General features: G+C 43.2%; 1 protein-coding gene across 1 annotated transcript; it reads left to right on the plus strand.

The window, feature by feature from the left end:
• Nucleotides 1-313: 313 nt before the first annotated feature.
• Nucleotides 314-137,050, plus strand: LOC117531770 (collagen alpha-1(XII) chain-like). Its single transcript, XM_034194907.1, is given in 67 exon segments — nucleotides 314-436; nucleotides 2,598-2,709; nucleotides 12,840-12,956; nucleotides 13,066-13,209; nucleotides 25,069-25,122; nucleotides 29,199-29,462; nucleotides 29,694-29,858; nucleotides 30,067-30,240; nucleotides 31,169-31,459; nucleotides 31,560-32,162; nucleotides 34,423-34,701; nucleotides 34,784-35,059; nucleotides 35,596-35,868; nucleotides 49,160-49,429; nucleotides 51,942-52,208; nucleotides 53,611-53,803; nucleotides 53,917-54,041; nucleotides 56,695-56,844; nucleotides 56,940-57,059; nucleotides 58,120-58,284; nucleotides 58,390-58,536; nucleotides 60,385-60,521; nucleotides 63,790-63,919; nucleotides 64,712-64,857; nucleotides 65,279-65,408; nucleotides 66,277-66,341; nucleotides 66,343-66,417; nucleotides 67,414-67,543; nucleotides 67,627-67,728; nucleotides 67,731-67,762; nucleotides 69,063-69,195; nucleotides 71,189-71,328; nucleotides 73,114-73,243; nucleotides 74,110-74,249; nucleotides 74,381-74,510; nucleotides 79,264-79,406; nucleotides 82,114-82,243; nucleotides 82,531-82,673; nucleotides 83,221-83,350; nucleotides 83,911-84,030; nucleotides 84,789-84,935; nucleotides 85,605-85,721; nucleotides 86,226-86,378; nucleotides 90,349-90,423; nucleotides 90,511-90,650; nucleotides 90,738-90,861; nucleotides 92,923-93,066; nucleotides 93,272-93,436; nucleotides 93,567-93,605; nucleotides 105,231-105,369; nucleotides 107,004-107,146; nucleotides 107,533-107,642; nucleotides 118,988-119,146; nucleotides 119,402-119,479; nucleotides 122,137-122,223; nucleotides 123,881-123,934; nucleotides 124,293-124,388; nucleotides 126,744-126,797; nucleotides 128,484-128,537; nucleotides 128,803-128,856; nucleotides 129,355-129,426; nucleotides 130,568-130,603; nucleotides 130,685-130,751; nucleotides 130,839-131,021; nucleotides 131,486-131,563; nucleotides 133,735-133,905; nucleotides 136,221-137,050. Coding segments are annotated over 66 exon segments (9,330 nt in total). The 5' UTR covers nucleotides 314-436; nucleotides 2,598-2,633; the 3' UTR covers nucleotides 136,373-137,050.
• The last annotated feature ends 151,308 nt before the right edge of the window (nucleotides 137,051-288,358 follow it).

A 288,358-nucleotide genomic window follows, 5' to 3' on the forward strand; every position in this document is an offset into this window, starting at 1 on the left:
TGTTTTAGTGGTTGAGGTCAAAGAGTTGATTTTATTTTAAATGTTCTCTTGCAGACACGCAGAAAGTGGAAAAGACCTTCAAAGGTGTGATTTTAAGATTTTAAGAGCATTTGAATTGAGTCAGTAGTAATTATTGTGCTGCCTGTTGTTCCCTGCAGAGTGTCCTGGAAAATCACGACCAAGTCCAAACCAAAGGAATGCAGGAAAAATGCACTTTTCCAAACTGTGCATCCGTCACAGCGGGGGTGGGGGGTGAGGATGGTAAACTGAGACCTGGGAACTCCCCCCCCCCCATTAAGTATCCGATGGTGAAAAGATTCTTCCCACTTGGAAAGAGGCTTTTCCTCGTCGGACTTGTGGTGGCGGAGCTTCCAGAGGAGTCAATCTGAGCAGGAGGAACAGCTGCTCCTTCAGTCATCATCAGGGCGCCGAGAAGGTGAGACCAGTCCACTTTACTCATTAAAAAAAAAAAATCACACTATTGTGGACTTTAATTTCATAATATGATTTGCTTTATATTATTTTTTTTTAAAGTTAACTGTAAAAAGTTGAATTATCACCTTTTATAGATTAATTAAATAATTCAGTGTGAGCAGCAAATAGAAGCCCAGCTGCTTCTGAATCGACATTAAATTCAGCCACATTATTAAAAAATGTTTTTCTTGTGTGAAATTTAAGCGCAGTCACGTTTTAAAAATTAAGTGTAGATTTTGTTTTTCTCTCTTGTATTATTATTTTTTAACGAACCACTTTTTGCCTGAAGGGCCAAAAAAAAAAAAAAAAAAAAAAATCGCACCTGTGAGTGCAGTTTAGTGTTTGTGCAGCAGGCGGCGCACGGCTCACAGTAAATGCTATAAAAACTGGTTTCAGTGAAAACCGGATTTTAAAAATACATCGACGAAATAAAACCTCTAATATTTCGAAATAATTTCAGTTCAGAATGTTCTGCAGTTTGAATTATTTGATTAAATCTTTATACACTGTAAAATAAAATTGTAACAATTCAAGAAAAACTTGACTCATGTTTGATTTAAAACAACAAAAATCCTTTTTTAGCATGAAATGTAAGCAAGTAAGACCCTTTGGCTGCTCCTTTGTTAATCATCACAGCAGATCTGAGGCGGATCTGCGTGTTAAATTGGCACAAGTTTTACGCTGGATGCCCTTCCTGACACAACCACATTACACAGAGAAACTTTTCAGCATGAAATGATTGTGTCATATTAATAACAAACGATTTATCCTTAATTTTTTTTCAAGTTACGGAAAGTTGAGATAGCTCACGCCAACAAGCCATTTTTAAATATCAGGTTGATTTCCCAGCATGCACTGGGAGTCGAAAGTTTGTTTCACGAACCGCATGCAGATGTTCCAGCATTTTGGACTGCATTCTTAAAGTCTTAAGAGTTGTGGGATTTTAAGTCCCGTTTTCAGGCAGCCACATCACGTAAGGGTTTAATTTGAATTTTAAATTTAAATTCTCTTGATTGAAAGAAAATTCCCAGTTATTCTGAAAAATTCCAAATGGAGTTTTTCCATCTTCTCAGCTCTGAGGATCTGTCAGCTTATTTTTTATTTGTCATAAGCTGGTTTTTATGCTTCTGGATATGAACAATAACAATCCAACATTAAAATGTTTTAAATTAGTTTTAAGCTAAATTTGAATTCTTTACAACTCTTTTTGTGAATTGTTTTGTAATTTCTGTCAGGAGCATGACCCAAGCAGAGGGTCGCCCCTTTGAGTCTGGTCTGCTTGAGGTTTCTTCCTCAGAGGGAATTTTTTTTTCTCCCACTGTCACCTGTGTTCTTGCTTTGGGGGTTAAGGTTAGACCTTACTTATGTGAAGCGCCTTGAGGGAACTTCGTTGTGATTTGGCGCTATATAAATTAAAATAAATTGAAATTGGAAAAAAGTATTGTTTTGATTGTTAAACAGTTGGTAAACTTGTTTAAACCATATTTATTAACCTGGTTAGAGTTCAGGTGTTTAATCATGTGTTTAAATTTATTCTTGTGTATTTTGTAGTTAAAACATTTCACTTAGTTCAAACCATAAAATGAATTCATTGGTGAACAACAAACAATTTTTTTTTTTAATTCGCTAATCTTTCAGTTAGTTTTGTAACTAGTTTGTTATTATAGTCATTTATTTAACAAAGTGTCACAAAATAGTAAAAAAAAGTGTTATTTTAACTCATAACCTCAGGAGACAGTCCGAAAACAAATCTAGTGTTTGTTGTTAACAACCGATCAAAACCGATTTCTGAAATTTGGAATTTTAATGAGTGTGATTTAAAAGTAACTTACAAAGTTATATTTAAACCGGGGGACTGATTTTTAGGGGGACTGTTCGGTCTGCGACACCAGTGCTGTGCTTCACTGCTGTCCAAATACTTTTGCACTAAGCTGTTTGGGAATTCATCTTTGAATCTTTTTTCTAAGATCTTCTGTGTCACTCGTCCAGTTGATTCAGGCCTATTTTTCAATCTTGATAAAAAATTTTCCACATCTGAATAAAATCTCTGACTCGAGGCTCCACAGACTTGTTCTCAAACTTCCGTCTTTTTGTGTGTGTGTTGTGTGTGCGTGTGTGTCCAGACTGATTGATGACCTGTTGACCTCTGCGGGTCAAACATGAAGCTGGGGCTGTCTGTGGCCGCCGCCGCCGCCGCCTTCCTGGCGGTGCTGCTTTCCTCCGTAGATGCTCAAGGTAAAGGAAACCACCCGGACTCACTCACCATCACTCCTTCTCTTTCTTCCTCTCTGCTCTTTCCTCCGTCAGCTGTCATCTTACTCTTTCACTTCTTAATAGAATTCTATGGAAACACTGTAAAAATCTTATATTGTTAAAATAAATAAAGTCATGTTTATTTTCTTGTGTATTTTACTTTGTGACTTTTGCATGAATGTTGATGATGATGAATCATGATGATTTTATCCGCTGTTTGCTGCACAGTGGGTTTTTGTTTTCAGACCTCATTGAATTCTAATCCAGATCCCATTCGTTGGTTTAAACCAAAACACTTTAATTCAGGTTTTGCAAATATAACAAAGTGCACTAAGGTTGAAGTAATTTCTGATCACTTTCATTAAATGCTTTTAAAAACTAAGAGGCGTCATGTCACAGGTCAAAGGTTACATGGTAAGGTTAGACCTTACTTGTGTGAAGCACAACTTTGTTGTGATTTGGAGCTATATAAATGAAAATAAATTGAAAATTAAAAATTTGAAATTAAAAGCTTCCATTAAATTCTTTTAACAGGCCTGTTTATGTTTTAGTTTTATAGCAAGTCCATAAAACAGAGCTGGCAAGAAATTCTAGATGGCATATTTCCGGGTTTATTGTTTCTTTGGGGTCACAGCAGTCTGTTTATTTGGCACAAGATTTACACCAGATGTCTTTTTTGACACTGGGCGGGTTTCCATTATCCTGCAAGTTGCATAACTTGAAGTAACGAATTGAAAATGTGTTTAATGGAAACACGTGTATTTCAAAAAAAAAAAAAAAAAGAAAGAAAAATAAGTCCATTGCTACAAAAAAGTTTTTACACTCACAAGAGGTGTTTTGTTTTAGGCAATTTGAAAAACCTTTTTTCAAAAAACTGCAATGGAAACTATTTTTCCATGATGACAGGTCACATGACGTACAGGAAGTAACACATGGCGTTCTACAGAACATGACGAGTTTGTTAAATATTATAAGAAATGAGGTTATGGATTAAAAAACAACAATAAAATGCCAATATTTAGCTGGATTTATTGATATGTCGCCTTGCTAGCATGATGTGAGATTGTGAGACGATGTGACACAACAGTGTCATCCAATCTTATTATTTATCAACATTCTGCAAATATCATGAAACTTTTACACAAATCTGTAATGGAACTCCAGCTACGGCTGTACCAGGAGAACAGGGTACAGGTGGCATCGAACCAGGGACCTTCCTGTTGGGGGTGATGCATGCTAACCTCTGCGCCGTTGGCAGAGGTTAGCATGCAGTAAATAGTGTCAAAAACAATGGGTGGCATCATGTTTTCTTACATGTTACCAATATTTTTTTTTTTATAAATTTTGCTCGGCTAAATTGTCAACTGTTCCAAAAAGACACAAGTGAGACGACAGTCAGCGACCGAGCTTAATGACTAGCATAGCTTAGTTCATACATACCTTGGCAAAGCGCTAGTTTGATTAGTTAGCATTTAGCTGGTCTGCGTGCGTAATGGTGTGCCAGCAAAGAATTGATTGTTTTTGTGCCGATTAGCTAATCGATTATTTGAGTCATCCTGTTGTTTAAGTGTCAATTAGAAGAAGAAGCTTCACTTTCAGAGTTTGAGATGATTGATACATGAAGCTAATTTCCCTTGAAACGTCTCTGGTTTTCAGTCTTAAATGAGATTTTTATTGTTGATCTCTGCCAGCGTCGCTGTAATTAAAAGAGTTTTGCTTTAATGCCTTCGGGGTCTCAGATAAAACATTGTTTTATTAATATGTCATTTGTCTTCAGAGAATATAACTCAGAAAGACATTTTAGACACATTCGTTCAAGTCAAATGACAGAAATATTTAATGGACAGCTTGTGATTTTATTTTATTTATTTTTTTGAAAGTGCGCTGGCAGCTCGAGACGAGTCTTGTTTCAAGTCTCGCGTATCTCCACGAACGGAATGGAAAGAAGAAATATGAGAATCACAAATTAATCCTGAGACAGCACAAAGACAAAGAGCCTTTTTCTTCAGGCCTCTTTGTGGGCTTTTGCAAAAGCGCTGAGTTGCAGGACATATGGAAAGTTAATATGCAGTAATGTTTAATGTCAGCACATGTTGTGGAATTACTTTGGCATCCGTCCCGCCTCTTTGGGAGCGTCGGCGTTCTTTCCTCCTTTTGGTCTCTCCTCCTGGCAGGAGCACAAGCCAAGAAAGCTGGCTGGAGAATGAGGTTCCTAACAGAACAGTAGCCAGGCCCGGGGCCCCCGGGAGCCACGGAGGTGTCTTTTATTAGGAAGTGATGGAAAACACATCCTGACGCTCCAGATGACACACCACACATCGCTGCTGTGGAAAATCTGCAGTATATTTCACAAACAGTCAGTTAAATAAGGTTTTTCACACCTGCAGCCCAGAACTAAGTGAGAACTACATGACCTGTGGCTCACCTACAAGAGGAACTGTGTGGCTCCTTCAGCCGGTTCGGGGTAACATTTGCACCATCTGTATAACTTCGTGTCCTGCTGTATGAAGGTGGACGTGCAGGCGGCGTTCGAGTGTGCAGCACGTTTTTCATTTAGACTGTGAAACCCAAAGTCGAAGTTTTTAATTTCAAACATTTGTGGTTATATTCTACTATCGTCCACTGTGACCCTGAACTGGAGTAAGCAGGTGTAGAAATGGACAGATTCTAAGATCATAAGCAAAGAGGAATTGCCTTTTCTGATGGAGTTGATGAGTCTCTTAGCCACGTCCAAGTCCATATTTCTCCAGGATTGACCTTGAGAAGGTTATCCATGCCCTCGTCACAAGTAGACTGGATTATTGTAGCTCTCTGTACTGTTGGCTTGGATCAGTTCTCTCTAAACCGCCTCCAGCTTATTCACAACGCTGCTGCTCGTCTTCTTTCGGGACAGAAAAAGTCAGACCACATTACGCCGGTCTTGGCTTCTCTTCACTGGCTTCTGGTCCTTTACCAAGTTGATTTTAAACTTCTTTTAATTGTCTTTAAAACCCTCCATGGCCTGGTCCCTTCTTCCTTACACACCAACCAGAGCCTTAAGGTCTTCTGACCAACTGGTACTGGAGGTGCCTAAAACCAGATTAAAGGGAAGAGGTGACAGAGCCTTTGCAGTGGCTGCCCCCAGGCTCTGGAGTAGTCTCCCCTTCAATAATAGATCATCCCTGTCCATAGAGACTTTTAAAGCCTCCTTAAAAACCTATTTCTTTTCTCTGGTGTTTCCTAAATGAGCGATTACAACCCCTGGCAAAAATTATGGAATCACCGGCCTCAGAGGATGTTCATTCAGTTGTTTAATTTTGTAGAAAAAAAGCAGATCACAGACATGACACAAAACTAAAGTCATTTCAAATGGCAACTTTCTGGCTTTAAGAAACACTATAAGAAATCAAGAAAAAAAGATTGTGGCAGTCAGCAACAGTTACTTTTTTAGACCAAGCAGAGGAAAAAAATATGGAATCACTCAATTCTGAGGAAAAAATTATGGAATCACCCTGTAAATTTTCATCCCCCAAATTAACACCTGCATCAAATCAGATCTGCTCATTGACATTGACCCTATGCCATGACATTGACCCTATGTGTCTTTTTGCAAGGAATGTTTTTGCAGTTTTTGCTCTATGGCAAGATGCATTATCATCTTGAAAAATGATTTCATCATCCCCAAACATCCTTTCAATTGTCCAAAATATCAACATAAACTTGTGCATTTATTGATGATGTAATGACAGCCATCTCCCCAGTGCCTTTACCTGACATGCAGCCCCATATCATCAATGACTGTGGAAATTTACATGTTCTCTTCAGGCAGTCATCTTTATAAATCTCATTGGAAAGGCACCAAACAAAAGTTCCAGCATCATCACCTTGCCCAATGCAGATTCGAGATTCATCACTGAATATGACTTTCATCCAGTCATCCACAGTCCACAATTGCTTTTCCTTAGCCCATTGTAACCTTGTTTTTTTCTGTTTAGGTGTTAATGATGCCTTTCGTTTAGCTTTTCTGTATGTAAATCCCATTTCCTTTAGGCGGTTTCTTACAGTTCGGTCACAGACGTTAACTCCAGCTTCCTCCCATTCCTTCCTCATTTGTTTTGTTGTACATTTTTCGATTTTTGAGACATATTGCTTTAAGTTTTCTGTCTTGACGCTTTGATGTCTTCCTTGGTCTACCAGTATGTTTGCCTTTAACAACCTTCACATGTTGTTTGTATTTGGTCCAGAGTTTAGACACAGCTGACTGTGAACAACCAACATCTTTTGCAACATTGCATGATGATTTACTCTCTTTTAAGAGTTTGATAATCCTCTCCTTTGTTTCAATTGACATCTCTCGTGTTGGAGCCATGATTCATGTCAGTCCACTTGGTGCAACAGCTCTCCAAGGTGTGTTCACTCCTTTTTAGATGCAGACTAACGAGCAGATCTGATATGATGCAGGTGTTAGTTTTGGGGATGAAAATTTACAGGGTGATTCCATAATTTTTTCCTCAGAATTGAGTGATTCCATATTTTTTTCCTCTGCTTGGTCTAAAAAAGTAACCATTACTGACTGCCACAATCTTTTTTTCTTGATTTCTTATAGTGTTTCTTAAAGCCAGAAAGTTGCCATTTGAAATGACTTTAGTTTTGTGTCATGTCTGTGATCTGCTTTTTTTCTACAAAATTAAACAACTGAATGAACATCCTCTGAGGCCGGTGATTCCACAATTTTTGCCAGGGGTTGTATGTCTCTGTTTCACTTTAGGATTTGTTCTGTTTTTCCTGTTGCTTAATGCTGACAAATTTTACCTTATTTGTAATCTTTCAGTATCATGGCCCAAGCAGAGGGTCACCCCTCTGAGTCTGGTCTGCTTGAGGTTTCTTCCTCAAATCCTCAGAGGGAGTTATTTTTTCTTACCACTGTCACCTGTGTTCTTGCTCTGGGGGTTGGTAAGGTTAGACCTTACTTATGCATTGCACTTTAAGCAGCTTTGTTGTGATTTGGCGCTATATAAATGAAATAAAATTATTTCCTGCGACTTTTTACTCTTTATTTTTCCTCGTCTTTTATTTGTTTTATTGCCTGTTGTAATTTTATTGTTATTCTTAATTCATTTACCTAGGACTGGGGGTAACTTGGTGGCCGTTTTTTAATTATGTACATCACTTTGGTCGACTGCTGTCTTTGTAAACATGCTTTAGAAATAGTGGTTGAGTTGTCCACAGAAGGCTGTCCATCCTACATGGGGGACGTCCACCTGTCCTGGTTGAATCTTGAAGCTGACCAATGAACATGGTTCTTCAGTTGAACAACTAAAAAAGTCACTTGGATGAGTTGCGAAACATCTTGAAGATGAAACAAGACATCCAGCTGGTGTTGTGCAAACTTGTAGATCTCTGTTCTGTAGTTAGATGGAGATCTAGATGGTGCAGGAACTCTAATGTTTAACAACTAAAATGCTATGAAAAGTTCCAGAAAACAATCATTTGACTGAAATAAATCTGTAGTGACGTATGACCAATCGAATTTGAACACTGACGTGACATTCTTAACCCACGGATGGAGAAGAATTGTTGCTCATGAAAGCAAAGTCCTGCTAAACCTTCTGCTGATGTTTCCGTTCCGCTGAGGGCACTGCGTCACGCGGCGTCACTTTTACTACTGACATACCTGCTTGTCGACAAACGCAGCCACATTTTTAGAACCATTGAAGTTTGATGTTGGAGATGAATTCTCGTGGAGAAATGAAGGGGAACACGGTCCATCGGTGCTCCTTGAGTTGATACGCCAGGTTGGTGATCCTGCACTGCCCATTTGTTATTTCGTCCCAGTATTTAGTGGACTCATGTTTGTCATCTGCCTGTGCATTCAGTGTGTCCCAAGCTATGGCTTCCTCACCCAAGTGTATTTTAGAATGATATTCTTGGCTTCCATGGCAGCATGGCATCTTTCTCCTAATTACCAGCAAGCATGCTAACAGCAACTTTTCTGAAAACTGGAAGTTTCTGTCTACTGCATACGAGTACATGCTTTACAACCCCATTAAAAAAGTTAAATCATATATACTGTTTAAAATGTAAACAAAGACAACATGATGATTTTTCAATTATTTAAACCCTGTATTTAACTGAAAATTGTACAAAGACAAAATATCAAATGTTAAATCTGAGAATTAAAAAAAAAGTGATTATTTTGAATTTGATGTTAGCAGCACATTTTACAAAAGTTGGCACAGTCATGTTTCCCCACAGATTTGCACGTTACATCCAGAAAGTATTCACAGCACTTCACTTTTTTCACGTTTTGTTTTGTTTCAGTCTTATTCCAAAAAAATGAAATTCATTTTTCCCTCAAAATTCTATACACAATATCCCATAATGACTATGTAAAACGTTATTTTCTTTTAAGATTTTTGCAAATTTATAAAAAATAAAAAAAAAATCTAAGCACTCACATGTACATAAGTATTCACAGTTTTTGCCATGAAGCTTAAAATTGAGCTCAGGTGCCTCCTGTTTCCAGTGATTGTCCTTGAGATGTTTCTACAGCTTAATTGGAGTCCACCTGGGGTAAATTCACTTGACTGGACATGATTTGGAAAGACACACACCTGTCTACATATAAGGTCCCACAATTGACAGTCAGAGCACAAACACAAAGTATGAAGTCAAAGGAATTGTCTGTTGACCTCCGAGACAGGATCCACCAACACTCTTCCTAGAGCTGGCCACCGTCTAAAACTCAGCGATCAGGCAGAAGGACCTTAGTCAGGGAGGTCACCAAGAACCCGATGGTCACTCTGTCAGAGCTCCAGCATTCCTCTGTGGAGAGAGGAGAACCTTCCAGAAGGACAACCATCTCTGCAGCAATCCACCAATTAGGCCTGTATGGTAGAGTGGCCAGACGGAAGCCAGTTCTTAGTAAAAGACACATGACAGCCCACCTGGAGTTTGACAAAAAGCACCTGAAGGACTCTCAGACCAGGAGAAACAAAATTCTCTGGTCTGATGAGACAAAAATTGAACTCTTTGGCATCATGTTTGGAGGAAACCAGGCACATCCTACAGTGAAGCATGGTGGTGGCAGCATCATGCTGTGGGGATGTTTTTCAGCAGCAGGAACTGGGAGACTAGTCAGGATTGAGGGAAAGATGAATGCAGCAATGTACAGAGACATCCTGCATGAAAACCTGCTCCAGACCGCTCTTGACCTCAGACTGGGGACTGATGCTCCCCATCCAACCTGATGGAGCTTGAGAGGTGCTACAAAGAGGAATGGACCAAACTGCCCAAAGATAGGTGCACCAAGCTTGTGGCATCATATTCAAGGAGACTTGAGGCTGTAACTGCTGCCAAAGGTGCATCAACAAAGTATTGAGGAAAAGGCTGTGAATACTTATGGATATGAGTGTTCTCTTTTCATGTTGTCATTATGGGGTGTTGTGAGTAGAATTTTGAGGGAAAAATTTATTTGATCTATTTTGGAATAAGACTGCAACATAACAAAATGTGGAAAAAGTGAGGCGCTGTAAATACTTTCTGGCTCTACTGTATCATCTTTTGTTTCAAAAATGCTTTTGATTTGCATTTTACACAGTTCCATTTTTTTTTTTTTTGTAATGGGGTTGTACATTATGTCTACATCATTACAGTCTGGTACCTCTAAAGATAATTACAGCCTGACGTAATGCTGCAAGTCAGTAAGACAAACATACAAACAAAAAACATGTAACTGGAGTTGATAGTCTCAGTACTTATCTTTCTCCTGACATGGTGCTATTCATAACTGATAAAGTTTTCAGCCTTACAATTGTCTTTTCTTCTTGAGGTTAGCGGCACATTCAATTTCGGCCCACGTTTCCTCCCTACTATGTGAACCGGTCTTTTAAACTAAAGTCAAAGAAATGTCTCATTGCTAGTTAAAGGCAACCAGCACAATTTAGCTACTACTTGTTTTATTTCTTCTTTGCTAACTAAAGTTGACCGTAGCAATATCTTACTAATTACAATGGTAATAACCAAAATAACAGTGAAATGTGTCATTAAATTAAATACAGCAGTCCAGGAGCTAGCTAAGAAATATTCAAAGAAATATTATCACTAACTGCATTAGAAAGTATGCAACACTGTTGCTGCTAATTAACATTTAAGTGTCTAATGCTAACTAAACATAAGCATAAGAGTATCTCATTGGATAATTAGGAATAAAAAGAACTTGTTTCATTAGTAAAATTAAGCACTAACCCAGTGGCTAGCTAAATTAAAAGAAAAATCATTACTACCTACATAAGAGCTACGTAAGTGTTGTTACTAAATAAAGTAAAAGATAAATGTCAAATAGCTAACACCTTCTAACGTAGTAACCAAAATAAAGGCTAATTGTCTCATTACTAAAATTAAACAGCAGCCTAGTAGTTAGCTAAATTCAAAGAAATATCATTGAAAAACTAAATTTGAGGGTAAGTACCAGTGTTATCAATAAAATAACAAAATAAATGCCTAGTTGCTAACTAAAGTTAAAGCTAACAGTACAGTAGCTCACTAAAGACAATGCTAGCGGTGTTGTTGCTAACTAAGGTAAATAAATGTGTACTGTTTCAGTAATGTGGAAGCTAACAGTGTAATGGTCAACTGAAACCAAAGATTGATGAGTCATGGCTAAATAAAGGTTAAACCAGTGGTCGTATAATTAGCTAAAATGAAACAAAACGTCATAATATACATATGTGAAGACACAGCATCCAATAGGTAACAAAAGCTGAATGTGAGAAGAACTTTGGACACCTGCTGCTTTTCAGTGGGTCAACAACAAAGTCCACTGCACAGTTATTTGGACGTTCCTTCACCGTCTCCCTCAGCGAGCTGTAATTTTATCACAATATCTCCTTCAGTTAAGATGACGTCAATAAGTGCTTCTTGTTGTTTGAAGTATTGGCTGTTTAATAGATTTTTAGGCACTTTTTAAAAGTGATGATGAACTGCACAAAAGTGAAGTTTTGAACAAAATCAAATGGACTGACTTTACCAGCACTTTAAAAATAAGCAATGTTTTGACAACATAACAGAATTGGTTGCCATTTTGAACACGCTGGTGCAGTTTTGCATGTACTAAATGTTGGCGCGTCTTCTCTATTTGAACCAAATTCTTTTTTCTCAGCTGGTAACCTACCAGGACTGCATGCCACCATCCAGTAAGACAGAATATCATTATAAAATATGTTTGTCGTCTGTGTGTGTGTGTGTGTGTGTGTGTGTGTGTGGTCCCAACTGTACATGGAAACGATCGCCAGCCACTCAAAGTTGTTGAGCCAAACAACTTTTTCATGTACATGATGCATGGCGCCGTCACCGCAGTCGGCTCGATGTACAGACTTCATGTCAGACTGCACATGTTTTCTTGTGTTTATTTGAATGTACTCCTACACATTCATTTTCTATCACGGTATCTCTTTGTTGTGAGTATTTTGACCAATGAAAAAGTACACAAGAGTCTTTGGTGACTAATTGTGTATTCTTTTTGAGAGGTTTGCAATGGATGTGTGCCAATCACGGATGTAAAGAATCTCAACTAATCAACAACAAACCACTTTTCCTTTTTGATATATGTTTATATACAATGTGTATATAACATATGGATTTCAATTCTGTTGAGAGCTAATGGCATCTTTGAGTCCATTGTATAATCAGTAAGCTGAGAGTGAAGCCGTGCTGAGATCAAATGAAGGTACGGGCATGCGTTGTAATGATTGCACACGGCATGCGTTGGATGGATCACTCATCAGTGTTTGCACCGTGTTTTCGGCGTTGTGCACATGTTGTGTATGCCAGTGCTTGAGTTGCTGGCCAACTCAAACAAATGCCATTTTGCTTAAAAAAATGGCTTCTCACACTCAGTGTTGTCACGTGTTCTTCATCCGTCACCGTCACACATTGACGTCAGAGCTGTTTGTCTGTCCCCAACAACGAACGAGTCCACTTCAGCCCTGAAGTGTTTGTCGTTGGGTTTTTAATGAGAATGCTTGATTTTATTTAATTTTTTGTAAGATTTCATTTTTTTTGTCAAGATATTCATAATCATACACACCTTTTCGCCTGCTGTGTTTTAACGGTGTGTTTCTTCTTATTTGCAGTTGAACCACCTGCAGACTTGAAATTTAAAATTATAAATGAGAACACAGTTGAAATGTCGTGGACGCCACCATTGACAAGAATACAGGGCTACAGAGTACAAGTCTCATCATTCACAGGTTCGAATTAAAATTCACTGTTTTCATTACATTCTATCCATGAAATTATTTCATCACTATTTCTGCTGATTAACTGTTTGTTTCTGCAAACTGTTGAATTTGTTTCCAGATGAACCAACACGAGAGTTTAGCTTTGACCCCTACACCACTACGACTTTAATCACTGATCTCACTCAAGACGTTGACTATTCAGTGTCCATAAACTCCTTCTATGGCTCAGAGGAGAGCATCCCCATAACTGGACAGCTGACACGTGAGTACAGGCTCCTTCTTTACATCATCTGGGAAGGTTATTCAAAATGACCACTAAGGAAATAGACATGCATACCATTATGTTGTAGCTTCTCTATTTGATTTTTCATGATCACCTTGACTAAGTTGTCCATTTATCATCATGATTACACAAAAGGGCAATACAGGGCCTTTGAAGTAATGTTGCCTGGCATACAGATGCTAGAAATATACTGTGGTACATTGCAAAGAACTCACACACTCACTCATCTTCAACCGCTTAGTCCAAGTAAGGGTCGCGGGGGGCTGGAGCCTATCCCAGCTGTCATAGAGCGCGAGGCGGGGCACACCCAGGACAGGACGCCAGTCTGTCACAGGGCCACAAACAGACACACACACACACACACACACACACACACACACACACACACACACACACACACACACACACACACACACACACACACACACACACACACACACACACACACACACAGACAATTTAAAGATTCCAATCCATCTAATCCACATGTCTTTGTACGTGGGAGGAAACTGGAGCACCTGGAGGAAACCCACGCAAACACGGGGAGAACATGCAAACTCCACACAGAAAGGCAACAAGCGGGAATTGAACCCATGAAAATTCAGTAAGGTACATCTTATATATTATATTCCAATTCTAAGGTGGAACTATGCCAGTATACAAAGGTATATCTAAATATCTAAAACGGAAGAGTAAAATAGGAGAGTAGAAAAGAGTAGAGTAGAGCCACTTAGGTGCCTGGTCTTGAGAACCAGGGATGGTAGGCTAAAAAGCTTTTTTATCCCATGGGAACTCTCCCTACCCACCCAAGCAGCTCAAGAAAAAGGTATATATAATATAATAAATAATAAGACATAAGAAGGATAAGACATCACAGGAGAAGATTATCAAACACAAAGAAACCAGCTATTTTGTAAGCTACGATGAACGTTGCTAAGGCTGGCTAGATAAGCTAACGTTAGCTGTTAGGTATAACTAATTGTACCCCACTCCTCCAATATATTTACTTAAATATAATAATATTAAAAGGGGGGAACAAGAAAAAGTGTGTAGAAATGTATATGGAGACATAAGTACATATATTTGCAGAAAAGAGAAAAACGGCGGGCGTTTTGATCACCAAACCTGCAGCTGCCAGCGTTACACATCTTGTTGTTTCTTCTTCTTCTGCTATATTTTTAACACAGTATTCAGTAGCTTCGCCCTCATGTGGGAACACATGTATTTACGAGGTCTATTAGAAAAGTATCCGACCTTATTATTTTTTTCAAAAACCATATGGATTTGAATCACGTGTGATTGCGTCAGACAAGCTTGAACCCTCGTGCGCATGCGTGAGTTTTTCCACGCCTGTCGGTTGCGTCATTCGCCTGTGAGCAGGCTTTGAGTGAGGAGTGGTCCAGCCCCTCGGCGGATTTTCATTGTCCGGAAATGGCGGAATGATTTGGGCTTTTTTTCCATCAGAATTTTTTCAGAAACTGTTAGAGACTGGCACCTGGAAACCATTCGAAAAATTTATCTGGCTTTCGGTGAAAATTTTACAGGCTTCACAGAGAATAAGGACTGTTACTACAGCTTTAAGGACGGCTTTAAGGACGCTCGGTGCGCCGCGCTCCGTGCTGCCATCGAGAGCCACAAACCACCGGATCATTTCTAAACGGATGGCTCTGTGGAGCCGGACCGTCGTGTGCACTTTCTCTGGTGATCACAAGAGCTGGACATCAACCATTTTCCGGCAGATTTCACTTTTAACAAGAGATTTTGTCATGGAAAGCCGAGCGGAGGCTTCGCGCATCACGACCAATTTGCTGATGGAGAGAGACAAAGGAACACCTCCGTTTTGGTCTCACAGGACGGCTTTGAGATGGTGTTCAGACAGCTGTCAGTGGTTTTTCCATCGAGTGATTATCCGAGAAATTGTGGATGTGCCTGGACATGCCAGAACATGTCCCGTGTGGCTTCATCACGGCGTTGCTTTGCGCCATGCGGCACCACCGCGACACGCGGAATTCCTCCGCACGTCTGTCTCAATGTGCCAAAAAAGTGCTGATGTCCACGTCTTTTCACAATTCCTGTGCTAGTCAGACGACGTCCCGGATAAAACACAGCGTCCAATTTGGAAATGAATGGCACATTCCACTGTTACAGGAGTTTTTGTCATGGAAAGAGGAGCGGAGGCTTCGCGCGGCGCGGCGGTGCCGCATCGCACACAGCAACGCCGTGATGAAGCCTCATGGGACATGTTCTGGCATGTCCAGGCACATCCACAACTTCTCGGATAATCACTCGATGGAAAAACCACCGACAGCTGTCTGAACGCCATCTCAAAGCCGTCCTGTGAGACCAAAATGGAGGTGGTTTTGTCTCGCTCCAGTAGCGAATCCATCGTGATGCGCGAAGCCTCCGCTCGGCTTTCCATGACAAAATCTCTTGTTAAAAGTGAAATCTGCCAGAAAATGGTTGATGTCCAGCTCTTGTGATAACCAGAGAAAGTGCACACGATGGTCCCGGCTCCACAGAGCCATCCGTTTAGAAATAATCCGGTGGTTTGTGGCTCTCGATGGCGGCACGGAGTGCGGTGCACCGAGCGTCCTTAAAGCCGTCCTTAAAGCTGTAGTAACAGTCCTTATTCTCTGTGAAGCCTGTAAAATTTTCACCGAAAGCCAGATAAATTTTTCGAATGGTTTCCAGCTGCCTGTCTCTAACAGTTTCTGAAAAAATTCTGATGGGAAAAAAAGCCCAAATCATTCCGCCATTTCCTGACAATGAAAATCCGCCGAGGGGGTGGACCACTCCTCACTCAAAGCCTGCTCACAGGCAAATGACGCAACCAACAGGCGTGGAAAAACTCACGCATGCGCACGAGGGTTCAAGCTTGTCTGACGCAATCACACGTGATTCAAATCCATATGGTTTTTGAAAAAAATAATAAGGTCGGATACTTTTCTAATAGACCTCGTATTCATGGATGCTCCTCATCTCATCCTGGATTGTGGCTCTGACACTCACTAATCTCGCCCTCCCTCCTTCCGTTGCTCATAGAGCCTCAGGGTGCTGGACTTTGGGTGGAAACCTTCATGCATTGTGAGGAGTTTTCATGTCTTGACATCAGTGGCATCTATCTCCTCCTGTGGCCAACTTATGAGCCCAGCTGGGTATCTGATGACTGATAGGGCGTATGTATTGATGGCTCGGATCTTATTCCTACCTGTGAGCTAGTTTCTCAGCACCTGTCTTACCTTCTGGAGGTATTTTGTTGTGACTGACCTTCTCACACCTTCATCATTGTTCCCATTGGCTTGTGGGATTCCCAGGTACTTGTAGCTGTCCTGTGTGTCCTCTATCCTGCCTTCTGGCAACTCCACCCCCTCAGTCCGGATCACCTTCCCTCTCTTTGACACCATTTGGTCACACTTATCCAATCTGGCGGACATCCCGATATCCTCACTGTAGATCCAGTGAGGTGGATCAGTGAGTCAGTGTCTCGGTCACTCTTGGCACACAGCTTGATGTCATCCATGTACAGGAGGTGGCTGATGGTTACTCCACTCCTGAATTGATATCTGTAGCTGCTCTTTGTGATGAGTTGGCTGAGGGGGTTGAGGCCTGTGCAGAACAGCAGTGGGCACAGTGCATCACTTTGGTATATTCCACACTTGATGATGACTTGTGAGATTACCTTGGAGTTGGCCTCCAGTGACGTCTTCCATAGTCCCATTGAGTTCCTGATGAAGGTTATCAGTGCACTGTTCACCTTGTATTGTGCCAAGCACTTGATTATCCATGTGTGAGGCATTGAGTCACAGGTCTTCCTGCCGTCAATCCAGGCTGTGCTCAAGCTGCCTGGTCTTTGAGTCCTGGTGTACCTCTCAGTCAACCAGTAGTTGGTGCTTCAACCCTCTGGTATGGTTTTCATTGCCCTTCTAAGCTGTGCTCATGTGTTGACTCATGTACCTAATCAACTTGTGGTTGGCTCTCACTGCGGTATTGTATCACTTCCTGTTCCGGAGCACAGCGGTGTTTTGCTGTATCTGTTAGCTGTTTAATCTGCGCAGTTAGATTGAGCTAGTTACCTAGATAACGATTTGCTTCACAGTGTAATCTTCACGTGCCTTAACTAAAGCACTCCCTCTGCTGAATCACCTCTAAATTATTTACACATTATTCACTTTGTGTGTTTTTTAGGACTCCGCTAGCTTAGCACAGCTACTAGCTCTTAGCCGGTTTAGCATGGCAGCTTCTCCTGTCTCTCCCGCACTTTTCTGCTCTGGGTGTGAAATGTTTAGTTATTCCTCGGCCTCCTTTAGCAGTAATGGTACTTGTAATAAGTGTAGCTTATTCGTAGCTTTGGAGGCCAGGCTGGGCGAATTGGAGACTCGGCTCCGCACCGTGGAAAATTCTACAGCTAGCCAGGCCCCTGTAGTCGTTGCCAAGGTAGCTTAGCCGCCATTAGTTTCCCTCTGGCAGATCCCGAGCAGCCGGGAAAGCAGGCCGACTGGGTGACTGTGAGGAGGAAGTGTAGCCCTAAACAGAAGCCCCGTGTACACCGCCAACCCGTTCACATTTCTAACCGTTTTTCCCCACTCGGCGGCAACACCCGCCGAGGATCAAACTCTGGTTATTGGCGACTCTGTTTTGAGAAATGTGAAGTTAGCGACACCAGCAACCATAGTCAATTGTCTTCCGGGGGCCAGAGCAGGCGACATTGAAGGAAATTTGAAACTGCTGGCTAAGGCTAAGCGTAAATTTGGTAAGATTGTAATTCACGTCGGCAGTAATGACACCCGGTTACGCCAATCGGAGGTCACTAAAATTAACATTGAATCGGTGTGTAACTATCCAAAAACAATGTCGGACTCTGTAGTTTTCTCTGGGCCCCTCCCCAATCGGACCGGGAGTGACATGTTTAGCTGCATGTTCTCCTTGAATTGCTGGCTGTCTGAGTGGTGTCCAAAAAATGAGGTGGGCTTCATAGATAATTGGCAAAGCTTCTGGGGGAAAACCTGGTCTTGTTAGGAGAGACGGCATCCATCCCACTTGGATGGAGCAGCTCTCATTTCTAGAAATCTGGCCAATTTTCTTAAATCCTCCAAACCGTGACTATCCAGGGTTGGGACCAGGAAGCAGAGTTGTAGTCTTACACACCTCTCTGCAGCTTCTCTCCCCTGCCATCCCCTCATTACCCCATCCCCGTCGAGACGGTGCCTGCTCCCAGACCACCAATAACCAGCAAAAATCTATTTAAGCATAAAAACTCAAAAAGAAAAAATAATATAGCACCTTCAACTGCACCACAGACTAAAACAGTTAAATGTGGTCTATTAAACATTAGGTCTCTCTCTTCTAAGTCCCTGTTAGTAAATGATATAATATTGATCAACATATTGATTTATTCTGCCTTACAGAAACCTGGTTACAGCAGGATGAATATGTTAGTTTAAATGAGTCAACACCCCTGAGTCACACTAACTGCCAGAATGCTCGTAGCACGGGCCGAGGCGGAGGGTTAGCAGCAATCTTCCATTCCAGCTTATTAATTAATCAAAAACCCAGACAGAGCTTTAATTCATTTGAAAGCTTGACTCTTAGTCTTGTCCATCCAAATTGGAAGTCCCAAAAACCAGTTTTATTTGTTGTTATCTATCGTCCTCCTGGTCGTTACTGTGAGTTTCTCTGTGAATTTTCAGACCTTTTGTCTGACTTAGTGCTTAGCTCAGATAAGATAATTATAGTGGGCGATTTTAACATCCACACAGATGCTGAGAATGACAGCCTCAACACTGCATTTAATCTATTATTAGACTCAATTGGCTTTGCTCAAAATGTAAATGAGTCCCACCCACCACTTTAATCATATCTTAGATCTTGTTCTGACTTATGGGTATGGAAATTGAAGACTTAACAGTATTCCCTGAAAACTCCCTTCTGTCTGATCATTTCTTAATAACATTTACATTTACTCTGATGGACTACCCAGCAGTGGGGAATAAGTTTCATTACACTAGAAGTCTTTCAGAAAGCGCTGTAACTAGGTTTAAGGATATGATTCCTTCTTTATGTTCTCTAATGCCATATACCAACACAGTGCAGAGTAGCTATCTAAACTCTGTAAGTGAGATAGAGTATCTCGTCAACAGTTTTATATCCTCATTGAAGACAACTTTGGATGCTGTAGCTCCTCTGAAAAAGAGAGCTTTAAATCAGAAGTGCCTGACTCCATGGTATAACTCACAAACTCGCAGCTTAAAGCAGATAACCCGTAAGTTGGATAGGAAATGGCATCTCACTAATTTAGAAGATCTTCACTTAGCCTGGAAAAAGAGTCTGTTGCTCTATAAAAAAGCCCTCCGTAAAGCTAGGACATCTTACTACTCATCACTAATTGAAGAAAATAAGAACAACCCCAGGTTTCTTTTCAGCACTGTAGCCAGGCTGACAAAGAGTCAGAGCTCTATTGAGCCGAGTATTCCTTTAAGTTTAACTAGTAATGACTTCATGACTTTCTCTGCTAACAAAATTTTAACTATTAGAGAAAAAATTACTCATAACCATCCCAAAGACGTATCGTTATCTTTGGCTGCTTTCAGTGATGCCGGTATTTGGTTAGACTCTTTCTCTCTGATTGTTCTGTCTGAGTTATTTTCATTAGTTACTTCATCCAAACCATCAACATGTCTATTAGACCCCATTCCTACCAGGCTGCTCAAGGAAGCCCTACCATTATTTATTGCTTTGATCTTAAATATGATCAATCTATCTTTGTTAGTTGGCTATGTACCACAGGCTTTTAAGGTGGCAGTAATTAAACCATTACTTAAAAAGCCATCACTTGACCCAGCTATCTTAGCTAATTATAGGCCAATCTCCAACCTTCCTTTTCTCTCAAAAATTCTTGAAAGGGTAGTTGTAAAACAGCTAACTGATCATCTGCAGAGGAATGGTCTATTTGAAGAGTTTGTCAGGTTTTAGAATTCATCATAGTACAGAAACAGCATTAGTGAAGGTTACAAATGATCTTCTTATGGCCTCAGACAGTGGACTCATCTCTGTGCTTGTTCTGTTAGACCTCAGTGCTGCTTTTGATACTGTTGACCATGAAATTTTATTACAGAGATTAGAGCATGCCATAGGTATTAAAGGCACTGCACTGCGGTGGTTTGAATCATATTTATCTAATAGATTACAATTTGTTCATGTAAATGGGGAATCTTCTTCACAGACTAAGGTTAATTATGGAGTTCCACAAGGTTCTGTGCTAAGACCAATTTTATTCACTTTATACATGCTTCCCTTAGGCAGTATTATTAGACGGCATTGCTTAAATTTTCATTGTTACGCAGATGATACCCAGATTTATCTATCCATGAAGCCAGAGGACACACACCAATTAGCTAAACTGCAGGATTGTCTTACAGACATAAAGACATGGATGACCTCTAATTTCCTGCTTTTAAACTCAGATAAAACTGAAGTTATTGTACTTGGCCCCACAAATCTTAGAAACATGGTGTCTAACCAGATCCTTACTCTGGATGGCATTACCCTGACCTCTAGTAATACTGTGAGAAATCTTGGAGTCATTTTTGATCAGAATATGTCATTCAAAGCGCATATTAAACAAATATGTAGGACTACTTTTTTGCATTTATGCAATATCTCTAAAATTAGAAAGGTCTTGTCTCAGAGTGATGCTGAAAAACTAATTCATGCATTTATTTCCTCTAGGCTGGACTATTGTAATTCATTATTATCAGGTTGTCCTAAAAGTTCCCTGAAAAGCCTTCAGTTAATTCAAAATGCTGCAGCTAGAGTATTAACGGGGACTAGAAGGAGAGAGCATATCTCACCCATATTGGCCTCTCTTCATTGGCTTCCTGTTAATTCTAGAATAGAATTTAATATTCTTCTTCTTACTTATAAGGTTTTGAATAATCAGGTCCCATCTTATCTTAGGGACCTCATAGTACCATATCACCCCAATAGAGCGCTTCGCTCTCAGACTGCAGGCTTACTTGTAGTTCCTAGGGTTTGTAAGAGTAGAATGGGAGGCAGAGCCTTCAGCTTTCAGGCTCCTCTCCTGTGGAACCAGCTCCCAATTCGGATCAGGGAGACAGACACCCTCTCTACTTTTAAGATTAGGCTTAAAAACTTTCCTTTTTGCGAAAGCTTATAGTTAGGGCTGGATCAGGTGACCCTGAACCATCCCTTAGTTATGCTGCTATAGACTTAGACTGCTGGGGGGTTCCCATGATGCACTGAGTGTTTCTTTCTCTTTTTGCTCTGTATGCACCACTCTGCATTTAATCATTAGTGATTGATCTCTGCTCCCCTCCACAGCATGTCTTTTTCTTGGTTCTCTCCCTCAGCCCCAACCAGTCCCAGCAGAAGACTGCCCCTCCCTGAGCCTGGTTCTGCTGGAGGTTTCTTCCTGTTAAAAGGGAGTTTTTTCCTTCCCACTGTTGCCAAGTGCTTGCTCACAGGGGGTCGTTTTGACCGTTGGGGTTTTTACGTAATTATTGTATGGCCTTGCCTTACAATATAAAGCGCCTTGGGGCAACTGTTTGTTGTGATTTGGCGCTATATAAATAAAATTGATGATGATGATGAACTTGGTTGCTATGATGCCTAATAGGAGCTTCCATGTTGTGGAGAGGCAGGTAATTGGCTGGTAGTTCAAACCCTTGAAACTTCAACAGTTTCGAACATGTGGAAGATTTGTCTTTCTGTGAACAGATTAAACTCGTGGTTATTGTTACTCTTTCACCGTTGGCCATAGTTAGTCCAAAGGTAAAGGTGAGATTTAGTGATGTTCAAGAAAAGATTTTTAAGTTGTGTCCATGTGGAAAGCCGTTTCCTGACCCACACAGCACTGCATGTCTTTGGTACTGTGTCTCTGGGGTACTGCTGGATTGACTTTGTTTTAAACAAACAGTTATTTGGGGAGATTAAGATGAGGTGTAGTACTTGTTTTTGTGGGAACATCAGTTGTGGTTTTTTTGGCCTTTTGGCACATTTCTGTGTGCATGATCCAGTGTGCAGTTGCCTTGGTGCTGAAGACCCCAGCAAATGGAAAAGGCCAAGGGGACGGTCATGTTTCACTGGCTGGACCTGTGGGAGGGGACGGTCTGGTTGTCTACTAGGGTGGTTGATATCCTGGACCCAATGTGGGCGATGCAACGACGTGCTGCACCAGAGCTTGTTTCCAAACTTGACAGAGCACCTTCCACGTGCGCATGCTGTTATTACACTGAGCGTTCGAACAAAGCAGTAACTATTTGACATCTTGGCAGAGAAACGGAGCCCTTTGTCCACGGGTTAAGACTTTACCGGTCATGCACACCAGCGGTCAGGGGCGTAGGTTTGCATATGGACCATAGGGACAAGTCACAACCAATATTTTGGGATGGCAAAATAGTCCCTACCAATATTTAGAATTTTTTTTATATAACAAAATCATTCACTATTTTTTTGCGAACTCGATACTATAATTTTAGTCGTCACGTTTTGTGTTTTCGATGTGCCAGAGTGACAGGGTTACCCATGTTGCAATTTCATTAGCTCACGTTCTTCTCACATGGACGTAAACAAAGCGCATCTCGTGGCAGGCAGTGCTTCATTTGTAAAGTGGGAGGTCCCGGAGCGCAGAGGATGGGTGGCTCCGGTGCAGTGTTGCCAGATGTACGATAATTATCGTATTTGTACGATAGTTTTACCCTCTGTACGATCAATAATGGGAAAAAATCCAATATGTATGATAATTTCAATTGGTTGCCCAAACACGCATCTCTCTCTGACACCCAAGAATCATTTTGCAGGTGTTGCACTCAGGCGGCATCAAATGCTGGCTTTGGGTGACCGGGACAGTCATTTGAAAGCCCGCCCCCTCTCCATACAAAGTAATGAGTTCCCATCCAATCTCTGCAGGACAGGAAGATTCCCCAACCAACATCTTTTTTTTTTTTTTGAAACTTTATTTCAACAAATGCAATAACAAACGAACAAAACACAAGAGCAAAGAGATATACAAGAAGAATAAAAAAAAGTTAAAGTTCCTTATGGAGGTGTCAACATTTTTTTCTGTGTTCAACAAAATCTGCACGTGTCCATGGCATCGGATGACGACAGCGACCTCGAGGTTGAATTCGACTCTTTCTAGTCTGGTAATTAACACGTTTGTGTCCCTTCACAGAAAAAAAAAAATCTTTCTAGTCTGGTAGTGCATTTGCTTGTGCATTTGCGTTCTTTTTGTGCCATAGTTTCCCCATTACTATAATTACTGTTTAAAAATGTGACATAAAATTCTTTGTAAATTAAAAAAAAAACAAACGCTAAAATAGCTACGTTGTATGCGTTTTGTTTGTGTACGATAATTTCTCCCAAAATACGATAATTTTGAGGTTTTGGTACGATAGTTTCATATTTCATATCTGGCAACACTGCTCCGGTGCAGAAAAACAAGAAGGGCGGGGCTTGCGAATAATGCTGTGCGCCACACTTAAAATAAACTGCACACCCACACAAGCACATCTTCACAAATGACACTAACATCCTGCCTTTTCCTCAAAAATTACTACATTTATGTTTGCTGTCTGTACTTTTCTGTCACTTTTGCGCTCTTTTTCATACTTTTCCCTCGTTTCAAAAGTCACCGAACGCACTTTACCGTAATATATGCAACATATAGCATACTGTTGGAAAGCACGGGTTCTTGGCTTGCTGTCAGTGTTAAATTTTTCAGCGTGAGGGCTTACATGAGAACTTACGGTAATGAGAATCAGCGGCGCACTAGTGTGAAACTTCCGTGTTTTTCTTCTGCGTTATGACATCACAGGCTTACGTTTACCGTAATACACCCTATATATCATTGTAAAGCCCTTTTTTTTTGTTGGCAAATTAGGTTGCCAGATATCTACAACTGCATTATTGATGAAGAGAATAGATTATACATCTTGGTTGCAAAAACTTTTTTTTTGTTAGCTCCACAAGTATTTTTTTGTTGTCTTGTTCTCTCAGGTGTAGGCCTATAGAATAGATTCGTGATTTTGGGTTTGTTATTTAAGCTATTTCTTTGTCTGCCTACACACTTAATAATGTAAATAAAGTGTTAAATTATTCAGCATTATGTCGTCATATGTTATGTATTATGCTGTACTTGTGCGTCTAATGGTATGAGTGGGTTAGGGGGTGGTGGTGGTGGTGGGCAGGGGGGGTGGTATTGTCCCTACCAAAGCTGAGACCAAACCTACGCCCTTGCCAGCGGTCAAACCTTACGGGTACAGGGCGTAGCTGGTTGTGTTCCGGCACAGTGTAAACAAGCCAGAGCACTTTAGTGCACTTGCCCACCCACTTGCCCTCAGTGGTGTGAACGCTGTTGGACTGGGCATTATGGGCCATTGTGTTAGTGAGACTTGCAGCCAGGAATTTTAGGTTCCATCCCACATCGCTGGCATTAAAGTGGCGTACTTTGGGCAGGCATTGTAAGTTCTCTGTGCCAGTAACCTTAAACACATTAGAGGAAAGAATTTCCAATAATATCACATTCTTTATTGGTTGGTTTGGATTTTTTTTTCTGTCCTCAGTTTCACCTTTTTATGCAGAAATTTACATCTAACCACATCTGAGGGAGGAAAATCAGCCGACATCACGTCTGTTTAATGGCACTCGACTTGCTCACTGTTTATAGTTAATGGACCATAAAGAAACGTGTTTGTGTGCTTTTGATCCTGTCAACCAGCTTTTGTGATGTGTTTGACTTTTTCCCTTTTTTCCACTGTGAAAAGCACAAAGGATACTGGAGACATGTGGCACTAACTCTGAAAAATGTTTCCTCTGTTTCAGTCCAGTCCAGTAACACCACCGAGCGAGTCCAGAGGCCGCAGTCAGACGCAATCAGTGAGTATATTTACCGCAGTGTCAACCAAAATCTGTCCTGAGTCCTGTCCTCCACACAAATTTCCATCTCTCCAGTAGATCCTGGTGTGATTTGTTTCCCTTTAGGACTCTTGTCGTGTTTTTTCGTCCCACGGAATAATTTGGTCAGGCTCAAATTTTACTTTCTGTCAGGTTGTCACTGGGAAGGCAGACAGGATTCTGACGGCAGCTCAGACTTCACACATTGGTTTCTTTAATTGAAACCAGCTTGCATGTCACAAAAAAGAAAAAAAAGGGAAAGGAAGTCTTGAAGCTTGGAGGAAAAGATTCTGTTGAGGCTTCTGGAGAGATGGAACGAGAGTGGCCCTTTTCATGGTCCGATCATCTGGAGCAATGACATCATCGTAGTTTCATCTTGAGTCTTTTCCTATGGTCATAAGCTTTGGGTAATGACTGGACAACCATGATTGTGGATAGAAGTGGTGGAAATGAGGTTCCTCTGTTGGGTATCTGGATTTACACTTAGGAACGGGGTCAGAAGCTCAAACATCCGGGAGGGACTCGGAGTAGAGCTCCTACGTCTTCATATTAAAAGGACACGGCTGACCTGGTTTGGGCATGTGGTGAGGATGCTCAGGATGCTCCCTGGTCGATTCCCTGGGGAGGTCTTCCAGACACTTCCAGCTGGGAGGAGGCCCCAGGGAAGACCCAGGCCATGATGGTGGGATTATATATACCTTCTATTTGACTTGGGAATTCCTTGGGATCCCTCAGGAAGAGTTCAAGGTCTTGGCTGAGGTTAGGGAAGTGTAGGAAGAGTTGCTTGGTCTCCTGCCACCATGACCTGGACCAGGATAAGCACCAGAAAATGAATGAATGAATCCTTAAATGCTGTGGGATCATGGTACCATCACAGACATCCTTTCAGAGCTTTTATGTCTCTGTACGTCTGCCACGTGACTTCAGTCCTCCAACCAGATGACTGAATTAGTTCTGAAATCCAAATTTAACTACAGTAGTGACCAAGCCTTTACTGCAGCTCCTCCTACGCTCTGGACTCTGCTGACCTTAATCACACTTAAATCTTTGCTGATGACTCATTTCTTTTCCTTGGCTTTTAAGTGACCTTATTATCGCTCTGCGATGTTTCAGCTTGTTATTCGGCTTCATCGTGTACGTTACACGAGTGTCAGCCATTGGGATAAAGAACTGGGCTGCCAATTTGTAGGCCTAGGTTTGACTCCAAGTCACATGACCTGTCTGTGTCCTTGGACAAAACACTTCATCTGCATTGTCCCGGTCCACCCAGGGTACTGGCCTTGGCTGGTGAAGTAACCTGTGATGGACTGGTGCCCAGAAGTGGAAAACCCCGACATCACCGAGTCAAAGTCCGACCAAAAGCAGGTGATTAACTCATCTACCTGCCGGATTCTAATTAGAATCAGCTGGTTTAGTGGGTGGATTTAACAAATATGTGGAAGGACTTCTACTCGCTGAAGCCGGGGTTTTCCGCCTCTGCTGGTGTCCTGTCTTGGGGGAGTCGTCGACTCTTGTCTGTTTCATGCTACAGAATCCAGGGAAAAGCACCTGCACCAGTAGACCTCAGAGGACGTGTTTCTGGGCACCATATGGACTTCAGTTCATTTGAGTAGATGATTAAAATCAACTTGCTGATATGTGAAACCTTTTTTGGAGAAATATTCCATCATGATGAACAGTTAGACTTTTTAGAAAATTAAATCTGTGCTGGAAATAAATGTCCAACTTTTTGTCATTGTGATGTTAACGGAGGTGGCGTGAACCTCAACACAGCACACGAACACATGACCCAAAATGACATCACACCACTTTGCTCTTCCCTTTCTGCAATTAAAAAACTAGATGGACATTACAAGATAAAAATGCTCATGTGGTTGGTTGTGTAGATGTGTGTATTCCTAGCTCACTGTACCCAGCAAATGTCGGAAAAAGCATCTACTTAAACATCTCCTTTTTAGTTTTATGGTTTAGAAAATGTAAAATGATCTTTAAATCTGTATCTTTAAATCAGATGAATTAAGAATGTTACTGTTTTAAGATTTAGTTTTGTTTTATCTCTACACTTCTTATTGCTTGTATTCTCTGCATTTCGCTTTTATTTGGTTTTCGATTTTTACACGTCTTCCTGTTTTAAATGTGCTTTTTTTTTAAACAAAGTTGACATAATCCAATGTTGGTTTTCCACAATTCCACCTTCCTGAGGTCTGTGTATGTGTGATGGTTGACTGTCAGATGTGCTGACTTTCCTTCCCCACCTTGTTGACTCTTCATTTAGTCTCCTGGAAACTGCACCCGCACGTCCAGATCCTCCTAAAACCCTCATTTATGTCCAAACACAGACAGGACCAGACTGATTGTGAGAGTAAAGCCTTTGCTTTGATTCGTCATTTTCTACATGAGGTCATATACTCAATAAAAATATAAACGCAACACTTTTGGTTTTGCTCCCATTTTATATGAGATGAACTCAAAGATCTAAAACTTTTTCCACATACACAATATCACCATTTCCCTCAAATATTGTTCACAAACCAGTCTAAATCTGTGATAGTGAGCAGTTCTCCTTTGCTGAGATAATCCATCCCACCTCACAGGTGTGCCATATCAAGATGCTGATTAAACACCATGATTAGTGCACAGGTGTGCCTTAGACTGCCCACAATAAAAGGCCACTCTGAAAGGTGCAGTTTTGTTTTATTGGGGGGGGATACCAGTCAGTATCTGGTGTGACCACCATTTGCCTCATGCAGTGCAACACATCTCCTTCGCATCATCCGTGAAGAGAACACCTCTCCAACGTGCCAAACGCCAGCGAATGTGAGCATTTGCCCACTCAAGTCGGTTACGACGAACAACTGGAGTCAGGTCAAGACCCCGATGAGGACGACGAGCATGCAGATGAGCTTCCCTGAGACGGTTTCTGACAGTTTGTGCAGAAATTCTTTGGTTATGCAAACCGATTGTTTCAGCAGCTGTCCGAGTGGCTGGTCTCAGACGATCTTGGAGGTGAACATGCTGGATGTGGAGGTCCTGGGCTGGTGTGGTTACACGTGGTCTGCGGTTGTGAGGCTGGTTGGATGTACTGCCAAATTCTCTGAAACGCCTTTGGAGACGGCTTATGGTAGAGAAATGAACATTCAATACACGAGCAACAGCTCTGGTTGACATTCCTGCTGTCAGCATGTCAATTGCACACTCCCTCAAATCTTGCGACATCTGTGGCATTGTGCTGTGTGATAAAACTGCACCTTTCAGAGTGTCCTTTTATTGTGGGCAGTCTAAGGCACACCTGTGCACTAATCATGGTGTCTAATCAGCATCTTGGTATGGCACACCTGTGAGGTGGGATCAATTATCTCAGCAAAGAAGTGCTCACTATCACAGATTTAGACTGGTTTGTGAACAATATTTGAGGGAAATGGTGATATTGTGTATGTGGAAAAAGTTTTAGATCTTTGAGTTCATCTCATACAAAATGGGAGCAAAACCAAAAGTGTTGCGTTTATATTTTTGTTGAGTGTAGAAATATGAGGAAACCAGAGTTGTCCTTTAAAGTCGGAGGCTTATGAGATGCGAGGAACCCGTGAGAGCCAGGATTAAAGTCCATCCACATCAGCTCTGCCAATTATTTCAATAGAGTCATCTCAAATGTTCCAGAAAATATTTTCTACAATTTAAAGCCTCGCAGGATTTAAAAATATAAAATGGACCTGTTCTGGTGAATATTTAGTCTGGAGACCCACGTTTTGTTTCCGTCTCCTGGAATGAGTTCTTGTCCACTGTTTGGCACAGCTTCATATTTCCTTTGATGTCAGAATGCACGTCTCCAACACACGTCCAAGTAACTGTCGAGGATTTTATTTTATTTAGGAAGAGAAAAAGAGAAATTGTCAATAAGTTCCAAGTGCGTATCAGTGCCGGAACAGTTCTAGTTTGGGAAGTAATTTAGTTAAGCTTTTTCTGCATCAGTTAAGCGATAAAGTTATTGACAAATCATTGCTTTTGCACATTTCTAAATGTCTGGTTTTTGTTTTTTCTCCCTTAACATTTGTCTCTAGAGTGTTCCGTCAGCGCCATCACGGACTTAGTTTTCCTGGTGGACGGCTCTTGGAGCGTCGGCAGAGAGAATTTTAAGCACATCCGTAGTTTCATTGGTGCCTTGGCCGGGGCCTTTGACATTGGTGAGGACAAAACCCGGGTGGCTGTGGTTCAGTACAGTACAGACACCCGCACCGAGTTCCCGCTGACCCGCTACACCAAGAGAGGCGAGCTGCTCCAAGCCATCAGCTCACTGCCGTACAAGGGAGGAAACACGATGACGGGTAATCAGTCAGTTCTGCCGGTGTTGGCTGGTCCTTTTGCTTGTTCCCACATTTACTCAGAAAGTGGTTAACTTCCCACAAACCTGGTGGAAAAACAGGCTTTGGTCTGGATTGTGGAACCTGTAATTTGGGGAGATTTGTAATATTTTTGGAGTTTATGCACGTAAGCTTGCAAAATGAAAATGCAGCAATGTACATCCTAATGCATATGTTGTATTATTATTATTAAAGGTGAAGCCATAGAGTACCTGGTGCAAAACATCTTTACGGAGGCAGCTGGATCCAGGAAAGCTTTTCCAAAGGTAGCCATGATCATCACTGACGGAAAATCCCAGGACCCAGTGGAGGAGCATGCTAAAAGGCTTCGGAACATTGGAGTGGAAATATTTGTCTTAGGTATGGTTTATTATTCAGTCTTTTGTTTTGAAAGGAATTCTGCAAAGTAAAATCTGTCTGTTCTTGGAAGCCGTTCGATTTTTCCATTGACTCTTCATTGTGAGATCCATATTTGCCTCGGTTAAAGCAAACGTACAGCCCCCCCCCCCCCCCCCCCCAAAAAAAAACATCTGTAATACAGCTGCCGATTTAACATCTTACCCTTCAGGCATCAAAGGAGCAGACGAGGACGAGCTTCGTGAGATGGCGTCCACTCCTCACAGCAAACACGTGTACAATGTACCAAACTTCGACATGATCCAAGAGGTGCAGAAAAAGATCATCACAGAAGTGTGCTCCGGCGTCGATGAGCAGCTCAGCGTTTTGGTCAGCGGAGAAGAACGTGAGTCAAAAGAGCTGTTCTTCAGGGCATTGCCTCATAAAGGTGTCTATGGTGGACCTGTGGGGTCGGAGGACTTGGACTACCAAGATATAGAACCAGAGCTGAATTCCAGGTGTGCATTCCAGGCTACCTATGTTTGTCCCAAGACAAGATATTTCATGTGAGTTGTCCGTGTCCAGCCCACTCTAAATGGGTACCAGCCTTGGCTGGGGAGTAACCTGGAGTAGATGGGTGTGCATCTCCTCCAGGAAGTATTGTAGACACTTGCTGTCTTCACACTACAGTATATAGAGACAGCCACTAGCCCAGTGGCCTTCAGGACATGTGTAGAACTTGATTAGCATATGGCCAGAAATCTTTCCATGACCTCTGACCCGTGTGCACCTGTTAAGTTTGACAAAACTGTGTTCTTAAGATATCTTGCTGAAATGCATACCAACATAGTTACTTCGAGACCAGAGACCAAGGTGCTCACAAGAGCGTATGCCTCTATAGGTGTCGATAAATAAAGTAAAATGTCAATCAAATGTTGGTCTATTGCTCAAATCTCCTTCCAAAACAAACACAAACAAACAAACAAACTCCGGGGAATGTTTGTGGCCAAACACATAGTTTTGGTATAATCAGTCACATTTCTGCTCATTCAGGTGCCCTGAGTGACAGTTAACCTGTGCGCGTGTGTGTGTGCGCATGCGCACATGCTGTAAGAACCCCCCCCCCCCCCCCCCCCCGCCAAGCAAACAAATAAATAAATCTGCAATATCAGCAATATAAAGGTCCATCACATTAATGAAGGTCAGGCTGATTTCTTATTGTTGTTTCATATTTCTAGAGTAATTTTGCTCTAAATTCTTATCCCTGCCATCCTACCAAAGTTTTAATTTGACATGGTCATCTCTTCACTCCCACTCTTTGTCATGTTCTTCAGTGGTGGAGCCGGCCTCAAACCTTCAGGTCACAGAAGTTGCATCTAAATCCATGAAAGTGATGTGGGACGCCTCCCCAGGTGATGTCACGGGCTACAAGCTCACCCTCATCCCCATGTTACCTGGAATGAAACGCCAAGAGCTGTACATTGGATCCACTCAGACATCCATCAATGTCCGGGATCTTTCCCCCGAGACTGAGTACGAGATCGCCCTTTATGCCCTCAAAGGTCTGACTCCCAGCGAACCCATCATGGCCATGGAGAAAACACAACCTGTCAAAGTGTCAACAGGTAAGGTGGTTCTGCAGATCAGCTGATGTCCCAAACACAAAAAACCCACTTACTAACGTGTGTTTATGTTGAGTAACCTCTGGTTCTGTGTACTTCTCAGAGTGCTCTCTGGGAGTGGATGTGCAGGCGGACGTAGTCCTACTGGTTGATGGCTCATACAGTATCGGATTACAAAACTTTGCCAAAGTCCGTGCCTTCTTGGAGGTTCTGGTCAATTCTTTTGACATCGCACCCAACAAAGTCCAAATTAGCTTGGTCCAGTACAGTCGTGATCCACACACTGAGTTTGCTCTCAACACCCACCATGACATCAATGCTGTGGTCAAGGCTGTGCGTACTTTCCCGTACCGTGGAGGTTCCACAAACACCGGCAAGGCCATGAAGTACGTCAAGGACAAGATCTTCATTCCTTCTCGTGGAGCAAGACAAAATGTCCCCCGTGTCATGGTCCTGATCACAGACGGGAAGTCGTCAGACTCCTTCAGGGATGCAGCCACCAACCTGAGGAACATTGATGTGGAGATCTTTGCTGTTGGTGTGAAAGATGCGGTGAGATCAGAGCTGGAGGCCATTGCTAATCCACCAGCGGAAAACCACGTCTTTGAGGTGGAGGACTTTGATGCTTTCCAGAGGATCTCCAAAGAGCTCACTCAGTCCATCTGTCTGAGGATTGAACAGGAGCTGCTCAACATCAAAAAGAGGAGTAAGTAGGAAGACAAAATATCTCTAGACCATCACTTCACTCGGTGTCGTGTTCAACTTGCGTGACTTTTGTAGCTACCGTATCAGCACACTCCTTCCCATTACTATTCTTTTCATCTTTTCCTGTATCTATGTGGGGTTGATGTGTTTCATGAACTTTCTCCATCTAACCTCCTTCTCCTCAGTTGGCCTGTTTTCCTTCAAGTCTTTCTTTTTTATGATTCAACAGTGTAATTTTTTAATTCAACTTATTTGATACAACACCAAGTCAAAGCTTTAGTCCCCTCAGTGCCTTGAGGCTATGACCTCATGAACCAGCACATTGGACACAGTGCTGATGAACAATTCCTTCACTGCTTTTTGACTACAAGAAGAAACTCCAAACATTAATTATAGAAATGTTGCAGCTAAACAACCAAATATGGTCCAGCGTCCACACTGACGGGACAGTTGGTCTCATGACGAGTGTAGTTCAGTGTCCCAGTGAAACAGATGGCATTAGTAAGTCAGTGATCAGTCAGTGAATCAAGAGGTCAACTCACGCAGACCTCCAGCCCCTCATCATGATCTCCATCAGACAACAAGGTCCCAAGCTGGAAAGGTCCAGTGCAGCTTGCACGCACATCGATGGACATGTCCAGCCACTCAGGCACCAACAAGCATGAGTTCATCTCACACCCACCCAGAATGGCCCAAATCCTTCAACACTGACAGTGTAACGAGGGTGCTGGACCCTCCACACGCTCACATCAACAGACTCAGTCCAGCCAAACAGGAGTCCATGTGTCTTTGTGGTCCACAGCCACTTCTAGGCTTCTGGAAAACCTCCTGATGGTGTCCAACATGTCTGACCCAGGACTTATATAGTTTGCAGTTGGCTTTCAGATGAGTGGGTGGTATTTATTCCACTTCTTTTAATCAAGTGTCTGCTGTAGTCACTAGCCAAGAAGAGCCGGTGCCTCCCAACGAGCTCCTCACTGATGAAACCAGAGGAATGAAAAGCCTGAAAAAGTTTGAACTTTCTGGGTAGAGAACTTGGACATTTTGAAAATGTTCTCACACACTGATTAGCAGGTGTGCAATGGTGAGGATGCCAGACACATTTACTTAATCCAGGCCTGTGCTGAGCTCGAAGCAGATGGAAAAATGGGTCACGAATCACGACAAACAAAATGACCAAATGTGTCCAGTTGCTTTACATAAGGCGTGTTTTTAAGGTGTAGCAGCAGTATAACAGTGTCAGGAAAGATGGCAAAATGAATCAACTTAGCTGAGAAAAACTTGCCAATAAATACAGTGGGGGAAATAAGTATTTGATCACCTACCAACCAGCAAGAATTCTGGCAGCCAGGGCAACCAAGGAGTGGCTTTGTAAGAAGCATTTCAAGGTCCTGGAGTGGCCTGGCCAGTCTACAGACCTGAACTCAATAGAGAATCTTTGGAGGGAGCTGAAACTCCAAACCTGAAAGATCTGGAGAAGATCTGTATGGAGGAGTGGACCAAAATCCCTGCTGCAGTGTGTGAAAACTTGGTCAAGAACTACAGGAAACATCTGACCTCTGTAATGGCAGACAAATGTTTCTGTACCAGTTGTTGGGGTCTATTTTTCTATTATATCAAATACTTATTTCATGCAATAAAATACAAATTCATTATTTAAAAATCATACAGTGTGATTTTCTGGATTTTTTATTTATTTTTTAGATTCTGTCTCTCACACTTGAAGTGTACTTACGATAAAAATTACAGACCTCAACATTCTTTATAAGGTGGGAAAACCTGCAAAACTGACAGTGGATCAAAGACTTATTTCCCTGACTGTGCCTGACACAACCACATGTATGTTGGTTCTACAAGAGCTGTTTCACACCATTTCTTATCATTTCCTGTTTAAACACATGGTGGCTGCTGGGTTTCGATCATAATCTTGGCTGTTCTGCCCAGTGGCCAAATGACATCAATCCATAAATGATCCTGATTCAGATACCTGGAATCCCAGCACTCACACATGGAATAAGTGTCAGCCTCTTTGGGAAGAAACCTTAAATTTAGTTTTAACTATGAAGGGCAGAGGAGGCAATGACTTTTATTGTGACTGCAGTTGAAGAAAATGTTCTGAAGGCTTCAGACAGGAAAATGGAATAAAAGAAAATCTTCCTATAAAAATTAGAGATCCGCTTACAAATTTAAAACATGGTTTGATCCTGTGTATGATTGGATTTGACAGTAAACGTTCTTAACAAAAATGCTTTTGTTTTTAGGTTTGCTTCCACCAAGAGATTTGGTGTTCTCTGAGATTACCTCCAGAAGCTTCCGTGCCGCCTGGACAGCAGCTCTGGATAACGTGATGTCTTATCTGGTACGTTTCCGCAAGGCTGAAGACATCACTGGAGACTACATTTCCTTGGCAGTGCCTGGTGACACCACCACAGCAGTTTTACCCCACCTTAGCCCTCTCACCACCTACGAGGTCAACGTCTTTGCTCAGTACGACAAAGGAGACAGTTTCCCTTTGACTGGTGAAGAAACCACTCTTGAAGGTAAAAGGGGTTCTTGAGGATTTGACTTATTTCTCTGGTAGAACCCAGGATGATGTTCTCAATAATAATTTCTCTTTTTCAGAGCAAGGTACGGTACGAGATCTACGGGTAACGGAGGAAACGACAAACAGTTTCAGAGTGTCCTGGCAAGCAGCTCCGGGTGCTGTTGTCAGGTATCACCTGTCCTACGTCCCGCTGAGTGGAGTTGGAGAAACACTACAGGCTCAGACCAATGGACCACAAACCACCATCATTCTCCATGAACTTTTTCCTATTACCACCTACCGCGTGTCGGTATCTCCTGAGTATGCCACAGGCATGGGGGACGAGATGCAGGTTGACGGGACCACCAAAGAAGGTGAGTCAGGAAAACTGTCCAAAAGAAGATGTGGAAAAAAACAAAGTGAAAGTGCCAATAAAGTTGGCGTATACCCAACATGACTAATGGCATTAGTGCACCTCAAAAAATAAAAGACATAAAGATGAAAGAAGAAGGTTCCCCGTTCTGTTCCAACCTGGAGTTAATCCGCCAGGTGCTTTCCAGGATCAGGATTGGACGCTCACGACATACACTGATGTCCAAATATGTCAGCTCCCCGATCTGTTGTATATTGATGACATTCTGATGTACATTAGAATCATTTTAAAACATTTGTCTGCTCCAAACATACAGACTAACTACTGTGACTTAGTCATTTATTTCTACTGTTATATTTGGTGTTGGTGATGCTGGAATACCTGGAAGCTTTTTTTTTTTTCAATCTTGTAAACTCTGACGTTTTGTATCAGAAGGCACCAATGAGCTTGTTCACCAGGACCTGAAGGATTAATGACTGCTGTGTACTTACAGTTGAGTATTAATTCGTGGCTGATGCAGTTTTCGTCTCCTTACAGTCCGCGGCTCTCCTCGTGACCTTCGTGTCTTTGATGAAACCGTATCAACAATGAAGTTGTCCTGGCAGGCAGCACCAGGAAATGTCATTCAGTACCATATTGCCTATAAACCTGCCGAGGGCGGAGACAGGCACGAGATATCCGTCAGGGGAGATACTACCGAGGCTGTGCTGAAGAACCTCCAACCAGACACCGAGTACGAGCTGTTTGTTAGCGCTCGCTACTCCTCTGGTTTGGGTGATCCTCTTCTGGGCACTGGAACCACCTTAGAAGGTAAGGGGTGTGGCTAATATCTACTTTGAAACATTTTACTATGGATAAAACCACTTCCTGTTTTCTAACACGTGGACGATACTTACATCTGTCATTCTTTGAACTCCTAAATTCCAAATCTTATTCATAAAATGTTGTTTTAAAGACTCACTAACTTGTCTGTCACAAAGTCTACATGAGTACATTGGTACTTATTTTGACACTGACGGTAAAGTTTACGTAAGACGTGGACGGGCAAAATATGTTGGAATTTATTCTGCCGACATGCCTCGTCAGTGTATCATTGGAGTCTGGGGCGGTACCTTTGGATTAGTTCCCATCTTTAAAAACAGGTACTGAAATGTGTGTTCCAATAATAGACTAATCTCACTGTGGTACCAGTGTGTCTGGTTCCAGTGTGTCTGCGGTACCAGGTCTCTTCATAGGAACCTTGGATGTAGCTGGAATGACTTTGTGTCAAATGGCTGGTTACTTTGGGACACTTGGATGAGCCGTGTTACTTGGGTTTTGAGGGAACATCAGGTGTGATATTTTGTACGTGTGCTGAGCTTCTATGGGTACGATCCAGCATGCAGGTTGGAGGACTCCAGCAACTGCAAAGTACCAAGGGGATGCCCACATTTCGCCTGTCTTCAGCAGACAGACAGCTACTTGTGAGAGGTGGGGATGATCTGGGTGACTGCCTGCGTGGTTGCCATCCAGGACTCGAGCGTGGTTCTGTCGTGTGGTGGGTACCAGTACATGCTCCTGACCTGCCCTCCTGCAGAGGAGCCAATTTCATGGTAGGATGAAGACGTTGTCTCGCCTTGTTCCCGACATAAACGGGTTGGACAGACACGTCCCTGCTTGTTTCTTTTTCTGCAGAATTTCCCACAAACCAGTTGGTATGACAGCAGGGGGCAGGAAGATAAACACTTGTTGAGATGAGTTTTTCTGAGTTGGGAGGAATTCAGCACCAGTCAAAGTACAGAAGAATGTCTGGAGATCAGGATGGAGACATCCTGAGGTCAGACATCCGGAGACTTCAGTAGTAATAGGAAGGAAAACGATTTGCGTTGGAATTCTGATCATTTGATTGGTTTGTTTGAGGTCACAAAAGGTGGACTGGCTTCTTGAGAGTTGCCAGATTCTGAAAGAGACACATTGATTTTCACATGCATCATTGTTGAAATGTTGGGAAAATGCATTTTTCTTCATCTGCTCTTTCCCACGTTGTCCAAAGGGCTTGTTTTTCATGTCCGAGGTAGTTTCCACAGGTCAAATCCGTGCTGTCATCGGCTCTACGCCCCCACAGGAAAAAGCTCAATGACAAAGCGCTTGTTTAGGCGTAAATGATTGTGCATCATGACGTCAGCCTCTTTCAACACTGATCTCATTGTGTGTAGCTTTTATGAGGTACGCACTCTGTGAAGCGGCTCACGTAGGCGAAAAACTGCAGTCATATGTCTGACGCTAGAGTGCCCCTTGTGGCTGACGATGGAATAACTTGCACACAGACTGAAGATAAGAGAAATGCACTGATATAGTTTTAAAGAAAAAAGTCACATCTGGCTACTTAAAATAAAGCAATAAAATAATCCATGATCCACATGCATATTTGGATCAACACCCAACTTTAATGGCTTCTTTTTAATATGTTATTCCACCAGGCTACAGCACGTAGATGTGGTTACTTTCTGGAGGATGATGTGGTGGAAGCGGCAACGAGTGTCATCAGAGAATGTTTCTAGACTTGACTTAACTGTAGACTGTATATATGCTGGACAAATCCCCAGTGACATCATCCATAAAGAGTTTTTGGAGCTCAAAGGGGTGGGTCCCAATGTTGCCATCTTAGCAAAGCCTGACTCCGCCTAACTTCTGGTCAACCCATAAATGGATAAAGAGGTGGAGCTCCTGCAAGATAGATGTGACCTGGGTGAGACAAAACACCCCTCCCAACTTGCTAACAGGCTAACCATGGTTTGGTTAATGTAGATTTTTGTGGATTGGTTGGTAGTTTGGCTGTCGGTATTAAAAATTGATGCCTAATATGTGACCTTAGAAAGCATCACACCATCCAGTGAGCTAATTATGCTGCACAGATGGTGCTAATTAATGCTAACAGTGCTAATATACAAATAAAATAATATACCAAAATTTTACTTAATGGAAATACTGATGCACAGACTTCTTAGATGGTCCATTAGTACAGAGAACCACACAGTGAGAAACATTATCTCATATATTTTGATTAAAATACTCAGAAATGACCAACACGGTCGGGTCCACAGTAGCTAGCATCCTCTGCTAGCATGACACCACTAGCTGTCACTCAAAGTCATCACACCCAAAGTTTTAATAATTTTATGACTTGAAATAGCTTCAACTTATGAGTTATAAAAAATCACCCCTCTCTCCATACAGTTGTCATGAATGGGGAAGCTACCCTTGGAAGCCAAGACTTTTTGTTGTTGTTATTGAAAAGGCTGTAAGTATGTTACAAAATTGGAGATTTTAACATGGGTTTCTGTGAAGATGGACTTGCTTTTGGAGCCAACCTCAAGTGGCCAATCAAGATTTGGCTCTTCTGGGTTGTCTTGATTTTTCAGTACCAGAGGTGTTGAGCGCCACTTGGACGTGACTGGCAGAACAACAGGTGGACTAACCCTGTTTAGTTGGAACCTCTAAAGGTGTTGTTGGAGTCAGTATTTATTTAAGCGGCTGTCAGCTGTCCTGTCTGGACTCAGGAGTGTCTGCTCACCTTCCTCTGCGTGGAAACCAAAGACAGGCTGAGACAGGCTTAGGATGACGAGCGGAAAAAAGGTGTAGTCACCAAATATCCACCACAAAGCTTCAGGGTGGCCTCGAGCTGAAAGCGCCACATCAGGAACTCTGAGGTCAAAAATATTTGTCAGCACAGGAGTCCTATAAAACTGATAAAGGACAAAGAACCTCCAACCGAGTTTGATGTTTGTGTTCTGACGTTTGAACAAAAATCATTAAAAGGATGATCTGGATTCAAAACATTTTGGGATGAATCCAGAAAGAGAGCTTTTTTTTTTTTTTTTTTTAAGACAGTTTGTGGTATTTTGGGCTCTAAGATGCACATTTGACTTTCAGTTTAGTCTTTCAGAAAACGTGCAGAAATGACATTGTTTTTGGCCGTAAATACTCAAACAAAACTCACACCAGTTTCCAGAGTATTAGCTGCACCTATTTTAAAATGCCTCTTGAAGAGGAAAAGCCCATATATCAGTTGAGGAGGGTACAAGTTGCACCTTTGTTCTGTCGTCTGAGGGCTTTAATTTGGGATTTTCATGCATTGTTGTCATGTACTTTTTTTATTATTGGCATCTAGTCTTTTGTTTTTCAGGGTTATTTTGTTTAGTACTTTGATTCCTGTGAAACTCCTGTATAGTCATTATAATTAATATTATGAATACTAAATGTGTGATTTTTCATATATAAATTGCAGGAGCTCCCAAACTTCCACAAACATCCTGAGACATATATTCTGGAAAACACGATAACGAGATTCTTTCTCTGAGGTTAATTTAAAAAACCCAAACAAACAAACTGAAGAATTCATAATGGTTTTTTATTTCAGTAGTATCCATTTTGGCTCAGCAGACTTTGCTTTTTATATATATATATATATATATATATATATATATATATACATATATACACACACACACACACATACAAATTTGGTATCTACACCAGTGAGTGTTGTCCTCGTTAGATTTTAGTTCTTCAGTGTAGCACCAGGTGATGACAGGAAAGCAGACATGGGGTCAAATACTTTGCATTGTATTTAAATACAAATACTTTAGATTTTTGAATTCCAAATACAAATACTTTGTAAGTAAGTCCCTTCGGCTGCTCCCTTATTTGTACTTGGGGTCGCCACAGCAAATCCGAGGTGGATCTGCATGTTGAATTGGCAAAGGTTTTACGCCGGATGCCCTTCCTGATGCAACTCCACATTACATGGAGAAATGTGGCAGGGGTGGGATTTGAACCCGGAACCTTCTGCACTGAAACCAAGCGCATTAACCACTTGGCCACCACCCCTGCACAAATACAAATACTTTGTACTTTTTCAAATACAAATACTTTATATTTTGAGTATTTCAAATACAAATACTTTATATGAACTATAAACAACAAATCAACACAAAAACTGATAAACCAGTGACAATTTATTGTGAAAATAGCATGACCAAATACTATTGATAAGTAAAGGATTGAATGTTTTATCACAAATTCACTATTATAATATCACAGACAATAATCAGACTATCACAATCTATATTCAACACGGTGTCACAGAGATTCCCAAGTTTGAAAAGTATTTGAAAAAATATTTGTAAAAAATATTTGGAAATACTTGGGATCGGCGATGTATTTGAAATACACATACTCCGAAAATGTATTTAAGTATTTTCAAATACAAATACTATTGTCTTTGGCCCCATGTCTGCAGGAAAGTATCAGGATTCTTGTTTTTGGGACGGGACTCTTTTAGGCTGTGCCAAGCTGTCAGCAGTGCAGCCAAACGGTTTTTCTCCATCAATCTGAAGACCCTTTGAGGTAAAAGGTCATCCAGAGACATTCAACTTTGGCACCAACACAGTGAACTTTTCATCCTTGAGGCTCAGACGTTTGATTCACTGAAGCAAAAGCAATAAAGTGAAAGAAGCTTGACGAGGGCTGCCAGTGCTGAAATAAACCACGTTTCCTGAAGTGATTTTGGAGACAGAATGTCATCCTGGTCAAATTTAAAATGCAGATTTTAAACACAGGTCCTTGTGAATAGAAAGTATTGGAAACTTGGGAAGTGAGTCATTTGTTGGTCTTATAGCTTTGTGGGTAAAGTGCAGGTTTCAGGCTCCTTAAGTGTTAGCTGGATGCTACGTAGCTTGTTAAACGGCGGTAGCTGATTAGCCAAACCTGGATGATGCATTCACAGTTGTGTTAAAGGGAATGTGTAGCGTTTTTGTGATATCCCGTTCCATTTTACAAACGGACCTCATGCTGCTCCATCTGTTGTTTTTTGGAAAAGATTTTATCAGAGTAGCTCAATTTTGCATTGTGTCACAGCTTGCTAACGTGAAGGTTTGTAGGTTTTTCCAAATCCACTCAATGTCGTCAATTAAGTTTGTATAAATCCCCCCCCGCCACCTCCAACTAAAATACCAAATTGCTGTTTATTCCCAGAGCTAGCAGAACGTAAGACACAGTGTAGTTGGCTCCTTGATATCAATAATGTTTGCTCAGTGTTGTCAGGTCTGGTGGTGCTGGTGCCACATGTCACGGTGACCACAACACCATGGTACCACCTTGAGTGCTGGATGGCAGTCACCCAGGTAGACAACCGGTCCATCCCCACAACTCCAAAATAACCATCTATCTGCAACAGCCAGGTGAACTGTGGCCGGCAACATGGCCTTCTTCAGCCACTGGGCTCTTCAGCACTTAGGCACTTATGAATCTTGTGTAGAGAAAAGCACCACCTGGCCAAAGTCCTGAAGCTGACACTCCCTCAGAATTTAAGTAATAATCCTCATCTGAGTTTCTCTAAGTAACCCCTTGTTTGTCACAAAGTCATTCCAGCATTACCCAAGAACCCTCTGAGGAGACCTCAAACCAAAGACATCACATGCTTGCCTTTGGTCAGTGGTTTGTGTCCAAGCCTCGCAACCATAGTGTAAGAAGGCAGCACAAAGACCCTAAAGACTTGGACCTTCGTTCTCCTGCAGAGATGTCGCATCGCCAAGCACCTCTGTCCAGTGACCTCATGACTTCATAATCTTTTCCCAGGCGAGTCTTAATGTCAAAGGCCAGGGGTCCAGAGATGTGAACATCACTGCCAGTCCATCAGTAACTTCTAAAAAGTGACCACGTGCCTGTCACAGCGTCATGAAACCTGGGTGTCGGTTGGACGCTTTCCAGCCGTTGGGGCACTCAACACCGAGACACCTGTGTGCTGTATCAAGTCTACAGAACCACATAGTACACAAGCACCACTTGTAGAACAGGTAGCTCAGTGGACCTGGCCTGCCAATATGTAGACCTGGGTTTGATTCCCACTCACTTTACGTGTAAGTGTCCTTGGACAAAGCACTTCATCTGCATTGTCTAAGTCCACCCAGCTGTAAAAAAGGGTACCGGCCTTGGCTTGGGAAGTAAATATGACGCATTGTTGAAAAGTGTGTTGAGCATCTGCTCGATGGAAAAGAGTTCTGGAAATGCAGTCCTTCAGATGGCCAAAATGTCAGAATACAAGTGAGACTCCTCATCTGATTCACCATTAAAAAATTATTCTAACCAAATCTGAGGATCATCTGAAGACACGTAGTACCAAAGACACAGGAACGTTGTTCGTCTGTGTTTTTTCTCTCTCCTGGTACTAAGTACCAGCCAACACCAAATACAGATTCAATACCTGCACATTTCTTTGATTCTAAATCAGTTTTAAATTTATGTAATTTAATATTCTTCTCTGTGTCAGGTGACACGTAATTACTACATCATATCTTTAAATCTACATGTTAACACTAATCAGCCACGTAAAGTATGAACTTTATGACTACAGTGAATAAGAAACAGTATTTTATGTGAGTCTATCATGTCTGTTTGATTCCTGTAAAACTTAATAACTTAAGCATTAATCCCGATACTGATACCGGAGCCAAATACCGAGCTTGTAAAGCTACACGGCAGCCATATATATTGACGATCTGACAGATATATAATCATCTCAAATAAATAATGAGATTATGGCTCTTGTGTTCTTCAGGCACTCCTTCACATTTTGACATTTTGGTGAAAGTGCCTTTAATTATATCTTCAAGCCTGAGACGACTTTGGCTGCTGATGTGAGCGTTGTGTCAGAACATGCCCGCAGGAAATCACACGTATGATCATCAGTTGTGTTGTGTGGTTTCCAGTCAAATGGGCGAGTCCTTAATGTGAATTTATCATGTGGCTCTGCCCAAAGCTCAAATACAAGACGTCCGTCTTTATAATAAGATGTTATTTATTATTTTCCACAGCATTTATGATGACATAAGGATGAATCTCACGCCGGCCTTGTTGAGTAACTCCTGTTTTATGAATTTGTATCTCTTACTTAATGTCTCCTTATTTGTCTGAAAGAAGAAGAAATAAGTCTGATACCATTGGTTTGTTTGTCTGAAAGCACTGATGAAAACTCTGCAGAAGAGGTTTTAATCTCAATGGAATTCTATCTCGTTAAATAGAAGTTATTATTATTATTATTATAGAAGTCATGAGCTTGTGATCTTTCTGTTCAGAAAAAAGTATTCAGCTTCATCTTTGTCCGCTTGCTTGCTGAGGCTGAACCTTTGATGTCCACGTTGCAGCACACGCATAGTCAAGTTGACCCCCAACTTGACCAACTGACTGCTTTTGTGTCTAGTTGGCACAGAGCTCTCCAGAAATAGCGGACGGCTAACGGCAGTGCAGAACAACTGTAAAAGTTTGGTGTGGGAGGAGCTTGAAGAGGCCATGGAGAATGACTTCTGTTCAACTTCAAAGTGGTTCTGGTAAACCATCAGATGACTCAGGAAATGGAGGCAGTTCTTAGACCAAGTTGCTTTCAGAAAAGGTGGAGAGCTGCTTATCTGGACAGGCGACATCTTCAGGTGGTGGAAAGAATGCTTTGAGGATCTCCTCAATGCTAGTGTCATGGCCTCCTTGGTGGAGGCGGATGTCACTGAGGTAGTCAAAAACTCCTCAGTAGTAAGTCTCTGGGAATGGACAAGATTCTTCCTGAGATGCCGAAGTCTCTGGATGTTATTGGACTGTCATGGCTGACATGCCTGTACAATGTTGCATAGAAGTCTGGGACAGTACCTCTGTATGGACAAATAAGGGGATGGAGAGGAAGTACACTTCTCAGCCTCCCTGGGAAAGTCTGGGCCAAGATCCTAGAGAGGGGACTTAGACCGACAGCCAAAGATCAGATTCAAGAGGTTCTGTCCTGGAACAGTGGGCCAGCTCTTTATCCATGCACGTATACTCGAGGGGCGTTGGGAGTATGACCAACCAGTCTACATGTGTTTTGTGGACTTGGAAAAGGCCTATGACTAGGTCTCCCGAGGTGTCCTGTGGGAGGTGCTGTGGGAGTACAGGGTGGCCGGACTGCTGCAACATGCAACTTGGTCTCTATATGAACAAAGACCCGTGTGCACATTCTTGGCATCATATGAGACTTTCTTGTCGATGGGTGTTGGGCTCTGCCAGGGCTGCCCACTGTCACCAGCCCTGTTTGTGATTTCAGAGTCCAGTCAGAGAGTGGGAGAGTGTCTTGTTTGGTGATCTCAGAATTGCATCTCTATGTTTTGTGGATGATGTGGTTTTGTTGGCTTCATTCCACAGTGACCTCGAGTGCACATGGGGCAGGTTTGAAGCTGAGTGTGAAATGACTAGGATGAGGATCAGCACCTCCAAATCTGAGACTATGTTCCTCATGGATTCTCCCCTCTGGGTCAGTGGAGAGTTACTGGCCCAAGTGGAGTAATTGTAGCACCTTGGGGTCTTGTTCACGAGTGGGTTTAAGATGACATGTGACATCAACAGATGGATTTGGGCTGCGTCTGAGGTCCTGTACCAGACAGTCATTTTCATTTTGTTATTGTTCCTACAGAGTATTTCTTCTTCTTCTTTGTAAACCCTTGTTTTACTTATAGTGTTATACTGCCCCTGTCACTGTCACATGTGCTGCAAATTGGCTTGAAAGCTTGAACTGAATGTGTACAATAGCTGCCTGACGTTATGTATGCAGTCATAGTTCAGTTCATTTAAAGCAAGAATGTTTGTGAACTCTGAGAAATGAGATGCTATAATTATTTATCTATTTTTGCCATCCGGTCCCACGTAAAGTGATTTTTAAGTGGGAAACAGAATAAACAATTAATTGTAACAACTTGTTATAATTAGCAAGTTGTTACAATTAATTGTATATTCTGTTTCCCATTTAAACAACAGAGCCATGTAATGACAACTGGCGACTGAGTGGTTCAGCAATATTTAAAATTGCTTCAATCAAACTTTGTCCAAACTAAAAATTTTAAAACGTGCTTCTCCAAAAACAGAACAACAACAAAAAACTAGTGTCTTTCAGTGTCTTCCTGTTTACAGTTGATGCAGGAATATCATGACAAAGATAACAGATCCTACCTTCTCATGGACTAACGGAGGCCTACCTTCTCATGGACTAACGGAGGCCTACCTTCTCATGGACTAACGGAGGCCTACCTTCTCATGGACTAACGGAGTTCTGCCTTCTCATGTACTAACAGATCCTGCCTTCTCATGTACTAACAGATCCTACCTTCTCATGTACTAACAGATCCTACCTTCTCATGTACTAACGGAGTTCTGCCTTCTCATGTACTAACAGATCCTACCGTCTCATGGACTAATGGAGTCCTACCTTCTCATGGACTAACGGAGTCCTACCTTCTCATGTACTAACAGATCCAACTTTCTCATGGACTAACGGAGGCCTGCCTTCTCATATACTAACAGAGTCCTACCTTCTCATGGACTAACGGAGTCCTACCTTCTCATGGACTAACGGAGTCCTACCTTCTCATGGACTAACGGAGTCCTACCTTCTCATGGACTAACGGAGTCCTACCTTCTCATGGACTAACGGAGTCCTACCTTCTCATGGACTAACGGAGTCCTACCTTCTCATGGACTAACGGAGTCCTACCTTCTCATGGACTAACGGAGGCCTGCCTTCTCATGTACTAACGGAGTCCTGCCTTCTCATGGACTAACGGAGTCCTACCTTCTCATGGACTAACGGAGTCCTACCTTCTCATGGACTAACGGAGTTCTGCCCTCTCATGGACTAACACATCCTACCTTCTCATGGACTAACACATCCTACCTTCTCATGGACTAACACATCCTACCTTCTCATGGACTAACGGAGCTCTACCTTCTCATGGAGTAGATCCTGAGTGGTCAGTCCCTGGTGAGGTCTATCACTGCAGTTTCCAAAAAGTACCATCTTTGTCCCTGATACTTCAACTGTCATGTCTTCAGTTTTGCTGGTGGAAACATTTGTTGTTCTTTCAGAAATCTGAAACTAATTCCAAAGTGGCAGCACTGTGCTTCCTGTATAAATCCTCGTTAGTCTTCGTATCTGTGGATTACTGTGTTTGGCAGACGTAGTGACGACTCATTTCTGTTCAGATCACTTTTGCCAGTTCTTTTCTGATGGACCTTTTCTGAAGTTGAGCCTCAGATTTTGAAGCGTCTCATCCTGAAGCACGGGTGGGGGGGGGGGGGGGGGGGTGTTCCATTAGTCCTTCTGATGCTCCTTAATGACTGAGGTCTGAGGGACCACCCAGCTCTGTCGGTCGGTCTTTCTTTATATCTTCCTTAAGTCACGTTGGGATTCTGAGACTTTTGGGGAGGAGTGTGTGTGTGTGAGTGTGAGTGGTGGGGAGGGGGGTGGGGTGGGTGTAGTCTGTCTCTGTTTAAGCCAAATCACAGTGTTGATAGTCCGTGTCAGTATCAGCCCCCTCCAGGACCGAATTCATCAGAAAACACCAGCACTTAAAAAAACGTTCACCTGTCCTCCTGCACTTTTCTCTTTTCTTGAAGTTCTCATGGAAACGTGAGTGAAGGGCGGAAAGAAAGAGTGTAACATCTGCAATAGTAGTGAAGACACTTTGGTGGATCAGGTTTCCGGTGTTCCAATGGAAAATGAACGTGGCACTCAGAGAAATGCGACTTCTGATGAGTTCAGCAGAAATTTTTCCGGCAGCCGGCGATGATGAAGGGAGAAGTGGACTTGTTCAAACCGACCCTGAGGGGTTAAAGCGGAGACAAATGAATGATGGTCGGTGGTTTATCGCTCTGGTTGTTGGTCTCGTCTCGCTTGCTTCCTCAAACCCGCATATATCTGTATTAGAAATTAACGCTTGAACAAAGGAGCCCTCAGCCAACTGTTAAAGAAAAACATGTGAATATGTTGGTTTTAGACTAAAAATCCACTGGAAATGTTCCTGTTGAGACGTGTGTCTTGGCCCTGCGACAGACTGGTGTCCTGTCCGATCCTGTCCGGGGTGAACCCCGCCTCACACCCTATGGCTGCTGGGATAGGCTCCACCCCACCCCCCCTGCCCCCCATGATCCTTAGCTGGATTTAGCAGGTGTAGAAAATGGATGTGTGAAGACGTCTTATATTATTAGAAATGTAAAGTAACGTAGTATGATTGAACGAGCAGCTCCAAGGCTTTTGAAGAGTTCCAGAGTTCTGTGGTCCATGAGTGGTACAACAGTGAAATAAACTGGGCACTGTATGTACCCTGCCTGCCCACACAACACTGCACTATACGAGGTCTATTAGAAAGTATCCAACCTTATTATTTTTTTCAAAAACCATATGGATTTGAATCACGTGTGATTACATCAGACATGCTTGAACCCTCGTGGGCATGCGAGAGTTTTTTCATGCCTGTCGGTTACGTCATTCGCCTGTGGGCAGTCTTTGAGTGAGGAGTCGCCCACCCTCTCATCGATTTTTTTTCATTGTTTAGGAATGGCTCAGAGACTGCTGCTTTGTTTGATCAAAATTTTTTCAAAACTGTAAGGCACAACTGAGTGGACACCATTCGATAAATTCAGCTGGTTTTTGGTAAAAATTTTAACGACTGATGAGAGCTTTTGGTCTGGTAGTGTCGCCGTAAGGACGGCCCATGGTGCCTGACGGCGATCTGCGCTCCGAGGCGGCAGCGTCTCGCCGTTTCAAGTTGAAACTTCCACATATCAGGCTCTGTTGACCCAGGAAGTCGTCAGAGAACAAAGAACTTTCAGAAGAAGTCGGCATGAGGAGTTTATTCGGACATTCCATTGTTAACGGACATTTTGTAATGAAAGAACGTGCGGGCAGAGTCGCATGTCGGGCCAGACCCGACCGCGGGGGGTCGCGACAGGAAAAACACCTCCGTTGGAAACCTTAACGGGCAAGTTGGAACATGCCCAAGCTGTTAAACAATTTCTCAGTTACTCACTTGTTGAAAGCCATCAAAAGCCGCCTGAATTTTACAAATGGTTTTCAACACGGAGGTGTTTTTCCTGTCGCGGCGCACACAGATTCGCCGAGTCGTCACGGAAACGACTCGGCGAATTTGCTCGCACATCTTTCATTAAAAAATGTCCTTAAACAGTAGATTGTCCGCATAAAGTCCTCATGCCGGCCTCTTCTGAATCTTCTGTGTTCTCTCACGACGTCCTGGGTGAATTCAGTCTTAAATTAGGATGTTTTCAGGTCGAAACAGGCTGACGATGGCGCCTGGAAGCGCTGCGCGACGTCCCGCTCCGTGGGAAGTCCTTACACCGACAGAAACACCCCATAATCCCTCATCAGCCGTTAAACTTTTCACTGAAAACCAACTTAATTTCTCGAATAGTGTCCACTCGGATATTCCTCACAGGTCCAGAAAAAATTTTGATAAAGCAACGCGCGCCGTCTCGAGCAGCGTGTGAAACAAAGTTATTCAGCCGAGAGGGCGGGACCACATCTCACTCAAGGCCTGCCCACAGGGAAATGACGTCACCGACACGCGTGAAAAAACTCACGCATGCGCACGAGGGTTCAAGCATGATTGGTGTAATCGCACGTCATTCAAATCCATATAGTTAAAAAAAAATAATAAAAGTGTCGGTTTCTTATCTAATAGACCTCGTATACTGTTTGGGGGCAGTTGTACTTACAGTATGTGGTGATGTTGCCTGGACCACACAATGACCAGTTTGATAAAGGTTTGGATCCCCTCTCTAATGATATTGGTTGTGAAAACATTCTGGAAAATGTGTTTTTGAACTATATTTTTGATGGCTTTGACATCTGCTCCAAAAGTTGATAATCTGGAGTCACTGACCCAAACAATATTTCTACTGAGTTTGGTTAAAATCTGGTAACCTGGTTCCAAGTTATTTTGTAAACAGACAAACACGTGAGCGAATACTGTGGTACCACCAGGAGACTAAGTTCTTTTGACGGCCCCATTTTTTTGCTCGGGGTTCTCCACAGCAGATCTGATATGGAGCTACTCCTTGACTCTTCATAAGTGTCAATATGCTCTTCCAGATGATATATATGAAAGTTGGAGCACCAGGGGCTTTAAACCGGGGACCTTCAGTTTGGGAAACAAACACATTAATCACTTGCATCACATTTAGCTTTACTGAAGACATTTCCATGTCCATTACAAACTCTAATGTCATTTTGTTTCTTCTTCTACCTTGCCTACAGAGCTTGGTTCTCCAAAAGACTTGGTGACCAATGATGTCACAGACACGAGTTTTGCTGTGCACTGGACTGCGGCGCCTGGTAATGTCCGTCAATACCGGGTCAGGTGGAAGTCTCTGTTCAGTGATGAGACTGGAGAAAAGACCGTACCAGGAGACATCACAACCACAGTTCTGGAGAGTCTGACCCCAGAGACCCGGTACCAGGTCTCTGTTTATGCTGGGTACAGCCGTGGAGAAGGAGACCCATTGGTTGGAGAGGAAACAACTGATGGTAAGTTAGTGTAGGTTATTTACGATTCTAGCGGTCAGCTTTTTCTCATCATCAACATCTCACTATACCACAAGACATGGATATTTTTTGCATTTAGTCCATGGACCAAGCAGGTTTTCTGTACCAGTTAAACAACACTTACATTCATTTATTAATGCTATTAGCTCAAACAGTATCACTTTTTACCAAGATGGGGGCACCTTTTGACTCCTGTACAAACTGAAATTGACCTTTGTCACCATTTTTGCTGTTTTTACCCCATAACCCCAAAACATTCAGTCATAGATAGTCCAAACTATACCTTTTTGGAATCCCTATGGTCAGACAAATAATGTGGTATAGTTTTCAATATGATTGGACCATTTTTAAATTTTGGCACCTACAGTAGTAAGAAGTAGTAGAATAATAGTAGTGCTATGTAACTAAAAAGATTAATCCAGATTTTGAGTATATTTGTTATTGTTACATGGGAAACAAGGTACCAGTACCAAGCATTCATGATATGCACACTCTTAAGGCTATGAAATTGGGCTATTATTAAAAAAAAAGTACAAAATTGGGTGTTCACAATAATAGTAGTGTGGCATTCAGTCAGTGAGTTCATCAATTCTGTGGAACAAACGGGTGTGAATCAGGTGTCCCCTATGTAAGGATGAAGCCAGCACCTGTTGAACATGCTTTTCTCTGAAAGACTGAGGAAAATGGGATGTTCAAGACATTGTTCAGAAGAACAGCGTAGTTTGATTAAAAAGTTGATTGGAGAGGGGAAAACTTATACGCAGGTGCAAAAAATTGTAGGCTGTTCATCTACAATGATCTCCAATGCTAAAAAATGGACAAAAAAACCCAGAGACGCATGGAAGAAAATGGAAAACAACCATCAAAATGGATAGAAGAATAACCAGAATGGCAAAGGCTCACCCATTGATCAGCTCCAGGATGATCAAAGACAGTCTGGAGTTACCTGTAAGTGCTGTGACAGTTAGAAGACGCCTGTGTGAAGCTAATTTATTTGCAAGAATCGCTTTCCAAATCATGTCCAATCAACTGAATTTAACCCAGGTGGACTCCAATAAGCCGTAGAAACATCTCAAGGATGATCGGTGGAAACAGGAGGCACCTGAGCTCAATTTAGAGCTTCATGACAAACACTGTGAATACTTATGGACATGTGAGTTTTAGATTTTTTTTTTTATTATTATTATTTTTAATAAATTAGCAAAAATCTAAAAAACAGCAACTTTTTTTACTCTGCCATTATGGGGTAGTGTGTGTAGAATTTTGAGGGGAAAAAAGTGAATTTCATCCAGGCTGTAACATAAAATGTGGAAAATGTGAAGTGCTGTGAATACTTTCTGGATGCACTGTATGACCACCTTACCTTTTGTGTCGGCTATGGTATCCTGAAGCTGGATTCTAAGTGCTGTTCAGTCCTTTTAAGTGGTACCGATTAGGTCAAAACTGGCTTCAGGCTCATGGACTCATTTGCAGTTCTGAGTTTGGCTGCAGCTTGAGCAAATAGTCTATAAAAATATATTTTAATGAAGTTATTTAATAAATTATTCGTTTGAGCTGATAAATGATGTCAGGCCTGTTGTCCCAGATGGTTTTGTCATTACGCGGCATGCGCTGACCACGACACACAAAGACTGCTTTAAAAGGTGTGTAGGGAAAGACGAGGCTCTTTGTGTGCACACCTGTAAAAGAGTGCGCACGGTGATGATGTCATGTTAAACACACACAATTTCACGGGCGATGTAGGATAGATGGAGCCGCTGCTGTGTCCCCTGTTTGACTCAAGGTCAGATGAGAAAAACACGTTGAGAGGAAAATTGCCCCAGTCAGATGGAATTTGTCTCCCAGTTAGTGAAATGGGACGTCCTGCAGGGAAATATGTCCAACATCATTAATGTTTATTGACTCTGGCAAGCAAGGAAGGTGGCACACACAGAGAACACACGTGTCAGGCAAACCTGCTCCTTCACTCACGTCTTTTCTTCTCGTGTTCGACAGAAATCGCAGGTCTTTTCGGGCCTCACGTTGCAGACTTGGATTTGTTGCTTTTTTCCATCAGTAAAAGTCGCCCCTCAGCTTCCCGGCTGTTCACACTTGCTTTTCCTGTTCTGAAAATGAGAGTCCTTGGACACGATGAGGAATATGGTTTTACTCAAATTGAGTAGACTTTTGACACTGAAAACTGGATCCCAAACCAACAAACTAAACACAATCAATCACTTAAAGTTGTGCCTGTTTAATGTATACATCCGAAAATCAGGGATGTTTTGTTGGGTTTGTGTTCACATGCGTGTGGAAAAGTGAGCAGATGAACGTTTCTGGGGTCACGAGTGTGTTTCTGTTTAATGTAGTCGCCAGCAGGGAAACATTACTGCTTATATTTCCAAAAAGTTTATTGGAAACACTGGTAGTTAAGGACACGCACCAAAGTCTGCGTTTTTCCTCAGACTGTCCATCCGCCATCGTTTTAACCCTTTAACACTTTGCTTCTTTGCAGTTTCAGCCGCTGGAAGAGCGATTGTTGTCTCTGAGGAGACGGAGAAAAGCATGAAGGTGTCATGGCAGCCAGCGCCTGGAAACGTGGTCAACTACCGGGTGACGTACAAGCCGCAGTCTGGAGGGCGGCAGTTAGCGGCCAAAGTCCCCGGCGGCAACACATCCACCGTGCTGAAGCGCCTCACTCCCCTCACCACCTACGACATCACTGTGGTGCCAGTCTACCGTGAAGGGGAAGGCAAAGCAAGACAAGGAGAAGGAACAACACGTAAGTGAGCCGCCACCTTTGCACCGTCTAATTCAAGGGATTCCTGAAAAATGACTCGCCACATTTTTACACAGCGAGTGGCGGACCTGTCCAAGATTCACTGTGCTATGGGGTCAGACGTTCCGCACACACAGAGTGCCTGCGATTTGGTTTTAAATGTTTCACTGCTCATCCAGTGGTTGATTCCATCTAAAATAAACTAATTTTCTAACACGAGTTATTGTCATCATGGCGAGGAACATCATCTCTTAGATCGATCTAAAAACACCTGAGTGTGGGTAAGTTGGACGTGGGAACGTCGTTGCACGCTGACAAACACATGGATGTTTGTTGAGGACTTCTTGTTTCACCAGAGCCCCGTGAGCCGTCTCCTGCTCAGGGTTCCTGTTGGGCCTTCATGGCTACCGTAGCAGCCGTGGGGCTTACAAGGTCCCCACCGTATTTCACCCCAACAGACTCTGTTATCCAGGTGTCATGATGCAGACGAGGGGTTGAATTTTGCAATAGGAGCGTCTCCGTGTGATGACGATCACTTTACTTATATATTCTGACATCATAACATCGGATATGTCAAAGTGTAATCGCCTCGTAAGGTCGAGACGTTACCCACTCCACGAGAATGCACGCTAGCAGGAGCTCGTCACGACAAACTCCAGTCCACAGTAAGAAACCTCAAGCAGACCAGGCTCAGTGAGGTGGTCAGACAAATCGGAAGCCACGGCGCAGGAGGAACATGTTGAATCATAACCGCAAACTTGAAGTAAAAGTTATGTCACGATGGCAGGAAAACAAATGGAATATTTTAGACTGAAGAAGTTGCACAAATGTCTTGAAAGCTAAAACAAGAACTTCGTATATGTGACATCTTTATCTGACTGAGAACCTTTGTCAACATAAAACTTATTTAAGTTTTGAATACTTACATCTGGATGAGGCGGAAGGTCAAGCTTCCGTTCATCTTGCTCTTCTTCTCCACAGTAGAAGCCACTTTGCCCTTTGAAACAGAGACTGTATTTTTGCAGGAATTAGCTTTAGTTCTGACTTTCATCAAAATCCAGGCTAAATGTTTTCTTTGAGGCAAAACTCACTGACTCTCAAATAGAAATTTTAGGTTGGATTTTGTACAGATTCAGGCAAAGATGTAAGAAATAGGATATTTTGAATATTTGGGCAATTTTCCTCATAAGCCAATTTTTGTGGAACTTGGGGAAAGACTGCAAGTGAAATGGAAAATATATAATAAAACTGGGTAACTTAGATGTTTTGTTTTTTTTTAACATTCCAAAATGATTTAATGTCTGTTGGCTGAGGTGTGTAGTCATATTTATGCTCCTATTTGTTGAAGACATGATGTAGCCACTCACTGCTGTGAAGACAAACGGTGGATGTTCCTTCTCCTCAGTGTCACCTTACAAAAGCCCGAGAAACCTACAGACCTCAGAACCTACCAAAACCAGTTTCCGTGTGACCTGGGACCATGCTCCTGGTGACGTTAGGGGCTACAAGGTCACGTTCCACCCTGTGGGGGAAGACATCGACCTGGGAGAACTTCAGGTTGGACCCTATGACAACACCATTGTGTTGGAGGAGCTCAGGTATGTCCTCAGGTCAAATGGAGGACAAATCAGTGTCTTCTATTAAGTTATCTTTAAATCTTTGAAGACTGTGAAAAGTCTCTTGTGAAAGTCTCTTTGTTTTTGGCCTACAGAGCTGGTACCAAGTACACAGTGAATGTTTTTGGTATGTTTGATGGAGGAGAGAGCATGCCATTGGCCGGAGAGGAGAAAACTACATTCTCAGATGCACCTGAGCCACCGCCGTACCAAATTCCAGGTAGTCTTTTGTTATGTTCTGCAGTATGTGTGCTGCTGTACATGTGTAGTAAAACAATATAGTAGTAGAAAGTATGATATAAAAGTACTGTGTCATTGGATGGTATTACCAAGTGGATTAGCTGAGTCGACAGTGTGTCAATTATCGTATTACTGCACATTTCATCACTTTTTAGGCGGTGGGTACGGTTCCGTGTTGGAAAATAGTCTCTAAAGTCATGCCTCATAAAAGCTAAAGAGGCTTTTTAGATGCCTTTCCTCAAAGCTAATTTTCTCACAAAATAACAGACGTAATAATTGTTCCATCTGTCTGCCCCTTCTAGCTTTGTTCATTGCGTCTTACTGGGTTTCCACTTTTTATTTCCTGTGCACCATCAGCCAGAGCTGAATTGACCCGTCGGCGTGGAGTCTGTTTGCAATTATCAAATGTTTTACAGCCGCAGGATTCAGAGCGCAGCAGGCAGTAAGTGTGAGAAGAAGATGAAAGTTGTATTTGCTGGAAGGACCTCCAGCTTGACCACTCAGCTGCAGCTTTAGTCCTAATAAGGGAGCAGATCCAGTGACCGTTCTCCTAACAGACGAGGGAATCCCGCTCTCTCCTTTGACATCTGCCTCAGTCAGTTTTGGTGAACCTTTAGAGTTGGTGGGCAGTAAAAACTGTTTGCATGGCAGGACATCTGAGCAACATTCCTCTGATCCAATGGATGGATTGGCTTTCCGAATTTCCAGGTTGTGGTTGCAGTTGCACTCCTTTTTTCACAAGTCAGAATTAGAAGGCACGTTCAGAATGAATAGGTCCACTATGGACCTATTACAGGGGGAGGGTCTGTCAGTCTGTGACATCATAAAGAAGGCTGGATTAAAGTCAGAAGTCATACTAGATCTTCACAAGTCATTTGTCTCCTTGGGTATTCACGCAACCTGATTCAGATGTTATGTTCAAGTATGGGCACATGTCCAGTCTGGTCTGGACAGATCCAATATCTGAATTTAGCTCACAGAAGCTGCACAAAAACCACATTGTAACCATGAAACCAGAGGAAACTCAATAGAGCCTGTGACTGTCAGGTTTCACCAGTGAGACCAAATGTAGGGATGAAGGTAGTGATCTTATTCTGGCTGCAAACTAAACAACAAAATAAAAGAAACGCTGACTGCAGCATTTCACTGTCGGTCCTTGTGGACTTGTACTCCTGTCTACCGTCTACTATATAAAGGAAAATAAATTGAAATTGAATTGAACTGAAATACTGCCCATGAAGCAGCTCACCAGGCCCCTCATGTTCTCCTTGTGGATGGTGAGCTTACATGGAGGTGACACCATGCTGCTCTTTTGGGTTGAGCCTGGCTGTGGTGGTGAGGATGCCCTCCTGGTTCTCTCCCTGGGGAGGGGCTTTCAGGAGGCCCGTGTCACAGTACATGTCACGTTAGAGAAACACTGAACACAGATACACTGGAAATTATTCATTTTATGTACAGAAGTGTCCATCAATCGGTCTTTGTTCACGCAAAATTTTTAATAGTACTTTATCGCTCTTTAAGTCTGGGGCGGGGGCATGTGTGTTGGGGTTCAAGTCGATCAACCACTGAACAATGGTAAAACTTCGCTTCCTCCACATCCATCTACAAGTTTTCTTCTTATCTTGTTAACATAGACCAGGGGTGCCCAAGTTCGGTCCTTGAGATCTACCTTCCTGACACTCTGTGTGTTGTCTCCCTGCTCCAACACATCTGAATCCAATGAAAGGCTCATTAAAAGCCTGCTAACGACTCTTATATTGGATTCAGGTGTGTTGGAGCAGGGAGACAACTAAGAGTGTCAGGAAGGTAGAATCTCGAGAACCGAACTTGGGCACCCCTTAGTAGTTCTCCCTGATCTCTGTCTGGATCGGCGGTGATTCTTCATTACGGTTCTGTCGCACAGATGGCTGTGGAGCAGACAGATGTTGTGTGATATTGACGTTGTGCGTCTCATGCTGGGTGGTTTGGCTTTACTCTGTGGAGAGATTTAATGAAGCAGCTTGTAAATCAAACATCATGTAACCTGTTTTCAGTTGCAGACGGTGGCACTTAGTGCACCACCTGCCTGTCCGCTGTGCACGTCTGCAGCCTTCTTTCAGGTCCTGAGGATCGGACACCTTCCCTGTCATCACACAGGTGTTTGGAAGACAGGATGGGAATATTGCTGTGCTGTGATGGAGGGCACAGTAATCCCTCGGAGGAGCCCTTTGATATCTTATGAGTCGCTAAGTGCGTGTTCTCCTGATGTGCCCGCGGGAGGAACTCCTGAGTGCCCCTAAAAACAACAGCTGGCATTGCCTCAACATGCCACGAGACAAGAAGGCCGTAATTGCAACACCTGGGAACAAAAAAAGAAGTTGTCTCATATAAATGCTCTGAAAAGAAAGAAGAATAAAGACAATGTTTTACTGCTCGACTGTAAATGTTTTTTATGTCCTTTAGCTTTTTAAAAATGATCTAAATATTATTTTTTGGTGGAACTCTTCTCTGGTCTTTTCTTTTACCTTTCACACCTTTTTGATCGCCTCTCACATCTACATAATTTCTTCACACAACAATTATTAATTGAAGCATATTTGAATTAAAAAGTGCAATTTTGTTCAGATTTGACAGTTTGAGGTTTGCCTTCTCAGATGTGATGTGTAGGACTAAGGCTAAGGCTGACATCGTGGTTCTTGTGGATGGATCCTGGAGTATCGGCCGTCTCAACTTCAAGACCATTCGTGCCTTCATCGCCCGTATGGTCGGGGTCTTCGAGATTGGCCCTGATCGCGTCCAAATTGGTGGGTCCAGACTGGATAAAACTCAACATCAAAATACACAACTACAATAAATAAATCAGTAATATGGTCCTAAAAACAGATATCTGTGTCTTCAGGTCTTGCTCAGTACAGTGGAGACCCGAAGACTGAATGGCACCTAAATGCCCACAGCAACCGTGACTCTCTCCTGGATGCTATCGCAGCTATGCCCTACAAAGGTGGAAACACTTTGACCGGTACGTTTACATGTTGGTTATTTCAGTCTGTTATGCCTGTTTGCTGTTGCGTTGTCAGGAACATGACAACCACAGGACTTCCTATTCAATCAAATCTGCCTGGACTCTCTAGCCGACTTTGAAGCAGATGCCAGTGTATTTGATATTTGGACCATGTGGTCTGAAATGTTCTACAATAGTCGAGTGGTGTTCATAGGCATTTGCGTATATCGTTGTGTCACAATCCCAATCCTCAGGGATTCCAAGACTGAAATTTTTCCGTCTCTCCTTGTTCTACCCCATGCCTAATTTGCCAAGTCTAACATTTCCAGCTCTCAATTGGCTGAACACCAAGAGAGCTGGAGAATATGTAGTGATGGGGATCCCTGAGGATCAATGCTGACAAAGACAGGTGTATTGAACAAAAGGCTACTTGTTAAGTGGCCTTTTCTTCCAATATTCTGATTGTTTTCACAGTCAGATTCTGGATGGGACTTTGGCTAGACATCCAGATTATATCATTTTGTGAGAAACCTCAAGTGCCTGAATATATTCAGGAAATAGGAACAGTAGAGGAAATTTATCACGACGTCTTGATTAGTTTGGCATCTTTGCTTTGTACATTTTGCATTTCATGTTGTTTATGTGGTTTCTGTCACAGCTGTTCTTACTGGCTCGTTGAGCACGCATGACTTCTTTTACCCAGTCACGTGTTGTTTCTGGTGGTGGTGAGGAAGCTGGTTGAGGCTGAACAAAGACCACTGTGCTTAGAGATTACATGTTGCATCTCCAAAGTATAATTTGCCTACAATGACTGTTCTTGTAATTTGATTTGTATATGCAGTGCTACTGTCAGTGCAGGGTTGTGACCCCCCACCCACCCCCCGCCCCACCCCATCAAAAAACAAATTACAACAAAAAAATTAAAGTTGTTTTCCGCATTCTAAAACAATCTGCAAAAGCTACAAATTCTGACCCCCTAAAATACACAGATTTTATTTTAAAGACCGGAAAGCAGGTGTGTGGAGGCAGTTTTTGTGAGCACCAGAGCAAAATGATGGTGTCAGTGTCTTCATTGCAGGTCTGGCTTTGAACTACATCCTGCAAAACAATTTCAAAGAGAATGTTGGGATGCGACCAAACGCTCGCAAGATTGGCGTTTTGATCACTGATGGCAAGTCACAGGATGATGTTATTTTCAACTCTCAGAGCCTGCGTGACAGCGGCATTGAACTCTATGCGATCGGTAAGAACAATGGTTCAAACAAACTATTTTTGTGGTGCTTCATTTCCCTTTATGGTCCTGGATTATAATACGGCACTGAACCCTCACTTTGAAAATGCCGTTTAGGTGTGAAGAACGCTGATGAGAGTGAGTTGAGATCCATTGCCTCAGACCCGGATGACATTCACATGTACAACGTGGCCGACTTCTCCTTCTTGTTGGACATTGTGGACAAGGTTACAGACAACCTCTGCAACAGCGTCAAAGGACCAGGTAAATACGAGTACACATTTACCTCAAACTGCACTCTTCAAAGACTGATCAAAGTGAAGAAGTGACAAAAGCTCAAACCTATTTAACACTATACTTGTGATAAATGGACTGCATTTATATAGAGCTTTTCCATCTGCATCAGAAGCTCAAAGCGCTTTACAGTGATGCCTCACATTCACCCGTTCACTCAGAAACACTCACACACCGATATCAGGGTGCTGCCATGTCGGGCGCTCACTACACACCCGGACGGTGTTTAGCTGTTTAGTGATGTTCCAGTCTGGCTGGGTTTTGAACAGAGCATCCTCTGGTCTGAACCCAGTGCTTAACCACTACGAGTCTCGACCATCACCTCTACATATGTAGATTTTAGTGCAACTTGTCTCAAGCAAAGGCTGCAACGTGCATTTTAAGAGCTAATTAATAATGATAACCACGGGTACTTGTGGCTGGCAGTCATTGGTATAAATTCAGTCCAGAGCATCTGTGACACTTGCACGTCTGTCCTACCATAGAAGGCAAAGCCAGAAGCACAGAACCAGCCAACCGCTCGGAAAGAATTTCAGAACTTTTATTTTCTTTTCAGCCTGATACTATTTCTGCTTCCACAGAGGGAGAAACGGTTTGTCCCTTAATCAAATTAAAGAGCTGCTGTCAGATGCGTTGGGGAATTTCATGGAAAGGATGTGACAAAGTGTGAAGAGATTTTATGTTGGGACATGTTAGTACTGAGGCCTGGCTTTATCGCTGTCTACTTTTGATGTCACTTGAGATAAAAACACTCAGTGAGGTGAATCATTTGTGGGAATGCACAGGTGGTGCAGACATTTACTGTTACAGAGAATTAATTAGGAACAACAGTGTTGACTGCATGATGGACAGCCGGGGCTGGGTTGGGTTACGACGGGATGGAGGTCTATGAACACGCCTTTTAAAGTCTTCTGAATAAATAAGAAAAAACCCAACAAATAATATGGAAAGAGGGTTTAAATGACTTTAATTGTCTTTATTTTCTAAAGTGTTTAAATGGAGCTTTGCCAGCTCAGAGACCCTGACTGACTAAGAATGAGACAGTTCATGTTTTGTGTAAGTTGATAGGAGTTCTCTGCGATAGAAAATTCTCTATATGTTGCAAATATTATTAAGATTGGATTAGACATACTCATGTAAACTGCAAAAACAATTCATGTGCATTCTGCAGAGACATAAACACAAATAACATCAATGTAAAGAAATATAAAGGAAAGTTTAAGGTTTTCTTATAAATGTGGACACTGGCAGGATACATGTACAGTTGAGTGTCATCAGCATATAACATTCACAGAGATCATTTTTGCAAAGTTACTTCACTTATTTTTATTTTGCACTCTTCGTTTGTGGCATACTTTTAATTTGACCAATAATATTTTGTATACCTTATGGGGAAAAAGTGGAATTTTTAATACAATAGATCACAATTTTTTTGAGGCATTCTGTAGAAGTTAGATAAAAATGTGGCATTTAATGTTCTAAACATGCGATGTGGTCACGCTTATATTTTTTTTATGTATACATAAATATTATAAATTTAGCAGGTTTTATTGTTTTTCCAAGGCACTGAAACTAAGATGAGATTCATACTATAAGTTTGATGGACACATTTACCTGACAAACATCAGTTGTTTTTCTTACATATAAATCTGCACATCGTGTCTTATTTTGGGGTCTAAATAAATCTCGATAGGCTGAGTGTAGTCAGCTTCCATCTGTGTTCTTCTTCAGTGTTTCCACACAACCACTGCCTCATAATGTTGTCAATAAGACGTGTAATGTTCACAGACAGTAAAGTTCATATTTTCTTTAAAGAAGGCGCACCGGATGCACCCACTAACCTTGTGACATCAGAGGTCACCCATCACTCCTTCCGAGCCTCCTGGACCGCCCCTGATGGCCCTGTGGAGAAGTACCGCATCACGTACATGACTGCGTCAGGATCGCCTGAACAGGTATAAACCTATACCCAGCTGGGCTGTGGGAACATGTCCGTCTGGGTCTTGGTTCCTTTGCATCCTCTCCAGTCCTGTTCATACTCTTATTTGCAGTCTCAGCTTTGACTTGGTGTCTCTCTGTTTTACGATACGATCGAACAGGAGCTAGAGAAACACAAACACACACATCCTCACCAGATTGTGAAACAAATATCACGTGTGGTCACTTGATGTGCCAGAAGGCTTTTGGCTCCACAAAGTGTGGAACAAATTCATTTTTGGTGTCTGACTCTAATTAAGATGAGGCGACATTTGTTTTTGTTCAGCTCCCACATTGTTAGCAGACTTAGCGGGTGAAGTTTAGTTTTTGGCTCTGGGGTTGAGGCACATTCTGGTTTTGGGTTCAGCAGAGACAGTTTTTCTCTGAAGTAAAGTGAAAACCTTTAAGAAAGCATCAAAACAGATTAAATTTTTGAAAGCTGTAAAAGTGATGATCACTCTGCGGTAAAACCATTCTAGTAAACATTTTGTTTGTTTGACTTTAATTCATTGTTCCATCAGCGGTTGTTTAGTTCTTAGCTCAAGAGCTGAAATAGAGTTAGAACTTTATAAAAGTGGCATCAGCTGAAGAGTTGTTGGTTCAATTCCTGAGGACGCTAATCTCCAAATTGCTCCTGGTGTGCTGGTCAGCACCATGCATGGAAGCTGGTAACATCCCGCTTAGTGTCCCGTGTGGGAAGCTGCTACAGAACCACCATCCACTTATTAAGATCGTACTGGACCAAATACAAGGAAATCCACGGAGCAGTTACTGGGATCCAGTTACAGACTGAGGGATGAACGCACACGCAAGCGGTTTTAAAATCCACGAAATGGGCGTTCCACCCGGTGGAGGATTAAGACGTTTTCTGCTTTGCTCTTTAGTTCTGACAATCAAAGCCACATGTATTATCAGTGCCATATATTTGATCAGTTTTCCAGAGCAGGTTGCTCATTAAACCAAAGGGCTGTGGGATTGATCCCTGAGTGTGGTTGAGTGTTGACATGTTCTTAAGCAAAAACTCCAAAAATGCACAACCCCGGGGCACACTGGCCCTAATGGCGCCACACAAATGTAGGTTAAAGATGTAAAGACAACTATAGCAAGCGGGGCCCTTCTTCTCCCAGTTTGGGAACCACTTGGTATCCAGAGATTGTTTCCACATAATAAGCAGCACAGCAGATTTTTGTTTTAATTTCCCTCACAGCTACATCAGCTTTGAGTAATTTCCGGAATTCTTCTCTTCATCCAGATTGAGCCCCAAATATTTCACGGCGTCTATCTGCACGTTGTTTTAAACCTTTCACTGGGTTCCGTAACATTTTTAGTTCGATTCATGTCCATCCTGATGTTCTGTGTTCTCAGTAAAGGATCTAAATGTATTAATTTACAGTAAATGAAGACGGTGTTGGGAATGGCATTGATATTAATGCAACTGGAACGTATTATTCAGCAGTTAATCAAAGTTCTAACCTCTAAATCAAACTTCTCTCCAGCTTTTAACTACACATTTAAAAAAATAATTACTTTTGTCATGAACATGAACAAATCCATCCATCCATTTTCAATACCTGCTTACTCCAATTAAGGGTGGGGGGGGGGTGCTATCCCAGCAATCACAGGGTGTGAGGCGGGTTCACCCTGGACAGGACGTCAGTCTGTTGCACGGTCACATAAAGACAAACACACACTCACGCCTACGGACAATTTAGTGTCCAGTCTATCTAACCTGCGTGTCTTTGGATGTGGGAGGAAGCCGGAGCACCTGGAGGAACCCACACAAACACGGGAGAACACGCAAACTCCACACAGAAAGGATGCAGGTGGGAATCGAACCCATGACCCTCTTGCTGTCAGACAACATGCTAACCACTAATCCACCGTGCTGCCCTACAAAGTATCCATGATGACTCAAACCCGGGATGTGTTATCCATAGTCTTTTGTCTTAACAGTTACTCACTCCAGACTGGCTGAATCACATGTGGACGTTGTCACTTTAGTGACTGAGTGGAGTCGTTTATGACCTCGAGCACATGTCTTTGTGCACCATTTTTCTAATTTAATTGGACAACAGTTTCCAACCATGAATTTCTCAATCTATTTGTCCTGCATTTGTTCATCATATTTTGCAAGGATGGGCCGATCCGTGTGGCGACTATAATCCAAACTTGTGCGGGGTCACTTGTGACCCTCGGGAAGGTCTATGAGATTGACGACATTATAGCTTCAGATGGTTTTGTAATTTGCCAACTCAAATCATTATATTTTACTGTTTTGCAGGGAGGCCAACAGGCCTAGAATAGCAAGAATTGCAGCTGCACAAGCACTGAGACTGATTCTTGATTCCCGGAGTGAGGATGAAAATAGCTCATGATTGTCACAAAGGATGACTGATGGGTTCATTGAGATTTGTGTTAAAGTACTGGCATATTTGCTGGTCACCGGGTCTTCTATATTTGATGCTATAATTATGCTACCATATTAGTCACTAAGATAACTTGGTCGCTTGAGGGTTAAGTAGGTGAAACTGCAAGGTTTCAAAATTTAAGCAGAGGCACGCAACTGTTTCTGGAGGGTTCAGAAACTTAAAGCAGACAGTGAAGACTCAGACAGCATTCATTGAACTCTAAAGGCCAAATTATAACTCTTTTTGTTCCAAGTATTTTTTTTGCACGTCCTCCAAACTGATCCAGATGCATCCAGGCAGTGCAGTACACACACTTCAACCATCGAAGAAGAACAAAGCACAGAGAAGAAACCACGACTTGATGGCCACAACAACAACAACAGCAAAACATTTTGGACATGAATTTCATCATTGTTGATCTAATTTTTCACACTTGATTGATGTCACCACAAGGCTCCACGGTGACAAATGTCCTGGTGGGATGAGTTAGAGCATGAGTGCTAAAACCGCTTTCATGTCTCAGTCTGCTTGGGATGATAGAGGATGGTTACTCTGTCAACCGTTTGGTTCTCTGCCTTTTGTTTTGCCTGGGTGGAATGGTCACAGCAGATGGTCACCACACTGTTTTTCCTCTCCATTGTCACCATTGTGCTTTCTCATGGAGCAGGTAAGGTCAAGACCATAAAGGGTCAAGACAGAGCAGGGTTTTAGAAGTGATTAGATAAGCAGGCTCAGGGATGAGCAGCACCTCATTATTCAGGTCTTACTTCTTTTTCGTACTCTACAATGTCAAATCTGACAGGTTGCTGAAATCTCATAACATTCTTGTCTGTTTTAGGTGTTTGTGGATGGTACAGAGACCACCGTGGTTCTGCAGAACCTCGACCCTCTGACACAGTACTTGGTCAACGTCTACGCCATGCTGGGAGATGATGCGAGCGAACCCATAAAAGGAACTGAGATGACACGTACGTCTTCTTTTTTTGGGTTTCAGCCTCACTTCTGGGCTTGTACCAGATCCTGGTGTGAACATCAATGAGTGATCAAAGAAACAAGTAGGAATGTCAAATCCCTGAGTTAATTACTGGAAAGGTGCAGACCGGCCCGTGATCACCGGTGAGAGACCTAAACATTTTATTTCTTTTGCACTCGTGCTTAAAGAAGTATGTATTCTCCCATTTACATCATTTTCCACTTAAGGCACAAAACTAGTTTCAGCTGATTTGGAAAACTCTTAAACTTCATTTTAGGAGTTGCACTTCCTTTTACTCAGCTTAGTCCCGTAACACATGTAAGTGCTTAAAGCTGCCTGCCAAAATGTGAGAATATGCAGGTTTGGACACTTTAAGTTGTCTTAAAAGATGTCGACTCTTAAACTATTTGACATGTTTTATAAGGCAAATATTAATTATTTTGTGTCCATTTTTCAACAGGTCTGTTGTGTAAAATGGTCCCATGTCATATCTGTCTAAACTGGAGCTGATATAGTTTGAAACAAATTTCCAGCTGTTTATTTTTTACCTGGTCTAATTTAAAATGGTTTTAAATTAAACTGCTTTTAAACTGTTTGAAAGTAGCTTTCAAACAGTTTAAATAAAATATTAACCTACTTTGATGTGGTCATAAAGAGCTCTCACAGCATTTGTAAAATACCATCTTAAATCTCTTCAAACACGAGATAAGATGGTTTTAAACACTTTTAAGGTTGATTGTTGTAAAGTGACGTCTCAGAACAAACGCTGTCTCGATTTAACACTCAGTGCCGCTGAGCGCCGTGAGAAGGATGGACGTCTACGACGAGCAGACCACCACCATGAGGGTGAGATGGGAGGAAGCGGCGGGCGCCACGGGCTACATGCTGCTCTACAGCGCCATCAACGCCACCGAGCCCACCACAGAGCAGGAAGTAAGCAGCAAACACGCTGAGAATGTGCACCAATGAATGGAAGGCACACGGCGAATCAGCTGTGGAGAGGACAGAGCTGGAAAAGCATCAAGACAAACAGACTCGCGTTATGTTCAACACACACACACACACACACACACACCACTTTGAACGGCTTACAGCAGTTCCAGACAAAATGCAGATATCACGCCTTGAGCTAATGCCCCCCCCCCCCCCCCCCCCCCCATGTGGCCATTCAGAGAAAACACAGAGCGTCATTGTTGGTGAGAAAGTGGCGACTCGACCGTCGGCTCAGCATCATCGTTTGTACACGAAGTGTCAAAAGCGGATTCAGCAGAAATGATTCTTCCAGTGTCCTTATCCAAATGTTCCTGTCATATGCTTGACCCCTGACCCCTACATTGCTCTGGTCCCCTTGCAGATGAGGGTGGGAAGTGACACCACGGACATCCAGCTGAAGGGTTTATTCCCTGACACGGCCTACAGCCTTTCTGTCTTCGCTCTGCATGGAGAGTTGGCGAGTGAACCTCTGATGGACCGGGGCGTCACATGTATGTTCGAGATGAATGTTGGTGATATTTGACTGTCATATGTGCACCGTGAGCCGTGTCAGTATGTGACCACACAGAAGGACTGCTTAGGCCACTGGGGTCTCTGTCTCCATTCTAGACCTGTAACTATGGAACACTTTGACGATTATTTGCAAAAAAAAAAAAAGAACTAAACATTTACTCCATGTCAGTGAAGCTCTTGTTGGTCTTTGAGGCACTTTGTTCTGTTGTCCCCAATATTGATACATTTAGTCTTCAGAGGGTTGTTATCTTCCCAGATGGTTGCCATCCAGGACCCAAGGTGGTTCCATAGTGTGGTGGACGCTGTGACATGTGGGACAAGCGCATGTTTCCTGACCTGATAGTCCAAGAGTTTTACCATTAAATAAATTACAATTTTGCACAACAAGTGTGAGAATTCAATGTTAAAATCTGAACACTGTAAGAAATGATGGATTGAATTTTGAAAAAGCCACAAAGGGGATTTTTTTTTTGGTAGCTTTTAGTCATTATGCACATTTTCTGGACCTGTCCTGAAAATGTCTTCTTGTTTTGCAAAATTTCCATTATTTTGCTGTTGTTGAACCAAAGGGGGGGGGGGGGTTGTTCTCTACTGTAAGAAAAAAAAAAAAGCCACTCACTTCAACAACACGTACATACAGTTTATCTTCAGAGTTGTTAAAGTCTACTGGTCTCGAGAGCATCGTGGGATTTGTTCCCCCTGACAGATGTTTGATTTTTCCCTAATCTTCTTGGGGAGGGATGAAACTAGCAGAAAAACAGTGGTTCAGGCCTCACACCAGGTTGAAGGAAAGGTTTTGAAGTATCTGTGCCGTCACTTTAATTATGACTCCTGTGCTTCTTTTAGTGCCGCTGCCACCTGCGGGTGAACTTCGAGTTCGTGACATCACCCACAGCACCATGAGGCTTATCGTGGGATGCTGCTACTGGTCGTGTTCAAAAGTACCTCATCACCTACACGCCCGAGGGTGGAGACACAAAAGAAGGAGTTTGGATCCATGTGTTTCATGTCCAAATCCACAGAATATCCATAAGAGAGATGTCAGAGTTTGGATGTTTTTATGGGTTCAGCCCCATCAGGTCTTTGTCTGTTTGAACCATCAGGATGGATGGTGATGAATTTATTGATGCTTTTGATTGATCGTACTCTGTTTGGGTTCAGACTGCTTAATAGAGATTGCAGGTACTTGGCTGGACATCAGGGAATATTTTGGAGGCCAATGCAGAGATTATGAAACTGCTCAGGATGTGGTTTTTCAGGAACTGGGGGGTTGTTATGCCTTTGTGGACTGGATGCATATTTTGTGCTTGCATGGCTCCATTTGGGAGTTCTTGGGCCACAGCAGCTCTGTGGTCCAGTTGCTTCTTCTTCGGCTGTAATCAGGTGGAGGTAAGCCTCGTGGCTTCTCTTTTGGAGTCACACATGGGAAAGTTACACATGAACAGAGGGTTTGAACATCCAAAATATTGTGCATGGAAAGGAAGAGCTCACTGGCCGGAAAGTAGAACATTATGTCTGACCTTAAGGATATTATGGTGCAACTCAACAAGCGACAACGTGTTTCTCCAAACACTACCGCTGCCCACATTCCTTCCTATGGTCCTAAAAGCAAGTCAGTTCAGATTTATACCTCAAATGAAAATGTAACAGATTGGACAAACACAGAATGGCTGTGTTTTAAATTAGCGGAGATTCCGATTGAGGTCAAATTTATTGAAGTTCAACAATAAAATCAACAGAATAGAGAGCAATAAATCACTTTCAGGAGTTTGGTCAATCTTGTAACTTTTTTGTAGATTATTAAGTGTCTTTTTTCCTTTCTTCTGGATTTCTTTCAGAGTTTTTCAAGACTGGAAAAACTCTGCAGAAAAGAAAGACAGCAGAGTTTTAATATCTCCAAGACTGCTTGATTAGTTTTTATATCTGCATCTTTGATATGATTAACAACCTGTTTTTGATTTAGATTTTTTTTTTCTTCAACAGCTTGAAGTCAGTGGAACATGGACCACCAGACAGCTGGATAATCTCATTTCACAGACTGAGTACAGCCTGGCTGTTACGCCCATCTACGATGAGGGACAGGGTCAGCCAATGCTGGGAGACGCAGTCACTGGTAAGACTGAGATCCAGAAGCAACCGTCGTGACATTTCAGCTGACAGCATCATCTGAACCTTTATTTTCTGGTTGCTCTGTAGATGTGGTTCCTGCTCCAAAGAATTGAGATTCTCAGAAGTTTCCCAGACCGTTCAGAGCCACCTGGGAGCACGGAGCCCCAGACGTGGCTCTGTACCAGCATAGGCTGTCAAGCAGGGCGAAGCCGACTTCAATTACGTAAGACAAAATCTACTCTTGTGTTGTGTTGTGTGTGGTTTTTTAATGAATTGTGCCCGTATATACATTTTTTACAAGCTGCATGTTTCAGGGTTTTGACAGATAACAAAAATAATTTTGAAATGGTGTGTTAAAAAAAGAACGACAGAAAAACAACTCTTTAGACATTACACTTTTGAAAAAGCTCATGAGCCACTCGAATTATCAGATGGAAAAAAAAAAAGATGAAAAAATGCCTCCATTTTGACCTGTTAGGATTGCAAGAATCCACTACATGGACCATTTTGGATGATTTTGGGTCCAAATGTAGGTGTTTGACTACGAAGAATAAGGCCTACACAGGCCCATCTGGCCAGGTGTGATCCTGGTGTATCACTGCATGAAGCAGATGGAGAGTCTATGACTCCCTCATCAGTGAGATGCCCGTCCATACACAGTTACTGCCCCCAGTCATGGCTTGTGCCATTTCCACTTGGTTCTGACATGGTTAAAAATGTATTCAGTTTCAATTTATTTTCATTTATATGGCGCCAAATCACAACAAAGCTGCCTCAAGGCGCTTTCACACAAGTAAGGTCTAACCTTACTAACCCCCAGAGCAAGAACACAGGCGACAGAGGGAAGAAAAACTCCCTCTGATGATTTGAGGAAGAAACCTCAAGTGACCAGACTCTGCCTCTGGTGCCTGTGTTCTTGCTCAGGGGGGTTGGTAAGGTTCGACCTTACCTGTGTGAAGCGCCTTGAGGTGGCGTTGTTGCGATTTGGTGCTGTATAAATGAATTAAACTGAATTGAATACATTTTTACCTTGGTCTACGAACCAACTGAAACATGGTTAACCAGCCCATGATTGGTCAAGTCCTGTGTCACATGTTATCACCAAAAGAAGAATTTATATACCACGTGTGCAGCCATCTTCAGACATCGCTGCCATTTGTCATCCATTGGCCAGCAGGGTGGATTAGCGGTTGCACTGTTGCATCACAGCAAGAAGCATGGGATGATTCCCACCTGTGTCTTTCTGTGGGTACTTCATGTTGATGTGCATTATTACGGGGCCAGGGACAACATTCTGTGAAATCAGTGTGAGCAATATTCCGTTTCACCGCAAAAATAAATAACTGTTCTGATTGCCCTATTTCTGTTTAGTTTATTGGGCCCCTAAACCAAGGAGGACTAACTAAGGAGATATGACCTCCTTGCTGGCAGTAAAAACATGACTGGCAGGGCGCTTTGAATGCTAAAGCTCAGACTTTACTCTGTCATGGCTCGCGGCCCACATTCTGTGTTTCTGTCACTAGGCCATCTTGAACAATGACGAGACCACTCACTTTCTGGAGAACCTGGAACCAGACACATCTTACGATGTGTCCGTGACTGCGATTTACCCGGATGAATCGGAGAGCGAGGATCTGCTCGGCACTGAGAGGACATGTAAGGCAACACGACACACAGTCATCTCCTCACTGCATTTGGATTCTTGACAAAAATTTGCTCTGGGTCACCGCAGTGGATCCAGTGTGGATCAACATCTCGATTTGTTTTATTTTTTATTTATTTATTATTTTTTTAATGTCTGAAGCCCTTTCTGGCTCAACTTCAGATCTAAAAAGTGAAAGAACCTAATGTGCATGGGTTTTGGGTTTTGCAAACTCCACACTGCAAGGAACTGGGCACATATGGGCTTCTTTTAGAACTGCAGAGTCAAACGTCAATCGCTTTAATACTAAAGTGACCAGAAGTACTGAGAAGCTGAAGGTGCTTTTCTGCTGCAGAAACTTGATCCTGCAGACCTGCAGCGGACACGGTGTCCACTGGAAATGTGTCCATGGCTGCACAAAGAATGGTCCTCATTCTCTGCCGTTTCCAGTTTTCATATTTGCTGAATGAAAAAAATTAAAGCAGATGTGAAATGCGTATATTAATTGTAATGAAGTCACAGACTCATGTTTTTATTGTGTTTCCAACAGTATGGGCCAAGAATTCTTGCCCATCTGACAATTTATCTTATCCAAACACTGCCAAATAGCATCTAATATGTTGTCTATTGCCCATTTATTTGCCCATCCTGCTTTTTTTCTTGGAATTTGACAGTCCTTCTGGTACATAGCACAAACTGAGGGCCTCGTGCATAAATCCACTTTTCACTTCTCCATGTTGCTGTTTATTTGTCAATCTTGCTCGTTTTTTAATTAGAAGTCCTTTATTTAAGTAGCAGCACAGGCTGTGATGTGCACACATGCTCCACTGAGTTCCTGTCTGTTGATAAACTCGCCCCCAGGGAAACCCTGTGTTAAAAAGTCAGTTCCACGTACAGAAAAGAGGTGGTATTTTCACTTGTGCAAATTATTTTTCCTCTTCCAGAGGCATTTTTTGACAAATGCAACTTACACTCAAGATAATATGGTACTATTAATATAGCAAGAAGTCATCTGGTCTACATGAAACTATTGGACTAAATGAGCTTGCTGTCCCACATCACATGTTGCTGCTGTAGATCAGACCTTTTGCTTTCTGTGAACGTATGCTGGCTGTAATGTTCAGTGACAGGTTTTCTATTTCTGCCTCTGTAGTGTCCAGACAAACTGGTCCACGTAAGTATATTTGTGCTAAAGAAAGAGGATGATTTTCTTTCAAGCAAAGACAGCATGATTCATTTCATCATTCATCCTTCCATCAACTGGACTACCATCATCAAGCGAGTCGTGTAAACACCTCCGCTGCTCCAGTGGCTGTTTGTGCGTTGTCCAAACCGTTCATCTCCGTGTAGCTTCTGACATCGAGTCAGACACCAATTAAATGTTTGAAGATTAGTATTTCAATTGTGCATGCAACTCGGGTTTGAATCTCTTCATCATTATGTTGTCCCCATCCATTCCTTTCCGTACCATCACATCTCTTCATCAGGAGTCATCGGCGCTGCTCCTGGAGATCACCTGTCCTGCATCTTTTCCAGCTCCACCCATTAAGTCAGGTGGCTCAGCCTATCAGGAGCCCGGAAACACTGACTGGAACCCGTCCAGCTGCGGTTGCAGCAGCGTGGACGTGGAAAACGTGCACAGCAGATGATCTCCAGGAGCGTCAGGGTTGGCGGCTCCGGCTCTGCGTTCATTCTTCATCTCTCCATCCATTAATTATCCTTCCATCGATTCACGGCTGTTTAAGATGATCCATCCCTGCTTCAGAAAAGACAAACTTGTCTTTTCTCCTTTAAAGCTGTGGTCCTTGATCCAGATCAGTGGCAGATCATTGTCAGTGATCCAGAAGCCACGTGTCACATCTGTATCTATTAAGATTTAAAAATGATTTGACAAACTGACATGTCAAGGACTGCATGTCTTTAAACAATACATCAAACTAAACCTGTCAGCCAATAAAGGACAGACATTTGGGTGGCATTGTAACTGTGTGTGTGTGTGTGTTGCAGTACCCAGTGGACCTCCCACCAACCTGGTTGTGTTTAATGAAACCACCACCAGTCTGAATGCCAGGTGGAATCCAGCTCCAGGTCGTGTGCAGAACTATAAGATCACTTACGTCCCGACGTCCGGAGGCAGGACTCACTCCGTAAGAACACATGAGCGCCGTGCACAGCGCTTGTGCACAGAGCGTGCTGCTCACATCACACTGACCTTCACGCAGGTCATCACACAGTTCACCGTGGCTTTGGTTTCCCTCAAAGCTGGAGTGTTTCTAAGTTAAGGACGGAGTTATTTTTAGCTCCCAGCAGAGCTCAGGAAGTGAAATTATTCCATCTGCCCGTGCATGAGAGGACTGACACCAGATTCCATCTTCCACTGATTTTGTGTGTAATTTACAAAGGTGTGCCGACATTGACCGGTTTTTCTGGTCAAATCAGGGAGGATTCAAATGTCAGTGTGTGCCGGAAGGAGCTACTGCTTCTCGTCTTCCTTCAGTATTATGTTTCTCTGTAGCTCATAACAGGAAGAAGTAGCTGCAGACATGCATCACCCTCCCCCAACTGCATTAAGAGTTTTGGAACCTGGTACAAAAAGATCTTTGGATTGCGGTTCATAATTATTGTGGCATGCTGGGGTCAGGAAGCCACAAATGTAGGCAGGAAGAAAATATTAAATGGCCTCGTAGACAAAGATAAGTCAGTCTGTTGACATCTGACGAGCGCCGGAGGAGCTGCCAGCCAACGCATACAGATCACAGCGATGTTAGAAATTTGCTTCCTGTGATAAAACGGGAATGCACTACGATACACGCTGTCCAATCACATCACACCACTGCCCATTACTCACATATACATTATGTTAAGGGGTAAAACAATTGCAGATAGTAACTTTTTCATGGCGTTAAGGGAGAACTTGTACTGCTCTTGTGGGAAAATCCAAGTTTCAGTTGTACCTTTTTTTTTAAACACAGATAGTGAACATGAACTCCAAAGAAAGGCAGTTATCAAATAAAGCTGTGATGTGTCTAAAACAGGAAGCACCTTCAGCTGTTGTGCCAAGTTGAACATTTTCTGGTTATTCTCAATGAGGCTCTTCCTCCCAGAAAATGGTATTACCTTAGTTGTCTCAGCATTCACAGTAAGTTTGCAGAGAGGAGTCAGAAACTCGTGTGGGACCAAGTCACCACAATAAAAATGTTATTTCATATCCCTTCACCAGCATTATCTATATCCACTATGAATGAAAGAGGGCTGAGAATAGAGCCTTGCGGAACGTCACAACTTAAATCTTCAAAACCAGACTGCAAACCTTTCACTTTAACACAGGTGTGACACACAGAAAAGACATAAAATTTGTCTGAATTCAAGGTGCCTTCAAATGATCTGTTTTCAACAAACAAAAGTTCAGAATCCAAAGATGGACAGTCAGTTTGTGGCAAGTTTACACAAAATTACAATTTGCTGAGAACAGTTTCTAAAAAAAAAAAAACAAAACCAAAACAAAAAAAAAAAAGATAATAATAATCTGACTCGGAACCAGCCAGTAACATCCATAAGCTGTGGCCTGGGTTATTAACAATTGCAGATACTCCTGGTGCAAAGTTTGAAAGCTGAATAACCAAACATGACATAACCAAATACGTAGGTGTAGATCGGAGTCCCAGAAAAGCCATGTGTGTTTGCAGGATGTGTAAAAGTATTCCACATTACAGCCTATACAAGGATCTAGAAAACTGCTCGACCGCGGTGATGCACTTCCATATACAGACCTGGAATACGGTGAAAATATCGCAAAATGAGCGTTTACGAGTTCACATTGTGAGTGGACTACATCGCTTCACCTCCAAACAAACAAAAGGCTGATTCAAACCAAATATCTTTTTTTTACTATTTGTAGGCCAAGAACATTAATATTTATTTTTCCTAACTAGACCCAGGTTGGAGGGAAGAAGACGACAGTTCTGCTTCCAAAGCTGACCCCAGACACTGAATACGCCATCAGTGTGGTGGCAGTCTACCCCCGCGGAGTCAGCAGGGAATTGAACGGACTGGGCAAGACCAGTAAGTGCGCGGCTTTTTGGATACTGGTGAATATGAGCTGAATATGTAGTTAAGTCATCATCACACAGGACGACTCAGCATGAAATGAAGCTCATCCAGCAGGACGTCTGGTCGGGATGCGCTGGTAGAGTCCATGTCTTCTCAACCCAGTGTCAGGGTGGTCATGTTCAGTTGTGGAGTTCTGGGAATGTTCAAAACCCCAAAGTCACCATATTGTGTTGGCAAAAATCACCATTTCTGCAAGGAAACAAAAGGCATTCTGTAAAGTTGTTGTTTGCGGTATCCTTTTCTCGCACAGTTATCCATCCTTCATCACGCCTGTAGTCCAGATGTATAGAAATCCATGAGTGAACCAACCTTTCTTATCAAGTTGTAACTGTTTACTCCAATGGTGAATGACAAAAACTATGACGTAAAGTGATCTACAAGGCAAACTGTGTCCACGAGCAGCGTGTACTATGATGACTTGCGGGCAGCGTGTACTACGATGACTCGAGGGCAGCGCGTACTACGATGACTCGCGGGCAGCGTGTGCCGCGATGACCCGCGGGCAGCGTGTGCCGCGATGACTCGAGGGCAGCGTGTGCCGCGATGATTTACATGTTGTTCATGTTTGCCACCCTAAACTGGATCAACAGGTTGTGTGACGTTACACGGTACCATGACCACAGCGCACACACACTGAAAGGACCTGATATGGCCAAACACATCCTGGTCATGACGGGATGTGTTACTTCCTGTTGCGTCATCCCATCTGATCCTGGCTTCATAGGATCCATCCCTGAATAAATGATTATATTTTTAGTGGTGTTCGTGAACTTGTTGCAGTAGTCTACTAACGGCAGTCTACTTTTGTCTTCATCCAGAGCCTTTGGGTGGTGTTAGGAACCTGCGTGTCACTGATCCGACAACCAGCACTCTGAATGTCAACTGGGAGCCCGCTGAGGGAAATGTACGTCAGTACAGGATCTTCTACATCCCAGCAGCTGGAGGAAACGAAGAGATGGTATGTTGAAAATAATGTTTGAAACTGTGACAAGGAAACCTTCACAAATCCAACAAAATAAATGACGTTTTCACCCAGTGCACCTGCACTGGTCACTGCTCAGCCTGACCGCTGCCTGTACGTTGATCCAGGTGCAAGTGTCTGGAAGCACCTACAACACCGTGCTGAAGAACCTGGACTCTGACATGGACTACACCGTGAGCGTGCTTCCAGTCTACTCCATCGGCGAGGGACAGCGAATGTCTGAGAACGGCAAAACCCGTAAGAGCTCGTTCAGAGTCAACGTACAGCTGAATATTCAGTCCAGATAAGAAAAGTCTTATTGGATCTCAGCTGAGCCGTGACGCTGTGTGATCTTGATGTTGTGGAGAGAAAATAGATCATTCACACTGAGAAGAAAACCTCTGAGAATTCTTATTCGTCAGCCAAAAGTCCATTAATGTCAGTCAAAAATGAACTTTCTGGCCTCGGCTGCTGGCCTGTTTTTCTTAACATCAGAAAGTTTTCCGTCATCCAGGTCATATCATGCAAACCCTTCAAAACGCACGCTTTAATTCAAACTGACAAGAAGCATTTGTTTCTCATCATGCACACGCACAGCATATCAGACATCTTTTCCCCTCCAGTCCTCCAGGGAGCAGCAGTGGATTTTCTTACTGAATGTCTTAGTGGGGTTTTACTTCAACATCCTCTCTGGTTTTAGGCTCCATTCACCAGCTTCACTGCTGGACTGAAACTCTTGGATTGAAGTTCTCAGAGCATCATATTTACAGATGTCTGTCAACATTCGTGGTTTCCACTATTCTGTACTTTGGCTTTTGTTCAAACAACATAAAAAACAGCAATTAGATTTATAAAATACTGTCAATATTCAATATGCTGGAATCAAACCACTTCTTGCAACAGACCATCAGGTTTCTTACCGAGACTACAACAATCACAGAAAATTTGTCCCTTTGACTTTGGACATGAAGTGGTCCAACCAATGCAAATGGTACCACATCTGCCACACTGTGGACCCCCTGGGTCCTGGATGGGAATCATCCAGATAGACAACTGGTCCATCCCCAAATCTTGAAAGTAACCATTAAGTTTGACACAGTACACCAGGATGCTGAAGAGGTTGGTTGACTTTCAGCTACTCTCATTTTGAGCAGAGTCTTCACAGCAGATCCAGCACAGATCTGCATTGGCTTTTGACAAAGTTTGGAAAGTTTTACGTTGGCTAACCTTCCTGGTACAACTTCAGTTTTACCTGGAGGAATATACACAGCCCCTGTTTTTCTGAAGAGGTCTCCAGTCCAAGTACTAACCAGGCCCCCCTCTGCTTAGCTTCTGAGATCTGACAGGATCAGGCTGCCACAGAGGTGACTGGCTGCCCAAGGATCCTGTAGAGATCTTACACCCAGTACATCCAGTCATCACAACCACACAACAGGACAGGAAGCACCAAGACCCTAAAGGCTTTGGCCTTCGTTCTCCTGCAGTGGTATGACCATCACCAAATGGACCTCATGTCTCCATAAGCTCCTCCCAGAAAGCTGGAGAAGACCTCACTGATGCCCACATTTCATCTGCTGTGGCAGACAAATGGTTACTTTAGAGAGGTGGGGATGAACTCGCCGTGTGCTGGGATGGTGTAAGGCTCCAGTGCAGGCTCCCAGACCCGACCTGACCTCAGGCTCATCTTCACCTTCACCTGTAACACCCAGTGCACATCCTGTCCCATCCATAAGTGAGTTTAAGGGACAGTTTCAGGAACTTAAAATACAAATATTTGCAGGCAGATTTGCTGGTTTTTCTGTTCATGTCAGCTCAGGTCACGACTGTTTTAAGTCTCTCGTGGTCTTCGTGCACGTCCCACCGCACTGATGTACATAAAACTCTGCACGCTTGTCCGCAACTCTGCTGTTTTCTATGACATCTTTTGAAGCGTGGTGGTTCCTTTGATGGCAGAGTTTTTCCAGTTTCTCACTCATTTTAAAGCCCCCCCCCGTTGGTCATGACTCAGCATTTTGTGGGGTGATTGCGTAGGAAGGAATTCCTCCATGCTGGCAGCGTTATAATGCTGTGTCCTCTGTCTTTACGGTAACACTGCCGGTTTGTAGGTTAGACTGAAGGCTAGCGGTCGGGATAATGGCGCTGCTGGCTAGAAGGGGGAGGGGTTATGTGAGGTAATTGGCAGAGGGGCTGCTGGGATGAATGGCGAGCTTTATACGATTTATGGCTCTTTCTTCCACTTGGCAAAGGTCGAGCTCCGTGGCTGCTGCGGTTAACCCCTTTTTCCCAACTGCTCCAGTGCTCCCTCATGTTCAGTGGCTTTTACACACGTTTGCACTTTGAAATATATTTAAAAATATTTTTATTGTATCACATTCTATATACTATATAAAGAATTCAGGCTTTCCTACATTAAAATGTCTAAAAACGATGCCTCTAAAACTCAGAGTGAAACAAGTCACAACAACATGACATGAATTAAATAAAAATATCAAGATAAATAATGGACTGCATAAGTATGGACATTTTTAATTAAAACACAATTAAATACTCTGTTTTACTGCCGGTTTTCTTTAGACAAGTGGGGATGGATACATGAACATTTAAAAACTGAGAGGGAGGCTCGTGAGGGAAGCCACCAAGACACCCATGGTAATTCTGCTGGTCAGTTGCTTCACTGGTCACAGCTGGGTTGAATCTAGGTTGAAGTCTCCTATGTTCCTTCTGACAAGTTATGGCTGACAGTTCGCATCTTACTTTGAGGAAACCATTCTTTTCTTGACAAACTAAAGGCCCCATATAACTAAAGCATCAGGATATACCACCACAAAGATGGACGTCTGACCCTGTACACTGTACAGGGTTAGTAGAAAAAGTTTTGCCTATTTTTATTGTTTTATGCAAAGTTTCTATCATCATTTTAACTGAAAGTGCAGGAAATCAAAATGAGAAAGTTTTGTGAATAATTGTATTTATTATTTGGGACATTTAGTTGATGTCATGTTTTAAAATTGGTAAGGTTGAGACGTTTCCTTTGTTCAGAGTTTGTCTGGTCACCAGGGACTGATTCATGGTGACATCAACGTCCATTCTTCACTGTTGTTACATAATATCCCTCATTTCTCCAAAAATATTTGTCCTATCAACTTTCGTTTTTTGCAGCGTTCATCATTAACCCAAAATACATAAACATACCAAACGGCAAACGTCAGCTCTCCCCAGTTTCTCCGTGATTGAAGTTACACACACACACACACACACACACAGGTCACTTTGCTAGTACATATATATATATATATATATGTGTGTGTATATATGTATATATATATATATATATATATATATATATATATATATATATACACACACATATATATATATATATATATATATATATATATATATATATATATATAGTGTTTTATATTTTAAATTGAACTTGGATCATGTTGAGATTTATTTTCACTTAGAACTTAAGGTGAATAATTAATTTAATTGTATTTTTTTGCATTTTTATTATATATATATATATATATTTTAATGCTAGAACCTGTTTTATGGATTCATTCACAGCGTACCATTCATTGCTGCTCAGTGCTTTAAAACCTTCAGCAGCTGGTCTCATTCTCTCCGTATTTAAAGTACGGAAGCTCACTCACCATATTTTTCCCCACTGAGATTTTCCCTTCATTTATGAGCTTATAATTGTGAAAACACAAAGACGGCTGACATCTGCTTTGGGTTTTGGGAGCCGAGCGTCACACAGCGCCTCCTGTGTTCCCGCGGCCCCAGGATGCGTCCTGTTGATAACTCTGCTGTTAAATGTGTCTTAAAGTTGTCTCTGCTGGGTTCTGGACAGTATTTTTCTCACTTTATTGAAATGTTCTCATGTATTTCTTTCAGTTTTCAGTGAAACACTTCCTCTGCCAAGTGGCTGGTTTCTGAGCACATCTGTTTGTTGGCTTGTTGGCAGGATTATGTAAATCTGATGAATTAGTGCTCATTAGATGTGTGGAAAACAAATCAGGAATAGCTCCAGTTAAAAGACCAGCCAGGATATTTAAAAAGAATGTTTCTCAGTGTGGCAAGATGCTGAAACAGAGAACATTTTCTTTCTGAAATAAGACAAAGCAAAACTCTGTGATTTACAAAGTGACCCCCTGCTGGGCTGTGCAGGTCCTGCAGGCGGGCCGGGAGAAGTTACTACAAATGCACAAATAAAAATTTCTTTAATTTTCAGTTTTGTACTAAAGTTTAAGTTACACAAGAACGTGTGGTTATTTTTTAAAATATAATCAGAAGTAATAAAACAAAGCTTTGGGATTTAAACTCAAAACTTTATTTCGGTGATGTATATAAATATGGAAATAGTTATTTTAGTCTTATGTGAAACTTAAAATTGTGATGAAAGTTTTTGCTGCAGCTGATTTTCAGATTTAAAGTGGGCTGTGGTGTTCTTTAGTTTGGGAGCGTCTGGGCCCAGGAGGTGTTCCTGTTGAACTGGAATCAGCCATCGTTCCCCTGTTGCATCACTTTAACTGTGGTTGAATTTTAAAGATGCTTAAATTATTATTATTGTTATTGTTTCTGTTGCTAAGTTTGGCAGTGGTGCGTGCCGTGACTCCCCTGGGAGGTTTTCTGGTTGTGCTAAAGTGACACTCTGATTGTTGCTATGGTTATTTTTGCACATAGTATGAGCCCCACGCGTGACATCATTGAACCACGCCCTGGACCGTAATTTGGCATGAAATAAATTTTTCTCTGTAATTGATTTTCCTCGTTGTCGTGGTGGTTGTTTTGTTGTTTGAGTCCAGCTTGCTCTTTCACCCTTCCTGGGCTCCGTTTAGTTCGGTTCATTCTGTTTACTTAATGGTTGCCCCCTGTTCTGGATCCCTGACATACAAAGTCATCTCTCTTTTCCCACCCGTCATCTGTCTCCCTTCATTGGTGACCTTTGACCCCACTCTGTCATCACGTGCTCAAACTCCTTTCCCTCCTTTTTTTTTCTGTCCAGTGCCACGAAGCCCCGTCAGGAACATCCAGGTTTTCAACCCGACCACCAACACTCTGAACGTTCGCTGGGAGCCGGCCACGGGCCCGGTCCAGCAGTACCGTGTGGTCTACGCCCCTCTGACCGGCAGCAGGCCCTCGGAGTCGGTACGTTTTGATGCACAAGATCCCCAACTTATCTAGAACTGATCACATCATTAGGTTTCTAGATGCCACATCTACCACAACATAGAGCTGCCTTGGGTCTTGCATGGCAACCATCCGGACATATCACCGGTCCTCCTGTACCTCTCAAAACTAGCCAGGTAACATGGGGGCGTGTCCCTGGCCTTCTGCAGTACCGAGGTACCTGTTCATTGGATCATGCTCGAGAAAGCACTGCCATGTGGCTGTAGTGTTATAGATGACGTTCGCTCACAGTATGTAAGTCCTGGCCGGTGCTTATCCCTGGAGACCGCAGCATGATGAGGGTGAAAATCTACAACTTCCACTGGATGGGGCACCAGTCCATCACAGGTTACTTCCCCAGCCAAGCTCAGTGCCCATTTACTACAGATTGGTGGACCTGGTACCAAAAAGATCTGGTCACCACCTACAGTCACTCATTAGCATCCAGGTCTCACCACACAGTAAGACTGAGACCATCAGACTGTTGGTGACTGTTGGACCTTCATTCTTCTGCAGAGATACTGGTATCACCAAACACGTCCACAGACACGATGACTCCATACGCTTTTCCAAGATGACTTTTGATCTCAAAAGCTGGCGATCTAGAAACATGTATGTCACTGCTGACAGTGGTAAGTCAACAGTAACGGTCAGATATCGAAAGTATCTTGACACCTGACTGTCTCTCCAACATTACAGTATGATGGACTTCCAAATTCAAACCCAGGGGCCTTAATATCGAGTTGGAACAGTTTAAAACTCTCCAGCTCATGATGAATTCCAAGATGGACGTTTGGGTGGTTCATGATTAAGCTGTTTGTTGCTCATACAGGCTTCAGTTTACTATAGCGCCACCTACTGTTGGCTGAAGCTGATTTTACAGCATCTACTTTGTAAAACAGTAACAGTAATGAGCACAGGTACAAGTAGTACTTTAAAAGTTCCACTTGCCAAGCTGTGCTCGTTGCCAAGAAGCTGTGACTCATATGTCACTCATAAAAAGCAGATCTTGAGTGCGTCGAAGTCGAGCTTTGTGCACATTTTTATTTTTGACCTTTATGTTATGCCACGTGTCTTCAAGAACGAAGCCATCGCTTTCAAACCGCCTGTTCACCAAATGTGTTTCTGTGTGTGTGTGTGCGTGCACAGTTAATGCCAGCTGCAGCATCATCAGCATCATCAGTATCATTATTTTTTGTAGTTCCTAAACTTTTAAAGCAGCACTCTATTCATTGAAGGAGACTTTCTTTAATTGCATCTCCTGTATCTCGACGTGAGGTCTGGCACTGCTGAGCCCAGATCTTCACATGGGAAGGATTCCGGTCGCAGAGAATCCACAAACAGTTTCTGATGTTATCCGACATCCTGCTGTTAGTGTTCTGCAGCAGCTGCCAGAAGCCAGTTTCCTCATCTGGACCATCGTAACAGCGTCTTTAAAACTGAAGAACATCCCAGTTTATTGATGGAATAAGTTTTTTAGTTAGCACATTTATCGTCAGTTTAGACCTTTTCCATGCTGCATCTCAGCTGAAATATGACCTTTTGGCTGCTCGGACCATCACATTCAACACCAGTCTGTGATTGGGAGCACAAACGTTAGTACCTAGACTACCCGGCTGGGTGTTGGGTAGGGTTGTAGAAAGCAGCAGTTTCCTTGGTGAAGGAAGCTTCACTGACCTTGACTTGACGCTGTGATCTTTGCAGAATCAATGGATACTCTGATTGCACCTCTAGAGAAGCTGAGTGAGGAGTTGGAGTGTCTGGGTTTGGGATTGTCCTGGGTCTACACTAAGAGCCAGGATTCAGTGACATCCTGGACTCAGCCATCACAAGTGTTTCTGTAAGAGGTGAAAGTGTGGAACTTACTTATCGGCAATGATGTTCATGTCTCTGGGTTCTTGGCCTTTCAAATCTAGAGACCTCTAAGGAGAGCTTATGGAGTCATGAAGTTGCTGGACAGAGGTGTTTGGCGATACCAATATGTTTGCAGAAGATCGAAAGTCCAAGTCTTTAGGCTCCTGATGTTTCCTATCTGATTGTACCTTTGTGAGATTTGGACACTAAGGAGACAGCTGTGTCAAATTAATGATTTCATAGTACTTGCATTGTGAGGAAACATCAACTGTAACATTTTAACCATGTGGTGAGTTCTCTGGGATCTAGCATGCAGGCGCCTCAGAGTTGAGGCCCCAGGCAAATGTCCAAGTCCAAGAAGACATCCAGCCTGTGATTGAGCATTCAGAAAATTTTGAATGTCAAAATCCCATTGATGCTGAATATGAGGCAAAAATTCACACAGATTGCTCAGTGTGGGATTCCACCTACTTTGGTGAATTTATTGACATTTGAAATTTCACAGTCTAAATATGATACACTAGCCTATGCACTCCTACTCACTGGACTAGTGGAGAATTCCCCTTTGGCTGACCTAGTAGAGCTTTGGTCTTGTGTGCAAGCAATTTGCTGTTCAAACCCCACCATGGCCACAAAGATGTCATTCGGTCTCAGATGTCTTGTTTGTGGAGCTTCTACTACAACTCCTCCAGTGTGCTGATGACTGTCGCACTCTTACGGTGCAGTGTTGTGTGCGCTGCTGGATATGCTTTGCCTGACTACTGGCTTTTGTTTAATGTACTGTGAAGGTTTTGATTCCTGCTGTGCTAAATGTGATGGTGTATCTGTGCAGATTGTGGTACCAGGGACCACCACCACTGCCCTGCTGCAGCAGCTCCTTCCAGACACTCAGTACAATGTTGGTGTGGTTCCCCTGTATGCTGACGGAGAAGGACCCACCATCAGTGATGCTGGCAAAACACGTAAGACCATGACAGTTGTCCAGGCTCATTTCTGTTGCATGCTTTCTGGCTAACTGAAGCCAAAATGTGACGTCTTTACGTACCACATTCAGTCTCTGGAGTCACTGTTGTTGAAGTTGGTAACTCCTTCATGGTTGTCTTGGTGGCTTCCCCAACTAGCCTCCTCTCCCAGTCTAAAACTCCTGTTATAAATTTGGATTTTTTTCTCTGAATGATGGATGTAATTGATCACAACCTGCAACAGGAAATAATCTTTGTCCACCAAACCTTTATATTTCTTTTTTCAGTTCCTCGCAGTGGTCCTAGGAACATGCGTGTGTATGATCCCACCACCGGCACTCTGTCTGTGAGCTGGGAACATGCTGAAGGTCCCGTCATTCAATACCACATCACCTACAGCCAGACCATAGGAGATCCCATCAAGGAATACGTAAGTACATGTGCAGGGATATAAACTGTGTTGGTTGTGGTTACTTGAGTGTTTTTCCTTGGTTACCTGTAAATGGTGCTTGATTGTCTCTGATGAGGTCATGTAATTGCTGATTTTTGTTCATTTCAGTTCAGTTTAATTTCGCCCAAATGTCGCCCAAAGCCACAAAGTGTCTGAGGAGAGTGTACGTTGTCTGTAGTTTAGGTGGTGAAATTCTTTCTTTATTCTTCGTTGTTCACACAGAGCTCAACTATGTGAACGATGCTTTTGTACTTCTGTTTCTAATTTGCGATAACATGCAGTTGCATACTTACGAAATCACTATTGGATCGTGAGCTGATACTGTAGCATCTGTTGGAAGATGGAATATGGCACAACTATTTAATATTGGCAAAGATTATGAAGCCAAGACCACTGAGACGTGATGGTGGAATAAAGCATCACTGAAGCGTTGAACCTTCTCAGCCAATTGCTCCACCAAAAGCTTCATTACTTCATAACCATTACTCTTTTTTGATGCTGCACTAAGATGTCTTTTGTCTTACAGACTACAGTACCTGGGAACAGGAACAATGTGATCCTGCAGAACCTGGATCCAGACACACCTTATAACATCAAAGTGACTGCGATCTACGCCGATGGACCAGGAGGAGAGCTAGACGGAGATGGACGCACAGGTACACAATGTGTTGGTGTTCCACTGTGTGGGCGGAGCTGCTGCAGATGATGCTGATGCACGCTGACATATGTGGATTAAGGATATCGAGCCGAGCTCTCACACAGCGTCAGTCTGAACAGACTGGCTCATTGATTCTGCTCCTGGAGGACTGTAGTAAAAGTTGAATAAGTGGAATTCCTGACTTTTGATAAAGGCCAAACATCACGAGGAGTCTTTGCCAGAGCATTATGACCTGGCTGTGGTCCACTGAGGGAGATCTCATGCTTTCAGAGCTGCCAGTATCTTACCTAATTTTGTCTTCCAAAATAAAGGACACACTATTTAATTCCATAATACCCCTCTGGTCCTCAGGGCATCGTCATTTTACTTCTTCATTTCTGTGCTGTGGTTGTTTTTTTTTTTATTAACCTCATCATCACACACTGAGATCATTACACATAATCCAAAAGCCGTAATGAAGTATAATTGAATAATCACCCTGCTGACAGTTCACTGTACTGGAATTTAAAGAATTAACGTGTCACTGTCGACTGTGCTGTCCTGTCTTGTTTGCTGCAGTCGGCATGCTCGGCCCCAGGAACCTCCGTGTCTCTGATGAGTGGTACACCCGCTTCAGGGTGTCCTGGGACCCCGCCCCCTCCAGGGTTAGTGGGTACAAACTGATCTACCAGCCTGAAGGTACGTACACACGTTACATGACCATCGCATGGTCGACTGCTTGGACTCTTCTGTGTCAGTACAGCGAGCAGAGCAGCAGGTCGCTGCAGATGTTTTGACGCAAACTTGGAGGTCGACCAGAAAGTCAGAATTCTTCAGTGATGATTTCAGAGGCATTTAAAATGTGATTATATTCTTCATCCAATGTAAAGTATTGAACAGCAAAGGAGGTTAACACACACTACATTTAGCAGTGTTAAATTAATACCAGAGTGAATGTGTATGGTTCCATTGAAAATAGTGTTCAAGCAGCTCCATCAGACTGTAAATGTACTCTCTTAGTGTTGGTCAATATTGACTTGACAGGGCTGCTAGAGTTGCATAAATATTATTTTTGACTGGAATCACATTAACTCCCTGCAGTGTTATTTAGGACTACAAAATTAAAATTGTGGAAAGTAATTTTTGTCCTTCTCAAAGAGGTCAGGAGGTATTCTTCAGGTGACGTCACACTGCTACTTGTTAGTGATTTTACAAACTAATTTAACCTTGCAGTTGTGTTGTTAGTTAATTGCGTGTGATTATCATGACACTCCAGTGCAGTTGGAACTATTGGAACTAAATTGAATATAAATTGAAATTGAAAATTGAACTATGCTTCCAAGCTTATGGCCCCGGTTGTGTTGTGTTGTCTTTTTTTTGGACCTTGTATCATGTAATGGTTTTATTCCGTGACTCTTCTGCATCGCTGTGTGCATTAACAGAAAATCTCTTTTCAGGCTCTGATGAGTCTTTTGAGGAGTTTGTTGGCGACGTGACCTCCCACCAACTGCATAACCTGAAACCTGGAACGACCTATGACGTCAAGGTTCTGGCCCAGTACAACAATGGCCTGAGTGCTCCGCTGATTGGACAAGGCACCACACGTGAGCAGACATCAGCGTAGTGTGTCGTGCTTATCTGCACACATCCGATGTTCATAAAGTCAGGATGGCCATGTCAACCAACCAACCAATCCATGCTTAGCTCCTGTTACTATGCAGCACACACGCTGCTGTATTATGAGGTCATGGGTGAGTGAGTGTTGTAGGGCACTGCTGCTAATAACTTCTTGTCTGTTGTTTACCATCTGAGGAAACAAATGGAAAAAGCATCAAAGTTAGTAGCAAACTCCAGGTTAACGTTGGCCACAGTCAGGCAACTTCTCAACACCCAACAGCAACATTCGCTATAAGACCTAAAACACACTGTTTTATTCATTTTAATTTGTTAATGCATTGACCAGCATCTATCTCTGGTGTGTTTTCCATCAGCAGTGATACGCCCCTGTTTTTATTTCTAGCCTTTTCTTACTCCTGGGTTTAATTGGAAACCCTGTTCCTGACTTCTTGATGATATATATTGGGTTGTTAATCCGTTCAGATGAGTTGTAACAGCAAAACCTCCATTATAAAAATGCCAAAGCACTACTTGTAAAGATGAACGGACTATACGGACGGTGGCAAAGTAGGCAGGAATTCACTGACCTGCTGGTACTTTAAGCCATTGTTTTGCAAATGGGTATTCTTGTGACTCAGACCGATGTTTTCCTTCAGTGTACCTGAATGTAACAGACCTGAACACCTACGACGTCGGCCACGACAGGTTCTGCATCCGCTGGGCTCCTCACCGAGCGGCCACCTCCTACAGACTCAGAGTCCATCCTTTTGTCCGTAAGTGCACCAACTCGTCTCCTTATTTAAATATGTTTTTATAACTACACTAAAAACACAATATACAATTAATTGTAACAATTTGTTCTGGGTTGCATTTCCCATTTAAACAATCAGGTTTTGTGGAACCAGTTAACAGAACTAGATGAAGTTAGCATTTCATGTTTTAGATTGTATCAGGTTACGAAGTGTCTGTTTATGAATGGAGTAGATTGTAGATTATAGATCACTTAGTGCAGCAAGAAAGACTCCAGGATTTGGAGGAAATGTTTGTTTGTTTGTTTTGTCATTTGAGAAGAAATGGAGAATTATCTCTTGTGTTCATATCTTGACCATAAAAAGATTACGGTAAAAATAATAGAGATTGAAATTCAAACATTTTTAACGTAGCTACAGCCATGTGTGGTTGTTGCAGTTGGATGGAAATACATACATTCAGTAATTTAATTTACTTCAGAAATTGGCCTGATTTTGTCCCATTTTTGTTCTTTTCTTCTCTTTTAGCCTCGGTCAGAGGAGCTCAAGAGATCACTGTCAGAGGCTCAGAAACTAGTCACTGCTTCGATGGCTTGACCCCGGACAGCCTCTACAACGCCACCGTGTTCACCCAGACCCCCAACTTAGAGGGACCCGGAGTCAGCATCAAGGAGAGGACACGTAAGAAAAGCTGCATTTAACCCCAAGTTAACGAGAAGCTCATGGTAGGGACGTTAGTGTGACCTTTGTCCATCTGTCCAGAGCTATATCTCAGAAACCAGTCAATGGATTTCCTTCATATTTGTAATGATGTTAGTACTAAACCCTGACTAGACAGATGTATCATTAAAGTCAAGGATGAAGGACAGTGCTTGGATAATGTCTGTTTTTTTTATTTAAAAGGGTGAAATCAAATGATAATTCTGGGTTTAATGAGTTGAAATTCTTCTTATCAAAGCTATTAGTCTACTGGAGATATTGTGATGTTCAAGGTTTTGGATTGGATCAGGGTAGAGTCCAGAATAACATCTTGGAAGTTAATTTGACAACCTTATCTTAAGGGCATTTCATGATCTCATCATGAAAAATAGCAGATGAACATGAAATAAAAGATTGGGAATGGGGGGGGGGGGGGTGTTGAATACCCACAATACATGTTTGGGTTATGATTCTGGTGACGGTCATGTAATGGTTATGGTGATGTGGTTGTGGTTATGGTGATTGCTATGGTGATGTGATGGTAATGGTTATGGTGATGTGGTTGTGGTTTTGATAATGGTTATGGTGATGTGATGTTATGGTAATGGTTATGGTGGTGGCTGTGGTTATGGTTATAGTAATAGTTATGGTGATGACTGTGGTTATGGTTATTGTTATGGTAATGGCTGTGGTTATGGTTATGGTGGTTGTTGTTATGGTGATGGTTGTGGTGATTGTTATGGTTGCCATTATGGTGATGACTGTGGTTATGGTGATAGTTATAGTGGTGGTGGTTATGATTGTGGTTATGGTGATAGTTATGATGGTGGTGGTGGTTATGGTTGTGGCTGTCTTATGGTTGTGGTGGTTATGGTCATGGTTGTGGTTAAGGTGATGGTTGTGGTTATAGTCATAGTTATGGTGGTTGTGATGATGATTGTGGTGGTTAAGGTGGTGGTTGTGGTTAAGGTGACGGTTATGGTTGTGGTGATGGTTATGGTTGCCATTATGGTGATGGTTGTGGTTATGGTGATAGATATAGTGCTGGTGGTTGTGGTTATGGTGATAGTTATGGTTGTGGTGATGTTGGTTGTGGTTGTCATTATGGTGATGGTTGCGGTTATGGTGGTTGTGGTCGTCATTATGGTGATGTTGTAGTGGTGGTAATGGTTGTCATTATGGTGATGGTGATAGTTATGGTGGTGGTGGTTATGGTTGTCATTATGGTGATGGTTGTGGTTGCCATTATGGTGATAGTCATGGTGGTTGTGGTTGTCATTGTGGTTGTGGTGGTCATGGTTGTGGTTAAGGTGACGGGTATGGGTGTGGTTATGGTCATAGTTATGGTGGTTGTGGTGATGATTGTGGTGGTTAAGGTGGTAGTTATGGTTGTGGTTAAGGTGACGGTTATGGTTGTGGTTATAGTCATAGTTATGGTGGTTGTGGTGATGATTGTGGTGGTTGTGGTTAAGGTGACGGCTATGGTTGTGGTTATGGTCATAGTTATAGTGGTTGTTGTGGCTAAGGTGGTGGTTATGGTTGTGGTTATGGTGATGGTTGTTGTTAAGGTGATGGTTATGGTGATGGTTATGGTTGCCATTATGGTGATGGTTGTGGTTATGGTGATAGTTATAGTGGTGGTGGTTATGGCTGTGATTATGGTGATAGTTATGGTTGTGGTTTCATTATGGTGATGGTTGTGGTTATGTTGGGTATGGTTGTCATTATGGTGATGGTGATAGTTATGGTGGTGGTTATGGTTGTGGTTATGGTTGTCATTATGGTGATGGTTGTGGTTAAGGTGACAGTTATGGTTGTGGTTATGGTCATAGTTATGGTGGTTAGGGTGATGATTGTGGTGGTTGTGGTGGTTATGGTTGTGGTTAAGGTGACAGCTATGGTTGTGGTTATGACCATAGTTATGGTGGTTGTTGTGGTTAAGGTGGTGGTTGTGGTTAAGGTGACGGTTGTGGTTATGGTCATAGTTGTTGTGGTTAAGGTGGTGCTTATGATTGTAGGTAAGGTGATGGTTGTGGTTATGGTCATAGTTGTTGTGGTTCAGGTGGTGGTTATGGTTGTGGTTAGGGTGACGGTTATGGTTGTGGTGGTTATGTTGTGGTTAAGGTGATGATTATGGTTGTGGTGGTTATGGTTGTGGTTAAGATGACGGTCATGGTTGTGGTGGTTGTGGTGGTTATGGTTGTGGTTAATGTGATGGTTATGGTTGTGGTTAAGGTGGTGGTTATCGTTGTGGTTAAGGTGACATTATGGTTGTGGTGGTTATGGTTGTGGTTAAGATGGTGGTTATGGTTGTGGTTAAGGTGACAGTTATGGTTGTGGTTAATGTGACGGTTGTGGTTAAGGTGACAGTTATGGCTGTGGTGGTTATGGTTGTGGTTAAGTTGACGGTTATGGTTGTGGTGGTTATGGTTGTGGTTAATGTGACGGTTATGGTTGTGGTTAAGGTGACAGTTATGGTGGTTGTGGTGGTTATGGTTGTGGTTAATGTGACGGTTATGGCTGTGGTTAAGGTGACAGTTATGGTTATGGTGGTTGTGGTGGTTATGGTTGTGGTTAATGTGATGGTTATGGCTGTGGTTAAAGTGACAGTTATGGTTATGGTGGTTGTGGTGGTTATGGTTGTGGTTAATGTGACAGTTATTGCTGTGGTTAAGGTGACAGCTATGGTTATGGTGGTTGTGGTGGCTGTGGTTGTGGTTAATGTGATGGTTATGGTTGTGGTTAAGGTGGTGGTTATCGTTGTGGTTAAGGTGACATTATGGTTGTGGTGGTTATGGTTGTGGTTAAGATGGTGGTTATGGTTGTGGTTAAGGTGACAGTTATGGTTGTGGTTAATGTGACGGTTGTGGTTAAGGTGACAGTTATGGCTGTGGTGGTTATGGTTGTGGTTAAGTTGACGGTTATGGTTGTGGTTAATGTAACGGTTATGGCTTTGTTTAAGGTGACAGTTATGGTGGTTGTGGTGGTTATGGTTGTGGTTAATGTGACGGTTATGGCTGTGGTTAAGGTGACAGTTATGGTTATGGTGGTTGTGGTGGTTATGGTTGTGGTTAATGTGATGGTTATGGCTGTGGTTAAAGTGACAGTTATGGTTATGGTGGTTGTGGTGGTTATGGTTGTGGTTAATGTGATGGTTATGGCTGTGGTTAAAGTGACAGTTGTGGTTATGGTGGTTGTGGTGGTTGTGGTTAATGTGATGGTTATGGCTGTGGTTAAAGTGACAGTTATGGTTATGGTGGTTGTGGTGGTTGTGGTTAATGTGATGGTTATGGTTGTGGTTAAGGTGGTGGTTATGGTTGTGGTTAAGGTGACATAATGGTTGTGGTGGTTATGGTTGTGGTTAAGGTGACAGTTATGGTTGTGGTTAATGTGACGGTTGTGGTTAAGGTGACAGTTATGGCTGTGGTGGTTATGGTTGTGGTTAAGGTGACGGTTATGGTTGTGGTGTTATGGTTGTGGTTTATGTGACGGTTATGGCTGTGGTTAAGGTGACAGTTATGGTGGTTGTGGTGGTTATGGTTGTGGTAAATGTGACGGTTATGGCTGTGGTTAAGGTGACAGTTATGGTTATGGTGGTTGTGGTGGTTATGGTTGTGGTTAATGTGACGGTTATGGCTGTGGTTAAGGTGACAGCTATGGTTATGGTGGTTGTGGTGGTTATGGTTGTGGTTAATGTGACGGTTATGGCTGTGGTTAAGGTGACAGTTATGGTTATGGTGGTTGTGGTTAATGTGACGGTTACGGCTGTGGTTAAGGTGACAGCTATGGTTATGGTGGTTGTGGTGGTTATGGTTGTGGTTAATGTGACGGTTATGGCTGTGGTTAAGGTGACAATTGTGGTTATGGTTAGACAGTTATCAGGTATCACAATGTAATGGCGTACGACTGGGCTGTAATTTGAACAGTTTGGTGTTCCTGTGTTTTGTTGCAGTGGTCAAGCCCACCGAGGCGCCAACTGAGCCTCCGACTCCGCCCCCTCCAGCAACAGTCCCTCCAGCTATGGAGGGTGAGGACGACTTTGACATTCCATCAAACAGCACATTTTACAGCGTCACTGACATCTGTAACTGATGGCGTTTTATCCTAACCACAGTGTGTAAAGGTGCTAAGGCGGATCTGGTCTTCCTTATCGATGGTTCCTGGAGTATTGGAGACGAAAGCTTCAACAAGGTCATCCAGTTTGTCATCAGCATGACCGGAGCGTTTGACGTCATCAGCCCAGCAGGCATGCAGGTCAGAATCACGCCTGATGCTTTAATTCACCTTTGAAGAGTTTCTCTGGAGGTTTCTGGTCAAATCGTACGTCTCCTTTGTTCTCAGGTGTCACTGGCGCAGTACAGCGATGACGCCAAGACCGAGTTCAAGCTGAACACCTACCATGACAAGGGCATCGTGTTATCGGCAATACAGTCCGTCCGCTACAGAGGTGGAAACACCAAGACGGGTACGACCCACAAAAACACCCAAAGTCAATGTAAAAAAAAACTCAACAAGCCACATTCAAGTAACGAGGTGATGTTTTAATACAAGATAAAAGTCAGAAATCATTTCATCTAGTGAAGTAACAGGAAATTCACAAAAGGGTCTGCTGTCACTCAAAGTGGCCATACCCCTAAAAAAAAAAAGGTCACCCCGTATAGTCGTCGTAGACATGGAGAGTAGCTGGAGACCAAAACTGGTTCTGATACCAGGATGCAAAAAAAAAAAAAAGAATGTACAGGCTATTTTTCTGCTGTTGGACTTTTTAACACGGGGACTTTAAATCTCCTGGTTAATCTCCTGGTTAATCTCCTGGTTAATCTCCTGGTTAATCTCTATGGAGGTTAACCTGCTTTCTAAATCAACCTCAGGGTGGCCATTTGACTCCTGTGGTTTCTAAACCCCCCCCCCCCCCCCCCCCCGGTTACATTTCTTTCATGTGCCTGCAAACAGGCACATTGGACCAGTTGAAGTCACATTTCGTTTAAATCCTCTCAAATTCTAAAAGTTATTCATGTTACAGGAATAAAACACAGGAAAGCAAAATATTCTGCTTTGAAGAAGTCAAACCATGTTCAAATTTAAAATCTTTACAACAATGAATGAAATAAAATGTAAAAAATAACCTGCCAGTTGTGCAAGTACATTATTTTAATCAGTTACGTGTGTGTGTGTGTGTGTGTGTGTGTGTGTGTGTGTGTGTGTGTGTGTGTGTGTGTGTGTGTGTGTGTGTGTGTGTGTGTGTGTGAAATAACTTGAGAAGAGGTGAGCAGACTTTCACTGAAGTTGGTAGGAATGTTCCTTGAGTGATTGACTGCATTTTCATGAACATAATTATCCGATAACTTGGGGGTGATGGTCTAGTGGTTAAGCGTTGGGTTTGAGACAAGAGGATCCTTGGTTCAAATCCCAGCCTGACTGGAAAATCACTAAGGGCCCTTGAGCAAGGTCCTTAATCCCTGAGTTGCTCCCGGTGTGTAGTGAGCGTTTTGTATGGCAGCACCTTGACATCTGGGTGAATGTGAGGCATTACTGTAAAGCACTTTGCACGTCTGATGCAGATGGAAAAGCGCGATATGAATGCAGTCCATTTACCAATGAACAATAATCAGGTTTTGGTAATAATCTGATTTGATGTGTTTATATTAAACAGATTTATGTGACGTATCAGTTAGTTGGATTTCTGTTCAAGTAAGTGACGCCAAACACTTATTTTCAAAACTTCCAGTCAAGACTAGACTGAATAGTTTGTCAGACGTTTAACACACTGAGTTTTATTGTCATTTTGGACTTTAAAAAAAGGCCATAAGATCTGGAATAAAAATGACAGTTCTAATTGCCTGATTAACTCAGGCAGCGTCTGGGCGTAAGGCCGGGACATGTGGCTTGAGTTATTTGTCTCTTGCTCACGTTCTGAGGTGGGCTTGGGGGGGGGGGGGGGGGCGAGGGTTCTAACCTGAGGACCCTTACTGGCCCAATCTGTTGTTCCAAAGCCAGCAATTCTGCCACGACACAATCCAGCTGCTTGGAACAACTGGAGCAGACATGGAAGGTAACATCCAAAATGGTCCCAGTGGTAACAGGAGGATTAGGAGCTGTAACCCCCAAACTGGAAGATTCCAGGCACAACATCAGAGGTCTCTGTCCAGAAGAGTGCAGTCCGAGGAACAGAGCAGATACTATGCAGAACCCATAAACTCCCAGGGGGTTTGGTAGAGGACCTGAGCTTGAGGAACACCTCGGGTGCTGTTTACATGACCACTTTAATGATCTGCTATCTCCAAAAATCAGATCACTTTATTAGTGTGCACGTAAACATGCTCAGTGTCTATGACTGGGTCATTTTTGGAGCCAACCGGTCAAAGGCTATGTTCAATGTTTCCAGTGATCTAGTCTGAAAGCCACGTTTTTCAGGATAGGAATAGGGCTGGAGAGGTGATGGAAACCTTATAGGACTCTCGAGTTGTCGTCCTGCTTTGTTTTTCTGTCCATTGATGAGTGGAATAATTGTTGTGGCTCTGTCCAGGTGTCGCTCTGAAGCACGTCTACGAGAGAGTCTTCACTTCGGACAGTGGCATGAGGAGGAACGTCCCGAAGGTGCTGGTGGTCGTGACGGATGGGCGCTCTCAGGATGATGTGAAGAAAAGTGCTGAAAAGCTGCAGCACGCCGGTACGTTTGGAATTCCGCGTTAAACGCCCGGAGATCTTTGATGAGGCTGTCTTGAATTTGTTCACAAACTGCGTCATGCTCCATTCGAGCCAGCATTTGTAGCCACTTTAATAAGATGTCATAATAATCTGCATTATGCTGAAATTGTTTGCGGATCTTGGAAGCGGAACAGTGGTCCTTGTTCCATGTGTGCTTTTGCTCACAGGCTACAGTGTGTTTGTGGTCGGTGTGGCTGATGTGGACATGTCAGAGCTGAGGATTATCGGCAGCAAGCCCAGCGAGAGACACGTGTTTGTGGTTGACGACTACGACGCCTTTGCCAAGATCCAAGACAACCTGATCACCTTCATCTGTGAAACCGCCACTTCCAGTAAGAGACAGAGATCAATTTTTAATTAAACCACCGTGACGCTGAACTTCAGCTGATCCTACAGAAGAAAATCACATTCCTCAGACTTTAATGACTTCAGCTGCTTACAAGCTGTTTGTTCTTGTTTCAGCTTGTCCTCTGATCTACATCAGTGGGTTCACCACACCTGGTAAGATACGACCCCAAATAAACATCACACACATTGACACAGTGACAAAACCACACGGACAACAGGGACACATGACGAGTGTAAAACACTTCCTCCATTGATTTTTCGATACAAACAGGAATATTGTCTCCAGATGAGTGGGGGGGGGGGGACCACGAGCCCGTTGCTGAGTCCATGTGCTGGTGGTTCTCTGTCACTGAACAGACAGAAACCTGAACATCAGATGTCCACAGATGACTTGGGGGGCGGGGCCTGCTCTTTGAGACCAATTTGTGTTTTGAGCTCGTAATTTTGGATTGAATTTTAGATCAGGGTTCGAATCCAGGTTTGTTAACTTTAATCTACGTTTGTGTCCTTGGAGAAGACACTTTGTCTGCATCATCCCGGCCCACTCAGCTGCAAATGGGCACCAGCTGTGGCTGAGGAGTGACCTGTGATGGACTGCTGTCCCACGCAGTGGAAGTCACAGACTCTCACCTGCTTCATGCTCCAGTTTCCAGGCATGGCACCAAGAAGTACTGTTTTCTGACTAGAATGACTCCTTTAAGTCTGACTTTGGTGACTTTGGAGTTTTTGTTGTTGTTAACTCGGAGGAAAGTTTGAGGTAGACCCACAACATATGGGGAGGATCATATGGGCTTTCTGGCTTGGTAACACCCTGGGATCCCTGGAGAGCAGCCATAGGATGGAGCTGGTGAGAGTGATAACCTAGGCTGTCTTAGCTGGAGACCTCCACGACCTGATCCTAGATATGTGGTGGAAAATGGATGGATGGAGAACCATTATAAATTAGTGTCAGGAAATGTTAATTTTTTTTCTATTTTGTTTCTGTTAACTAAAATTCGTTCAGTTTATGCTTTATACGAGGGTAGGCTGAAAAGTTCTAAGGCTGACTATGATGCAGTTGTCGAATTGAACAAATTCAGGGTTATTTTTCTACATAGTCTCCCTGTAACTCCACACACTTCTTCCAGCGGTACTTGAGTGCTTCGATTCCCTTGGCATAGAAGCTTTCATCTTGAGAGTCAAAATAGTCCTCAATGGCAGCCATCGCCTCATCATTGCTCCGATAGTGCTTCCCAGGCAAGTTTTTTTTCAGGTTTGGGAACAGATGAAAGTCCGAGGGTGCCAAGTCAGGGGAGTATGGTGGGTGATCTATCAGTTCGAATCCACACTCGTGGATAGTGGCCATGGCCACTGTTGACTTGTGAGCTGGGGCATTGTCTTGATGGAACAGCACCCCTTTCGTCAGCTTTCCTGTTCGCTTCTTTTTGATAGCCTCGCGTAACTGTCTCAGTAGGTTAGAATAGTACTGTCCATTTATGGTTTGTCCGTTTTCAAGATAGTCCATGAACACAATGCCCTTGGCATCCCAGAAAACTGAAACCATGACCTTCCCCGCAGACGAAATGACCTTGGCCTTCTTTGGAGGTGGTGACCTTGGGTGTTTCCATTGCATTGATTGTTTTTTTGTCTCTGGTTCAAAGTGGTGAACCCAACACTCATCCTGGGTAAGAAAACGTTCCATGTAATTGGCTGGATCCTCTTCAAATTGCGCCAAGTTTGCCTTTGACATGACTAGCCTGGTGCGTTTCTGATCAGGCGTCAGAAGACGTGGCACCCACTGAGCTGACACCTTTGACATTCCAAGTTCTTCATGCAGAATGCGTTCAGTTCTCTCATGGGATATTCCCACAGCATCTGCTAGCTGATTAATTGTTGATCGTCTGTCGTCCATCACCATTTCATGAACAAGGTCAATGTTTTTCTGGGTTGTGGCTGTTGCAGGCCACCCAGACCTTGGGTCGTCTTCAAGGCTCTCTCTGCCCCTCTTAAATTCAGCTGCCCACTTCTGCACTGCATTTTTGCTGTTTCCCTCTACCACGAACTTTCAAACTTGGCTATGAACCACAAACTACCTCACAACCTGGAAGAAAATAACACAGTTAGTCATCAGAAGAGTTGAACTTAATGCATGCCAAGGTTTATTGAAATGGCATTTCTCCTTCTTGGTGAGCCTTAGAACTTTTCAGCCTACCCTCGTACATTTGCACTTCTAGTTTATTAGCCTCACCGTGAAGTGGTTAGAAGGTTTTCTAATGGTCATGTTTCTCCATCTGTCTGTCTACTTGTCTGTCCATGGTGAAATCTTCAGAATGCAAACAGCACTTCCAATCAGACTTGGGGATAAACTCAGTGGACCGTCCTCTCACAACACAGGTCATGTCAAGGTCACAGGTCTAAGGTCAAATTCAGAGATCATCTAAAGTACATTGAAAACATTACTGATCATATCTAAGGAACAACATGAGATATTGAAATGTGTTTTTTTTTTGGCATAGACCTAACATCATCTAATGTCAGTGATGACATCAAGCAATGCTGTTGAGACACTGCAGCCATCTGGACGCCTTGTTTAAAGTGCATAGAGGTGAAAAGGTTCCATCCTGTTGCTACTTGATGAAGATGTAGTTCAATGCACAGTTGGCACTTTTCAACTCTTTCCGTTGGTCCTTCATTACCACTTTCTGCTCTCATATCAGTTAAGTTGTTATCTGATTGGATGTTCAATCAAATGTTTTTGCCTTCTTGGAGTCATTGTGCCACAGTGAGGGGTTTAGTCTCCTTTAGATGGAAACATTGTGAATAAGTGGGGAGTGAAACCAGCAAAGGCTCGACGGGGAAGACTGGTCTTTCTGGACATTAAAAAGACATGTTTGTTAAGATTTGGACAGGACGCCTCAAACTCAGTTATTCCTGCAGATGTGCTGCATGTGCAAACCATCCCATTGGAATTGGGCTACTGTCAGATATCAAAGCATGTGAGCAGGAGGAGGGGATGATGGTGAAAATGGAGCATTCTGGGGGTTTTTCCTCCAGTGGCCATGCAGAAATACTTCAGCATACATCACAGATTAAGCCTGTGTCTGCACCAGCTGTTCCAGGCCAGAATTTTGCATATTGCAGGATAATTTCTCCAACTCAGCCACATGGGGTGTGCAGCCAGTACATTCTGAGTGCCGGTCCCAAGCCTGGATAAATGAGGAGGAGGGTTGCGTCAGGAAGGGCATCCGGCGTAAAACAAGCCAACCCAACTATAAGAATCGAATTCCCATACCGGATTGGTCGCGGCCCGGGTTAACAACGTCCGCCACCGGTGCTGTTGCCCAACAGGGTGCTGGTGGAAATTGGGCTACTGCTGGGCGAAGACGACGAAGAAGAGGAGGAAACGTTGCCACAAACAGCCGGAGAAGAAGAAAATTAGAAGGGTGGAAATGAGAGTGGGGACTTTGAATGTTGGTAGTATGACTGGTAAAGGGAGAGAGCTGGCTGATATGATGGAGAGGAGAAAGGTAGACATATTGTGTGTGCAAGAGACCAAGTGGAAGGGAAGTAAGAGCAGGAGCATCGGTGGTGGGTACAAGTTATTGTACCATGGTGAGGACAGGAAGAGAAATGGTGTTGGGGTCATTTTAAAGGAAGAGTATGTTAAAAGTGTGTTGGAGGTTAAGCGTGTGTCTGACAGGGTGATGAGTGTGAAGTTGGAAATTGAAGGGGTGATGATAAATATCAGTGCATATGCCCCACACGTAGGTTGTAAGATGAAGGAGAAAGAAGATTTCTGGAGTGTGTTAGATGAGGTGGTGGAGAGTGTGCCCAAGCATGAAAGAGTGGTGATAGGAGCGGACTTCAATGGGCATGTTGGTGAAGGGAACAGAGGTGATGGGGAAGTAATGGGTAGATATGGTATCAAGGATAGGAATGGGGAAGGACAGATGGTAGTTGATTTTACAAAAAGGATGGAAATGGCTGTGGTAAATACCTACTTTAAGAAAAGGGAGGAGCACAGGGTAACATATAAGAGTGGAGGAAGGTGCACACAGGTGGACTACGTTCTTTATAGGAGATGCAAGCTAAAAGAAATCAGAGACTGTGAGGTGGTGGCAGGAAAGAGTGTCACTAGACAGCATAGGATGGTTGTTTGTAGGATGACTTTAGAGGTAAAGAAGAAGAGAGTGAGAGCTCAACAAAGGATCAGATGGTGGAAGCTGAAGGAGGAAGATTGTTGTGTGGAATTTAGCGAGTAGGTGAGAGAAGCACTGGTTGGAGGGGAAGCAATTTTGGACAACTGGAAAAGTACTGCAGATGTGGTGAGGGAGACAGCTAGGACAGTACCGGGAATGACATCTGGACAGTGGAAGGAAGACAAGGAGACTTGGTGGTGGAATGAAGAGGTCCAGGAAAGCATAAGGAGAAAGAGGTTGGTGAAAAAGTTTTGGGATAGTCAGAGAGATGAAGAAAGTAGACAGGAGTACAAGGAGATGCGGCGTAAGGCGAAAAGAGAAGTAGCAAAAGCAAAGGAAAAGGCATATTGCGAGCTGTACAAGAAGCTGAATAGTAAGGAAGGAGAAAAGGACTTGTACCAATTGGCCAGACAAAGGGACAGAGCTGGAAAGGATGCGCAGCAGGTTAGGGTGGTAAAAGATCAATCAATCAATTTTTTATATAGCGCCAAATCACAACAAACAGTTGCCCCAAGGCGCTTTATATTGTAAGGCAAGGCCATACAATAATTATGTAAAACCCCAGCGGTCAAAACGACCCCCTGTGAGCAAGCATTTGGCTACAGTGGGAAGGAAAAACTCCCTTTTAACAGGAAGAAAACTCCAGCAGAACCAGGCTCAGGGAGGGGCAGTCTTCTGCTAGGACTGGTTGGGGCTGAGGGAGAGAACCAGGAAAAAGACATGCTATGGAGGGGAGCAGAGATCGATCACTAATGATTAAATGCAGAGTGGTGCATACAGAGCAAAAAGAGAAAGAAACAGTGCATCATGGGAACCCCCCAGCAGTCTACGTCTATAGCAGCATAACTAAGGGATGGTTCAGGGTCACCTGATCCAGCCCTAACTATAAGCTTTAGCAAAAAGGAAAGTTTTAAGCCTAATCTTAAAAGTAGAGAGGGTGTCTGTCTCCCTGATCTGAATTGGGAGCTGGTTCCACAGGAGAGGAGCCTGAAAGCTGAAGGCTCTGCCTCCCATTCTACTCTTACAAACCCTAGGAACTACAAGTAAGCCTGCAGTCTGAGAGCGAAGCGCTCTATTGGGGTGATATGGTACTACGAGGTCCCTAAGATAAGATGGGACCTGATTATTCAAAACCTTATAAGTAAGAAGAATAATTTTAAATTCTATTCTAGAATTAACAGGAAGCCAATGACGAGAGGCCAATATGGGTGACATATGCTCTCTCCTTCTAGTCCCCGTTAGTACTCTAGCTGCAGCATTTTGAATTAACTGAAGGCTTTTTAGGGAACTTTTAGGACAACCTGATAATAATGAATTACAATAGTCCAGCCTAGAGGAAATAAATGCATGAATTAGTTTTTCAGCATCACTCTGAGACAAGACCTTTCTGATTTTAGAGATATTGCGTAAATGCAAAAAAGCAGTCCTACATATTTGTTTAATATGCGCTTTGAATGACATATCCTGATCGAAAATGACTCCAAGATTTCTCACAGTATTACTAGAGGTCAGGGTAATGCCATCCAGAGTAAGGATCTGGTTAGACACCATGTTTCTAAGATTTGTGGGGCCAAGTACAATAACTTCAGTTTTATCTGAGTTTAAAAGCAGGAAATTAGAGGTCATCCATGTCTTTATGTCTGTAAGACAATCCTGCAGTTTAGCTAATTGGTGTGTGTCCTCTGGCTTCATGGATAGATAAAGCTGGGTATCATCTGCATAACAATGAAAATTTAAGCAATACCGTCTAATAATACTGCCTAAGGGAAGCATGTATAAAGTGAATAAAATTGGTCCTAGCACAGAACCTTGTGGAACTCCATAATTAACTTTAGTCTGTGAAGAAGATTCCCCATTTACATGAACAAATTGTAATCTATTAGACAAATATGATTCAAACCACCGCAGCGCAGTGCCTTTAATACCTATGGCATGCTCTAATCTCTGTAATAAAATTTTATGGTCAACAGTATCAAAAGCAGCACTGAGGTCTAACAGAACAAGCACAGAGATGAGTCCACTGTCCGAGGCCATAAGAAGATCATTTGTAACCTTCACTAATGCTGTTTCTGTACTATGATGAATTCTAAAACCTGAGTGGAACTCTTCAAATAGACCATTCCTCTGCAAATGATCAGTTAGCTGTTTTACAACTACCCTTTCAAGAATTTTTGAGAGAAAAGGAAGGTTGGAGATTGGCCTATAATTAGCTAAGATAGCTGGGTCAAGTGATGGCTTTTTAAGTAATGGTTTAATTACTGCCACCTTAAAAGCCTGTGGTACATAGCCAACTAACAAAGATAGATTGATCATATTTAAGATCGAAGCATTAAATAATGGTAGGGCTTCCTTGAGCAGCCTGGTAGGAATGGGGTCTAATAAACATGTTGATGGTTTGGATGAAGTAACTAATGAAAACAACTCAGACAGAACAATCGGAGAGAAAGAGTCCAACCAAACACCGGCATCACTGAAAGCAGCCAAAGACAACGATACATCTTTGGGATGGTTATGAGTAATTTTTTCTCTAATAGTTAAAATTTTGTTAGCAAAGAAAGTCATGAAGTCATTACTAGTTAAAGTTAATGGAATACTCAGCTCAATAGAGCTCTGACTCTTTGTCAGCCTGGCTACAGTGCTGAAAAGAAACCTGGGGTTGTTCTTATTTTCTTCAATTAGTGATGAGTAGAAAGATGTCCTAGCTTTACGGAGGGCTTTTTTTATAGAGCAACAGACTCTTTTTCCAGGCTAAGTGAAGATCTTCTAAATTAGTGAGATGCCATTTCCTCTCCAACTTACGGGTTATCTGCTTTAAGCTACGAGTTTGTGAGTTATACCACGGAGTCAGGCACTTCTGATTTAAAGCTCTCTTTTTCAGAGGAGCTACAGCATCCAAAGTTGTCTTCAATGAGGATGTAAAACTATTGACGAGATACTCTATCTCACTTACAGAGTTTAGGTAGCTACTCTGCACTGTGTTGGTATATGGCATTAGAGAACATAAAGAAGGAATCATATCCTTAAACCTAGTTACAGCGCTTTCTGAAAGACTTCTAGTGTAATGAAACATATTCCCCACTGCTGGGTAGTCCATCAGAGTAAATGTAAATGTTATTAAGAAATGATCAGACAGAAGGGAGTTTTCAGGGAATACTGTTAAGTCTTCTATTTCCATACCATAAGTCAGAACAAGATCTAAGATATGATTAAAGTGGTGGGTGGACTCATTTACTTTTTGAGCAAAGCCAATAGAGTCTAATAATAGATTAAATGCAGTGTTGAGGCTGTCATTCTCAGCATCTGTGTGGATGTTAAAATCGCCCACTATAATTATCTTATCTGAGCTAAGCACTAAGTCAGACAAAAGGTCTGAAAATTCACAGAGAAACTCACAGTAACGACCAGGTGGACGATAGATAATAACAAATAAAACTGGTTTTTGGGACTTCCAATTTGGATGGACAAGACTAAGAGTCAAGCTTTCAAATGAATTAAAGCTCTGTCTGGGTTTTTGATTAATTAATAAGCTGGAATGGAAGATTGCTGCTAATCCTCCGCCCCAGCCCGTGCTACGAGCATTCTGACAGTTAGTGTGACTCGGGGGTGTTGACTCATTTAAACTAACATATTCATCCTGCTGAAACCAGGTTTCTGTAAGGCAGAATAAATCAATATGTTGATCAATTATTATATCATTTACCAACAGGGACTTAGAAGAGAGAGACCTAATGTTTAATAGACCACATTTAACTGTTTTAGTCTGTGGTGCAGTTGAAGGTGCTATATTATTTTTTCTTTTTGAATTTTTATGTTTAAATAGATTTTTGCTGGTTATTGGTGGTCTGGGAGCAGACACCGTCTCTATGGGGATGGGGTAATGAGGGGATGACAGGGGGAGAGAAGCTGCAGAGAGGTGTGTAAGACTACAACTCTGCTTCCTGGTCCCAACCCTGGATAGTCACAGCTTGGAGGATTTAAGAAAATTGGCCAGATTTCTAGAAATGAGAGCTGCTCCATCCAAAGTGGGATGGATGCCGTCTCTCCTAACAAGACCAGGTTTTCCCCAGAAGCTTTGCCAATTATCTATGAAGCCCACCTCATTTTTTGGACACCACTCAGACAGCCAGCAATTCAAGGAGAATATGCGGCTAAACATGTCACTCCCGGTCCGATTGGGGAGGGGCCCAGAGAAAACTACAGAGTCCGACATTGTTTTTGCAAAGTTACACACCGATTTAATGTTAATTTTAGTGACCTCTGATTGGCGTAACCGGGTGTCATTACTGCCGACGTGAATTACAATCTTACCAAATTTACGCTTATCCTTAGCCAGCAGTTTCAAATTTCCTTCAATGTCGCCTGCTCTGGCCCCCAGATGACAACTGACTATGGTTGCTGGTGTCGCTAACTTCACATTTCTCAAAACAGAGTCGCCAATAACCAGAGTTTGATCCTCGGCGGGTGTGTCGCTGAGTGGAGAAAAACGGTTAGAAATGTGAATGGGTTGGCGGTGTACACGGGGCTTCTGTTTAGAACTACGCTTCCTCCTCACAGTCACCCAGTCGGCCTGCTTTCCCGGCTGCTCGGGATCTGCCAGGGGGTAACTAACGGCGGCTAAGCTACCTTGGGCCGCACCGACTACAGGGGCCTGGCTAGCTGTAGAATTTTCCACGGTGCGAAGCCATGCTAAACCGGCTAAGAGCTAGTAGCTACGCTAAGCTAGCGGATTCCTAAAAACACGCAAAGTGAATAATGTGTAAATAATTTAGAGGTGATTCAGCAGAAGGAGTGCTTTAGTTAAGGCACGTAAAGATTACACTGGGAAACAAATCGTAATCTAGATAACTAGATCAATCTAACTGCGCAGATTAAACAGCTAACAGATACAGAAAAACACCGCTGTGCTCCGGAACAGGAAGTGATACAATACCGCAGTGAGAGCCAACCACCAGCACATGGTAATGTGCTGACAAGTGAGGAGTGTGTGCTGAGAAGGTGGAGGGAATATTTTGAAGAGCTGATGAATAAAGAAAATGAGTGAGAGAAAAGGCTGGATGATGTGGTGAGAGTAAATCAGGAAGTACAAGAGATTAGCAAGGAAGAAGTGAGGGCTGCTATGAAGAGGATGAAGAGTGGAAAGGTAGTTGGTCCAGATGACATTCCAGTGGAGGCATGGAAATGTCTAGGAGAGATGGCAGTAGAGTTTCTAACCAGATTGTTTAAGAAAATCTTGGAAAGTGAGAGGATGCCTGAGGAGTTGAGACGAAGTGTGCTGGTTCCTATTTACAAGAACAAGGGTGATGTGCAGAGCTGCAGTAACTACAGAGGCATAAAGCAGATCAGCCACAGCATGAAGTTATGGGAAAGAGTAGTAGAAGCTAGGCTTAGAAAACAGGTGAAGATCTGTGAGCAGCAATATGGTTTCATGCCGAGAAAGAGCAAAAAAGAGCAAGAGAAAATGCAATGTTTGCTCTGAGAATACTGTTGGAAAAGTACAGAGAAGGACAGAAAGAGTTACATTGTGTGTTTGTGGACTTAGAAAAAGCTTATGATAGGGTGCCAAGAGAAGAGTTGTGGCATTGTATGAGGAAATCTGGAGTGGCAGAGAAGTATGTTAGGGTAGTGCAGGACATGTACAAGAATAGTGTGACAGTGGTGAGATGCGCAGTCGGAATGACAGACTCATTCAAGGTGGAGGTGGGATTACACCAAGGATCAGCTCTGAGTCCTTTCTTCTTTGCAGTGGTGATGGACAGGTTGACGAATGAGATCAGACAGGAGTCCCCATGGACTATGATGTTTGCAGATGACGTGATTTGTAGTGAGAGTAGAGAGCAAGTTGAGTCTAGTCTGGAGAAGTGGAGATATGCTTTGCAGAGAAGGGGAATGAAAGTCAGTAGAAGCAAGACTGAGTACATGTGTGTGAATGGGAGGGAGCCCAGTGGAATAGTGCAGTTACAAGGAGTAGAAGTGGTGAAAGTAGATGAGTTTAAATATTTGGGGTCAACTGTTCAAAGTAAGGGAGAGTGTAGTAAAGAGGTGAAGAAGAGAGTGCAGGCAGGGTGGAGTGGGTGGAGAAAGGTGGCAGGAGTGATTTGTGACCAAAGAATATCAGCAAGAGTGAAAGTTTACAAAACAGTAGTGAGACCAGCTATGTTGTATGGTTTAGAGACGGTGGCACTAACAAAAAGGCAGGAGGCAGAGCTGGAGGTGGCAGAGCTGAAGATGTTGTGATTCTCTTTGGGAGTGACTAGAATGGACAAGATTAGGAATGAACATATCAGAGGGACAGCTCAGCTGGGACGGTTTGGAGACAAAGTCAGAGAGGCGAGATTGAGATGGTTTGGACATGTGCAGAGGAGGGACCCAGGGTATATAGGGAGAAAGATGCTGAGGATGGAGCCATCAGGCAGGAGGAGAAGAGGGAGGCCAAAGAGGATGTTCATGGATGTGCTGAGAGGACATGCAGGTGGTTGGTGTGACAGAGGAAGATACAGAGGACAGTGGCGACCCCTAACGGGAACAGCCGAAAGACAAAGAAGAAGAAGCAGGATAATTTCTCCACGCAGTCATCGACTTGTTGGAATTTGGGTATGTTTAATATAAACCCCCTAACATAGTGTGAAACTTTAAAATGTTTTCATACAACTTGCACAAATAATGAGTAAAGTTGCAGGTATGCAGTCATTATCAGGGTGATTTGTCCAACTTGCCACATGGGCAAAGTCTTCATCAACACGGGCAAAGTCTTCATCAGCACGTAATCCAGCAGCCTCACAGCGTGCTGCAAGAGATGGAACGCAAACTGTTGAGGAACTTTCTTCTACTGGGTTATGGTGACTCCAGCAGTTAAACATACTGAGCTAATAGTTCAGCGCAGTCTCATTTGAGCGCAGGCGCTAAAGGGGTAAAATATGACGCATATGATGTAATTTTTCTACTTCCAGGAGACATACCACAGCATTTTCAATGGGTTTTTGGGCAAATTACATGCAAATGAAATGAAAATGTGTTGCGGTTTGTTTATGATCTGGAGCTCAAATGTGTCGAGGCAGTTTTGCAGGCGAGAGAACGGAGTTACTCTGGTTAGCTGTGTACGCTAACGCTTACTGTCACGATGTCTCCCACTCGCTTAGTCTTTTCTTCTCCACTGGGAACTGAAAAACCCCCACAAACTTTTCACGATTGTTTTGGTGATTGCAGCTGAAAACAAAATCGTCCACCGTTTTGCCGTGTGAAGTTGTGCTGTGTATATATTAAATGGAGGTCCCCGTAAGTGGTCACATCCCACAATATCACAGAGGGTTCAAATGAGACGAAGAAGTTGAAGCAGCTACATTTAAAAGTTTTGGTGTTACAAGGTAGCCAAATTATTTAATTTAAGTTACTCTAATTTATTTATTTTACCACCATTGTACTTAGAAATTCATTTTGTGAAGGCTTTTTTAAACTCGTTTGACTTAAGCCAGAATTGATTTTCAAACTGCTGTCAACCTGCGTCCGACTGTTCCTTTAAACTGTGAACAGTTTTGTACCAACATCTTGTAAGTTATCAACTTATTAAAATGTGAACATGTAAAAACTGTGTTTGTGTTTTCAGGTTTCAGGATGCTGGAGGCTTTCAACATTACAGACCGGACGTTTGCTGCTATGAACGGCGTGTCCATGGAGCCGGGATCCTTCAACAGCTACATCGCCTACAGGCTGCACAAGGACTCCTTCCTCACGCAGCCCACCAAGTAAGACGTGTGGACATGTGTGCATGTCAAACACACAGAGGGACTCTCATTTCCTGCATATTACTGACCTCCCAACGTTAGTTCTGTCCAGCAAACAGTCCTTATTCATTATGGTCCTTTGGCACCAAGCCACACGTCAGCCCCTGATAGAATGGTTCTGATTTAAAAAAACAACAACAAAAAATAAATCTATTATATGAATTAAGATTGTGGCCTCCCCTTACCATAAAAGGATACTTAAATTAATTTTATTAATTCAAGTAAATCTCAAGTTTACTTACTAAGTATACTGGAAAGTATACTTAGTAAATGTACTATTTCAATACTTCTTGGGACTAAATTCCCACACTTTTTACTTTATAAGCGTGCACCTGTAAGTAGACTTTAAGTGTAGGTGTTGTGAAGTTTGAGTACAGCACTTTTATTTTCCAGTTGTAGCCCAGTTTTTACAACCCCAATTCCAATGAAGTTGGAACGTTGTGTAAAATGTAAATAAAAACAGAATACAATGATTTGTAAATCCTCTTCAACCTATATTCAGTTGAATACACCACAAAGACAAGATATTTAATGTTCAAACTGATAAGTGTCCTCAGTTCCCAAACGCTTATTGAGTGTTGTTAGAAGGAAAGGTGCTGTAACACAGTGGTAAACATACCACTGTCTCAGCTTTTTTGAAATGTTTTGCAGGTATCCATTTCAAAATGAGCAAATATTTGCACAAAAACAATAAAGTTTATCAGTTTGAACATTAAATATCTTGTCTTTGTGGTGGATTCAGTTGAATATAGGTTGAAGAGGATTTGAAAATCATTGTATTCTGTTTTTATTTATATTTCACACAAAGTTCCAACTTCATTGGAATTTGGGTTGTAGTTCATGAAAGTACACTTAGCCAGGACACTTTAGTGATTTAAACCAAGGATCCTCTGGTAACAAGCTCATGTCCCGAACCCCTTGACCACCATGTCCGCTTTAGCAGTCAGTGATTATTTATGTGTTACCTGAAGACACTTGTTTCTCATAGCTACAAGTATACTTGTCAGTATACACCAATTATACAGATATAGATTTTTTTGGTGTACCTGTCAGTATAAAGAAAGTTTACTTTAAGTATAACCTGTTAAGTATGTAAGTACATAACAAGTACCCTGAAGTATACCTGCGTGTTTTTAGTTTTTAAAAGGGTACACTACTAATAAACTTGGGTAAATGTCTGTTTCATGATGGTTGTGCCGTATTGACCGCGGGTCAGGAGTACTAGCTCTTTATTTCGCCTCATTGGAACGCTGTTAAGCGACTGCAGAACAGTTGGACTCCCCAAACCTCTTCGGTATACTTTGTGAATGTGTTTCTAATAATACTTAGTTTTGTGTGTGGTTGTGCACAAATGGAAACACTTGAAATTGCAGCAGAAACAAGGGGACATAAAATACTTTGAATGTGTGGACACTTTTTTCAAGGCCAGAAGGAAAAACTGGGTTATGCAGTGGAGTGTGTGACCGGATGGATGCATCCATTTAATGGCCTTGGTGTTGTGTCGATGTCATTCTTGAAGCTCTGGCTGCCAGGAAAATGTCAGGGTGGAGGGAGGTTCTTTTCACTTGCGTTGTGTTTTGTTTCCACACGAACAGGGAGATCCATCCAGAGGGTCTTCCCCCATCCTACACCATCATCCTGCTCTTCCGCCTCCTTCCCGACACAACGACTGAAGCCTTTGACATCTGGCAGATAGCAGACGGGAGCAACAACCCCGAGGTCGGGGTCACCCTCAATCGTAAGTCTCCCATCATACTTTGGCCCACATTGGGAAGCTGTTACAGCTCAGTGCTTATTAAAGTTTTGAGTCTGCATGTTACAGGGAATGCAAGACGTCACCTCGTGTCAGACTCATGGGAAACGAAAGTCAACCATTCCAACACAAGGTGTTTGGATTTGGCTTAACTTTTACATTCCAAGATACAAAAAGACTTCACTTTCAACCCAGTGTCTTTGACAGACGCTCTCACGAGCAGTCGGTAGTTGCTTGTTAGTCATTCCGGGGTTGGACGTGGTCCGAGCTCGTCCTGTCTCCGTCCCGCTGCAGCCATATGGTCTCCATCGTCTTTGCGTGCCATCACATTGTAACTGCCAGGGATTCAACACAGACTCTCCTCTTTCCAGCTTCCAGCAAAACAATCACTTTCTACAACAAGGACACACGGGGAGAGATCCAGAGAGCCATCTTTAATGAAGCACAAGTCAAGTCGCTTTTCTACGGCAGCTTCCACAAGGTAACGGCAAAAGACAAACTCTTAAAGAGATGAGCAGCACATTTAGATCTTATTAAAGTCTGGCTTCAAACTGAAGGGCTTTTGGGCTGTTGTTTGTATATGCTCACATCCTTTATCTTGTTTTATTGCTCTTAAGTCCTTTCATATGTTTGTGTAAATCACCTGCCACCTACAATTTGACTGAATAACCGCTAAATGCAAGTGTTTCATGTTAACAGTCAGAAAGGCGCCTTCCTGTGAGTCCGCTCGGAGTCAGACGTCTAACATTAAGATAACACTTTATGGGTTTTGGGATTCAGGTGTTAAAGCAGCATATGCATAGAATGGGGGCAGTAGCTTCTTAAAGTAGATTAAAAAAATAGCTTCCCCCCCTCCCCACACACACACACTTGTAATTCTAAAAGATATGCAAGGAATGAACATTTGCTCCAGAATATACAAGGCATCAGAAAATAAACAGGAAATACTCAACTCCCATATCTACAAATACCAAAGTGGTGCTGGTCACCATGTCACGTGGTTGGTTGTGTCATCATTTAAGAATCGGCTTGTAGGGATCAAGGTTGTTTTTAAATTTATTCATTACCTCAGCGTCTCCAGAACCAGTTTTTTTGCACACCCATTATACACAAGATGGAACCATATGGTGTCAGTTCCACCACCACCCCATGGCCTGGTTCCAGGAGGAGGTACTGGTTTCCTTATTCTGGCTAACTGAAAAACATTGTCTCAATCTATTTGAGTCACACTTATTCTGCTCCCTGTCCTGTGGCCCAGTTGGCCCCGTCAGGGTTTGGATGGCCTACCGGGATCACAGGTCCATGCAAATCCATCAGCCATTCTAAGGTGGTGATTCTAGGACACCACGTCGTGAAGTATGGTAAAGCGTGAGATCAGCACGTGTGCTCCCACACTTAACTTGGCCTGACTTGATTCTTCAAAGGAGAAGGAATTCTGACATTTGGATGGAACTCAAACTGCAACTGATTCTCTTTTGAGTCGACAGGAGCCTGTTGAAGTGCTGGAGTTTGTGATTTGATTGCCTCCTGGACACCTTTCTTTGGAAATTTTCCTAGCATGCTGAACTGGGAGGAGATGATTGGAAATGTTGCAGGTGACTACGTATATCTCATCGGGCCCAACACCTTGGGCTCTCCCAGGAACAGATGAAGGATGTGGCTCATATGGACTACCTTTCTTAACCTTGTGCGACTGTGATTGAGATCTGGATAACTAGTAGAAGATAGATGATGGATTATTCATTAATTTTGTGCTACAGCAGCAACAGCTTGCTAACAATCCAAGACTACAGAAAACCACGAGTGTGATAGCGGAAAATAGTAGGCAAACTTGCTTGCAGGTTTTAAAAGATTTAAAGTAACGCAGTATTTCTTTGAAGATGCCTTTTAAGCTCCATCCTCAACGGCTGTAGTAAGGACACTAAATACCAAAACTGTGTTGAGGCTTTCTTCATGCCATCATCTGTCTCGACTTTGATGCAGAAATCCAGAATGAACTCCCAGAGGGAACCACTTATTAAAAGATTTACTAAAATAAGTCATCAAACAGCCTCTCTGCCAAAATTGAACCTGAGAAAAGCATCATTAGTGGTCCGGTTGTATTGTTGTACCTTTTCTGGTTCTCTAACTGTTCCAGTGCTCGATATGGTAAACAGGACGCAGCAGGAGGTTCAGGAGGAAAATACCAGAGACATCAAATGCCTCCGCAAAGAACTCAAAGCACCAGCAAATATAAAACATCCTCTGTTCTGTTCCATCGCAGTACGGCAAGATCAAAAGAACAATGAAGGAAAAGTATGTGTTCATACCAACCTGAACGGCTTAAGATCTGAGTTTCATCTCAGCGGAAAAATAACTGTTTCTAATTGTATTTATATTTATTTTCAGTGGCAAAGTTGCAGCGTAGGTGATTCTGCAGGATACAAGTTGGACTGACAACAATACATAGATCTGGGTTCAGTTCCAGGTGCCTGCTTCAGGGTACCTGTCTGTCTTCTTGGACAAGAGACTTTATTGTCTTGGTCCGAGAAAGCTGTGAATGGGTCCCAGCCTTGCCTGAGAAATACTGTAATGTGCGATGGGCTGGTTTCCTGTCCAGGGGAAGTTGTCAACCCCCTTCATGCTACAGTATCATTAAGCACGGTTCTGATGGGAGTCAAGTCTGTTTAGTTGAGTTATATTCTGAACACAAGTCTTGTGTGACCTTTATATCCAGACCAGAGTAACATGAATTTTCCCGGATGTTGGTTGCAAACCCCCCCCAACAAAAGAAAACCAGGACTAGGTTTAATGCTGCATTCAAGGAAAAAAAAACCTAAACATTTACAACCCCAATTCCAATGAAGTTGGGACGTTGTGTAAAATGTAAATAAAAACAGAATACAATGATTTTCAAATCCTCTTCAACCTATATTCAATTGAATCCACCACAAAGACAAGATATTTAATGTTCAAACTGATAAACTTTGTTTTTGTGCAAATATTTGCTGATTTTGAAATGGATGCCTGCAACACATTTCAATAAAGCTGGGACAGTGGTATGTTTACCACTGTGTTACATCACCTTTCCATCTAACAACACTCAATAAGTGTTTGGGAACTGAGGACACTAATTGTTGAAACTTTGTAGGTGGAATTCTTTCCCATTCTTGCTTGATGTACGACTTCAGTTGTTCAACAGTCCGTGATCAATTTCAAATGAGCTCAGGCCCAGAGAAGGCGGCGGTGTTTCTGGATGTTGTTGATGTTTGGCTTTCGCTTTGCATGGTAGAGTTTTAACTTGCACTTGTAGATGTAGCGACGAACTGTATTAACTGACAATGGTTTTCTGAAGTGTTCCTGAGCCCACGCGGTACGATCCTTTACACAATGATGTCGGTATTTAATGCAGTGCCACCTGAGGGATCAAAGGTCACGGGCATTCAATGTTGGTTTTCGGCCTTGCCGCTTACGTGTAGAAAGTTCTCCAGATTCTCTGAATCTTCTGATTATATTATGGACTGTAGTTGATGGAATCCCTAAATTCCTTGCAATTGAACGTTGAGAAACATTGTTCTTAAACTGTTGGACTATTTTTTTCCCACAGTTGTTCACAAAGTGATCCTCACCCCATCTTTGCTTGTGAATGCTGAGCCTTTTCGGGATGCTCCTTTTATACTCAGTCATGTCACTCACCTGTTTCCAATTAGGTGTACTTTGAGCACTCATCAACTTTTCCAGTCTTTTGTTCCCCTGTCCCAGCTTTTTTGAAATGTGTTGCAGGCATCCATTTCAAAATCAGCAAATATGTGCACAAAAACAATAAGGTTTATCAGTTTGAACATTAAATATCTTTTCTTTGTGGTGGATTCAATTGAATATAGGTTGAAGAGGATTTGAAAATCATTGTATTCTGTTTTTATTTACATTTTACACAACATCCCAACTTCATTGGAATTGGGTTTGTAGAACACTTTGTGCAGATATGTAAAATGTTTGAGATTGACATACACACTTTAAATTCAAGGTCAAAGTCCTATTTGCTTTTCTTACCTTAATTAAATTTACAGATATTTACTGGTGTTTAATTCCAGTTTATCAGCACTTAACATAAGCCTGGGTCCCACCGAATAATGAAGGATGAAGAAGGAGCCACGCATGGGTGTGGAATGATTATTCAAATAATGACCCACATTTTCATCTAACACGTATCCACTACGTGCCTCTCTGTACCCTGCACGTGCCACGTAGAAGCCACGACCGACAGGTCATTAGAGCCTCGATTGGCTCGCATCAGCTGCACTAAGCCACGCATGAGCCATGTATGAGCCACGCAGTGCTGTGTAGCGTGATGTTATTAACCTATAAAAACATTAAAAATAGTTGCCTTAAGCTGTTCAAAATATATTCCACATGGAGCAGGAAAGAGAGGAAAAAAAGCGTCCAGATGACACAGTCCTCTGTGATTCTAGAAATGATTAGAGGTGTTTTCAGCATCCATGGTTTGGCAGAAAATGATTAGATTATTTATATAGAGTTCTTTTGCACAGAGCAGGTGGAATTGTGTGCACAAGAGGAGAGCCGCTCCAAAAACAGCCTCTCAGGTCCTGCATAACTGCCAGGCACACGTATAATGGGCTTTTAGCAGACTCGTAAGCACCATGCAAATGCCTCTAAGCCGTCGCAGTAAGTCGTACACAAACTACGCAACGCTGTTGTTGCTAAATTTTGAACTTCTTGAAATTAGCGCCACGCTCAGAGAGGAGCCTCGTTAACTGAAGATAATGCCTCTAAGAGCTACTCAGAGCCATGAAACTGCCACAGTAGTTGAAGAAACCCTCTGGTAGCAAAGAAAATATGCTGCGTGCCTCCTCCTTCATCCTTCATTATTCAGTGAGACCCAGGCTTTACTCTAGAACTTTCTTCTTCTTCTCCCTCTGCTTCTTCAATGATGATGTTGGCATTATTTAGTGCAGGGAATTGTGGGTTGTCTTGGCCCATAACGACACATCACACATACCACAATGTGTTGGTTGAGATTAGTGAGAGGTGTAAACAGAACTGAGCCTGTCTTACATTTCATTGTGCACAAACATTATGAAGGTGACAACCCTCTGAACATGAACCCTTTTCTGCCTGTGGTTGATAATTATCAGTGGTATGAAATGTCCTCTTGATTCTGTTGTGTATTGACCAATTTCAGTAATTACGTAAATTTGTACCATGACTTGTTCTGTTTACTCGGTGATCTAGATAAAGACTAGCAGGGTAGTTGGTCAGTAAATAAAAGAATAAATGAGTGACATCACTCTTGTTCCATTTGGGATCTTGCCTGGACTCTGTGTGTTCTTTCAGCATGTGGCCGTGGTGGAGGCTGTAGTCTGAGTTTACACTGTGTGGCTACTCTGTGGTTGCTCTTCAATGAGCTGCCCAACGTGCAGCGGTCTCTCTAGGTGCTTATTTCTCGGTCTGCTTGGTACGGACGAGTGCTGGCTGCTGCAGTGGTGTGAGTTTACATGTTGTCAGTGGTTTTCCAACACTGTTTGTCGGTGACCTCAGTGTGTGTGCGCCAAAACCAGAGTGACCGATGATTAGGTTTGTTGAAAAGTGACCGTGGGGATTATTGTCGGAGAAACACTTGACAGTCAGCGACACATTGAGGCACAGCCTCGTCTTCTCCGGCCTCATGGAACCAACTCACTGCTGTTAATGATTTCAAACAGTTCAACTAGTATATCTCTCTCCATAGATATGTTATGTGTCGACGCGAGTTGAGGAGCGGACCTGCGTCAGACAGAACCCAGCGCTAAAAATAACCAGAAAGCGGTTCGAACAACAGAAACAATTTATTTTTCACCTGTGCATAATAATGTGTACAAAACTGAAACAACGTCCTTCTGGTGGAGTGACTGTTGGCACGCTCTTAAGCGCCCAAAAGGATAGAAGCCCGGCGTTCCTGGACCCACTACCACCAGACAAACACCCCCCAGGTAGACACGACAAACTGACTCTCTGTGAAGCAAAGAAGAGGTGAGGTAAGTCAGCAGTTACAACAATATCTTTCAAAAGACACACGCTATCAGCAACACATTCAGGTCTGTATTTTTTAACTTTATGCAAATGAGCAGCTTCTCACAACAAGTGGAGGATCACTTATCCTGCACGCCACAGCAGTGAGAAGCAAACTGCACAATTCTCATCACAATTCCAGTATACTGCGTAACAAAACACCACGTTACTATCAACAATTAGTCAAACACTTAATCACCTTTAATGTGTGCTGACAGCAAGTGTCCTCACCCTTCCTTGCTTCACGGGCTCGATGTGTCAAACCCAGGCGCGGTCCTCAGCGTCTCACAAATGGACATCACAAGGTCGAGTTCCCGGCAGTTCTGCTTGAATCACACATGACTTAAATGCAGAACGCCATCCAATTATCTGCTTCAGCTGAAAGTCTTTAAGGTTGCATGTGAGCACCAGTCACAGGTGCTACACATGATGTTGATGAGGGTGAGGACTCTTCAGCCAGCACCTTCTCCACAGACAAATCAGTTTCCATGCCACCTGAAGAGCAAAGAAAAGAAAAGAACACCAAAACATCCAGCCACACCCCCCAACACACAACAAGATATATGGTACAGAGACAGTTTGCATCTATCTCTCTGTACGTATATTGGCTGAGCCCCCCCCCCTGCTCCATTAAATTAATTGCTGAAATTCTGGCATTCCAATTTGATGCATGTTCTGATGAACTTTAGACTTTGAACATATCATAAAGAAATCTACCAGGATGATTAATTACAAAACACCAGCAAAGGCACATCATCGTATGGATCCATGTACTTGTTTCAAATACGGTTAGATGTAAAGACCTGGATAATACACCACAGTGGGCAGGGTCTGGAGCTTCTGAATACTCCTCTTTGAACTGCGTGCTGCGTCTGATGAGTATTAAATGTGTATGTTGCACTTTTGTGTGCAGGATCGGAAAGTGTCTTTCCACCTTGGTCTAGTTAATGAAGGGTAATCCAGGCTGGAGAGAGGTCATGGTCTACCGCTAGCTGAGCATGCAGTAGCGCACGCAAAGATCATTTCAGCAGATGTTCACCATATGTGATGCCACGATGGTTTCCTCTTGTAGACTTCTCGAGTTGGGCGTATGTTGAGGCAACATTCGTGCTCACTGAGCTGAACACTTTTTTTTTTCCCTAGTGGCTACGTTTGTTGACCTTTTTAGGGACACATTGGTGAAGGATTTGACCTCTGAACTTTCACATGCTGATGAACAAACGTCAGTTTTTATTAACAAATCTTCCTCTTCACCTCCAAATAAGTTTGGAAGATTGTGAAATTATTATCAGCTTTATGTCAGCTTTTCTTACCAAAGTGCACATAAAACACCAGGTCTGGAAAACTGCAATTCCTGCTCATGCGTGCCAGATCGGTCACAGGGAGGTTAACCTTAGGAATGATGAAATGAAAAGGAAGAACTTGAGCATTTGGTGTTGAGTTAAAACATGTACTGTGTACTAACACAGTATTTTCTTTACGGTTCTGGGGACTATGAATCTTCATTTTCTTTTAGTACTCACACCAAGAATTTATATTTTTGCCTGTCTGAAATTTTAGAGGAGGGGAAAAATCATAAAAATGAAAATGTTGGTTCTGGCCAGAAAAAGAAGAATAGAAACCCTGTGATTTAGGGGTTAACCCTTCTGTGGCTCAGTCTGAAGGCTCACTGGTGTCACGAAATGTATGTGGAACTATGACGACAAGAGCAGTGAAACAAAAGCAGTTCAACTTTCCACAAGAACACAATTCCACCCCCCCCACACACACACACAAAACTCTCCATGTGCTGAGCTACAGCTCACCAATCTTAATGGATTTATTTCATGTTTGGTGTGATATTAGAGGCTGTCCCTTGTCTGTTTCATGTTTTATTATAATAATTTTTATGGTGGTCACTCTGGCAGCTTATGTCCATGAAATGAACAAATTTTCCTCTTTTCAATGTCAGTGTAGCTATTTACTGCCCCCTAAAGGTTGCACAAAGATGACATTTATCAGACCTTACTGGTTACTTGAGGGGCTCACTGGTGGATGTAAATAATATCTCATTTGACTGTTTGAATAACTTATTTGAAATTACAAACTAGGTCAACTTAATTACAGCAATGTTCATGAAATCTGATGAAGACATTTGGTCTGTGCAGAATTAGAAGAAGTAGAAGAAGAAGCCTTTCTACATCCTGCCGCCCAATGGTGCTCGTAGTTATCCAGACTCGGGTTACTCAGGTTACATCCCCCACCAAGGCTGGTACCCACTTACAGCTGGGTGGACTGAGACAATGTGTGTTTTTACAAAGAATAGAGACAGGTAGTGTTAGTCAGAACTGATCCTGGATCTACATACTGGTCGCCCATGTCCTTATCTACTGAGCTACCTGCTTGTAATTAAATCCTGTTTAGGCCCTGAGACCCGTTGGTGTCAGTATCTCAGGAGTAAGTAGTGTCAAGTGGATGAAAGGCTGCCAAACTGTCAGTCTGGTACAGGTTACTTCCCCAGCCAAGGCTGCGACCCATTTACAGCTGGGTGGACTGACTGACTGTGTTTTCAAAGGACACAGACAAATAGCATTAAAGGGACTTGATCGTAGATCTACATACTAATAGGTCACATCCTTATCTACTGAGCTACCTGCTCTAAATTAGACACAATATAATTTTAAATGTTTTTTTGACATTGTTGAGTAGGTAGTTCAGTAGGGTAGGAGTTGGTCTGCCAATCTGTGGCCCTGGGTTTGACTCCTTCATGCTACCTGTCTGTGTCCTTGGACATCTGCATTGGCCCAGTCGACCCAGTTGCACGTACCAGCCAGGGCTGGGAAGTAACCTGCTATGAACTGGTGTCCTGTCCAAGGGAAGTTGCATAATCTCATCTGCTTCACATAATGGAATTTGGGGAAAACCACCAGCGGGCCTCTGGTCCTATGTTGGACTTGGTATTACTTCTTTTGATGTTGTAAGATAGTTTTTAATGGGAACTGGAGTCTTAAATGCTTTGAGTCACAGAGAATTCATTCAGTAAAAATTCACAAAATGAGTTCAGGATAAGTAAACTCAGAGACCAGGATTAGGAAAATGGAGGAACAAACAGGACTGTGCCAAGAAAAATGAAAGAGAATCTGATAGAAATCATAGAAATATGGCAAAAATATTGCTGTGAAGATCATATCAGTCTAACATTTTACCGTAGATACACGGAATGTACAGCGCTGACACAACAAATACAGTTAAAACCTCCAAGTCAGCATCCAAGACTTCAGTTAATGAATAAAAAGTGTTCATCTGTCAGCACTTCCCTTCAGTCAGAGCAGAGTAGCTGGGAGGACAGTCCGTCAGCTGAGAGGCCTTTTTTCCAATGACTCATCTTTTTACTGTGTTTACTTATTGGGCAGTGAGGTAATAAACCCTCTCATAATTTGCCGACCCAGTATATCATTGAAAGTTGTTTCGGTAAGTCCTCAGGAGCATCATGGTATATCATGTGCGCGCCAGGATCGTGGGATAACTGACACCCGGCTTCCCTTGTGGTCCTCGAGATGGTTTGTTCTGTTGCCAAGGAAGTCAACTGTAATTTTTTGTTATTAGTTGCCAAGAAATCTGGCCTAGTCTGTGGTTGGTATGGCTTTGTAGAAAAAGATGGTTGCTGGCTTTTTCTGACATAAAGAAAGCTTGTCTGGGGGAAAATTTGCAACTGTTAAGGGAACAGCATGGAAAGTGCTGCACTTTTGATGGCGCACCACAAATAATATCATTTCAAGATGTGAAACACGGTTCTCCGGACAGGACATTTTAAAATTTGGCCCGTTCTCAGCCTGTGTTGTTATATAATCACAGACTGCAACTTAAAGCAGCATGAAGAAGGCAGCTGCTGTATATTTTAGTTTTATTGCTCTCCAGTCATCTGTAGAGGCAACAAACTGGAGTTTGCCAGATCAGTAACCACTCTGATAATATCAGAATCTCTCATTAGCATGAGTCTAGAAAGACTAAACAATTCTCTAATTCTAGTATTTCTATGAAAATCAGTGTCAGCATCAGACAGCATAGTTTAGGGCCCCTTCACACATAGTACGAATAAAGTACAACTCAGGGCGACTCGCGGCAAAACAGCTCGTATGATCGAACTGTGAAACATCACGCCGATGGGCAGCCATGCATAATGCTGGTGCGACGGTTCGTGCAAGCGGGAACACACTTTTTCACAGCAGCTGCTGAAAACAAAAAGATTACATGCCATCCACAGGACTCAAACCCACGCCTTCCAAAAGCTCTGATTGTCAGTCAGAAACTTTACCACTGAGCTGCGATCGCTGTCCTGTCAAAGCTGCGGGAATCTGCCTGAAAAGAGGAAGAAGACAGAAGTATTTAAAATGAAATAAACCATATACATATACACACCATATAGAAACACTGCATTTATCAAGTGGGCAATACAAATGTGATCTGTCTGTTCCTCTGTAGATGACCCATGATCACTGACAAACAGTCATGAAGGGGCTGTTAAATAACCCTGGTTAAATAAAAAGAAAAAAACACCACTAGATTCAAACCCACATGCTCTGATTACCAGACAGAAACTTTACCACTGCACTACAATCACTGTCTTATAACAGGAGCATGAAGTGGGTAAAATCAACAAGCATATAATTGTATTTTCTAAAAAAAAAAAACTCGTTCATATGGTGTATTTCTGCTGATACGTGACTGAAAGTGGCATATTTTTTTCATGTATTTAAAAGGGACAACACATATTGATGAACACATAAAATCTAAATATGTCAGATTATAGCCGTGGGCTAATTTCCATCTGTAGTCCAGTGTGGCAAATTTCATTTGTCACACTGTTGGCTTGTCCTGGTGCTGTGGTGCGCCGCTCAAAGCCCTCAAGGCCTGGCATGCATGTCCTGTCACACGTGACATTCAGATCGCATGCTGTGTGTCCAAACGGACTGACAGTCTGTTTCTCCTCCCATCGCAAAAACGATATATGTTTTTATGTATTTCCACATAAGCACACACATGTGTGTCCGTCAAAACATGGGACGTGTGCTGCAGTTGTAATGTCCAGAACCAGAGCTGTCCCGACAGCTGTGGACAGCCAGCCACACCCCCTAACCTGTCAGCGCACAGACCAAGATGTCACTTGGTGCGCAAAACACATGCACACGTGTCGTGGGGGGAGCCAACACTCTGGCACGCCACATGTACACTCGGCAACTTCACAGTCATGGGGGCACTTAAACAAATTTCACATCCAGCTCGACAGTGATTGTCTGCAGACTGTTTTTGTGTTAATAGTGTGACTGGCTACACATTTTCTAAGTGCCATGCGAGCAGTGTTAGATGTTCGTACGTGTGAGATGGAATTTTGCCGACACCTGCCGCGAGAGGGTTTGATGGGCTCTCACAGCGCAGACTCTGTCTTTCAGCCTCTGGTGTGCGCAAATAGTTGTAGCAACAGATGTACGAGGCATTAGAGGCAGCTACAAAATTACACGTTTTGCACACGATTCCTGCTTCATGCAGACTTTCTGCGCAAATCGACCAAATTCTCACTATGAAAAGTTCATTGAAGTTATTCCCTGCTTTTCTTAAAGAATTTTTGATGTCTTTTAAAGGTCTTCAAGCATCTGCCAAAAACTCAGATGACTGTCAAAGCCGACTTTCCCAATAGCCCAGCCCTCTTAGTTCTGTTTGCTAAGTAATTGTGCTGGAAGACTGGAAGTTTTATATTAAGAAGACAAAACGATTTTCTTAATCGCGCCTTCTGTCTTGCAGATCCACATTAGTGTTTCTCCAGAGAAAGTCAAACTCTCACTGGACTGCCAAGAGGTGGCAGAGAAGCCCATCAAGGAGGCCAACAACATCACACTGGATGGCTATGAAGTGCTTGGCAAGATGGTCAAGTCTGGAGGTGGACGAAGGCAGTCGGCAACAGTAAGTGGAAAAGAAAAATCTCCAAAGTTGTTAAAAACTGAAAACTTGGAAAAATGGATTTGGAACATCTGGTAGCTTTCCAAAGAATAAGCCCGAAACCTCATGTGCGTGCAGTGTGTGCTTGCAGCGAGTACTGGAAGACAACTGTGTGTTTCTCTGAGGGTCTCATTGTCTCTTCTTGACAATTTTCATGATGAATGGAAGCCATTTGTAACATGTTTCTGTTCCTCCTCCCCTCTTTGTCCGTTTGTGTAGTTCCAGCTCCAGATGTTCGATATTGTTTGCAGCTTAAGTTGGATTAGCCGAGACAGATGCTGCGACCTTCCGGCCACAGTAAGTACAAGTGACATTCTACATTCTTTTGGAAGGCCTTTAAAAACCACAGTACTTGATGGATACACGAGCGTATCTTTGGTCCACAGCCACTATTTCAGGAAGTTAGGAGCCTTTACATCGTTTCTAAAGAACAAGAAAAAGTCAGAAATTCCTGTGTGACTTTTAGTCTGGCGTCGAGGCTCGCTGGCGTCGAGGCTCGCTGGCGTCGAGGCTCGCTGGCGTCGAGGCTCGCTGGCGTCGAGGCTCGCTGGCGTCGAGGCTCGCTGGCGTCGAGGCTCGCTGGAGTCGAGGCTCGGTGTTCACTGAAGTACTTGTTGAAGCGAACAAGGCAAATTTAGAATTAAATTTCCCAGAGGATAAAGCAGAATAATATCATGTTGTACACTCAGTGCCTCAATTTGGACGATTGACTATTTTAAAGTTTAGCGTACATAAACAATCAAATATGTGCGGTTGTTTTAATTCTGATGTATGCCATTATTACGTTCAACTAGTAATAATTGTGGATTAATTGCAGTATTTTTCTCTGAGGTAATCGAGTGTGAAGAATGAATTGCCCTTTTAGGGATCAATGAAGTTGTTTGAATCTTGAAATGTTTCCAGACTTAAAGCAACAACAGTGTGATTCTCAGAATGCTTAAAGACAATTAACCCTTGTGTGTTTTAGACGAACTCGGAACATTATAGAATATGAAGCCATTTTAAGAGAAAAAGCTTAAAAAATTAAATGATGATTGTACAAGTCCCTTATTGCAACAGTTAATTACTTTTTAACATTAAGTGACATCTAGTAAAATCAATAAATACGTTAATAAGTTAATAAATAACAAAATAAAAGAAAGTAAAGAAAAAGTTATCTGCACCAAAGACAAAAAAAAGTAACTTGCCCCTTTACGCTAACATCTATGCACCCATGATTGAACCACTGCAGAATTTTGATACCCGATTGTTAAAATTTTTCATCCATCCATCCATTTTCAATACCCGCTTACTCCAATTAAGGGTCGGGGGGGGGCTATCATAGCAGTCACAGAGTGTGAGGCGGAATTCGCCGTGGACAGGACGCCAGTCTGTCACAGGGTCACATACAGACAAACAAACAGTCACACCAACAGACAATTTAAAGTTTCCAGTCCATCTAACCTGGATGTGTTTGGATGTGGGAGGAAGCCGGAGCACCTGGAGGAAACCCACACAAACACGGGGAGAACATGCAAACTCCACACAGAAAGGAAACTGGTGGGAATCAATCCCACGACCTTCTTTCTGTGAGGCAACAGTGCTAACCGCTAAGCTACTGTGCCGCCCTACATTTTTCATGCAAAAGATAAAACAAAACAAAATTAGACACCCAGTTGGGGCTTGTAATTAGTGGTAAAGGTGTAGAAAATACACTGAAACTGAAAGTTTTAAACATGTTTAAAAATTTGTGACATTGGAGTAAATCATTATTATCCACAAAACAAAATCAGATTTAATTGGTGCAATTTGGGGGTCATGCTGTGTAAACGCAGTTGAAAGTGGACCAGTGGGAAGAATAGGAACCTGCAGTTCTCTGAGTAGAAGCGTCCCTCTGATTCTCTGCCCAAACATGAAATCCATGAGAATCAGCTCATGCTTCTTCAACAGGAAACAGTTTAGCCATCTGATCACAGAAATTTTTGCTTTTTTAGAAAAGTGTGTCATGGATCTAAAAAAACAACAACAAAAAAAAACCTGGCCTGGTTTCCTCAATTTTGAAATTGGGATGGAAACTGGTGCAACAAACGGGCAGTGGGAGACCGCCTGTAGTTGTGTCCGAACAGGTGCGGAGCGGCGCACCACTGTGCACAAGCGGCGCACCACTATGCTGTTATCTATAGCTGAAATATATTTACAAATCAACACACGTCACCCCAACAATGTTGCGTGTCGGTAAGTAAAGTTGTCCTTGTTTTGTTTTGCTAGTCGTACACATGCTCCTCAATGAGACATCTTCTGAATATGTAGAAAACTCCAAATTTAATTCCTTCTTGAGAAGAAAAACACTGAACAGGACCACTGACCAACAGCAGATACAAAACACACACTTTTCCAGTGTTTTAAGTCGGGAATGAGGACTGATGAGGCTGAAAACAGACGTTTAAACTGACGGAGCTTCAGCAGAAATGAATAGAACATTGTGTCCTGTGTAATTGTGCTAAGTGGAGCGCCGCTGCACAGTGTTCTCCTGAAAACAAGTGCTCCTTTAGCTGATGGACCAGGCAGCATGTTAAATACCGGATACATGTGTATTTTAGCAATTGTAAGTCATTTGTCTGTAATTTGCACCCGATATTCATGTATCATGTGCAGTGATTGCAGTGTTAGATGATCCTCAGGCCCAGATCACATTTTCCAGAAAATATAAGTGAGGTTTTCAAATGGCATTTGGATTTAAACCCTCACATTGATGATTGCAGTCACATTTCAGAACCACTGTTCCATCATGACCTTTGCAAGCTAATCCATCACTTTTTGAAAATCCCACTCGCTGCACAGTTACAGACACAGTTTGCCAGAACGGTGTCACTAAATAACGATGCACATGAAGGATTTTGGGTTTCTAAAGCTGCTGTGTCCTTTGATGTGTTCGTATGGTTGATGGTTTCTGTGTATCTGTTCTTCCTTTTCAGAGAGATGAAGCCAAGTGCCCATCTCTTCCTCACTCCTGCACGTGCACACAGGACAGCATCGGCCCTCAGGGGCCTCCTGGACCTTCGGTAAAGATGCATCTTTAGATAATTTATTACCACCCTTGAAAAAAATGTCAGCTTGCTATTTTATAAACACTGCCCACTCTAGAGCCCATGGATCCCCACAGGCAACACGCTGGCACATATATAAACTTGGGGGGCAGGTCTTTTGTCACACAAGCAATTTGTACCATGAGTTTCTTTTCTGTTCTTGCTCACTGACTGGGCTCAAAGCTTGGCACAAAAACTTCACGTGGGTTGTGCTCCTGTCACTGTGCTGTCAATCATCAAACATATACCTTCGTACAGAAGTTTGTTGCATTCACTGGATAAGAAAAAATTAGACCTCTGATCCCGTAATTACAAGATCAGGGGTCTATTTTGTTTTTAATCCAGCTTCCGTACAATGTTTCAGTCCCTCAGTAAAGACCAGTGTGAGAATTCCTGAGTCATAATCGAAAATTGGGCAATTTGTAAACACTGACGGTGCACTGTGATCGCACACAAAGTGTAGATTTTCCCCTGAGGTGTTCCTGCATGACTGACATTCCTCGAGGGAGGGGCACGGGGCACCCCTCTGACGTGCGCCCGGCCGGGGGCTGAGCCCCTTTTTGACCCTGATACTGCATGTCCACGAAGAAAATGATGAATGAAATTCCTCCAGGGAGGGGCTCGGGGCGTGTCATCAAAATGGGATGTCCTTCATTCTTTACTTCAATTTTGACGGGCAGCCGGCAGCGAGACGGGAATTTAGGGACCGTCACTAAATTACCACAGCAGAGGAAATGCTTTGATTAAAAACTCAATAACGTTGCATTTGTGGTTTGTAGAACCACCAAACTCACCTCAAACATCAATGAGCTCACGAGAGCTTTTCTCATAATTACGAGATCAGGGGTCTAATTGAGTTCATCCAGTGACGCGATGCGCTTCCCTAACTTCACAGCACATGGTTAAATAATTTTGTATAATCACGAACTGGAAAAGGACAATGAACACATCTAAACAAAATATATTATTTGCTTTTAAATGAGCTGAGAAACCTCATTTTCAACTTGGCTACATGTTAAAAAGCTAAGCTAATGCCCTTGATCAACCTTTGGGCTAGTTAGCTTGCTAGCTAATGTGGTTGCTTAAAACCTGCTATCACCTTCTTCATGAAGAAAATGCTTTTGTGCTTGTCCACATTTGTCGTATTTTAGGTGATTTATAAGGTGTATTGGTGGGTCGTTACTGTTGTTTGAGAATAAAAATTGCAGTCTGTCCGCAGTGTAGCGCGCCTTTCAGTCCCATTGACGGCCAGGATAGATGATTGTTGAACATTTCCACCATAATTTTCTTTGACTAAATGCGCGCTGTGCTAGCAATAATCCACAGCATTGGAAGAAGCTCACGGCTACGCTGGAGTGTGCGTTAAGCTAAAGCAGACTTGGGATGTCGCGAGTATGAGCTGTGGTATTTACTGTTCCCGTTGGAGGGTGTATTTGAAGATGAGTCCAGTGGCGTCTAACGAGGTGTGGGCTTTGGGTGACGTGTCAGAAGATAAATGTCTGTCGGAAAACCAGCAGTAAAAGTCTGGAATTTGTGCGCTCGGAAACCTAACTCAGGCCCGGAGAGGATTTGGGGTTTTTAGGGCTTTTGGAATCTTCTGCTGTTGTTCTACTCACTTCTCTTGCTTTCCCAGGGCAGCCCGGGTACTAAGGGACCACGAGGAGACAGAGGAGAGCCTGGCCGAGCTGTGAGTTGACTCTTACATCATTTTAAGCATTCTGCAAATGCCTGTTGGTGGTTTTACAAGCTTTGAATCCTGAGTCAATCCAAACCTTTAATGCTGCATCAATACATTTAGAAGCTAACTCACTGCCCTGTGGAACGCCACCAAGCAAAGCAAACGGCACACATCTGAATTCAGTTATTGAACACTGCTCTTTGTCTTTCCTCAGCTGATTTTAAAAAACCTCTGTCAGGTTGACTAATTTTTCAACAGTGTTGAGACTCGTGTTTTGTGTGTGTCTGTTGGGGGGGGGCTGATTGGACTTTTCTTTTGGGAGGGGTTCCTCCTCCAGTGTGACTGTTTAACCAGTTTATATCTGCAGGGTTCAGCCGGTCCACGTGGTGAGCCAGGACCCGCAGGCCCAATGGGACCACCAGGTCCACAAGGCCCCAATGGACTGTCTCTACCTGGAGAACCTGTAAGTCTGCAGACACTCGCTGCACGCAGGGCGTCATGGGCTCAGGCATGAACATAGTTCCCTGGGATGATTAAGGATGTGTAAACACACATTTCTAACCATCGTAACGTTAACAAAAGTCAGTCAGTGAAATAGTGCTTTACAAATTTAAAAAACTCAGTTCATACAGAATTTAAAGCACAACAGAAATGATCTACAGTAAAACCGAGCCTCTACAGATGGGACATGAGCTTCATTTGAAAAGTTTCAAGGGATCTTAGATGCACTGGGAGTTGATTTCACACTTTGGGAGTCACAACCTGAAAAGCACTGTGGCCTTTGATTTTCACAGATCAGGAGCCAGCAGCCAGTTAGATGCAGTGATATAGAGAGGGATTTGACCATATAGAACTCTGAAAGGGATCATCAGAATTGTAAACCGAAGTCTGAACTTCATGGGGAGCCGGTCCAAAGAAGATAGAATCAGGGTCACCTGAGACGTCTTAGAGGACCTCCTGAGACGTCTCGTTTGTAAACCATCCAGAGAAGACTTGCTGAGGCAAAAGAACAACAAGTTAGCCAATACTGCCAAATGTGATGAAATGAATGCATGAATGACTTTTCCAATTCAGATCAAGAAGCAGTGTGACGGAGGTGGGCGATGTTCCTTTAGAGGAAACAACAAGTTTATGTAAGACAGCACATGTGGTTATCAAAGCCGAGAGCCTGGCCAAATGGAATACCCAAATTTCTAACTGTTGAATGAACTAGTCATGACGGAGAGCCAATATTCTCAATCACTATGGGAACAAAGTCATCAATGATAATTAGCAGCCATATAACATTAACATTGTCCTGAAGAACATTTAATGTAGCTACATGCTGAGGTGTAAAGGAGATGTACAGCTGAATATCATCTGCATAGCAGTGGTATGAAAGCCTTTCAGAAGTATGCAAAATGTGGGAGCAAACACGAAACAAAATAGGTCCCAGAACGGAACTTTGGGGGACACCATAGGACAGAATGGAAGAAGAGGACATCAATTTAGCAGCAGCACAGACAAACTGTTGTCAGTGATCAGAAGAAAACCACCCGAGGATGACCCATGGGATTTATTGATTAAATTATTCTTTGAGATTTATTAAATTAACTGAGTAATAAAAACATATTGAGACTACGTTGGTAGTCTGAGTAAGGATCCTATTATTTATTTCTTCATTTGTGTTTTGAGTCCAGGTGGGGGAGGAACTATTCAGTCTGACAGAATTTGTCCAAATAAACAGTAAAATGGAAGCTGTACTTCATACTGAAGGTTTAATGGTGTCACAAAATTGTTAAACAATCAGACTACAGTAAACATTTGAGTTTAGCACCAGAGGACACATTTGTTCATCCCTCATGGTTTCTACTGCATTATGGGAAAAGCACTAAAAACATTGTTCTCGGCGGCAGGGTGGTGCAGCGGTTTGAATGGTTCCCTGCCAGCAAAAAGGTCATGGGTTCAAAGCCCTCCATGGCCATTCTCCATGTACATCTGGAGTTAGGTTGGGGAGGGCGTCCGGTATAAAACTCGTGCTAATTCACCATGTGGGCATGACAGCTGGTGGGTGCTGTGCAACGAGGAAATGCCAGAGGCCTTTGGTTTTAGTGTCCTCGTTAAAGCGCCCACTTCCCATGCCTGCAGACGTGAATTCAAGTCCACTGTGTGACTGGCACAACTCAGGTTGCACGTACCCACACCGCATCCACTGCCCTCGAGCAAAGGAGGGAGCGGAAGTTAGTTTTGCTCAGCAGTGTGAAATTTATACACAATATGTATCAAGAAAGATCTGATAGTTAAAAGCACATTGTGAAAAATGTAAAGCTCACAGTCAGAAAGTGAAAGAATAAAAATACATGAAATGACAGTGATGATGATGATGATGATGCAGAGGGTTTTGGAGATGTTTACTCCAAAAGGGCAACTGGATGAGAGCATCGACCTCATCACATCCTCTGAAGTTCTGAAGTCAGACGATTGTTTAGGTTCAGTTATATGTCATAACTAAACTGAACGTTTTGTCGTTCCTGTTGATGAAGTCATTCAACAAAAAGTAAAACACTGCGTTTTAGTTGTTATAGTTGTTATAGCTGCTTTCCTGAGGGAGCGATTTGATTTGTTGTAGCAGATCGAGATTTACAGCTGTAAAGTTCCAGGACGTGTTTCCCTCCTAAGGTGATCTCTTACTGTGTCCAAACGTCCACTGTTGACTCATTTTCATCCCACATGTTCTCCTCACAGCCTATTAAATAAATTACAATCACAGACTTAACCTATAAAAGAAAAGACCAGAGTCTCGTTCCTCACAAACCTATTTTTCATGCTTCACCTTCAGGGTCGACCCGGACCAAAGGGAGATGCTGGAGACCCGGGCCTGGCTGGTCGGCAAGTAAGTCCTCCGTCTCCCTCTCACAGGGTGGTTTGTGAACAGGAAACAGGAGACGCCCCCGAGAGACTCGCTTTGCTACTGGAGTCTGGATCCGGTCGACTCTGCGAGATGGAAACCACACTCAGAGTGGGAGGGTGGGAGGTGTAGTGTGCCCTCCCCACTCTCCAAATCCACCCTTTGATTGACAAGCTGTAGGCCAGTTAAAGTCCAGTTAAAGTCCGAAGTACAGACGAGTGCCACCAGAGGGGAAACAAAACATTGTTCTTCTCCAGACTTGTAACAGAGGAACTAATCACTGCTTTTAATGTCTTTGATGTGTATTAAAAGTGGGCAGGTTTTGGTTTGTGGAGAAATTTAAGAAAAATCACTTCCATACTTTTTCTGCTTCCATTACTAAATTTTAAAATCTTGCTTTTGATGGTTCTTGAAACTATTAAGTCCATTAGAAACACTCAAAAACAGTTCCTCCAACTGTCTGACCCACCTTTAAAATCAGCTGCATCTGGGTCTGGACCAGCACAAGATATACAGCCAACACAAGATACACAGCTAGTGCAAGATATACAGCCCACGCAAGATACACAGCCCACGCAAGATATACAGCCAACGCAAGATATACAGCCAACGTAACATATACAACTAACACAAGATATACAGCCAACTTAACATATACAGCCAACTTAACATATACAGCCAACGCAAGATATACAGCCAACGCAAGATATACAGCCAGCGCAAGATATACAGCCAGCGCAAGATATACAGCCAGCGCAAGATATGCAGCCAACGCAAGATATACAACCAATGCAAGATACACAGCCAGCGCAAGATACACAGCCAACACAAGATATACAGCCAGCGCAAGATATACAGCCAGCGCAAGATATTTTTAACATTTTGGCCTCAATCTGAGAAGTGTGTCAAACTGAGAAGACAAGGTAGTGAAGGACTGGGGTTTCATTTTCCACCCTAAGACCACTATACTGGATTATTATTATTTATTTATTTATTTATTTATTTTTGCCTTGACAAAGCAGAATCCACATTAGTGATTGGATTCTGCAGAGACAACCTCATTTCTGCAGAAACATACATATATAACCATCTTCTATTTGACATACGTGTCTCTAGATCAGTGATTTTTCTGAATCCAACAAGGGGTAAAAGTCTTTTTTTTTCCTTCTATCTCTTCTCAACTTCTCACCATCAGAGGATCTGTTGTCTGAATTTGCACTTGTAGCTGTTATGATGAAAATGTGCACAGTTAAAATGTCACTTTATCACAGTGTGACTTTTTTTAAAAATGTAAGTAGGACTACCAGCTTTTGAGGGTAACTAGGGTCATCTTCAGCCAGCTCCCATCATTCAAAGGGAGGAACCCCAACAAATGGTTATTCTGGAATCTGAATACTGAGATTCAGATATGGGAGAAAGACAATAAAATCACCGGAGATCACTTTATTCCAACGCACAATCACAGTTATTCCAACAAACTGTATGTTTCTGTGCAGCAACAGACAAGGAAATTATTTCAGTTTTAAGCAACAGGATGGGATTATTTTTGGCTTCATTGTCACTGGAAAAGTACATATTTTCTTTTCATATTCATTCAGCAGTCACGTTTTGGAGCTATAGAAGACTTGTTCTTGATCATTAGCGTTTGATTACATGTCTGCTTTTTTCCAGGGTCCTCCTGGACCTCGGGGTTCTCTTGGCCCTGTTGGACCAGGCGGCGTGCGGGTAAGCGCTGCCTCTAGGCCTGTTTAGTGCACACACAGTGTTCAAAGCCTACAAATAAACCAACACATACTTACGTTCTGCACGTGACCACCAACTGAACAAACAGGAGGACGATCACACGGTGACGACGTGTTCACACGTGTACCAGTCATCAGAGTCGTGCCTACACTGTTAAAAAACAAAACAAAACAAAAAAAAAACAGTCTACATCCACACCGGTGCTCCCCACTGTGATGTAACACTTATTTTTGTTGTTTGGAACCAGGGCCCACCAGGAAAGGAGGGACCATCTGGACCCAGAGGCCCACCAGGGCCCATGGTGAGTGTTTGTCAGTGTGTCTTTATGTTGCACAGAAAAGACCCAAATAAATATTCCTCAGCGTGCGCTTTATTTCCTGATATATCTACAACAATTACTCCTCTGGCTCCACGGTTGCGCTCTGCTGGAACAGCGCTATAAAAGCAGACTGCAGTCTTGAGAGCGGTGGAGACATTTCATTTTCTCTTTCTGTGGTTTAAAGAATTCTTAGTCTGCTTAATCGTGCCGTAATGCCAACAGGCTCCGTGCCAGCGTGCCATTCACATAGACTATACCATTGTGAGTGAGACACTGGCTGGTATTTGTGTGTGTGTGTGTTTTTTTTCCATCGCCACTTAAGTGCTGTTGGCAGGATGTGCCACATGCTGCAGATGGCAAAACAAAAACCACAATTTAAAGCTTGTTATGTGGCCCTTAACAGGGAGCAGGAGTTAAATGTTGTAATTATGTTTACCGTGCAGCAATTCAAGACAAACATTACACTTTTTGTGTTTTCAGGGAAGCCCTGGTAATCCAGGTGTCCCCGGAATTACTGGAAAACCAGGAAAACCTGGAGAGCGAGGAAACCCGGTAAGTACCGGGTATCAATGCCTGAAACAGTTTGATAACTCTACAGAGAAACGAGGATCACTGAGACAAATCTGCTGTCTTGAGAAATAATGTCATTCATGTTGGAATTATACTCTGGAGAAGTAACTGTACTGACGTTACTGAGGGAACCACCACAACACACTTGGCTGCTTTGACCGTGCTGGTTGGCCTGAGATGCTTCTATGCTGATGACAGCCTACTTCCTCTTTCAACATCAAACATGAGCTGCAATCTAATTTTGTTTCCATTAAAGCAGAGAAAGATTCTGTTCACTGAAAGAATAATCAGCAAAGATCTCCACTGAATGATGTGACTATCAGTTTGAGATTTGGATGCTAACTGGTGACCTAAGGCTCTGGTGACTTTAGTGCTGGATTGACTCTGTGCCAAACCGTTATTTGGGAAGACTCAGATGAGGAGAAGCACGTGCATTGTGATGGAGCCTCAGCTAGGACATTTTGGACGTGTGGCACATTTCTATATGTATAATTCCACACGTAGGTACCTCAGTGTTGAGGACCCTAGCAGCTAAAGCCAATATTTCACCTGTCTGTGAGAGATAGACGGTTACTTTCAAGAGGCGGGAATGGACTGGTTGCCTGTCTGGGTGGTTGCCATCCAGGACTGAGGGCAGTTCCATGGTGTGGTGGATGTGGCGACATGTGGCACCAGCACAAGCTCCCAGACTTGACTTGACTCATGATACAATATGATATAGTTTACTGTCCCATAGGGAAATTTGTCTCAGACTCTTGGACGCTTGTCGTAAAGACATGCGTGTTGCTTTGTGGTCACACAAGGACATGTTTTAAAACTCGTGCATAAGGTTTTCACTTGGATGTGTTTCATGTTAGGTAATACAACTTGATGAGTGTTTTTGTTTTTCTGAGAATTGCATAGAAATAATTTAGGGGTCGTGTTAAATGTTTGTCGGTGACAGAGAGACCTGCACTGTGCTGTGATCTTCACATTTATTTCAACACTCAGGAGAACTGACCTGGACTTGTCCTACGTCCAGTGGATTATACACTGAATAGATACTTTTTGCTCGGTGGTGCAGCGCTGGCCTGCAGGAAATAGTAAGTGTTACTACTAATAATACTGCTGTTTTCTTTCACAGGGTCCTCTTGGCATGAAAGGAGAGAAAGGGGAAAGGGTATGCAGTACGACACATATATACAGTATATGTATGCAGTACAAGAGCAATAATAACAATGAAAATGGCTTTATTTTCCAGGGAGACTTTGCTTCACAAAATATGATGCGCAGCATCGCCAGACAAGTTTGTGAGCAGCTTGTGAACAGTGAGTGGAATGTTCTGAATCATTTCGCGTAGATTTTGAAGTAATGACAGAGTAAATATCCAAACTGTTTTTATCTCCTCCCCCCAGGTCAAATGAGCAGAGTTAACATGTTGCTCAACCAGATTCCCTCCGGCTACCGCAGCAACTCTCCTGGACCACCGGGTCCTCCTGGACCTCCTGGAAGTCCGGGAAACCGTGGAGAGCCTGGACAGGCTGGTCAGACTGGTTTCCCTGGAAATCCAGGTTCACCTGGAAATCAAGGAGAACGAGGTACTTTAACGGCTTTTACATACTGAATGTTTAAAGACGTCACACAGCAGCAGGAACAACAATAAGTGATAAAATCATTGAAGGACACATTGACACAAGGTTGAACCAATGCAACCCATGTGTCCAACCAGTGAGAGACAGTGGAGAGGTCAGGACGTGCGCTTGTCCTGAGGCAGGACATGGGAGAATTTGTAGTTTAGGCTGATGGAATGAAATGATTGAACGTGGTGTTGGTCCACTGTTCACTGAGTGACAACACGTCTGAAGTAGCTTTTGTGACATTTTCATAGAGCAGTTGTTGAGTGATTATGGTTGGTGCTTCAGTTCCAGACTTGACGTCTCCTTGTAGCTTCTCCTTCATAAAATGTCATTTAAGTTATTTTTGAAGGCACTCTAATGTTTCGGGCCTGGCTTCCAGTTGTTCTAAAAACTGTGATTTCTCCTCTTCTTGATGGTTTGTGTAGGTTTGCCAGGAGAGAAGGGAGAGAGAGGACCTCCAGGAACTGGGATCAGAGGACAAAGAGGAGCAAATGGACCACAAGGTAATACAGTTTCATATGGGTCCCATCCTTTGTTAAATGGTGCATTTTAATTAGCAGTGACCGCTGGAGACACGCACAGGTTTGTTTGTTTGTTTTTAATCCGGTGTGATTTCAGACTGTTCTTGCGTCAATCAGCTCAGATTTCCCAGAGACAGCTGCTTCACCTCTTTGTGAACCTTTCTAGGTCTCCAGTAAGTCTAATTAACATGACTGGTTCCAGACCCGTGCTTACCTGGTCCACAATCAGCAGAACTGTGTTTTTCTTCATTGCATGAAGTTTTTTTTTTTTACTGCACAGAACCCTCAAGTATTTCCTTCCTTAAAGATCTACGTCTTAAGTGCACTGAGCTTCTTTAAACAATGCACATGTTCAAAATATTATACAGTAAATGGAATTATATGTTCATTAGGGAGGGATTATGGTGTGTTTAGAAGACCCTGAATCAGCCTTGGCCACAGTGGAGTTCAGGAATTATTGTCAAACCTGCCATTACCTTCACACCAGATGTTTTGTTTCCCTCCATCCACCGTTATCATGGTTACTTGGCAACTACTGAACAGATTTTCACAAAACCTGTCAACTGGATATATAGTCTGTCCTGGGATATACACTTTTGAAGCCCTTGCAGGAATTTGAAAACACTGTATGTGATGGACTACTGATCTGTAGGCCGAGATTTCAGTCCAGGTGTGAGTTCCAGGCTACATGTGTGTGTCCTTGGACTTAGGATTTTCTCGTAGTGTTTTCAACACAGTGGGTCAGCAGTCTGTGTTCATTCAGCCAATATGTCGTCCATCGCACATTTATTTGTCCAACTTGCTTATTTGTGGAAGTTAACAGTCCTTTTTGTACACACCACAAACTCGGGGCTTCTTGCATTAATCCCCTATTCACGTCTCAGTCTGTGTCCATCTGATGATTTCTTTTGTCCAAACGGCATCAGATGTGAGCCGACATGTTGTCCAACATGCTTATTTCTCAATCTTGCTTATTCTCTGAATTTAAACGTCTTCATGTTAAGTAACAGCCCAGGCTGTGCTGTGCACATGTGCTGCACTGAATTCCTGTCCATTGTTAAACTCACCCTCAGGGAAACACTGTGTTTAAAAAATAAGTGCAACTCGTAGATGTTTTTTAATCTTCAAGAGGCATTTTAATGTCTTTTTCAGACCAGTGAAGGAAAAACTCAACCATTCCTACCCAAAGTGAGCACCATCCTTTCACCACCGTTCAACAAGCCTGCAGATGTTTTCAGTCCAGCTGGTGGTCCAACAGTTGAAGTCCGACGGACCTTTTTTTTAAGGCTAGAAGGATGTAGATTCATAAAGACCATTAATGTTTCCACAAGTTAAACTGTAACCCTGCCGTGTGTGAGCTCCTCTTTCAATTCATCACCACCTCCCTCCAAAATATTTTCTTTCTTTGAGTAAAGAAACTGGTTTAAAAACTCTCTGGTGGTGACCAGTAATGATTCTGAACGCAAAAGTTACTGCTGTTAAAAAAACAAAACAATGCCTTCAGTAGTATTACTGGAAAACAAAATACCAGAGTTACTACCCACTGATGAGTAAAACTTCAAATGAGGCTGTTTCGTCATATTTAAAAAGGCCGTAGACGTTTGTTGAGTAGCTGACATCCGTCCTGGTGTCTCTTAAAGACTCTCCGAGCTCCGCGGCTGCTGTTGCAACACAACAGGAACTGTCCTTCTAGCAGGAACTATGGCCGTCTGTTTCTGTGAATGAAGTGAGAAACAACTGAATACCAGCAGGAGAAGTCTACTGGATGACTCACTCGTGTGTGTGTGTGTGCACGTGCGTGTGTGTGTGTGTGTGTGCACATGCTTTCTTTAGTGGCCTCATTGATAACACATGGGCTCAGTTTAGGCAACGCGAGAAGGAAAGGTGGGGGGGGCGGGGGGGGAGATGGGGGAAATTCCTTCTTGAGTTTTTGCCGTCTAGACATACGGGGCCAAGGAGGGGTAACTCTGTTCCATGCGGGCCCTGATACCCCTCCCCCCCTTGGGTCAAGCGTCTTAATGTGGACCTTTGAAAAATGTAAATTACAGTGCTAACAGCCCTCGTTACCTCAGATTTACGAGTGATGTCAGTGGGGTTTTTGTGCTGATTTCTAAAGTTTTTCGACAAGGCTCACGTTCCGTCTCCTGTTGCAGGGCCACCAGGCGAGTCGAGAACAGGCCCACCGGGTCCTTCTGGTTCCGCTGGGCCACGTGGTCCTCCAGGTCGCCAGGGTTCTCCTGGGGTCAGGGGACCACCAGGACCCCCTGGCTACTGCGATTCGTCTCAGTGTGTTGGCATTCCTTACAATGGACAAGGATACACAGGTACCATCACCAGTGACTGACACCTGCATGGCATTTCACCACACAAGAAACAAAACGTGTGCATGCCAATTACATTTCCAACACTTGCTTTGTTAATATGTGGACATAAGAATTTAAGTGTTTCAGAGATCAAACCTTAATACGAGGCTTCAGAAGTTTAATGGGAAGCACAATCGATGGGTGTTTGGTAAATTTATGGCCTAAGGTAAAAGGAGGTTAATTTGACTCTTATTCAACATTCAAACACTTTGCTCAGCAGTTGCGGATCAAATTTCAGAGTTCTGGTCCTCCAACATTCAGGACAAAAAAAAAAAAAAACTTTCCTATCGAGCTTGAGGCGGTGTTCTCATGCACGGCCTTGAACCCCTGGAAAAAGGTCTCAGCATCCACTTCAAAAGTTGAAAATTTGGTGTCTTGAAGACACATGGAGCTTCTGCTCTCAGCGAGGTGTCACCTTGAACAGTTGACATTCTTTGAAGATAACTTGGTGAATGCTTTCTTGGAAGATGTTCAGCTTAGTGCGAATCGATCACGCTGGCAGCTTTGTGCAGATGATACCAAGGATCTTGCCAATGGGTTCGTGCCGTGCTTGAATTCAGCAGCTGGGTTTCCTTCCTTGGACAAGAAGTGGTAACAGAGTATTGGACCTTCTTAGATAATAAAACTTAAGATTGAGGTAGCAGATGATTGTGCAGGAAGTCTGTGGGCACAGATGGGCTCAGGACTTCTGAAGAAATCAGACAAGTTGAAAATGAACCATTTCAGTCTGATATTTTCCAGATAGCAGTGGAGCTTCGTAGAACTGTGGGACTTTGAGGATGTTGTCCCAACCATTCCTTACGTCTAAAGGTCGATAAAAACTGATTTAGTACAACATTAATGCGAACTGCTGAATTTTTTTTTTTAGCATCAAAGCTGTTGATTATTTTATGTTCATGTATTGCAGCTTCAAATCTCGTCTCCTTGTTCCTCAGGCCACTGACTTATCAATACCCCCCCCCCCCCCATTATCCAATCAGTCAATGCATTTGAGTTACAACATTGAACTGGCATGTTAAAAAAAAATCTATCTCATGTAAGATCACATGATGCACAGTTATAAAAAAGGTGCCTTTTTCCACAGTAAAGACTGATCCTGTCTGAATTATTTTCAGGTTTGGCATAGTAAAGGTTCTAGGTCGCCTGTGCCCCTTACACTCTGAAGTCCTGTTTCTGAGATGTTTGCCCATTCACTAAGGGCCATGTAAGGATAATCACCATGGATCTAATTATCGAACATTAAAACGTTATAAAAGTCAAAGCAGAAAGGAGCGGCCTGGCACTAACACCACCTCACAGCACGAAGCTACAGTGAAGGCAACCTGCTGGCCTGTTTGCATCTTGAACCACAAAGCGTTGGGGGAAAAACAGAGACAGAGCGTTTCAACGAAGGAAGGAGCATGAAACAAAAAACACCCAAAACTTCTACTAACAAAGTGGATTTCATAACTGAAAAAAGAAAAAAAAAGTGTGTTCATGTAGAGGTGATGTGTGTAAATAAAACTAATTTTTTTGCTTTGTAAATGATGTATGAACCACAAACTTTTACTAAAAATCATGTTAACAACTGTACTGAGCTTTTGCCTCACAGCTCTCTGCTTACTTACCACCAGCATCACCTCCGTGTGTCAGCAGCACTCTGGGCCTTATGTCCCAGAACCACCTCAGAGTTAATCCTAACAAGCCGAGAGGTGCTTCCCAAAAGCATCGTGCAAAGACGTATGTGTAAATGACCGAAGCTTATTAGGCACAGTGAAAGGATTTAGAATTGGACACAAAAACAACAGTGTGATCGGCCTCGAACATGGTACAAGGAAAAACTACTTGGTTCTAGAACTTTTTTCTTTCTTGGTTTTTTCTTTTTTTTTTTTTTTTTTTGCAAAGCTTTTGGGAACCACGTCTGTAGATTAAAAATGTCTGTGCAGTCAGTTCTGTGACTGACATGAAGATACTTTTGGGAAGACGCGGCCGCGGTTCAGATTGAAGCATGTTCCATGTGAACGTTCATATCAGGTGTTCTGCTGCCATTTCGTTGTGTCGTTTGGTTATTTTACTTGTTGTCTTGTACCTTGAAGGATTCTGTTGTAAATGTCATCAAAACATTTTGAAGCAGTTTTCTGTTAGTTTTGGGTATTTTATATTTATATTCCAAGCTTAAAAGAGGGAGAACGTTCTTCCCGGAGAGCGTCAAAGCAACGTTTGACACAGCTGTAGCATATTTAAATTGTGCATGTCAACGGTTTGTTTTTTCATTGGCCATCCCCAATATTTTCTAGCACCCCGCTACCAGCCTGACCCTGCGGTGGTGCCTATACCAGCGGAGCCAGCGGAAGAATTTGAGACAATACAGTCACCCGATTACTCACGAAACCTGCGAGGAAAGAGGTCACTACCACGACACAATACAAAGAGACTAGCATCAGGATGAAGCGGTTTTCAGAAAGAAAAAACTAAACAAATAGTACTTGTGGGTTTGACACCCCTGGTTATATTGAATTTATATATATTTTTGTCAACATGAGAAAGTTTAGCGACGTGATGATGAAGTTATGTGTTGGTTCTTTGCAAACCTGTGTGCTCGCTACATGTCCCACTAAGTGTCTAACTGCAACTAATCACGATGTGACAATCAGCCCAAAGTATGTTACCGTACATATGTTTTCAGACACGTTCACACTGCTCATGTTGTTTCATACTTCATCACCAAAAAAAAAAAAAAAAACCCTGACAATTTTATTCCCAAAGATTTGTTGATTCTGATGTTTTTGTAAACCAAATGATAATCTGATTTTTGTAACAAACCAAAGTTCTCAAATTGAAATGTTTGTTACATTTGTGTTTCATTGTTAGTTTGCTTTTGCCAAAGGTGGATTTGCATGTTTGTGTTGTATATTTACTGAGGATCTCTAAGGCGAAATATCATTTGTTTGTGTGTTTGTATGTTTCTTCAATCAATACCTTCAGTTGGGATTTGGTTGTGAAACTTTGGCCATAGAATTGCTTTTCTCATGTTGTAACTGCACAATTTGTGAATTCCACAGCCTTATTTTCTTATTTATTTCTGAAACAGAAGAGGCATTTTTCAATAAAACTACTGAAAATGTAAGATTTTGCTCGTGTTAATTTTTTGTTGTCCTGAACTTGAATGAGTTGAAAGAGATGCAAAATACTCTGATATAAAATAGTTTAAACTACAGTCGGACATTATGTGTACACACACACACACACACACACACACACACACACACGGTTGTGTTTTTAAAATAGGTAGCTGACATTTTTTGAGGATGGTAATAAATTGTGCTGTTTCTATAATGAGTTGGAGTGCGAATCCAGATTGTAATTAATGTCCATTGTTCGCTGTTGTTAGTTAATATCCCAAGTTTCTCTAAAAATATTAGTTCTATCAATGTTCGGTTTTGGCGCCGTTCATCTTTGACCCAAAATACATAAACATACCAAATGACAAATGTCCCTGGTTTCTCAAAGCCACACACACACACACACACACACACACACACACACACACACACACACACACACACCACACACACACACACACACACCACACACACACACACACACACACACACACACACACACACACACACACACACACACACACACACACACACACACACACAGAGGCCACTTGTCTTTTAATATATACAGTAGTGTTCAGAATAATAGTAGTGCTATGTGACTAAAAAGATTAATCCAGGTTTTGAGTATATTTCTTATTGTTACATGGGAAACAAGGTACCAGTAGATTCAGTAGATTCTCACAAATCCAACAAGGCCAAGCATTCATGATATGCACACTCTTAAGGCTATGAAATTGGGCTATTAGTTAAAAAAAAAAAAAGTAGAAAAGGGGGTGTTCACAATAATAGTAGTGTGGCATTCAGTCAGTGAGTTCGTCAATTCTGTGGAACAAACAGGTGTGAATCAGGTGTCCCCTATTTAAGGATGAAGTCAGCACCTGTTGAACATGCTTTTCTCTTTGAAAGCCTGAGGAAAATGGGACGTTCAAGACACTTCAGAAGAACAGCGTAGTTTGATTAAAAAGTTGATTGGAGAGGGGAAAACGTATACGCAGGTGCAAAAAATTATAGGCTGTTCATCTACAATGATCTCCAGTGCTTTAAAATGGACAAAAAAAAAAAAACAGACGCATGGAAGAAAACGGAAAACAACCATCAAAATGGATAGAAGAATAACCAGAATGGCAAAGGCTCACCCATTGATCAGCTCCAGGATGATCAAAGACAGTCTGGAGTTACCTGTAAGTGCTGTGACAGTTAGAAGACGCCTGTGTGAAGCTAATTTATTTGCAAGAATCCCCCGCAAAGTCCCTCTGTTAAATAAAAGACGTGCAGAAGAGGTTACCATTTGCCAAAGAACACATCAACTGGCCTAAAGAGAAATGGAGGAATATTTTGCGGACTGATGAGAGTAAAATTGTTCTTTTTGGGTCCAAGGGCCACAGTCAGTTTGTGAGACGACCCCCAAACTGTGAATTCAAGCCACAGTTCACAGTGAAGACAGTGAAGCATGATGGTGCAAGCATCATGATATGGGCATGTTTCTCCTACTATGGTGTTGGGCCTATATATCACATACCAGGTATCATGGATCAGTTTGGATATGTCAGAATTCTTGAAGAGGCCATGTTGCCTTATGCTGAAGAGGACATGCCCTTGAAATGGGTGTTTCAACAAGACAGTGACCCCAAGCACACTAGTAAATGAGCAAAATCTTGGTTCCAAACCAACAAAATTAATGCCTCACAGATGTGAAGAAATCATGAAAAACTGTGGTTATACAACTAAATACTAGTTTAGTGATTCACAGGATTGCTAAAAAAGCAGTTTGAACATAATAGTTTTGAGTTTGTAGCATCAACAGCAGATGCTACTATTATTGTGAACACCCCCTTTTCTACTTTTTTTTTTTTTTAACTAATAGCCCAATTTCATAGCCTTAAGAGTGTGCATATCATGAATGCTTGGCCTTGTTGGATTTGTGAGAATCTACTGAATCTACTGGTACCTTGTTTTCCGTGTAACTATAAGAAATATACTCAAAACCTGGATTAATCTTTTTAGTCACATAGCACTACTATTATTCTGAACACTACTGTAGATCTTTTGAACCACACTAATAGCTCCTGGTCACATTAATCTCGGTCCATGAGATAGAAATAAAAATTCAGTCTGGATAGTTTAATGTAGACTGATATTAGTGACTTTTACTTTGCAGTTCACACCATTTTTGCTCATTTGGCTTTTGTCTAACATAATTAATCCATGAACAGTATTATATAATCTAGGCCTCTCCCATGGAGCATTTTATATTTCTGTTATTAGACTTTCCTGCTTCTGTCCCGTGTCACCTCATAATAATTTCTCAGTTTTGTATTTTGCTTATAAACATTATATGGAGCCTGAAAATGTTCTTTTTCGGGGGCCGTATTCCAAGAAGCCTTTGAAATGTTACACCCTCATTGTGTGACGTATGCGGCCGATGAAAGCAGCCTGAAGGTGCAGCGGCTGAACTGAGACAAAACCGCTGCTGACGGGAATCGATCACATCACTGTGAAGATCAAACGGATCATCACGCTGATGAAGAATCCTTGTTCTCACACTGTGTATAATTCTAACATCACAGCTTCACTTTTTTATCTGTGTTTATTAAGTCTGAACAACTTCAAAATGTATGAAGATGCATAAAACAAGTAAAACGTAGTAAAATTCTTCACCAAATACCAGCCCATGAACTCTGAGCTGCCTAGATAAGAGACAGATGAGAAGAGGACTGCAGTTTCAGGAAAGAAGATGTTTAAGGACACAGGTTATCAGCTCTTAACTCCAAAAATGCAAAGAATGAACCCCACAGTTTCTGAAACACGAGTCTTCAGCTGGATGCTGTGAGGCCTTTCAGCAGCTCTACATGAAGAAAGTTCATTCACCCAAAGGTTAACACAATATTTACCGATACCACAAATCACATGTAATAAACAGAGGTTAACCAATGTATTTCATGTGTTCTAATGGATAGCGTGTCTGGAAAAAGGAGTCTTACATGGCCTAATCTCTATCTGTGGAGAAGATTTTGTCAAAATCCGTGCAGCAGTTTTGATGTAATCCTGCTAAAAGGCAGACAAATAAATATTAATATAAAATTTTGAAGTGGATCCGCTGTGGGACAGGAAGCCAATGGAGGTTCTTGAGAACAGGGGTGATGTGGTAACAGGAACAGGTGTGGATGAGCAGACAAGCAGCAGAGTTCTGGATGCACTGGAGTTTATTGAGGACTTCTGAAGATGTACCAAGGAGAATACTACTGCAGTAGTCTAACCTGGATGTGATAAAGATGTGGATCAGGGTTTCTGCAGCAGGAAAGGAGAGTGATGGACGGAGATGAGCAATGTTCTTGAGGTGAAAAAAAGCAGTTCTAGTGATGTGATTGATGTGGAGTTCAAAAGACAGGTTGGTATCAAAAATGACTCCAAGGTTGTGGATGTGAGGGGAGGGAGACGGGGTGGAGCTATCAATGTTGAGGCAGAAGCTGTGGGTGGTGTTGGTGAGGGATTTGGGACCGATAATTATTATTTTCAGATTTGTCAGAATTGAGTTTGAGAAAGTTGGTTTGCATCCAGGACTTAATCTCAGTGAGGCAGTTGGTGAAAGTGCAGTGAGTTGCAGTGGTGATGGATTTGGTGGAAATGTAGAACTGGATGTCATCAGCGTAACAGTGGAAACAACAACCACGACGATGTATGATTTTACTATGGGGAAGTATGTAGAGGATGAATAGAAGAGGACCCAGCACTGAGCCCTGGCGGATGCCTTGGGACCGAGGAGCGATGGAGGAGGTGCATTTATTTATCCTCATGAATTGTTGTCTGTTAGTGAACTTTAGATGGAATCTAAACTGAAAATTTCACCTTGTTAACTTGTTTTTGAATGTATGAACTCACTTGGCTTTTGTCCTATCTTGAGTGAAAGCTCTCACACACACACACACTGTAGACATTCCTGTGAAAACTATGTAAATAAGATTAGTTAGATACTTAAACCTGGAAAAACAGCAGCTTTCCATCCATTCTGCAAATCTAATGGGAAAAATCTGAGATGCATGAGGTTTAGGAATATGTGATGCTTTTCTCTTTATCGCGATGAAGGGAACACATGTCTGAAGGCGAGTTCTGCAGCATGTATGCCAGAAATAACAACTGGAGGCAAGGTATCAAGGTCAAGTTCACCACCACCAATCCTCTTTGGAAACCCATTCATTTTCTTCTCTGCATGAGAAGCTGTGCAACAATCCTTCATTTTGGACCTTGGAACAGAGGTTTGTGTTTCCACCAGAGTCTCAGTGCTTGTAGGTAAAGTCTGTTGGCATGTTAGTCATCACAGAAGAGCTGGTGCATCTGTTAAAACGCTTAAAGTACAGAGACCAGTTAAAGGTGGACGTGATTGATGTGCAAATGTGTCGACGCACATTTTACAGCGTGACCTCACTTCATTTACATGACATATGTTCACACATGGTGTGAAGGTTCAAACAGCATCACATCCCAACATCTGATCTGAGTTGCATCGTTGTTCTGTTACATCTGAGGCAATGTTGCAGCTCTTACTTCCCTCTTTTCCATGAGCACAACAGATCATAGATTTCTGGAATGACCTGAAACCGTCCTCTGGCACACTGTCTAGTTTTTGGTTCTTAGTTTGTCTGGAGTCTGATGACGATCCATCAGACATCTGTAATCTCTTTGTGGTACAAAATTCAAGTGTGCGGTCGCTACAGACTTCAACTCAGTCTAATCGTAGTTACGACTAGTCGCAGGTTTGTTATGGAATCAGATATGAAGTGGTTGTGTGAACCGTTAGTCTAAATCTCTCTCTGCTTGATCTAGACCTAACCTGAAGTCTAGCCCTAGGCTTGTTCAGCGGACTTGTATTATTTTGCCTAGTTTTCCTTCGTCTGGAATGAGCATGGTTTAAGGTACGAAATATGCAAGTTCAACGCACAAAGACTACAGACAAAGTTTCAGAAGTTTCCCAGCATTATTTTGTGGAAAATCTTCAAGTCGTTTGGAGGCATATCACCAGTGAGAAAGAAGATCATTTTTGACATAGGTATTAAAGGCACTGCGCTGCGGTGGTTTGAATCATATTTGTCTAATAGATTACAATTTGTTCATGTAAATGGGGAATCTTCTTCACAGACTAAAGTTAATTATGGAGTTCCACAAGGTTCTGTGCTAGGACCAATTTTATTCACTTTATACATGCTTCCCTTAGGCAGTATTATTAGACGGTATTGCTTAAATTTTCATTGTTACGCAGATGATACCCAGCTTTATCTATCCATGAAGCCAGAGGACACACACCAATTAGCTAAACTGCAGGATTGTCTTACAGACATAAAGACATGGATGACCTCTAATTTCCTGCTTTTAAACTCAGATAAAACTGAAGTTATTGTACTTGGCCCCACAAATCTTAGAAACATGGTGTCTAACCAGATCCTTACTCTGGATGGCATTACCCTGACCTCTAGTAATACTGTGAGAAATCTTGGAGTCATTTTTGATCAGGATATGTCATTCAAAGCGCATATTAAACAAATATGTAGGACTGCTTTTTTGCATTTACGCAATATCTCTAAAATTAGAAAGGTCTTGTCTCAGAGTGATGCTGAAAAACTAATTCATGCATTTATTTCCTCTAGGCTGGACTATTGTAATTCATTATTATCAGGTTGTCCTAAAAGTTCCCTAAAAAGCCTTCAGTTAATTCAAAATGCTGCAGCTAGAGTACTAACGGGGACTAGAAGGAGAGAGCATATCTCACCCATATTGGCCTCTCTTCATTGGCTTCCTGTTAATTCTAGAATAGAATTTAAAATTCTTCTTCTTACTTATAAGGTTTTGAATAATCAGGTCCCATCTTATCTTAGGGACCTCGTAGTACCATATCACCCCAATAGAGCGCTTCGCTCTCAGACTGCAGGCTTACTTGTAGTTCCTAGGGTTTGTAAGAGTAGAATGGGAGGCAGAGCCTTCAGCTTTCAGGCTCCTTTCCTGTGGAACCAGCTCCCAATTCAGATCAGGGAGACAGACACCCTCTCTACTTTTAAGATTAGGCTTAAAACTTTCCTTTTTGCTAAAGCTTATAGTTAGGGCTGGATCAGCTGACCCTGAACCATCCCTTAGTTATGCTGCTATAGACGTAGACTGCTGGGGGGTTCCCATGATGCACTGTTTCTTTCTCTTTTTGCTCTGTATGCACCACTCTGCATTTAATCATTAGTGATTGATCTCTGCTCCCCTCCACAGCATGTCTTTTTCCTGGTTCTCTCCCTCAGCCCCAACCAGTCCCAGCAGAAGACTGCCCCTCCCTGAGCCTGGTTCTGCTGGAGGTTTCTTCCTGTTAAAAGGGAGTTTTTTCCTTCCCACTGTAGCCAAGTGCTTGCTCACAGGGGGTCGTTTTGACCGTTGGGGTTTTACATAATTATTGTATGGCCTTGCCTTACAATATAAAGCGCCTTGGGGCAACTGTTTGTTGTGATTTGGCGCTATATAAAAAAAAAATTGATTGATTGATTGATTGACACTTTGGCCCTGAGCTATAATTAACAAAGAATTGAAAAACAAAACAAAACTTGTGGAGTGCGGCCCGGGTTCTGACTGAGCTGATCGTGGAGGGACACTGAACCAGTGTCAAACCCGAGTTGTTCCTTTGAAATATTCAAGTAAACTGGAGAAAAATTACAATATAAAAATAGTTCATACACAAGTCCTGAGGTCCGCTGGTGCCGGTCGTAAAAATAAATAAATAAATAAATCACAAGTTAATCTGTGGACTTAAAGGAGAATCACACAGTCTTATGTGGAATTTCTTACATGAGTTTGAGAAACATATGCAGTTTACAAAGTCTAGATTGATATGGCAACCAACCAAACCATGTTTACCAGTCATATCTGTGCACTGCCTACTCTGACATTGGAATAATTCTTGATTGGGACTATTTTGAAAGCCTGTCTTCAGTAGACTAAACCTCAAACTATCACTGTCATTTAAAGCATAACTTGTTAAAAGATGATAATGAATTAAAACTATCATAGCCACTTAGAGAACAATGCAGTTTTATTTCCCCAAAACAACTAGGGAACAACTGAAATATCTAACGTGGATGGTTGATTCGTGGTTATTTTGACAAGACTGGAACTGGACCTGGATTCTGAGTTCTATCATATCTGAATTTGCATGTTTGATAAATCTTTACTTTGTTTGTTTAATGATGTTGTTATTGATAGTATGGCCAACGCAGATGGTCACCCCTCCGAGTCTGGGCTGCTTATGGTTTCTTCCTAAAATTAATAAATGTCAGAGGGAGTTGTTTCCTTACCACTGCTGCCAGTGTACTTCCTCTTGGGGGTGGTGTGTGTGTGTGGGGGGGGGGTGGAGTTTAAGGTCAGATCTTACATTTGGAAAGCACCTTGGAATGACTTATGTTGTGATTTGTTGATGTATAAATAAACTGAATTGAATTTCTGAACTAGTAATGACTTAGCTAATATTAGCAACAGCCAAAGCGGTAGCACTAAATTTACTCACATAGACCCCAAACAAGAGGTTCTGAAATGCATTATGTTAAAAATATTTGGTAGATGACAATAAGCATATCCAGCAGTATGTTTGAGCAATATCCATGTGTGATGTTTCTCCCTTCATCGGACACAGCTGCTGTGTTTTTCTCCGTTTATCTATCTGAACAGTAAACTGAGGTATTTCACATTTTCATGCAGTATGTCGTGTACTGCATATAATCCTACGATGAATAATAGAGACACTGTTGTCGACTTATTAATAATTTGCTTTGCGTTCATATAACGTCAGTAATTATGACCAGTCCTTCATGAATTTGAATCCTCGCTGCCAAATCCATTCAGGATGTGACAGGACGGCGAGTGTCCGCACAGACGACCTGATGGCGTCACTGTGCCGTTACCTTTACATCTCTATACACCCCGAAATGTAGCGGTGTCTATTCCAGAGGCTTCAACTCCAGGTCAAATTCAACTTATTACCCAGGTTTGTGAAATTTGGAGCAGTGGATTCAGTAGTTTAGGTACAGTTATAGGAATATGGGTTTGATGTGTTCTTGGAAGGCTCAGCTGGTAACGGGTACCCACACTGGCTGGCGACATAACCTGTGTCAGACTGGCATCCTGTCCAAATGGTGTTGTAGACTTCCATCTGCTTCACACTACGATATTTGGTGATAAGCACTCCTCTTCTTCTTAACACACGATGTTCCATAAATGTAACGTGGAAGAAAGATGATCAATTTAAAATGTACATATTTTTGTCCAAGGCTTATTTTTTTTGCTGTCTGGCCTTTGGGTATTCCATGGTGCTCCTGAGGCAGTGGTATGTTGTTGGCGTGGGGAGTTGGTTGATCTTGATTGCACTGGTGCCCGTGGCCGGGGGCACAGGCCCTCTCGATGGTGCCAGTTCCAGAGACTCAGGTGGTACCGTGCTGCTTGGAGGTGTTGCCTCCTCCTAGCTGACTGGCCATTGGCCTGTTGTCTCTGTGGTGTTTGGCGCCCTGTTTCTTGTGAAAGCTGTGGCTGCTCTGCTGCTACACTCACCTACATCACATTTACTTCATATACTTTCTAATGCATGTTACTCAGCCTTTGTAGGCGTTCTTAATATACGCCTTAAATGTTGGCTTAAAGTTACAGTTAGGGTCCATAGGATGGTTTCGACTTGGTTCTCACATTCTGAGCTCAGCTTCAACCCGTTTGAAAAACACAGTTGCTTCACAATTGAAAGCACACAAATGTACAATTGCTTTGCTTCATTGCAGCCGTCTGCCGGACCAAAGTGGCAAGGATTCTTGGTTGAAACCTTAAAAACAAAGGAATGAAGGGGTCCTTCTTAACTTGAAAGGCAGTTGACTTCTCAAAGGTCAAATGTTCCGAGACAATTTCCACTGACAGAAATGCCAAAGCAACAGCGGAGTAGTACTGTCCCTTTGAGTATGAGTTCTGTGTGCAGTCATGCCAACACGTCTCCAGACCTTATAAAGAGTTTCAGTAATGACTTATTGAGGTTAAGACATGAAGACATGAGGGACATAAAGAGGTCTGTCCTCTTCATGTCCCTCGTTAGCTGTCCCAAAAAGGTTTTCTTGAAGTGACGCAAAGCAGCTACAGCAAACTGTAGATAACAATCTAGCTATAGACCCCTTAAGGATCCAGCTGCCACAGCCTGCAGGATCACATCCCAGTTGCCTGACACTTGCACAACTTTGGTCCGCGCACTTGCACACACGTCATCATGATGATCCCACCTGCTGTGTTCCCAGCTGGATGCTGTGCTTTGTTCCACCGCCTGCCACGCAATCTGTGCTGGACGCTGCGTATGTAAAATAATTATTTTGTAGCGGATTAATAATTTTCTCTGCAAGTTGGCTGCTGAAAATGGCTCTAATTGCTTCCTGAATCACAGAGGACTGCTCCAGATGGAGCCATTCGCATGCGCTGAATGAGCTGGAGAAAGTCTTTGGAGCCATCTAAAAAGGTAATTATTTGTTATGTTCACCTTGTCATGGCTTGGTAAAACAGTTGCATGTTCTTTCCTTCTTGTGTGCAGCTGTTAAAGTATGTTTATGACAGATTTAACATCTCGTTATTATCGTTCAGATGAGCTGCACTCTGATGCAGTGTGCTGACACAATCACTCACTCTGTTCACTTCTTCTTTACTCCACTTGATGAGCTGCACATAGTGTTGGTGAGTAGAACGCGCCACATTGCATGACATTTATGTGTGAAAGATTTTTTTTGAACATTTCAAAATTCTCTTTGTGCAGTTGCATGCGCCGGCGCCCCTCTCACATTCATTCTGCACCCGTTAAAGACGAATTTACTCTCCTGCATGACACAGGTCGTGTAAGCGTCAGGGCATTCGGGAGTATTCACAGCACTTCACTTTTTCCACATTTTTTTATGTTACAGCCTTATTCCAAAATGGATGAAATTCATTTTTTTTTCTTCAAAATTCTACTTACAACACCCCATAATGACAACATGAAAAGTTTTTTTTTAATATTTTCAAATTTATTAAAAATTAAAACTAAGAAATCATGTACATAAGTATTCTCAGTCTTTGTTCAATACTTTGTTGATGCACCTTTGGCAGCAATTCCAGCCTCAAGTCTTTTAAGCAAGAGATTGTTCATAGTTGAGACCAAGGCTTGACCAGGTCAGCCCAAAGGGAAGTCCTCACCAGCCAAACGTCCCCACCATTTTTTGACCTTGTCTCAAGGTCACAGGGGCCTTCATGCACTTTACCTGTGACTATTTGGTCAAGTGCCACATCCTGCCAACGACAGTTTGTGACCGAGTGACATATCTTTGTGGCCACGGTGGGTTTCAAACACCAGATTGCCTGAACTTGAGCCCGATCATACATCCATTTAGGGAAGTTGCAAGAGTTCAGTTCCTGTTTCAGAACTTCGTCAGATCTTGTGGATATTCTGGTTCCTGGTTCAGAGCTCCGGCCTTGTTAGCAGACAGCAGCACACGGAGCACAGAGCTGTGGACATCAGTGTTTTGATTTCTGTGACGTCCCACATGAGGTCACGGTGATGTTTGTGACAGGCCTGACCCCTGTGACGGGGCTGTGATGGTGTATTTATAAGACTCCAGGGTGGTCCTTGATGTTTGGCTTCAGGGTGGCGAAGGTGAAACTCATCAGTAGGCGCGACGGTGAGCTCTGTGTCCTCTCTGTGTGCGTAATACGACACCCAGTAACACCGCTTGATTTCTTAAATAGGAACAAGGTTTTTCAGCTTCCTGCAGCCTGCAAAGCTTCAAACTGATTCCTTCCTTCAGCCTTGCTAATGCTAACCAGTTTACGTGTTTATTCTTGCTTTGGGGAGCTTTTTAAATACTTGGCAGCTGTGGAACATTTTCCCTGAATTAATCATCTCCATGTCCATCTGCTTCCATTACTGCTCACTTATTTTTTACCCCACTGAGGTTTGACAGTCGCGGCCAAAGGATACAGAAAAAAGTGTGATGTGGAATCGCGGCTCTTCCAGTTAGCATTTCTCAATACAGCTATGAGACAACCCAACGCAGCTACTGTTTACTGCAAACTAACACGAGTCGAGACAAACACGGCTGTATATTCACCTGTAGTCCAACAAACTGTTGGTCCTCGGATGGCAGTGAAACTGCTCCAGTCCAGGTTGTTTCAGTTGCCCCGTTTGGGCTCTGAGGATCCACAGGACCTTCAGTTTTTTCCAGAATGAGACATCCTTTGACTGGAACTCTCTCAGTGACAGGATAATTGGAATGTTTTGAAACTGTGTCACCACAACAATACAGGTTGTCTTGAAGAACAGAGATGTTCAGATTTTAACTTTGCTGACCCAAGACTTAATAAGTCAGGTTCTTCTGTTTCACCGGTCTGGCCCCTGGATGGCTTTCAAATTAATTCAAATGAAATTTAAAACTTGTCTTTTTGTTTTTACAGCCATATATCAGCATGCACAGAGTGGGGGGCGGAGTCGACTTCTTCTGAATGAATTCTGGTATTTCCCAGGGATGTGTGCTGGTACGTACAGTGTTCAGTGCCTGCATAGACCTGGTGTTGTGTAGGCTTCTGGAAACGAGCTGCTCAGGTAAGTTTGTTGATGAGGGAAGATTTGTGGACCTTGAGATTTTGAATGATGCTGTGATTTTTTTTTTTTTTTTTTGCACAATTACTAGCTCAAAGCTGGGTGAGGAATCTGTGTTTGGTTTTACCACAGTCCTGGATTCAGGCTGAGATTCCATCTTTCACTGAGTTCCTGCACGATGCCATCAGGAGTGTATCTGTAGCTGAACTTTAATATAGTTGTGTGTCTTGGCAGTGACATTCATGTTCCTGGGAACACAGCCTCTGAGATTCAGAAGGGTCACTGGGCAGAGGGGTTTGACTCTGCTGATATTTTTAGAAGCAAACAAACATCCTGGTGCTTTGGTACTTCCAATCTTACGTTATGTTTGTGAGACATGGACATGAACCAGTGACCTAAAGTGAAGACTGGATGTTCCTGGTGCTGTATTTGTTCTCTGGAGAATCCTTATGTACCTCTGGAAAGACATTCTGTCCGTGACTGGTTGCTAAGTGAGACTTGGAAAAGGTGTATTATCTGCACTTTGAGTATCAGTGAAGACACTGCAGCTGTGCTCTTCTTTAATAATAATAATAATACATTTTATTTGTAATGCACTTTACATTCATGGAATCTCAAAGTGCTTCTTTGAGCGTGATCCAGGTTGAGGACTTTGGCAACTAGAAAAAGCCCAGTGGATTCACGTCTCACCTGTCAGTAGCAGACAGGCGGTTACTGTCATGAAATGGGACCTGACAGAGGATGTACCTTATCAGTCAGGAACCCAGGCGGCTCTTTAGCGCGGTGGGTGTGGTATTGTGTTAGCACATGCACACAGTGCAGGATACTCACGTTTTCCTGAAGACACATTATGTCGCTTTTTATTCCATATGTTGTTAACTGGTCGACTCCCGTGTCAACAAAGTTGACTTTGCCTGAACTACACTAAGCAGACGTGACTGACAGACGTCAGCGCCGCTGTGACGCGCTCACAGTCTTTGTGTGTCTGTGATTCGGCTTCATAATGTCTTATTATTTTCTTCTAAAAAAGTGTGTTCCAGTCTCCTCCGTGGACGCTCAGAAACACTTTTCATTCAAACACTTAGTGAACATTTTGAAGTGGGTAAACCTTATTTGAACGTCTCCTCATAATTTGGTGTATTAATGAATAGATATACATGCAGTATAATCATTAAATGCAGGTGGGGTTTTTCCCTTCTTCTGAAGGTGTCTGGAAGAGGTCCAAGCTGCTTGTACTGAATGTGAGATTAGATCATATGACATGACATGGAATCATTTGAAATGACAGGATAAATCCATAAGTTCATGTATTTTGTCTTAGCTGCTGTTAAAAAAATCTGCTAAACGTCTGTCGGTGTGTGTTTGAGCCGACGGTGGAGGCTGACACGCTGGAGTGAAAACAGTCTGACAGACGCCTCCGGGAGCAATACCGCCATCGTGATCAGGCCAGAAAAACTCAGTCATTTCAACAACTTCAAATAAATCACGGATCATCAGACCCTCACTCTCCAAATAATTAAATCAAAATCATAAAAAAAAAAAAAAAAAATCTCATGGATTTTGTAACTGTTTTTATTTATTTTTTTATGTAAAACATGACATACTTGATTTGGTCACACTTTCAAATAAGGGTTGAATGATTGACATTAATTACTTGATTGTTTGATTCTCTTGGCACTGTCCCAGTGAAACCCTGCACAAATTCTCCAACTTACACTGGAGACCCTTTTAATTTAGTACCTTTTTCTGTGCAGGAAGTTCATAAAGCCCTCAAAACATTAGATCATAGAAAACCCTCTGGCCCAGATTTGATAGATCCTTATTTTTTTTAAATTGGCTGCCGACTTTGTGGCAGAGCCTCTTACAATCCTTTTTAACCTCACAGTGGAAAGAAATGACATACCATCTCTATGGAAAACGGCTTATGTCTTCCCATTATTAAAAGGGGGTGACCCTGCAATTCTGACAAATTATAGACCAATATCCAATCTTTCAATTTTGGCCAAAATTCTTCAATCTCTTGTTAGTGAACAAGTGAAGGAGTTTTTGTATGCAAATGACATCCTATCAAAACATCAATCTGGCTTCAGAAAAAAACACAGTACTATTACAGCAGCAATGAAGGTGGTAAATGACATTACTGTTGCACTTGACAAACAACAACACTGTGCATCTCTTTTTATTGATTTGTCAAAAGTGTTTGACACTGTTGATCATGACATTTTAAAACTTAGATTGCGTCATTCAGGATTTTCAGAGCACACAGTTGCTTGGTTCTCAGATTATCTCAGTAACAGGTCTCAGTGCATTAAATATGATGATCTGTGTTCTGAATTTGTTACTGTTCATAAGGGGGTGCCACAGGGTTCTGTACTGGGCCCCCTCTTATTTATTATTTATATCAATCACTTGGGTCTAAATGTGTCCGATGCAAATGTGCATTTCTATGCTGATGACACAGTTATTTACAGTTGTGGACCAACTCTTGTTCAGGCTGTAGAATCTTTGCAGAAAGCATTTGTACCTGTTCAGCACTCTCTAATACACTTGAAACTTGTTCTTAATGCTGAAAAAACAAAGCTTATGTTATTCTCTAACTGCAAAAAAGCCTCAAATGGTACCCACTGTGTCCACTCTTGAGGGCAGTGAAATACAGGTGGTTCATATGTATAAATATTTAGGTGTCTTGATTGATGATTCACTCACTTTCAAGCCACATATAGAAAATCTTGTTAAGAAGCTGAAGCGAAAAATTGGTTTTTATTTTCGTAAAAAGTTGTGTTTTTCTTTTAATGTGAAAAAGCGTCTTGTCGCTGCAACATTTGTATCTGTGTTGGATTATGGAGATCTTCTGTACATGAATGCTGGTGCTCAGTGTCTACAAACAGTTGATACTGTTTATCATGCTGCCTTGAGGTTCATTACGAACTGTAAAATGTCTACTCACCACTGTGAATTATACACTCCAGTAGGATGGTCTGCTCTGGCCACTCGAAGGGCTAGTCATCTCTACACTTTTATTTATAAGGCAATTTTGGGATTGCTGCCTTCATACAATTGCTCGTTAATTACTCTGAGAAATGTTGAATCCTATTCTCTTTGTTCGAAAGAGTATTTGTTGCTTTCTGTCCCCTTTGCTCGGACAGAATTGGGCAAAAGAGCCTTTGTTTATTCTGCACCTTATGCGTGGAACATGCTACAGAAAGACTGGAAACTAACTGAATTAATTTCTTTGAGAACTTTTAAATCCAAACTAAGAGTTACTGAGGCCAATTGTACTATATGCACTTGTTTCTCATAATGTGTATAAATATGTAACTGTATTTTGTGTTTGCTGCTGCCATTTTGGCCAGGACTCCCTTGAAAAAGAGGTTTTTAATCTCAGTGGGATATTTTCTGGTTAAATAAAGGTTAGAAAGAAAGAAGAATTAATGCAGTAGTGAGCATTAACTAAGAGGTATTCCAAAGTTTTTGTTTGTTTTTTTTTTTTTGTTTTTTTTTGTGGAGTAGAAGTGACAGAACCTCCCAAACTTGTAAGAAAAATTGTGACTTATAATCTGGAAAACATGGTAATATGTTTATTCGTCATTTATTAATGGTGTTCAGGTTGGTTCATGCAACAGTGAATTAGTACTTACTCAATGTGTTTATTAATTTACTAATGTGTCACTATAAATTATTATATTAAACATAGTTACACCTTAATTGGCTGTTAGTTAAAGCTTATTACTGCATTAATTCATGTGTTGCCCTTTATTATGCACAAACAGAGGGGTTTGACTGAGAACATATCGTGAAACGTGATGACAAACAGCCCGATGTTACAAACTGTCGGGTGGCTGAAGGTATCTGTGATCGGGGGGGGCAGCTGGAGTAAAACTGATTTCTAAGGTCCACATGGTGCTGTGTCACTTTTCCCCCCCATGACAAAATGTTCTCATGCTGGACAACCTGCGGACCCCCGCCGAGTGACTCAGCCCCCAGAGGCATCTGTGGCCGTCAGTCAGAGGAGGAAAAAGTTGAAGGAAAATACTGCTGGAAAATCTCGAGTCTAACTCATTCCTTCTTTACGGGAAATAAACAGACAAATTGGTCCTAAAATGTGCAGTCAAATAGTTTGTCAAGAAGCAATTTTTAAGTTTATGAAGCATCCGGAAGGTTGCAGAAGACATCAGGAATTATCCTTTGGGGACCAGGAATTATTCATTCCCAGTTTCATGGTGATTTCACTCGTCACTAATGTGTTGAACAGCTGGAAATAATCGTTTCTTAAAGTTCAGATTCATCCTGAGTTTTGCTGCAGGAGCAGTAGAGCACTCGGTGCCACTCTGTCTCTGTACAGGGGGGTGTTTTGGGTTTTCTTTAAACTAGCTGTTGCACTAATGTGTGTGGGGTTTTTTTGGGTCGGGGGGTCAATGAGTTAAAAATCATAATATTCAGCTTCAACGGCTAAAATATTCCAAAGATGTTCTTATAAAAGTGCATGAGGACCGTTTTAAAAGATAGAGCAGTAATACTGGACCAGCACAGTGGCTTAGTGTTTACAGCCAGAAGGTCATGGGTTTGATTCCCACGTGTGGCCTTTCTGTGTGGAGTTTGCCTGTTCTTTAAATTGTCTGTAGGTGTGAATGAGTTTGCTTGTCTGTAGGTGTCTCTGTGGCAAACTGAACCCGCCTCATGCCCTGTCACTGCTGGGATAGGCTCCGCCCCCATGACCCTTAATTGGAGTAAGCAGTTGAAGATGAGTGAGTGAAAGTGAGCAGTGTCACCTTTGACACCTTCTGTCCCAGCAAAAACATGGTCAAATACTGTCATAGGACCTTCAGCTTCAGTGATGGAGTTAAAGATACTTCAACATAAATGATATGAAAAGTAATGGAATTCAAAACATGGTGTTGGGAAGGTGACGTAACACGGACCCACAACAGGGGGCGCAAATGAACGGACAATGGATAAGACAAAGAGTAACAATTTAATGTTGTGAAACGCACAACTGGATACAGACAAAGGTACAATGCCAATTAAACACAAGGTGACGTGCGGGCAGGCTCGAAGATAGGAGACCTCTGGCGATCAAAGAGCCGGGACCCACACAGCTTCCACCACCAACGACCTGAAGAACACCGGAGCCGCCAAGTCCTGAGTCCCCAGGTGGTCACCGTCTTCTGTTGCAGACCCTGGTACTGCTGGCAGAAGATGAAAAACAGTCAATGGTGAGTGTGTATCCACACACCCAGTAATCCTTCACCTACAGATCTTCAAGGAGGGAAAACCTGCACCTCCAGAAACAATTTCACCCGTGCAGCTCCTGTTAGTCTCGTCCCTGGATGGAGTGAGAGGCGAAGAACGTCGCCCTCCCACTATCCGCCAATCCAGCTTCTGACAGAACCCGCAGGAACACGGCTGCACACAGAACAATGTTAGATACAATGATAATTCAGCAGAGAAGGTTACCTTAGACGGTAGCTGATTTCTCGGCGAGGAGGTGGAGTAATAATCCGGCTTTTGTAGGGACGCTGGTGATTGGTGACAGTTGGTGTAAATGAGTGACAGCTGTCACTCTCTGTCTCGGCGCCCTCTCATGCTTGAAGCCCGCACTCCAAGCAGGGCGCCGACTGGTGGTGGTGGGCCAGCAGTACCTCCTCTTCAGCGGCCCACACAACACATGGGTCAGAAATACTTTCAATGGACCTTTGGCAGGGCAAAAAAAAAAAGAAAAAAAAAAAGAAAAAAATGCAGAGGACCTTGAGCACCATGGGGTGTCACAGTATAAAAAAGATGCACTAAGAAAGAGAGTTAATTCTTTTATTTTTTCAAAAGATAGAGCAGTGAAATTGGTCCATGTGTTTGATGCATCAAACAGCAATATAATGTTGAACTTTAATAATGGCCTCACACAGCCAAAGGTTCTTAAACATGATTGATTTTAAAAACACAGATGGAATATTTCAAGAGGTGGCGCTATAATGTTGTCATTTTGACTAAACAACACAAAGGGCCTAAAACAGGAGAATAAATATATGAAAATACAACAGGATGTGTGTGTTTGTGTGTGGGTGGGTGGGGGGTTATTTGTAGTTTTCATTTGTTTGTTCATTTGTTTGTTTGTTTGTTTTTTGCAGTGAAGCAGTAACATTGTTCCACGCTTGCATTGGGAGTGCAAGTAGAATGCAGGCTGAGATGAGCCTGGAGAGGTGGAGATATGCTCTGGAGAGAACAGGAATGAAAATCAGTTGTATTAAGAATACATGTGTGTGAATGGGGAGGGACCCCGTAGAATGATGAAGGATATTTGTAAGAGGGAAAGAGAGCAGTGAGACCAGCAATGTTGTCCAGCTTAGGGGAGGTGGCAGTAAGAAAAGACAGGAGGTGGCAGAGCTGAAGATGTTACGATTTTCCTTGGGAGTGACAGGATTAGGAATGAGGTAGGACAGTTTAGAGACAACATGTGATGATTCGGCAGCACGGTGGCTTAGTGGTTAGCAAGGTGACTTCACAACAAGAAGGTCACTGGTTTGATTCCCACCTGTGGCCTTTTTGTGTGGAGTTTGCGTGTTCTCCTCGTGTCTGTGATTTTCTTCCAAGTGCTCCAGTTTCCTCTCACATTTTGAAGACATGCAGGGTAGTTGGACTGGAAACTTTGTAATTGTCCAGGTCTCCATTGCAAAAGAGGTCTCGATCTCAATGGGACTAACCTGGTTAAATAAAAATTAAATTCATGTCTGTGTCTGTCCTTGTCCTCTGTCTCCCTCTTGTGACTGCTCCTGGTTTTGGTTCTTTGTCACTGCTCTGTCCTTCTTGTACACTTCCTGTTTTATTTTGTGATCACCTGTTTCTAGTGTGTTTCTGTAGCTTTCTTCCTGTGTCTCAGCTGTTTCCCATTAGTGATTTCTCTCACCTGTCTCCAGTTTGTGTGATCCCTCCCTGTCTATTTAAACCCCTGTGTTCCTCTCAGGCCTTCCCTGAATGTTGTGCATTTTCCCCTCTTCTCGCCCGATGTTTCTCGTGCTGCCTTCTTGTTACTGAACCTCATTTTCTTTAGTCGATTTTTGAATTATTTGGACACTGTGGGTTGCTTTGACTGTGTGTGCTTTGGCTTTGTCCTCTATTTCTGGATCATCCACCCGCCTGTCCCCTCATAGACACTGTTGCATGACTGATTTCTGTGTATTGACCACAGCAGTGTCTGACAATAGTCTTTTCTTAAGCCAACCTGTTTTATCTCTGTGTTGGTGTCTTCAATTATCCTCCACCCACGACACAGGCAGGGAGGTGAGAATGAGATTTTTTGGACGTGTGTGGATGCTGAGGACTGAGCCACCAGGCAGAGAAGATGGAGGACAAAGATGAGGTTAATGGATGTCCTGAGTAGGGATGGGTATCGAGAACCGGTTCCTTTCGGGTATCGTTAAGAAATGATTCGATCCACCGACATCAATAAGCTTTGTGTTTAATGATTCTGTTATCGGTCCTTCAGAGTGGCTGTTATTTTGGCGGGTGTTTGTCAGGAAAATGATCATTTCTTTACATTGATTACAGACCCTGCAGCGGGTCCTTAATCAACTTAGCATGTCTATGGCATTTTCAATGTTAAAAGTTAGCATTTAGCAGTTGCAGCTCTCATCACGTTCGGGTGCATTTGTTTTCAAATTGTAATATTCCTTAAATTTATTTTTGCTTATATATTAATAATCTAATGATTATTATATACAATTTTAGAGAAAGAGACAAAGAACCTGAATAGAAACACAACAGAAAATATATAATATCAACTAACATAAATAAATAAATACATACAGAAATAAATGTTTCCTGTGAACACCTAGTGACTCTCACACCTCCATTTCATCCCTGTCTTAAGTTTAATGACAGTTTGTTTCGGTCAAACCATATTTTCAATGTGTTAATTTCTTCAGTGATTTCCTCCAGAACTATCTGCCAAACTAGAAAACTGCTGCATCCTAGTAAGAGCAGAATACTACTGGAATGAATATGAATAAGGAAAGTTGTATTTTTTTTTTTTCTCACCTAAACGGATGCTCCAGTTTATCGTCTGGAATAGTCTCAGATTAGTCCCAGCATTTCAGAGCTTCTAGAATTGAAACATTTTCGTGCGGGTGGTGTTGGGGGGTAATTTTGGGTTTCAGCTTTTTTTGTTTTTCACCACTTTCATCCCTGAATGTGAGTTGTGATTCACTTTTGTGCGGATTAAAGTTACTAACTGGGACTCCTGTCTTGTTGCGAGAAAGAAATGAGAATCATCCTCCGTTCTGTTCACACAGCTCCAAACGTTGAGTGGTTCTCTGTCAAGTCAAGATAGAACGATAGAATTCAGTCTGAATTAATAACTTCAAAGTGAAACAGTTTTGTTTATTTTTATTTATGTCCAGAGATCAAGGATACAGTGACTAATTTCATATTTATTTACTTTAAGACTCAAGGAAATACATAGACAACCTGTAAAGCCTACTTTTAGTACAAAATTCACGAGGTATCGATAAGGGAATCGCTAAGGAATCGGATCGATAAGCAGAATCCATAATGGCATCGATATCAATAAAACCTTATCAATACCCATCCCTAGTCCTGAGTGAGTGAGTGGTGTGACAGAAGACACAGATGACCGAGTGAGATGATCTGCTGTGGACCCCCTTAACTGAAGCAGCTAGAAGAAGAAGAAGGTAGACTCAGATCTGTTTAAAAATGTTCTAAATTAAATATTCAGTCTGTAGATTTTTTTTTTTTTAAGAAACTGCCCTAATTTAATCCACACTGCAGCAGTTGACAAGTATTCCACAGTCAGCGGAACAGAACTCAACACACGAGTCCTTCCATGTGTCCCGTAGTCATTTGGAGATGTTTTTGCAGCTTCACACTTCGGTCATTGTCAAATATCTGTGTTTTAGTGGAAAATGTTAGTTTACGGTTCGTCATCATCATGACTCAGTGTGTCGATTAAGCGATTCTGTTGTGGGATTTAATGTCAAAATGATACAAGACAGTGAAAAAAGTGCATCACCAGAACAACTGGGAGGAGCTCAAAGGACACGCCGTCCTCAAGATGCAACTCAGGATTAGTCCCAGTGCCAAGGAACAGCTCTCTGCAAACAAAAGCACAACTATGGACGTGTCCCTCAGGGCTAAACGTCTCTTCAGCAATTTAAAAATCAAGCAAAACATCCAAAACCTGGATTGATCACAGGTGTGAGGACTGCAGGGTGGCGGGCACTGAGGCTGGTTGTGGGCGACTTTTTTGCTACAGGGGTGATTGCATTGGATTTCAAGCGGGGGAGATGCCAGACAGCTGGTGGCACATAAGCACCGTGATAAGTCTTAAACCCGGGTCAGGACCTTTCACCTTATGCAAAGGCTTCAGGTCCAGTTGATGGATCATGGAAGACGGAAGCTAACATTCTGGAAATTGTTGAATAATAATAATAATAATAATAAAAAAAAACCTTTGTAGAGTTTGAAGAAATCTTCATCTGATTCTGCAGGAGAACAAAGTCAAAGTTGTGTCAAAAGTTCAAGTGCTGCAGTTTGTGTGTACATATCACACAGATGTGTGTCACAATGAGGAATCATGTTGGCTCATGTACTTCGTGTGTATTTGTTGTGTATCTGTAACGGTTTCGTTAGACAGAAGAGCACGAGGTGGGATGATGGCATTCTGACGCCTGACCGTGTTCATCTGTGTGGGAGGGAAGTTCCGGGTGGATGATGGCAGAGACTCTCTATCGTGTTCCCTCAGTGATGGATTTCACAGATGACCACTGTCTGTGTTCTCAGATTCTGTTTCAGAGGGACCAGATGACAAATGGAGGAGTTGGAGCATTAAATCCACCCCCACCCCATTCCGAATCACATCCCCATCTATTATGGCAGTGTATGAAGCATCCAGGAGGTTATAACGGAGAGAATTATAGAGGCGAGCACACATAGTGTATATATATATATATATATATATATATATATATATATATATATAAGTGGTCTCCCAACCTGGGTCAGCAAGACTTTATGTACTGACCTAGATGTTGTCAGAACCAGAAAATTTCTGTTCATAATTTAATACAAGCAAAGTGACGCACAGCAGCACAAAGCTCGCTCTATGGTACAGGGAGCCCCAAACAGGAAGTGCCAAATTTTGAGTCCACAGTGAAACAGGAAATGTCAAATGTTGAACACTTCCTGGCATGGGTGGAGCTAGAGCGGAGGTTAGGTTTGCACTGGACTCCCTTGAAATCTGATTGGACACAGATGATTGATGTGTCACAGCACATCTGGTTGAAAAGAGCTGCATTTTGAAATCAGTGAGTGACACTGACTGCTAGGTTCCTCCTGCAGTTCGAACCTTGAACTGAACACGTTGTTTGAACTATGGACTAATAATGACACCAAAGTTATATTGGTGAGTAAACGATCGTATTTTATGCCAGAAATGAGGTTCAGGTTGTTAAAAGCAGCATTTCTCATTCAAACAAGGTCGACGTCCACTGGATTCTATGACGTGAAATATGTTTCCCTGTAACATAACTAAGCATGATACATGGTCAAAACCATTCCTTTTAAAAACTCTGTTAACCCAACTAATAATTTGCATAATTTATTATTTTTTTTTTTTTACCAAAATTGGAGTTACTTTAACTTTTGACCCCTGTACAAACTGAAACTGACCTTTGTCACCATTTTTGCTGTTTTTACCCCATAACTCCTGAACATTCAGTTATAGATAGACCGTTGACCCCTACCTGGTCGCTGATTGAAAATTCAAGTGGCTAGTCTTTTTTTTTTTTCCCAGAAGAGTGTCTAAGGCATATTTTCACTGAATTTGATGCTTGTATCACCATTTGCAGGATTTTGCTCTAAATATTCTGTTAGCTGCTGCACTACATCTGGAGTTGGCCCCCACGCACCATGCTGGGGCTGCCCACTGGTTGCAGTGGTTGGATTGTGTCTAACTGTAATTAAGATGGTTAAATGCAGAGGACACATTTCGTTGTGTATATGTGCATGGACAATAAAGCCTCTGTTCTATTCTAACAGTCAAACAGTTTATAATACAATATAATGTAAATATAAACATATATATATAAACAATATAAAGCACCTTGGGGCAACTGTTTGTTGTGATTTGGCGCTATATACATGTGCTCTGATGTCACTGTTTATCTCCATAGAAACTACCCAAACAATCTTTCATACAAACTGTTTAAAGGGACATTACAGTGTTGTGGTGGAAATTACGGCAATAGTGTGGGACAACTACATTTTGTTTAAAAAAAATCACAACAGTTGTGTGACATTGAATACCCCAATTATGTTTTGATTATTTTACTGATATTTTATTCAGAGATATTTTAAAACATTAGAAAAAACATTTCTTTACCATTCATTTTTATCATTGAAGATCAAAAGTCTGGGTGTGGGACAAGCACAAAACGGCAATATTTGCATATAATGATGCTGAAAAAAGGTGAAAAAGTTATCATAGACTACTAGAACAAATTTCTTAACACACTTTCATTGTAAAGATAACTATAAAAGTGTGAAATCTCCCCTTTTTTCTGTTTTTCATACAATATGATCAAAGGACATAATAAGTGCCCGTAGTCTAAGAATCACCCTGATATCACTGACTGGCGCCCACACTCGCCTGACCTAAATCCAGTTAAACACTTCTGGTCCTTCCGACACTGCCAGGTTGCACCTCAGACTGACCAGGAGCTAGGTGATGCCCTGGTCCACATCTGGGAGGAGATGGCCCAGAACACCATCTGTTGTCTCATTAGGAGCCCTAACATTGTCAGCCATGCGTAAAAGCATGTGGGGGCCACACAAACTACTGAGGACCATTTTGGGTTGCTGCACTGAATCTTTGGGAAAATGTAAAAACCTGCTGCATCATTTTGTTGCTTTGATATTCAGAGTTTCTTGGGATTTCAACTTCTGTAGGTTCACAGTTTTCATTTAATTCAAATGATGTGGCATCCTTTTGTTCCTAACACATGGGGAGGTGATGGTTTAGTGGTTAAGCGTTGAGCTTGAGACCAGAGGGTCCTCTGTTCAAACCCCAGCCTGACCAGAAAATCACTAAGGGCTCTTGGGCAAGGACCTTAATCCCAGAGTTGCTCCCAATGTGTAGTGAGCGCCATGTATGGCAGCACCCTGACATTGGTGTGTTTGTGTGAACGGGTGAATGTGAGGCATCATTGTAAAGCGCTTTGAGCGTCTGATGTAGATGGAAAAGCACTATATAAATGGAGTCCATTTACATTAACGAGTCCATATCAGCAAAGATATCCAGCATGACTGTTTGAACAGTGTGTGTGTGTGTGTGTGTGTGTGTGTGTGTGTGTGTGTGTGTGTGTGTGTGTGTGTGTGTGTGTGTGTGTGTGTGTGTGTGTGTGTGAAATCTGCTGTCCAGAAACAACTCCAGGCTTTATTTGAGAAACAGCACAAGCATGAAATATATTCCTGTATAATTGGTCCAATGTGAGTCATTCATTAGTGGATCCTACAGGATTGTGTTGATGATTCATGATGCTCTTATTTCTATATTAGAAGAGCAGCAATACCAAAACACAACATAATGTCCCTGTAATTTTCTATGACGCCAATTACAGGTAGGTATTTAGAACATTAACAATTATTCTTTAATGGCGTAATTAATCTTCATCTGAACAGTTTTCTTCTCAAGGATTTACAGGTTTAGGAAAGACATCCGCAGTGAATAAGCAATCAGAGTCTGAAAACTATGAAATATCATGTAGTGCAGGAGTGTTTTAGAGTTAAATTATATACTTGAATGACTTTGTCAATAACACAAGATGCCTCTGAGTGTATTTTTGATTTTAAGCAATTTCATGCAAGAGAGTGCCAACATCAGTCCCAATCACATTTAGCCAAGAAAAAACTGAGGCGCCCCTGGCTGAGCCTGGCGCTTGAGTTTTCACCAGCACCGTCTTGGCATGAATTCATGTGTATCCCTGTGGGATATCAGCATGCATGCCAGTTTTTGTGCAAATTTTCTGGAGCTCAGTCAGACTCCTGGCTGCCTTGGCCACCTTGCGTTCTGCTGGGTACAGACTCTATGCACATCAGAGTCCAGTTTTCATGCTGCGTATAGAACAAAGCACTCCAGACAAGAGGAGCTGAGGTTACAGTGTGCGCCACACCTTCCCTGTGTGATCCTGAGGAGAGCTCCAAAGAAATTGTCTTTTCCTAACGCTTGCCGAGTGGTGGACTCTGCACCAAACTCTGCCAGGTGGAACCTGCTCAGGAGAAATCAGATGAGGTGTGAAGTCTTTTTTTTTAAGCCCTTTACCACACAAAAAGGTGCCAAATCTGACTAAGAGCAGCATAAATCTACAACAGGACTATTACTTTGAGCTTTAACAGTGTCTTAATTTTTCCAAAGGATCGTCAACTTGACCTCAGATGCACACTGGGCAGGTTTGAGGCCGAATGTGAAGGATGAGAATCGGCACCTCCAAATCTGAGACAATGGTCTTCTTGGTGGATTGATGCCTCTGGGTCAGGGGAGAGTTACTGCCCCAAGTGGAGGAGTTAATAATCTCTGGGTCTTGTACACCAGTGGGGTAAGTTGGAGTGTGATATTGATAGACAGATTGGAGCTGTGTCTAAGTTTTTCAGCTGCTGTACCAGACTGTCACAGTGAAGAAGGAGCTGAGCAGTGGATTCACACTCCAATGGTCATGAACTTTGGGAAAAGACAAAAAGAAAAAGGCTGTGGATACATACAGTGGAAATGAGATTCCTCCGTCAGGTATCTGGGCTTCCACTCCTGGACATGGTGAGCAGCTCGACTCTCCAAGAGGGACTCTGAGTAGAGCTGCTACTTCTTCATATGGAAAGGAGCCAGGTGAGCTGGTGAGGATGTCCCCTTGTCCTCTCCTTAAGGAAGTCTTCCAAGCATGCCCAACTGGGAGGAGGCCTCAGGGAAGACCCAGGACATATTGGAAAGATTAGATTTTCCTTATGGCTTGGGAATGCCTTGGGATCTCCTGGTGGAGAGTTCAAAGACTGGGCCAAGGATAGGGAAGTGTGGGATGAGCTGCTCAGTCAACTGCCACTGTTGACTGTTGAACCCAGATGAACTGTAAAAAAAATGAACGAGTTCAATAAAGGCAAAGCATTGCGCAGCCTTTAGATGTCGTCCCCTTAGATTAGGGATGCATCATGGATGGAATTCCGAAGGATACTTATTCCAGGATCCCTCTGTTTGAACCTGTGGTTCTTGTGAGATGATGAATTGACAGACACCAGACTGTAGGACAAAACCCCCTAACAAAAATCACCTGCACAGATCTGGAAACAGTGAAGAAAACGTTAATCAGGATCAGGTTTGACAAATATTCACTTCAGTGTCGTTGATTTTGTGCTGCAGAAACTCAGTAATCATGAGCTGAGTTTGATGTGTCTCCTGCCTTCGTCTCACACGGTTAGGCACGCCGCTGTGGGCTTTGACAAAATGACATGCTGACACTTTTGCATGGTTCTGGGAAAAATGCAGCTTCGTAATCGAATGGAAACCCAACCGCCAGCTTTGGCTGATTAAGGCTGAGAGGCCGACGTCGTCTGCACTGGAACTCTGACCGTTTGCACCATTGCTACATAAAATAGTTGAACCATTGTGTGCGCTGATGATGCATTGAGAGTGAATCGTAAATGGAAGCTTTTGATGTCTGGAGTTTATAATTTTGGCCTGCAGATGTCAGCTGACTGATTACTGCCGCTGCAGTTTCGCAGTCATGGTTTTGCCTTCAAATGTATTCAGATGGCAGCACTAAATATTAAATTATAGTGTGCACCGAATTTGATGCCAGTTATGAAACGCTGTGGGACGACTGCTTTCAAAGTCACTTCCATCAGCTTTCACATGCTGGACGTCAGACGAAAGGAAACAACTGCATTTAATTTGATTTCCGCTCTGACACAAAATTTAACTCAATACTCCAAGAAACTACTTTCTGTAAAGTCTCCTGATATAGAATATTTGTTCTGCATTAATTCTCCACCAGATTTAAGATTTGCTGCATTACATAATCTTCCAGTGAGGAAATCATGCTGGCTGAGAACTGACAGAAAGGTTGTTTTTTTTTTTAAGCATTCATTCATTCATAGTCTGCTGCTTATTCAGCTCCACGCTGTAGTCAGGTGCAGAGGCCAAGCGGATAAGTGTGCTTGGTTTCAGTGCAGAAGGTTCCGGGTTCCTGCCCACTCTCAATCCAGTGTGGAGTTGAGTGAGGAAGGGCATCCTGCGTTAAGGCCCCCTGACACTTGCACAGCAATGATCTGCGCACTTGCACACACTCTGCCGTGCAGGAGAGTAAACTCGTTGTAAACTGTGCACATGCGCAAATTTTTTTTTAAATGTTCAAAATCTCATCACGCATTAATTACATGAACATTACGCAAACAATTTAAAATACTGCGGGAGTGCATCAGTGCACCGAATCTGAGTGCAGCGTGTCTGAACAGTTATAACGAGATGTTAAATCTATCATAAATAAATGGTAAATGCACTGCATTTATATAGCACTTTTATATAGCAATTTTCCATCTGCATCAGATGCTCAAAGTGCTTTACAATTATGCCTCACATTCACCCCGATGTCAGGGTGCTGCCATACAAGGCGCTCACTACACACCGGGAGCAATAGGGGATTAAAGGCCTTGCCCAAGGGCCCTTAGTGATTTTCCAGTTAGGTGTGGATTTGAACCCACAATCTTCTGGACTCAAGCCCAACACCTTAACCACTAGACCATCACCTCCCCTATCACATGCACTTTTAAGAAGCAAAGGACATACAACTGTTTTACCAAATTATTACAATATTAACTTTACAAATTACCTTTTAGATGGTTCCAAATATGTTCTCCACCTCATTATGAGCAGAGAGAGGAAAAAAACCCGGCAGTTGAAAAGTCCTCTGATTTTGAAAGCGATTAGAGGCTTTTTCAACAGCCACCTCAGAGAGAAAATTATTAATCCGCAACAAAATAATTATTTTCCATACGCAGTGTGCGGCGCACCACCCGTGGCATCCAGTGGAACAAAGCCGGTGGGATTGTCACAATGAAGAGTGCCTTAAGACTCGTGTCAAATCAAGATGCAGTGCCACCTCCATTCTCCTCTGGCAACCTCCAGTAAAACAAGGGAGAAGCCGAAGGGATGTATCCTGCTCCAGGTTGCAGCTCCTCGTACACTGGCCAAATCTTCAAACCTTTCCTGCTGGGTTTGAGGCATTCCCAAACCAGCTCGTACATATAAGCGTGTCCTCCTCCCAGTTGGATGTGCCTGAAAGACCATCCTAGGGAGGGATCCTCAAGAGATGCCCAAACCACTAAAGTTGGCAACTTTGTGAAGAAGCAGAGGTTCTACTGAGTTCCTCCAGGATGTTCATACTTCTCAGCCTGTTCCTGAGTGGAACACCAGACACCCTTGCCCAGTTTAGGGACAACTGGGGCCTTCTCCTGAAGCCAGGCCTTATGGGGAGCTCACAGACAAGTGCCTGGTGGCTGGTTCTACAGCCATGGGGCTCAGTCCAAAGAAACAAAACGGCACCACATCCTTTGAAATCACTGTGCATTACGTGAGAGGCTATGCTGCCTAATGATTGTAGGAGTGTCACAGTTATCTGGACTGTCTGCAGCTTCTGCTCACGTCTCAGCAGCAGCACATCGACTTCCTCCCATTCATCATTCATCTGGAATCCACTGACGTATTTACTTCACCTATCTATGAAATCACCGCTCACCATGTGGTCTTCATTACTGAACGCTCGTTGTAGTATTTCAGTGATGCGAGTGGAGGTCCAGCCAGGGTTCAGCACATGTCTTTGGTTTTGTTCTTTACTTCCACCCCACAAGGATTTACTGTGCATAACATCTTGGATTAGATTAGAAAGATTACAGTAGACGTGTAGAGCATTTCCGCCTCCCCTCTGGTTTCATTTAGGACTGTGTACAGCCGGATAACAAACGCTTCTGTGAAAGACCGATGAGAGAAGGCACCATCGCTCCCAAGTGTGAATTAATGGTTGTCCCAGGCTAATCCTGGGGATTCCTCTCAGCGAACTCCTTATTGTAGGACACCTGCACAGAAATAGAGCTGGGATAAGTTGATCGTCTGCTCCCGTAACACTCAAAGACATCGTACCCTAATTGGCTGCCTTTTAAACTGTCACACTAACAGCTATAATCACATTTTACTCCCACTGAAGAATTATAAATTTACATAAACACATTATTTCTGGCAGCACAGTGGCTTAGTGGTTAGCACTGTTGCCTCACAGTGAGAAGGTCACGGGGTCAATTCCCACCTGTGTTCGTTCTGTGTGGAGTTTGCATGTTCTCCCCGTGTTTGTGTGGGTTTCCTCCGGGTGCTCCAGCTTCCTCCCACATCCAAAGACACACAGGTTAGATGGACTGGAGACTTTAAACTGTTTGTAGGTGAGAATGTGTTTGTTTATATGCGATAGACTGGCGTCCTGTCCAGGGTGAACCCACCTCATGCCCTGTGACTGCTGGGATAGGCTCCTATGACCTGATCTGGAACCTGTAACCCGATCCCGGATAAACAGTTCAAGATGAGATGACATGACATTAAGAAGAACTGGACAGGAAACAGAATTCAAACTTTAGATGTTGTATTGAAAAAAGCTCACACCCTGATACAAAGAGTCTTCTGCAGTGCTGGGGTCTTGGACCAGATCAGGTGCAAACATGTAGACAAAGAGCCCAGATCTCCTTTCTCCTCTAACTTTTATTTCTGTGCCTAAGCTGGCCCCCATGTGGGTGGTCCTTACTGTCGTGAATCAATGTCTGTGATTGGGTGCAAACTGAGGTGAAGTAGGTGGGTATTAGCGGGTGTCTGCTCACATTGCATTCAAGGTCATGTAAAAATCTTAGTGTTTGTGTATGACTGCAGTATAGTGTAGTGTCACGCAATAACTCAGTGTTCCATCATGCTGTCCAAATAGATGCGAATACTTTGGTTTTATTAATTAGACAGCTATAAAAATATTAGATGATTGTATCAATTAGGCACTTTATAAAAGGATCAGATAGTGGAGCCAAATACAAGGACATTTTGTGATATGCATCATGGAACACTCTAAGTCCTAATTCAAATTCACTCTGAAATTTCACTGCTAAAGTGCTAGTGTGACTAGCCATTCAGATCCTGAGGTCCCAAGGTAAATAAATATGGATTTCAGGAAGACAAGATTTATGGCAGGTACAAAGAAGTAATCTGAAATCACATTAGGGGAAATTATATTCTTAAAATCGTATTAGTGGCACAGATTATAAGGAAAACGGCAAAAGAAAACCAAACTAAGCCTGAAAGTGACTCACACTGATTTGGTGGGAACATTTACCCAATGTTGAAGTTGGAAATGATACAAATTCAAATACTGGATTAACCGTCCAGACATCCTTAACCTTTGCATGTAATAATTTTATTACTATTAACTTTTGCAGCTGCGTGTTTTGGATGGCAGCATGAATGCAGGAGACCTTTTTTTTTCTGGATTTGTCTTTGACTCTGGGATGTCGTTTTCAGCGTCTTTGTGCAGTGAGTCAGCAGGTGGATTTCCATCAGAACATAACATCCTCTGGCCGGGAGACGGACCTCGTGGGCCATTACGTTTGTGATGACAAACACTCCTTAGAAGAACAGAACTGCCTCCGAGTGACTGGAAAGTCCAACGTGTGTGAGAGAAAGATGAGAAACGAGGTCCCAAAATCTTAAGGGACCAATAAAGCTTCAGTTGTGTTAGTCAGACTATTAGATCACCGTTACTGTGCTGGTAACACCAAATACATGTTTTGAGTTTCATAGAGTGCAATCAGATAACCACAAGTATTACACACTTACAATAATTATAAAATACTATGACTAGAAATAACCACAAATCTAAAATAGTGTGTCACATATTTTCTGGAGGGTGTCAGCATCGTTGCAAAATACATGATCTATAATTTAAAGCCAGTGTTCCTACAACTGTGTTTCTCTGATCAGTTATATTTTCAATTTATTTTCATTTATATGTTACCAAATCACAAGAGTTGCCTCAAGGCGCGTCACAGAAGTAAGGTCTAACCTTACCAACCCCCAGAGCAACAGTGGTAAGAAAAAACTCCCTATGAGGAAGAAACCGCAAGCAGACCAGACTCAAAGGGGTGACCCTCTGCTTGGACCATAAATGATGGACTCTTCTGTTCTCTGTCTTCTAATGAACGTACGCTTAGTGACATTGATTCATTAGCTTCCCTCTAACTTCTGACAGTCACAGTGCATGTTGGGAAGGACCAGATTCCTGGGGATTGTTAGTGAAGGACAGCTGGACTCTAATACCACCGAGTACATCAGCGTTATTGAAGATCAATTTATTGGAATTAGCAGAGCTGCTCAGATTACTTTGATATGTAATCAGTTAATAAATGCAAATGACTTGGCCATTTTTATAATTAATAATCCAAAACGAAGCAACATAGTCTGAATATTTTGGATTACTTCTGAATCAGTTACTGAAAATAACGCACAATGGACACAGTCGCAGCTATTCTTTTTGTCCTTTTTATCTCAGCCAACTGACACTGTGTAATTTATGTCTTCTGTTAAAGAAATGACAGTGTTGATATTAATCTTCCTGCAGAGATTTCTCTGTTTATGTCTTTAATACAGCCGTGTGGGTTTTCCTTTTATCTCTTGGTAAAGTCAATGTTTGAGTCCTGAAGTTTGTGGAAGATGCAAGAAAAAGTCACGCTGTAAAAATAGTAAATGGACTGCATTTATATAGCGCTTTTCCATCTGCATCAGACGCTCAAAGCGCTTTACAATAATGCCTCACATTCACCCTGATGTCAGGGTGCTGCCATAAAAGGCACTCACTTCACACTGGGAGCAACTAGGGGATTAAGGACCTTTCCCAAGGCCCCTTACTGATTTTCTGGTCAGGCTGGGATTTGAACAAAGGATCCTCTGGTCTCAAGCCCAACGCTTAACCACTAGACCATCACCTGCCTAAACGCTTTATCAAACCCAAACTGTCACATATTAGCACAGAACCTGTGTTGGAACCAAACATCAATATGTGACAAGTCAGCCCAGTCTCACTTTTTTTTTTTTGTGCTTCTGTCACGAAATGAGTCAAATTTTCGTGACGGGTTTTTTTTTTAAACTCACTATTACTAACCCTACTCTTGCCCCCAACCCTAACCGTAACCATAACCTAATCCTGCTCCTTCTCCCCACCCTAACCATAACCACCCCGACCCCCCCCCGCTTCACTTTTAATTTCATGCAGCCATCACGGAACGAATTAGAATGAATTTATGCTGCCGTGATGAAAATGAGGTGCTTTTTGTCACAACATCACAAACCAATAGATTAATGTATATTTTGTGCCACTGAATCATGACTTGCCGTGAGACCGGGTTGGACAAGTTGGGTACCACGTTCATGTTGTTTAGTGATGTGCAGGGTAACCCGAACCCAAACATAGACAAATGTCCCCAGCTGAGGTGAGCGATGGCACAAGAGTCAAGCAGAGTTTTATATGTCATCATAGAGAAATTAGGCTACTTGTATGTTAACCTGCAACTCTGCACATCACTAAATCATGTAAAGGAGGTACCCAGTGCATCATACACTGACAATGAGGGGTACTGACTGATGCTGGGAGTGAGAATGTCGAGAAAATAACAGAAGTGGCTGTAGAGATGAGACGCCATGTAACATAGATCCCATCATCTGTTTCTACTATTAAGACTCAGGAGAGTAGAGATTTGTTAAACATTCATTTCATAGATACATATTTTTTGCAAAGGAAAGACCGTCTTTGGGGCCAGACCTGCTCCTGACAGCATCGGGGCACATCGAACTTGAATCCTGCTATTGGAAGATTGGACAGGGGCCCACTAGTGAACATGGAGTGGAGGAAGGTGCAGGGCAGGTCAGCAACTAGAGCGGTGAACAAGAACCAAGTGGAGGGGATCAGGAGGAGGCAGCAGAGACATGGCCAGCAACTGCAGCAGCAGACAGGGACCAACAGGAAGTGACAGGGTGGAGGAGGCAAAGTTCCAGACAGTGACTGCAAGCAGCAGAGAGGTGAGTCGGGTTGACATCTTTAAAAGGCTTTGATGTTTCCTATTGGTTATGGTTGATGACTAAATTGTGGTTCAACTACTTCTGATTAGAGATTTGGCTGTTACTAATTAGCAGATAGACCTGAGTCTTCCTGGTAGAACTTGACAGACAAATAATTCAGTTTGGTCTTGTCTCCATCACGCTGTCAAAATCCAAAGCAGATCTACTGGTGAACCAAAGGCATCCATCTGTATCAGAAGACAATTTACACAGAAATAGATTTTCCACTCTGGCGGAAATATTTGTACCTCAACCTATTCCCTAATAAAACATTTTTTAGCAGAAATTCTACTCTGAACATCTCTCTGTGGATATGGAAGGACGGTAGGTGTCAAAGGGCTGTGACAAAGCAACATTTATTTGACACTTTGGAATGAGCCTGTGTTGACTAATCACCTTTTAGGGACATTTTTCTTCCAGGATTGTACTTAATAGAATTCTACGTCAAGTGTAATGTCTGCTTTGTATTAAATGTGGTGGCCATAAAAGTGCTTGTGTTAGATTTTTTTTTTTACCTTTAATTTGTTATTAATTTATTTATTCACGGGTTGAGCGTCTGCCATAACTGCTGTGAAGTATGTACAGAAAATGGAATCCTTGTCTGTGCAGTTGGGCGCTGTCTGCTTCAATTAGAAATGTTCAAACCATAGCCGGAACGTTTTCCACTGTTTGCTCTTCATTCACTCACATTTTCCATCTGCTATGAAGGTTTAAGTTCCAGGATTTGGGAACAGGGAGTTCTCACTTTGCTTTTTATGTAGTTTCTGGGTTGGTGGGGGGGTATAGAAAAATAGCCCAGACGGTCCGTCACATGATATAATGATGACGCTTTCATTTTTAATCTCATACATAAATCTTTGTGCTATCAGACTCGGAAGATGCAACACTCGGTTTCAAACTCCTGCAGATGAGCTGTTGACTGGCAGCGATGTGACGGAAACACAATCAGGACTTTCTTCGCCAAATCTTACACGTCTTAGTTTCAAGCACCAGTCCAGCATTTTTCTAGCATTTGTTACCACTTTACACCCTGAGCAAATATTTAGAGATGCTTACTGTTTATCACATTATGAACCAGAAAACCACAAATGATTGGAAACTGGTCAGACATTCTCTTGTGTCATTTTCCATGATCATTCCAGTAAAAACCTTTTTTGTGGGGAAAGTAGAAATAGCAGGACGATGAATGTTTCTTTGGCACCAAACTCCCATTATGATGTCAAACCAGACTGGGGTGCTCATATCATTTTGGGTTTGGTTTTTGGTGAAGCATAGCACCAGATTGGAGAGAGAGGTCTTCCCTCATGCTGGGTTTTCATTATCACTCCCATATGGGATAGTCTTTTTAGGTCGTCCAGGCTTGCTTTAGTTGTGTTTTTGGCAAATACACGTTTGGGTTTAATTACATGGTTTCTATCAGAGACATTTATATCAGAGAATGCAGAACTGTTAAGCTCCTTTTGGACGTGTACTTTGCACCATCAATGTGACTCCAGTGTGTTCAAGTCTGCAACAGAGCCGTTTTTGAGTCCAAGGCGCAAACGGCTCAAACAGGAATGTGAACTGAAGCTTGTCAAATTTGGCTCTTGATCACAAAGATCCATTTGGAACTGTTAGCTGGGAGTCTGGAGAGCATCTTTCCAACACTAATGAACCAATTTGGAAAAACATTGGAGCTCACCTGCAACAGTTGTGTGTCACGTGTCTCTGCATCCACACACCATGGACCCGCCCTGGGTCCTGGCAGACAGCCGGTCCATCCCCACCTCTTGAAAGTAACGGATTTTTGCACAGCCAGATGAAACCTGGGTGTTCCCTTGGCTTTCTCAGCCTCTACAGGATCCTCAACACTGAGGCACCTGCACGCTGGATAAACACCATATTGCCTGAATGTCTCCCACAATGCAAATCGCACCCCCTCCTGAGTCTCTCTAAGTAGCCATTTGTTTGACAGTCATTCCATGTGTATCCAAGGACTCCACAGTGACCTAATAGCAAAGACATGTAGTCGCCACCTCAAGTCTCTGGTTAGTCTCACAATCATAGAGGAAGACACGAAACACCAGAACCCTAAAGAGTTGAGCCTTTGTTCTCGTAAAGATATCGGCATTACCAAACACCTTTGTGTAGAGACTTCACAACCATCTCTCTATCTCGACGGCCAAGGACCCAGAGACAAGAAGCTCACTGCCAGAGATAATAAGTGAATCTCTCTGCAAGTGCAAGACTTTCACTGCATACAGGCGCAGTCATGAAAGCCTGGATCTCAGTCTTGATCCAGGACTCATGGGGGGTGATGGTCTAGTGGTGAAGGCATTGGGCTTGAGACCAGAAGATCCTCAGTTCAAATCCCAGCTTTACTGGAAAATCACTAAGGGCCCTTGGGCAAGGTCTTTAATCCCCTAGTTGCTCCCGGTGTGTACTGAGCGCCTCGTATGGCAGCAGCTTCACATCAGGGTGAATGTGAGGCATTATTGTAAAGTGCTTTGAGTGTCTGATGCAGATGGAAAAGCATGATATACAGTAGTGTTCAGAATAATAGTAGTGCTATGTGACTAAAAAGATTAATCCAGGTTTTGAGTATATTTCTTATTGTTACATAGGAAACAAGGTACCAGTAGATTCAGTAGATTCTCACAAATCCAACAAGACCAAGCATTCATGATATGCACACTCTTAAGGCTATGAAATTGGGTTATTAGTAAAAAAAAAAAAGTAGAAAAGGGGGTGTTCACAATAATAGTAGCATCTGCTGTTGATGCTACAAACTCAAAACTATTATGTTCAAACTGCTTTTTTGGCAATCCTGTGAATCACTAAACTAGTATTTAGTTGTATAACCACAGTTTTTCATGATTTCTTCACATCTGTGAGGCATTAATTTTGTTGGTTTGGAACCAAGATTTTGCTGGTTTACTGGTGTGCTTGGGGTCATTGTCTTGTTGAAACACCCATTTCAAGGTCATGTCCTCTTCAGCATAAGGCAACATGACCTCTTCAAGTATTTTGACATATCCAAACTGATCCATGATACCTGGTATGCGATTCATAGGCTCAACACCATAGTAGGAGAAACATGGCCATATCATGATGCTTGCACCACCATGCTTCACTGTCTTCACTGTGAACTGTGGTTTGAATTCAAAGTTTGGGGTCGTCTCTCAAACTGTCTGCGGCCCTTGGACCCAGAAAGAACAATTTTACTCTCATCAGTCCACAAAATATTCCTCCATTTCTCTTTAGGCCAGTTGATGTATTCTTTGGCAAATTGTAACCTCTTCTGCACGTCTTTTATTTAACAGAGGGACTTTGCGGGGAATTCTTGCAAATAAATTAGCTTCACACAGGCGTCTTCTAACTGTCACAACACTTACAGGTAACTCCAGACTGTCTTTGATCATCCTGGAGCTGATCAATGGGTGAGCCATTCTGGTTATTCTTCTATCCATTTTGATGGTTGTTTTCCGTTTTCTTCCACACGTCTCTGGTTTTTTTTTGTCCATTTTAAAGCATTGGAGATCATTGTAGATGAACAGCCTATAATTTTTTTGCACCTGCGTATAAGTTTTACCCTCTCCAATCAACTTTTTAATCAAACTACACTGTTCTTCTGAATGTCTTGAACGTCCCATTTTCCTCAGGCTTTCAAAGAGAAAAGCATGTTCAACAGGTGCTGGCTTCATCCTTAAATAGGGGACACCTGATTCACACCTGTTTGTTCCACAAAATTGATGAACTCACTGACTGAATGCCACACTACTATTATTGTGAACACCCCCTTTTCTACTTTTTTTTTTACTAATAGCCCAATTTCATAGCCTTAAGAGTGTGCATATCATGAATGCTTGGTCTTGTTGGATTTGTGAGAATCTACTGAATCTACTGGTACCTTGTTTCCCATGTAACAATAAGAAATATACTCAAAACCTGGATTAATCTTTTTAGTCACATAGCACTACTATTATTCTGAACACTACTGTAAATGCAGCCCATTTACCATTGATTTTGGAAAGACTGCAGCATCGTCAGTGTAGCTGAGGTCTGTAAACTTTTCCTCACCAACAAAGGCGCCTAAATCACTGAATTCCACAACTCCACCCATCACCCGTCCATGCAAGCATTGAACAGCTTTAGGAACCTGCAACAGGAATGTGTAAGTGTGAATGTCATGAATAAGAAAAGACAAAGTAAAAATTCTAAAAACAAAAAGTCAAGTGTGAAGGCTCAGAAATAGTACAGAGTAACAGTGACACCTGCCACAGTGCTGGTTTGCACTGGTGTGTTTTCTTTGACAGATATGAACATTATAGACATCCTATTGGTGAAGCCAAGAGGGAGTCTGAGTGATACCTATATTTTAAAAGATCTACTTTTTCCACATCAACAGAAATTATCTATTGTTCACAATAAAATCTCAAGTCTCAGTGGCGCTTTCTGGTCACCTGGTTTCGTCTTCAAATTGCAAAACTTGTGCTACTTGAACTGATTTTCACAAAACTTGGTAAAAACAGAGTTTAGCTTGGAAAAGAAAAGCAGTCAGTAGTTCGACCTTTTGGGTGCCAGGAACAGACTGGTCGGGAAGAAGGATTTCTGGGAATACGTGGAGTGAGTGGGCTTCATTGGTGCATCTTTCCGTTTGTGTACAAAGGCTCCAAATGCTTTACACTGATGCACCACATTCAAACATGGATGTCAGGAGCTGCCGTGTAAGTCAAATGCACCCTGGGACTCATTCAGGGTTTAGTGTCTTGTTGAACAATACTTTGCATACATAGAAGCTTGGAATTGAACCAACAACCACTGCTTCAAGTTGTTTTGCTGTTATTTTGACTGTGCGTACAGCAATCCATCACTTTAACTGACATAATGTTGAAAACCCAAATTGTGTGTGTTACATATCAGTGTTTGAATTGGTTGTTGGCATGTGACCGTTAGTGCTGTGAGAAATGAGTCGTGATTTGACACTATGAGGGTTTGAACAGGGTGATACTATACTGGGGCAGTGCCTTTAAATTAAATGGTGCTGGCGGTCTGCTAATTACTGAATCGAATATAAGAAATAAAAACTAAACAAAATCCAGTCTAAGTCTCATATTGCACATCCGGGTCACGTTGTCTTTGACGTATGTTTTCTTTTAGGGGAACAGAATATTTGTTGTGTAGTTTGAGTTGGTGTTTTGTGATAGATAGATAGCTTTTATTATCATTGTCATTACAACAACGAGATTTCCGCACTCACATTCCACAGACAAACAGCAATTAATCCACAATTATTACTTGTTTACCGTAATAATGGCACACATCAGAATTAGGACAACACATATACATTTGACATTGTTTATGTGCAATAAACTTGAAACAGTCCGTTTTCCAATTGAGGCGATGTGAGTGTGTTGGTAGCCGCTGCAACTGAAGTCACGCTGCCTGCCAGCTTGGGAAAAATGGGGGCCTGCCGTGGGGGGGGGCAGGAAGGGAGGTAAAAGGAGAAACTGGAGCATGCTTCAATCCATGTGTAAGTCAGTTATTGTCTTTGTGGGTTGAGATAAGAATGGAGCCAAATAATCTCACCAAGGTCTGAATAAATTCCTCAGGAGGTAAACAGTGGGCAATTGACCTTGAGGCTAGATAAGCTTGGAGTGTTGTAGCTGAGCAGTGAAAACACTTTTTAACAGTTCCACTTGAACAACCAAATCCCAATTATGAATTAAGAATATTCCCAATTATGAATTAAGAATATTCAGAATATTCACCTTTCTCCGAAACCTTCAGCTTCAACTGCAAGGCACACATCAGCTCCAAGGTGTCATCCAATTTGCGTCTGAGTTCAAGAGTCAACGCAGTCTGAGAATGCACTGCCTTGCCAACCTCGTTAATCATGATGGACAAGCGAGGGCCTGTGGTTCTTGATGCCGCCATCTTGCCAATTTTCCGGTAGATCAGGGCAGCACATAAGCCAAAAAGTACCAGCCCTGCTGCCATGAGACCAAAAATGAATAAATCCTCAATATCCTCAATAGAGAAAGGCGCCAAGCATGCAACACGCCAAGACCCCCAGGAGTCGAGGACATAGCCCGCAGGATACGTTCCATCTGGGCAGGTAGGATCCCCCGGTCCTGACCTTCTTGTAGAAAAAAATGGTGTCAATAGCGTTCAGAGACCAGCTGATCAATTCCATGGTTAATCCAATAGTAGTCCAATAGATCCAGAATCCAATATAGTGAATTCAGTCTGGTGAAGTAGGGACTTGAAGGATAAAAGCAGAGAGATAAGGGAGAGTGGAGGAGATGCGACCGCCCTCGTCGGAGTCCCAAGCTGAAGGCTTATTTAGCAAAATGCATCCTGACAAATGTCTTTATGAACAGATTCTTATTTTTTCAAGAAAGGGAAAATATCTGATCAGTATTGGTACATAATGCAGGTTCCAGTATTGATAACCTGTCGGACACGAAAGAGGTATCAACTCTATTATACAAATTTTGACATTTTTATGAACCTTTGTAGATGAGCAGATTATGAGCATCCTTGAGACTAAACTGCATAGTTTCTTACCACCATGAGTCTTCTTAAAGGAACAGCGAGATGCTTCATATACAGTCAACTAGTTTAACAAATATCACCATAAATTGTGCGATCCTTTAGTCTCTTCTGTCGTCATATTTGAGCGGATCCCTGAAGGAACTTGTGATGCTGTTTAAATGTAATCAAGGTGATGCCGTTGTGTTACAGCTCCATCTTGAAAGAGGCTTTTGTTTGACCCGCGTTAGAAGTGATTAATGTCAGAGGTTTGGGAACATGGCAGCGATGCATAACAAGAACCACGGCAAACTTTCCTGTGGGTTATTACACGAAAACCAGTTCCTGTTTCAAGCAGTGGTTCTGGACATTTGAGGTTTCTCTGTGATTGGGGGAAACCTTCTCCAACATTAGACCATAAACTATGGGGGTACAACTGCCCAATGTACAATTCACTGCCGGGATTCAGGACTTCTATTTTTTGTTTCAGACCATCATCAGGATGCAGGAAGACTGTAAAGAGGGTAAAAGATTACATTCTTCCAAACTTCTGCCTTTCTGTGGCTGCACACAGAAGCAGGAGACAAGCAGAATTTTTTCCTAATTACTTTAAACCTCTTTTTGAGAGACGAAGCAGGAGAGGGGTTGAGGGCCTCTCCACCAAGAGTTGGCGCTCACTTTCCTTTAGGAAGGGAAGAGGAGGCAGACTTCGCTCTCTACAGCGAGAGCCAATGTCCAACAACGCCGACATTTGCAGGGATGCTTTCAAACTCTTAACGACAAATAAGTCTTAAGTTTTGTGTTTGTGTTCTAGAAACAGAGAAACAGAGCAGCACTCCTCAGATAAACCTCCACTCACCTTGAACAGAGAAATCCGTTTAACATTAAATGCTGAAAATGAAATTCATGCGATCAGCTGGCTAACTTTAAAACAACTCAAACTGTTTTCTGTAGCTATAATACATTCATGTATTCATGATTACTTAGAACATATATACTGCTGTTCATATGAACGTTCCCATCCAGGCCCTGAGGTCCACTGGTGCCGGTGCTTATCCTCGGATTCCATAGCATGAAACGAGTGAGTCTACAACTTCCCTTGGATGAGACAGGATTCCATTCCCCAGCCAAGAACACTACCCCTGTACAGCTGGATGGACTGGGACAATGCAACCTAAGTATCTGATCCAAGGACACAGGTAACCTGGCCAGGACCCAAATGCAGTTCTACATATTGCTGGCCCAACACCTACCACACTGACCTACCCACTCTGTGATATTGAATTTCCAAAGGGAGTATTTCCTGTGTACTATGTGGTATGGATAAAAACCTGACCAGAGCTTATTTGTAAGAGTTTTGCAGAGTTGATATAAACTAGTACATTATAAAAGAAATGCTGTTCAGACGTAATGTTCCACTAGTGCACTGATCGACTGTGCAAAGTGTGTTGTTAGCATTATAGACTACGTTTACATGCAGCCAATAACCCTTTCATAACCGGAGTATTAGCAATAACCTGGTTGTGCACGGCCATGTAAACACCCGCAAAAACCCGAATATGCTCATATTCCAGTTTTTAAAAACCTGAATAAGACCCCTGGGTTACTCCTTTTCTAACCCGAATATCAGGTCATATAAACGTGCATCGGGATATCCCCATAGAAAGGAACATTATTTTGTGTTCTGTGCATGTCCTATCCACAAGGAATCTCTGCCTTTTGAGTACGGCAACTACTTCTATGTGGCACGCGCAACCCATCGGACACCACAGAAGCAGAGATAAACAGCGCATTGTGTTCTGCGTCCTTATCAGGCGGGCCGGTCGCGGCACTGGTCGGCATCACGGCGGTTGCTGTCACTGCCTCCGATGCACTTACTGAGTCTGTGGGCTCGGTAAACGCCGCAGCGGGCCACTCACACCGCCCCCCTCTCTGCTGTGCGGAGCTGCACCAAATTTTGCAACAGGTCCGGAGACTACGCTCGCTGTTTTGATGCGGAGGCAGCCCACAAGGATAGATTTCTTGCGGAAAGAATACACAGCGCTGCAGGGTCTCGGTATACCGCAGCCGCAGAGCTCCGTGGCCATGACTTGGATTCTTTGCGGGTCCTGCATCCGTACCCCCGGAGGCAGTGAGCGAAGAGAGAGCATGCACATTGTGTTCTGCATGTGTCTGTTTATCTTCTCGCCCAGAAGAAAAAAGAGAGTGTTTACACAGGAGAGAAAAGTGAGAACATGTTAATGCCTGTTTGAAAAACGTGTGTAGTGAGGGGTTTTACACGAAGCAGGATTACACAAACGCCAGACCAAATCAAGCACCAGTGGAAGACATGCGTCGCTATTTAGATGGGGATATTCCAAATTATACCAATGACCATGTATACAGGAGTAACTCTGTCTGCTTAAGCATGTAAACAGGTTATTCCTAATGATTCAGAAACCGGAATATTGACCTTAACCCAAATATTAACGGCATGTAAACGTAGTCACAGTGTTACAATTCTGAGTGTAAGTTGGACCTTTAACTGGTGCTACAGATGTCTTGTTTATTCCTGACAGTCACTCCCTAAACAGTACGAAGTACAACCCCAATTCCAATGAAGTTGGGACATTGTGTAAAATGTAAATAAAAACAGAATACAATGGTTTTCAAATACACCACAAAGACAAGATATTTAATGTTCAAACTGATAAACTTTATTGTTTTTTGCAAATACGAGGTCTATTAGAAAAGTATCCGACCTTATTATTTTTTTCAAAAACCATATGGATTTGATTCATATGTTTTTACATCAGCCAAACTTGAACCTTCGTGCGCATGCGTGAGTTTTTCCACACCTGTCGGTTGCGTCATTCGCCTGTGAGCACGCCTTGTGGGAGGAGTGGTCCAGCCCTCTCATCGTTGTTTCATTGTGAGGAAATGGCGGAATGATTTGGGCTTTTTTTTCCATCAGAATTTTTTCAGAAACTGTTAGAGACAAGCAGCTGGAAACCATTCGAAAAATTTATCTGGCTTTCGGTGAAAATTTTATGGGCTTCACAGAGAATAAGGAGTGTTACTACCACTTTAAGGACGGCCCACAATGGCGCACGGTGCGCCGCGCTCCGAGCCGCCATCGAGATGCAGAAAACACCACATCATTTCTAAACGGATCGCTGTGTGGAGCCGGGACCATCGTGAGCAATTTCTCTGGTTATCACAAGAGCTGGACATCAGCCATTTTCCGTCAGATTTCATTTTAACAAGAGATTTTGTCACGGAAAGCTGCGCGGAGGCTTCGCGCGTCAGGACCGATTCGCTGATCGAGCGAGACAAAGCAACACCTCCGTTTCGGAGTGTTAAAGGACAAGTTGGGACATGCCCAGCTCTCCACAATTTGTCTTATACTCATTGGGCTGGTAAGCACTGAAAGCCGAGATAGGCATGTCCCAACTTGTCCCCTGGCACTCCGAAACGGAGGTGTTCCTTTGTCTCACTCGATCAGCAAATCAGTCCTGACGCGCAAAGCCTTCGCGCGGCTTTCCATGACAAAATCTCTTGTTAAAAGTGAAATCTGCCGGAAAATGGCTGATGTCCAGCTCTTGTGATAACCAGAGAAATTGCACACGACGGTCCAGGCTCCACACAGCGATCCGTTTAGAAATGATGTGGTGTTTTCTGCCTCTCGATGGTGGCTCGGAGCGCGGCGCGCCGTGTGCCATTGTGGGCCGTCCTTAAAGCTGTAGTAACACTCCTTATTCTCTGTGAAGCCCGTAAAATTTTCACTGAAAGCCAGATCAATTTTTAGAATGGTTTCCAGCTGCTTGTCTCTAACAGTTTCTGAAAAAATTCTGATGGAAAAAAAGCCCAAATCATTCCGCCATTTCCTGACAATGAAAATCCGATGAGGGGGCTGGACCACTCCTCCCACAAGGCGTGCTCACAGGCGAATGACACAACCGACAGGCGTGGAAAACCTCATGCATGCGCACGAAGGTTCAAGCTTGGCTGACGTAAAAACATATGAATCTAATCCATATGGTTTTTGAAAAAAATAATAATGTCAGATACTTTTCTAATAGACCTCGTATTTGCTCATTTTGAAATGGATGCCTGCAACACATTTCAAAAAAGCTCGGACAGTGGTATGTTTACCACTGTGTTAAATCACCTTTCCTTCTAACAACACTCAATAAGCGTTTGGGAACTGAGGACACTAATTGCTGAAGCTTTGTAGGTGGAATTCTTTCCCATTCTTGCTTGATGTACGACTTCAGTTGTTCAACAGTCCGGGGTCTCTGTTGTCGTATTTTGTGCTTCATAATGCGCCACATATTTTCAATGGGCGACAGGTCTGGACTGCAGGCAGGCCAGTCTAGTACCCGCACCCTTTTACTACGAAGCCACGCTGTTGTAACACGTGCAGAATGTGGCTTGGCATTGTCTTGCTGAAATAAGCAGGGACGTCCCTGAAAAAGAAGTTGCTTGGATGGCAGCATGTGTTGCTCCAAAACCTGGATGGACCTTTCAGCACTGATGATGCCATCACAGATGCTTGCTTTGGAACTTTGCGCTGGTAACAATCTGGATGGTCTTTTTCCTCTTTTGTCCAGAGGACACAGCATCCATGATTTCCAAAAACAATTTGAAATGTGGACTCATCAGACCACAGCACACTTTTCCACTTTGTGTCTGTCCATTTCAAATGAGCTCAGGCCCAGAGAAGGTGGCGGTGTTTCTGGATGTTGTTGATGTTTGGCTTTCACTTTGCATGGTAGAGTTTAACTTGCACTTGTAGATGTTGCGACGAACTGTGTTAACTGACAATGGTTTTCTGAAGTGTTCCTTTAAGGTTAAGATCCCTTTAAGATCCTTTACACAGTGATGTTGGTTTTAAATGCCTGAGGGATCAAAGGTCACGGACATTCAATGTTGGTTTTCGGCCTTGCCGCTTACGTGTAGAAAGTTCTCCAGATTCTCTGAATCTTCTGATTATATTATGGACTGCAGATGATGGAATCCCTAAATTCCTTGCAATTGAATGTCGAGAAACATTGTTCTTAAAGTGTTGGACTATTTTTTCATGCAGTTACTTACAAAGTGGTGATCCTCACCCCATCTTTGCTTGTGAATGGCTGAGTCTTTTGGGGATGCTCCTTTTATACCCAATCATGACACTCACCTGTTTCCAATTAGGTGTTCTTTGAGCATTCATCAACTTTCCCAGTCTTTTGTTGCCCTGTCCCAACTTTTTTGAAACGTGTTGCAGGCATCCATTTCAAAATGAACAAATATTTGCACAAAAACAATAAAGTTTATCAGTTTGAACATTAAATATCTTGTCTTTGTGGTGTATTCAACTGAATATAGGTTGACGAGGATTTGAAAGTCATTGTTTTCTGATTTTATTTAAATTTTACACAATGTCCCAACTTCATTGGAATTGAGGTTGTACTATACAGGCCCTGAGGACCACCGGGCCAGTGCTTAACCCCAACTTTCCAGGTATAAGTACTTTATCAAAGGTTACTCCCCAGCCAGGCTTGGTACCAGTTAACATCTGGGTGGAATGGAATGGGATTGATTAATTGTTCAATGAGAAACGCAACACTTTTGGTTTTGCTCCCATTTTGTATGAGATGAACTCAAAGATCTAAAACCTTTTCCACTTACACAATATCACCATTTCCCTCAAATATTCTTCACAAATCAGTCTAAATCTGTGATAGTAAGCACTTCTCCTTTGCTGAGATAATCCATCCCACCTCACAGGTGTGCCATACCAAGATGCCGATTAGACACCATGATTAGTGCACAGGTGTGCCTTAGACTGTTCACAATAAAAGGCCACTCTGAAAGGTGCAGTTTTGTTTTATTGGGGGGGGATACCAGTCAGTATCTGGTGTGACCACCATTTGCCTCATGCAGTGCAACACATCTCCTTCGCATAGAGTTGATCAGGTTGTCTATTGTGGCCTGTGGAATGTTGGTCCACTCCTCTTCAATGGCTGTGCGAAGTTGCTGGATATTGGCAGGAGCTGGTACATGCTGTCGTATACGCCGGTCCAGAACATCCCAAACATGCTCAATGGGTGACATGTCCGGTGAGTATGCCGGCCATGCAAGAACTGGGACATTTTCAGCTTCCAAGAATTGTGTACAGATCCTTGCAACATGGGGCCGTGCATTATCCTGCTGCAACATGAGGTGATGTTCTTGGATGTATGGCACAACAATGGGCCTCAGGATCTCGTCACGGTATCTCTGTGCATTCAAAATGCCATCAATAAAATGCACCTGTGTTCTTCATCCATAACAGACGCCTGCCCATACCATAACCCCACCGCCACCATGGGCCACTCGATCCACAACATTGACATCAGAAAACCGCTCACCCACACGACGCCACACACTCTGTTTGCCATCTGCCCTGGACAGTGTGAACCGGGATTCATCCGTGAAGAGAACACCTCTCCAACGTGCCAAACGCCAGCGAATGTGAGCATTTGCCCACTCAAGTCGGTTACGACGACAAACTGGAGTCAGGTCGAGACCCCGATGAGGACGACGAGCATGCAGATGAGCTTCCCTGAGACGGTTTCTGACAGTTTGTGCAGAAATTCTTTGGTTATGCAAACCGATTGTTTCAGCAGCTGTCTGAGTGGCTGGTCTCAGACGATCTTGGAGGTGAACATGCTGGATGTGGAGGTCCTGGGCTGGTGTGGTTACACGTGGTCTGCGGTTGTGAGGCTGGTTGGATGTACTGCCAAATTCTCTGAAACGCCTTTGGAGACGGCTTATGGTAGAGAAATGAACATTCAATACACGAGCGACAGCTCTGGTTGACATTCCTGCTGTCAGCATGCCAATTGCACACTCCCTCAAATCTTGCGACATCTGTGGCATTGTGCTGTGTGATAAAACTGCACCTTTCAGAGTGGCCTTTTATTGTGGGCAGTCTAAGGCACACCTGTGCACTAATCAAGGGGAGGTGATGGTCTAGTGGTTAAGGTGTTGGGCTTGAGTCCAGAAGATCATGGGTTCAAATCTCCGCCTTACTGGAAAATCACTAAGGGCCCTTGGGCAAGGCCTTTAATCCCCTATTGCTCCCGGTGTGTAGTGAGCGCCTTGTATGGCAGCACCCTGACATCGGGGTGAATGTGAGGCATAATTGTAAAGCGCTTTGAGCGTCTGATGCAGATGGAAAAGCGCTATATAAATGCAGTCCATTTATTTAATCATGGTGTCTAATCAGCATCTTGATATGGCACACCTGTGAGGTGGGATGGATTATCTCAGCAAAGGAGAAGTGCTCACTATCACAGATTTAGACTGGTTTGTGAACAATATTTGAGGGAAATAGTCATATTGTGTATGTGGAAAGAGTTTTAGATCTTTGAGTTCATCTCATACAAAATGGGAGCAAAACCAAAAGTGTTGCATTTATATTTTTGTTGAGTGTAGTATCAATATTTTCATCCATCCATCCATCCATCCATCCATCCATCCATCCATCCATCCATCCATCCATCCATCCATCCATCCATCCATCCATCCATCCATCCATCCATCCATCCATCCATCCATCCATCCATCCATCCATTTTCTGACTGGGACAACAGAGGGGGAGACAACGGGCAGATCCTAACAAGAACACACACACATATTCTCAGTTTGATACACCACAAATCCAACCCTGGTCTGTAGGTTTATGTTCTTTATCTGCACACAGCAGCCCATCTGGGAGTGGGAGTATTGTTTTTGGACATGTTTGCCTGTCTCTGATCCTGTTTTGACCAAACTTGGTGGAATGATTGAGGGTCAAAAAGTGCAAAGTGATATGATATTAAGAAAAAACTAAGCTCACAAGCCAAGTTTCAGGTTAATGCTCAGTGCTTGTATACTGTACACTGGACAAGTGGAATGGTTATTCTGACAAATTTGGCACCGCAGTCTCGTTTGAGGGTGGGCACTAAATGGGCAAAATATGACACAATTTTTCTACTTCCGGGGACGGCCTCTGTTTGTTCCCAGTAGAAACACGGCACTTTCTCTGAGTTGTTGGGCAAATTACACACAAAGTGAAAATGCAAAGAAAAATGTGGCGGAAAGCAGACACGTGTTGCAGTTTGTTTATGACCTGGAGCTCAAACATGTCAAGACGGTTTTGCAGGCGAGAGAACGCAGTTAGTCTGGTTAGCTGTGTCGGCTAACACTTCCCATCACGACGTCTCACATTTGCCTCGTCTTCCCTTCTCCACCGGGAGAAGTGCGGGCGTGTTGGCACAAACCATTCGGAGGATGGCGGTTTCAGTGGAAACTATTTTAAACTGATCAACCTGCAGCACCGGCATGTCTACAATGTAGCGGCGAGTATGCTTTACGTTTACCGAGCCGAATGGTTTGTGCTGAAACTCCCACACTCTGCCCGGGGATTCGTCTCTGCCGTGTGCGTGCTGGATGTCCCCGGATGTGGTTAAATCCCGTGATATGACGCAGGGATTCAGACGAGACTGCGCTGCCCTATTGACTAAAGATTCACATGTGGCTGCTATTAAACACTTACATGAAGTCGTATATCCCCTTTCTATCCATCACATAACCTTTGACTTTGTGTGACAAAAGGATTCCTCACAACTGTAATTTTTAATATGACTGGGCTTGTAAAGTGAACAAAAAGCCAAAGCGGGCAGCTCTGGAAAATCTACAATGAAACGGCGAACAAAATGAGCTGATTCTGAATCTCTGAGCTCTCGTGTCAAACGACCTACAACTTACCGGCCTGCACAGCAAAGCAAAAACATGAACAAAGAGCAAACTCAGTGAATCCTAAGTGAATGAAGCCCAAGAATCCAGATCTGTAAAAGCAGCAGTTTGACCACTGTAGCGTCATCGAGTCACTACGTCCTCGGCTTCGTGCGCTGCTGCTTCACGCTGAGCTTCAGTTACCAGTGAGTTATTTCACCTACTGTTCACTGAACAGGAATCCTGTTGCTGTGGCACCAAACACACAGAAAGAGAAGCTTGAACCCTCTTTCTTGTCTGGGTGCCGTCTACCCATTAACCACAACCACAAAAGTGCCACTCAGCAACATGTGAGCCTCGGGGAAGTCGAAGCGCACATTCTGGGTTTTACAGCTCTGATGGCTGCAGAGGCTCCTCGTGCAAACAAAGAACAGTGCATGCTGTGCTGGTGGTCCGAGGGTAGTTTCCCTTTGACCTTTTGACACGTTCACCCTGCTTTGGGTGAAAAGTGGCCCGTCTCCTCCAAACTAATTCAGAGAGTAATAAATGAAAACTGAGCATGCTGCTCAGCTATTTGACATCTGAGCTTTGTGTTTCAGTGACCAGCATGAGAACATGCAATTATAGGTTTTGCAAAAACGACTGCATGCCTTTGCGCTTGCATTTTGTGAGGAGGTTAAAGAGTTTCTGCCAGGAGCGCTGGCATCAGGAAGGTTGGGGCATCTGCAGTATTCCTTGAGGCCGAAATGTCAGAGACCGTAAAACCAAACAACGTTTCCTGTTATCACTCGTCTGAAGAGCGATACTGTGACTGTGTTTAACGTGGTGGAGCAGCCTAAAGGAGACAAAGCTTCATCTGTGCACATCAGCCACATGGATGCTCAGAGACTGTTAATACAGCTTGGGGGCGCTGTGGTCCAACACTTACAGCACTGGGCTTTTATGCAGAAATCTGAACGTTTAAGTTTCACTTGGATTTGTGACAAGAAAACACAATCTGTGCACCCAATAGTAAAACAAAACCTGGTGGCTGATTTGAAAGTCGAGGAAGGTTAAGCTGGGGAGAGGAGACGGGCACCGGCCCTCAGAGCCCAAACCCCCGAAGCATTGGATCTCAATCAACCACTACCCCAATGAGACCATGGGTCTACCTTACCTTACAGTAAAGCTATGGTGGCATTATTGCTGCAAAACATGTTGTGCACACAGTCACAACCGTCTGACACAGGGGAGTGCAGTGTGCACCACGAACTGTACACTCCACCCAAAGTGCTGACCTCTGAACTTGCAGCCAATGAGTGGAGTCGGGCGTGGACTGTGTGCAAAATGCATGAAAGGTGAACGCTAAAAATGTGCAGACTCTCCAAAGTCCCGTCATAGACTCTGATCCACTTCACGCTACAGAGTCCAGACAAACGCACTGGTACCAAAGCCCCTGAAGACTGACACAGGACTTGCATACTTTACTGTGAACTTTCAAAAAGGTTGTTAGTGGAGGGTCGAGAGTTTAACACAGTGTGACCCGAAGGTTACCTGATCTCTGACCTTCTGTTGAGTGCTCAGCATCTTGTTGTAGACTAACTGAAAGGGAAAATTTACCCTTTGGCATCAGTTGATAAGAGTTCCTGTGTTTGATCAGTTCGTAATTTCAGTGATTGTCAGGAAATAACTCTGAAGGAGCTGCTGTAATCTGTGTTTTGTGCCATCTTCTCCACTTTTCACAGTAATTACCATCACTACATTTTCCAGAACTTACTTCCAATGATTCTTAAAAACAACACAGTTGTAATTGTTGCTGCTTCTAATCACTTTCCCTCCGCAGGTCTAAAACCTTTTGGTCTTTTTCTGTGTTTTTGTGCTTTGAATCTAATACAGACATTTACATTCGATGCTGCAAAATTTACTATAAAACATTTGTGAAGTTCTAAGACGATGTGGGTAAGGTCATAATTAACCAGCAAGTAAATAAAATGGCCCAGAAATGAACATGGCAAAGTATTTGCATTTGTGCAGTTGAATACTGATGTTGGTATATTTTGGTTGACATTATGCAGCAGTTAATGGCAGCACAGTGGTTTTGTGGTGAGCACAGATCGCTCACAGTGAAGAACCAGATGTTTTCTGTTTCTTTTTTCTTTTTCTTTTTTTTTCAGTGTACATTGAAAGAAATGGTCCTTTGAATGCACTTGATGTAAATATGTACTGTATCATCACAAAAATGTCTTTCAAATTGTATTAATTCAGATAGCACCAACTCACGACATGGTCGCCTCAAGGCGCTTCACACAGCACAAGAACATGAATCAAAAGAGTAAAAACCACAATAAAAGAATCAAGGAAAACATGTAATCGCATATTCTGGACTTTCTCTCTTGAAGAGAGAAAAATATGTATCTAAGTCAGAGGTCAGTGTGTACATATGTGCACATCACAGCCTGTGCTGTTACTTAACATAAGGGCTTTGAAATTCCCAAAATAAGCAAGTTGGACAAATAAACATGCAATAGAAAGCATATTGTATGCCATTTGATGCAGTTTGGACAAAAGAACCATGCTGGACCACGGCACTGGAAGCACTACAATAAAAATATGATGTCAGGGTTTGGATTTTTTTACATCATGTTTTGTTTGTTCTGTTATGTTTTAGTTATTTTGTTTGATTGGGTTTTGTTGCATGTTCATTCTCTTGCTCGTCTTTTTCCTTCTTGGGTTTTCTCTGTCTCTATCTGTCTTGTCTGTCTCTTGGTGCTTGGTGGTGGGCATTGCACTCTGTCTGGCCACACCCTTGTTCTGGTGCTTTCCACACACCTGTTCCTAATCTGTAGCTCTTCACCTGGGTGCATTTAAGCTTCACTGGTTGCACTAGTTCCTCACCAGATCGATGTGACTTATTTCCAGCTCTGTTCGTATGTTTTTCCTCTTCCTGCCTGCATTGTTGTGGTTTTTTGATCACCTGCCTGTTTACTTGACCACACCTTTCGCCTGATGATTTTTGTACTGCTGATTATTTTTGACTGCCTTCACATGTACCGACCTCTGCAAAGTTTATTAGTAAACCATTTTAAACTCCAGAGCTGTTTGTCTGAGTCTTGCATTTGTGTCCAGCCAATCCTGACCATTGAGCCTGATACATGAGTCCATTTGATTTGATATTTTAATTCAGCTCTTCAATTTGGAATTTTGGTGCATTATTGGAGGGAACATTTATTCTGGTCTCTATTCTTTTTTTTTGGTGGGGGGGTATTTACTGCATTCCAGCAAAAGCCCTTTATTATTAGTAGTAGTAATAGTAGTGCAGGGGTGGCGGCCAAGTGGTTAGTGCACTTGGTTTCAGTGCGGAAGGTTCCTGGTTCAAGTAAACTACGTAATGTGGAGTTGCATCCGGCATAAATCCTGTGCCAATTCAACATGCAGATCCACCTCGGATTTCCTGTGACGACACCAACTGCAAACAAGGGAGCAGCCAAAGGGACTTACTTTACAGTAGTAGTAGTAGGTGTAGTGAATACATGATTTTTCTGTATGTAACTTGCACCAGAGTATCAGTCACAGTAACTGCAAAACTAGTAATAAAAAAACATACAATACAGTCAAGCGTGGGAGCATGTGCTGGTACTGCAGCCACATCCACAAAACCACATCACCTTGGGTCCTTAATAGCAAGCACCCAGGCAGACAACCAGTCTGTACCCACGTCTCAAAAATAGCCATCAACAGTGCATCCTGAAAGTATGTTACAGTCTTATTCCAAAATGGATTAAATTCATTTTTTGTTCTCAGAAGTCTACACACAATACCCCATAATGACAATGTGAAAAGTTTTGTCTTCAGGACAACTTTGTGAATGTCCTTGAGTGGCCCAGACCTGAATCTGACTGAACATCTCTGGAGAGATCTGAAAATGTCTCTGCACCGACGCTCCCCATCCTCTTTGCTCCTCCATTCCTCTTTGCAACACCAAAGTATTGAGCAAAGACTGTGAATACTTATGGACATGTGATTTCTTAACTTTTTTTATTTTTAATAAATTTGCAAAAATAAAATAAACTTTTTGTATGTTGTTATTATGGGGTGTTGTGAATAGAATTTTGAGGGAGGGAAAAATGAATTTTCTCCATTTTGGAATAAGGCTGTAACATAACAAAATGTGAAAAAAGTGAAGTGCTGTGAATACTTTCTGGATGCACAGTACGAGTCATAAGAGCTGCTGGTAATTTTTCAGATAAATTTTTTTATGGGTGTGTGTGTGCAGCGAGTTTGTCTTCTGACACAATCATCAGATGTCAGGACTCATGAGAATATGAAGTTTTCTGACAAGCTGTATTCCATCATTCCAGCAGTTATCCAACATGCTCTATGTGGTGTAAAAACTATATGTTAATAAACAAAATGTTTCCGTGGTTATCACTGATCATTAACATTTATTACACTTGATTTGCTTTCCGTGATGCAGTGCACAGCATCATCAAACCTCAAATTCCACTGATTCACTGACTCCATGCGATGCTTTGATTTCCTGGAACTTGGTTTTCTTGATTGAAATTGCTTTTCTTTTTTTTAGAGAGAGCATTGGTGTACTTTGGTTTATTACTTTCTCATGGCTATACTGTCTGACTTTACATCTTAATCCAAAACAGAAGTATTACAGAATTTTCTTGATGAATTTGAAATAAAAACACCAACAAGCCTTTAAAAACCAAAGTACAATTTTATACACTTTTGGTATCACATTTCAGATTAAATTTGGCCTATAAAAGTTGGAGTAGGTACATAAATAATATTAGTCTGAATGTTATAACTGTATGTTATATATAGCAGAGCAGGTGGGCTACCAGGGTTTGATTTCTGGCCACGCTGTTGTGTCGCTGAATAAGACACTTAATCTGCATCGTCTCAGTCCAAACAGCTGCAAACAGTACAAAAGGTTCTGCTATTAGTCTATAAAATTGTTCACGGACTGGCACCTCCCTACCTAGCTGACCTAATTAAACCTTACGTACCGGCCCAGGCTTTGCGTTCTCAGGGTGCAGGACTACTTTGTGTCCCTACGGTGAATAAAAAGTCTGTGGGTCACAGAGCTTTCTCTTATCGTGCCCCTGTTCTGTGGAATGATCTCCCTGCATCAATAAAACAGTCAGATTCTGTGGAAATTTTCAAGTCCAGACTGAAGACCCATCTGCTTTCTCAGTCTTAGCTTTAGTATATATTATGTTTTTGTGTGTGTCTTTTATTCTTTTCACTCTATGTTTTTACACTTTTATTGTGTCTTTGATCTAGTAAGTCCCTTCAGCTGCTTCCTTGTCTGCACTCGGGGTCGCCACAGCAAATCCAAGGTGGATCTGCATGTTGAATTGGCACAGGTTTTACGCCGGATGCCCTTCCTGACGCAACTCCACATTGCATGGAGAAATGTGGCAGGGGTGGGATTTGAACCTAGAACTTTCTGCACTGAAACCAAGCGCATTAACCACTTGGCCACCACCCCTGCTTTTATTATGTCTTTGATCTATTAATTAATTTTGTTCTGTTTTGAATTGTGTTGTGTGAAGCGCCTTGATGCGACCCTGTTGTGAATTTGGTCTTTGGCTGGGGAACTCAGCAGTCCAGCAGGAGTTGGAGACTCTCATCTGCTTCATGGTATATCTGCGGATGGGCACGAGTGCACCTCAGGGCCTGTATAGGACGTCCTGACTGAGGTAAAGTATCCAACTCCAACTGTTGCACAATAATGAAGAAACGACATGTTTCCAGTTAAATAACGTCCAGCCTCCAGGAACAAAAAGATTATGAAAGATGCTTTTGTTGGCTGTCCTCTGTTATCCTTTGTGATTAACCCTAAAAATACACACAGGCTGTCTGGTCCTGTTGACTCATGACTCAGACACCTTCCTCACATGTTCATAAGATGAACGTTTAAGGTTTATTTGGTTATTTACACTTCTTTTTTCTTGTGTCGGTACAGTCGGTCTGATCCCGTCAGATCTCAGAAGCTCAGCAGTGCAGGACCTGGTTAGTACCTGGATGGGAGACCTTTTAGAACACCAGCAGCTGTGTGTGTTTCTCCAGGTTACACTGGAGTTGTGTCAGGAAGGGCATCCGGCGTAAAACTTGTGCCAAATACCAACAAGGATCTGGCTGTATCTGCTGTGGTGACCCCGAACAAAACGGGAGCAGCCAAAAGGACAACAACTACATTTTTTTGTTTTCATCTTCAAAGCTTAAAGTGTCACACAAATGAGGAAGAGGCCAAAGTGTGAAACCTGTGCGCCGGAACATCATGATCCTCTCATCCTAGCAAAGATTGCCACTTTTCCTTAGAGGTCTCTGTCTGTTGTCAGACTCCTCCATCAGCGTGGAGCTGCAGATGCTTATTGTTATGTGGTTGAACTCTTTTTGACTACCCCGAGGCGAATCCTTGTCAGATTAAATCTCCAAAGACAGGTGAAATCTGGGACACAGACACAGTACAACAGACAAGATTACATCTTCATCTCAGGGCTGGACAGATAAGTGTAAGATATCCTGACAGAAACCTCATTTGCATTAATTTTTTTGTAGCTTAAACTGGCTCAAGTTTGTAAATGAGCTTTTCCAGTTTGTGCTGATCTGTGCCGAGCAACATGCCGACCTTCCCAAAAAACACACAGGAGTCGAGCCAAGGCACTTCCAGGGAAAACTCCACAGTGAAATCGGCAAGCTGAAAGGCCTGCTTCCGTCCTCTGGGGCCTGGAGGTCTGTGGGCTCCGTGCTCATCCCTTCAGACTGCAGCACGGAGCAGCTCAGTTATTCAGACATTTAATTTTCAAACTGAAATCTAGAGGTTTGCTCCATAGCACCTGGATTTCTTGTTGGTCTTCAAGATGTTCCAGCACTCATCCATGTGACGTCTTGTTGCTGCATACTTGTAGGTATCTCCTACCTGGACACCCAAGAAACTTAATTAACTGAAACTAAAATGTTCTCCTTTTTAAATGATGTTAAAGTCTCCATATTGCATATTGGCGAAAATCGTCCTTTCGCTTTATTTCAGCAGAGGGTCACCCCTTTGAGTCTGGTCTGCTTGAGGTTTCTTCCTCGGAGTTTTTCCTTACCACTGTTGCTCTGGGGGTTGGTAAGGTTAGACCTTACCTGTGTGAAGCGCTTTGAGGCAACTCTGTTGTGATTTGGTGCTATATAAATGAAAATAAAATGAAATTGAAATATTTCTTCATGTGTCTCAGAGAAAGCCACGTAGTTTTATCCTATTTTGGAAGAGTGAAGTGGGAATAGATGAGTACAGGACTCAGTTTTACAGTCCCAACGGGAAAACTGGCGTGGGCACGAGACGTGTGAGAGTAAATGAGCAGATGAAGGACGTGTGTGTGTGTGTGTGTGTGTGTGTGTGTGTGTGTGTGTGTGTGTGTGTGTGTGTGTGTGTGTGTGTGTGTGTGTGTGTGTGTGTGTGTGCAGAAGTTAAAGGTCAAAAGACAACAGGAAGGTGACAAAAAAAAAAACAGCGTGAAAGAAGTCAAAAACCACCGAAAACCCAAGTCAAGAACTCAAACAGAAAACCAACGTGGAGCTCAACATCAAGGAAAAGTGCTGCAGTAGGAAAACAAACACGAAGATGAAAACATTAAAGGGGACAAACAATAATGAAACCACACAAAGAACTGAACACTAAACCAAGAAATACAAGCACATAATCAACTGAGGAGGACAGAACGCAAAGCAGGAGGCCAGAGGGGACATGTAAGACACACAGACAGACCTGAGACAAAGACAGAGGACACACCTTGGGAGACGTGCAGGAGACATGTTAAATGCTGTATGAGGGCGTGTCCACTGCAAAACTGTACAAACAAGACATGTTTTTTTTTTTTTTTTTCCTGAAGGATGCAGCTGCATTAAGGAACTGGAACTGACCAAGTGGGCACCTATGTGACCTCTGTCTGCAGGAGGTTCAGCTGATGGTCACTTTTGGCTGATGAGATTTGGCAGCAGATGTTTCCAGTCAAGATCCAAAGCATTCTCCTAAATCTGACCTGACGTCACTCAGAATGTGCCACAAAATGTAATTTTCACCCTGAAAATGCAAATAACAGCAGCCTGACTGATGGAGTTCAGAATTTTCTTCCAAGTCGTTCCGTCAAAACATTGTGAAACTGAACACTGAAGGTTGATGCGACGAGAACTGGAGGGTTTTTTGGCAGGAGCTGGTGGTGATGTAATGGTCTTGCTGCAGTTATGTTTTCTGACTCAACCGGCTGACTATGCAGCCACTGTTTTATGATCGCTGTGTAAAATGGACGTAATCTGTCAAACTACTTCTAAATGCTCACTTGCTTTAAAGGCTTGAATCAGGTGTCCAGAGGAGCCTTAATTGTCTGGAAGCTGGTCAAATGATTTGGCAGATCCCAGTTTGCTGCTCCTGTAGCAGAGGCACATTTTGTACGTTTGATAAACCTGTCGCCAAACTTACAAAAACGCCTCATCAGGCAACGCGGGGGCAAGAACATGATGAGAAAGACTGGACACACGAGGCAGGAGGAGCTCTGATCAATGAAACAACTGTCAGCAAACACCACAACGAGAGCCGGTTCGAAGAAAATGTACTGTAATAACGCTGAAAGCTCACTGCTGTACGGTAACGGCACTGATAACGGAGTCCTGATGTCACAGTTGAATCACGGCTACTGACCAGCGTTTCCTCTGATCGCCGCTCATCAGGTTTGAATGTTTTTACAGCATAACAGGACACAGACTTTCCACAAAGATCTGTTAGCAGGGGATGAATAAAAGTCTGTTTGGGCCGTGTCCACGGGAGGATGACTCCAGATTACGGCGGCTGCCAGCGGACTAATTCACAACACGTGCAGGACAAGAGGAGGCCTGTGAGCGGAAGACACGGGGACAGCCACCGCGTTTAGTCCTGTGTGACTAATCTGTCTCGTAAAGGTGTGAGTGAGGTGCCTGGTGGGACAGCAGGTGTGACGCTGTGGGTCCAGAACACAGTCATCACAAACTCCTCATCTGTCAACAGTAATTACATTGATTATTTTATTAGCTCAGCAAAATGTTTTGAACATGTCTCAGACCTGGGACCATGCGCTGGTGTGACAAGCTGCCACATCCAACAAACTGTGGAACCACCTTGTGTTCTGGATGGCAACTGTCCAGGTAGACAACCACTACATCCCCACCTCTCAAAAGTAACCATCTGCTTACCCCAACGAGGTGAAACCTGGGCATCCCTTTGACCTTCTACAACCACTGGAGTTCCCAAAAGCAAGGCACCCGCATGCTGGATCATACGCAGAGAAATGCACTATACCGCCAAAGTGTCATAACTGGTGCTCCCTCACAATGCAAGTCATGAGGCAAATCTCAGTCTCCCCAAATACCCCCTTGTTTGTCACAAAGTCATTCTCAAAGTACTCCAGGATCCTCCAAAGAGACCTCGTATCAAAGGCATGCAGTCAGTTTAAAAATTAATAATAATATATCCATTTTCTATAACCACTTACTCCAGTTAGGGGTCACAGGGGGCGGAGTCTATCCTAGCAGTTACAGGTTGTGAGGCGGGTTCACCCTGGACAGGACACCAGTCTGTCATAGGGTCACATACAGACAAACACATTCACACCTACAGACAATTTAAAGTCTCCAGTCCGTCTAACCTGCATGTCTGTGGATGTGGGAGGAAGCCGGAGGGAACCCACACAGACACGGGGAGAACACGCAAACTCCACACAGAAAGGTTGGGAAGTGATCCAATATATATATATTAAATAAATAAAACCCTCCCCCTGTCATGTGTATAATGTTCAGTCAATGTGACACAAGTTGGCTGCCTGAACCTGCTCCTGCTTGCACAAGTTCAGTTTATTGAATGTGTTACACAAATCCAGTTCCACCTAACCTGGAAAACTAATTATAACATTTCTGGATCGAGTCAGGACTTTTTACAGGAACTTAAATTTAAAGGTAGGACGTTTTGGACCCGAGTAGACTCGGCTCCGTCCACTCTGTGTGCCCTTCTCTCACATTTTCCACATCCTCTCTGGACATCTACTGAAATATGCACCTTGTGTGATGATGAAAGTCATTTCTGTGGCTGGCACCTGGAATCAGTATTGTTTCAACAATCACGTCATGCTGCAGGCGCCACACTTGGTGTTAGCAGCTGTAGCTGTTAGCGGGAGTCACTGTGGCTGGATGATGGAGCAACGGAGGCCGTTTGTTTCCGTGGATTGAGCATAAATCACTGATAATCCTGGAGCGTTAGCACAAAGTTCTGCTCTGGCCGGAGCTCGCGGTGAGTTGTTGGCTGCCAGGTTCGACACATAAGCCTGCCGATCTGTGCTGCAGGGTGGCCACGCCGCCGGGCTGCACAGGCGGTTTGTCCTCCAGGTGAACAGCAGCCTCACAGGGCAAACGCAATAATACGCCACAATGTCATTTAATCCTCATCGCTGCTATTCAGGATAAACAGATGAGCGAAGAAAAAGAAGAAACTGCCAGCTTTTGCAGCAAATTTTGAATTTATGCAGCGGTGACTCATCGTCATACTTTAATTTGTACAAAAACATGTCATTTCCATGCAGCATGGTTCATATCGAGATGTGTTTGTTGTTCCTTCTACCAAGGAAGTCATCACTTTGCCTCCTGAGAAGACGTCCTGTCCAGGCCCCGAGGCCCGTTGGTGCCGGTGCCTATCTCAGGTTTCTGTGGATGAGAGTCTGACTCGTCCTGGACGGGACGCCAGTCCAATGCAGGATGCATCCCCAGAAAAACCAGTACTCATTTACAGCTGGGTGGACTGAGACAATACAGACTGAGTGTCTTGTCCAAGGACACAGACAGGAGGCATAAGCAGGTCAACATATTGGCAGGTCAGCTCCATGTCCACTGAGCTACCTATTGTTTTATTTGCAATGTGCTGATGAGCAGAAGATCACAGCACTCCTGAAAATCCCAGCGAATAGAAGCTCAGATGGTTTTCCCAGTGACTGCTGGAATAGGCTCCACCCCCCGTGACCATGAGCTGGAGTAAGCGGGTCCAGAAAATGGATGGACTGATGAAATGTCCCTGTCACTGAAGCAGAGTGACTGGACGGCTAAGAACCGAACCAAAGAATGAGCTGCAGGTGTGTTATGAGGTCACTGCGACACCCTGGAATGGAACGGGGCCCGCCAGCACAAACAGAAGCACAAACAATTACAAATCATAACTTTCATCAGCACAATGCAAAATCCTTCAAATGCATGACGGCAAATTTAAATTTTTCACAAAACCGTTATTCCAGAGTCCATTCATTCAGCTGGAAACACGTTTCTCCTCAGCAACAACAAAGAGAAGGTTCCAGTAAAAACATCACTATGAAACATTCACTGACACATTTCTAACACCTGAAACCAATCAACAAATTATCCATCAGCAGAGAAAAGAAAGAAGATGAAAACTGTGCAGGTTTTATATGTTGAAATGAAATAAACGGATCTTTAAAGAACCACGTCAGCAGAGTGACGATCTGATGATGATCTGCTGCAGCAGGATGTCGCAATAAACTTTCACCAGACAGACAAAACGAGCAACAGACCAAACGTCACAATGCAAAAACAGAAAAATGTGACCTGGACTACTCATCTTAATCCTGATGTTTAATCTGATTGTTGAATACAAATCCAGATATTTAATTCCAATTACTCACCTCTATTCTAACTGCTCACATTTAATCTGATTGCTGAATTTACACCCAGATCTTAAATCCTGAACACTGATCTCTGTCCTAAATGTTAACATTTAAACTGATTGCCAAACATAGAACCAGATCTTTAATCCTGATAACTCATGCACATTCTGATTGATGACATTTAATGCTTACAATTAGCATCAGATCTTTAATCCTGATTATTCAGCTCTATCCTTATTTCTGATGTTTAATTTGATTGCTGAATATAGACCAAGATTTTTAATAAGTGATTGTATGTCTTTAATCCTGATAACTCCCCACTGGTCTTGATCAGAGATCTTTGATCCTGACTGCTGAACTCAGATTCTGATTACTGACTTCTCCTGATCATTCATCTTTTATCCCAATTACTGATGTTTATTCTCATTGCTGAATCTTGTTCCCAGTCTTTGATCATGATCACTCATTGTTCACCCTGATAGTGAGTTTTGATCTGGGTTGCTAATTGCTTTTATTCATTGATGGAAGTTATGTTTTTTTCTTCTTGCATCATCTTCCTTTGATTCACAAATCAAAAGAATAAGGATTAAAGGGCTGATTCTGACTTCTGATCCTGATTGTTGAAATGGTCAAAAATCCTTTTTATGGGATCAAAAGGGTCAGGGTAACAGACTAAATATAAAAGGTATGAGCAAGATCAAAAGATTCAGGATCAAAGACAAGATCCATCCCTTGAGCTGGATGAGCAAAAAAATTGAATCTGCTCTTCCTGAACCTGAGGTTCACGTATTCAGGAAATTCATTTGAAATCTGCTCTGTTGTGAGAGTGACGTGACACGGACCCACAACAGGGGGCGTTAATGAACGGACAATGGATAAGCCAAAAAGTAACAATTTAATGTTGTGAATCGCACAACAACGTACAGACAATAACAATATGGTGGACTGTCAATCATACACCAGGTGACGTGTGGGCAGGCTCGACGATAGAAGACGCCTGGAGAGAGAAGAGCTGGATCCCCACACAGCTTCCACCACCAACGGAGCTGAAGAACACCGGAGCCGCCAAGCCCTGCGCCCCAGGTGGCCGCTGTCTTCAGCAGTCAGACCCGGTACTGCTGGCAGAGAACAGAGACAGTCCAGATGAGTGTGAGTTCGCACACTCAGTAATCCCACAGTCTGTATTAAGTAAAGGAGGGAAAACCTCCACCTCCAATCACACACACTCGTGCAGCTCCTGGTCAACCACTTATCTGAGTTGGGGTGTGAGGCGAAGCCGTCGCTGTCACACCAAACGCCAATCCTCCAGATAAGGAAACACTCCAGGAAAACGGCTGCAAATAGAAGTTCAGGTTAAACACACACAGTGTTAGTCAGCAGAGAAATTACCTGAATGGTAGTTGATTTCTCGGCAAGGAGGTGGAGTTACAGTCCGGTCTTTGTAGTGGTGGTGATGGGTGACAGCTTGTGTTGATTGATGACAGCTGTCACCTCCAGCAAAGCCGACGCCCTCTCGTGCTTGAAGCCCGCACTTGAAGCAGGGCGCCATCTTGTGGTGGTGGGCCAGCAGTACCTCCTCTTCAGCGGCCCACACAACAGGACCCCCCCCCAACGGGCGCCTCCTGGCGCCCGACCAGGCTTGTCCGGGTGCCGCCGGTAGAAGTCGGCCAGGAGGGCCGGGTCCAGGATGAAGCTCCTCTTCACCCAGGAGCGTTCTTCGGGTCCATACCCCTCCCAGTCCACCAAATACTGGAACCCCCGGCCCATCCGACGGACGTCCAGGAGCCGGCGCACGGTCCAAGCCGGCTCCCCGTCGATGATCCGGGCAGGAGGCGGCGCCGGTCCGGGGGTACAGAGGGGTGACACGTGGTGAGGTTTGATGTGGGACACATGGAAAACCGGGTGGATCTGCAGTGAAGCTGGCAGCTTCAGCTTCACTGCGGCTGGACTGAGGACCTTGAGGATAGGGAAAGGTCCGATGTATCTGTCCTTCAACTTTTGGGATTCCACTTGCAGGGGAATGTCCTTTGTAGAAAGCCAAACCTCCTGCCCAGGCTGGTACGCAGGGGCTGGGGCACGCCGGCGGTCTGCATGGTTCTTGGCCCTCGTCCGGGCTTTGAGCAGGGCAGAGCGGGCGGTACGCCACACCAGACGGCACCTTCTCAGATGGGCCTGGACCGAGGGCACCCCGACGTCTCCCTCCACTAGCGGGAACAATGGGGGCTGGTACCCCAAACACACTTCAAATGGGGAGAGGCCGGTGGCAGACGAGACTTGGCTGTTATGAGCGTACTCGATCCAGGCCAGGTGGTCACTCCAGTCCGTCGGGTGCGTGGAGGTCACGCAACGGAGGGCCTGCTCCAGTTCCTGGTTTGTCCGCTCTGCCTGCCCGTTCGTCTGGGGGTGGTACCCAGACGAGAGACTGACGGTGGCCCCCAGTTCCCTACAGAAACTCCTCCAGACCTGGGAGGAGAACTGAGGACCACGATCCGAGACAATGTCTGATGGAATCCCATGCAGACGCACGACATGGTGGACCAGGAGGTCTGCAGTCTCCTGGGCCGTTGGGAGCTTCGGGAGGGCCACGAAGTGGGCCGCCTTGGAAAACCGGTCCACTATCGTTAGGATGGTGGTGTTTCCCTGGGACGGCGGGAGGCCCGTGACAAAGTCCAGGCCGATATGAGACCAGGGGCGACGAGGCACTGGCAGAGGCTGGAGGAGGCCTTGGGCCTTATGATGGTCAGCTTTGCCCCTGGTGCAGGTGGTGCAGGCCTGGACATACTCCCGGACGTCGGCTTCCATAGATGCCCACCAGAAGCGCTGCCGGACCACTGCCACGGTTCTTCGCACCCCTGGGTGACAGGAGAGCTTGGAACCGTGACAGAAGTCAAGGACCACAGCCCTGGCCTCTGGTGGGATGTACAGTTTGTTCTTCGGACCGGTCCCCGGGTCCGGGCTCCGTGTCAGGGCCTCCCGGACGGTCTTCTCCACGTCCCAGGTAAGGGCGGCCACGACAGTGGACTCGGGGATGATGGTGTCAGGGGGGTCTGACAGCTCGGTCTTGACCTCCTCTTCGTGCACCCGGGACAGGGCATCAGATCATTGGTTCTTTGTCCCGGGGCGGTAGGTGATCCGGAAGTCAAAACGCCCGAAGAACAGCGACCAGCGGGCTTGCCTGGGGTTCAGACACTTCGCGGTCCGGATGTACTCCAGGTTCCGATGGTCCGTGAAAACTGTAAATGGTACCGATGCTCCCTCCAACAGGTGTCTCCACTCTTCAAGAGCCTCCTTCACCGCAAGAAGTTCCCGATTGCCGACGTCATAGTTCCGTTCAGCTGGGGTCAACCTGCGGGAAAAGTAGGCACATGGATGGAGAACCTTGTCGGACTCCCCGCTCTGGGATAGCACGGCTCCTATCCCTGAGTCAGAGGCATCCACTTCAACAACAAACTGGCGCTTGGGATCGGGCTGCACCAGAACTGGTGCAGTTGAGAACCGGCGTTTCAACTCCCTAAACGCGGCTTCGCACCGATCCGACCAGGTGAAGGGGACTTTTGTGGAGGTCAGGGCTGTCAGGGGGCTAACTACCTGACTGTAGCCCTTGATGAACCTCCGGTAGAAATTTGCAAAACTGAGGAACTGTTGTAGTTTCCTACGGTTCGTTGGTTGGGGCCAATCTCTCACCGCCGCAACCTTGGCCGGATCAGGGGCGACGGAGTTGGAGGAGATTATGAACCCCAAGAAGGACAAAGAAGTGCGGTGGAACTCACACTTCTCGCCCTTCACAAACAGCCGGTTCTCCAACAACCGCTGTAGGACCTGACGTACATGCTTAACATGGGTCTCAGGATCCGGAGAAAAAATGAGTATATCGTCTAGATATACGAAGACAAACCGATGCAGGAAGTCCCGCAAGACGTCATTAACCAATGCTTGGAACGTCGCGGGCGCATTGGTGAGGCCGAACGGCATGACCAGGTACTCAAAGTGACCTAACGGGGTGTTAAATGCCGTCTTCCACTCGTCTCCCTCCCGGATCCGAACCAGGTGATAAGCATTCCTAAGATCCAATTTCGTGAAAATTTGGGCTCCATGCAGGGGCGTGAACACTGAATCCAACAGAGGTAACGGGTATCGGTTTCGAACCGTGATCTCGCTCAGCCCTCTGTAATCAATGCATGGACGGAGTCCGCCGTCCTTCTTGCCCACAAAAAAGAAACCAGCACCCATCGGGGAGGTGGAGTTCCGGATCAACCCGGCAGCTAACGAGTCCCGGATGTAGGTCTCCATTGATTCGCGTTCCGGACGTGAGAGGTTGTACAGCCTGCTGGACGGGTACTCAGCGCCCGGTATCAAATCAATGGCACAATCGTACGGACGGTGCGGGGGCAGCGTGAGTGCCAGATCCTTGCTGAAGATGTCAGCAAGGTCGTGGTACTCGGCTGGCACCGCCGCCAGATTGGGGGGGACTAAAACCTCCTCCTTAGCTGTCACACCGGGTGGAACCGAGGATCCTAAACACTCCCGGTGGCAGGTTTCGCTCCACTGAACCACAACCCCAGACGGCCAATCAATCTGGGGATTGTGTTTTAACACCCATGGAAAACCCAAAATCACTCGGGAGGTAGAAGGTGTTACATAAAACACAATCTCCTCCCTGTGATTCCCAGACACCACCAATGTCACTGGCTGAGTCTGGTGTGTGATTAGTGGAAGAAGGGTGCCATCTAGTGCCCGCACCAACAATGGTGACGGTAAGGCCACTAGAGGGAGCCCAACCTCCTTTGCCCATCTGCTATCCAGCAGATTTCCCTCCGACCCCGTGTCCACCAGTGCTGGGGCGTGAAGGGTTAAATCCTCACTCAGGATCGTGACTGGGATTCGTGCAGATTTACGGGGTCTCCCCGCGTGGGTATTGTGACCCACCCTTAGCCCAGTCTCTAAGGACGAGTGCTGCTGTTTTGATCGTTTGGGGCATTCTCTCTGTGTGTGCTCAGTAGAGCTGCAGAGAAAACACTCTCCACGGATCAGCCTCCTTTGTCTCTGATCTGATCGTTTTTTGGCCCTGCTCGTTTCCATAGCAACGGCAGCAGGGGGAGCTGTTGTCACATGGAGAGCCCTGGCAGTGGAGCGTGGGGAAGTCGGCTCCCTTTCAGACCCGGGAGGAAGAGGGACGGCTTGTGCCTGACCACGCCCTTCGTCTCGCTCCCGTCGGTGTTCTGTTAATCGGTTGTCTAACCATATAACCATGTCGATAAGCCCATCTAAATCCCGCGGCTCGTCCTTCGCCACCAGGTGCTCCTTGAGGACCAGAGACAGTCCGTTTACAAAGGCGGCGCGGAGCGCAACAGCATTCCAGCCGGCTCGCGCTGCCGCGATGCGGAAGTCGACTGCATACTTTGCTGCGCTCCGACGCCCCTGTCTTATCGACAGCAGCACACTTGAAGCGGTCTCGCCTCTATGAGGGTGGTTGAACACCTGTCGGAACTCCCTCACAAACTCAGTATAAACCGTTAGGAGCCGTGAATTCTGCTCCCAAAGCGCTGTAGCCCAGGCGCGTGCCTCTCCTCGAAGCAAGTTTATAACGTAAGCCACCCGGCTGGCGTCTGACGCGTACATGACGGGACGCTGTGAAAAGACGAGCGAGCACTGCATCAAGAAGTCCGCGCACGTCTCCACACAGCCTCTGTATGGCTCCGGAGGGCTTATGTATGCTTCAGGGGAAGGTGGGGGGGGTCGTTGAATGACCAGCGGAATGTCTGTTTCTGGCACACGGTCAGCAGGCGGAGGTGCTGCAGCAGCGCCCTGAGCATGTGCTTCCACCTGGCCGGTGAGAGCCTCTATCCTGCGATTGAGAACACTGCTCTGCTCGGTAACTAAGTCCAACCGAGCGGCAAAGGCGGTTAAGATGTGCTGCAGCTCACCCAGCACGCCTCCTGCCTGTGCACCTCGCTCTCCCATTGGCTGTTCAAGCGATGGTTGATGCCCCTCGGGATCCATGACGCTGGCCGAGAAATCCTGTTGTGAGAGTGACGTGACACGGACCCACAACAGGGGGCGTTAATGAACGGACAATGGATAAGCCAAAAAGTAACAATTTAATGTTGTGAATCGCACAACAACGTACAGACAATAACAATATGGTGGACTGTCAATCATACACCAGGTGACGTGTGGGCAGGCTCGACGATAGAAGAACCTGGAGAGAGAAGAGCTGGATCCCCACACAGCTTCCACCACCAATGGAGCTGAAGAACACCGGAGCCGCCAAGCCCTGCGCCCCAGGTGGCCGCTGTCTTCAGCAGTCAGACCCGGTACTGCTGGCAGAGAACAGAGACAGTCCAGATGAGTGTGAGTTCGCACACTCAGTAATCCCACAGTCTGTATTAAGTAAAGGAGGGAAAACCTCCACCTCCAATCACACACACTCGTGCAGCTCCTGGTCAACCACTTATCTGAGTTGGGGTGTGAGGCGAAGCCGTCGCTGTCACACCAAACGCCAATCCTCCAGATAAGAAAACACTCCAGGAAAACGGCTGCAAATAGAAGTTCAGGTTAAACACACACAGTGTTAGTCAGCAGAGAAATTACCTGAATGGTAGTTGATTTCTCGGCGAGGAGGTGGAGTTGCAGTCCGGTCTTTGTAGTGGTGGTGATGGGTGACAGCTTGTGTTGATTGATGACAGCTGTCACCTCCAGCAAAGCCGACGCCCTCTCGTGCTTGAAGCCCGCACCTCAAGCAGGGCGCCATCTTGTGGTGGTGGGCCAGCAGTACCTCCTCTTCAGCGGCCCACACAACACTGCTCAGGTCCTTTTTGGTGCGGGAATAATTGTAGTTAGTAAAAAGACAAACTTCAAGTAATACAAATAATTACCTTGAACAAATGGTTATTGTTATGTACCGCGTGAGTAGCGCCTGTGCTAGCTAAAAACCCAGCTAGCTAATAATGACGCTCTGTTCCATGCTGGCAAACCAGATTGTAGTTGGCTTCAAATCCTATTATGAATCCTACTATATTATTTCTAAACAAATAAAATAAATGTAGTTAATGCTGTGGTAGAGAAGCTTGAATCTTCGACTGGACTGGGTTTCTTGACGTGAGGACGTTTCGCTTCAAATTGCAAAAGCTTCCTCAGCTAAAATTCTTGCTCTGGTAGTCTGACTTCTGTCTGACCCTTGTCAAGAAGAACAAACAGAAGCCACAAAAGCTGGAGTTTTAAACCTAACCAGACTCCTCCCACAAGAGGCAGACTGCTACTGGCTAGTGACTAAACAATTGCTTTAATTAGCACCTATTGTGCTCTAGTTAGCACCCTCCTAATGACAGGGTAGCTGTCCCTTCTAACGATGGGACTGATGCCTCTCCTGATGGCGTGAATGACTCATTACCATGAACAAAAGACTGAAACTGCTTTGACCTGAATACCCCATTGGAAATAGGGGACAAAGCGTGTCTCAGACCCCCTCCCCGGTTAAGGCTGGGTTTCAACTGTTTCACATAGAATGCCTCTTTCACCCCTCTCTCAAACCATTTCTTCTCTCTGGCTAAGATTTTAACTTCCTTGTCCTCAAACGTGTGGTTAGTGTCTTTAAGGTGGAGATGAACTGCAGAGTCAGGTCCAAAGGTGCCCTCTCTGCGGTGCTGGTATAGCCTTTTGTGTAAAGGATGCTTAGTCTCACCTATGTAGTGTTCGTTACACTTTTCCTGACATCTGATAGAATACACTGCATTGCTCTGTTTGTAACTAGGGATCCTGTCCTTAGGGTGAACTAATTTCTGTCTCAAGGTGTTAACTGTTAAACTGGGATTTTGTCCTCTGTAGTTTTTCCCCTACTCCTGCTAAATATGGGAGAGACACTGCTCTTCTTCTTGTCTACGTCTCCTGTCGATCTGGTCTCTTTGTTCTCTGGGACTTCTGCACTTTGTCCAGGGACCATCGTGGGTACCCACATATTGTGAGGGCTTTCCGGACAAGTTGTTGTTGTTCTTTAGCCCTTCCCTCTGCAGTTGTGGGCGCCTGTAGGGCTCTGTGTTGAAGAGTCCTGATCACCCAGAGCTTGTGTTCAAGGGGGTGGTTTGAGCCAAAGAGCAGATATTGGTCAGTGTGAGTGGGTTTTCTGTAAACCCCTGTCTGGAGCTGCCTGTTCTCTCCAATCGTAACATCACAGTCCAAGAAGGCTAAATGGTTGTTTCTGGCATCCTTATGTGTGAACTTGATATTGGAGTCCACCGAGTTGATGTGTTCAGGACTTTACAGTTTCAGTCTTTTGTTCATGGTAATGAGTCATTCAAGCCATCAGGAGAGACGTCAGTCCCATTGTTAGGAGGGACAGCTACCCTGTCATTAGGAGGGTGCTAACTAGAGCACAATAGGTGCTAATTAGAGCAACAGTTTAGTCACTAGCCAATAGCAGTCGGTCTCTCAGTGGGAGGGGTCTAGTTAGGTTTAAGACTCCAGCTTTTGTGGCTTCTGTTTGTTCTTCTCAACAAGGGTCAGACAGAAGTCAGACTACCAGAGCAAGAATTTTAGTCCAGTCGAAGATTCAAGCTTCTCTACTATGGAAACCACCTGGACAACTGAGAGCCTTCACAGAAACTAATGCTGTGATTATACTTGGTTAATGATTTTACTAAAACTAACCAAAAAATGACACAAAGAAATCCAGGGGAAAGCAGCGGCACTGATGGGCCTCGGGTCCTATACATGATTACTTTGACATTCTTTTATGTAAAAACACTGGAATCCTAAAGCATAAAATTAATAACACATCTGCTTAAATCTGTGCTGTTTGTTTTTAGATGCTTCTGGAGCTCCTGAGGGATCCACGCCGTCCAAAATGTTATTACTTACTGTGTTATTAGCTACTGTAAAATGTTATTGTGCTGCTGTGAGGTCATTTATGATGACTGTTCCATCAACGCGTTGGAAACAAAATGCACATAAGGAACAATTCAACAAGCGCATTAGTTGTAATTGATAAGACGATTTGCTCATTCAGTGCAAAGACATTTAGTGTGTCGGAATGGAAACAAGAGGGCTTCATTTTTCTTCCAAAAGTGATGAAGAAATATTGGTACACTTTTTACTTATTAAAGACCAGTTCTAGTCCAGGAGACATCTATTAGCAAAGATATGGAGTCACTGCATGAGGCCACTGTTGGTCTCACAAGAGCAGGTGAGCTGGTCTATACACAGGTGTTGTGCAGAGTGGAGGCAGAATCATTGACCACTTCACCATGGTTACCACACCCAAGAGGATCAGTGCAGTCCTTGGAGGCACCTCTGTCAGCGTCTGTGGTTGCTTTGAACTCTCCCATGACCAGAGGAGTGTCTCCTCTGGAGCAGTTATCAATCACATAGTGAGTAAAAAGCTCCCATATTGAGACATCACTCACCACAGATGGAGAGTACACCAAGACAACCAACAAGACACCTACAGAGTGCCCATGTCTGAGTCTCATTATACGCCTAATGATAGGGGTGATATGTGACACCATCAGAGGAGCTGGTCCACCACAGCTCGTACCACTCCCTCAGTACACCAACTGTAGGAGGGACCACGCCAAAGGTAAGTTATTCCAGCTCTGGAGATGTGGTCCGTAGCTGTGGACCGTAGAGATCACTGCCACTGCAAAGTAGAGTGTTCCAAGCTCCTCCTCGGCAGTGGAAGATGGTCTTGCTTTCCTCCAGGAAAGATGTTCCACCCACTTAAGTCTCTTGACGTCTGGACCTCTGCTTTGCACAGGTCACCATTTTCCATAGACGGGACCCTTGATGCTCTCTGCTGGTTTCCAGGGAGGAGGGTCCAAACGGCATTCCATCATCCCTTTCTTAATGCATTGATAGAAGGCAGCAGCATGAGTGCTGAAAGATGAACTGTTTTCCAGTGTTGCACGCCGGCTGGAGCGCCAGTCCTGCACCCAACTCCTAACATGAGTTTTCTGCAAACTGATGGAACGCCAACGGTCCAGGATGCCGTCTCACCTTGTCCATTCTTACATTAAATGCCTCTTTTTTAGCTCAAAATGATAAATGTATTTTATGGTTCCTCTTGTGGTCACTGAAGTACACATGAAGTTAAAAATGTGAGTCATTTCTATTTCACCGTGACTTTAATGAAGTAGATAAAGTTACTATTTGTGTAGAATCAAGTCTTCGTGAGCAGCGTGGCAGATTATTTTGACTTTGAAACCATTGCAAAAATAATCTACTCATTATAAATGTTTCCCTTCTGTGGTTTGAGGACTAATGATGGAGCCAAAGTTTTGGACCAAAGATGTTCATCATGGCCTGATTGTTTATGTTGTTAAAGAAGAGTTTGGGGGCCTCACTGTGAAGATCACATCTACTCCAGTTTGTTGATTTTGCTGAGTAAGCAGATATTTTAGCAAATCTGAACACAAACGCATGAAGGATCTGACATGAGAAACCTCGGGATGTGAGCAACACAGTGAAATCTGAATGCACAGAAGGACCCGGACCAGATCCCTGCAGATATCCTCCCACACACTCCCACATCCGTCACTGTGAATTACAATCACTAGGACATGTACTAAGAATTGAAAATGGATTTTAAAGTCATAGATATGACAACATAATGCCCAGAACCCTGATTTGATTTAAATGTTATGTTGAACTGATTGATGGCTGGATTTAACGTTGTTAAGCTTGTTTTGGTGGTACGTCCGTGTCTTCAAACTCTCATAAAATTTGACGGTTGGTTTGAAGTTCTTGAGAGTCCAGTCACAGGAATGTTAACTTTGTCTGCAAGATGTAAACAAAATCCACATGTGCAGTAGTGGTCAGTGATATTACGGATAAATGCACCCATTACATGTTCAGTGAATCAGTCAATCAAAAACAATATTTACACTTTAACAGTGGCTTTGCGTCTGCGTGTACACGAGCTTTTGACAAAAGTGTAAGTTATGCAAATCAAGGAACATTTGTAGATCATTTAATTCCATAAAAAGTTAGCTTTGAGCTTAGCAGAAGTTAGCGTGCACGCTAACGCTGCAAAATATGTTATCAGGTTACAAAAAGAGTGTTTTCAGTTTTAGAAGTGTTTATTTCTTGCTAGCTTTTACATAATATATGACAAAGAGGATATATTTACACACAAACGCAACAGAGTTTTGCAGCTAGCTACCAGCCTGTGATGTCACGGTGCAGCTCTACTCTGATTGGCTGTCATCCCCTGCCACTCAAAAACAAAGCAGAACAGATTCAAACAGAATGTGACTTTTTAACCTCTTAAAATAATTCCAGGTTAGTCATCTTTGAACTTGTCCAAGGTCTATGTCCCAAGAATGATCCCTGTGAATTTGAAGACTCTGGCAGTAACAGGACTGAAGTTATGCTGAGCACAGACGGACAGACAGATGGACGGACACCATCCTCCAGGTGTTTGGCCATTGGGTAAAAATGAAGAATGTGTGTCCCACAGTAGTTTACATCAGTTATAAATGAGTTGTGTTGGCTAGCTCATAGCCTAGCATATTGGTCTGCTTAAGATAAAGATCTAAGTTGGCCGAAGGTATGTAGGCACTCAACGTACTGTTCTGTGTACATAAAGCATTGTACAAATCCACTAATGTTGTACTTTATTTAACTTATTTTTCTCCATATTAGCCACCATCGCGGTCCTTCAACAACATTGATAGCATCAGCAAGTCCCCTCAAGAAAACCTGCGGGACTCCTTCCTCTGGGGTATAGTCTTTACATCCGTCCAGAATTTATTGGCTGTCTCTAATTTTCAACCCCGGTGCCACTGTAAGCACTCGGGATAAAGTATGATAATATTATTTAAAGGATTTTTGGCTATGGAAGATCGCGTTTACTTTTCCTGCCAGAACGGTAGGACAGAGATCCTTGGAGGCCTCCAAAGGAAATAAGAGGACTTGATGATCTTCCCAGGTAATTTTTCTGTGTTATGAAAGAAGTGAGTTTTGAAAGCAACGTCAGTGCCCAATGGCTCCAAGCCTGGACTACTGAATGGTGTATTCTTACTTGGAGAGGACTGGAGGATCACTCCGTCTCCCTGTGTATTACTTCGTTCATACTATTCACAAATTTTTGAAATCTTTACCTCATCCAAGAACATTATGTTTCTGCCAACATCTGTTTGTTGGTTTTTCCAGTAGAATTACTCAAACTAATCTCAAGGCTTATTGGTGAGGCTGAGTCCACCCTGGAAGAATGAAACAGTATAACGGATCTACACAAACGTGGCAAAGCCAGGAACTAAAACTTTTATTTAAAAACTTTATTTAAAAACTTTATTTATAAAACTATTTATTTGTGACTTTACCCATATCAGTGTAAACCATTTTTCATGAGGTTCTGAGATGGTTATACCTGTCCTAAAAGATTCCATTACAGTGTAGGTTTGATTTAGATAAAAACAGATGACATCTATCCACTTTCTATCATCTGTCTGGTTCTACATCACAGTGGCTGGAGGTTTGTGAACAATGCAGACCTGCTCCATCTCAGCCACATCCTCCACCTCTTCCTGGGGGTCAAAAGGAATTCTTGAAGCAGATGGATATGCAATATCCCTCCCTCATGTTCTGGGTCAACGCCCGGTCTCCTCCCAGTTGGACGAACCAAGAAAACCTTCAGAGGGCAGCAATCAGGTGGAATCTGACGCAGTAAACTTCATGACCATCAGTCATTTTATGAATTAACCTGTAAGAGCTGATTGATGTCCTGCACTGTCAAAACGCTAATATAACCTACAGGGGCCAGGAAATGTCCACAGCAACAGTTAGTATGTAATGTGCCATAAATTTGCAGTCTGAACACTTGTTTAAGGTTTTTGTATCATGATGCACATCACAGCAGGTTTAGGTGCTAAAATTATACCAAACCAGGAGGACATCCAGCAAATAGTTTCTGAGATCTTGGCCACAGTGTTGAAAATGTCTGTTTTCTGTCCATGTAACTGATAAAGTAACATTTCTCCAGATGTTGATCAGGTGAAGGCTTGTTGCCAATGTCTCGAATGATATCCAATAGTTCTGATATCACACTGATGGGCATCTTTACCAAATGAGGGACAATAGAGTGTTGTCTTAAACAGGTATTCTGAGGTGGAACTGCATAAAATGGTGTAGCAGATAAATATTTAATTTGCACATTATAATCATATAATCAGTTTCCACAAAAACTTCTCAAAAATTGTGGGTCATGCCTGGAAAACAAAACATTATAGTACTGAGTTGATGCAGATAAAGATGCAAAGTATTGGGTTTAACCTGGAATAGGAACAATGACAGTGTTTGTGGTGTCCCCGGAAAAGGAGTGACACCAAACATTTTTTGAAATCTGGGGCAATTTTTACTTGGGAGGAGGCGGGTACTAGTAACAGCCCTTCTAATTACCAATCAATTCATGATCAGGTCTTCTTCTTCTTCTTCTGCCATTCCATCAATCCTCAGATAACAGAATGGCATGATCAGATCAATTTGTTGCAATCCCAGGAGTTGATTGACACATCAGCACCGACATGATTAGTTCAGCCTTGGTTGGGTTTGCATTAGCGGTTGGAGTTAGGTTTAATTTCGGTTCAGGGTTTAGGTTGTAGGTGTAGAGTTGGGGTTGAGAATTTGGGTTTTAGGATTGAGGTGGGCTTAGCTGTAAGAGTTAGGGTCAGGGTTTAGGGTAGGGGTTTAGGGGTTTAGGGTTAGAGTTAGGTTTAGGGGTAAGAGTTAGTTAGGGTTTAGGGGAGGGGTTTAGAAGTTTAGGGTTAGAGTTAGGTTTAGGGGTAAGAGTTAGTTAGGGTTTAGGTGAGAGGTTTAGGGTTAGAGTTAGGTTTAGGGGTAAGAGTTAGTTAGGGTTTAGGGGAGGGGTTCAGATGTTTAAAGTTGGAGTTAGGGTTAGGGGTAAGAGTTAGGGTTTAGGCAGGGGTTTAGAGGTTTAGGGTTGGAGTTAGGTTTAGGGGTAAGAGTTAGTTAGGGTTTAGGCAGGGGTTTAGAGGTTTAGGGTTGGAGTTAGGTTTAGGGGTAAGAGTTAGGGTCAGGGTTTAGGGGAGGGGTTTAAAGGTTTAGGGTTGGAGTTAGGTTTAGGGGTAAGAGTTAGTTAGGGTTTAGGGGAGGGGTTTAGAGGTTTAGGGTTGAAGTTAGGTTTAGGGGTAAGAGTTAGGGTCAGGGTTTTGGGGAGGGGTTTAGAGTGGTGTTGGGGTTTGAGTTTTTGGATTAGGGGTTAGGGTCGTTTACCGTAGTTCGGTTATCAGTGTTGCCGTTACCATTCCAACCTGACTGTATTGTCGTGGTGAGTTCACCTTAGCCTGAGTTAACTATGTTCTTCCAGATAGAACCCAAATAAAGTCTGACTTTACCAGACAGTTGTGAGCTCTGTGTCGTGAACATGACACAGGTCTTTTAAGAACAACAAACACTTTTTGCTTCACTTAGCATCTTTACAGCACGTCCCAGATATACGACAGGCAGCTTTCAGCCTCCGGGGAACGTCACACATCTGCACTTCGTGTTTTTACTTTGTGCTTGTGCCTGTTTTTTGGTTTGGCTTTCTGTATTTTTCCAGTTATTTTCCCCAGTGTGCAAGCATAAACTTAATACCAGATAATGGCCACATCTTCTCTTTCTGACAGAGCGATGAGGAAAATATTCTGTTATTTAAAGCTCTTTCCACTGCACACATACGGCACCTACCGTCTGCTCACTTGAGTCACTCTCCATGTAGCTGTAAAACCGACTGAGATTTAATGACCCACCTTTTTATTCGCAGATTATAAATTAATTCCTTATCGGTGGTACTACATGTTGATTATACTGGACCTGACTTTGGCAGAGAGCGGGCGGCTTGGTTTGGCCTCGGTGCTTTGGGACCGTCAGGATTTCCACACAGTTGGTGCGTGACTTTCATTAAGAGTTTCTACAGATGTGATATTTAAGCTGCTGTTGCCTTTGGGCATCATGTCACTTCATCTTCTATGAAAACACCCGGTGCACCTCGACACCGTTCAGCCAGCAGTCCAACCAGATCCGGATCCTGGCCAGAACAGGGCGCACCCGTCTCCCTTGACATTTTCACACATTTTCATCTGCAATCATTTGGTTCTGTGCAGATTTCTAAACACTGCAGGAGCCGCCGGCGAGAAGACTCCCTCAACATGATTTCTGCAGAATGCAGAGTTTGATGTTCTGCTGACATGTCAGAGATCACTCTTCTTCACTGGCTTATATCTGTAGTCTTTTTAAGGAAATGTATTTTTTTTAAGTAAAAAGTTTACTCCATTGCATGCCTCTTTCTCAAAGCCAACATCTCGCTTCATGTTGCACAACTCCCGGCTTGAGTTGAGATCTTGGTTTTTAGCCTGTTAGCTACTTCATGATGATGATTTAGCCAGAAATAAAACTTCAGGCAATATAAACCTCAAAACATTTCTCACATCCACCTTCATTTTTACTGTAAAGGAAAATTTGCTTTGCACTTCACCAGGGAGGGATTCAGGAAGGAAAAAGTAGAAAAAATAATACAAAGAAAGAAGAAAATAAGAGAAAGTTTTTAAGTTTGATGACGTGATGTTTGCCACAATATGAAATCATTTTTACACTGTATCATCGGTCATGGTCTGCCTTTGTCCTTGCCCTTTTTAACCTCCTGTGTGTAGTTTGTCTGTTTTCCCTCCAGGTGGCGAACTGCAGAGCCGAGGAACACCTGCAGCTCATCATCTCCTCGCACCTGATGCACATGAGCTCTTGATCATGAGTCGGCTACTCAAACCCCAGCTCTGAGCTCAGTCTTGTCCAGAGTCTGGGTGACCCTGACCCGCGAGAGTCTTCCGTGACTCTCTATGACTTTCCATGATACTCCGTGAGCCTTCCATGAGAAATCCATGACTCTGTCTACGCTGAAGCTTCCATGCACTCTGATGTCTGAGCTTCCCACAGCTCATGTCAAGGTAACCTGGCCACCTCTAATTCCCGTATCAGAGCTTGTTGAGCTTTTGGTGTTTCCAGATGCTTTCCTGCGCGGCTCCAATGCTGCATGCTCCTGGCTCCCACGCCACCTTCTGCACGACGTCACTTTGGAACTCATCTGCTTTCTACCTCAGAGCCCATAGCTCTGCCACATTCAGCTAAGTTCCTGCATGTCTGTGAAATCCCATTCTCATGCTGCTCCTGTTTGTGACTATGCATGACCAAGAACTGTTTCCAAGAACTAGTACTAAGAACTGTTTCCTTGAACTGTTTTCCAAGAACTGTATGACCTCTGATGCAGAACCACTAAGAACTTTCCAAGTCGTTTCTAAAGTCAAGTCCAGCTTAACTGAATCTGTGTCACAAGACATGCAGCAGCTGACCTCTGAGGAGAATTCATGAACTGTGAACATTCCTGCCTTAAGCCTACAGTGAACTGTTGTGTTGAGGGCTTCCAGTGTTACGAGTGCAATCACTCACCTCTGTTCTCCTCTGTCCTCCTAGTTCCCCGTCCTCAGCTCTCTGCGTCCCACCTGCACGCAGTTCCAGCTCCATATACTCCAGGACTCCAGCTCGTTCTCAGACTCCCAAGTCTGTCCCTGTGTGCACTGCAGCTCCTGAACTTCCACCACTGTATGTGGGCCTGGTCTCGGCTCAGCAGGCTTCCTCCAGCTCAGCACCTCAGTTATTTATTATTGTAAATAAAGCTCTTTTCATTCACAACCTGTTGTGGTTCTTGCTCCCTTGCGTGTGAGTTAGGGTGGTTCAAAAAAATAAAAGTTGGAAATTCATTACTCTCACCCCTTCATTTTATGATGCTTTGGGAAAAAAGAAAGCCTGCCAAATATTTTTGTCATACATTAATATTTAGAGGTAGCACATCATAGCTGAAGGTTGTAAATATATCAATTATCGCTGCCCGAGTGCCTGTGCAATAGGTTATCCATTATCCAGTATCTAATCACCTCACTTATAAAGAGGATAGAAGTTAACCACCTGAGTGTAACTAAAGTATAATTTTATAGTCAATTTAAAACTATACCTGGGTTTAAATATTTCTCACAAACAACATACTTTCAAAAATGTTATTTTAGGCTACAAGCTGAAAATTTTGCTTCAATTCACAGCTTCTTTTCTTTCAGATCTTTGGTGATGGTGAATCTAACATGAGATAAATGTAAAAAGAGACACTTGCTGACTTAACATGCTTAACCATTAACTGGAAACTTCAGTAAAACATGTCAGCTACTAGAAGTAGAACATTTGTATACCTTATTGGTTCCACCGACTGAAATAAAGGGAAACAAATTGCCCTCAAATGGGCAAATACTCAAGGTATTTTTCTTCAAACACACTGATTTGAAGAAAACTGTCCATGATGCTGCTGTGACCTCTATAGACATGGCAATTCCTTTTTGGGAGAGAGCTAGAATCCCACTGAGGGCAAAGCAGCACAAAGTTAGAAAAGGTGTTCGGAAAATGGAAAACATTGAAAAAGACCAAGAATCGCAATATAGACAAGCAGAAGAAAGATGAAACAGTGTTTTGTGAATCTTTGGAGGACTTGTTTGACATGGCACATCAGGATGTCCTAACAATGATAAAGTTTGAAGATGACAGACAGTTCCTACTTGCTCAGCGAGAGAAAGGTAGAGGATGCATGACAGGCATAGATAAAATACAAACTGCCAAAGAACAAAGAGCAGAAAAAAGGAAAGCTGCAGAAGCAAAATACAAAGAGAAACTGGAGGAGCCTGGACCATCTAATGTCTCACTACCTGACACTGTCTCCAGCCAGAGTGAAGAGAACACAGAAAGTCCAGATGAAGAATTTGTTATGCCAGTGCCACAAAAAAGCCAGTAAAATTAAAGCTGTTGTATCACCAGGACTTGCAGCAGCATTGGATAGGACCAAAACAAAAGACAGAAGTGCCACCTATATTCTGACTGAAACGGCAGCAAGTCTTGGTCATGATGCAAGCAACTTAAATATCATTATCATGTAAAGGATGTTCTCTTATGTTACACAGCTGTATAATTGGTTCTTGTGCTGATTCATACATTTTTGAATATTAAGTACTGCAAGGCATAAAGAATATTATTGTTTGGAGCTAGATCAAAATATATGTGGAAATATATAAAGCATAGACTTATTTAAATTTATCAATAATGAAACAGTATTTCATCAATAAAATGAAAATGCAATGTTTGATTGTTACAAAATCTTTGCTACCCCAGTATGTAGGTATTGTAGGAGCATGATACATGTACGAGAAGAACTGCATCTCACAATTCATGTTTTAGTGTTAACTATTTTATGGGATATGAAAAGATTTGATTTTCCAATGTATTGCCATAATTTCTGTTCTGACATATCAATATTAAACTGACAGAAATAATTTGGAAATATCTGGAAATGACCATACTATATGACAAAGTTATTGCCAGCAAAATCTTTAAGGGCTGTGTGCTACCAGTAAAAATTATTAGAGTTTTATGAAATTGTACATGTGTTTTTATGTTAGGTACAACAAATTTAGAGGGTGAGACTTGAAGTTTTTTGAAAAAAACTTTTTGACCATTTTTATGGACCACCCTAGTGTGAGTCCATCACCTGTAACGGTCTGATCCCGTCCGGACCTCTAACCTTAACATCATCTGCCCATAGAAGTAGGATAAACTTCTGTGATCTGCATGATACTATTATTAAAGTGTTATTTTTTTCTTTCACTCACTCACACACACACTGATATCTATATTACCATGCAAAGCATTCAGCTGGAAACAATTTGGGCTTGAAGCTCCTTGCACAGCACACCTCCACAACTCCACCACTATCTCTGCTAAAACTCTCCTCGCCTCCACTGGTATTTCATCTGGATCATCCACTTTTCCACTCGTCATAGCTGTCCTCATTTTTTCCTCACTAATCTGTCACAAGTCTTCACTCACTCTCTTCACATCATCCAACTTTCTGTCCCTCACTCCCTTCATTCATCAGCTCCTCAAAGTACACCCTCCACTTTTTCAAAACGCTGTCTTTGCTTTCCAGCATATTTCCATCTTTTCCATCCTTTATCATCTTGACTGCAGCACCTTTTTTACAGCTCAGCTGCTCTCTCTCTGGACAATCTTGATTTATAACCTAAACAAATGATTAGCAAAATACATGTCTCTTATTTTTCTGTCAGTTAAAAAATTATTTAATCCTAATGTCTACTTTCAAAATAATAAAAAGCAAGTGCAGACTCTGTCTGTGCATGTAAATATATCACCTGAACTGTTCAAAAATACAAATAAAATAAAACAATACATAAAATTTTGGGGCAGACACTCATGAATAAAAAGAAAATGTTAAAAGAAACAGTGATATATTGCAAACTTTGATGGTATAAGCAGCAGTGTTTTACTTAAAGCTGCAGACACACAAGCAGGTTGTTTCTTAGAGACCTAGAAATGCTTTTACATTGTATCATATCAGCGTCTTTGGGGTACTTTGTCTACAAATGATTTTTTAGGTGCTGAACTGCATAAGGACATATTGAAAATGGCACACAGAATTCCGTCTGTGTACATTTTTAACACTGCACTGATAAATTGTGTGTAATTTGCAGTTTGATGTGTGCATGCTGAGAGCCATAAGATGTTTTTTACTAATATGAGTTGCATGTCTTGAAAAAGCTTACAGTTTTTATTGATTGCTTTGACCTGTTTGAAGAAACTGGTAACCTCTCAGTCCTCATCATCACTCTCTCAGCAGAGCAAAAAACACCTCTTGCAAATGAGTTAACCCATTGTCATTGGTTTGACACACTTCCCCCACCCTTTTGCAAATCAATTAATGCAGATGTCATTCAAGCAGTCCAAACTCCATTGCTTTAGCTGTGGTAACCAAACAGAAACCATATGTTCCCATCTCTTAGAAACATCTTGACCGGTATCAAATCACTGGAGCACCTGTTTGACACTGCTTCACACAACTTTTCAATTTGCAATCAGTCTGCAGGCTTAAAAGGTGCCATGTTGTGTGTGGTAACTTGCAAGCATGGATGGTCTAAGGCACATGAGAGTGAGAGTAAGAGGTAGAGGGCTCGGGGGAAGAGGAGTCCGTGTGCGAGGTGGAGGTGTAGCTGGAAGGGCTCAAGTCACAGATGAAATTTGGGCAACTGTGATTGATCATGTGGTAAATCATGGTCTTTCACATAGAGAGGCTGGACAAAGAGTCCAACCTGTTCTCAATAGAAACACGGTTGCATCCATTGTCAGAGTTTTTCGACTGGAGAACAGGTAATGTCGCTTATACAGTATATACAGATATATCTGTAGTGATATACAGTATTTCATGTAATTTCTTTCACATGTCATGTATTCTTTATAGAATCGAAAGGCTACCGGTCGGTGGTGGTAGACGCAGACTTTTGAATGCTGAGCAGGAGGCAGCCATTGTGAACATGGTTCTGGCAAATAATGCCATTAGGCTGCGTGAAATCAGGGCAGCAGTGATTGCAGATCAGGGGGTATTTAGAAATGTAAATACTGTGAGTGAGACAACAATTGCCCGTGTCCTCAGTAAGAACAACATGGCTATGAAACAGCTCTACAGAGTTCCCTTCCATAGGAACTCTGATGCTGTGAAGGATGCCAGATGCCAATATGTGGAGGTAAGGACACATTACAGTACTATACTCTTATGCCTTGGCATATCATGCAGTTACTGTCAACTGGAGTTACTTCTACTGTATGTAATTGTAATTTTGCTTTTTTTTTTCTTTAGCGTATCATGGAGCTTGAAGCTGAGGGGGCACATATTTTCATCTATGTCGATGAAGCCGGCTTCAACCTCTGTAAAGTGAGGCGACGTGGGTGGAACCTCATTGGGCATAGGGCCACTATTACAGTTCCAGGGCAGAGGGGCACCAACGTTACTATGTGTGCTGCTATTTCTAATGATGGCGTCCTCAGCCATATTCCAGCTGTTGGCCCCTACAATAGTGAGCGCCTCATTGCATTCTTGAACACCCTGCATGATAGGCTCATCCCGCCTCAGGAAAGAGGGCTGTTGAGGCCTGGCATGCCACTGTTTGTTGTTGTGTGTTGGGGGGTGTGGCTGGAGGTTTTGGTGTTGTTTTCTTTTCTTTGCTCCTCAGGTGGCATGGAAGCTGATGTGTCTGTGGAAAAAAGGTGCTGGCTGAAGAATCCTCACCCTCGTCAATATCATGTGAGGCACCTGGGACTGGTGCTCACGTGCAGCCCTAAAGACTTTCAGCTGTAGCGGATAATTGGATGGCGTTCTGCTTTTAAGGCATGTGTGAACCAAGCAGAACTGCTGGGAACTCGACCTTGTGATGTTCGTTTGTGAGACGCTGAGGACCGCACCTGGGTTTGACACATTAAGCCTGTGAAGCAAGGAAGGGTGAGGACACATGCTGTCAGCACACAGTAAAGGTAATTAACTGTTGGACTAATTGTAGATAGTAACTTGATGTTTTGCTACATAGTATATGTGAAATTGTGATGAGAATGGTGTGGCTTGCTTCTCACTGCTGTGGCGTGCAGGATAAGTGATCCTCCACTTATTGTGAGAAGCTGCTCATGTGCATAAAGATAAAAAGTACAGACCTTGATGTGTTGCTGATGGCATGTGTTTTGTGAAAGAAATTGCTATAACTGCTAACGTACCTCACATCTTCTGTGCTTCAACAGAGTCAGTTTGTCGTGTCCACCTGGGGGGTGTCTGTTTGATGGTAGTGAGTCCAGGAGCACCGGACTTCTCTCCCCATGAACACTGGAGAGCGTGCCAGCAGTCACTCCTCTTGAAGGACATTGGGTTGGGTTTTTTTTTTTGTATAATTTATTTAGGCACAGGTGAAAAATAGTTTTTTGTTGATGGAACCACTTTCTGGTTATTTTTAGTGCTGGGTCCTGTCTGACGCAGGATCGCTCCTCAATCTGCATCGACACATAACAGTTTGTAATCATCTGGGACAATGTGTCATTCCACCACTCTTGTGTGGTGAGTGAGTGGTTTGTGGGGCACCCGAGGATGATGATGATGCAATTCCTTCCTCCATACGCTCCATTTTTAAATCCTATAGAGGAATTCTTCAGTGCATGGAGATGGAAGGTATACGATCACCACCCCTATGAGCAAATGCCCTTGGCTCGATGCAATGACCACTGCTGCCCAAGATATAAATGCAGAGGCATGCCGAGGATGGATAAGGCATGCTAGAAGATTTTTCCCTAGGTGCATCGCAAGGGAGAATATTGAGTGTGATGTAGATAGGCCATGTGGCCTATTCGTCAAGAGAGAATAGACTAGAGATTTTTTTTTTATTGTACAGAATTATTTTTATTTTTCTAATGTCTTACACAGTGATGGATTTTATTTTTTCTTTCATACTCTATATGTGGTTTCTGTTGGAATATTTCATTTGTTAGCCACAATCTAAAAAAAAAAAATCAAGAATGAATACTGCAATCAATAAAATTTTCATCACAGCATATCTGATTCTGGATGTATTTTTTTTGCAAGAAGGCAAATTTGACTACAAATGGCACTGACATGTAAGCTGCTCAGTCATTACTGTAGCTCTTAGGTACAATGACCAGTAATGCAGCACTGATTCACACTGAGTGCTGCATTTTGTATTTTGATGCCCCTTGTCTAATGACTGATTGGAAGCGCTTATGCACTTGTGTGCAAGTTGTGTTGTTTGAGGCCAAAATTTGCTTTTGGTCCATATTTTAAATGTTTTAGCAGAGTTGGAGCCTTTTGCGAGCAAAATGTGTCATTTTGACCTTTGGTGCCACTGTTTAGACCTCTGCATTAACTGTTTTGAGAAATGTGGATTTCGAGTCGACTACTGCGTCAAAGCAATCAATAAAAACTGTAATAGCTACAATGTACAGAAAAGCTCTAATTAAAAAAAGTCAGTGGCAGTAAGTTGTGAGTATAACTGTAATGTCAGTACATCCTCCACAGGTCCGGGGGCCTGTTGGTTCCCATGCGTATTCATGGATACCACAGAGTGATTCAGGGGAGAGTCTACCACTCCCCTGGACAGGACACCAGTCTGTCACAGATGACTTCCCCAGCTAAGGCCGGTGCCTGTTTACACTCCAGTAAGAAGACTTTTGAAAGTATCATGAAACTGTACAGATGTCACACTTTCTTTGCAGGCTGTGATGATCGATGATGATCATCTGTGAGCAGTGAAGGCAGAGAATCTCTCCCTCGTAACGGTGATCTGTCTTTGTTTCCTGAGCACAGGCGCCGTGCACAGGTCAGGAGCAATCGCATACAGAATGGCTCATTGCACATCTGTTTGATGCCGAAGCGACAGATGATGTGGATTTTCCCGCCTCTTCCAACAGTCTTTTAAAAAAGAAAAAACTTGGCAGGACTTAAGAGTTGAGATTTTCCACACAGGAAGCAGGTTGTCGGTAAAAGGTGCACGTCAGAACGTGCACGTGCACTGATGTCATGTTTGAAGTGGGTCGTGGTGGTGTCGCATGACTGCAGGTGGGCTCAGTGGATGCAGGTGGATTCTAAAGCTTCAGTCTGATTACTGGTTTCTTTCATGATCAGATGTTTATCGTGTGATGAACTTTCTGATTAAACGTTCCCTTTCTCTTCCGTTCAGTTGCATTTGATGGATTTATTTTTGGCCCTGACGTCCTGTGATCGCTGGGAGGAAACTGTCTTCTCATGGGTTGTCCACGTGGGGATGTGAAGCCGCCACGACAAAAGCTCTGCTCTCGAAGCTTCACGAGCTTCATGAGCTCGACCTGTTTGTGTGTTTATGTGGTGCAGGTTCAGATGGTTCTGTGGTGTGGTGGATCCGGTTTCATGTGGTGTCAGTGCATGCTGCCTCACATGAGCTGATAAAGATCCCATCGTCTCTTGGTACAAGAGCAAGACTTAATAAAATTACTTTATATATGACCTTCGTTTTCAACGCTGTTTGTTTCAGTCGCCTCAAAGGTCAATAGTGCAGCAGATAACAGAATATTTCAAATGGTGATACAGGCACCAGATTCACCACAGACACTCTTAAAACTCTTTTGAAAAAGTCCGCAGGCCACCATATCCAATATGGAAATATTACTTTTTTCAATAAATATGCACAAACTTGACCAGTATGGATGATTATGGCATCAAATTATACATTTTTAACCAAGTAGAATCCATATCTGGGACTCTAAAATCACTCAGAGATTTTGGTCAAGTTCAAATTCATCTGGATGATGATTCAGCCGACGGATTTATTAAACATAAGCCAAATGAAACCAACGAACTGCTAGAGCTGATAACCACTCACGTGAGCTTTTGGGAACAGCTGTGCATTAGTGAGAATTGTGTTTGACTCTTTGTACTCGACTGTAACAAACATCTCCATGACTGTTGTTTTCCAAAAAATGTGTAAATAACTCAACATTCCAGTTGTACCTCAAGTAAAATGTTTCGTAGTGTAACAAGCTGAAGTCCAGACTGAAAAGAAGTTCCTATTGGCTTCCACTTTGGCTGATGTGGTAGAACCCCAGTGCCAAGAACAAATAATCTGGTGTTCAAATCCCACTTTGGCCGTTTGGTCACAGTAGCACACATCATGGTCGAGGTCTATGTTTCACCATGTTTGCTGGAAGTAGTTAAGGGAAGCTCTTTAGAAGGTTTAGAGATGAAAAGTTTCCCATAGACACAAATGTACTTTGAGACCTGAAGATCATCAAAACAGTGACATTCTGTGGTAAAATATCCCAAATGGCCCCATTTTGAAAATTCAAGTGGCCCACTTGCTTTTTCAAATGAGTAATGCCAAAGGAGTGTTCCATGTCTGGTTCTTGTATCAAAGTTTGAAAGATTTGCATCTGCTGGTTACTTGCATGGATTTTTTTTCACCTACTAGAGCAAATCCAGTTATTCTGGAGAGTTATGGGTCTTTCACACTGCATACTTTAGGCCAATCCGTCAACACTTTCCGATCCGTCAAGATGCTTTTTTAACGCATCCGACGCATGACATCAGACGCGTTGCTTCGGAAGCGGCAAGGGGGCGGAGATTGCCATGTCACACTCTGGCTGTTGCCACAATCTGAAAAAAGTTCAGCGATTGCCATCTTGAATTTGGGTCGCCTGAACCACAAAAAAAACATTAAAAAACAGCAGTAGAACGATTCTCCTATCACCCTGCTGGGAGAAGCTTTTTTCAGCTACTTTTCGGAGTGACGCCGACCGAGGGAGGACTGACGACTTGGTGGGATATCGATCGAACCGCGACAACGGGCTGACCCGCACGGAGAAGCCAGCCTTCAGGCATCATCACTGGGCAGAACGAGGCAGGCAGCCAGGGTGATGGAGCAAACCCACTCAATCCGAAATCTCCCACTTTTTTGGATATATGCGAAGTCCCATTTTGCCCAACGGAGTTTAGTTCTGCAGCTTTATTGAGGTGAGAATAATGTAAAAATAAAAAGTGACGTTTACTGAACTGCTGTGAAGGTTTAATGATCGCTAACGTTAGCTTAGCCTTTTAGCACAGTTGATCTGAGTGAACGCTTTAATTTTTAAATGGTTCAGTCTTTTTTATTTTTACCAAATAAAGCTACAGCTTTTTTCAGACACCACAAAAGCTCAACTTTAAATAACATATTTTTTCGGGCCTTTTTTTCCATCGTTTTTTTCTCGTTTTTTCCCCCCTTTTTTATATGTGGGTGATTCTTTAACTACAGGCACTATTGGCCTTGTAAATGTAATTTCCACCACACCATTGCCTTACAATATAAAGCACCTTGGGGCAACTGTTTGTTGTGATTTGGCGCTATATACATGTGCTCTGATGTCACTGTTTATCTCCATAGAAACTACCCAAACAATCTTTCATACAAACTGTTTAAAGGGACATTATGTGTTGTAGTGGAAATTACGGCAATAGTGTGGGACAACTACATTTTGTTTAAAAAAATCACAACAGTTGTATGACATTGAATACCCCAATTATGTTTTGATTATTTTACTGATATTTTATTCAGAGATATTTTAAAACATTAGAAAAACGTTTCTTTACGATTCAATTTTATCATTGAAGATCAAAAGTCTGGGTGTGGGACAAGCACAAAACGGCAATATTTGCATATAATGATGCTGAAAAAAGGTGAAAAAGTCATCATAGACTACTAGAACAAATTTCTTAACACACTTTCATTGTAAAGATAACTATAAAAGTGTGAAATTTCCCCTTTTTTCTGTTTTTCATACAACATGATCAAAGGACATAAGTGCCCGTAGTCTAAGAATCACCCATGTAAACTGTTTAGTGTTTATTTTTTAAGAAATATTTTTATTTGTCCCAATCAGGAACATTTGCTGTGCAGACAACCAAACTTCCATTGATGAGCTGAACACCACAAAGTCCAGTCGAAAGAAAACATCTCTGCTCTTCAAAATAGGACAAAAGTGTCTTCAGCAACACCATCAGAGTTCAAAGCTGCAGAAGAGACCTTCATCTGGTCCCAAGAATCCAGCATAACATCACCTGCTTCTAAATAAAAGGCTCTTTCAATAGCAACTATTTTATTATTTTTTAAAAAACTGTTTCATTTTATATTTTAACAATAAATGAACGGATCATTAAAAATGTCCATGAATCAAAGTCAAAAGACATTTGCACAGGTAGAAGCTCTCCACTGATTGTGCTCAAATTCATATTTTAGAAATGACTCTGTCCTGATAACAACATTAGAGGAAATTACATATTTTGATGTAAGTACAAGTTGAAATGACTATATAAAAAAAACATCATGAGGTTTATGTCAGAGAAATCCTACTTTACAATCACACTGCAGTCATTGTTAAATTATTTCCTGCTGCATTTATAATAAACATTTGTATTTATTTACAGGGTCTGTTTTCTGGTTGAAATGAGATATAAATAATCTATCAGACTTAAAAAATGTACAAATTTCCATGTTATTTTATTTGTCTAAAAATACATGTCCGAGGTTCTTTATATTAAACAAGAAATTATCTAATCTGAAATAACAGGTGGTTTTAATTTACAGATGGAAGGTTTCTAAAGAACCATTTATTGATTTATTTAGCTATTTTAATTACAAGTGTTCTAAACATTTTTTTTAACAATAATCAGAAATTCTGAGGTAACAACAGCAAAAAACATTTTGAAGGATTTTTCTTCAGAAAACTGCTCCATAAATGAGCAGTCCTGTGACACGTATGTTTTGCACAGATCAGTGGTTTCTGTACCAATCCGTTTTGTAGAAATCAGTGGTTTCTGCCACCCGTCTTCCGTGTTTTGGCCCGACGCGTCGTCCCTATTGGACAACACAAAGGTACGTCACAGCTCAGAACGTTGAAAAGTTGGATTGGATTGAACTTTGACTTCGTCAGCCTGCTGACAAGCGGCAATGCGCGCTCCCGTCAGAAGCGTCGGTTTAGCTCAACTTTTGACACAGCGCATCTGACGCCTCTAGAAAGCAACGCATCTCATTGAAAATAATGCTTTTTAGACCAATTTTTGACGCATTTGACGCATCTGATGTATTCAGTGTGAAAGGCCCATTACACTGAAAGTCGTCTGACCTTTAATGACCCGTCCGCACGTCTTTCATTAAAAAAATCTCCTTTAACAGTGGAATATCCGGATAAAATGCTGAAACCGACTTCTTCTGAAACTTCTCTGTTCTCTCACGACGTCCTGGATCAATAGAGCCTGAAATGTGGAGGTTTTCAGCTTGAACAGGCTGACGACGCCGCCTGAGAGCGCTGCGCGACGTCTCGCACCGTGGGAAGTCCTTAAAGCGACAGAATCACCTCAAAATCTCTCATCAGCCGTTAAAATTTTCACTGAAAACCAGCTTCATTTTTCGAACCGTGTCCACTTCGATGTGTCTCACAGGTTTAGAAAAAATTTTGATCAAACAAAGCGCCAGTCTCTCAGCAACTTCTCAGACAAAGGAATTCCGATGAGGGGCTGGATGACTCCTCCCACAAGGAGTGCTCACAGGCGAATGACATCACCGACAGGCGTGGAAAAACTCACGCATGTGCACGAGGGTTCAAGCATGTCTGACGTAAAAACATATGAATGAAATCCATATAGTTTTTGAAAAAAATAAAAAGGACTGTTACTTTATTGACAGCCCTCGTATTCCTCATCTCAATGGTTCCCAAACATTTTGTGCAGGTTCCCCTTTTGTAGACAAGAAGATTTTTGACCCCACCCCCAACACATTTCTCACTCACTCACTCATCTTCAACCGCTGATCAGGTCGCGGGGGCAACAGCTCCAGCAGGGGACCCCAGACTTCCCTTTCCCAGGCCACATTGACCACCTCTGACTGGAGGATCCCGAGGTGTTCCTAGGCCAGTGTGGAGATATAATCTCTCCACCTAGTCCTGGGTCTTCCCCGGGGTCTCCTCCCAGGTGGACGTCCCTGGAACACCTCCGTAGGGAGGCGCCCAGAGGGCATCCTTACCAAATACACAAACCACCTCAGCTGGCTCCTTTCAATGCAAAGGAGCAGCTGCTCTACTCCAAGCTCCCCACAGATGACCGAACTTCTCACCCTATCTCTAAGGGAGACACCAGCCACCCTCCTGAGGAAGCCCATTTTGGCCGCTTGTACCCATGATCTTGTTCTTTCAGTTATGACCCAACCCTCATGACCATAGTTGAGAGTAGGAACTAAGATTGACCAGTAGATCGAGAGCTTCACCTTTTGGCTCAGCTCCCTTTTCGTTGCAACAGTACGGGTAGAACGAATGCGACACTGCCCCTGCTGCACCAATTCTCCGGCCAATCTCACACTCCATTGCCCCCTCACTCGTGAACAAGACCTCGAGCTACTTGAACTCCTTCACTTGGGGCAAGACCACATTCCCTACCTGGAGTAGACAATCTATTGGTTTCCTGCTGAGAACCATGGCCTCAGATTTAGAGGTGCTGGTCCTCATCCCAGCCGTTTCACACTTGGCTGTGAACTGATCCAGTGAGTGTTGGATGTCACTGGCCGATGAAGCCAACAGGACCACATCATCTGCAAAAGGCAGTGATGAGACCCTGGGCCCACCAAACTGAAGATCCGCCTCCCCCCAACTACACCTCGATATCCTGTCCATGAATATCACAAACAGGATTGGTGACAAAGTGCAGCCCTGGCGGAGGCCAACCCCCACTGGAAACGAGTCCGACTTACTGCCGAGCACCCGGACACAGCTCTCGCTTTGTGAGTACAGAGATCGGATGGCCCTGAGAAGGGACCCCCTCACTCCATACTCCCTCAGCACCTTCCACAGTATCTCCCGGGGTACCCATTCATACACCTTTTCCAAGTCTACAAAACACATGTAGACTGGATGGGCATATTCCCAGGCCCCCTCCAGGATCCTTGTGAGAGTAAAGATGGTCAGTTGTTCCACGAGCAGGACGGAACCCACATTGTTCCTCTTTGATCAGAGGTTCGGCAATCGGCCAAACCCTCCTTTCCAGCACCCTGATGAGACAAAGAATGAACTCTATGGTGTCATGTTTGGAGGAAGCCAGGCACCATCCCTACAGTGAAGCATGGTGGTGGCAACATCATGCTGTGGGGATGTTTTTCAGCAGCAGGAACTGGGAGACTAGTCAGGATTGAGGGAAAGATGAATGCAGCAATGTACAGAGACATCCTGGATGAAAACCTGCTCCAGAGCGCTCTTGACCTCAGACTGGGGCGACGGTTCATCTTTCAGCAGGACAGTGACCCTAAGCACACAGCCAAGATATCAAAGGAGTGGCTTCAGGACAACTCTGAATGTCCTTGAGTGGCCTAGCCAAAGCACAGACATGAATCCGACTGAACATCTCTGGAGAGATCTGAAAATGGCTGTATATCGACGCTCTCCATCCAACCTTATGGAGCTTGAGAGGTGCTGCAAAGATCAAACTGCCCAAAGATAGGTTCACCAAGATTGTAGCATCATATTCAAGAAGACTTGAGGCTGTAATTGCTGCCAAAGGTGCATCAACAAAATATTGAGCAAAGGCTGTGAATATTTACGGACATGTGATTTCTTAGTTTTTAATTTTTAATAAATTGGCAAAAATTTCAATAAAACTTTTTTCATGTTGTCATTATGGGGTGTTGTGAGTTGAAGTTTGAGAGGAAAAAAATGTATTTAGTCCACTTTGGAATAAAATTATAAAAGTAAGTCTGGTCGGCTTTTTTCACCACAGTGAATCCGACGTGGATCTGTATACTGAATTGGCACAACTTTTATGTCGGCTGCCTTTCCTGACGCAACTCCCCATTACATGAAGAAATGTGGTAGGGGTGGGGTTTGAACCAGGAAGCTTCTGCACTGAGATCAAGTGCACTAACCACTTAGCTAAGGATACAACATGACAAAATGTGGAAAAAGTGAAGTGATGTGAATACTTTCAGGATGTACTGTAACTATACAATATTTTAATGAAATATAAATGAATAGTCCCAGTTGCTTAGTGTATCATAAAAGCAATGTATGTGAAGCATACATAAAAATCAGAAAGAAGCCAAATTCATCTGTTTAACATCCACAACAACACTTCCATAAGGGGAGAGCGCCCCACACTTTGGGATCCATTGTTCTAAAGGCAGGGTGTTACCTGCCCATTGCTGCACGTCACCATCATCTTGGAGACAGTTGTGTGGGTTTTTTGACTTTACAGTTCTGCGTGGCCACTCGGGGCAGCATTATACCAGAAAGCACAGTAGAAGAAGCCTAGCAGTTAGCCTGGTGCACCATATTAGCACTCCATAAAACAATATGTATCTAATATACGAGGGCTGTCAATAAAGTAACGGTCCTTTTTATTTTTGTTCAAAAACTATATGGATTTCATCATATGTTTTTACGTCAGACATGCTTGAACCCTCGTGCGCATGCGTGAGTTTTTCCACGCCTGTCGGTGACGTCATTCGCCTGTGAGCACTCCTTGTGGGAGGAGTCGTCCAGCCCCTCGTCGGAATTCCTTTGTCTGAGAAGTTGCTGAGAGACTGGCGCGTTGTTTGATCAAAATTTTTTCTAAACCTGTGAGACACATCGAAGTGGACACGGTTCGAAAAATTAAGCTGGTTTTCAGTGAAAATTTTAACAGCTGATGAGAGATTTTGAGGTGATTCTGTCGCTTTAAGGACTTTTCACGGTGTGAGACGTCGCGCAGCGCTCTCAGGCGGCGTCATCAGCCTGTTCAAGCTGAAAACCTCCACATTTCAGGCTCTATTGATCCAGGACGTCGTGAGAGAACAGAGAAGTTTCAGAAGAAGTCGGTTTCAGCATTTTATCCGGATATTCCACTGTTAAAGGAGATTTTTTTAATGAAAGACGTGCGGACGGGTCCGCGCGTCGAGACGCAGCCGACGCGACGCTCCGCCACAGGAAAAACACCTCTGTTGAAAGCCTTAAGGACAAGTTGGAACATGTCCTGCTGTTAAACAATTTCTCATATACTCACTCCACTGAAAGCCATCAAAAGCCGCCTGGATTTTACAAATGGTTATCAACACGGAGGTGTTTTTCCTGTGCCGCCGCACCGCATCGGCTGCGTCCCGACGCGCGGACCCGTCCGCATGTCTTTCATTAAAAAAATCACCTTTAACAGTGGAATATCCGGATAAAATGCTGAAACCGACTTCTTCTGAAACTTCTCTGTTCTCTCACAACGTCCTGGATCAATAGAGCCTGAAATGTGGAGGTTTTCAGCTTGAACAGGCTGATGACGGTGCCTGGGACCGCTGCGCGACGTCTCGCACCGTGAAAAGTCCTTAAAGCGACAGTATCACCTCAAAATCTCTCATCAGCCGTTAAAATTTTCACTGAAAACCAGCTTAATTTTTCGAACCGTGTCCACTTCGATGTGTCTCACAGGTTTAGAAAAAATTTTGATCAAACTCAGCAACTTCTCAGACAAAGGAATTCCGACGAGGGGCTGGACGACTCCTCCCACAAGGAGTGCTCACAGGCGAATGACGTCACCGACAGGCGTGGAAAAACTCACGCATGCGCACGAGGGTTCAAGCATGTCTGACGTAAAAACATATGAATGAAATCCATATAGTTTTTGAAAAAAATAAAAAGGACCGTTGCTTTATTGACAGACCTCGTATACCTGTGCATGGCATTTGTTGAAATTTGTCTGCTTTGCAGAATATTTGAAACGTTGATGTGGTTCATGCCTCTGCTGTCTGTTCACTCTGTTTTTTCAGTCATTATTTCTGGGAGTCTTTAGTATTTTTAGTTCTGGTTTATTCTTTAAATGTGTATCCAGTTTCTGGCTTGGTCTTACGTTTTTTCGAGGTCTGGGTTTATTTCTAAATATCCTGCTTTAGTTGTATTCTATAGGTTGGTCAGTTTTTCCTCACTTCCTGTTTACTTTGACACAGTCTCCTCTGTTCTTGTTTGGTTTGCTTTCTTCCTGTTTTCTCTCACACCTGAGTTCATTCAGCCGTCTGCACACCTGCTGTCACTTCTAATCACCTCCCAGTCTACTTAAACCCTGCTTTCCTGTTTCCTGTTTGTTGCTGCTCCATCACTGTTCTTTCTTACTGTCTTCCAGGTTAATTATCTTGGTTTTGATCTGTGTTTATTTTTGGAATCTCTGGGTCTGATTTTTTTTTCTCTCTCTCTCTTGGATGGAGTACACTTTGAATAATTTGATCAGACATACAGCAGTGTAGAAGTAAAAAGTGAATTATTGTGTTCTGGGTTGGCGCTCCACATCTCCCACGGCAACATGTCGTGGCTTATGTGTCATATTCACTGTGAGCGAACAAGAGTGTTGTTGGTTCCATCCCAATGGCAATATGTCTCTCTTTCTAATTCCTCATAGAAGAACTAGAAGAGCACTCATTAGTACGCATGTCCTCTGTGAAGAAAAAAAAAAAATCACAACAACACTGAAAAAGAAACAAAAAACTCCTGAAAATAATGATTTCTGTTCCAAGCTGGACACAGCATAAAACACCATATTTATCACTTTGAAATTTTAATGATTCCAGACCAGGCTTAGCATTTGCTAAACATCTGTACATCACTGAAGAAGAAAACAAACTTTTAAATGTTCTGGCTCTGCCCTTTTATCCTCCTTGTGATTAAATGGTTTCTGATCCAGAATAGACAACCTTTTCATCACATTTGATGGCTGATCATGCACAAACCACGCATGATGGATGGGCCCATTTCTCCAGATCGTCCCCAAGTGGTGGTGGGTTTTTTTTGGTGGGGGGATCTCTATCTCTCAAGTCTTTTTTTTTTCAGTTCAGTTAAATGGAAAAGTTCCAAATTCTATTGTACCTGCAACATGTTGTTGGTGTTCGTTGTGTGTTTTTTTTTTTTTTTTAAAGCTGTGGAGTGACTTGGGGAATAAACTAACAAACCTGTGTGAAAATGAGTTTTGGTTTTTCTTTGGTGGAGGTGATTGTGAACCAATTGTGATGCTTCATTCTGCTCTGAATCATGACCTAAAGAAACGCTGTCTGTTGGATCGACTCAACAAGAACAAATCACAGAACGTGCAAGTGGGCACGGAGCTCGACCTCAATCCGGATGTTTAAGTAGCCTCACGTGCAGAAGGCACTGTGCCCAACAGATGCATGGACACCTGAGGGAGAGTCATGACGTGTGGAGCCACTGGATCCATGAACCTGATGATGACCTGTGACTTTGTGGCGCCTGTGGAATGATGACAAACATGTCGCAGCATCTTCGAAAAGACCAAAATAATGATTTCTAAGGAGCCCCTCAAGGAACATGGAAGAAAAAAAACTCAAATTGAGAAGAGCAGAAAGGGATTCTCAGAGTGCTCTGGAACAGGTTCTGGATCAGTTCAGGTGTTCAACGCAAACTCCAGCAGGCAGCAGCACTGATTGATGCATCTTTGAGCTCATCAGATCTGGGAATGTGAACAATGCGTTTCTTCTTCTCTTTCCTCCAGTCATCATCTGTCTTCACACCACTCAAGACAAGAACTAGAACTTAGCGCTACACCAGCACCAATAAAGTTTAACAAAGAGTCCTACAACTGAATTATGATTTTTTCCAAGTTGTAGTTCATCTGCTTGATGAAAGTGGCCACAGTGTAGTTTAATGGCAGCGTTTCAGCAGTAACCAGGAAATTATTCACATCAAGGTGCTGCAGAGATGCTTGATATTTCCACACCCTGAGGGGTTTGTGTGCTTGATAATGTTCCCTTGTGGGGTCTTGACTCAGACTCCAGCACACACACGAGCCAACTCATCACATATTTACAGAAAGAGGCTCTGACCAAGTCTTTTTGGTAATGGCAGGGTTGGACCCAAGAACTTGACCTTCAATTTTTCCAACAAGTTTGGTCCAAATTGGATCAAACATCCTTAAGTTATTTTGTTCACAATTGGACACACACACGGTGTGAGGAGTGGGCACAGTGTATTTCTTGCACATATTTTCATTTTGGTGTCCATGTTAACAGATTAAACCTTTCAGACCAGCAGCGTGAGCGTCGTGTCCCAGAAGAATCTCACACGTGCTTCTTCTTCTCCTTCTTCTTCTTGTTTGTGAAATAGTAGAGAATAAATCTGGCACCTTTTTTCTTTTCCAGACCTCCAGCCCTCTAATCAGTTCTCCACTTCACAAAGTGTTTCTGCCCACTTCATTCAGATAAATCATTTGATTTGGATCATGTCTGTAATCTGGCAGATGTCCGTGAAGATCTTCTTTAGACAGTAAGACCCTGAGAGTTGAAGAGGTTCAGAACCAGTGGACACGTTGATGCGGGCAAAGGTGAAAAAAATCAGCTCTGACACTCACGATTCCACTCTGAGATCGTTTACAGGTCAAACACTTGTTTTCAATCTGCTCCATATTTTTCCCATTAACAAATTTATTTTTTTTTTTAATCTAATCGTCTCCCTCGTCAGTTTACCGAGGTGCAGACGAGGCGTCCTACGGCTCGATGTTTCTGAGTCTTTGTGTCGCAGTCTTGTCTGGCTGAAGTGAAGCGTTGGAGGGTTGCAGAGTTTCCACCTCTGCCGTCAGTAACCTGCTCTGGATTTGTTTCTGAGCTCGGCTTAACACACACAATGGAAGAAGAGGCGCCATGTGGAAAAGTTGAGTCCACATTAGCACTTCCAAACTTGACTTTTGATGTTGAATGTGTAAGTTGCTGATGTTTTGTGCATTAATGCAAAATGGCCTCTCACGATCACACAGCGGCATCCACGAGACGACACAGACCCACAAGAACCAACGTTCATCAGGAGGTCCTCCTGCTGCTTGCATGTTCTTGGTGCAACCAAAACTCCTGTCCTAGTTGATCATGTCAAGATCATCTTGAACCTGATGCATCCAGAAGGTCCCAGAACACATTAAGTGGTTCTGGATGTCAGGGCTTCTTGTAGAACCACCTTCTTTTTGCTGTGTTCCCGTCCCTTTATGCTTGCTAACTGTGGTACAGAAGGAATGACTGAACTCACCCTTTAGATGTTAGATGAAAGTAAGTTGACCTGTTTGTGGATCTCTGTTGGCTTTTTTTGTGTGTGTGATGTGCTGTATGGTTACGATTGATTTACGTTGTTACCACTGAGGTACTGTTTGATGGCTGCAGTACTGGACGGGGCTCGTTAGCCAACTCAGGCAGCTCATTGAGGAGAAGGTAAACTCTTATTTCAAACCGGGGCCAACAGTGTGTGTGTGTGTGTGTGTGTGTGTGTGTGTGTTGCTACATGTCCCACAGTGAGCTTACCTGGGACATCTACCTACAGCTTGCTGAAGTCTGAGTTGGCCTTTTGTTCCTGATTGGGGATCTCAGAAGTGTCTTGTGGGGGGGCACATTCTTTCAGGGCTGTGAAATGAAAATTGTGAAATCTGCGGTGTTGAGTCGGGGGACAAAAAAATGTGCATATTTAAATGATCCTGTATTCAACCCTTCATTTGAACTGTCAGTGATCAGGTTGAAACAGAATATGACGTGGAAATTGGACCTGGAATGATTTTCCTTTTTAACTGTAAAGTAAATTGTGCACTAACTCAGAACAATTAAACTACATGAAATTCATGAAGACTGACCCCCAAACCACCCCCATGATGAAATCCGTGGAATTCCTTGGATCCGCAGTTTCACAGCCCATTTCTTTTGAGTGGATCTTCAGCTGTGTACAGTGACGTCTGGCCACCTGTAGCCTCTCCAGCCGCTGGTTGCCTTGACATCATCTCGCCACTGGATTCCAGCTGTGAGTGGACGAGATGGCAGTCTTGCACTCCATCGCCATCCCCTTATTGTCTTCTGTACGCAGGGTTCTCACTGTTCCAACCACCCTTGCCTGACGTTTTTGGAGAGAGAGACTTCGTCATCGAGACTGATGGACACCCTCAACAAAGCAAAGGTTACAGCCTTTCTTTTGTACTGAATACAGGAACCTCCGTTTGTACGTCTGTCCCTGTTACAGGTGTGTGAGTCGAGGGCAACTCAGCTGTTTCACGCTGACTGTCACAAATGTTTGTGTTCCTGCTCCCTGTAAAGTCTATTTAAATAAGAACTAGGACAGGATGTAGTGCTCGTCCTTGCTTGGTCCTATATGATCTTGATCTTGTTCAAAGGATTTAAGGTAGCAAGAAAAATGGACACAATTCATATTCAGTACCTAAGTTGTAATTGCAGATGATAATAATAATAATAAAAGGAAAGAGTGGAAAGTGATACCTGGAGCCCCATTCTCACCGTCACAGATACAGTAGTGTTCAGAATAATAATAGTGCTATGTGACTAAAAAGATTAATCCAGGTTTTCAGTATATTTCTTATTGTTACATAGGAAACAAGGTACCAGCAGATTCAGTAGATTCTCGCAAATCCAACAAGACCAAGCATTCATGATATGCACACTCTTAAGGCTATGAAATTGGGCTATTAATAAAAAAAAAAGTAGAAAAGGGGGCGTTCACAATAATAGTAGCATCTGCTGTTGATGCTACAAACTCAAAACTATTATGTTCAAACTGCTTTTTAGCAATCCTGTGAATCACTAAACTAGCATTTAGTTGTATAACCACAGTTTTTCATGATTTCTTCACATCTGCGAGGCATTAATTTTGTTGGTTTGGAACCAAGATTTTGCTGGTTTACTAGTGTACTTGGAGTCATTGTCTTGTTGAAACACCCATTTCAAGGGCATATCCTTGTTGTGTGGGCCGCTGAAGAGGAGGTACTGCTGGCCCACCACCACCAGAGGGCGCCCTGCCTGGAGTGCGGGCTCCAGGCACCAGAGGGCGCCGCCGCCTCACGGGAGCAGCCTCGGTGACAGCTGTCACCCATCACCTGAGACAGCTGACGGCAATCATCAGTGGGGTATATCAGCAGGACGGCATCTCCACCTCATTGCCGAGATATCGTTCTACCTGGAAGGTAATATTCTCTGCTGACTGCTTGACAGTAACCTTTTGTGACTTTTGTGAGTGATAACAGACCTTTTTTCCAACGAGAGGTGGAGGTAGCTTTCCTGCCGTGTGGATTACTGGGTGCAAACGCGCCCACCTTTAATTGTGTTTTTGTTCCTCGCCAGCAGTACCAGGTCCGACACGCGGAGGCAGTGGCCACCTGGGAGTTCAGGACTTGGCGGCTCCAGTATACCCGGGGTCCTGTGGCGGAGGAAGCCGTGTGGTACCGGTCTTACCTTGGAGAGGCGTCTCCTATCTTCGATCCTGCCCACACGACACTTTTGTAAATTGACTGTTGTCCATTTCTGTGATTGGTTGTATTCGTTGTGCACATTCACAACAGTAAAGCTTTGTTATTTGACTTACTCCATTGTCCGTTCATTTGCGCCCCCTGTTGTGGGTCCGTGTTCCTACACTTTCCCAACAATCCTCTTCAGTATAAGGCAACATGACCTCTTCAAGTATTTTGACATATCCAAACTGATCCATGATACCTGGTATGTGATTCATAGGCTCAACACCATAGTAGGAGAAACATGCCCATATCATGATGCTTGCACCACCATGCTTCACTGTCTTCACTGTGAACTGTCTGCAGCCCTTGGACCCAAAAAGAACAATTTTACTCTCATCAATCCACAAAATATTCCTCCATTTCTCTTTAGGCCAGTTGATGTGTTCTTTGGCAAATTGTAACCTCTTCTGCACATGTCTTTTATTTAACAGAGGGACTTTGCGGGGGATTCTTGCAAATAAATTAGCAAGAGCGGGGTCCCAGAAGTTAATCGGTGCCATTAAATGTCAGTTTTTGGTTTGCTTATTTAATGCCCCCTGCTGGTTATATGAAGACTCTCACTCGTAGCTTTCCTGCCGTGTGGATTACTGGGTGCAAACGCGCCCACCTTTAATTGTGTTTTTGTTCCTCGCCAGCAGTACCAGGTCCGACACGCGGAGGCAGTGGCCACCTGGGAGTTCGGGACTTGGCGGCTCCAGTATACCCGGGGTCCTGTGGCGGAGGAAGCCGTGTGGTACCGGTCTTACCTTGGAGAGGCGTCTCCTATCTTCGAGCCTGCCCACACGACACTTTTGTAAATTGACTGTTGTCCATTTCTGTGATTGGTTGTATTCGTTGTGCACATTCACAACAGTAAAGCGTTGTTATTTGACTTACTCCATTGTCCGTTCATTTGCGCCCCCTGTTGTGGGTCCGTGTTCCTACACTTTCCCAACAATCCTCTTCAGTATAAGGCAACATGACCTCTTCAAGTATTTTGACATATCCAAACTGATCCATGATACCTGGTATGTGATTCATAGGCTCAACACCATAGTAGGAGAAACATGCCCATATCATGATGCTTGCACCACCATGCTTCACTGTCTTCACTGTGACTGTCTGCAGCCCTTGGACCCAAAAAGAACAATTTTACTCTCATCAATCCACAAAATATTCCTCCATTTCTCTTTAGGCCAGTTGATGTGTTCTTTGGCAAATTGTAACCTCTTCTGCACATGTCTTTTATTTAACAGAGGGACTTTGCGGGGGATTCTTGCAAATAAATTAGCAAGAGCGGGTCCCAGAAGTTAATCGGTGCCATTAAATGTCAGTTTTTGGTTTGCTTATTTAATGCCCCCTGCTGGTTATATGAAGACTCTCACTCGTAGCTTTCCTGCCGTGTGGATTACTGGGTGCAAACGCGCCCACCTTTAATTGTGTTTTTGTTCCTCGCCAGCAGTACCAGGTCCGACACGCGGAGGCAGTGGCCACCTGGGAGTTCGGGACTTGGCGGCTCCAGTATACCCGGGGTCCTGTGGCGGAGGAAGCCGTGTGGTACCGGTCTTACCTTGGAGAGGCGTCTCCTATCTTCGAGCCTGCCCACACGACACTTTTGTAAATTGACTGTTGTCCATTTCTGTGATTGGTTGTATTCGTTGTGCACATACACAACAGTAAAGCGTTGTTATTTGACTTACTCCATTGTCCGTTCATTTGCGCCCCCTGTTGTGGGTCCGTGTTCCTACACTTTCCCAACAGGATATCTCGGCCAGCGTCATGGATCCCGAGGGGCGTCAACCGGCTGTTGAACGGCCAATGGAAGAACAAGGCGCACAGGCGTCCGCAGGAGGGGTAATCGGTGAGTTGCAGCGGATCCTCACCGCTTTCACGACTCGGTTAGATTTGATGACCGAGCAGAACGCCCTCCTGAACCGCAGGGTGGAGGCTCTCGCCGCGCAGGTGGAAGCGCGCCCTCCGGGCGCCGCTGCGGCTCTCCCTCCCGTAGACCCTGTGCGTGACAGCGACGTTCCACTGGTTGTCCAACGACCCCCCCCACCATCCTCTGAAGCATACATAAGCCCCCCAGAGCCGTACGGAGGCTGTGTGGAGACGTGCGCGGATTTCCTTATGCAGTGTTCGCTCGTCTTCGCACAGCGTCCCGTCATGTACGCGACCGACGCTAGCAAGGTAGCTTATGTGATAAATCTGCTTCGTGGTGAGGCACGCGCTTGGGCTACAGCGCTCTGGGAGCAAAAGTCACGGCTCCTTCAGACATATGATGGGTTTGTGAGGGAGCTCAGAACAGTGTTCGATCACCCTAATAGAGGAGAGACCGCTTCAGCCGTGCTGCTGTCAATGAGACAGGGGCGCCGGAGCGCAGCTGCCTATGCAGTCGACTTCCGCATCGCGGCTGCGAGGTCCGGCTGGAATAGCACTGCCCTCCGCGCCGCCTTCGTAAACGGACTGTCATTGGTCCTCAAGGAGCACCTGGTGGCTAAGGACGAACCGCGGGATTTGGATGGGCTTGTCGATCTTGTCATACGATTAGACAATCGGTTAAATGAGCGCCGTCGGGAACGAGATGAAGGGCGTGGCCAGGCACGCGTCATCCCTCTCCCTTCCGGTTCCGACCGCGTTCCGTCCTCCCCACGCTCCACGGCCCCTGCGCTCCGTGCGATCACAGCTCCCCCTGCTGACGAAGCTATGGACACGAGCAGGGCAACATTTAGGGCACCGGTCACACAAAGGAGGCTGGCCCGCGGAGCGTGTTTTGTTTGTGGCTCGATTGAGCATCAGGTACGAGACTGCCCCGAACGGTTAAACACCAACGCCCGCCCCTAGACACTGGGCTAGGGGGGGGCCGAGACGTTCACGTGGGACACACCCACATCGCCACACGACTCCCAGTTACAATCCTTTATGAGGATTTAACCCTGAAGGCCCCAGCACTGGTGGACACGGGCTCAGAAGGGAATTTGCTTGATAGCAAATGGGCCAGGGAGATAGGGTTCCCTCTGGTGGCGCTTACCTCGCCTGTGCAGGTACGGGCACTAGATGGCTCCCTACTCCCTCCAATCACCCACAAGACACCACCAGTAACTCTGGTGGTGTCGGGGAATCACCGGGAGGAGATCGAGTTTTTTGTAACTCCGGCCACCTCCCGTGTGATTTTAGGTTTTCCCTGGATGTTGAAGCACAATCCCCGGATCGATTGGCCGTCCGGGGTAGTGGTCCAGTGGAGCGAGACCTGCCATCGGGTATGTTTAGGTTCCTCGGTTCCTCCCGGTTCCCAGGCCAGGGAGGAGGTCAGAGCCCCGCCCAATCTAGGGACGGTGCCGGTGCAGTACCATGACCTTGCGGAGGTGTTCAGCAAGGATCTGGCACTCACCCTTCCCCCGCACCGCCCGTATGATTGTGCCATTGATTTGGTTCCAGGCGTGGAGTTCCCGTCCAGCAGGCTGTACAACCTCTCACGACCTGAACGCGAATCAATGGAGACCTACATCCGGGACTCTTTGGCTGCCGGGTTGATCCGGAATTCCACCTCCCCGATGGGTGCGGGTTTCTTTTTTGTGGGGAAAAAGGATGGCGGATTACATCCATGCATTGATTACAGGGGGCTGAACGAAATCACGGTTCGTAACCGATACCCCTTACCCTTATTGGATTCGGTGTTCACGCCCCTGCATGGAGCCAAGATATTCACCAAGCTTGATCTTAGGAATGCGTATCACCTGGTTCGGATCCGGAAGGGAGACGAGTGGAAGACGGCATTTAACACCCCGTTAGGTCATTTTGAGTACCTGGTCATGCCGTTCGGTCTTACAAATGCTCCCGCGACGTTCCAAGCATTGGTTAATGATGTCTTGCGGGACTTCCTGCACCGATTCGTCTTCGTATATTTAGACGACATACTCATCTTTTCTCCGGATCCTGAGACCCATGTCCGACATGTACGTCAGGTCCTGCAGCGGTTATTGGAGAACCGGCTGTTTGTTAAGGGCGAGAAGTGTGAGTTTCACCGCACTTCTTTGTCCTTCCTGGGGTTCATCATCTCCCCCGACTCCGTCGCTCCTGATCCGGCCAAGGTTGCAGCGGTGAGAGACTGGCCCCAACCCACAAGCCGTAGGAAGCTGCAACAGTTCCTCGGCTTTGCGAATTTCTACAGGAGGTTCATTAAGGGCTACAGCCAGGTTGCTAGCCCCCTGACAGCCCTGACCTCACCAAAAGTCCCCTTCACCTGGTCGGATCGTTGCGATGCCGCGTTCAAGGAGTTGAAACGGCGCTTCTCGTCTGCACCCGTTCTGGTGCAGCCCGATCCTAGCCGCCAGTTAGTGGTTGAAGTGGACGCCTCGGACTCAGGGATAGGAGCTGTGCTGTCCCAGAGTGGGAAGACCGATAAGGTCCTTCATCCGTGTGCCTATTTTTCCCGCAGGTTGACCCCGGCTGAACGGAACTATGACGTCGGCAACCGAGAACTCCTAGCGGTGAAAGAGGCTCTTGAAGAGTGGAGACACCTGTTGGAGGGAACGTCTGTGCCGTTCACGGTTTTCACTGACCACCGGAACCTGGAATATATCAGGACCGCCAAGCGGCTGAATCCCAGGCAAGCCCGCTGGTCACTGTTCTTCGGCCGTTTTGACTTCCGCATCACCTACCGGCCCGGGACCAAGAACCAGAAGTCGGATGCCTTGTCCCGGGTACACGAAGACGAGGTCAAAGCGGAGTTGTCGGATCCACCGGAACCCATCATCCTGGAGTCCACTATCGTGGCCACCCTCACCTGGGACGTAGAGAGAACTGTCCGGGAGGCCCTGGCACGAAGCCCAGACCCCGGGACTGGACCAAAGAACAGACTGTACGTCCCACCAGAGGCTAGGGCTGCAGTCCTGGACTTCTGTCACGGCTCCAAGCTCTCCTGTCATCCAGGGGTGCGAAGAACCGTGGCAGTTGTCCGGCAGCGCTTCTGGTGGGCGTCCCTGGAGGCCGACGTCCGGGACTACATCCAGGCCTGTACCACCTGTGCCAGGGGCAAGGCCGACCATCGCAAGGCTCCGGGACTGCTACAGCCGCTGCCCGTGCCTCATCGCCCCTGGTCCCACATCGGCCTGGATTTTGTCACGGGCCTCCCGCCGTCCCAGGGCAACACCGTGATCCTCACGATAGTGGACCGATTCTCCAAGGCGGCCCACTTCGTGGCCCTCCCGAAGCTCCCAACGGCCCAGGAGACAGCGGACCTCCTGGTCCACCACGTCGTCCGCCTGCATGGGATACCATCAGACATCGTCTCCGATCGCGGTCCCCAGTTCTCCTCGCATGTCTGGAGGAGCTTTTGCCGGGAGCTGGGGGCCACGGTCAGTCTCTCGTCCGGGTATCACCCCCAGACCAACGGGCAAGCAGAGCGGGCCAATCAAGAAATGGAGCAAACACTGCGTTGTGTGACAGCCGCGCACCCGGCGGCCTGGAGTACTCATCTGGCCTGGATCGAGTACGCCCACAACAGTCAAGTGTCATCAGCCACCGGCCTCTCCCCCTTTGAGGTGTGTTTGGGGTATCAGCCCCCGTTGTTCCCGGTGGTTGAGGGAGAGGTCGGTGTGCCCTCGGTCCAGGCCCACCTGCGGAGGTGCCGTCGGGTGTGGCGTGCCGCCCGTTCTGCTTTGTTGAGGGCCCGGATGAGGGCGAAGACCCATGCAGACCGGCGGCGGACCCCGGCCCCTACGTATCGCCCCGGGCAGGAAGTGTGGTTGTCCACAAAGGACATCCCACTACAAGTGGCCTCCCCCAAACTACAGGACAGGTACATAGGACCGTTTAAAATCCTCAAGGTCATCAATCCCGCCGCAGTGAGGCTTCAGCTTCCAGCCTCACTGCGGATCCATCCAGTGTTCCATGTGTCGAAAATCAAGCCCCATCACACCTCGCCCCTCTGTACACCCGGTCCGGCGCCACCTCCTGCCCGGATCATCGATGGCGAGCCGTCTTGGACAGTGCGCCGGTTGTTGGACGTCCGACGGATGGGCCGGGGCTTTCAATATCTGGTGGACTGGGAGGGGTACGGCCCTGAAGAACGCTCCTGGGTGAAGAGGAGCTTCATCCTGGACCCGGCCCTCCTGGCCGACTTCTACCGTCGCCACCCGGACAAGCCCGGTCGGGCGCCAGGAGGCGCCCGTTGAGGGGGGGGTCCTGTTGTGTGGGCCGCTGAAGAGGAGGTACTGCTGGCCCACCACCACCAGAGGGCGCCCTGCCTGGAGTGCGGGCTCCAGGCACCAGAGGGCGCCGCCGCCTCACGGGAGCAGCCTCGGTGACAGCTGTCACCCATCACCTGAGACAGCTGACGGCAATCATCAGTGGGGTATATCAGCAGGACGGCATCTCCACCTCATTGCCGAGATATCGTTCTACCTGGAAGGTAATATTCTCTGCTGACTGCTTGACAGTAACCTTTTGTGACTTTTGTGAGTGATAACAGACCTTTTTTCCAACGAGAGGTGGAGGTAGCTTTCCTGCCGTGTGGATTACTGGGTGCAAACGCGCCCACCTTTAATTGTGTTTTTGTTCCTCGCCAGCAGTACCAGGTCCGACACGCGGAGGCAGTGGCCACCTGGGAGTTCGGGACTTGGCGGCTCCAGTATACCCGGGGTCCTGTGGCGGAGGAAGCCGTGTGGTACCGGTCTTACCTTGGAGAGGCGTCTCCTATCTTCGATCCTGCCCACACGACACTTTTGTAAATTGACTGTTGTCCATTTCTGTGATTGGTTGTATTCGTTGTGCACATTCACAACAGTAAAGCGTTGTTATTTGACTTACTCCATTGTCCGTTCATTTGTGCCCCCTGTTGTGGGTCCGTGTTCCTACACTTTCCCAACAATCCTCTTCAGTATAAGGCAACATGACCTCTTCAAGTATTTTGACATATCCAAACTGATCCATGATACCTGGTATGTGATTCATAGGCTCAACACCATAGTAGGAGAAACATGCCCATATCATGATGCTTGCACCACCATGCTTCACTGTCTTCACTGTGAACTGTCTGCAGCCCTTGGACCCAAAAAGAACAATTTTACTCTCATCAATCCACAAAATATTCCTCCATTTCTCTTTAGGCCAGTTGATGTGTTCTTTGGCAAATTGTAACCTCTTCTGCACATGTCTTTTATTTAACAGAGGGACTTTGCGGGGGATTCTTGCAAATAAATTAGCAAGAGCGGGGTCCCAGAAGTTAATCGGTGCCATTAAATGTCAGTTTTTGGTTTGCTTATTTAATGCCCCCTGCTGGTTATATGAAGACTCTCACTCGTTTGTCTGGAGGTATAGCTCCATCTGGCAGCAAAAGTACCTGAAAAGCTAATTGATCTCTTCCATGAGTTTTTTTAATTTAGACTGCCACCATCTGGCAGTTTGGTGGAATTAAACTTATGACGACAACATCTGAACATAGACTTTAAACCATCTGCACCGACTCCAAAATTCATATTTGGTCCACACAGAAATGTTTCATCCGACTTTTTCTTCTTTGAATCTGCAGCTCAGTCACTCCAATTTGGTTGGAGCTAACTGATCAAACAGTTACATCTTGTCTTCTCACAAAGATTCTAATTTAAGTAAACGCTTCTTCCAGTAATTCACTTTAATTTTTTTTTAAATTAAGTAGACTGTTTGGGACAAGTTGACTTTTTCCAAACGTAGGTAAATTAAAATGAGTAATTAAGCTGCCAAGTGCTCTAATCACCTTTGTGACAATCATGTTTTAAAAAAAAACTGCTAAAAGGAACAAGGAACATGCACGTTAGAACATGTAGAGCCGCTGCACTGACTATGTGCTTTAAACATGAAGTTCATATGTTGAAATAGATGCATATTCTTAAACACTCAGGTGCCAGTGTTTCCCAGGTGGCCGCACATTTTGATCTTCTTCCTTTTCACATGAACTAAAGAACAATATTTGACATTTCAAATCTGTTTTGAGCTAGCTGTTACTAATTTGTAGTACTGACAAAAAGTTTTAATACCATCCCCAGCCACACATTCTATCTGTTTAATTAAAGCTTTACTTTCCTGTTCTGTTGCATATTTCGTCTCATGTTTTTCTCTGTGGTTGACGTCTTAACACCACTAGTGAGCTAATGCTGATATGGAATTCATCCTCATTATTAATTTGTTTTGTGTGTAATTATTGTGTACATAAGACGAACTCAGTCACTCACCCACTCATCAACATTTTAGCCAATGCAGAGAAATAAGCGGCACAAACAGACCACCTGCAGTTGAACTCTAAATTAACAACCTAATTTTTCTAAACCTTAAAACTGTGTAGTTATTAATATCAGGATGATTTCCTGTCCTCCACATGACCTACAAACAAACTGGACCTAACACCTAAAGGCTGACGCCAGCGTTAAAACAAAAAAAAAAAGTATTTTTGAAAAAGGCCAAATTTGTGTACTGTTATAATTAGATAAAAATCTGTACTGTTGCTGTTTGAGCAGCAAAAATGGAAAAATTATGATATGTGGGCAAACTGCTGAAATAAGGTTGCTCTTTTGGATGTGGATCTTTTTTTTTTATTTCAGAAATGGACAAACACATTTTTATTGCTCTGTAATTACGTTTAATCCATTCATTTTGCCGTCATTCTCACACGAGACTCCTCCAGACAAGAACAATTACAATAAATACTGTTTATTGTTCTTTTAGACGGGCAACTTGAATTTGTCCTTTTTAGCAAACCAGTTCTTGTTGTCCTTTTTAACTCAAGAAATGCTGTGAGATTTTCTTCACTGCCAGTAAAATTAAACTCCCACTGAACAAATGTGTGATAAATATTCAACAAAACCACAACATTAGGTTTTATGTATGAGAACGTGAAAGACTTCATTGCTTGCTGTCAAGAAAAAGTGTCTGTGAATGTCTGTTAATAATGGAAGAAAATCCACCAAAGAGCCACCAAAAAACATAGACAAAGGTGCAAATCACAGGGTCCTAACTAACCATGTACAACTCATCCAGGAAGTATTCACAGACCTGCACCGTTTCCACATTTTTATTTTACAGCCTTATTCAAAAATGAATGAAACTGATCTTTTTTTTTCTCAAAATTCTGCACACAATACCCCATAATGACAAAAAAAAAGAAATCACGCGTCCATAAATATTCACAGTCTTTGTCATGAAGCTCAAAATTGAGCTCAGGTGCCTCCTGTTTCCACTGATCATCCTTGAGATGTTTCTACAGCTTAAGTGAAGTCCACCTGGGGTAAATTCAGCTGATTGGACATAATTTGGAAAGACACACACCTGTCTACATATAAGGTCCCACAGTTGACAGTCAGAGCACAAACCAAGCATGAAGTCAAAGGAATTGTCTGTAGACATCTGAGACAGGATTGTCTCAAGACACAAATCTGGGGAAGGGTACAGAAACATTTCTGCTTTGAAGGTCCCAATGAGCACAGTGGCCTCCATCATCTGTAAATGGAAGAAGTTCAGATCCAGCAGGACTCTTCCTAGAGCTGGCCGCCCGTCTAAACTCAGCGATCGGGGAGGAGGACCTTAGTCAGAGAGGTGACCAAGAACCTGATGGTCACTCTGTCAGAGCTCCAGCATTCCTCTGTGGAGACAGGAGAAGCTTCCAGAAGGACAACCATCTCTGCAGCAATCCACCAATCAGACCTGTATGGTAGAGTGGCCAGACGGAAGCCACTCCTTAGTAAAAGGTACATGGCAGCCCACCTGGAGTTTGACAAAAGGCACCTGAAGGACTGTCAGATCTTAGTTGTTTTTTTTTTTAGTACATTTTCAAAAAAAAAGTTTTTATGGGGTATTTTGAGGGAAAATGAATTTCATTCATTTTGCCACAGTCTCCTCCTGTCCAACCTCCAGCTTCTATATAAAGAACATCAGGCCAAACGAGGTCTGCGGCGCTCAGTCGTTGCCCTCAAAGGGTTCCAAAGTCAAACCTTGAAGTTTGCACCATGTATCGACACAAACACTTACAGATGTTTGAGGCTCCACAGAGCAGATTTCATCCTTCACTCTGTTCATTTATCAGTTAGGAGAAGCTGCTCCTCTGGACTGGTTTCTGGATCCATACCTTCCAACGCCGGGACTTTGGTTGGGGCTCTGGAAGCTGATCCTTCTTATCTAAGAAAGACGACTTCATGCTGGAGTTGAAAACATACATTCATTTGAAAATGAATTTCATTCATTTTGGAATAAGGCTGTAACATAACAATATGTGGAAAAAAGTGAAGTACTGTGAATACTTTCCGGATGCTCTGTATAGTAGACAGGCTAAAGAGCACAGCAGAAGTGCATTTGGGACGTGTCCAATTCCACTCTGCTGTTTAAACGGTGCAAAGTTAAGCGCAGTGTGCAAACGGACTATAATTACTGATTAATTATGGGTGGCTTTTGCGTATAACATGAAACAAACCAATCAAATTATCATCTCTTGTTGCCGTTCAGAGTATGGTGGACTGGAGTGTGTTGCATTGCTTCTTAGAGGATGGAGAAGTCAGCAGCTTTCTGACAAAGAAGTGAATCTAAATCCAATGCATCAAAACTCATCAATGGCAATGACATCCTCCAAATCTCCCTGAGGTGAAGCAAGGGGTGTGACCATACAGTAGCTCCATGATACGACTGTGGCAATCTCCCAGTGGTGAGGAAGACTGTTTGTATTAAACAGTTTCGTTCTGCTGCCTCCAGATAATAATGCACCAACGCTACGTCTGGCCACACTTCATTTTTATGAAGGACATAACCCACTGACACACAAACCGCCAACGTGACAGAACAATGCTTCTCGTAACAGGAGGGTATCGTTAGAGTTACCTGCTTCAGACGTGGCAACACTGAGTCTGTTTTTTGAGTGACGGCATAACGTGAGCACTTAAAGAATTACACACGCGTGTGTAATCGGAATATCAGCTTCACGTGTCCTTTTATTCAGGAAAACCTCACCGTTTAAAGGAGTCGGCGCTGTGGACGATGAAGCAAACACGCGGAGCGCTTTGGATGATTTCTGCATGATTAACCCATCTGGAAGTGTTAATGATGTTGCCAGATTGTACAGCGGAGTGATCATTAGCAGTCTGAAATTTCCTGACATCAAACGCCACATCTTGATAAAAGACGTAGAGACGAGATGTTCCCGAGCAGCTCGTCTCAAGAACGTCCACACTGTGCGAGTAAGTTTATTTTCACATTGGGTTTGTTACTGAAGTACAAGAGTCATTTACTGCTGGGTTTAAAAATAAATAAGTTTTCTGAAACCAAATTGTTAAAACGCTGAGTGGGAAACATCTTGAATCACTTTGCTTGTGATTATGTGAAAATGAACATAAATTTGCCCGTCGCTGATTTTTATATAAAGTTAATGACGGAAGCACACAAAGCATCTTTTGTTCTATAAAACACACAAGTGAGACAAATTTGGACATTTCTCTGGGCATAGCTCAAAGTAATTAAAGTAAATAAAACAGTCGATTTATGGCGGGTAGTGTGTGTGTGTGTGTTGGGGGTGGGCGTTCGAGTTGCAGCATTTATGAACAGCCGAACCCGAAGGACAGAAAGTCTGTCAACACGCCAAACCTCATGTACAACTCCAACGTGAAGCCGTCTTTCTTAGATAAGGAGGATCGGCTTCCGCAGTCCCGGTGTAGGAAGGTACGGATCCAGAAACCAGTCCAGAGGAGCAGCTGCTCCTAACTGATAAATTAAGAGTGAAGGATGAAATCTGCTCTGTGGGGCCTCAAACATCTGTAAGTGTTTGTCGATGCATGGTGCAAACTTCAAGGTTTGACTTTGGAACCCTTGAGGGCGACGACTGAGCACCGGAGGGCCACAGACCTCGTTTGGGCTGATGTTCTTTATATAGAAGCCAGAGGAGCTGGAGATCAGACAGAAGGAGATTTAATTATAAAACATTTCATCTGAATCACTGTTGTTTTGGTTTTTGGTGTCACAGCTCAACTCTGACATTGGATTATGTAGACATACGAGTTTAAACAGTTTAACATTTATTAGAGTTGATTCAGATACTCAAAATTCAAACATGAGTAAAAATTCAAGAATGAAACATTTGTATTTAGTATCTGAGTCTGAAGTTCATGTTTGATGATGTGAAACGTAACGGCACATGTGTCTATTTAAACTCCAGATACCTTCACTCTTAATTATAAATCCAAGTACTTTTGCCATTCAAAACCCAACATGGTTCCATAGTGTGGACGTGACACCAGGACATATTTTCAGACTGGACCTTGACTCTTTACCAGTTAATGAATGATTAGTATTGTCTTCATTTTGAACATCCAAATACCATATCTAAGTGTCAGTCCATCTGTGGACCACTCTGGAATTTATCGTGACTGTAGCTGTTATGCAGATGAATAAATTGAACCCCGCAATGCAGACAACCACACACAAAGGGGAAAAAGTGATTTTATTTATCAAATGAGAAGTCAAAGTACAAAAATGTTGGGATCTGTCCAAACAGTCCGAAGTGCACCACAAACATGGGCAAGACAGGTGGCAAGTCTTGGGGTGGCTGACACAGGAGGTAAGTCAACTAATTGGCAAAGACGGGATGAATGAGCCGATCTTTAAAACTGCACTGGAGTAAATAGATTGCAGGTGTGAGAGGCAAGCAGGTCAGCCACACCCCATCTAGGACTAACAAGGCAAACAGAAAAAGGTAAAAACATTACACTAGCAAACCAGTATGTTGGGAAAGTGAATGCACGGACCCACGTTAGGGGGCGTAAATGAGCGGTCAATAGGAGTTCAAATAAATAACAATTTATTATGCAAAAGTGCAAACAGGTTATGAATATGCTGAGTCCAATTAATAACAAAATGGTGACACATGGGCAGGCCCGAGGGTAGGAGACGCCTATCCAGAGAAGAGCCGGAACCCACGAAGTCCCACCGCCAGCCAGAGGCCTGCAATACACCAGAGCCGCCAAGTTCTGGTACCCCAGGTGGCCACTGCTCGAGGCTGTCGGACCGGTACTGCTGGCAGGAGCAAAAACAGATTAGGTGGGTGTGTGTACACCCAGCAAACAGTCAGCAAAACTCAGTAATCCTCCTGAAGGAATAAATCCAAATACTCCCAGAGTGCAGAGGAAAACTGGAAAACGTGCAGTGTCAATTGTTATACTTAGCAAGTAAGAAGTGAGGAGTGGAGACGCCAACTCCTCCAAACTTCCCACAAATCCGGCTACAAGCTGCAAGTATATAAATCACAACTGCAAAGACTTCAGTAGCAATGAATGTACGTACGGCACAAAACGGTTGAGTACGTTTACCTGTGTAATCTGATAACTCGGCAGAGTTATGGTGTCCTTCCCAGGCTTTTATGGGTGATGATGAAGAAGATGACAAACAGCTGACAGCCAACGGAGCACACCTGGTGGTGCCCAAGGAGGCCAAAAGGCCCTTGCGCCCTCTAAGGGCCAAAAGATGTCAGCATGGCAGGGCGCCATCTGGTGGTGGGGCAGCAGTACCTCCTCTTCAGCAGCCCACATAACACAGTACCCATGAGTGATTCAGCACAGTACTGCTATATTCCTGGACAAGGCCAAGCCATGACAAGACTGAAGCACTATTAGCTGGATAAATGCATTTCCAAGATGTATCTATTTTCCACCATTTGTTCTTGGTGGCAGCAACTTCAGCCCAGATGGCCTTCTCCCCAGGTGATCCCTCCAGTGCATTTTTAGTGTACTTGAGAGTTCCTTCTTAGATGGATGTGCATGGAACACCTCCAGAGGGTGGTCTCCATGAGGTATCCCAATCAGGTCACAATGTTTCTGTGTAGGCTCTCAGTTGTCCAGGTGGTTTCCATAGTAGAGAAGCTTGAATCTTCGACTCGACTGGGTTGCTTGATGTGAGGACGTTTCGCTTCAAATCACAGAAGCTTCCTCAGCTAAAATTCTTGCTCTGGTAGTCTGACTTCTGTCTTGACTCTTGTAGAGAAGAATAAACCAGAAGCCAACAAAAGCTGGAGTTTTTTTAACCTAACCAGACCCCTCCTACCGAGAGGCCAACTGCTATAGGCTAGTGACTAAACAATACCTCTAATTAGCAATTATTGTGCTCTAGTTAGCACTCTCCTAATGATGGGATGGAAGCCTCCCCTGATGGCTCCCTTGATGACTCTCCTGATGATGTGAATGACTCATTACCATGAACAAAAGACTGAAACTGCTTTGACCTGAGTACCCCATTGTAAACAGGGGACAAAGCGTGTCTGAGACCCACCCCCCGGTTAAGGCTGGGTTTCAACTGTTTTACAAAGAATGCTTCCTTGACACCTCTCTCAAACCACTTCTTCTCTCTGGCTAAGATTTTAACTTCCTTGTCCTCAAACGTGTGGTTAGTGTCTTTCAGGTGGAGATGAACTGCAGACTGAGGTCCACTGGCGACCTCTCTGCGGTGCTGGTATAGCCTCTTGTTTAAAGATTGCTTAGTCTCACCTATGTAGTGTTCATTACAGTTTTCCTGACATCTGATATAATACACTACATTGCTCTGTTTGTAACTAGGGATCCTGTCCTTAGGGTGAACTAATTTCTGTCTCAAGGATTTTGTGCTGTCTGAAGATCCTCTGTAGTTTTTCCCCTACTCCTGCTAAATAAGGGAGAGACACTCCTCTTCTTCTTGTCTCCGTCTCCTGTCTATCTGGTCTCTTTGTTTTCTGGGACTTCTGCACTTTGTCCAGGGACCATCGTGGGTACCCACATACTGTGAGGGCTTTCCGTACAAGCTGTTGTTCTTTAGCCCTTCCCTCTGCAGTTGTTGAAGAGTCCTGATCACCCCGAGCTTGTGTTCAAGGGGGTGGTTTGAGCCAAAGAGCAGATATTGGTCAGTGTGAGTGGGTTTTCTGTAAACCTCTGTCTGGAGTTGCCTGTTCTCTCCAATCGTAACATCACAGTCCAAGAAGGCTAAGTGGTTGTTTCTGGCATCCTCACGTGTGAACTTGATATTGGAATCCACCGAATTGATGTGTTCTGTAAAGTTCTCGACCTCCTGTTGCTTGATTTTAACCCATGTGTCATCGACATATCTGAACCAGTGACTGGGAGAGATGCCCGTGAACGATGTCAAGGCTGTCTTCTCCACTCGCTCCATGTACAGATTGGCCACAATGGGGGATACCAGAGACCCCATCGCACAACCATGGATCTGCCTATAGTAATTCCCCCTAAACAGGAAATAGGTGGTGTTAAGACAGATCTCCAAGAGTTGGCAGATGTGGTCTGGTGTGAGTTTGGTCCTTTCAGGTAGAGACACATCCTCCAGCAGTCTCTGCCTCGCAGTGGGGATGCAGGTGAACAATGAAGTCACATCAAATGACACCATGGTTTCATCTGCCTCCAGCTGCAGGTCCTTAATCTTGTGTGTTCTCCACATGGTGTAACTCAGACCACCATGTGGAGAACACACAAGCTATTTCACGTTTTGCCTATCTCGGCTTTCAGTGCTTACCAGTCGAGTGAGTATAAGAGAAATTGTGGAGAGCCGGGTATGTCCCAACTTGTCCTCTGACACTCCGAAACGGAGGTGTTCCTTTGTCTCGCTTCATCAGCGAATCGGTCATGACGCGCGAAGCCTCCGCGTGGCTTTCCATGACAAAATCTCTTGTTAAAAGTGAAAACTGCCAGAAAATGGCTGATGTCCAGCTCTTGTGATAACCAGAGAAATTGCACACGACGGTCCCGGCTCCACACAGCCATCCATTTAGAAATGATGTGGTGGTTTCTGCCTCTCGATGGCGGCTCGGAGCACGGAGCGCCGTGCGCCATTGTGGGCCGTCCTTAAAGCTGTAGTAACACTCCTTATTCTCTGTGAAGCCTGTAAAATTTTCACCGAAAGCCAGATAAATTTTTTGAATGGTTTCCAACTGCCTGTCTCTAACAGTTTCTGAAAAATTCTGATGGAAAAAAAGCCCAAATCATTCTGCCATTTCCTCGCAATGAAACAACGACGAGAGGGGTGGACCAGTGCTCACTCAAAGCCTGCCCACAGGCGAATGATGCAACCGACAGGCATGGAAAAACTCACGCATACGCATGAAGGTTCAAGCTTGGCTGACGTAAAAACATATGAATCAAATCCATATCGTTTTTAAAAAAAATAAAAAGGTCCTTTACTTTTCTAACGGACCTCGTATTATATCAGATGTCAGGAAAACTGTAATGAGCACTACATAGGTGAGACTAAGCAACCTTTAAACAAGAGGCTATACCAGCACCGCAGAGAGGTCACCAGTGGACCTAGGTCTGCAGTTCATCTCCACCTGAAAGACACTAACCACATGTTTGAGGACAAGAAAGTTAAAATCTTAGCCAGAGAGAAGAAATGGTTTGAGAGAGGTGTCAAGGAAGCATTCTTTGTAAAACAGTTGAAACCCAGCCTTAACCAGGGGGCGGGTCTCAGACACGCTTTGTCCCCTGTTTACAATGGGGTACTCAGGTCAAAGCAGTTTCAGTCTTTTGTTCATGGTAATGAGTCATTCACGTCATCAGGAGAGTCATCAAGGGAGCCATCAGGGGAGGCTTCCATCCCATCATTAGGAAAGTGCTAACTAGAGCACAATAGGTGCTAATTAGAGGTATTGTTTAGTCACTAGCCTATAGCAGTCGGCCTCTCGGTAGGAGGGGTCTGGTTAAGTTAAAAAAAACTCCAGCTTTTGTTGGCTTCTGGTTTATTCTTCTCTACAAGAGTCAAGACAGAAGTCAGACTACCAGAGCAAGAATTTTAGCTGAGGAAGCTTCTGTGATTTGAAGCGAAACGTCCTTACGTCAAGCAACTCAGTCCAGTCGAAGATTCAAGCTTCTCTACTATGGATACCAATCAGATACAGACTCCATTGTTCACTAACCCTTAGCAGTTGTTCTGGATACCAGATCTCTTCATCTTGTCTCTACCAGTGAATCCAACCACACTACGAAAGATACTCATTTTGTTGTATCCAAAATTTTATTCTTGTGGTGACTATGAAATGTTCTAAACTGCAGATTAGAGATGGACTACAAATCTACCAGGTCCACCCAAACAACACCTGCATTGCTGTAGATGCTGTCTGTTGATCTCCTGCTCCAGTTTTCCTTACTGGTAGGAAAGACAGGAAGATACTTGAAATTCCATAATTTGGGGAAGTAAACTGCTTCAGCCTAGAGGCACTACTGGTTTCCCGCAGAGCACCATTGGGTCAGATTACTAGAGGTGGGACAGAGTCATTCTCAAGTCATCAATCTGCAAGTCCCAAGTCAAGTCTCAAGTCAGCTTGCAAACAATTGGTGGTCATTATGACTCGAGACTTGACTTGAGACTTGCTGATTCATGACTTGGTGACATTGTCCCACCTCTGCAGATTACCGACCCAATGGTCACTGGAGGTCACGTTCTAAAGAAGCCATCAGAACCATCCTGAGGCTGCTAGCATGGACACTCATGGTTAGTTGCTCCACTTTGAGATTCTACCCATGAAAATCACAAACAGAACAAACAATATAGTATAGTTCTGTAGTCTGAAACCCAGCGAGGACATATTTGAACCTCTGACTCAAATATAGTTCTCTATCACAACCACATTATCTTTTGATTTACTCAGATTAAAGGTGCAATAGGTTGATGTATAAGCATTCTCACATTTCAAACACATTCAAAACTCTTTTAGGTCATAAAACTAAATGTTCAAACATCTTCAGCAGTTTTCTGATTCTTGGTGGAGGTCTGTGACCACACTGAACATCATGAAATGCAGAGTGGAGTTAGTCAGAAGAAGCCTCAGTGTTCGGTCTCCTTTGATTCGAAGTGAAGGTGCTGAAGTGACCTCTGTGTTTGTGTTATTAACCAACTCTCCACCTGCCCCTCATGTTGGAGCACGCATGCCACGCCACACCATGTTGTCAGTCCTCAGGCTCAAAGATCAGCCCAATTAAGTCATTAAAGGTCCATAAGCCGATTACGGGGCAGTTAAAGAGTTTTAGCTGCACTTTTGTCAGAACTGAGCTCTTGGGTGTTTTGGGAATCTGGATTTGAGGATTCTGGTGTCTTCAGACAGACTGAACAAGCTTGAATCCTCAGGTTGTTGTTCTCCATACGGCCACATGGGCAGTAGGGGGCGTAATTGTGGTGTTTCGGACCTGCACAGTAGATCATTTGTTGCTTACACACCTACTGAGATTTGATGTTTCTTTGTGATTTTTCATTACAGGAAAACAAAAGATACAGAACCACAATTTACGTGCTTTTTCCTGATGATAATCATCATCTTGATCTGTGTTTTGTGGAACGGAGATGAAAATTTTGAGTAACTTTGAATAAAGAAAAAGGTAAAAATGCATGTCGACACCAAAGTTATTTTCTTCAAAGAGTGTGACAAAGGGAATATGTGCACGTGGCTGTACGTGGACGCGCAGACGTGTTTATCCTGCAGCTTCCAGATGCTGCAGATGTTTCTGGTTGCCAAGCTTCATGTGGTCTGGATCAGTGAGGACCCAGCGGAGTTGCCCGTTTTTACACAACACACGGCGCAGAGCCGCAGCGTTACACGCTAATGCCACAAAGATGCCACGTGTTTTAGCAAAGGTAGCCGATAATAAGAGCATTCCTGCCATAAAATCAGGGATCAAAGACTAAAGTCTATCCCAAAAGTGATTTAACGGCCTGATAGAAAACAATAAATGTATGACAGCAGGGTGAAATTAAAAGAATGTGACCGGAGCTTTTGGAACTGGAGTCCCCACCCGGGGGTCCGTCTAACCCTGAAAATGATTCTCCCAGATGCCAAATAATCACATCTGGAAGCAAGTCTGCCCCCGAGAATAAATCCTTCCAAATTAACTGGCAATCATCATTTAGAACTAAACGGTTTCATAACCTGCGAGTGTTTGTGTGAACTTTGCATCAGCAGTTTGTTATTAAAGTGATCGATGTTGGTGATAAGCTGCAGATAGACGGCGTCTCGCCGAGGCCGTGTTCCCTAACGCTCACAATGAAGGAAAAGCATCTAACGGACCATGTGTATATCATAAAAAATGTGAATGTTTCCAGAGTTTAACGCTTTAAATAATCTGTTGTAACCTCGATTGTTTGGTTGGTTATTTGTACAGAATTTGGTTTTGTCTTATTGGATCTTTTCTGACTTTTTAAAAGTGGTGCCATATCAGAAGTGGCTGCATTCATATTTTAATTACTTTTTAAGTGCATTTAAATTAATTTCAAATGGAACCAAATGACATAATGTCCTGAATCTTTGGACTTAGAATTATTTGGATTTGGACATTTAGAGGCTGTGACTTATTAAGACCCGGATAACAGGTGCTAAAGGTGTGACAGTGTGACACGATGATGGATTGAGTAAACTGAGTACTAACTAATAATTTGTCCAGTGACAAATGCTGCTTAACCAGTCGTCTCCAGTGGATTTGGCCCCCTGATGGATGGATAATGTCACATTTCCACTGGCAACAAAACAAACATGGAGCAGAACAGTTTTCTGGTTTAAACATGTGTGCACAGGGGGGCTGGATTAGAGCTGAAGTCTGAACACAAATGTAGCTAGAATTCAGCTCAGGGATCATGATGTCATACTTCCTCACAACATTCATGCGCTGTAAGCATCCTTTCCACTGTGGCACCGTTCAGTGCAGCTGCAACAGTGAGGACATCTAACAACCTTCTTTCTGTGTGGCGCCTACTTGGCAAGATAATCCTTGTGCGTTCTGACATCCAGATAAAAATGTGGTTAGCCATGCTGTCTCTTTGTTCAGTCTTGGCTAAATGAACAGCCGCACCTTGGTGCTGAATTCACACCCCGCGCCAGAGATTTGGCCGATCAGAAGCCCAACCTGAAACACTGAACAACCACAGGATACAAACGCATGAGAGTCGTAGAGGTAACAAACAAATCGAGGACAAAATGGTAAACAAACGTGCGACACTCTGTCTGATGTCCACTCAAAGCACTTTCCAACAGACTCGTCGGACATCAGCTGATGAGGAATGCATTTAACCAAGGACAAAAGGACTTTTACAGAACAAAAATGATAACAAATGGATAACAAAATTTCACATAAGTAAGTCATATGTTTCTTCAGTCTGTCATAGTGTGAATGATTCAAATGTTTGGATGTTGAGGTGATTTACCAAGATTAATTGTGTAGTTGGTAAGAGGCAGAGACTTGGCATAGACAAGTTAAAAAGACAAGCGCTAAAAACTTGGTGACAGTCTTTTTCCATCCTTTATAATCTGTCATTAAATATTGTGCACAGTGACACCAAGTAGCCACGAGCCGGTCACGCCCCGGGGACACCCATCAAGCAACAAACTCAGCATCTGCTACATTTCTTTTTCAGATTGATAATTCATGCTGTGATTGCAAACCTCACCTATTTGCATGTTCCCTCCCACAACTTTGTGCACTCAGGTGGACAAACCCCAAACAGCCTAATGAAGGGAAATGCACTAAATGGACAACACACACTATTTTTTCATATTTGAAAGATGCAATCTTCAGTGCAAGGTGTTTTTGTGGCTGCGTGTTTGTGCACATTTTGAATTAAACATCTTTTGAGTTGCCAAGTTCTTCATTATTGGATTATTTTGCATTTGTCACTACCACATGTCAAAGGTCAGATACTGTCAGATGACAAATGTTTCATTCTGCCTTTGTTTTTATTTTTTTACATGACTTTTCTCCACAAAGAACCTTAAATAAACCAAATGCTAACACATCTCACATGTTCACACCAACTGTTCAGTCATTTTTGGGCGGGTTCATGTCGGGGTCAGTGTACTTTGTTAAAGACGATGAAATAGTTCAGAAAGCAGCAGGACTGCAGACAATAAGTTAACTGATCTGAGCAACTTTCAGCGTTCGACAGTACGGGCCTCAAGTGTGCAGAGGAACAGTGACCCCTGCTGGCCCACCACGCCGACCCGTCACCACCACCATGTGTTCTGCTGACCCTCATCTCAGACCTCTGCTGTCAACATTAAGGCCCTCTGCACGTCTCGTGCTGGAACATGGTGACAGCAGCAGACGTTTAATGGAGCCAGACTGTGCTGAAGGTGTTCACGCTGTTAAAAACAAGAACAGAAACCCATTTTTGACTAGAAAAACACACTGTCGTCCACTTAAGGATTAAAAAATAATAATACGTCATAATAAGAAAATAATAATAATAAGTACCTCAGACTGAAACATCAGTTTCTGCTCGATAAGAGCTTTGGCCCCATGAACCAGGAGCTCGAGGAGAACTCTACTGCTGATCCAGCTCACCATGTTCAAACTCCTCCAGCATACAACTTTTTTTTTTAAATTGATGTTGCTACAATATTTCTTGAGCATTTGTTAAAAATAAACAAATGTCCCATCTTACAACATTTGCAAAAGTGATAAATGTTTCATAGATCCAGAACAATTTTTTTTTTCATTTTTTTAAGGCTCACGCTTAAAAATAATATAAAAATCCGTTAACAAATTTTACATTTTTCTCATGGCACTCTAAAATGTATACTCAACAAAAATATAAACGCAACACTTTTGGTTTTGCTCCCATTTTGTATGAGATGAACTCAAAGATCTAAAACTTTTTCCACATACACAATATCACCATTTCCCTCAAATATTGTTCACAAACCAGTCTAAATCTGTGATAGTGAGCACTTCTCCTTTTCTGAGATAATCCATCCCACCTCACAGGTGTGCCATATCAAGATGCTGATTAGACACCATGATTAGTGCACAGGTGTGCCTTAGACTGTCCACAATAAAAGGCCACTCTGAAGGTGCAGTTTTGTTTTATTGGGGGGGGATACCAGTCAGTATCTGGTGTGACCACCATTTGCCTCATGCAGTGCAACACATCTCCTTCGCATCATCCGTGAAGAGAACACCTCTCCAACGTGCCAAACGCCAGCGAATGTGAGCATTTGCCCACTCAAGTCGTTTATGACGACGAACTGGAGTCAGGTCAAGACCCCGATGAGGATGACGAGCATGCAGATGAGCTTCCCAGAGACGGTTTCTGACAGTTTGTGCAGAAATTCTTTGGTTATGCAAACCGATTGTTCCAGCAGCTGTCCGAGTGGCTGGTCTCAGACGATCTTGGAGGTGAACATGCTGGATGTGGAGGTCCTGGGCTGGTGTGGTTACACGTGGTCTGTGGTTGTGAGGCTGGTTGGATGTACTGCCAAATTCTCTGAAACGACTTTGGAGACGGCTTATGGTAGAGACATGAACATTCAATACACGAGCAACAGCTCTGGTTGACATTCCTGCTGTCAGCATGCCAATTGCACGCTCCCTCAAATCTTGCAACATCTGTGGCATTGTGCTGTGTGATAAAACTGCACCTTTCAGAGTGGCCTTTTATTGTGGGCAGTCTAAGGCACACCTGTGCACTAATCATGGTGTCTAATCAGCATCTTGATATGGCACACCTGTGAGGTGGGATGGATTATCTCAGCAAAGGAGAAGTGCTCACTATCACAGATTTAGACTGGTTTGTGAACAATATTTGAGAGAAATGGTGATATTGTGTATGTGGAAAAAGTTTTAGATCTTTGCGTTCATCTCATACAAAATGGGAGCAAAACCAAAAGTGTTGCGTTTGCAGGGAGCCTAAATCTGATTGAATTATTTGCAGGTTTCTGTTTCTTCTTTCAGGTCCAGCGTCAGAGTTAAGTTTGTCCACGTTTTGCAGAAATCACTTCATTCAAACCTTGTCTGTCGTTTGGATTCCAAACGTCTCCCAGTTACACTGGAGTTTGATGACTGACAGTTCTTGCAAGTTCATTAAGAATTTTGGTAACTTGTGCAAAAGCACAAAGATGACAAGCAGTTAAATGATCTGCCCTTCTCGTCACGTCACAGATCCTTTTCACAAAGATAAGTTTCTTTATACTAGTCAGCACATTTAAGAAGAAGTGAACGCGCTCGGCTTCGTGTCGCTCTGCGTTTGCTTTTTCGCCCGTGTTTTTTCAGGTTGGAGGTAAAACGTGTCTAACGTGTCAGTATGTTTAACTTTTTGTACTTTTCCATAAATTAAACGAAGCTGATATTAGATGAATTGTTGCGAGCACATAACATTGACAATAATAATGAGAAAATGTTCAGCTGCATGTCTACTTGAAGAAGGTGAAATGCTGTCGATCTGTACCTCAGTTGTCCATCCACAGACTTTTTCCTGATGACATCATGGCTCGGGGCTGTGGATCCTGTTACCACATCCTGGATGTTTTCTCCTCCTCTCCTGTGGAGTTGTGTGGCGTCTCCTCTCTGTGTCCTTCTCCTCAGTTGTTTACATTATCCGCAGGCTACAGTTCTCCGTGGGCAGTCCCTTTGACCCCTGACCCCTTGAAAGATTTAGCAAGCAAAGAATAATAAATAAAAGTGCTGTTCAACAGTGCATTACTCACTGCCACAGCCCAACATGGTCTGACATCTCCCAGCTCCCTTAGATGGATTTATTGTAAACTTTTAGGACTTTTAGTGTACAATTTGTCCAAACAACTGAAGAGGCACGTTAAAAAAAAATGTAATCATTAAACATGGCTTCATTTTTTAGCAGAAAATCAACAAACATCAGCAACCCACTTCTCCCATTGAGACTCAGGAGGCTAGAGACTCTTAAACATTTATTCCATAGATTTAGATTTTTACTTTTACACATTAAAAAGGCTGTCTTGTGGTCAGTCCTGACAGCAGTGGGGTCCATTGAACTTAAATTTTACAGTCTGAAGAAGGCGGAGTGGACACTAACCCAATTGGTTAAAAAAAATGCTGCTGCAAGACTCTTCACAGGAAGCACAAAAGGACTAACTGATGGTGGAGGAGGCAGGATCCCAGTCAGTGACTGCAGTCAATAGAGAGGTGAGTCAAGATTGACATCTTTAAACAGCTTTTGATGGTTCCTATTGGTTGTGGTTGATTTTTAAATTGTAGACCAGCTGCTTCTGATTAGAGATGCGGCTGTTGCTGATTTGCAAATGTGAATGAACACTTAAATCTAAGTGTTCCTGCAGAACTTGCACTACAGGACATTTCCATTAGCAGTCAAACTGCCCATGCCACAACACGGCCTCTGCCATGTTTGACAGATGATGTAATATACTTCAGAGCATGAACCATGCCATTTTTTTTCTCAATACTTCTCTCTTCCCATTATTCTGGTACAAGTTAATCTTGGTTTCATATGGTCACAGAATCTCATTCCAGAGTTATTAGTTATTCCTGGCAGTGCCTAATCTGGCCTGGAGAGGCAGAGACTCTCACTGACTTCACGCTACAGTATCAGACGTAGAATTTGGCCTGGTGTTCCACAGGGCCTGTGCACGACTCAGTTCTGCTACTTATACTTATAGGTTACATCAACAAGGGCACAGATGATGTGACGATCAAAACAATCAAACCATCTTTAGCATGTTAAAAATTCTGGCAGACCTCTGCGCTGGTCAACATTAATCAAATTTTCACTCTAAGCAAATGCCAGGCTAACTGTCAGACTGTGAATGCAACATTACATCTCACTAAGCCAAGCAGAGGTGCCCACCTGTCTCCAAAAGTCAAACCCAGCCCGTATGAATGACTTCAGCCCTCTGACCCTCACTCCCATAGTTGCAAAGTACATCTAGAGACTTGTCATGCAACACATTAATCTTCTGGAGTCCAGCGTATAATTGGCTGTTTTTGACTACTTTTGGTTTTACCTTCATAATTTACCTTAAAAAAAAAACTGGTAACTTTGCCTTTTTTGGTGTCATTTTTTTCTGCACAGCCTCACCTGTGTGACTTTACAGTTTTTCTTGAATTCTGACATACTGCATTAACACAGTGAACCTAAATTCACACGAAAAAACATAAAATCCAAATAGAACTTTTTTTAATGTGAAAAGCACAAACATGTTTATCAAGCCATTTTTATAACTTAGAATGCAAATATAAATAGTAAATTTCAGAAACATATGTAGGGGAAACCAGGGCCCGGTAAATCACGGGGCACCACTTACCACATATATTAGAAACTGGCCAAAGAACCTAGGAAACTTAGCCCAAAAAACAGACATGATCTTGACCCTAGTGATTGATATTTAACAAATTTGACCTCACCTGGGAAATTCACAATTCATCTACATATGTTATATACATAAGTAATTTTGAAAATGGGACTAAAAAAATCATTTTGGACCATTGACCCCCACTGGAGTTGACCTTTGGTAAATTTGACCTCACCTGGGTGCATGCAGGACCCACCTACATATGTGTGCCATGTTTCTTGGAAATGTGAGTGAAAAATCAAAATGAACTCTAATCCCATTGACATCAATGACTGACTTCTGATAAATTTGACCTCAGTTGGGCAGTTTTAGGATCCACCTACATATGCATGACAAGTTCAGTATACGTTGAAAAAAATTCAAATTTTGACCTTTTATCCCCAATGACCTTGAGCTTTGTCAAAACGAACCATTTAAGGGTGATTCTGGAGTTGACTTTGGTTCGTATATCGAGTTTGGTGGAAATCGGCCAAGTAACGTTGGAGGATTTGGGGAACAAACATACAGACAAATTACTATAGATTTGTCTTCACAATAGATTAAGCTGTAACTTTCATGTTTGGTTGTTGCAAGAACAAATCATGAAGTCCATGCAGAGGACTGGAGGGATAATACTTAAAATCGGGATCCCACAGGAGTAGAAAAGCTCTTTCTATAAACCTGCGGTCACTTTTTCCTCTTGGTTCTAATTTTGCAGATGATTCTACGCTGTGATCTTATTCTTGAAGGATTTGTCGCCTTGCTTCCCGGCAGAGACGTTAATCAGTCTGTGCCGTGTTGGAAATGTGATGTGACATTTTTATACCGGGATTAATGCTCTCCGGGTTTTTGTGGGGGGGTGGTGATGAAGATGTTTTTTCCACTTTACAACGTGCAGCGTGACGACGTTAAAAAATGTAGCTACTTATTATCAGAGTGGAGCAGCTTTGAGACTGACTCTGTGGTTAATGTACCGAGATTTATCTGACTGCTCCATAATTGTGTTCGTTAACTGGTGAATTATGTACATGCAAATATTTAGGCGCAAGCTACAATAAATTCAAGCCCACAGTGATGCAGATCCAAAATATTTTCCTGCAGAATTGAGTCATACGTGTTGCAGAAAGCTTTCTGTCTACGGCTGGGATTTCAATCTGCTGCTTCACTCTTTGCACATAATGACATCAGCGCGTGTCATAACTCTGCACGTCCTGACAGACAACGGACACGCAGGATGAGAGGAAATCCTTTGAGTCACCGGGCATCTGTTCCTCAGCTCAACCATCTTAGCTCCCTGATGGATCAGTCAGCCGTATGTGGGTCATCATCTTTATAATTTGCAGTTGTTTAATTAAGATCCTGTTGTCTTACGTACAGTTTGTACATGTTCATGTTGTGTAAATCAAGGAGTATTTGTAGGTCAGCCTCTGTTCATTTGAAGTTATTAATGAGACAAATTTAACTCCCATAGGAAGTTAGCGATGAGTTAGCGAAAGTTAGCGTTGCAAGCTAACATCTGCAAGATGTCTTGTAAATGACACCAGAGGTGTTAACAGGTGACAAAAACAGTGTTTTCAGTTTTAGAAGTGTTATTTCTCACTTGCTTTTACATAAGAAACATGTATAACACACAAAACAAAGCGGTTTTGAAGAGACTAGCGACTGACGTCACAGTGCAGCTCTACCCTGATTGGCTGCTACCCCGCGTCACTCAAAAACAAAACGAATCAGATTGACACAGAATGTGACTTTTTAACCACTTAAAATAGGTCCAGGTTAGTCATCTCTGAATGTGTCCAAGGTCTGTGTCTCAAGAATGTTCTCTGTGAATTTGAAGACTGAGGCAGTAGCAGGACTGGACTCATGCTGAACACAGACAGACAGACAGATGGACAGAAAAAAGCTGCCTGATGGCCACATTTGATGGCTTTGGGTAAAAATGAGACATATTTGCATGAAAACACAAGAAATATCTGTTCAGGTTTTGGACAATGCGATAGTTCACTGCTGCATCTATGGAGCTCCTTCAGCTTGGAGCTGTGGACCAACCTGCAGCCATCTGCTGCATCCAAACCTCTGTCTGGACCAATCACTGGGTTCCTCAGCAGTGATGGACCTGAGTGCTGGATCATGCTGCTGGAATACATGATGTAAAACTGCCTCCTGGACTGGCACTGATCCTCCAGTCTGAAGGGCTGGTGGTGAAATGAACACTAGCTTTTCACAGAGCTCCAAACCAAAAAAAGGAAGCTCTGAGTCTACTCTCTGTGGCAGGAACTCTGCTGCTGGTTCGACAGACAGTGAAGGGGATGGATGGAGCCCATCTGGAGCAGTAATGGTCATGACCCTTGAAGGTGGTGACTCATGGTGCTGAGGTGTCATCCCTGTACTGAGCTCCACTCAGGAGACAAGATATCACATGGAGGAGCCAAACACGAGGTCCAGTAGTTTTTGAGTAAACTTCTAGACATCTCCTACCTGGATGAATGGGAGCTTTCATCAATGTTCCCTTTGATGGAGCAGAAAAAAAAACTCTCTGAGCTGATAAAGTTAAGTTTCCATCATACAGCTTTTGCTTCTCCTCCCTCCAAAATCAAAAACCAAGTCCAATAAAAGAAGGCAAGAGTGCAGCAACCAACAGTACATAGTTATCAATCAATCAATCAATTTTTTTATATAGCGCCAAATCACAACAAACAGTTGCCCCAAGGCGCTTTATATTGTAAGGCAAGGCCATACAATAATACTAAAAAACCCCAACGGTCAAAACGACCCCCTGTGAGCAAGCACTTGGCTACAGTGGGAAGGAAAAAAACTCCCCTTTTAACAGGAAGAAACCCTCCAGCAGAACCAGGCTCAGGGAGGGGCAGTCTTCGCTGGGACTGGTTGGGTGCTGAGGGAGAGAACCAGGACAAAAGACATGCTGTGGAGGGGAGCAGAGATCGATCACTAATGATTAAATGCAGAGTGGTGCATACAGAGCAAAAAGAGAAAGAAACAGTGCATCATGGGAACCCCCCAGCAGTCTCACGTCTATAGCAGCATAACTAAGGGATGGTTCAGGGTCACCTGATCCAGCCCTAACTATAAGCTTTAGCAAAAAGGAAAGTTTTAAGCTAATCTTAAAAGTAGAGAGGGTGTCTGTCTCCCTGATCTGAATTGGGAGCTGGGTTCCACAGGAGAGGAGCCTGAAAGCTGAGGCTCTGCCTCACATTCTACTCTTACACACCCTAGGAACTACAAGTAAGCCTGCAGTCTGAGAGCGAAGCGCTCTATTGGGGTGATATGGTACTACGAGGTCCCTAAGATAAGATGGGACCTGATTATTCAAAACCTTATAGTACGAAGAAGAATTTTAAATTCTATTCTAGATATAACAGGAAGCCAATGAAGATGAGGCCAATATGGTGAGATATGCTCTCTCCTTCTAGTTCCCCGTCAGTACTCTAGCTGCAGCATTTGAATTAACTGAAGGCTTTTTAGGAACTTTTAGGACAAACTGATAATTAATGGAATTACAATAGTCCAGCCTAGAGGAAATAAATGCATGAATTAGTTTTTTCAGCATCACTCTGAGACAAGACCTTTCTTGATTTTAGAGATATTGCGTAAATGCAAAAAAGCAGTCCTACATATTTGGTTTAATATGCGCTTTGAATGACATATCCTGATCAAAAATGACTCCAAGATTTCTCACAGTATTACTAGAGGTCAGGGTAATGCCATCCAGAGTAAGGATCTGGTTAGACACCATGTTTCTAAGATTTGTGGGCCAAGTACAATAACTCAGTTTTATCTGAGTTTAAACAGCAGGAATTAGAGGTCATCCATGTCTTTATGTCTGTAAGACAATCCTGCAGTTTAGCTAATGGTGTGTGTCCTCTGGCTCACGGATAGATAAAAGCTGGGTATATCTGCGTAACAATGAAAATTTAAGCAATACCGTCTAATAATACTGCCTCAGGGAAGCATGTATAAAGTGAATAAAAGTGGTCCTAGCACAGAACCTTGTGGAACTCCATAATTAACTTTAGTCTGTGAAGAAGATTCCCCATTTACATGAACAAATTGTAATCTATTAGACAAATATGATTCAAACCACCGCAGCGCAGTGCCTTTAATACCTATGGCATGCTCTAATCTCTGTAATAAAATTTTATGGTCAACAGTATCAAAAGCAGCACTGAGGTCTAACAGAACAAGCACAGAGATGAGTCCACTGTCGAGGCCATAAGAAGATCATTGTAACCTTCACTAATGCTGTTTCCTGTACTATGATGAATTCTAAAACCTGACTGAAACTCTTTCAAATAGACCATTCCTCTGCAGATGATCAGTTAGCTGTTTTACAACTACCCTTTCAAGAATTTTTGAGAGAAAGGAAGGTTGGAGATTGGCCTATTAATAGCTAAGATAGCTGGGTCAAGTGATGGATTTTTAAGTAATGGTTTAATTACTGCCACCTTAAAAGCCTGTGGTACATATCCAACTAACAAAGATAGATTGATCATATTTAAGATCGAAGCATAATGGTAGGGCTTCTTGAGCAGCCTGGTAGGAATGGGGTCTAATAAACATGTTGATGGTTTGGATGAAGTAACTAATGAAAATAACTCAGACAGAACAATGAGAGAAAGAGTCTAACCAAATACCGGCATCACTGAAAGCAGCCAAAGATAACGATACGTCTTTGGGATGGTTATGAGTAATTTTTTCTCTAATAGTTAAAATTTGTTAGCAAAGAAAGTCATGAAGTCATTACTAGTTAAAGTTAATGGAATACTCAGCTCAATAGAGCTCTGACTCTTTGTCAGCCTGGCTACAGTGCTGAAAAGAAACCTGGGGTTGTTCTTATTTTCTTCAATTAGTGATGAGTAGAAAGATGTCCTAGCTTTACGGAGGGCTTTTTTATAGAGCAACAGACTCTTTTTCCAGGCTAAGTGAAGATCTTCTAAATTAGTGAGACGCCATTTCCTCTCCAACTTAGGGTTATCTGTTTTAAGCTACGAGTTTGTGAGTTATACCACGGAGTCAGGCACTTCTGATTTAAAGCTCTCTTTTTTAGAGGAGCTACAGCATCCAAAGTTGTCTTCAATGAGGATGTAAAACTATTGACGAGATACTCTATCTCACTTACAGAGTTTAGGTAGCTACTCTGCACTGTGTTGGTATATGGCATTAGAGAACATAAAGAAGGAATCATATCCTTAAAACTAGTTACAGCACTTTCTGAAAGACTTCTAGTGTAATGAAACTTATTCCCCATGCTGTGGGTAGTCCATCAGAGTAAATGTAAATGTTATTAAGAAATGATCAGACAGAAGGGAGTTTTCAGGGAATACTGTTAAGTCTTCTATTTCCATACCATAAGTCAGAACAAGATCTAAGATATGATTAAAGTGGTGGGTGGACTCATTTACTTTTGAGCAAAGCCAATAGAGTCTAATAATAGATTAAATGCAGTGTTGAGGCTGTCATTCTCAGCATCTGTGTGGATGTTAAAATCGCCCACTATAATTATCTTATCTGAGCTAAGCACTAAGTCAGACAAAAGGTCTGAAAATTCACAGAGAAACTCACAGTAACGACCAGGTGGACGATAGATAATAACAAATAAAACTGGTTTTTGGGACTTCCAATTTGGATGGACAAGACTAAGAGTCAAGCTTTCAAATGAATTAAAGCTCTGTCTGGGTTTTTGATTAATTAATAAGCTGGAATGGAAGATTGCTGCTAATCCTCCGCCTCGGCCCGTGCTATGAGCATTCTGACAGTTAGTGTGACTCGGGGGTGTTGACTCATTTAAACTAACATATTCATCCTGCTGTAACCAGGTTTCTGTAAGGCAGAATAAATCAATATGTTGATCAATTATTATATCATTTATCAACAGGGACTTAGAAGAGAGAGACCTAATGTTTAATAGACCACATTTAACTGTTTAGTCTGTGGTGCAGTTGAAGGTGCTATATATTTTTTCTTTTTGAATTTTTATGCTTAAATAGATTTTTGCTGGTTATTGGTAGTCTGGGAGCAGGCACCGTCTCTACGGGGATGGGGTAATGAGGGGATGGCAGGGGGAGAGAAGCTGCAGAGAGGTGTGTAAGACTACAACTCTGCTCCTGGTCCCAACCCTGGATAGTCACAGTTTGGAGGATTTAAGAAAATTGGCCAGATTTCTAGAAATGAGAGCTGCTCCATCCAAAGTGGGATGGATGCCGTCTCTCCTAACAAGACCAGGTTTTCCCCAGAAGCTTTGCCAATTATCTATGAAGCCCACCTCATTTTTTGGACACCACTCAGACAGCCAGCAATTCAAGGAGAACATGCGGCTAAACATGTCACTCCCGGTCCGTTGGGAGGGGCCCAGAGAAAACTACAGAGTCCGACATTTTTTTGCAAAGTTACACACCGATTCAATGTTAATTTTAGTGACCTCCGATTGGCGTAACCGGGTGTCATTACTGTCGACGTGCATTACAATCCTACCAAATTTACGCTTAGCCTTAGCCAGCAGTTTCAAATTTCCTTCAATGTCGCCTGCTCTGGCCCCTGGAAGACAATTGACTATGGTTGCTGGTGTCGCTAACTTCACATTTTGCAAAACAGAGTCGCCAATAACCAGAGTTTGATCCTCGGGGTGTGTCGTCGAGTGGGGAAAAACGGTTAGAGATGTGAATGGGTTGGCGGTGTACACGGGGCTTCTGTTTAGGGCTACGCTTCCTCCTCACAGTCACCCAGTCAGCCTGCTTTCCCGGCTGCTCGGGATCTGCCAGGGGGTAACTAACGGCGGCTAAGCTACCTTGGTCCGCACTGACTACAGGGGCCTGGCTAGCTGTAGAATTTTCCACGGTGCGGAGCCGAGTCTCCAATTCGCCCAGCCTGGCCTCCAAAGCTACGAATAAGCTACACTTATTACAAGTACCGTTACTGCTAAAGGAGGCCAAGGAATAACTAAACATTTCACACCCAGAGCAGAAAAGTGCAGGAGAGACAGGAGAAGCCGCCATGCTAAATCGGCTAAGAGCTAGTAGCTACGCTAAGCTAGCGGATTCCTAAAAACACGCAAAGTGAATAATGTGTAAATAATTTAGAGGTGATTCAGCAGAAGGAGTGCTTTAGTTAAGGCACGTAAAGATTACACTGGGAAACAAATCGTAATCTAGATAACTAGATCAATCTAACTGCGCAGATTAAACAGCTAACAGATACAGCAAAACACCGCTGTGCTCCGGAACAGGAAGTGATACAATACCGCAGTGAGAGCCAACCACCAGTAGAGGCAAGCAAGAGCCAATCATGATTTTTAGTGCCACAGAATCAGATGTCCGTCCGTCCATCCATCCATCCTCCGCTGGTGATCAGGGTAAGCAACTTCATTAAGGTAGCTGAAGTGTCTCCTGTCCCAGCCAGCTTCTCATCAGGGGGAATCAGGCCAATGACATTTCTATCTAATCTCTCCTGTCTGTCCTAGAGGTGTCTGCTCACAATTGGATGAATCCAAAAGACCCACAGAATGAGACAAACCTAGAACCCTCCTTCAAACGCAGCACATGTGGCCACATATTCAGTACAAATTACTTCAAAATATCAGGTTTCCAGAAATAAAACAGCAGCACAGACGTACACTGAAAAAAACATGAAAAACTTTATAATCATGGCGTGTGTATATATATATATACACATACATACATTACCCCCACTCCACGCAGGCCCCACCCATTGAGGTTTGCAGTTACTTAAATGCATCCAGAGAACTTGCTGCCAGAGTCACACAGTTCCATTGTTGAGTAACATAGTTCCTCTTTTGTCTGTTGTTGCTGCTGCTGCTGCTAAGGGAAATAAAGAACTCTGATTAAAATCAGTGACTGAGGGAGTAAAAGTCAGATCCTTTTCTTTTTCTAGGAGAGTATTTCTTGACAGGCCGAGACCCCGAGTCCAAATAACCAAAGATCCTGGGTCACAAGCCCCGCCTTCGGGTCCGTCTTTATCCTCTACAACCAGAAGAGCAGCTTGTGGGGTTTGTGGGTTGAAGTGGAATACATGGCTCCAAATCAGAGAACCACAAATCACAAGCAGCAGTCCATTTCCACCGACGGTTGGACACGTAGCCTACGTTCACCTCACAGACGGAGTGTTTTTCTTAAATCACGAGGCTGTGATTCTACATACACGACACAGATAGTTGGCAGGAGGAGTGAGGCTTTCCAATTAAGCAATTACAAAATTATGGTTCCAGATTTTCCATGACTTCATCTCAGCAGCTTCTGGTGTTCACCATGGAGGCTCCACAGCGTCTCCTGGAAGGAGGCCTGACACAAGGTGACGGTGGTTTCTGATACTGATGGATGTTCTTCCCCTGCTCCCCCTGTGGTCAGGGCTTCCATCATACATCAGAGAGACCACGTGAAGAAGAACCACGGCCTGCTGCTCAGCCAGTCTTAAACGGCCTCTTCCTCACCTCTCAGCGGTGTTAAAGTTCTAGCAAACGCTTTCTCCAGACCTCACTGGGGAGGTAGACAAGGTGTGTATTCAAAAAACATCTGAAAGTTCAAAAGGGATGTGTCACTCCCAATACAACTACAGCAAATGAAATGGAGGAAAAGTAGAAAATAAAAAGAAAAATCAGATTCTCATCCAGTTGGAAGACATCTTTCTCAGTATTTCAGAGACTGTTGTTCCTAAAGGAGGTTCCTGGGTTCTTGAGGTGTGGGTGGCTCTGCACATGTTGCTCCATCTCTACGGAGTCCTACTGTAGAAGAAGCCACTTGGATGTGAGGTGGAAAAATGTTGAAGACCAAGTCAAGAAGTCAGATAATACAGAGACAAGTCATATGTCACCCTAAAACCCTTCACACGAGTCCAGTCAACCTGTAGATAATAATCAAGTTGTCACTGAGCTACCTAGGCTGTAAGCAGGTGGCTAAGAGCGACTTGTTGACCTGTGAACCAGTCATGACCTGTACCTGCATTAATAGTAAATGTCCACCAGGTGAAGATATTCCATTTCAGGAACCTTGGGACACGACAAGGACCATTCTGTTGGCTATCTTAGTAGATGACACCGACCTGAGAGGCCAGTTTCTTTCAACTGTGGTAACAATCGACAATGTGAATTTCTAGTGCAATTTCTTTGGCAAAAAAAAGCTAAATTCCAGCCACTTTTATTCCAATATTTTCATTACTTGACAGAGTTTATTCAACATAAATATGCATCATAAAAAGCTGTGATTCCAAATACGTATTTTGCAAGAAATTTTCAGTTTAAATGAGAATTTAAACTAATTGAATCAGATCTGGTACATATCCTCTGAAGGTCTCCACATACAACCAATAAGGGCTGAAAAATGTCATTGTCTCGGAGCAACAACCTTCTCTACTACTGCGGCGACACATTAAACGCACAACTATGACTGAACTCGAAGCTAGACTGCCTGAAATTTTAACTTCTAGTTTGGAGAATGCTCGATCAGTAGACAGTCTTGCGGATAGCTTAAATTCACCGCTGAAACCTACACTTGATAAGATTGTGCCTCCTTTATTAAAGCATCCCAAGGCATGGTCGCCTTGGTTCAATGGTTACTTGCATGACCTTAGGCAGAAAGCTTGAGGTTTGGAACGGAAATGGCGTCATTCCACATTAGAAGTATTCCACCTTGCGTGGCATGATGCTATCTTAGACTATAAGCATGCATTATTGGCTACAAAGTGGACCTATTACACTGATTTGATCAACAAAAACAAGCATAACTTAAGGTTCTTGTTCGACACGGTGGCAACACTTATTCATGGACAACCACCTGTAGTTCGCTCTCCTTTTACAGCACAAGATTTCCTGGATTACTTTTGAGAAGAAAATAGAAGACATTAGGTTAAACATATCCCAGAATGCCTTAACCCAGCCACTACACCCTGCTATTGAGTTTGGCGCCACTATTGAGGTATTACCTAGAGTTACAGAATTTGATAGTATCTCAAGGCATGCTGATGACACTCATAACATCAACAAAAAGCACAACCTGTTTATTTGATCCTATACCAACAAAACTGTTTAAGGACCTGTGGTCCACTCTTGGGCCGACTGTGCTGGAAATTATTAATCTTTCATTAACTTCTGGATCTGTTCCTAAATGTTTCAATCTGCAGTGATTAAACCATTACTTAAGAAACCTAATCTTGACCCTAGTGTGTTGAAAAAACTATTGGCCGATATCAAATCTATTATTTGTTGTAAAATTCTGGAAAAGTGGTGTCACGGCAGCTTGTAAATTTATGGCGGGTAGTGTGTGTGTGTTGGGGGTGGGCGTTCGAGTTGCAGCATTTATGACAGCCGAACCCGAAGGACAGAAAGTCTGTCAACACGCCAAACCTCATGTACAACTCCAGCGTGAAGCCGTCTTTCTTAGATAAGGAGGATCGGCTTCCGCAGTCCCGGTGTAGGAAGGTACGGATCCAGAAACCAGTCCAGAGGAGCAGCTGCTCCTAACTGATAAATTAAGAGTGAAGGATGAAATCTGCTCTGTGGGGCCTCAAACATCTGTAAGTGTTTGTCGATGCATGGTGCAAACTTCAAGGTTTGACTTTGGAACCCTTGAGGGCGACGACTGAGCACCGGAGGGCCACAGACCTCGTTTGGGCTGATGTTCTTTATATAGAAGCCAGAGGAGCTGGAGATCAGACAGAAGGAGATTTAATTATAAAACATTTCATCTGAATCACTGTTGTTTTGGTTTTTGGTGTCACAGCTCAACTCTGACATTGGATTATGTAGACATACGAGTTTAAACAGTTTAACATTTATTAGAGTTGATTCAGATACTCAAAATTCAAACATGAGTAAAAATTCAAGAATGAAACATTTGTATTTATCTGAGTCTGAAGTTCATGTTTGATGATGTGAAACGTAACGGCACATGTCTATTTAAACTCCAGATACCTTCACTCTTAATTATAAATCCAAGTACTTTTGCCATTCAAAACCCAAACATGGTTCCATAGTGTGGAAGTGACACCAGGACATATTTCAGACTGGACCTGACTCTTTACCAGTTAATGAATGATTAGTATTGTCTTCATTTGAGACATCCAAATACCATATCTAAGTGTCAGTCCATCTGTGGACCCACTCTGGAATTTATCGTGACTGTAGCTGTTATGCAGATGAATAAATTGAACCCCGCAATGCAGACAACCACACACAAAGGGGAAAAGTGATTTTATTTATCAAATGAGAAGTCAAAGTACAAAAATGTTGGGATCTGTCCAAACAGTCCGAAGTGCACCACAAACATGGGCAAGACAGGTGGCAAGTCTTGGGGTGGCTGACACAGGAGGTAAGTCAACTAATTGGCAAAGACGGGATGAATGAGCCGATCTTTAAAACTGCACTGGAGTAAATAGATTGCAGGTGTGAGAGGCAGCAGGTCAGCCCACACCCCATCTAGGACTAACAAGGCAAACAGAAAAAGGTAAAAACATTACACTAGCAAACCAGTATGTTGGGAAAAGTGATGCACGGACCCACGTTAGGGGGCGTAAATGAGCGGTCAATAGGAGTTCAAATAAATAACAATTTATTATGCAAAAGTGCAAACAGGTTATGAATATGCTGAGTCCAATTAATAACAAAATGGTGACACATGGGCAGGCCCGAGGGTAGGAGACGCCTATCCAGAGAAGAGCCGGAACCCACGAAGTCCCACCGCCAGCCAGAGGCCTGCAATACACAGAGCCGCCAAGTTCTGGTACCCCAGGTGGCCACTGCTCGAGGCTGTCGGACCGGTACTGCTGGCAGGAGCAAAAACAGATTAGGTGGGTGTGTGTACACCCAGCAAACAGTCAGCAAAACTCAGTAATCCTCCTGAAGGAATAAATCCAAATACTCCCAGAGTGCAGAGGAAAACTGGAAAACGTGCAGTGTCAATTGTTATACTTAGCAAGTAAGAAGTGAGGAGTGGAGACGCCAACTCCTCCAAACTTCCCACAAATCCGGCTACAAGCTGCAAGTATATAAATCACAACTGCAAAGACTTCAGTAGCAATGAATGTACGTACGGCACAAAACGGTTGAGTACGTTTACCTGTGTAATCTGATAACTCGGCAGAGTTATGGTGTCCTTCCCAGGCTTTTATGGGTGATGATGAAGAAGATGACAAACAGCTGACAGCCAACGAGCACACCTGGTGGTGCCCAAGGAGGCCAAAAGGCCCTTGCGCCCTCTAAGGGCCAAAAGATGTCAGCATGGCAGGGCGCCATCTGGTGGTGGGGCAGCAGTACCTCCTCTTCAGCAGCCCACATAACACAGTACCCATGAGTGATTCAGCACAGTACTGCTATATTCCTGGACAAGGCCAAGCCATGACAAGACTGAAGCACTATTAGCTGGATAAATGCATTTCCAAGATGTATCTATTTTCCACCATTTGTTCTTGGTGGCAGCAACTTCAGCCCAGATGGCCTTCTCCCCAGGTGATCCCTCCAGTGCATTTTTAGTGTACTTGAGAGTTCCTTCTTAGATGGATGTGCATGGAACACCTCCAGAGGGTGGTCTCCATGAGGTATCCAATCAGGTCACAATGTTTCTGTGTAGGCTCTCAGTTGTCCAGGTGGTTTCCATAGTAGAGAAGCTTGAATCTTCGACTCGACTGGGTTGCTTGATGTGAGGACGTTTCGCTTCAAATCACAGAAGCTTCCTCAGCTAAAATTCTTGCTCTGGTAGTCTGACTTCTGTCTTGACTCTTGTAGAGAGGAATAAACCAGAAGCCAACAAAAGCTGGAGTTTTTTTAACCTAACCAGACCCCTCCTACCGAGAGGCCAACTGCTATAGGCTAGTGACTAAACAATACCTCTAATTAGCAATTATTGTGCTCTAGTTAGCACTCTCCTAATGATGGGATGGAAGCCTCCCTGATGGCTCCCTTGATGACTCTCCTGATGACGTGAATGACTCATTACCATGAACAAAAGACTGAAACTGCTTTGACCTGAGTACCCCATTGTAAACAGGGGACAAAGCGTGTCTGAGACCCACCCCCCGGTTAAGGCTGGGTTTCAACTGTTTTACAAAGAATGCTTCCTTGACACCTCTCTCAAACCACTTTCTTCTCTCTGGCTAAGATTTTAACTTCCTTGTCCTCAAACGTGTGGTTAGTGTCTTTCAGGTGGAGATGAACTGCAGACTGAGGTCCACTGGCGACCTCTCTGCGGTGCTGGTATAGCCTCTTGTTTAAAGATTGCTTAGTCTCACCTATGTAGTGTTCATTACAGTTTTCCTGACATCTGATATAATACACTACATTGCTCTGTTTGTAACTAGGGATCCTGTCCTTAGGGTGAACTAATTTCTGTCTCAAGGATTTTGTGCTGTCTGAAGATCCTCTGTAGTTTTCCCCTACTCCTGCTAAATAAGGGAGAGACACTCCTCTTCTTCTTGTCTCCGTCTCCTGTCTATCTGGTCTCTTTGTTTTCTGGGACTTCTGCACTTTGTCCAGGGACCATCGTGGGTACCCACATACTGTGAGGGCTTTCCGTACAAGCTGTTGTTCTTTAGCCCTTCCCTCTGCAGTTGTTGAAGAGTCCTGATCACCCCGAGCTTGTGTTCAAGGGGGTGGTTTGAGCCAAAGAGCAGATATTGGTCAGTGTGAGTGGGTTTTCTGTAAACCTCTGTCTGGAGTTGCCTGTTCTCTCCAATCGTAACATCACAGTCCAAGAAGGCTAAGTGGTTGTTTCTGGCATCCTCACGTGTGAACTTGATATTGGAATCCACCGAATTGATGTGTTCTGTAAAGTTCTCGACCTCCTGTTGCTTGATTTTAACCCATGTGTCATCGACATATCTGAACCAGTGACTGGGAGAGATGCCCGTGAACGATGTCAAGGCTGTCTTCTCCACTCGCTCCATGTACAGATTGGCCACAATGGGGGATACCAGAGACCCCATCGCACAACCATGGATCTGCCTATAGTAATTCCCCCTAAACAGGAAATAGGTGGTGTTAAGACAGATCTCCAAGAGTTGGCAGATGTGGTCTGGTGTGAGTTTGGTCCTTTCAGGTAGAGACACATCCTCCAGCAGTCTCTGCCTCGCAGTGGGGATGCAGGTGAACAATGAAGTCACATCAAATGACACCATGGTTTCATCTGCCTCCAGCTGCAGGTCCTTAATCTTGTGTGTTCTCCACATGGTGTAACTCAGACCACCATGTGGAGAACACACAAGCTATTTCACGTTTTGCCTATCTCGGCTTTCAGTGCTTACCAGTCGAGTGAGTATAAGAGAAATTGTGGAGAGCCGGGTATGTCCCAACTTGTCCTCTGACACTCCGAAACGGAGGTGTTCCTTTGTCTCGCTTCATCAGCGAATCGGTCATGACGCGCGAAGCCTCCGCGTGGCTTTCCATGACAAAATCTCTTGTTAAAAGTGAAAACTGCCAGAAAATGGCTGATGTCCAGCTCTTGTGATAACCAGAGAAATTGCACACGATGGTCCCGGCTCCACACAGCCATCCATTTAGAAATGATGTGGTGGTTTCTGCCTCTCGATGGCGGCTCGGAGCACGGAGTGCCGTGCGCCATTGTGGGCCGTCCTTAAAGCTGTAGTAACACTCCTTATTCTCTGTGAAGCCTGTAAAATTTTCACCGAAAGCCAGATAAATTTTTTGAATGGTTTCCAACTGCCTGTCTCTAACAGTTTCTGAAAAAATTCTGATGGAAAAAAAGCCCAAATCATTCTGCCATTTCCTCGCAATGAAACAACGACGAGAGGGGTGGACCAGTGCTCACTCAAAGCCTGCCCACAGGCGAATGATGCAACCGACAGGCATGGAAAAACTCACGCATACGCATGAAGGTTCAAGCTTGGCTGACGTAAAAACATATGAATCAAATCCATATCGTTTTTAAAAAAAATAAAAAGGTCCTTTACTTTTCTAACGGACCTCGTATTATATCAGATGTCAGGAAAACTGTAATGAGCACTACATAGGTGAGACTAAGCAACCTTTAAACAAGAGGCTATACCAGCACCGCAGAGAGGTCACCAGTGGACCTCAGTCTGCAGTTCATCTCCACCTGAAAGACACTAACCACATGTTTGAGGACAAGAAAGTTAAAATCTTAGCCAGAGAGAAGAAATGGTTTGAGAGAGGTGTCAAGGAAGCATTCTTTGTAAAACAGTTGAAACCCAGCCTTAACCAGGGGGCGGGTCTCAGACACGCTTTGTCCCCTGTTTACAATGGGGTACTCAGGTCAAAGCAGTTTCAGTCTTTTGTTCATGGTAATGAGTCATTCACGTCATCAGGAGAGTCATCAAGGGAGCCATCAGGGGAGGCTTCCATCCCATCATTAGGAAAGTGCTAACTAGAGCACAATAGGTGCTAATTAGAGGTATTGTTTAGTCACTAGCCTATAGCAGTCGGCCTCTCGGTAGGAGGGGTCTGGTTAAGTTAAAAAAACTCCAGCTTTTGTTGGCTTCTGGTTTATTCTTCTCTACAAGAGTCAAGACAGAAGTCAGACTACCAGAGCAAGAATTTTAGCTGAGGAAGCTTCTGTGATTTGAAGCGAAACGTCCTTACGTCAAGCAACTCAGTCCAGTCGAAGATTCAAGCTTCTCTACTATGGATACCAATAAGATAGACTCCTTTGTTCACTAACCCTTAGCAGTTGTTCTGGATACCAGATCTCTTCATCTTGTCTCTACCAGTGAATCCAACCACACTACGAAAGATACTCATTTTGTTGTATCCAAAATTTTATTCTTGTGGTGACTATGAAATGTTCTAAACTGCAGATTAGAGATGGACTACAAATCTACCAGGTCCACCCAAACAACACCTGCATTGCTGTAGATGCTGTCTGTTGATCTCCTGCTCCAGTTTTCCTTACTGGTAGGAAAGACAGGAAGATACTTGAAATTCCATAATTTGGGGAAGTAAACTGCTTCAGCCTAGAGGCACTACTGGTTTCCCGCAGAGCACCATTGGGTCAGATTACTAGAGGTGGGACAGAGTCATTCTCAAGTCATCAATCTGCAAGTCCCAAGTCAAGTCTCAAGTCAGCTTGCAAACAATTGGTGGTCATTATGACTCGAGACTTGACTTGAGACTTGCTGATTCATGACTTGGTGACATTGTCCCACCTCTGCAGATTACCGACCCAATGGTCACTGGAGGTCACGTTCTAAAGAAGCCATCAGAACCATCCTGAGGCTGCTAGCATGGACACTCATGGTTAGTTGCTCCACTTTGAGATTCTACCCATGAAAATCACAAACAGAACAAACAATATAGTATAGTTCTGTAGTCTGAAACCCAGCGAGGACATATTTGAACCTCTGACTCAAATATAGTTCTCTATCACAACCACATTATCTTTTGATTTACTCAGATTAAAGGTGCACTAGGTTGATGCATAAGCATTCTCACATTTCAAACACATTCAAAACTCTTTTAGGTCGTAAAACTAAATGTTCAAACATCTTCAGCAGTTTTCTGATTCTTGGTGGAGGTCTGTGACCTCACTGAACATCATGAAATGCAGAGTGGAGTTAGTCAGAAGAAGCCTCAGTGTTCGGTCTCCTTTGATTCGAAGTGAAGGTGCTGAAGTGACCTCTGTGTTTGTGTTATTAACCAACTCACCACCTGCCCCTCATGTTGGAGCACGCATGCCACGCCACACCATGTTGTCAGTCCTCAGGCTCAAAGATCAGCCCAATTAAGTCATTAAAGGTCCATAAGCCGATTACGGGGCAGTTAAAGAGTTTTAGCTGCACTTTTGTCAGAACTGAGCTCTTGGGTGTTTTGGGAATCTGGATTTGAGGATTCTGGTGTCTTCAGACAGACTGAACAAGCTTGAATCCTCAGGTTGTTGTTCTCCATACGGCCACATGGGCAGTAGGGGGCGTAATTGTGGTGTTTCGGACCTGCACAGTAGATCATTTGTTGCTTACACACCTACTGAGATTTGATGTTTCTTTGTGATTTTTCATTACAGGAAAACAAAAGATACAGAACCACAATTTACGTGCTTTTTCCTGATGATAATCATCATCTTGATCTGTGTTTTGTGGAACGGAGATGAAAATTTTGAGTAACTTTGAATAAAGAAAAAGGTAAAAATGCATGTCGACACCAAAGTTATTTTCTTCAAAGAGTGTGACAAAGGGAATATGTGCACGTGGCTGTACGTGGACGCGCAGACGTGTTTATCCTGCAGCTTCCAGATGCTGCAGATGTTTCTGGTTGCCAAGCTTCATGTGGTCTGGATCAGTGAGGACCCAGCGGAGTTGCCCGTTTTTACACAACACACGGCGCAGAGCCGCAGCGTTACACGCTAATGCCACAAAGATGCCACGTGTTTTAGCAAAGGTAGCCGATAATAAGAGCATTCCTGCCATAAAATCAGGGATCAAAGACTAAAGTCTATCCCAAAAGTGATTTAACGGCCTGATAGAAAACAATAAATGTATGACAGCAGGGTGAAATTAAAAGAATGTGACCGGAGCTTTTGGAACTGGAGTCCCCACCCGGGGGTCCGTCTAACCCTGAAAATGATTCTCCCAGATGCCAAATAATCACATCTGGAAGCAAGTCTGCCCCCGAGAATAAATCCTTCCAAATTAACTGGCAATCATCATTTAGAACTAAACGGTTTCATAACCTGCGAGTGTTTGTGTGAACTTTGCATCAGCAGTTTGTTATTAAAGTGATCGATGTTGGTGATAAGCTGCAGATAGACGGCGTCTCGCCGAGGCCGTGTTCCCTAACGCTCACAATGAAGGAAAAGCATCTAACGGACCATGTGTATATCATAAAAAATGTGAATGTTTCCAGAGTTTAACGCTTTAAATAATCTGTTGTAACCTCGATTGTTTGGTTGGTTATTTGTACAGAATTTGGTTTTGTCTTATTGGATCTTTTCTGACTTTTTAAAAGTGGTGCCATATCAGAAGTGGCTGCACTCATATTTTAATTACTTTTTAAGTGCATTTAAAGTAATTTCAAATGGAACCAAATGACATAATGTCCTGAATCTTTGGACTTAGAATTATTTGGATTTGGACATTTAGAGGCTCTGACTTATTAAGACCCGGATAACAGGTGCTAAAGGTGTGACAGTGTGACACGATGATGGATTGAGTAAACTGAGTACTAACTAATAATTTGTCCAGTGACAAATGCTGCTTAACCAGTCGTCTCCAGTGGATTTGGCCCCCTGATGGATGGATAATGTCACATTTCCACTGGCAACAAAACAAACATGGAGCAGAACAGTTTTCTGGTTTAAACATGTGTGCACAGGGGGGCTGGATTAGAGCTGAAGTCTGAACACAAATGTAGCTAGAATTCAGCTCAGGGATCATGATGTCATACTTCCTCACAACATTCATGCGCTGTAAGCATCCTTTCCACTGTGGCACCGTTCAGTGCAGCTGCAACAGTGAGGACATCTAACAACCTTCTTTCTGTGTGGCGCCTACTTGGCAAGATAATCCTTGTGCGTTCTGACATCCAGATAAAAATGTGGTTAGCCATGCTGTCTCTTTGTTCAGTCTTGGCTAAATGAACAGCCGCACCTTGGTGCTGAATTCACACCCCGCGCCAGAGATTTGGCCGATCAGAAGCCCAACCTGAAACACTGAACAACCACAGGATACAAACGCATGAGAGTCGTAGAGGTAACAAACAAATCGAGGACAAAATGGTAAACAAACGTGCGACACTCTGTCTGATGTCCACTCAAAGCACTTTCCAACAGACTCGTCGGACATCAGCTGATGAGGAATGCATTTAACCAAGGAAAAAAAGGACTTTTACAGAACAAAAATGATCACAAATGGATAACAAAATTTCACATAAGTAAGTCATATGTTTCTTCAGTCTGTCATAGTGTGAATGATTCAAATGTTTGGATGTTGAGGTGATTTACCAAGATTAATTGTGTAGTTGGTAAGAGGCAGAGACTTGGCATAGACAAGTTAAAAAGACAAGCGCTAAAAACTTGGTGACAGTCTTTTTCCATCCTTTATAATCTGTCATTAAATATTGTGCACAGTGACACCAAGTAGCCACGAGCCGGTCACGCCCCGGGGACACCCATCAAGCAACAAACTCAGCATCTGCTACATTTCTTTTTCAGATTGATAATTCATGCTGTGATTGCAAACCTCACCTATTTGCATGTTCCCTCCCACAACTTTGTGCACTCAGGTGGACAAACCCCAAACAGCCTAATGAAGGGAAATGCACTAAATGGACAACACACACTATTTTTTCATATTTGAAAGATGCAATCTTCAGTGCAAGGTGTTTTTGTGGCTGCGTGTTTGTGCACATTTTGAATTAAACATCTTTTGAGTTGCCAAGTTCTTCATTATTGGATTATTTTGCATTTGTCACTACCACATGTCAAAGGTCAGATACTGTCAGATGACAAATGTTTCATTCTGCCTTTGTTTTTATTTTTTTACATGACTTTTCTCCACAAAGAACCTTAAAATAAACCAAATGCTAACACATCTCACATGTTCACACCAACTGTTCAGTCATTTTTGGGCGGGTTCATGTCGGGGTCAGTGTACTTTGTTAAAGACGATGAAATATTTCAGAAAGCAGCAGGACTGCAGACAATAAGTTAACTGATCTGAGCAACTTTCAGCGTTCGACAGTACGGGCCTCAAGTGTGCAGAGGAACAGTGACCCCTGCTGGCCCACCACGCCGACCCGTCACCACCACCATGTGTTCTGCTGACCCTCATCTCAGACCTCTGCTGTCAACATTAAGGCCCTCTGCACGTCTCGTGCTGGAACATGGTGACAGCAGCAGACGTTTAATGGAGCCAGACTGTGCTGAAGGTGTTCACGCTGTTAAAAACAAGAACAGAAACCCATTTTTGACTAGAAAAACACACTGTCGTCCACTTAAGGATTAAAAAATAATAATGCGTCATAATAAGAAAATAATAATAATAAGTACCTCAGACTGAAACATCAGTTTCTGCTCGATAAGAGCTTTGGCCCCATGAACCAGGAGCTCGAGGAGAACTCTACTGCTGATCCAGCTCACCATGTTCAAACTCCTCCAGCATACAACTTTTTTTTTAAATTGATGTTGCTACAATATTTCTTGAGCATTTGTTAAAAATAAACAAATGTCCCATCTTACAACATTTGCAAAAGTGAGAAATGTTTCATAGATCCAGAACAATTTTTTTTTTCATTTTTTTAAGGCTCACGCTTAAAAATAATATAAAAATCCGTTAACAAATTTTACATTTTTCTCATGGCACTCTAAAATGTATACTCAACAAAAATATAAACGCAACACTTTTGGTTTTGCTCCCATTTTGTATGAGATGAACTCAAAGATCTAAAACTTTTTCCACATACACAATATCACCATTTCCCTCAAATATTGTTCACAAACCAGTCTAAATCTGTGATAGTGAGCACTTCTCCTTTTCTGAGATAATCCATCCCACCTCACAGGTGTGCCATATCAAGATGCTGATTAGACACCATGATTAGTGCACAGGTGTGCCTTAGACTGTCCACAATAAAAGGCCACTCTGAAAGGTGCAGTTTTGTTTTATTGGGGGGGGATACCAGTCAGTATCTGGTGTGACCACCATTTGCCTCATGCAGTGCAACACATCTCCTTCGCATCATCCGTGAAGAGAACACCTCTCCAACGTGCCAAACGCCAGCGAATGTGAGCATTTGCCCACTCAAGTCGTTTATGACGACGAACTGGAGTCAGGTCAAGACCCCGATGAGGACGATGAGCATGCAGATGAGCTTCCCTGAGACGGTTTCTGACAGTTTGTGCAGAAATTCTTTGGTTATGCAAACCGACTGTTCGAGCAGCTGTCCGAGTGGCTGGTCTCAGACGATCTTGGAGGTGAACATGCTGGATGTGGAGGTCCTGGGCTGGTGTGGTTACACGTGGTCTGCGGTTGTGAGGCTGGTTGGATGTACTGCCAAATTCTCTGAAACGACTTTGGAGACGGCTTATCGTAGAGACATGAACATTCAATACACAAGCAACAGCTCTGGTTGACATTCCTGCTGTCAGCATGCCAATTGCACGCTCCCTCAAATCTTGCGACATCTGTGGCATTGTGCTGTGTGATAAAACTGCACCTTTCAGAGTGGCCTTTTATTGTGGGCAGTCTAAGGCACACCTGTGCACTAATCATGGTGTCTAATCAGCATCTTGGTATGGCACACCTGTGAGGTGGGATGGATTATCTCAGCAAAGGAGAAGTGCTCACTATCACAGATTTAGACTGGTTTGTGAACAATATTTGAGAGAAATGGTGATATTGTGTATGTGGAAAAAGTTTTAGATCTTTGCGTTCATCTCATACAAAATGGGAGCAAAACCAAAAGTGTTGCGTTTGCAGGGAGCCTAAATCTGATTGAGTTATTTGCAGGTTTCTGTTTCTTCTTTCAGGTCCAGCGTCAGAGTTAAGTTTGTCCACGTTTTGCAGAAATCACTTCATTCAAACCTCGTCTGTCGTTTGGATTCCAAACGTCTCCCAGTTACACTGGAGTTTGATGACTGACAGTTCTTGCAAGTTCATTAAGAATTTTGGTAACTTGTGCAAAAGCACAAAGATGACAAGCAGTTAAATGATCTGCCCTTCTCGTCACGTCACAGATCCTTTTCACAAAGATAAGTTTCTTTATACTAGTCAGCACATTTAAGAAGAAGTGAACGCGCTCGGCTTCGTGTCGCTCTGCGTTTGCTTTTTCGCCCGTGTTTTTTCAGGTTGGAGGTAAAACGTGTCTAACGTGTCAGTATGTTTAACTTTTTGTACTTTTCCATAAATTAAACGAAGCTGATATTAGATGAATTGTTGCGAGCACATAACATTGACAATAATAATGAGAAAATGTTCAGCTGCATGTCTACTTGAAGAAGGTGAAATGCTGTCGATCTGTACCTCAGTTGTCCATCCACAGACTTTTTCCTGATGACATCATGGCTCGGGGCTGTGGATCCTGTTACCACATCCTGGATGTTTTCTCCTCCTCTCCTGTGGAGTTGTGTGGCGTCTCCTCTCTGTGTCCTTCTCCTCAGTTGTTTACATTATCCGCAGGCTACAGTTCTCCGTGGGCAGTCCCTTTGACCCCTGACCCCTTGAAAGATTTAGCAAGCAAAGAATAATAAATAAAAGTGCTGTTCAACAGTGCATTACTCACTGCCACAGCCCAACATGGTCTGACATCTCCCAGCTCCCTTAGATGGATTTATTGTAAACTTTTAGGACTTTTAGTGTACAATTTGTCCAAACAACTGAAGAGGCACGTTAAAAAAAAATGTAATCATTAAACATGGCTTCATTTTTAGCAGAAAATCAACAAACATCAGCAACCCACTTCTCCCATTGAGACTCAGGAGGCTAGAGACTCTTAAACATTTATTCCATAGATTTAGATTTTTACTTTTACACATTAAAAAGGCTGTCTTTGTGGTCAGTCCTGACAGCAGTGGGGTCCATTGAACTTAAATTTTACAGTCTGAAGAAGGCGGAGTGGACACTAACCCAATTGGTTAAAAAAATGCTGCTGCAAGACTCTTCACAGGAAGCACAAAAGGACTAACTGATGGTGGAGGAGGCAGGATCCCAGTCAGTGACTGCAGTCAATAGAGAGGTGAGTCAAGATTGACATCTTTAAACAGCTTTTGATGGTTCCTATTGGTTGTGGTTGATTTTTAAATTGTAGACCAGCTGCTTCTGATTAGAGATGCGGCTGTTGCTGATTTGCAAATGTGAATGAACACTTAAAATCTAAGTGTTCCTGGCAGAACTTGCACTACAGGACATTTCCATTAGCAGTCAAACATGCCCATGCCACAACACGGCCTCTGCCATGTTTGACAGATGATGTAATATACTTCAGAGCATGAACCATGCCATTTTTTTTTCTCAATACTTCTCTCTTCCCATTATTCTGGTACAAGTTAATCTTGGTTTCATATGGTCACAGAATCTCATTCCAGAGTTATTAGTTATTCCTGGCAGTGCCTAATCTGGCCTGGAGAGGCAGAGACTCTCACTGACTTCACGCTACAGTATCAGACGTAGAATTTGGCCTGGTGTTCCACAGGGCCTGTGCACGACTCAGTTCTGCTACTTATACTTATAGGTTACATCAACAAGGGCACAGATGATGTGACGATCAAAACAATCAAACCATCTTTAGCATGTTAAAAATTCTGGCAGACCTCTGCGCTGGTCAACATTAATCAAATTTTCACTCTAAGCAAATGCCAGGCTAACTGTCAGACTGTGAATGCAACATTACATCTCACTAAGCCAAGCAGAGGTGCCCACCTGTCTCCAAAAGTCAAACCCAGCCCGTATGAATGACTTCAGCCCTCTGACCCTCACTCCCATAGTTGCAAAGTACATCTAGAGACTTGTCATGCAACACATTAATCTTCTGGAGTCCAGCGTATAATTGGCTGTTTTTGACTACTTTTGGTTTTACCTTCATAATTTACCTTTAAAAAAAAACTGGTAACTTTGCCTTTTTTGGTGTCATTTTTTTCTGCACAGCCTCACCTGTGTGACTTTACAGTTTTTCTTGAATTCTGACATACTGCATTAACACAGTGAACCTAAATTCACACGAAAAAACATAAAATCCAAATAGAACTTTTTTTAATGTGAAAAGCACAAACATGTTTATCAAGCCATTTTTATAACTTAGAATGCAAATATAAATAGTAAATTTCAGAAACATATGTAGGGGAAACCAGGGCCCGGTAAATCACGGGGCACCACTTACCACATATATTAGAAACTGGCCAAAGAACCTAGGAAACTTAGCCCAAAAAACAGACATGATCTTGACCCTAGTGATTGATATTTAACAAATTTGACCTCACCTGGGAAATTCACAATTCATCTACATATGTTATATACATAAGTAATTTTGAAAATGGGACTAAAAAAAATCATTTTGGACCATTGACCCCCACTGGAGTTGACCTTTGGTAAATTTGACCTCACCTGGGTGCATGCAGGACCCACCTACATATGTGTGCCATGTTTCTTGGAAATGTGAGTGAAAAATCAAAATGAACTCTAATCCCATTGACATCAATGACTGACTTCTGATAAATTTGACCTCAGTTGGGCAGTTTTAGGATCCACCTACATATGCATGACAAGTTCAGTATACGTTGAAAAAAATTCAAATTTTGACCTTTTATCCCCAATGACCTTGAGCTTTGTCAAAACGAACCATTTAAGGGTGATTCTGGAGTTGACTTTGGTTCGTATATCGAGTTTGGTGGAAATCGGCCAAGTAACGTTGGAGGATTTGGGGAACAAACATACAGACAAATTACTATAGATTTGTCTTCACAATAGATTAAGCTGTAACTTTCATGTTTGGTTGTTGCAAGAACAAATCATGAAGTCCATGCAGAGGACTGGAGGGATAATACTTAAAATCGGGATCCCACAGGAGTAGAAAAGCTCTTTCTATAAACCTGCGGTCACTTTTTCCTCTTGGTTCTAATTTTGCAGATGATTCTACGCTGTGATCTTATTCTTGAAGGATTTGTCGCCTTGCTTCCCGGCAGAGACGTTAATCAGTCTGTGCCGTGTTGGAAATGTGATGTGACATTTTTATACCGGGATTAATGCTCTCCGGGTTTTTGTGGGGGGTGGTGATGAAGATGTTTTTTCCACTTTACAACGTGCAGCGTGACGACGTTAAAAAATGTAGCTACTTATTATCAGAGTGGAGCAGCTTTGAGACTGACTCTGTGGTTAATGTACCGAGATTTATCTGACTGCTCCATAATTGTGTTCGTTAACTGGTGAATTATGTACATGCAAATATTTAGGCGCAAGCTACAATAAATTCAAGCCCACAGTGATGCAGATCCAAAATATTTTCCTGCAGAATTGAGTCATACGTGTTGCAGAAAGCTTTCTGTCTACGGCTGGGATTTCAATCTGCTGCTTCACTCTTTGCACAATAATGACATCAGCGCGTGTCATAACTCTGCACGTCCTGACAGACAACGGACACGCAGGATGAGAGGAAATCCTTTGAGTCACCGGGCATCTGTTCCTCAGCTCAACCATCTTAGCTCCCTGATGGATCAGTCAGCCGTATGTGGGTCATCTTCTTTATAATTTGCAGTTGTTTAATTAAGATCCTGTTGTCTTACGTACAGTTTGTACATGTTCATGTTGTGTAAATCAAGGAGTATTTGTAGGTCAGCCTCTGTTCATTTGAAGTTATTAATGAGACAAATTTAACTCCATAGGAAGTTAGCGATGAGTTAGCGAAAGTTAGCGTTGCAAGCTAACATCTGCAAGATGTCTTGTAAATGACACCAGAGGTGTTAACAGGTGACAAAAACAGTGTTTTCAGTTTTAGAAGTGTTTATTTCTCACTTGCTTTTACATAAGAAACATGTATAAACACACAAAACAAAGCGGTTTTGAAGAGACTAGCGACTGACGTCACAGTGCAGCTCTACCCTGATTGGCTGCTACCCGCGTCACTCAAAAACAAAACGAATCAGATTGACACAGAATGTGACTTTTTTAACCACTTAAAATAGGTCCAGGTTAGTCATCTCTGAATGTGTCCAAGGTCTGTGTCTCAAGAATGTTCTCTGTGAATTTGAAGACTGAGGCAGTAGCAGGACTGGACTCATGCTGAACACAGACAGACAGACAGATGGACAGAAAAAAGCTGCCTGATGGCCACATTTGATGGCTTTGGGTAAAAATGAGACATATTTGCATGAAAACACAAGAAATATCTGTTCAGGTTTTGGACAATGCGATAGTTCACTGCTGCATCTATGGAGCTCCTTCAGCTTGGAGCTGTGGACCAACCTGCAGCCATCTGCTGCATCCAAACCTCTGTCTGGACCAATCACTGGGTTCCTCAGCAGTGATGGACCTGAGTGCTGGATCATGCTGCTGGAATACATGATGTAAAACTGCCTCCTGGACTGGCACTGATCCTCCAGTCTGAAGGGCTGGTGGTGAAATGAACACTAGCTTTTCACAGAGCTCCAAACCAAAAAAAGGAAGCTCTGAGTCTACTCTCTGTGGCAGGAACTCTGCTGCTGGTTTCGACAGACAGTGAAGGGGATGGATGGAGCCCATCTGGAGCAGTAAGGGTCATGACCCTTGAAGGTGGTGACTCATGGTGCTGAGGTGTCATCCCTGTACTGAGCTCCACTCAGGAGACAAGATATCACATGGAGGAGCCAAACACGAGGTCCAGTAGTTTTTGAGTAAACTTCTAGACATCTCCTACCTGGATGAATGGGAGCTTTCATCAATGTTCCCTTTGATGGAGCAGAAAAAAAAACTCTGAGCTGATAAAGTTAAGTTTCCATCATACAGCTTTTGCTTCTCCTCCCTCCAAAATCAGAACAACCAAGTCCAATAAAAGAAGGCAAGAGTGCAGCAACCAACAGTACATAGTTATCAATCAATCAATCAATTTTTTTATATAGCGCCAAATCACAACAAACAGTTGCCCCAAGGCGCTTTATATTGTAAGGCAAGGCCATACAATAATTACGTAAAAACCCCAACGGTCAAAACGACCCCCTGTGAGCAAGCACTTGGCTACAGTGGGAAGGAAAAACTCCCTTTTAACAGGAAGAAACCTCCAGCAGAACCAGGCTCAGGGAGGGGCAGTCTTCTGCTGGGACTGGTTGGGGCTGAGGGAGAGAACCAGGAAAAAGACATGCTGTGGAGGGGAGCAGAGATCGATCACTAATGATTAAATGCAGAGTGGTGCATACAGAGCAAAAAGAGAAAGAAACAGTGCATCATGGGAACCCCCCAGCAGTCTACGTCTATAGCAGCATAACTAAGGGATGGTTCAGGGTCACCTGATCCAGCCCTAACTATAAGCTTTAGCAAAAAGGAAAGTTTTAAGCCTAATCTTAAAAGTAGAGAGGGTGTCTGTCTCCCTGATCTGAATTGGGAGCTGGTTCCACAGGAGAGGAGCCTGAAAGCTGAAGGCTCTGCCTCCCATTCTACTCTTACAAACCCTAGGAACTACAAGTAAGCCTGCAGTCTGAGAGCGAAGCGCTCTATTGGGGTGATATGGTACTACGAGGTCCCTAAGATAAGATGGGACCTGATTATTCAAAACCTTATAAGTAAGAAGAAGAATTTTAAATTCTATTCTAGAATTAACAGGAAGCCAATGAAGAGAGGCCAATATGGGTGAGATATGCTCTCTCCTTCTAGTCCCCGTCAGTACTCTAGCTGCAGCATTTTGAATTAACTGAAGGCTTTTTAGGGAACTTTTAGGACAACCTGATAATAATGAATTACAATAGTCCAGCCTAGAGGAAATAAATGCATGAATTAGTTTTTCAGCATCACTCTGAGACAAGACCTTTCTGATTTTAGAGATATTGCGTAAATGCAAAAAAGCAGTCCTACATATTTGTTTAATATGCGCTTTGAATGACATATCCTGATCAAAAATGACTCCAAGATTTCTCACAGTATTACTAGAGGTCAGGGTAATGCCATCCAGAGTAAGGATCTGGTTAGACACCATGTTTCTAAGATTTGTGGGGCCAAGTACAATAACTTCAGTTTTATCTGAGTTTAAAAGCAGGAAATTAGAGGTCATCCATGTCTTTATGTCTGTAAGACAATCCTGCAGTTTAGCTAATTGGTGTGTGTCCTCTGGCTTCACGGATAGATAAAGCTGGGTATCATCTGCGTAACAATGAAAATTTAAGCAATACCGTCTAATAATACTGCCTAAGGGAAGCATGTATAAAGTGAATAAAATTGGTCCTAGCACAGAACCTTGTGGAACTCCATAATTAACTTTAGTCTGTGAAGAAGATTCCCCATTTACATGAACAAATTGTAATCTATTAGACAAATATGATTCAAACCACCGCAGCGCAGTGCCTTTAATACCTACGGCATGCTCTAATCTCTGTAATAAAATTTTATGGTCAACAGTATCAAAAGCAGCACTGAGGTCTAACAGAACAAGCACAGAGATGAGTCCACTGTCCGAGGCCATAAGAAGATCATTTGTAACCTTCACTAATGCTGTTTCTGTACTATGATGAATTCTAAAACCTGACTGAAACTCTTCAAATAGACCATTCCTCTGCAGATGATCAGTTAGCTGTTTTACAACTACCCTTTCAAGAATTTTTGAGAGAAAAGGAAGGTTGGAGATTGGCCTATAATTAGCTAAGATAGCTGGGTCAAGTGATGGATTTTTAAGTAATGGTTTAATTACTGCCACCTTAAAAGCCTGTGGTACATATCCAACTAACAAAGATAGATTGATCATATTTAAGATCGAAGCATTAAATAATGGTAGGGCTTCTTGAGCAGCCTGGTAGGAATGGGGTCTAATAAACATGTTGATGGTTTGGATGAAGTAACTAATGAAAATAACTCAGACAGAACAATCGGAGAGAAAGAGTCTAACCAAATACCGGCATCACTGAAAGCAGCCAAAGATAACGATACGTCTTTGGGATGGTTATGAGTAATTTTTTCTCTAATAGTTAAAATTTTGTTAGCAAAGAAAGTCATGAAGTCATTACTAGTTAAAGTTAATGGAATACTCAGCTCAATAGAGCTCTGACTCTTTGTCAGCCTGGCTACAGTGCTGAAAAGAAACCTGGGGTTGTTCTTATTTTCTTCAATTAGTGATGAGTAGAAAGATGTCCTAGCTTTACGGAGGGCTTTTTTATAGAGCAACAGACTCTTTTTCCAGGCTAAGTGAAGATCTTCTAAATTAGTGAGACGCCATTTCCTCTCCAACTTACGGGTTATCTGTTTTAAGCTACGAGTTTGTGAGTTATACCACGGAGTCAGGCACT

This window comes from Thalassophryne amazonica, chromosome 19, assembly GCF_902500255.1.
Source record: "Thalassophryne amazonica chromosome 19, fThaAma1.1, whole genome shotgun sequence".
Lineage (NCBI taxonomy): Eukaryota > Metazoa > Chordata > Actinopteri > Batrachoidiformes > Batrachoididae > Thalassophryne > Thalassophryne amazonica.